Raw genomic sequence first — 286,844 nt, 5'->3', positions numbered from 1 at the left:
AAAATTCCATTATACCAATTTCAAAAGTTGAAGGCTTTATCGGTAGAGTCAGAGGTCCGTCTGGGGGTCGGCCTCACCCTGAAGTGTGGCAGTGGCTGGAAGGGGTTCCAGGCGGCCTAGGAGCTTCTTGGGCGGGTCCTGGACACACTGTTTGCATGTTGTGGAAATCCGGCAAGCTGTACGCCAGTGAGCTGTGCAGTGCCCCCTACGTGTTGCATTCCAATAAAAATAGTTAATAAAGCCCAACAGTATTGAGAAGGTCTGCAGGGCTCCTCGTAAGCCTCTGGACCATAAACTTGGTGAGGAGGGGCTTGTTCACCGTTTTACACCCCTCGCCCGGAAGAACAGAAGCTTCCTGACGTTCATGGAGTGTGTGGTGAGCTTCCTACCCACAGGGTCTCCCATTTCAGCTCCGTGTGCTTTTTCTAAAGGACACCTTCCATTTCTTGAATAGATACAAGTTTAGAGCCTGTGATGTGTTTGGTGCTGAGAGATGCAGAGATGAATGAACCATAGGCCAACTTGGGGGGACTCATGGGTATCCAGGCGCAGAAGGAATGACTGGACTGTGAGGTAGGAGGGTCACACAAATGGAATGCGGTGGAGGGAAGTGTGGGCCGGCTATGAGAGCCTGGCACTGGAGCTGGATCTTGCAGGATGCACCGGAGGTAGATGTGAAGAGGTAGGGAGGTGCATTCAGGGAAGATGAGGTAAGGAGATCGCAGGTCTGAGGTTAGGAAACCTGTTCATTGCAACGTTGAGCTTTCATTTATTAGGATGCGCCATAAAGTGTTACAGGAAGGCGTGGTTTGTTAATGGGCTTACGTGGAGGTGTGGACTCCGGGCCCTTTCGTCCCCAGAATCCTGGGGCTCTGCCTTGTGGACGAGAAGGGCGGGGCAATGATGCAGGGTCAGCCAGGGGAAAATAACCGGGAGCCCTTTGACTCTTACAGCATTTTGGGGTGGGCGGGGCAAGTACTGCTTCTAGGCAGGATGTCCTGACATTTAGAGACAACCACTGTGACATCCTGCATGTTATTAGGACTCAAGTTACAAACACCACACATTTAACTAAACACAAAACAAACACTTCTAATATTAACAACATCATAAAATCATTCACAAGGGGTTGTTTTTATATTTCTTTTTTTTTTTTGGCCGCACCATGTGGCTCATGGGATCTTAGTTCCCCGACCAGGGATTGAACCTGTGCCCTCGGCAGTGGAAGTGCAGAGCCCTAACCACTGGACCTCCAGGGAATTCCCTGCTTTTATATTTCTTTTGCAGTATTATTTCCTTATGCAAATTAAAATTTGGGAGAGCATCAACCAGTGCTTATCAAGGTCCACATATTAAATATTGTTTTGTTAGGAATTTCAGAAAAGTCTAAAAATGAAAATAAGAATTGCTTGTATATTACTATCCAGAGATAGTCATTCTTTGTAGTTTGCTGTGTTTTCCTCAAGTTTTTATATACTATGTTTTATGCATTATGCTTATTTATTAAAGGCTAAATACAATATTACATAGGAAATATTAAACAGTATGTATTATATGTTCTATTTTACATTTTATCTGATATATACATTTGTTTATATATTTATGTGTTCCATACACATTGGAGTCCAAATTTAACCAGGTACATGGAATACTGGATAAAGTAAATAGGAACTGACATTTAAAAAACCAACAGACAAAGGAGGTGCAAATTTAAGACTGATTAAGGTATACAAAAACTCTGGAGCTCTGTGTTTAATTTTGAAATATGAACTCACGGTGCATTTTGCCTTTATACTGTACACACAGACATACTTCCTTTTATTGCACTTTGCTTATTGCTTTGCAGATACTGTGTTTTTTACAAATTGAAGGTCTGTGGCCACCCTGCATTTTGAACAAGTCTATTGGCGCCATTTTTCCAACAACATTTGCTCACTTCATGTGTCTGTGACCACATTTTAGTAATTCCTGCAATATTTCAAACTTCCTCATTATCAATTTGTTATGATGATCAGTGATCTTTGATGTTACTATTGCAAAAAGCTTATGACTCACTGAAGGCTCAGATGATGGTTAGCATTTTTTAGCAATAAAGTATTTTTAAATTAAGGTATGAACATTGTTTTTTCAGACAGAATGCTACCACACACTTAACAGAGTACAGTATCATGTAAACGTAATTTTTTTTTTTTTTTTTGGCGGTATGCGGGCCTCTCACTGTTGCGGCCTCTCCCATTGCGGAGCACAGGCTCCGGACGCGCAGGCCTAGCGGCCATGGCTCACGGGCTTAGTTGCTCCGCGGCATGTGGGATCTTCCCGGACCAGGGCACGAACCCGTGTCCCCTGCATCGGCAGGCGGATTCTCAACCACTGCGCCACCAGGGAAGCCCAAACGTAATTTTTATATGCAGTGGGGAACCAAAAAATCCGTGTGACTTGCTTTATTACCATACTTGCTTTGCCGTGACAGTCACTGTATTGCGGAGGTCTGGAACTGAACTGGCAGTATCTCTGAGGTACGCGTGATGTGAAAAATTTTCTGTATATTATGATGTTTTGGCATCTTGAAAACCCTTTATGGCTGAGGAGAGACTACCCTTCCTGGATCAGTCAATCCTTAAGAGATGGCAAAGGGCCCATCCGGGAGCAGACCTGTGATATAGAACTTCCCCATCCAGAGCCAGACCCCCTTTGCCTGGACCGTGCCTCCCAGGAGGCAATATTCCTCTGCCTTAATCACCCAGAGGCCAGGCACCCGGCAACTAGGGACCACACCTACAGCCCAAAGCCCCCCAGAATTATTCAAACCAGCCATTCCCAAGCTGTTTGCTCTGCCCTGCCCTTTTTTCCCAAGGAGACCCCAATAAGGGTGGTGGCCTCGGCTTTCCCATCACTTCCACTTCTGCTTCCTGTTCACCCTGGTGCTTCCCCTGTGGCCCTGGGTAGTGTTCTGGGTCTCCTGTCTCGAGGACCTGGGGCCGTAATCAACTTTGTTTTCCTGAGTCTCTTCTTTGTTTCCTCTTGCGGCTGCACTTGGCGGACCATCTCATACAAGAGCATAGAACAGCCTTTAAAAATACACATATTTCCTCACTCTGTCCGTCACGAAGGCCTAGAAACCAAATCCAGCTCAACTGACAGCCTTTGCACCCAGCCTACCACCTCTCAGACTGTGGTCTCCCCCAAACCACTGCCCATTACAAGGAGCACTGACTCCAAGGAGAGATGGCCTATCGTAAGCTAGAAAAGGACAATACGGGATGTCTCATCTCACCAGAAAGCTAGTGAGACTACCTGAAAGCTAGACTGACAAGGACCTGAGTCAGGACAAAGGGTTAAATACAAAGTTCTTTTTTCATGGAAATTTCCAGCTGATTAGTGAGGAATGATAGAGAGGGAACATAATCATTTTGTAAATAGCATCATCAGCCAGATACCATGTCTCTGATAGAAACACACAAAGACGTCCCCAAGTATGACTGGGACTTTAGATCGGACTACCACTTATAGTGACTCGGGGGGTAGGAGGACTCGCTAACTGGTGCCATCGCTTTTCTATCAGGAGGGGTCAGATTGTGAGAATCTTCCCAAGACCAATGCTCTTGTTTGCCCAAAGGAGTTGGGTTCACATCACACATCATCTTACAACAGAGTGTTTAACAGCAGTATCTTGCGAGCATTTTGCTACAGGCATTGCGTTTCTCACAAGGACACAGGACGAGGCTGTGACAGAGGTGAAGACACCGGGCGTGGCCCCAAGGCATTTAGTACAAGGAAGACACCCTGAGAACAAACTCAGTGACATAAAGTAGCCTTAAATTCGTGCCCTCTGAGTTGCAAGCATCGCCTGGGCTGAGCAGAAAGGAACCCTCAACCTGAACTCTCTCTGTCACACCAAATTGTGTCCTGATCTCCACCGCTATTCATGGGTATGTTCGTATGTTCGTTTGTTCGTTCGTTCGTTCCTTCCTTCCTTCATTCAGTAAATGAGGCGCAGTCCCTTCCAGGCACTGGTTGTGGCTGTGTGGGGCGCGGAGAACAGAAGGATGTTGGTGGGAAGGTGCGTGCTTACGCAATCAAACCAGGCTAGGAGTGAGGCTCTGCAGATGCAGCTTTGCTGAGAACATACTGGACCCAGCCCTGGAGGAGGCATCTTGGACGTCACCTGGGGCGCTGGGGCGCCGGGGCCCTGCGTTGTGGCCTGGCCTCTGCTGCCCCCTGCCGGCGATGCTCTGAGCTGCGGGCACTGAGCTCCTTTCTCACCACTAGCGAAGGATGCAAGGCCCCTGCCTGCTGTCTTGGAACCTCAAAGAGCAGTCTTTGTCCCAGCTTACCCTTCCCCCTCCCCATATCCTCAAGTCCATTCTCTAGTAGGTCTGTGTCTTTATTCCCGTCTTGCCCCTAGGTTCTTCATGACCTTTTTTTTCCCCCTTAGATTCCATATATATGTGTTAGCCTACGGTATTTGTTTTTCTCTTTTTGACTTTCTTCACTGTATGACAGACTCTAGGTCCATCCACCTCACTACAGATAACTCAGTTTCGTTTCAAAAAAGCTTTAGTTAATTTTTTAAAGTCTTTATAATTTCTCATGTAGTTACCATTTCTCCTGTATCCTTGGCTTCAAAACCTACGAAACGGAAGTATCTGGGCATGAAAGGAGTTGAGGAATTCACCAGAAACTCTGTTCCAGAAGGCTGGAAGGAAAGTGAGGTACAGAATATGCCAGCTGCCTTTCTGGGGAGCGTGTCTAGAAGGAGGAAACTGTGGACTGAGGATGATGTGTTTACACACCATTAGGGGGTTAATAATGTGCTACAACTCAGCTCCGTAAGCCTTGCACCCCCCCATCCGTGAAGTACTGCCTCTGCTAGCAGCGCCGTGAAAATGGAACATTTGTTTGTTGGGGTGTAGGAAGATGAAAAAACTAATTATAGTGTTCTCTGGGGGAGCCTGGAGCACTGGAGTCATGGTTACAATTCTAGTCTATGTGGGATTTACTTGAATTAGTTTTTAAAAAATTTCTACACTTGATGTGACAATAGATTTACATAATGAACATTTGTCAAGGGTCTCAAGTCACAGCTTTTATAGACTTCCATCATTTCCTGAAAGAAGACAAATTTTTGGAGTTTTGTGAATCTCATAACAATGTGGGCCTGCCCACGTGGACAACTGATATGCCTTGAGGAATGGAGCTCGTTTGTGTATCGCTGTTTGGAAGCTCTGAAATAACACCAGGGGCTAATCCTTAACAACGGGAACTAACACGCTGCTCTTTAGCTTTAAAATTTGTCTTTAAAATTCACAATAGTACAAAAGATACACAGAGAGAAATAGGTTAAAAGATCTGAATTTAAACCAAAGGCTAGCTACATAAGATTAATTTATGGTTTCTTTGTCTGAAAGGTTTAAAAACTGCCTGGTTTTGTCACTTCTTTGAGTCTCATATCTTTGTGGACTCCTGTACCTATGAAATTAAATTTGTTTTTCTCCTTTTGATCTGTCTTTTGTCAGTTTAATTATTAGACCAACCAAGAACCTAGCAGGGAAGGAGGGAAGTTTTCCTCTTCTACAAAAACATACGTCTGCATACTGAGCTGTGCATATACACATATCTATAAATATATATGTTTGTCTATACATGTCAATGTCCATTCATCTGGATGTGTATTTGTATACTAGGGTAAACATGAGTTCATAATGATGTCTTCACCCTCCATCCACTACCACATGGTTCAATCTAGCTTTTCTCCCGTGCTGAACCATAAAATGACATTTGAAAAAGGAACTTGTAGATCATTTACTGCCATTTGTTATGTTATTAAAAACTAGAAATTGCATTTTCTCTCTCTTAAAACGATAGACTTAGAGTGCTTAGTCTGCTTTTAACCCAAGGAAGGAAAAAGTTTTTTACTTTCTGTAATCTGCCAAGATGGCAGAGACTCCTTATCTTACCGGGTACATTTTTGTGCTCTTGGTGACTTTGTTATGTCCTTCATTAAAAACAGAACATTGGGGGCACTTCCTCAATTCTGCGACAAATCAGGCCCCTTCAGGCAGGTTATCATCTTCTGTGTTTATTTAAAATAGCATATGTTATTTTGCTTAAATGGTAACCAATCCAACTTCTCAGGCACCTATGGTTCCATCTTAATTAAGTGACCAAATCACCTGTTATAATTCTTTTGATTTTTTTGTCTCACGGAGATCAAACTCTAAATTCAGGAAAATAATATATTTTGGATTAAAAAAACACTTAAAACCATCCTTGTGATTTCCCATGGAACTGTCAGAAAAGCACAAGGTTTGTTCTTTTATATATAAAATGAGCTATGGTAGAAATAATGAGTTTTTTTGTGTGCTCCATATTTCTTAATTAGGTCAACACTTAAAAAAACTGTATGGGGCTTCCCTGGTGGTGCAGTGGTTGAGAATCCGCCTGCCGATGCAGGAGACACGGGTTCGTGCCCGGGTCTGGGAAGATCCCACATGCCGCGGAGCAACTAACCCCGTGAGCCGTGGCCGCTAGGCCTGCGCGTCCGGAGCCTGTGCTCCGCAACGGGAGAGGCCACAACAGTGAGAGGCCCGCATACCGCAAAAAAAACACAAACAAAACAAAACAAAACAAAACTGTATGGAAAGATCTGTCAAATCAAAGGAGAAGTTCAACCTTCCCAAGGTTTCAGGTAAAACATCATTAATATAACTGTGTTTTAGAGATTGTACACTTCACAGGCAGGTTCTGGAGATAAGTCAATGCCCTCACTTTCTGTAGGATGTTCTTGACTGCAGAAGAAACACTGATTAAATCCATATGCAGTAATTATGTACTGTGCTCCCTCCATTTTCCTATTGTTGGTAACTGTAATAAAATAACCAGAGCCTTGTCATCAATAGCTGGTTTCTGCTTTCTTGTGATTGCCTGAAAGCTCTGCTCTAATTTACAGGCTGAGAAATTAGGCCTTCAACAAAGAAGGTTAATTTCAGAATCTAGCACTGAAAGGACTGCACTGGGTACTGTCAACTACTCAGATTCTAAAAATTCTGTACAGACTTTGGACCTAAGCTGATGCTGCTTAGACAACTTTCAGACTGCAACTCAGTAACAAAAAACAAACACAAACCCTCCCCAAACTCTAATAACCCAAGTGAAAAATGGGCAGAGGACCTGAATAGACATTTTCCCAAACAAGTCATACAAATGGCCAACAGGTATATGAAAAGATGCTCAATATCATTCATCTTCAGGGAAATGCAGATGAAAACCACAATATGAGATATCACTTCACACCTGTTAGAACGGCAATTACCAAAAGGATAAGAAGGCAATGTGTTGGTGAGAGTGTGGAGTAAAGGCATAGAACTACCCTATGATCCAACAATAGTCCTACTTGTGGGTATTTATCAAAAATAATTGAAGTCAGGAACTTGAAGAGATATTAGCACCCCCATATTCACTGTGGCACTATCGACAATAGGCAAGATGTGGAAACAATCCAAATGTTCATCAATAGATGAATGGATGACCAATGTGGTATATACATATACGGGAACATTGTTCAGCCTTAAAAAGAAGGAAATCCTGCCGTATATAACAACACGCATGAACCTTGAGGTTCATGTTAAGTGAAATAAACCAGTCACAGAAGAACAGTTAGTGTGTGTTTCCACTTATATGAGGAATCTAAGATAGTCAAGTTCATAGACGCAAGGAATAGGATGGTTGCTGCCAGGGGCTGGGGGAGGAGGTTGAAGGGGTTGCTGACCAACGGGTATGAAGTTTCAGTTACGCAAGATGAATACATTCTAGAGATCGAACGTACAACATCGTGCCTATAGATGACAATACTGTATTGTGCACTGAAAAATCCGCTAAAAGGGTAGATCTCATGTTATGTCTTTACCATAATAAAATAAGATTTAAAAATGGCTAAAACGGTAAATTTTATGTTATATAATATTGTCTACAATTAAAAAAAAAACCCAATGCCAATTAAAAAAAAGATTTCTAGCAAGCTGGAACTGCTTTTTGAAAATAGAATGCTATCCCAAGATCCCATGGAGCAAGAATTACTTAGGTGGGAATGAATGAGCTGATGAGAGAAACATAACTGTGATTATTCAATTGGAATATTGTTGAAACTGCATTTAATGATCTGTTTTCTGATGTGTATAAGGGTAAGCCCGTTGCTTTTCTTTTCTTACTTATTTCTAACCCTCAATTTTATATACTGTGCTTTAGAAAACTGAAATGAAGTTCTTTTTATAGGGGTCTTGTTCTCCTTCAATTATTTGGTGATACACCTTGTCTTTATAGCTCACATTATACTGTCATACTTCTTCACTGTGGCCAGAGAGATGTCATGAAAGATCTTGTCAAAGGTCTTGTCTGCGTTCAGGTACATTTATTTCTTAGACCTTCTATCCTGGACCTCCTTCTCAGACGGACCTTACGGAAAAGGCAGCATCCTTCACAATGCGGTCTTTGGGACCCTGTGGGTGTGGAGACATCACTGCTTCCCTGTCTAGATATGCCTAGGCCTCGGCTTACGTCCCTGACCCTACAGCCTAATCTGGGACCAGCGTGGAGTTCCAGGGTCTGTAGTTTTCAGAATGTATGTAATAGTGGTTCTGATACCAAGGGGTCTGGAACAAGTTCCAGTGTGAGTGAGTGTGTGTATCTGGAGGGTGTCTCCCCACACCACCAAGGAATTCTCCACAACACCAGCTGGGTGCCCTACAATTCAACTGGATTCTGACACTATCTACCTGGAAATAGCATTAGATCCCATGGGTTAAGGGCCCAGCCCTACAAGACTGGCCCCCTCATCCTCTCTCCCCAAATTCAGATGCCAGTCTCAAGTCCAGGTTGTCACCTGTGCTTCAAGTAAAACACCTATAGACTGGCGGTTGCAATGACTCTATCCTTGTGTTGCAGGAAGGGGGACCCCCTTCCAGGGCCTGAGAGTGGGCTCTTGTCTAACGCTCGGAAATGAATTGTCCGAGGAGACACGTGCTGACAGAGCAAGAGGCTTTATTGGGAAGGGGCTCCCGGGCGGAGAGCAGCGGGGTGAGGGAACCCAGGAGAACTGCTCTGCAACGTGGCTCGCAGTCTCGGGTTCTATGGTGATGGGATTAGTTTTCCGGTTGTCTCTGGCCAATCATTCTGACTCAGCGTCCTTCCTGGTGGCGCACGCATTGCTCAGCCAAGATGGACTCCAGCGAGAAGGATTCTGGGAGGTCGGTAGGACATATGGACTGGTGTCTCCTCTCTCCTTTGACCTTTTCTGAATTCTTCCGGTTGGTGGTAGCTTGTTAGTTCTGCATTCCTTACCAGGACCTCCTGTTGTAAGATAACCTGTGCAAGTTGCTACTATCTTGCCTGGCCAGGGTGGTGGTTTCAGTCAGTGTTTCCCCTAACACTTGGGTTTGATTAATTTGCTGGAGTGGCTCACAGAACTTAGGGAGACATTTACTTAGTTTGCCAGTTTATTAAAGGATATGCTAAAGTATACAGATGAACAGCCCGATGGAAGAGATGCACAGGGCAAGGTATGGGGAAAGGGCACGAAGCTTCCATGCCCTCTCCAGGAGCACTGTTCTCCCCAAATCTCCGAGTGTTCACCAACCTGGAAGCTCTCCTTTTGGTTTTTTGTTTGTTTTTTTGCGGTACGCGGGCCTCTCACTGTTGTGGCCTCTCCCGTTGCGGAGCACAGGCTCCGGACGTGCAGGCGCAGCGGCCATGGCTCACGGGCCCAGCCGCTCCGCGGCACGTGGGATCCTCCCGGACCGGGGCACGAACCCGTGTCCCCTGCATCGGCAGGCGGACTCTCAACCACTGCACCACCAGGGAAGCCCTCCTTTTGGTTTTCTTATAGAGGTTTCATTACATAGGCACAATTGATTAAATTATTGGCCACTGATGATTTTTTTTAAACTTTTTATTTTATTTTGGAGTAGAGTTGATTAAAAATATTGTATTAGTTTCAGGTATACAACAAAGTGATTCAGTTACACATATACATGTATCTATTCTTTTTCAAATTCTTTTCCCATTTAAGTTGTTACATAATATTGAGCAGAGTTCCCTGTGGTATACAGACACACTGCTATATTTTTAATGGCCATTGGTGACTGAGTCAACCTCCAGCCCTTCACCCCTCCTCAGAGGCCTGGGGGAGGGGTGGGACTGAGAGAGTTCCAACCCTCTAATTGTTCTCCTGGCAACCAGCCTCCATCTCCCCAGATCACCTCATTAATATAACAAAAGACAACTTTATCACTCTCTTCTCTTAGGAAATTCCAAGGGTTTTAGGAGCCCTGTGTCAGAAACAGGACAAAGACGAAAAGTATGCTGTCCATCACTGGTTTCTGTACCCACGGATTCAACCAACCATGAATCAAAAATATTGGAAAAAAAATTTCAGAAAGTTCCAGAAAAGGAAAACTTAAATTTGCTGGATGTTGGCAATTATTTACATAACATTAACATTATATTAGGTATTATAAGTAATCTAGATATGTACGTAGTTTATATGTATATACTACGCTATGTTACATAAGAGACTTGAGTATTCATGGATTTGGGTGTCCATGGGGGAATCCTAGAACCAATCCCCCAAGAACGATTGTACGTATTTCTCAATATAAATCACAATATCACAGTATCTTACTTCTTTATGCTTTTTGAAAATCCACCATTCTCTTTTATCCCTTCTCTATCACTCCTCAGAGATTCCTGATAGGTTCACTCGTCTCATTTGGAAATACAGTGGCTTAGAACCTGAGGGGTATTAAAGAGTATTGTTGCTGAAATCTCTGCTTCTCTGTGCACCGAGGCCGAACAGAAATACAGAGACAGAGATTTTGGAGGATGAGAGAGATGGCTTTATTTTTCTGCCAGGCAGAAGGGAAGACTCAGCAGGCTAGATCCTCAAGAACTGTGCCCCTTTCCCTAGGGAATCGGAGAAGATTTTACACTTGGGGCTCAAAGTCTGGGGTATGTGATGGACCAAAGTAGCGAAGGTCTTGCTTCCTTTTTCCTTTGCATTATTTCAAAACAGTCACAGCTGGCTTCAGGCAGCCTCGTAATTGGGGTCGGGCAGTCTGGTAATTGGGTCCGTTTGTCTCTGGTTTATCGGCCCCGCGACCTTCTTTCTGAAATGCAAAAGCTACAGGGGGTGATTTGTTACCAGGGGGGCGTAGGGAACGTAAGCAAACGGAAGTAATAAGGTTAGGGAGTGATAGGCACAGGATGTAACTCACACAGAGTCAGGGGTGATAGGTGCAGACTGTCATTTACATAGCGTCAGGGAGTGAGGATAGCTTTGTGAAGTACAAATCTAGTTACAGACACTACAGATTAGTAACAGTTAAAATAAAACTAGGAGTGATGAACTCTTTCAGGCCCGGTTATGTGTCTTCTCTAGCCTGTTCACTGTTCCCTTTGCTTTCCTTGCTCTCTGGAGAAGGAAAACTTCATTTCTATTTTTGCTGCAACAATATCAACAACCAGGCTCCAGAAGGCCCAGTGTGCCCCTGGGGTGGTGAATAAATAAATGCAGCAATGGATGAACCGGTGCCTGACTCTGGCTTCTTCTTGACCTTTAGGTTTCAGCTTAAATGACGTTTCCACAGACCAGCCTGCCTGCCCATTCAGTCCCAAACCACTTCTGAGATGCTCTCTTTCATGGCACCTTTGTATCTCACAATGGTCTGCGTGTGTTTAATGTGTTGAATGTCCATAATCCCCCTAGAGAAGGGACTGGCCCTGTGCCCTCCTCACAGCTCTTGCAGCTCTGGGCTCGCCTCATGCACAGAATACACAAAAATGTCTGTTGGGAAATGACAGAGTTTTTATTCCTGGGATTTATACGATTTGTTGAGTAGATGAATGAGTGAATGAACAAATGAAAAAATCTCCAGGATTCAAGGAGCTGCAGCGTTGTGGTTGGAAATTGTCTTCCACGTGGGGCACCTAGACCAGAAGGGGAGACACCAGGTCAGCACCCCTAGAAGCACCACAGACACCAAGAGCAGCACCAGGCCCTGTCTTGGGATCTGGGAGTCGCCGTGAAATGGTGGCCAGTGGGCAAGTTCTCACTACGTGTGTCCCCACTTCCCGGGAGGACTTTCAGGGAGTCACCCATAGAAAGATTCTTTGGGGAGGGGACGAAATGAGCGATGTCCAGCTGATTCAAAGAAAGAATGAAAAATGAAAAATGGAAACATAACATTTTCAACAGCAGACCTGAAAAGTAGCAAAGGAGGTTGCTGTAGACCAGCCCATGAGCATCTGAAATAAGGTAAGGTCGCCTTTAAAACCAAGCTGTACAATCAATCCACAGTCTCTCAGAGATGTGCCAGGCCATCCACAAAAGACACGGCAGGATGCAGACGACTTCAGCCAAGATGGATGTGGCACCTGCTGTGTGTCTGGAGAGTTTCTAAGCGCTTTGTGGTCCTGAGGACAATCGTGTGACTCATTTCGTAGATGAAGACACTGAGACACAGGGAAGGGAAGTAAACTGCTCAGCCACCCAGCTGGTAAGTGGCAGGACTGGTGCCCAGCGCAAGTGGTAGGGCCCAGAGTCTGCCTGTTGTAAGACGCCTGCTGTCAAAAATCCAGAAATAGCAAGATTAAAACCACCCGATTAATAAAATTGTATTTACGAGACTTTATTGTACATATAAGAATGGTTCACAAATTGGGAGCTTCCAAATTTAATATTTAATTTAATTTTAATATTTAATATTTAATTTTAATATTTAATTGAATATGATATGAAACTCAGGGTCGTGATGTTATAGGATGTCTTATAAAGTGAAAATGAGGAAGTTTAGCATTTACAGTGATTGGTTATTACAATGGGGTTTCCAGAGGATTGGTTAAAAGTGATTATCTTATACCATTTTTAGAAAGATGACTTGTTTATTTGATGATCATCAGAGACATTTACAAGAAACAGCCTAAGTTTTGCTTATGTTTGTGAAATAAGCTAGATTTCGTTTTGCTTACGTGGCTTCAGTGGTTTTGTCTGCTCAGGGAATTCTCAAGTCTGGTCTCCACTTTGTATTGAATTTTAACATTGCACCACGTGTGAAATGGTATAACGTTATTTAAAGGTAGACGTAGATTATTTTAAAATGCATATTGTAAACCCTAGAGCAACCACTGAAAAGTTTAAAATGGAAGTTTAAATGATTTGCCAAGAGAGGAGATAAAAATGGAATATTATAAAATGTTCAATTAAAACAGGAAAAGACAGAAAAAGAAGGAAGAAAAGAGAAGACAAAATGAAACAAATGAAAATTTTCTAGTCCGACTATACCGATAATTATTTGAAATATGATTAATATAAATATACCAGTTGGAAGACAGAGTTTGTCAGATTGGATAAAAATATAAGACAGAACTATATATTGTCTCTCCAAGAAACCCACTTTAAATATTAAGACTCAGGTAGCTAAAGTTAATCCACAAAGAGATAGATTACCTATGTTAATTTCAGACTAAGCATTCTACAGAATAAGAAATATCATCAAGGATAAAGAATGACATTACAGAATGATGAAGGGAAAAGAAGACACAATAATCCTAAAGGTGTATGCACCTAAGAACAGAGCATCAAGATACATCAGATAAAGGTGATAAAATGAAAAGGAGAAATAGACAAATCGCTATATGGTTGTAACTTCAACACTCCTCTGTCAAGTAATTGATAGATCAAGCACATAGAAAATCAGTAAGGGGCTTCCCTGGTGGCACAGTGGTTGAGAGTCCGCCTGCCGATGCAGGGGACGCGGGTTTGTGCCCCGGTCTGGGAAGATCCCACATGCCGTGGAGCAGCTGGGCCCGTGAGCCATGGCCGCTGAGCCTGCGAGGCCAGTGTACGGCAAAAAAAAAAAAAAAAAAAAAAAATCAGTAAGGACCTCCACAGCACCATCAATCAACTGGATGTAGTTGACACCTGCAGACTACTCCATTCAACAATAGCAAAATGCATATTTATCTCAAGCACACATGGAACATTCACCAAGATGAATCCCATGCTGGGCCATGAAACATGTCTTAATATAGTTAAAGGAATGAATATCATACAAAGCATGTGTTTGGACCTCAGTGAAATTAAATTAGAAATAAGTAACAGAAAGGTGAAAAATTGCCATTGCTAATTAAACAAAACACTTTAAAACCCATGGATCAAAGAAGAAGTCTCGGGCTTCCCTGGTGGCGCAGTGGTTGAGAGTCCGCCTGCCGATGCAGGAGACGCGGGTTCGTGCCCCAGTCCGGGAGGATCCCACATGCCGTGGGGCGACTGGGCCCGTGAGCCATGGCCGCTGAGCCTGCGCGTCCGGAGCCTGTGCTCCGCAACAAGTCTCAAGAGAAATTAAAATATAATTCTTACAATATCTTATCTGGTTTTGGTGTGCTGCCCTCATAAATGAGTTGGGAAGTACTTCTGCTTCTATTTTGGGGGCGAGATTTCTAGAAAATTTAACTTAGCAGATTTCGGGGATGCAGCCAAAGAAGTTGGTAGAAGGAAATCTATAGCACTAAAATGCAAATATTAGAAAAGAAAAAGGGTCTAAAATAAGTAATCTAAACGTCCACCTTAGGAAACCAGAGTTTGAAGGGCAATTTAAAGCTAAAGCAGGCAGGAGAAAGGAAAATCATAAAAATTAGACCAGAAATCAACAACATTGAATACAGGCAAACAAAAGGTAAAAATCAATAAAACCAAAAACTAGTTCTTTGAGAATATCAGTAAAATTGACAAATCTCTAGCCACGTTAACCAAGAAAAAAGAGAGAAAACACAAATTGCCAATTATGAGAACGTAAAGAACATAAAGCAACAATAATCAAGACTGTGATATTGGTGAAAGAACAGACACACATGATCAACAGAAGAACTTAGAAGTAGTCTGACACAAGTATAGTGAACAGACTTTTGACAAAGGCATAAAGGCAATTCAATGGAGAAAGGATAATCTTTTCAATAAAAGGTGCTGAACAACTGGACATCCATATGCAAAGAAAAAAAGAGCCTAGAAACAGACCTCCACACCTTATACAAAAATTAACTCAAAATAGATATAAATGTACAACATCATAAAACTTCTGGAAGAAAACATGTAGGAAAATCTGCATGACTTCAGGTTTGGCAATTTTGTAGTACAATACTATTAGCACAATCCATGGAAGAAGAAAATTAATAATTGGGCTTCCTTAAAATTGAAAACTGTAGCTCTGTGAAAGACTTTTGCTTTGTTGAGAGAATGAAAGTACGAACCACAGACTGGGAGAAAATATTTGCAAATCACCTTCCTGATAGAGGGCTTGTGTCCAGAATAACAAAGAGCTCTTAAAAGTCAACAGTATATAACCCAAGCAGCACAATTACAAAATAGGCAAAAGATCTAAACAGACTTTTCCCTAAAAATGACATACAGATGGTAAATGAGCATATGAAGATTCTCAACATCATTTATCATGACAAAAACGTACTGGAATGTCTAAAATTAAGAAATAAAAGAGGATTATACCAGTTTCTGGTGAGGATTCAGAACAACAGGAACTCTCATTCATTGCCGGTGGAGCTGCAAAATGGTAGTCACTTTGGCAGAGAGTTTGGTAGTTTCTTATAATGCTAAATATAATCTTATCATATGATCCAGCAATCATGCTTCTGAATATTTTTCAGCTGATTTGAAAGATTGTATCCACAAAAAAAGCTGCACGCAAATATCTATAACAGCTTTATTCATAATCACCCCAAACTGGAAGCTATCGAGATAGGCTTCAACAGGTGAATGGATAAGCAAGCTGGTAATTTACGCGGTGGGGTATTTGTTCAGTGATGAAAGGAATGAGATACCAAGCCATGAAAAGGCCTGCATGACTCTGAGATGGTTATTGATAAGTGAAAGAAGGTAGTCTGAAAAGGCTACATATTGTATGATTCAATTTACCTGACATTCTGGAAGAGACAAAAGTATCGAGGCGGTAAACAGATTGGTATCAGCAGTTACCAGGTTTTCTTGGGCTGGGCGGGTTGAAAGTGTGAAGCACACTGGATATTTAGGGCAGTGAAACTACTCTGTACACTTTTATGGTGGATACGTGACACTGTGCATTTGTTACAATGGAACTTCACATCACAAAGAGTGAACCTTAATATATGCAACTTAGAAATTCACCTAGGAGTTTGGAGGATCCCAGATGGAATTAATACTGGGAAAGATAGCTTTCACAAATGTATAAAATAACCTCATTAAGGGAGTGGGAGAATAGGAGCTGACCTAGGTAACTCTGGAAATGAATAGTAACCGTAGGAACAAAGGCAGAAGCCCTTGCTCACGGCACTGTCCTCTGGTCGGTAAAGTTGTTCCTTTTCAGGGCAACAACTCTGAAACCACTCCCCAGATACTGCAATGAGCAGTTAAGTACATGAACGGTGCATGCTGGGAGCAGATTTCTCACTACTGCAGAGGGAGGAAGCAGACAAGCAAGGGAGGAAAGCTGTAATGAACGAAGTGGTATTAGATCACAGTCTGAGGGACTTCCCTGGAGGCCCGGTGATTAAGACTTCGCCTTCCAGTGCAGGGGGTGTGGGTTCGATCCCCTGTTGGGGAGCTAAGATCCCACAGGCCTCGTGGCCGGAAAAGCAAAACATAAAACAGAAGCAATATTGTAACAAATTCAATAAAGACTTTAAAAATGGTCCAATCAAAAAAAAAATCTTAAAAAAAAGAGATCACAGTCTGCGGCATCAATATGGATTCATGTTTAGCTAATATAGCTACAGACGGTACACATAGAAATGATCACAGATACCCGTATGCAAACGGGTGGGTACGCTCACATATATTGCCTTGCTTTCTGTGCTGAGAAGGCCGAGAAGGAAGGACACTCCAGTAGCGATAAGCACAAGAGCTTGGTTTCTAATCCCATTTTCTGATCAAAGGAACTAGGGCTGCTTGGAGGACTGGCTGATTCTGTCCCTGGACAGGGAATATACAGGGTGAGCCTGGAGAACCTAGTGCCAGAAGAGGAAGTGTCTGAAAGAATATGATGATGCCACAGGAACACAGGCACCTGGGGCCGATACAGCAACAAAATTAACCCAGTAGTATTGGATTACAACCCAAAGAATAAAAGAAATCCACGAGTGTGATATAAATACATGGCTGAACACACAAATCAATAAAAAGTGGGGAGAAACAACAAAACTCTTGTGAAGAAAATTCAAATAATTTATGAAGATGTTTTGTCTTGCTGGAAGTGGAACATAGTTCCCTGGCCCTTAAGTGTGGGCTGTGCATAGTGACTTCCCTCCAAACAGCACAGCATGGAAAGGGAAAAGAGTGACCTCACAGTGGAGACATGACCTCAGCCAGGTGACCAAGGTTAGCACCATGAGTCACGTTGGTACTATATGCATCCTTGATATCATGTGATGAGAAGGGCACTCTTCCTCTGTGGTCTTCCTCCTAAAGACCTATAGCCCCAGTGCAATCATGGAAAAACATTAGATAAACCCCAATTTAGGCAAATTGTACAGAGTACCTGACCAATATGTCTCAAAACTGTAAAGGTTATCCCAAACAAGAAAAAGCCAAGAGGTGTCTAAGGACACATGGCAACTAATATCATATAGTGTTCCAGGTGGGACCTGGAACAGAAAAAGGACTGTGGATAAAAAACTAAGGAAGCCCAAATAAAGTGTGGACATCAGTGAATTATAATGTGTCGATATTGATTCATTAGCTGAAACATACTAAGATAAGATGTGGACTGTAACATAATACATATTGTATATAAGAGAATACATAATATAAGAATATAACATAAATAGTGGAAACTGGGTGTAAGTTATATGAGAACCCTCTGTACCATTTGCACAACTTTGTGTAAATCTAACACTAATCTAGAGTAAAAGTTTGTTTTAAAAATATTCCCTTTAGTAATAAATGTCTCCAAAAATATAAGGTACAGAGATCATTAAATTAATCAAATCATTCATGCTTGTTATATAATGTTAATATTCCATATTTCACTTAATAGCGATAACGTTTTTCATATTTGTATACGAAATAAAAATCCTATTATAGATTTGCTCTTTTAACTCACTATTTTTACTTAACAAACTGAAATCAAATTGCTTTTTGCAAACTCCAAAAGACAGAGTGATTTCCTGCTTATGGAGGAAATCCATAAAACAAATTTATAAATGTTTTATAAATGAAAATGGTATGTCCCTCAGGATTATTATTACTGTTGGGAATTAAGGTAGTAGCAATTTAAAAAGGTTTAAAGGGACTCAGATTCTAAGAGCTTTCTTTTTGTGACTATAGTCTCCTATTTGTACTGTGTATGTATGTTCTCCCAGTTAAAAACTCAGCTAGGGCATTTTGGTACAATTTACATCTGGATAAAAGCATGTTGATCGTGACCTCTTGATGAATGTTAATATTATACTATTTAATAGCTTTGGGTTAACTACTTAATAACTTAAGGTATTTTGTGTTCAAAACTGGAAATACACAAAAAGTGATTTCCAACAGATTTTTAGTTCTTTCAGTTTCTTTTAAGTTATTAAGTAATTCTAGATTTACTCCTTTCTGTTTGATAAATCAATGGAGGTGTTTAAAACTTTTTTGTTTGTTTTATGAATGAGTTAAAAAATTTGAGTAGGAAAGATGGAAAAGTCAGAACAGAGAAACAAATTGATTCTTTAAAATATTAATTTTATGCACATATATTTACAATTTAAATACCAAGCACAGTGGCAATTTTTTTGCTCGTTAATTAGAAAATTAAAACTCAAAAGCTTAGCACTTTGAAATAAGTGCTTGTTGTGGCTGAACTGTGACAGATGACAACAGTCTCTTTTTAAAATCAGCTCTTGTCTTTCTCCCAGTTATTTCTCACTCTAGTATGGTTTCCTGAAAATGCCCTGAGGTTCTCTAATTCATGCAAAGAAGAGCTTTGATACTGTCTTTTTAAAAAAACCACTGTAGGGCTTCCCTGGTGGCGCAGTGGTTGAGAGTCCGCCTGCGGATGCAGGGGACACGGGTTCGTGCCCCGGTCCGGGAAGATCCCACATGCCGCGGAGCGGCTGGGCCCGTGAGCCATGGCTGCTGAGCCTGCGCGTCCGGAGCCTGTGCTCCGCAACGGGAGAGGCCACAACAGTGAGAGGCCCGTGTACCACAAAAAAAAAAAAACAAAAAAAAACCCCACTGTATTCCTTTATCATCTATTTTTGTCCTTTCTAGGTTTTCTATCTTTTCCAATCCTGGGTTCCTTTCTGAGTTTTCTTCTCCTTCAACCTAAGGTGAGAGGATTTTCATCAGAAGCTGTCTGCTTGGCTGATGCCTCGTGGAAGATCTCTTGTCAGTGTCTTCTTTGTTTTGTCTCTGCTGAATTTAAGAAGAACATCTTCAGGAACAGGTTATGTAGCCACTCGAGCTTCATGAGATGACATATTCCAAAATGAAAATGGGTTGACTTTGATTTTCTTTACATATATGGAGATATATAAGGTAATTTTGACATTCTCACCACCCTTCTCTGCAGTACCCACGGATTATGACCCCTCATTCTCTACCCATTGTACTGGCATTATCGCCCATTGGAAAGGTGACATCCTATTTGCACTGTGCTTATATCAGTATCTCTAAGTCTATTCCACATACTTGTATTTTTAATTTGAGGAAAGGGACCCCCTCTCACAATGGTGATGATGTGATTCTAAGAGGGGGCAACGCCACTGTTTCCCCCCCTGCCACGTCTTGGGCTCAGATGCAGGCACAGTTATGGAAGCACACAGCAGAACAGCACAACGAATGCTCCCGATTTGGGGCCAGAGGAAACACACGAGAGCCTCAAGCAAATGGAAAGAGCCGGTGAGATCTTGGTGAGCAAGGAGCCTGGGAGAGTGACCCCATGATGTTGTTTATGGGCTTCTGAACTCAACCCTAAGCTGAGCATGTGTGGATCTGGTCCTACTCAGCCAAGGTTTCGGTAACCTTGCTGACAGATGGCACCCACATCTCAGACTGACCCCTGAGCTATGCACGTGGGATAGATCCAAATAGCACTGCAGAGGCTGTGAAAACCAAACTTTGATCAGGATGCAGTCAACAGAAGGGCTGGAGCTTAGGACTTGAACGTAAGTGGACTGCCTCCTAAAACAAAAAATGAACATTCTCCATAAAATTTACATAAGACTTAGAGTTATGTCTCTTAGTAGTTAAAATTATACAGTTTATAACCCAATATGACTTCCATACATAGAACCTGGACAGTCTCAGCCACATGGACAAGCTGATCGACAGAAGCCAATGCTGAGAGGATGGAGCTGTAGGAATTTTCTGATGTATTGGTTTCCTATAGCTGCTGTAACAAATTACCACAAACCTCATGGCTTAAAAAAATACAACTTTGTCATCTTATAGTTCAGGAGGATCAGAAGTCCAAAATCAGCTTCAGTGGCTAAAGTCAAGGTGTCGGCAGGGCTGCATTCATTGTGCAGGCTGAGGGAGAATCCATTTCCTTGAATTTTCCAGCTTCCATGGGCTGCTTGCATACTTTGGCTTGTGGTCCCACATAACTTCCATCCTCATTCTCCTTCTCTCAATCTGACTCTCTTGCCTCTGTCTTATAAAGACCTTCGTGATTTCAGTGAGTTTACCAAATAATGCGAGATCATCTTCCCACTTCAGAATTCTTGATCACATGTGCAAAGACTCTTTTGCCATGCCAAGTAATGTTTTCACAGGTTCTGGGATTAGGACATGGACATCTTTGTAAGGCTATTATTCCACCTACTGTATCTGGCAAAGACCTTAATGCAGCTATTGTAAAACCATTTCAAGAAGCAATCACAAACATTCTTGAAACCAATGGAAAAATAAAATTGTCATCAAAAGAATAGGAGATATAAAGACACACCATGTGGAATTTATAGCACTAAAAACTACAATAATGGGAATAAGAAAAAAACCTCACTGTGTTGGCTCAATAGCAGAAAGGAGATAAAGGAGGAAATAATTAGTGATCTTGAAGATCAATATAAATTACCCAGTCTGAGGGCTTCCCTGGTGGCGCAGTAGTTGAGAGTCCGTCTGCCGACGCAGGGGACACGGGTTCGTGCCCCGGTCCGGGAGGATCCCACGTGCCGCGGAGCGGCTGGGCCCGTGAGCCGTGGCCGCTGGGCCTGCGCGTCCGGAGCCTGTGCTCCGCAACGGGAGAGGCCACAGCAGTAAGAGGACCGCGTACCGGAAAAAAAAAAAAATTACCCAATCTGAACAACAGAGAGAAAACAGTTTGAAAAATGAATGTAAACAGAGTCTCAGACTGTGTAGCATGACAACTAAAGGTCTAATCCTCATGTCATAAGAGTCCCAGAAGAAGGGAAAGAATGTGATGCTGAAAAATATATGATGACATAATGGCCAATGACTTCCCACATTTAGCAAAAGATATAAATACATGTACAGATTCAAGAAGCTGAGCAAACCTCAAATAAGGTAGTCCCCCCCAAATACACTCACAAACACATTATAATCCAGTTACTGAAAACTAAATGTAAAGAGGGGATGTTGAAAGCAGCCAGAGGAAAACAACACATTACCTACAGTGGAAAAACGATTCAAATGACGGTAGATTTTTTTTTATCAGAAATTATCGAGGCCAGAAGAATTGGTCACACTTTTAAAGTACTAAAAGAAAGGAATTTTCGACACAGAATATCTATATCTATCAAAAAATTCTTTAGGAATGAGGATGAAATGAAATCTTTCACAGAAGAAGGAAAACTTAGAGAATTCATTGCCAGCAGATTTGCTCCAAAAGAATTGTTAGAAATTCTCGGGCGGACAGGAAATGATGCCAGAAAAACTTAATACATCAGGAGTGAAGGAACGTGACAGAAATGTTAATTATCTAGGTAAGTAGGATAGATTATTTCTTTCCTCTGGAGTTTTAAAGAATATGATTAAATGTTGAAAGTAAACAAAATATTATTGTCTAATGGTGTTTTCAATTTGTGTAGATATAATTTATAAGATAAATATAGCATAAAATGTGGAGGGTAAAGGGAACCATATTGTGGTAAGTTTTATATACTTTGTAATTGAGAGGATAAAAATTGATTTCAAATAGAGCAATCACTGACCATATTATACAAACAGATATAGTGAAAAATCACAATAGATAAATTAAAATGGAATATACATAATGTTTCACAACCCTAAAGTAGGCAGGAAAGGGGAAACAGAGGGAAAAAACTCAGAAGGAACAGACAGAAAACAAGTAATAGAATGGTAGAACTAACTAAATTAATTACATTAAATGTAACACAGCAATAAAAAGACAGTAACAGGTTATGTACTATTGTATTCTCCTGTCAGAATGGATAAAAAAATGGAACCCAACTATGTGCTGTTCACAGAATCTCACTTTAAACATAATGACATAGGCAAGTTGAAATTAAAATGATGGAACAAGAGGAGTTTGTCACTCTCCGTCTATGACAGGTCATGTGGACAAAAAAATTTGTCATATAAATGACACGATCAGTGTGTAGACATTATGAGTCAAGTCACACTCAGATTTGATTTGTACACATCAAAACCAAAGATTTTACTGTCTCCTACAGAATATGTCTTTTACTCAAATACTCATGTAACATTTCTAGAAATTGACCAACCTGATGAAAGCCCACCCAATACATTTATTTCAGATACTGTATTTTTCATCTCTAGAAACTCCATCTGGTTCTTTTAAAATCTCCCCCCTCATTATGCTCATGTTTTCTTTAACATCCTGTTGTTAGCTTTGCTATGGAGAGCGTAGAGCAGGGATTTTCTCTAACAAGCCAGATAATAAGTATTTCAGACTTTGTGAGCCATAAGGCCTCTGTCACAACTTTTCAACTGCAACATTACAGCACAAAACAGCCCTGGACAACATGGAAACCACTGAGCATGGCTGTGTTCCTATAAAGCTTTATTTACGGACACTGAAAATTTGAATTTAATACAATTTTTATTTGTCAATGAAATACGATTCTACTTTTGACTTTTCCCAGCTATTTTAAAATTTACAAACCATTCTGAGCTCACAGGTGAACAAAAACAGGCAGTGGACAAGATTTGCCTCATAGGTCAGAGTTTGCTGGCCCCTCACTTAGGAGCATCCCTTGCTCTGGGCGCCATGGCACGGTGAAAGGGTCTGAGAGCTCTGTGTTATCTCTAAGGGCCCTATGTTTGACTGGTCATGGTGTTACCATTCTCTGCCCTGTGTGAGGTCTGGGCATTGTTCTGTTTAAACCACCTGGCTGTTCTTTTCCCAGCCGTGTGGAGTTTTGCTCGGTACTTGCCCAGTGCTCATTACAGGCCTTAGTACCTGGCAAAAACTCACGGGGCCCCCTGTGGAGGTTTGGGGGTTCTTTTTCTGCATACTGCCTTTCTTCCTAAAGCTCTCTCAACTGCCAACTGCCTCAGCCTCCCTCTCTCCCATCTTCTCGCCCCAGCAAGACTGCCATGCTCTGCCCTGGTTCTCCTTCCCCAGGGCCCACGGTCGGGCACTGCATCTTGATGGAAAGTTGGAGGGATGTCAGGGCTCATGGTTCTCTGCTGACACTGACTCACAGATGTCCTGGTTCTTTCTGGTGGGAAGTTAATCCAAGTCCTATCAATGGCTTTTGCCACACATATGACTGACATAAAATATCGCAACAGCTTTATTCTCGTTAGTGCTTGCGTTGTATTTTTCTTAGTGTTTGCTTTTCTTTACATTTGTCTTTCATAAGTTGCAAAGCATTGCATTTTATTTGTTTAATTCTATTTGATGGTCTCTGCTTTTTAACAGGTGAGTTTAATATATTTACAGGGTTATGATTATGCATGTTTTTGGACTTAGTTTACCAGATATTTTTTTGGTAGTCTATTTGACATGCTCTCTGCTTATTTCTTTAACCTTCCCTCTTGACATTCACACTGATCACATTTATTTCATCCATTTTTCTCTTCATTGGTTTGGAACTTTACTTACTAATTCTGTTCCTTCAGTGGTCCTCTTAAGTTCTTAGCATAAGGAATATAAAAAGTATGAAGTAAAAAGATATCTCCATCTTTCTTCTCTAGTCTGACCCACCCAGATTCATTGATAATGTTATGTGCTTACATGGCTTTTTTTTGTTTGTTTTTTTTGCGGTACGCGGGCCTCTCACTGCTGTGGCCTCTCCCGTTGCGGAGCACAGGCTCCGGACGCGCAGGCTCAGCGGCCATGGCTCACGGGCCCAGCCTCTCCGCGGCACGTGGGATCCTCCCGGACCGGGGCACGAACCCCCGTCCCCTGCATCGGCAGGCGGACTCTCAACCACTGAGCCACCAGGGAAGCCCGTGTGCTTATGTTTTATCTATCAGTTTTATGTGTTTGATATAAGAGGAAAGGTTTTCTGGGTCAACTTACTTCTTTGTATTCATCATAAGTCTCTTTTTCTGTATCTCTGATGTTCTCTTCCCACCCCATCTCCCAGCTGATAACAGAGAAGATTTCCGTCAGTCCCAGATTTCATCTTTCACCCGCCCGTTATTGTCCTTGGGCGTCCATCTGAGTTCCGAGGCGCACACGTTGTGTTACGTCGAGAGTAGGGCAGAGGGTGCCCCTCTGGTCTGGTTCTTGCTGACCCAGTTCAGGGCTGGCATGGCTCTGGCTCTGGCACCTTGTCCTCACCACTGGTGATGACCGGTGCTCTAGCTCCCTCGGTCAGCACCCCTGTACTTATAGAGGGCACAGGAGAACCCACTTCCCCCATGTGGACTCGCAGTCCAGAGACAACCTACGTGCTGCTCTGAGTAGATGTGCCCTTGTGGCCATGGTGACGGTCCTGCGCCTGTTCTGCCTTGGGTCTGTGTGTCTCTGTGGGGAGGAGCCTGCCACCTGTCTGCTTTCGGAAGCCCAAGCACCGGTCTTCTCTCAGAATTCCAGGGCTCCCCGGGCCAGACCCGGAGGCGTGTGGCTGAGACCCTCCCAGGAGCATCCAACTCTCTGCTTCCCCCTGGACCACTTCTCTTCCCACCCCAGAGAGGTTTGTCTGGGGGCAGGTGTGTCTGGGTGCCCACGCCTGCACTGGGAAGTGTGTGTAGTAAGGGCAAGTGTGTCCTCTAACTATGACATCTGCAAGGTGTTGTCTAGAAGCCCAGAAGCCGATACACAAATCCTCTGTCCCGTGTGTCTGCCTGTCTGTGACCTCCTTTTCCTGGGGCAGTGGGGGTGGTGTGTAGACAAGGGGGGCCAAGGCCACATAGCACATAATTAGCACACATTTGGGTGCACACATGCAATGCACACGCACACAGGGGTGCACACACACGTATTCAGACCACAATATCCTGGACTGTAAGTCACATCTAGAAATTGGAGGGTGTTTAAATCAAGAATAAACTTGGTTTTCCAAATAACGAATAGAATTAGAGCCATGTCCCTTATGAGTTTTCCTTTATGCCATATCTGAGAGGATGAGAGCAGACATGACGAGGGCATGTTTGTTCTGTCTTCCCTGCCTCTGACCCCTCCCTGTGGGCTGGTGGGAAGTCATTTCAACCATTCATGTGTGGGGGACAGAGGACCCGTCAGGAGGGGCCTGGACTCACGAAGACCTTCATCCCGGGCTTGCATGGGAAGAGAGAGGTATGGACATGTGTAGTGTTGAAGCCACTGTTATGTTGGTGTCAAAGAAGCAGGTGCAGAATTTGTGCCCCAAATTGAGTTGGCTTTAATAAAGTCTATAATACATGGCACTGGCTTAGTAGTTAGGTATGATGTGGGAGGCCTGGATGGTGAAAAAAGAGAAAGACAAATACTGCATGATCCCATTCATATGTAGAATCTAAAAACACTGAATTCATAAAAACAGAAAGTAGACTGGTGGTTACCTGGGGCTCGGAGGTGGTGGAGATGGGGAGATGTTGGTCCAAGGGTACAAGACAAATGAAATGAATAAGTTCTGTGGAGCTAGTGTATAGCATGGTGAATATTGCTCAAGATACCATGTGGTATACATGAAAGTTGCTAAGAGAGATCTTAAAATTTCTCACCACTAAAAGACATGTTTTCCCTATGTAAGGTGATGGAGATGTTAACTGATTTTACTGTGGTAACCATTTCACAATACACGTGTGTATCAAATTATCAGGTGGTACTCCGGAAACTTACGCAATGTTATATGTCAATTACATCTCAATAAAGCTGGATAAATGAATGAATGGATAAATGAATGAATGAATGGCTTGTGCTTCCTTGAGCCCCAAAGAAAGCAAGTGTTTGTTACGTAAAAATGGGGATGGGACAGAGCAGGGCGACTTCACGGATGTTTTGGAAATGGAGCCAATACACCAAGTGGATTTATAAACCATGACTTTCAAATGTTGAGCATCTGATCAAGCTCTCACTTCGAAATTGGACCTCAGCTTGTTTTCTCTGTGGCCTCCAGCATGGGAGAGGCAAGGATTGGTACAGCCTGTGCTTCTCTCATTTATCTGCAGGGTCGAAGGCCCTGCTGGGGCCGCCTCAGCTGCCAGTTCATTTGCTTTGACCCACTCAGCCCCGTGTCTCTGCAGATGATGAAAACCCAGGTCACGAATATCTGGAGATGAGCTTGTCATCCGCCTGCCCTGCGGGGCCCTGCTGACCGCACCCCCGTCTCGTGGTGGAGCCTGGCAGGATCTTAGTTGTGACATGCGAGATCTAGTTCCCTGACCAGGGATTCACCCAAGGCCCCCTGCATTGGGAGCATGAGTCTTAACTGCTGGACCACCAGGGAAGTCGCTGACCCCAGCCTCTTCTAATTCTAATTTCCTCTTTCCTTCAAGCATGACAAAGTCACAGGGCATTCCGGAAAAACCTAGCACAGCCTTCCGGGAAGGCAACTTGGCCTCACTTTCTCATTGAAGACCCCTCTGTGTGCTGGCTGGGTTGCCCAGTGAGGTGAGGTGCTCTCCTGCCCTTGCCAAAGCCATTTCCACACTCCTTGGAAGAGCTGGTGATTACTGTGTCTTAAACAATTTCGTTCTCCAGTGAAGAAATATGGATGACCAAAAAGAAGAAAATCCCCTGTTAGCCCCATCCTGAAGCCCCACCTGTAAACGTCTAAGTCACTCTCAATACCCACACACATGGCTTTCAGGAAAGGGGCCTGCCCTGCAGAACACACAGGCAGCTTTTACAACTGGACACTATGTGATGAACATGTTTTCCTATCCTTATATTGTCTTCTGCTACGTTATTTCCAAGTTTTGCATAATCATCCCATTGAATAAACATTGTAAATGCATTTAATCAGCACCATAATGTTGGCCAGAATCAATGAAAAATTAATCATTTGGACTATTCATTATTGTAAATAGCCCCATGAATCAAATCCTCATGGGTGCACTTTTCAACGCATCCACAATCACACCTGAAGGACGCATTTCCAGATATGGAATCTTTTGGGAGGTGCTGTACAGAGGCTTGTGATACTTGTTTGATACAATTTTGATACCAAATTGCTTTCATAAATATTGTATCAGTTTCTACTCCTCAAAGAGTGCGTCAGATGCTTTCTCACCCACTGTGTTAACACTGGGATTATCCATGCTTTTAATCCTTGCCAATTCAATAGGTGAAAAAAAAGTCATCTCATTATTATAATTGGTAATGTTCTGGGCCTGCTAATGGACATCAGACATATGCTGGTGATTATCTTTTGAAGTCAACCATTTAAAATGTCTTTGGTTGAAGTAGTTCATGTTGTAATTTGTAACTGGAAGATTTATAACAAGCTAATAGACAATACTAATGTAATGTAACCACCTTCAGCTAGAGGGCCGCTCTCTGAATAAGACCTTTTCCTTTCAACTGCCATTAGGGTGAGGCTCTCCAACTTCCATTCTGTCAAACGCAACGTTAGTAAGAAAAATTGTCCAGGAGGATAATTCGGGTGCTATAGTGACCCCAAAGCAACAAGCAAGCGAGGAATTTGATATTAAAACAAGGATATCCTCCAACCAACATGGCCGTGTGTTAATTCTCTAATAACATTGTTGCCGGCAACTCAGTGCTTGCTCCTTTCTAAAAGCTGATAAATGTATTTATTCTATTGTTTTGACTTTGCTGTACTGTGAGTAATTTTACAGATCACTAATTTCAATGCCACAATCTGTAAGCAGAACGAAGTTGCTACATTCTTCCAATTAATTAACCAACAAATTTGATTTCACACTACAGAGTTTTGGAAATAGCAACTGTTTACCGAAATTACCATTGCAAATAATGAAACTGAATGTTTAAAGAACCAACATTTAGTATTGTCAATTAAGTCTGGGCTAAATGTTAATAAATATAACACAGTGTGGGAAACCATCTGCTGGAGTGTCAGTTTTTTGAGAGCCTTCGCCTGCAGCAGCCTGGTCTACACAGCCTGCGGACGTGTCCTCTGGGACGCAAGGGGCGATTGCAACTCATTATGCACCCACTTCCATCAGGGGACACTATCCCTAAACTACCACACACACACACACACACACACACACACACACACACACACACACACACAGCCAGCTAGGTTATTTCAGCTTTCAGAAGGTTCATTTACTGAGTAATCAATAATGTGACAAGAATCTCATTTATTAAACTTCACGTACAATCTTGCCATGTGTTCATTTTTCAATGTTCTTCCAGCCTTTACCCCTGGGAATGCACACGCCTTAAACACGTGCAAACAGCACATGTAGTTGTCCCTCGGAATCCACGAGGGATTGGTTCTAGGACTCCCACAGACACCAAGGTCCAGAAATGCTCAAATGCTTTACATGAAATGGTGTAGTATTTGCATAAAACCTACACGCATCTTCCGTATACTTCAGATCATTTCTAGATTACTGACACAATGTTAATGCTGTGTAAATAGTTGCCAGAGCTTTTGGCAAATTCAAGTTTTGCTTATTGGAACATTCTGGAATTTTTTTTTCTGAATATTTTTGATCCGTGGTTGGTCGAATCTGCAGAACCTGCTGATATGAAGGGCCGACTGTATACAATTTCCTGTGATTGCATCACAAAAGTCTTTGTTATCACTACTCGGTCCTTTAGTTATCATGCTGGCTTGCTGCGTGATAATTCTTCACGTGGGTGGGCTGTGATTTGCTTCACTTTTCTTCTATTGTTGCCCCTCAAATTGATTCCTAGTGCTGATGATTATTAGCCATGAAGCATGGGGGCTTTTCCTAGTTTGGTATAATTTTCTTAGAATGAATTCCCAGTAATTTTGAAACACCAAAGCAAAGGGGAATTAACATTTTAGTGCTTTGTGCTTTTCTCACTAGCATATTGTGTTTCTGCTTATCCCCTTGTCCGCAATGCCCTTCCCATTCATTTCTTTGGATGGCAAAGCTATCTAAGATAAAGAAGCTTTGTTTTCTAGGTTTCTATCCTATCCCCCTGCACTGCCTCTGTCTCCTCTAGGTTTCCATTTTGCCTGCTGTGGAGGCTAGGTTCCCATTTGAGCGTGCGTGCTCTAAAGCTGGTGGGAAATGCTGTGTTCACTTACTTAGTGGAGGTTGGCTACTGGCAGGCTTCTCCTCCCGTCACCACCTGGAAACCTTATCTTTGAGGATATCGGTTCTCAGAAAGGCTGTATTCCAAGGGTGCCCTGCTGGGCTTCCCTGGTGGCGCAGCGGTTGAGAGCCCGCCTGCTGATGCAGGGGTCGCGGGTTCGTGCCCTGGTCCGGGAGGATCCTACGTGCCGCGGAGCAGCTGGGCCCGTGAGCCATGGCCGCTGAGCCTGCGCGTCCGGAGCCTGTGCTCCGCAATCTGAGAGGCCTGCGTACCGCAAAAAAAAAAAAAAACAAAAACAAACCCCAAGGGTGCCCTGCCTTGATGGGGTTTGGGGAGCTGGCCAGGGGTGTGGACCTCTCTCCCTTTGGAGGGTTTGCAGACAATGCTTGGCCTTCGGTCTCACTCCTCCCCTGCTCCCGTCCCGCCCCTCCTGCTATCCTGCCTCTTGTGCCTCAGACCTGGATCCTCTCTGGCTTCACTTCCCTGGAGAGGAAACCCTCTGTCTCCTGGTGAGAGGTGGAGGCATGAAAAACCAGCCCTGAGTGTGACCCATCCAGCCTGCGCCCCAGCCACTCCCGGGCTCCCTGGAGCAACACCCTGCTCTTTCTGGGTGGCCCCTCTGAAGGCACCTGGATGCTGGTGCCCTGCGCTCTGCTAGGTCACTTCCTGGCCCTTTGCCCAAGCTGATCCAGCTAATAAGGAAAGGCGCCAATGACTCCAGCCCGAGAGGGTTTTCCACCGAAACACCGGTGCTCTTCCTGGTACGTGGCTCCCTCATTCCTGCCCTCAGCTTGGTGGTGGTGGTGATGGTGGTGGGGCTCTGGTGTTTCAGTCTTCCTCCCCCAGCCTGTCTACTCTTGCCAGAGGGGGAAGTCGGGGGGGGCTTGCTCTCCACCCCATCAGGGCAACGTTGGAAAAGCTTTGTGGCAAGGGTGGCTGTGCGGTCAGCCTGGTGTGGGCACCGAGGTTGATGTTGGACAAGGAGGAGGATCTGAGACTCACACGGATCGCATGCGGGTCTTTGAAGGAAGCTGCTGCTCTCGGGGCAGAAATATTGCTTTTTAGAGATCTTAGAATAGAAAAGCGACAGTTCATCATAGAAAGCATCTGCGTCTGCCTTCCATGTTCCTGCAGGCGCAGAGCTCGCCCTTCTCCTAGGCTCCCTCCTCTCCCCGCCACACCCCTGCCCACTGCAGCAAGAGGGAGCCCTCCTCTCATTAGGACAGCAGCCAAGCCTGGGTTAAGGGGGGAAATCTTTCAGTGGTCATCAGGTCACCGGGGCCAGTGGTGCTGGGGAGGGCAGGCTGACACATTTAGCAGCCTCAAGAGGAGAGAAAGCACAGGTGAGCTTTGCTTACAGGGGATGTGCCTTGCCCAGCCAAGATGGGCAAGTGCAAAGTAGAGGGAGAGTAGGGGAGGGAGGGACCTAGGAGGGCTTGGAATGCTTCCTGCTGGTGTCTGTGAGGAGTGAGGGGCTGGGAGACACAGGGAGGCCGACCCCAAATCTCCCCCCACTCCCCTAGCCCAACAGGGTAAGGTACACAATGCTGGCATCTAATCCAAGATCACCAGGCATGAAAAGAAGCCAGAAAATAGGACCATAGTGAGAAGAGGAATCAGTCACGGAAGCCAACCCAGAACTGAATGTTTGTGGCGTTGTGTTAAACAAAGCATCCTTAGATATGATACCCAAGTGTGATCCATAGCCAGACAAACTAAGAAATTGGACTTCGTGAAAATTTAAAACTTCTGATCTCAGAGAGACATTAAGAGAATGAAAAGACTCAGCCACAGACAGGGAGAAAGTATTTCCAAAGTATTATTTATGCCTGACAAAGAACTTGTATCCAGAATGTAGAAGGAACTCTCAAAACTCAGTGTAAGAAAAGAGACAAAAAGAGAATTAAAAAAAAAAAAAAGACAAGACAAAAGAGACAACAATAAAAGATAAGCAAAAAAAAATTTTTACGTAGATACTTCCGAGACAATATATGGATTGCAAGTAAGCATATGGATATTCTAACCAACACTAATCATTATAAAATACAAATTAACACGAAGATTAGAGCACTGGCTTTCATTTCTCCAGTATAAATACTAGAAGAGGGACTGGGGGTAGCGCTGGCCAGTTTCCCCACTGCGAAGTTACTCCCTGCCCCCCACCCCTTCCACCCTGTGCTCTTCATAAAGAAGTTACTACGTGCTCCCCACCTTCGAGGGGTGGGGAACAATGCTGCACCACCTTGTGGAGGGGGAAATAAACACCTTGGACCTCTGCTGCAAGAAGCCCTGTCCATTCCCTCCTGTCTACTCATCTGTTCAATCATTTACATCAGCAAGAACCCAGGGATGTTTATGTTATACTTTGTGTCATAATCCAATTCTACATTATTCATTTTGTTGCTCAAATTGTTCCAGCTTTGGCCATCAGGAGCCTCTTTGGTTTGCTCCTAGGTCACTTTGTGTACTGCTATCATTTTGTGCTTTTTGAGCATTTTTTTTTTTTTTTTTTTTGTGGTACGCGGGCCTCTCACCGTTGTGGCCTCTCCCGTTGCGGAGCACAGGCTCCGGATGCGCAGGCTCAGTGGCCATGGCTCACGGGCCCAGCCGCTCCGCGGCACGTGGGATCTTCCCGGACCGGGGCACAAACCCGTGTCCCCTGCATCGGCAGGCGGACTCTCAACCACTGCGCCACCAGGGAAGCCCAGAGCATTTTCTTATCGTTTATAACACAAGATACTCCAGAATCATCTCATATGTCACTATTTCCTGCCCCAGTCCCAGAATAAGCCATTTCTTTAAGGAGCCCTGGTTCATTTTACTGAAGAATGCTCTTAGAGACCATGATCTATGTTGAGTATGATCATTGCTACATGAGTATCATTGATTCTAGGCTTTCTCAGCAGATGGGGCTGGGAAACATATGTGTGTATACTTACCTGTGTACACACACACACACACACTCACACACACATCCATCTGTACCTATATTGGGGTAAACATAAGTTCATAGTTATCTATCCAAATTTCATTCCATACCACATGGTTCATGTTAAACTTCTCTAGCTTTTCCAGAACTTCTAACTCCAACAGTGACAAACCTGGTTCTCACCATCCTCTATCCATTTACTTAATTCTTCATTTCCAGTATAGACGTAGAGTGATTTCAGACTTGTAAAATCGTACTCCCATGAGAAATAACTGTGCCAGCTGGAGTGCAGTGCTTATTTATGTACGGTTCTTTTTGCCTTGAGTCGTACAGACTCCACTCATTTCCAAAGTTACTGAGGTCAGGACCTCTTCCCCACTCCCTTCAGCGAGATTGGTTCATACTTTCATAATCTAGTTAGATTCTATTGTCACATTCTGCGTTCCACCCCGGGAAAAACATACCCGAGTTGTGATCCAATATTCGGGACCCACCGTTGTCACTATATACAGCCCTGCTTCCAAATGCCCACAAAGCTGGTGAGTACACATTGGAATGTGTCCATACCACTCTCTCACCTCGTCCCAACTTACCCTTCCCCCTCCCCCCGTCCCCAGCCCCTACCTCTTCCGCTTTCAACATCTTGCATGGATTAGTGTCTAATTGGTGAAACTGGAACAGGTGCAGAGATGTGTGAGAAATCTAATTTTTTGTCCCCAGCCTCTGTGGAAGAGGACGGCCGGCCTGGAAGAAATTGGAATGAATGTGATGTGCTAGTCCCCAGTCTCCACCACAGGGAACCAGTGCAGAGTGGAGACTCCCCGGGTGGAGGACAGTTGCAACGATCCAGGTGAGAGGGGTGAGGTTGGCTGGAATAGGGTGGGGACAGTGGGTGCGGAGTGGGGGACAGATTCAAGAGTGGAGGTGTGGGCAAAGCCAGAAAGACAGCTTTTTCTACTGGGAGAGGCATTCTTTCTCTCACCTCTCTGTAAAAACCCACAGTTGGCAGGTATCACAGCCCTTTATTCCCAGGTTCCATCACTTTAGGTACACGGCTCTATACACAAGATAGGACCCTATGGCTACAGCCAGCACCCTACTCCAGGTTAATTGTGCCGTGGCCCCAATTCCAAGACATCTCACACGTATCTTTATGGTTCATGTTTTGAAGGTGAAACACGTCTTCTGCGGCCGAGAAAGGATCCTGGGGGTCGGCATCTTTCTATGGTTGCCTGTGCTTCCTTCCTCCCCCGGAATCGTCGCCTTTATCCACACCTTCCGTGAGTAAACTGTGCGGCCTTGCGCGTCCTCCGGGGTATCCAAGCCCATGTAATTGCTGCACCTGCGGTCAAGCTTTGGTTGCGGCTGTTGAGTCTCTCATCCAGGAGGTGTTTTTCAGTCTGGTATTCAAGGAGGGAGTTGGTGTAAGAGCAGAAGTGGAATCCCTTTCCTCCCAGGAGGATTCTTAGAAATTTATGGATGTGTGTGGGGAAAGGATCCACCGAGGTCTCAGCTACACTCATTGCTGACCTGGCTTAGGGTAGCTGATGACCTCCACTGACGTGCAGGAGTAAACTATAAAACAATTTGTTAATGTATGTCATTTGTGCAGACCAGAATATTCCCCCCCCCCACATGGCCCAGTGCCTCCCTTCCAGAAGGTAGACCCACGTGGGCACCAGAAGAAAGGGAGGTTCACTCTATCAGGTAAGACAACCTACATCTATTGAATGGGGTCAGTCCAGGGTACTGCCCTGTTGTAAGGGGGACGGCTTTGCCAAGAGGATCCGAGAAGTAAAGGTGCCCCACCTTGCCCACGCCATCTCTGTGACTTCCCTTGCTCTAAGCTTGCGTGGCACCAGAACGCCCCACCGTAGCCACACACACACACACCCCACACACCCTCTCCTTTCAGATTAGGCAAGGTGGCCACAGCCAGGAGTCCCCCAGGGCTGGTGGTTCAGGCACCAACCTGTGGCTCAGTGTCTTTGTCAACAAAATAGGTCACACGATTGTCCTCAGGACCACAGAGCGCTTAGAAACTCTCCAGACACACAGCAGGTGCCACATCCATCTTGGCTGAAGTCGTCTGCATCCTGCCGTGTCTTTTGTGGATGGCCTGGCACATCTCTGAGAGACTGTGGATTGATTGTACAGCTTGGTTTTAAAGGCGACCTTACCTTATTTCAGATGCTCATGGGCTGGTCTATAGCAACCTCCTTTGCTACTTTTCAGGTCTGCTGTTGAAAATGTTATGTTTCCATTTTGCATTTTTCATTCTTTCTTTGAATCAGCTGGACATCGCTCATTTCGTCCCCTCCCCAAAGAATCTTTCTATGGGTGACTCCCTGAAAGTCCTCCCGGGAAGTGGGGACACACGTAGTGAGAACTTGCCCACTGGCCACCATTTCACGGCGACTCCCAGATCCCAAGACAGGGCCTGGTGCTGCTCTTGGTGTCTGTGGTGCTTCTAGGGGTGCTGACCTGGTGTCTCCCCTTCCGGTCTAGATGCCCCATGTGGAAGACACTAACGTTTCAACATCACGAACACTAGGGATATTTCCACACTTCCTCATCCGTCCGTTCACCCACTCGATAAACACGCATCCCGTGACTGCCCTGGAGCAGGACGGCACCAGCTAGGGAGAGGGCAATAAGCCAAAGAGGCCAACCTCTGCTCCGTGGATTTGACATTTTTTTTTTTTTTTTTTGCGGTACGCGGGCCTCTCACTGCTGTGGCCTCTCCCGTTGTGCAGCACAGGCTCCGGACGCGCAGGCTCAGCGGCCACGGCTCACGGGCCCAGCCGCTCCGCGGCACGTGGGATCCTCCCGGACCCGGGCACGAACCCACGTCCCCTGCATCCGCAGGCGGATTCTCAACCACTGCGCCACCAGGGAAGCCCGATTTGACATTTTGATTGGGCTAGCCAGACACCAAACAGGCTGCAGCGTGCGGCGGAGAAAGACAAAGCGGGGTGGGCTGGAAACGCACGGCAGGTGACGTGGTATCTTATCTTCGTCTGCTCTGGTAGAGCGATGTGGGACAGGGGTGAAGGAAGTGAGAAGTGGTCCCGGCTTCCAGAGCAAACAGGAGATCAAAGTCTCCGAGGAAGAAGCCAGTCTGGCATGTTGGGAGGGTGGACACAGGAAGCAGGAGGTCTGAGGATAGCCCCGGGGCACTCGATTTCAGAGGTCAGTAGGCTAGGGAGGAAGCGAGACGTGAATAATGATGGTGCAGAGGGCGAGCCCGGTGGTTCGGGCGGCACCGGGGCTAACGTGGTCGTGGTCACCTTGGCGTCATGTCAAGGGAGCCGCGACGGTGGTGCTGTGGGTGATAGGGCTGCTCTAGGCAATGGCCACGGTGCTTCTAGACTCTGCTGTTCTGGGTGTGGGATTGACACTCGAATTGATTCGTCATCTGGTAGCTGCTTTATTATTTATTCTATTATGTCCCCTAGCATGTGAAGAGCCCCTCACATTGAGTTACACACGAGTCTTTCTCCCAGCTCTCTGACCATCAATTATTCCACAGCTGAATGCATTTTAAAATACATGTAATAAGATGCAGTGGCTTGCTACCAGACACTGGGAGACAAGAATTACATTTTTGAGTCCGCTAAGGTAGGCTCTTGGGGTGGAACATTAGCTTTAATCTTGTCTCCAGATACCAGATACCTTTCCTTCGACCCCACAGCACACTGCTAACTCTTGAAATTACATCTGTTCAAGCTGAGATGGTATCTTTCACAGTTGCTTAGAATGATGAGGAGTCATCCTAATGAAAATAAATATCCTGCCAGGCATGGTTTGCTCTCTTTGAATGCAGTGCTTGGTTTTTCCCAATTTCACATCCACAGTCAGTACTGGCTGGTTCAGCAGTCCAACATGGCAGGGGAGAAAACGATGTCCACCTTCTCCTTGGCTCTGTCCATCTGGGAGCTGTTTCCAGCAATACCTGTAGCAGCCTCAGTAAGTCAAAGTCTGGCGTGGAAGTATACTGCTAAGAAGGACTCCAGAAGCCAAGTTCAGTGCCCAGGGTTTGTTTGGGGTGTTGGGGGAGCTGGCTGTCCTGCCTCCACTCCTCCATGCTGAGCCCCACCTGCTGACCACAGGGGGGCTTGCACTGTCCTGTCCCGTTAGTCCTCCTGGCCTTGGTCTCTGCTCTTCTTGCAGCCAGGGGATTGCTATTTCACTCACCTCGCTCCTGGTGAAATTTCTGCAGAGCCTGGGGCCCCCAGGACGGTCAAGCCTCATCCCTCCCTGGACCCCACCGTGCGGGGAGGTGTTTGTTGGTGGGACCGCTGCCTGTCGACACTGAGCCATGCGGGGACTGGGTTTGTGTCTTATTTACCTCCCTGCTTCCAGCACGAGGCATGGTGTGAGGTCCATGTTCTTGAACTCATAAATGAATGAGGAATGAATGAAAAAGAACTACTGTGAGTTGAGAAGGCGCTGCCTAGCTTGTCCAGGGAAGCCCTAACCCTCAGAGTCCGTGAGTCCCGCTCTGTCATGCTCCTGACTCTGGTCTCCATATGTATCAAACAGGCAGGACAGGCTCATGGGACCTTGCTCATAGGGGTTATACATTAAAATACAAAAGTTTATGCTTTTGGATAACAAAGGCGTTTCCTTATTGTTTATACTTATGATATTTTCCCAGACTTTTTTTTCATGGGGGATATTTTTTGTAATATTTCCTAATCTGAATCCTTGTCTGGGGCAAGACTTCTGGAAGGTCTGAATGAACAGCTTGGCAAATCCTGTCCCCCACAAAGCATACACAATACTGGACAAAATTGTCAAAAATAGTCTCTTAGAGTTTCTGTCAAATTGGCCAAAGTCATACAGCAAGTTGAGAAGCATTTATTCAAGAAAGTCTACTGAAACTCGGTTTAAAAAATAGAGGGAGTCTGTGGGGTTTTGGCCTTGGGCTGCTCCTGTCTTCCCCTCCACTAACCTCCAAGGGCCGGGCGGAGGTGAGGACCTGCACGGGTATCTTACTTTACTTTGAACAGAGTGGGGACCATTCCATGCCCAGGTGTGTTGTCAAAAAACAGGACCAATCTTAGCAGTAAACTCTGGTGAAAGGTCAACGTCACAACTATCTTGAGGTCACAATACTGTTTGGGGGAAAAAAACCAGAATGGTAGAACAGATGGAAACTTAACAGGGAGATCCAGGGAATGAGACACCCCAAGTGGGCTTGACAAGGTACCACTTGTCCCTGGTGGTCTGGGAGGCTGGGGACAGGTGCAGCATTGCTTGGTGGAGACCAGCACAGGCCCAAGTGAGCTACTCTTCTTTGGCTAAATATGAGGCTTTGTGAATGCCTCAGGGGGTGCATTCACAGGGCAGGCTTGTAAACTGGATGTAGAATGCATTTCCCCGAGTCACACACAGAACCATCAGCAGAGGATAGATGCTTTGCTGGCTAAAGGTATTTAAGGACAAACTTTGACCAATCACTAACTGACCACTAAGATATATTGACCCAGGGGTGACCAGTAAGAAGCCAGGCTTAAAAATGGAAACAGTAATAAACAAAAAACCTTAAAAGAGATATTAGCAGTTATACATTGCAGAGGAAACAGACTCCACGTAAATAGTCCAATAGGCAAATTATTAAACAAGCAAACCAAAATCAATAACAAAAGACCAACCTGGGGAAAATAAGAATCTGGAATTGCTACAATATATTATCTAAAATCTCCAGTTCAATAAAAACAAAAATGACAAGTCTGGGGTGAAAAAAGAAAGTGAAACTCCTACACAGGGGAAAAAAATCAATAGAAGCTATCATTGTAGGGGCTCAGATATTGGACTTAGCAGATGAAGACTTCAAAGAAGCTATTATAGATATGTTCAAAAAACAAAAAGCGGGCTTCCCTGGTGGCGCAGTGGTTGGGAGTCCGCCTGCCGATGCAGGGGACGCGGGTTCGTGCCCCGGTCCGGGAAGATCCCACGTGCCGCGGAGCGGCTGGGCCCGTGAGCCATGGCCGCTGAGCCTGCGCGTCCGGAGCCTGTGCTCCACAACAGGAGAGGCCACAACAGTGAGAGGTCCGCATACCAAAAACAAAAAACCAAGAAAACCCCCAAATACCAAAAAAACCCAAAAAACATGATTAAAGAAGTAAAGTTGGACAACAATGACTTATTAAATGTAGAACAACAACAAAGAATTAGGAATAATAAAATGGAACCAAATGGAAATTCTGGAGTTGAAAAGTACAATTACCAAAGTGAAAAATTCACTAGAGAGATTTAACAGCAGGTTTGAGCTTGCAGAAGAAACATTCAGTGAAGCTGAACGTTGGTAAATAGGGATTATCCAATCTGTAGAACAGAAAGAAAACAACAACGAAAAAGAACAGAGCCCAGGAGATCTGTGGAACAACGTCATGTGTACCAACACATGCATAATGGGATTCTTGAAGGAGAAGAGAGACAGAGGGGCTAAAATAAAATAAAGGTAGAAAATTTCCCAAATGATGAAAATAATTAATTTACACATCTAAATGATCCATAAACTCTAAGTAGGATAAACACAAAGTAGTGCAACATGGAAACATTGTGAAACTGTTGAGAGACAAAGAGAAACTCTTGAAAGCAGCAAGGGAGAATAAATTATCTTACAGAGGAACCACAGTAAGATAAATAACTGACTTATCAGAAACAATGGAGAAGGTGGAGGGTGACGTCTTCAAAATACTGAATGGAAAAAACTGTCTAATAAGAATCCTATGTCCTGCAAAACTATCTTTCAAAATAAGGGCCAAATAAAAACATTCCCAGGTAAACAAAGACTGAGAAAGGTCCTTGCTAGCATACATACTATAAAAAAAATACTACAATAAGTTCTGGATGGAAGGAAGCAATACCAAACAGTAACTCCATCCGTGTGAAAAAATAAATGTACCAGTAATGGTGTTTAAGTAGGTAATTATAAAAACCAGTGCAAATAAAAAGTTGATTTAAAAAAATCTCTTAACTGATTTAGAAGAGAATTATAAAGTTGTTCTGTTGGCCTTATATGAATATGTAAATTTATGACAATAATAGCACAAAAGAGAAGACAAGGAATGGAAATGAATTGGAACAAGGAAATGAAACCAAAGTGTAATATGGATCCACAGGAAGAAATTAAGAGTAGTGGAAAGTTAATCTAAGAGATTCTAAAATGCATTTTCTCCTTCTTCCTTAAAAACTTAAGATTATTATAGTAACAATAATAATAATTATAATAACACTGTATTGTTAAGTTTATATCATATATAGACATGCTATAGATGACAATAATACCATAAAGTGGGGGAAGGGAATAAAGCAATGTAGGAGGAAAGTTTCTATATTTTACTGGAATTAAGGTGCTATTAATATGAAGTAAATTGTCATAAATCAGGATACAAAATTCACTAAAAGAATTAAAATGCACCATAGGAAAGCATATTTAATACAAAAGAAAGTAATAAAGGAGAAAGAATAAAAAAGACATGAGATATATACAAAACAAATAGCAGATGGAATATGTAGATCCAATCATACCAATAATAACATTAAATGTGGCTAGACACACCATGCAAAAGACAGAAACTGTCATAGTAGACAAGTTAATAAGATCTGATTATAGGCTGTCTATAATAGACATGTACTGACATTCAAGGACACCAACAGGTTAAAAATAAAAGTATGGAAAAAAGATATATCGTGCAAACAACAACGAGAGAGTTGGAGTGGCTGTAGAATTATCAGGCAAAATAGGTCTTGAGACAAAGGGTCATTTTATAATCATATAAGGGAAAATTCATCAGGAAGGCAGAATAGTTATAAATATATATGCACTTAACTACAAAATCCCAAAATATAATAAGTAAAACCCCACAGAATTCAAGGGAAAACAATACACAATTCAGCAATAATATTTGGAGACTTCAGTACCCCTCTCTCAGTAATGGATAGAGCAACTAGACAGAAAATCAAGGATGTAGAAGATTCGTACAACACTATTGACAAACTTGACCCAACTGACATCTATGGAACACTTCCCCTAACCACAGGAGAACACACTTTCCTCTCAAGCACACATGGACTCTTCTTGAGGAAAGGCCATGTCTAGGCCATAAAACCACTGGGAAGCAGTTGCAGGACCAGCTGCTGCTTCATACCAGTGAGGTAAATCAACAGACCACCACCAACAAAGTGAGTGTGGAGGTCCCAAAATGTACAAAGATTCTGCAATTTTCCTTCTATACTACTCCTTGGAGTTTCTGAGCTCAGGGAAGTCCTAGACCTTCCTTTAAAGGATCTCCCAACTACTTAAATCAGACCCACCCATAATAATCTTCCTTTTGATTAAATGTCAATTGACTAATTGACTCTAATTACTTCTGCAGGATCCCTTCACAGCAGCAATTACAATGTATTTGATTGAATAATGGAGAGAAGGTGCATGTATGCTACAAAATGGCATTTTCCTCCCTAGGTCCTCCAATCACAAGGGACTATCCCTTGCAGTATGCCTTAGCCAGAAAAGTACTGGAAAGAGCATTCTAGGGAATGTAGTATAGGATGTAAGGGCATTCAATTAATAACTAAAAATCTTCCCACAAAGGAAAGCCTAGACCCAGATGGCTTCATTGTCGAATTCTACCAAACATTTAGACTATAAATACTGCTAATTCTTTACAAACTCCTCCAGGAAATAGGCGAGGAGGGAATACTTCCCAACTCATTCTGTGAGGCCAGTTATTACTCTGATACCAAAGCCAGACAGAGACATCACAAGAAAAGAAAACTCAGACCAGCATCCCTTGGGAATATAGTTACAAAAATCCTCAAAAAATATTGGCAAACCAAATCAAGAAACGTATAAAAAGGATTATACACATGATCAAATGGAATTCATTCCAGGAATTCAAGGTTGATTTAACAGCTGAAAATCAATTAGTACAGAATACTAACAGGACAAAAACCATGATATAGACAGAAAAAGCATTTGACAAAATCCAACACCCATTTATGATACAAACTTTGGACTACCTAGGAATAGAAAAAAACTTCTTCAACTAGATACAGGGCATTTATGAAAAACTAATAGCTAGTGTCATATTTAAATGTGAAAGACTACATATTTTCTTCCTAAGATCAGAAGAACTCAAGGACATCCAATCACACCACTTTTATTCAACATTGGAAGTTCTAGCTAGTGCATTAAGGCAAAAAAAGGAATAAAAGGCATTAAAATTGAAAAGGAAGAAGTAAAACTGTCTTTCTTCACAGATGATATGATCTCAGATGTGTTAATCCTAAGTAATCCATACACACACACAAACCTACATGAACTAAAAAACAACTTCAGCAAGATTGCAGGATATAAATCAATATACAACATTCAATTGTATTTCTGCATACTAGCAATAAGCAATCTTAAATGAAATTAAGAAAACAATTCCATTTATAATAAATACTTAGGAATAAAATTTAAAAAGAAAGTATAAAACATACACCAAAAATTATAAACACTGTTGAGAGAAATTGAGATCAAAATAAATGGGGAGATGCTTATGTTCATGAATTAGAATTGTTAAGCTATTGTTAAGATATTATAAGCAATATTGTTAAGATGACAATTCTTCCCAAACTGACCTACAGTTTCCACACAAATCCTATGACATCCGAGCAGTTTTTCTTGCAGAAGTGAACAAGCAAATGCTCAGAATAGCCAGTCTTGAAAAAAGAGAAACGAAATCGGAGGACCTATATATAGGTTTATATAGGAATATAAAAAGAACTCTTACAATTTAGTAAAAATAAAATAAATAACGCAGCAAATGGGTAAAAATTTGAACAGACATTTCACCAAAGAAGGTATATAAATACCTGCTGAAAAGATGCTCAACATCATTAAGGAAATGAAAATATAAACCACGAGATCCCATTACATAACCACTAGTATGGCTAAAAAAAAAAAACAGATAATAACAAGTGTTGTAAGAACAAGTGACAAGGATGTGGAGAAAGTGAAAGCCTCATACTTTATTTTTTTAATGCAACAAATTTTATATAGCATAGTCAGTCCCAACGTTCAGCACAAAAAGAGTTTACAGAGGATAGAAAGTGCATTAATAAAAGCCAGTCTTTACCAAAAGAAAGCAGAAAATATATTACTATTTTTATTTTATTTTTTATTTTTTTAATTTTAATTTTTAATTTTTATTTTTTAACATCTTTATTGGAGTATAATTGCTTTACAATGGTGTGTTAGTTTCTGCTTTACAACAAAGCGAATCAGTTATACATATATGTATGTTCCCATATCTCTTCCCTCTTGCGTCTCCCAGAAAATATATTATTGATTCAAAATATTTTACACTTGAATGATAAACTGCAATAACTTATTCTGGGCACCTACTGATGTAAGAGAAAGGAAGAGAAGAAAAGAATGCTTTAGAAGACCTCAATCTCCAGCTGGTATCACAGGAGTCAGTAGAGGTCACTAAGATGGCCAGTCTTTCTTGCTTCCTGAATTAATGCCCTCAGCTGGAACTGTTTACAGGACAGAAGACATACATGCTTCAGGAAGACGTCCAGGTCTATTACTCCCCGCCTCAAGGCTTCTCCCAGGTAAAAGATGGTGTCTTCAATAGCATTTTCCTCTGCATACAGATTTAGGGTCTGTTTGTATAGCGGGGCGTGGGAATGATAACTTCATCAGTATCATTGTTTTCAGATCGAGTTTCCATTTTCTCCAGAGTAGCACTGAGTTCTTCATCCTCTTTCTCAAACGTTCTATGTTTTTATCAACCTCAGCTACTTCTTGATTTAAACAGGGAACAATCTCTTTCAGTTTCTGGTGACCTTTTTTTCAGGTCTTCTTCTGTTTGTTTCAAGGCATTGAGCTCTGCCTGGGCACCATCCATTTCTTCCTTCATCTGCCATCTCAGTTCGTCACTGACTGCTGAGATGAGAGAGGCCCGGAGAGTGTGTCCTCGCTGATTGTGCCATCCCTACTGGGACCAACAGTGGTCCCAGGAGTCTGGGACGGGTACTGGGAACCCGTTGTGACAGGATACTGACCGCCAGGTGGCTAAGGACAGCCTGGGTAACCACTGGGACGAGGAGGGTATCCAGATGGGTATGCAGAAACTCCACTTGGCGTGCCTGGCACGTAGGAAGTATTTGGTGGCCCTGTTGCCTGGTGCGGTGGGTAGGAGGCTGAACTAGTAGGATGAGAAAAGACTGGAGGTTCTTCTGCAAGCACTGCAGTCATGACTTGAATAAGCCCCAACGAGTCTGACTGTGAGTCTTTCCATTCTCGTAGATAAGGAAGATGTATCTTCCCATTAGCATCCACATGCTTTCCTGTTTCAATAGTCATCGAACCAGTAAGCTTAACAAAACAGATCGGGGGATTATATGGGTATGTGTCCAGCAGCCAGAGCCATATTGGCTTATTTATATGTATGCCTCTGTAAGGCACAGGAAATGTTCCAGCGAGGTTCATTAGCTCCCTGGAACTGCCATCATTAAAAACATACGAATCCAATACAGGTTTGAGATCCCTGTATAAAGTGATAACACTGACAGGTTCACGTACAGTTAGGTCTCTGTATTTGAACTTGGACACCATTTCCTTGAGCTGTGGCTCTCTGACGCTGCCATGGAGGCCGCCTCATGACCCCCGTCTCTGCAGGCAGAGGGTCAGCTGCTCCAGGGCTCCCCCACACAATCGCACACCCAAGCCCTTATCCATTTTTGGCAGGAGTGTAAAACGGTGCAGCCACTTTGGAAAACGGTCTGGCAGTTCCTTAAAATACTAAACGTAAATCTACCATATGACCCAGAAATTTCACTCCTAAAAATCTCCCTGAGAGAAACAAAAACAGGATCATACCAGCATTAGCCATAGTAGTGGAAACCATTGCAAGGTCCACCAACTAGAGAATGGAGAAACAAAGTGTAGTCTATTCCTACAATGGCATGTTTTTAAAAGGAATGAAGGATATACTCTATAATATGGATGAGCCTCAAAAACGTTATGGTAAGTAAAAGTAGCCAGAAGTAAAAGACCACTTCTTTTATGATTCCATTCCTATGAAATGTCCATAACAGGGAACTCTATGGAGACAGAAAGTAGTCTAGTGGTTCCCTAGGGCTGCACTGGAATTAGGAATTGACTATAATTAGGCATCAGAGATCTTCTGAGGTTGATGGAAACGTTCTAAAATTAGATTGTGGTGATGGTTGTAAAGCTCTGTAAATTGACTAAAAATCATTAAAGTTTACACTTAAACTAGGTGAATTTTGGGAATTCTCTGGCAGTTCAGTGGTGGGGACAGAGTGCTTCCACTGCGGGGGGTACAGGTTAGATCCCTGGTAGGGGATACACCACTGGTTGTGCAGCGTGGCCAAAAAAAGAAAAAAAAAAAGTCCAAAATAAACGAATTTTATGGTTTGTAAATTATGATTTAATAAAGTTGTTTTTAAAAAAGAATCTTTGTGTCACCAATGTACTGCACGGTGAGCCTTCTTAAACGGCTGTTTGCCTGCAAAGGCCGTCTTCATGTCTCCTAGTTCCCACAACACGACATCTCAGGAAGAGCTCATGGCCTGAAGAATCTCTGTAAGTGATTAGGACTCACTCTCTGATGTGAAAATCCCATCGAGTCTACACCGAAACTTCAACCTGATATCCAGTCCGGAGTCCCCTCCCTCCGCCCTGCCCTGAGATGTCCCCTGGCACCTGCTTTGGGGAAGGGGGCATGGTTTCCTCTGGCTGGCTTCCTGCAGGGCTCTAGGGTGCCTTTTCTTCCTGGCGTGTGGGGAGCATGCAAAAAGGGGGCAGACAACTCTCTGTGACTGGTGGACTCGTCCGAGCCACCTGCGGAGGCTTCACGACAACTACTCCTCGGAACCGGGTGCCGATGAGGGAGCGGAGACAGGAGAAGTGTGCATGTTGCTATGAGAACCAGGATCAGACTGAGGTCCCTGAGGGCTTCCCCAAAGTGGCTATAGATGAGTCGGTCAGCGCATTAACTTTTTACTGGGCTTTTTTCTTCAGATCGATATTATTTCAGGGAGAGCAAGTGCTTTTTGGCTAACTAATCTGGAGTCCTGAACGTCTAACTGTGCTTAAGGCTCCTGGCGCCATCATCTGCTGTGGGATGCTTGCAGCCCACGTGGATATGCTTGGAGCCCGGGGGCCGGCCAGAGTCACCGGGGCTGGCAGGAGAGACGGGTGCTCTGGGGTCCTGTGGAAAGCCCACCCTCTCACCTCCCACAGTCAGATGGAGGTGAAGGTAGGTGTGTTTGTCTCCTTGTGGGCGTGACGGGAGGACAGAGCCCGTCGGGGACACCGGCTGTCCTGACTGGTGGGAGGGGTGCTGGGGTGCATGTGGGTTCCGCATGGGGAGGGGCTCCTGATGGGTCCGGCACCATCTGGACAGGGGTCCTGGGATGCCCTCAGGGGCAGTCAGGGTCCGCATTTAGCTGAGCGGAGTGGGGTGGGTGTGCCTGGGCCCCCTGAAGCTGTCCGGGGTGGGAGGTTACTGGGGCCGCCCGGGGGTCAGCACAGACACCTCGAGGCTGTGTTCCCCCTCCTCTGTCTGAAGCTCTTGCCCCCCCGGGGAGGGGCTGGAGTTCACAGGCTAAAGAGGGAAGAGGAGAGTGCCAGGTTTTTGTTCTTTGGGACCGAGGGAGGGGGCTGGTTGTAAGTCTCCATCCTGACACTGACAAGACCACCAGGACTGGCCTGGTGTGGGCAAATGCGGGACCTCAGAGCCCTTCTGGCCTCGCCACCTCCCACCTGTTGCGGCTGGGGCCTCCTGCTCATCAGCTCTCTGCTGTTGGCTGGTCCCGCCGCCTCCTGTTCACTGAAGGACTCCTGGAACACAGCCTCACTGCCCCAGCCACACCTAAGGCCAGGCTGCCCTGGGGGCGGGCGGGGGGAGCGGGACACGGACCAGGCAGCATTATCCCCATTTCACGGATGGGCCAACTGCGGCTCAGGTGGAGCTGGGCTCTAGGCTTCCTCTCCCACCTCGGGGCCCCGGGGGCGAGGAGAGAAGCAGGTGGAACCGCACAAGCTCACTGGGGCCTCTGTTGGATGCGTGGGGGGCCGGCAGGCTGCGTCTGGCCGTGGTGATGTTTGTAGCTAGCAGCTCTGTTATTGCCGTCACTGTCGCTGTTGTTTTGAAGCACGGTCTGAGGGACCCCCCCGTGACCAGCCCTGCAGCCCGCAGACCCTCTGGGGTGGGGCTGAGAGGGGCTGAAATGCAAAGCTGTGAGGGCCTCTGGTCCATCCTCCACGAAGCCCCATCACCAGCACAGAGCAGGGCTGCTGAGAAGCCTCCCCCATGCATGAGATCTGAAGTGAATATGTTTTACTTTCAAAAGCACAGACTATTTCCAGACCGGACATTCTGGCCTATTTGAAAAGTGTTTCAATTGCTTTCTGGCTGTGAGAACACCCGGAGCAGTCCCTCGGGTTCTCCTGGGCCCCAGAAATTGGCTTCCATCTTCATTTAAAAGCCCAAGCAACGGGGAAGGCCCTGCACTTCTGCTACATAGGTGGAGAATGTCCCCTCAATCCATTTTTGTAGCAGCAAACACAGCGCTCCGGGTCCCCACGACTGGTGGCTTGGCCCTGGGCAGGCCTCAGCCGTGCCACTCAGCTGGGCCACCTCTCAGCCAGGCAGCATCTGGGTCAGAGGGGCTGGCTCTGTGCCCGACGCTGCCCCCACTTGGGTTTACGGGAGACAGCATATGCAGCTGAGGCTGTCCAATGTATGCCCATATAATGGTAATGCAGGGACACCCCAAACTGCTGGGTTGCGGGGAAGCCCAGAGACTTGGGGGATTCTTGCTTCACGTGTGGGTGGGAGAAAGGAGAGGAGCCTTGGAGCTGGACCGTGGACGAGCCGATGTGAAGGGAGGGGGCACTGGGTGAAGAGGCAGGACCAGAAGGTACGGCCCCACAGGTCCTCGGGCGAAGGCCCTGAACTGGGTCTAGCCAGCTGGTCCTCGTGGGAGGGCATGCGGTGCCTGGTGACCCTCCGTTCTCTTCTGCTCACCCGCCACGCCGGGCAAGATCTGCCCGGCACATCAGCCAGGCGTGATGCTAGATGCACGGGCTGCTCCAGACAGCAGGTGAGCTGCCCACCTGGGTGCGGCTGAGATGCTAGCTCTGCCCTGCCCGCTCCCGCGGCCCTCTCCTCATTCCACTCTCCCTCCGGCCAAGGAGCCACCTTGTCCCCTTGAATGTCAGGAAGTGGTGGCCTCGTGCCAGCCTGCGGTTCCCTGTGTTGATGCTTCACCCGCCCGCCCCGTGGGAAGCTTGCTTGGCTGAGGCTACGGGCGGGGTCGGTGTCTCGAGGGAGGGGCCGCCCCGGCTCCACCCAGACCAGCTAGGCAAGCGAGCACTGCGGACCCTCCCCGCTCTGGACGAGCTCAGAGACCTACCCAGCTGGCTTCATCCCGCAGCAGCCGGGGCCCGGCTCCCACACCCAAAGAAGGAGGACATGGCTCCAGGCACAGACATCGCCTGTGTTCCTTAAGTGGGCTCAATTGACCTTTTTTCACAAAACACTGGAAAAAGTAAATAAGGTCACCTGAGTTTAAACTGAGGCCATATGGCATTTAATGGCCCCCATCTCTCTCTCATACACACACACACACACACACACACACGATGGCCATTTCCAACCACTGAGTATTACTAAGATGATGATTCATGGCTTGAGAAATACGAACATTTGAATCATAAGCAATTTATGCTTTAAACACAGTCATTGTGGTATGTTTGTTTGGTACTCAGCCTCGGCGGGGAAAACAAACGTAGCTGCACATTTCATTAGGGACAGCGTGTCTGGAAAAACAGAAGGTTGTCTGTGCCAGAAAATGCTTGTGGAGGAGGCCCTCTCTAACCGTCTCGTGTCTCACCCCTCACTTCACCCACCAGGAGCGCGGCAGCCGCAGCAGGACCCGCTAACTCGAATGCCTGTGACAACGGCAGAGCAGTTAGTGCAACGAGCGCACTAGTGACTGGTGTTAGCACCCTCTCCCCACGTTGGAATACAGGTGGGAATCAGGCTCAAGAAAGCTTCCCTAAGCCCTGCCCACGTGGCGGAGAGACCAGCCTACTTGGCAGGGGTGGGTGGGTGGTTGAGCCTTGTTCCCAAACCACAAGTGCCCAGAAGAGCTGGGATTGCCGTCTGGGGAGTTTGGCCACTGCCCCTCCTTTCTGTCCACAGGACAGAACCTCCCACCCAAAAAGAGGCCCAGGCGGGTGGTGGGGTGAGGGCTGTGCACGGGTGCATCTGCACTAAATCAGGGAAACAGCAGCTGCGTCTTGCGTGTCTGTCACATCTGCACCTCCAACATCTGGTTCACTGAGAGGGAGTCCTCCTCAAAGGACCCTGCCCACGACGGGAAGAGTCAAAGTCAAGGTCAGTGGATGGACCGCAAACTGCGTTATTGACTGGCCTTCAGGGGAGAAGCACGTTTCTGGAGATGGCTGAGAATCTTTACGTGTTTATTATTTTTTTAAAAAAATATTTATTTATGTATTTATTTATTTTTAGCTGCGTTGGGTCTTCGTTGCTGCGCGTGGGCTTTCTCTAGTTGCGGCGAGCGGGGGCTGCTCTTCGTTGCGGTGCACGGGGGTCTCATTGCTTCTCTTTGTTGTGGAGCATGATCTCTAGGTGCCAGGGCTTCAGTAGCTCCGGCGCAAGGGCTTAGTTGCTTCGCGGCATGTGGCATCTTCCCAGACCAGGGATTGAACCTGTGTCCTCTGCATTGGCAGGCAGATTCTCAGCCACTGTTCCACCAGGGAAGCCCCACGTGCTTTTTCTTTTTAAAATAACTTTCCCCTTTTTTCATAATCGTTTAAAGTTATATCAAAGGAGAAGCTCCCGGGACCTGTATTTAATATCTTATAATAACCTATAATGGAAAATAATATGAAAAAGAATATCTATATGTAGAACTGAATCCCTTTACCTGTACACCTGAAACTAACACAACATTGTAAGTCAACTATACTTCGATAAAAAAGAAGCTCGCTCATTAATTTTCATATTAAAAAGTTTCCTCACAACCTCATTATTTATTTTCTCAGATAAATTTTAGAATCTATTGTTTAGTTCAAACAAAGGCCATTGGGATGAAATTGCATTGAATCTCTATACTGGTTTAGACAGAATGGGTATTTTGGGGGCAGTTTTCTCACCCAGACACATAACCCCATGACACAGGCTGCAGTATTAAAACAGGGTATTTGGGGGGAACTTTGAGACTTTATTGAAGATTCGAAAGTGAGAGACATGTTTCATCACAGAAAACAACACTTCTCTTTTTATTTTTAATCAAAATGGAATTTAAATTTCTTCATTCATGATGAGTTTTTAGCTTGTTCTTGTCATTTATTTAAAGCTTTTTTTTTTTTTTTTTTTTTTTGGTACACGGGCCTCTCACTGTTGTGGCCTCTCCCGTTGTGGAGCACAGGCTCCGGATGCACAGGCTAAGCGGCCATGGCTCACGGGCCCAGCCGCTCTGCGGTATGTGGGATCTTCCCGGACCGGGGCACGAACCCGTGTCCCCTGCATCGGCAGGCGGACTCTCAACCACTGCGCCACCAGGGAAGCCCTTTAAAGCTTTTTTTTTTAAAAAAGCATTTTTGAACCTTCCATTTCTTAGAAGAAGGTGTCACCTCCATTTTAGTTGCTTTTATGTTCTGTGGCGATTGGAAGACAGACAGTGAGATGGGATAGGGAGGAGAGCTATCACGCTTTGCTTTTGGGTTAAAACCCCCAAATGCACTAGGGTGGGATCTGGGGGTGGAGACACAGCTGCAGCCCTGGGAGATGCACGGGATGTCATGGTGAGTCTGGGGAGTGGGGGTCAGCGCTCAGCACCTGGACAGCACGTGTGGCTGGAGCACGTGGGAGGCCAGGACGTGTTGAAGAAATGCAGACGTGGGCACCACGTGTGTCTTCAAGGGGCAGCCGCGGTGAGGGGCATGTGATGTGACTTCTGCAGACTGAAAAGGCAGAGCAGCATTGCCAGTTTCCATCTGAAGAGTAAAAGTCCTCCCACTGGAGGCGGAAGGTGGAGTGGGCACCCCTCCCACTGGGAACACACGTGAAGAGGCCGTACTCTGCCCTCCGACCCGGTGGGGATGCTGGGACTCTGGGCTCTGTGGCCACGGGTCCTCTCAGCTCTGCACAGCTTGGCTGGTGGCTGCACCAGGACACCTGGCAGAAGTGGACAAATGCTGGTTACCCTTCCATCGCCTGCATCTGCTTCCCAGCCCCGCAAAGCCTCCCCCCCGCTCCCTCCCCTCCAACACCTTCTCTTCCATGGCTCTGGGGACACCCTGCTCCACTCTGCAGCTTGGGGCCCAGAATAGCTGCTGCTCCAGATGACAGGTGCGTCTGGCTCGGCGTCCCTCCATCTTCTCCTCCAAACCTTCCTTCCTTCCCAGATCACTGAGTTGCAGCCTCGTGCAGGCAGCCAGCAGGCCGGGAGCTGTGCCACTTTGCTGGCCCTCCCTTCCCACCCGGGTCTCTGCGCTCCGCTCAGCAAAACCAGCACGTCTTAGCATCTCTGTCTCCCAGCCCTTCGTGCTGCAGCCAGAGGGGTTTCCTGGAACTCAGTGCTGACCGTGCCCGTCTGCTGGCCCTCATGATTTTGTTTACTCTCTGCTCCTGATTGGGCTCCTCATCATTGTTTTTGCTCAGTGCGGGGTGAGAGGAGATAAGGGGTAGCCATCTCCTGTTTAGAAGTGATAAAAGATAAGACGAGAAGAACAGGGTGGGGAGTCTTCCGGCAAACGTGAATGGGCGAGCCGGGGGGTCACGTGCATTTCCACGATTCTTCCACTTTATTAGAATAGGCACTGTTATCCCTGTCGCTTTTCAGAGGTGAAATAACCAAAGCTCAGAGAATCTGAACACTGGTCTGGGACTTTAACTCAATGCCAGTGTTTGCACCTTTCTGATCTGAGTACAGGCCTCTTTCTGGAACAACAGAAACCGTACAGGGAAGAGACAGAAATAAGTTGAAAATAGAATGAGCAGGCGAAGCCATTTTGCTCTTAGCTAAGAAGTTCTAGAAGGATCATGACCAAACATTACTTAGCATGCACCCACAGGGGTGAGGTGCTGCCTCACACAAGACAAGGAACTGCATGGTCCATATAAAGCAACCCCGTAAAAAGACCAGCACATACCAACAAGGTCAGCTGAGCATACCAATGGATTCTTGCGAGGTTTCAGCATCAGAGGCTGTGCCTTCAGCTTGGCACACAAAATATTCAAGACTCACTAAATGCAAAGACATTTCTCAGTTTGCTTTTGATTTAGTTATCCCTGGGGTGGAATCCTGTCTTATTGATTCTTGTCTCCTTTGGCGTGATCTTCATTGGGTAAAATTGTCAAGAGGGTTAGAAAACAGGGAAAGGCCAGATAGATGTTTGTGACAGAGGGCAGACCTCTCATAGAATTGTGGGACTGCCGCGGGACCTGGGGCACGTGGCTGAGGAAGGGACAGCTCAGAAGGCCAGGTAGGGGCTGCTGATTGCCCAGGGCACCTGCCAAGTCATGGGGACCAAGTCGGGACCACCACCCAGGCTGGTGCTCTCCGAGGGCCGTTATCTACCGCACTCAGCTACCTCCTGCACTTTCCTTAATAGGGTTGCTTAAATACAAGAAGGTCCATATTTTTATGTGTAAATTACTTTGCTAAGTTGCTTGCAAACTCAGACCACAGCTTACACGTTTGTCAGGCCTCACAGCACCTATCTGGGCAGGTAGATGTCCTCAGAGAATGCCTGCCAGTGTGATTTGGCTTAATTTTTGAAAATGTTAAGTAGTGAAAGAAGCAGAATGTTGACATTTCAGATCATCGTGACCATGGATGTGCAGAGACGGAAATGAGATATTGCCTAGTTAAACTCCCTTGTCTTATTTCTTAATTCTTTTCCAGACCGTTCTTTGGAGAATTGTGATTTTTTTTTTTTTTTTTTTTTTTTGTGGTACGCGGGCCTCTCACTGTTGTTGCCTCTCCCGTTGCGGAGCACAGGCTCCCGACGCGCAGGCTCAGCGGCCACGGCTCACGGGCCCAGCCGCTCCGCGCCATGTGGGATCTTCCCGGACCGGGGCACGAACCCGCGTCCCCTGCATCGGCAGGCAGACTCGCAACCAGTGCGCCACCAGGGAAGCCCGAGAATTGTGATTTTGACGAGTGATCTGTTGTTCGTCTGTGAAACGGTCATAAATGTGTTTATTTCAAAAGTCGGGATCCAATGAGAGGGCATGTAGGTTCATTCCGAAAGTGACCACGGACAATACAAACCTTTGCTGACTTGTAATCAGTATGCTAGATATATTGAAACGAGACAGAGGGAGAGAGTTCCAGAATTATCTATCCTTCCTTAAGGTCCTACTTACTGCTTCCACTCAGTCACTCCGCTTTACCTGCCGCACCAGCCATGCAGCACTAAGCTGAGGACCCAACCTCTCTGAGCACAGCTGCAGGTCCGGGGGCCTGTGCAGTTTGCCACAGTGATCCCAGAAGGAAGGATGGGCGTCTGACCCCGTCAAGTCCTTGCTGGAATACTACCTTCTCCATGTCACTGAGCGGCCCCTGAAATTGCACCCGTGACCGGTAGCCCTGCCCTACTCCTCCCGCCTCACCCCTTGTTCTCTTCTCCTTAGTGCTTATGAAGCATCCTCAGTGCGGTCTGTGACTCACCTATGCGTTAAGTTTGGTACCTGCTGTCTGTTTACCCTGCTCGTGGGTTAGCTCCATGGGCCAGAAGTGACACGTGGTAGGAGCTCAGTAAATACCTGCTGATAACCACGTGAAGTCCTGCCAGGGAGGAAGGGGCGAAGCCGTGGCACCAAGGAGGCGGCGCCAACACAGCCAATAGGATCCTGAGCTGTACCAGCCTCTCACTGAATATCTCCTGAATGCCTGCATCTGAGCTGTGAGGAGAGCCTGTGTTTCCTCTTGGCACCTCTGTTTGGTGGTGGACCAGGCAGATAGGTCTCTAATGGTGACAGAGGAGGGTGGCCCGAGAAGGGGAGGCAGGTGCTGCAAGACTCCGAATGGGTCCAAGGGGCACAGGACTCACCCAAGGGCAGCCTTCCCAGGAGAAGGTGCAGGAAGCAAGGTCTTCTGGAAGCTGTGCAGACAGAGGCTGGGGGGTCTACAGAGCTGTGGTCACTGGCTGAGACCTCTTCTCTCCTGGGAGAGTCCAACCAGACCCTTCCCAGGCCCCCGGATGGTCCCCCACTCCTGTCAGACAGCCTCTCCAGGGGCGGATCGCAGTCGGCTGTGTGCTGCCAAGGTGTCTTGTCCGTGCTCATCTCAGCCCTGATCTTCGGGCAACAAGCAGGAAAGGAGAAGAAGGGGCTGGACTTCTTCTCCCTGACCCTCCCACCTCTGTGCTGGTGGGAAGCCTCAGTGTCTCTCACCCCAGTCACTTCATCTATAAAATGGAGGATAATGCCCATCCCACATGTGCCCTGGCTTCTTGTGAGGAGCAGAGAGACTAATGGAAATGTTGTGGGTCAAACTGTGTCCCCCAAGTTCACAGGTTGAAGTCTAACCCCCGGACCTCAGAATGGGACTCTTCAAAAGTCAGGTCTTTAAAAAGGTAATTAAGTTAAAATGGGGTCATTAAGGTGGGCCCTAATTGAATATGACTGGTATCCTCATAAGAAGAAGAGGTCAGGACACAGACACGCACAGAGAGACACTCCGATGAGGACACGGGGAGAGGACGGTCACCTACACACCAAGGAGAGAGGCCTCGGGAGAAAGCAGCCCTGCCAACACCTTTAGCTTAGGCTTGCAGTTTACAGGACTGTAAGATGAGAAATGTCTGTTGTTTAAGCTGCCCGTTCTGTGGTCAATTAAAAGACTGACCGAGCAAGCAAGGGCCACAAGGGCTCCTCTACCACAGTGACCAGCTCCACACCCAGCCGGGGAGGCCGGCATTCCAGCTGTGCTTTCAATGCCCAACCACACCATCGGCCAAGATGGCCTGTGCACAGTTCCAGATGCTACACGCAGAGACTCTGGGCAGCCCCGCCCCCAGCATGGTGGTTCCTATTCAACAATACTCCCAGCCCCTACACCTGGACCCAAGATCAGTGCAACTCTTTCCACATCCTGAGGACTCCTGGGAAACCACGATGGTAGACGTCATTCTACAGGCACCCTCACACTGCACTACTCTCTACACCAGTCACCACGACGCTGCCCATTTCTGCTCTGCAGCTGCAGACATGGTCGCCTCATCCCCGACCAAGGCCCCAGTCAATGCTCAAAGACTACAGGAGACACCGCCGTGGGATGTCCTTAGAGCGCTGACCTTGTCCCTCCATGGGGGGCCCAGCCCGGCCCCGCCACTTTCACTGACGCATTCCCTGCAACGCTGGGCAAACTTGCTGCCCACTGGGTCCCGAGCTTGGCTGCACGTTCTCGGCATATCTGCATGTGTCACCCAGCATGTGAGAAGCCACTGAAGCTTGGGCGCTGGGGCCCTCTGGGACCTGCACAGTCATGAATTCTGCTTTGGCGTACTTCTTCGGAGTCTGCAAGGGTCCTCCTACAATCCCTGAGGAGACACCCTGCTGCCCTGGCTGAGCGCGACGGCCTGCAACATGAGAGGCGCTTGTGGTGGAGGAAGGTTGGGGTTCCTACCAGCCTGGGCACCAGAGGTCACGGAGGGCCTGCTTGTCCCTCAAAAGCACCCCCGCACATTCCAGGGCCGTCCTCTTACTGCTCACATCGCTGTGCATGCCAGGATTGAATGCCCTATAACCAAGCCCCCCCAAGCGTAGTGGCTTAAAGCAGCGGTAGTTTATTCTTTCTCAAGATCACCTGTCACGGTCAGCCCACCCCTGCACCCCCGTGGGCGCCACTCAGGAACCCAGGCCCAAGACGGTCAGCGTTCAGCCTCCCAGGGACAGTGATTGGCCAGCAATGGCCTCATGACCTGCTTGGGGCCAAAGAGCATGAGGAGAACTGAGGAAATTTCCTTGTTTCAAAGGGACAGCAGCAAAAATAGCCTGTGTGTCCCCTGCAGGACAAGGGCAGGGAGCCGGCCCTGCTGTGCTGCCAGCGGCCTTGCTGTGAACCAGCCTCACCCCGGGGCCGCGGTGGTAAGTGACAGAGCTGGTCCCTCTGGGACCCCACACCTCTGATTTTCTAGCCTGGGAGCCCGTCCTTGTCCTCAGGCTTTCAGCCCTTTGGGGCGGGTTGTGTAGTTTGCAGCTCTGCCACCCGGATAAGAGCAGGGGATTGAGATCACCCCTCTGGCCACCTGGGGGGCAGGACTGGAGCTAGGGAGCCTGGGAGGCCACGGCCGGGAGTGGAGCCTGACAGTGGTGGTGCAGAGAGGGCGGGGGGCTGGGGGGTGGGCACGTAGGGCAGGCTGAGGTGGCATGCAGGGCTGAGAGCTCGATGGGGGGGTCTGAGAGCCATGTTGGTGGAGGGACACGTCAGGAGGACAGGCGGTGGGGATGGGCAAAGCCGGGCCAGATGCAAGGCATCCCAGAGAACAGCACACGTGGGAGTTGTGGCCCAGAGGTACCAGCAGGGCCCTCCCCCTCCCCCCCAGCCAAGCGTCATGTGACCACGCACTCTCATTTCACAGAGTCAGGTCCCGTCAGCACTTGCCAGGCCTGGGAGCAGACGTTGCACTGATGCGACAAAAAAAAAAAAAAAAAAAAAAAAAAAAAAAAAAATCAAGGCATTGAGTCATTCCCTCTTTTTCAGATTTTGGAGAAATTCACAAAGTTAGGAACGTGTATTTCATGAAGGTTTGGTGATCGATGAATTCCCACCGTGCACCTCGTGCGTTTCTAGGCACCCGAGGAGCACGGGGGCGTCTCAACGTGTGTCTGTGATGTTTAAAATATCTTTGGGCTCAAGTCTTTCCCTTTCTCTCCTCAGAGAACTTCCCACCGAGAAACAAGGGGTCCCTTCATTTCTGGTCATGCAAAGCCACCAAAAAAAAAGGTGGCCCTGGGTATCGGATCCGGGACAGCACGGGCTGGGAGCTAACACTTGCCCTATCACATGTGTCTGTAGGTGCTGAGCTGGCGACACGTCGGAACGTGGCACCCTGTCCCTGAGTGTACACGCATGTGTACACACATGCACCCAGGTCATGTGCCAATGCACACATGAACTCACGGAGCCTGTGCTCTGCCACGGGAGAGGCCACAGCAGTGAGAGGCCCGCGTACTGAAAAAAAAAAAAAAAAGGTCAAGATGGTAAATTTTATATGTATTTTACCACAATTAAAAATTAAAAAAATTAGAAATTATTAGAGTGAGTTGATTAAAAATTTGCACTCCAATTTACATTGCTTGGTAGGCACTTACGTAAAAGAATATTGTTTTATCTAAAGAAAAAGAATATTGTTTTATCTAAAGAATATAAGGGAACTTTGATTTTTATTTATGTATGAATAAAATGTACCGTGCAAGTTGGTAAGCCTTTTGCCTGTCATACGTGTACCGCATTTCCCTACCATGCGTTTTTCTGTGAGAAACCTGGCTTCCACAACTTTCTTACATATGATTTCTGGTGCAGTATGTATGTGAGCCTAGACCTGGGATGAAATAAAGGACTGTATTTTGAGATGTGTGCTTTTCCAGTTATATGAAGTCAGCTCTCGGGGCTATAAATTTGCACTTCAGTAATATTTTTACTGCAGCCCACAGATTATCGTAAGTGGTAATCTCATCATCCTTCCGTTCTGTTATCTCATTTCCATGATGATTTCTGCTTTTATCCATCCATGAAGGCTTTAGCTGTGTGTGAGGTTTTATTTACAAATGTGTGGTGTTTTCCTCATTTTCGTTTTGCGGTTGGCTTCTAACTTAATTGAATCATGGTAAGAGAAGGGGGCTTATCATTTGAAATTCATTGATTCTAGTAAGCGCTTAACATGACGGTGTATTGTCTGATTGTTGATTGCAGTGTTTTTTTTGTTTTGTTTTGGGTTTTTTTTGCGGTACGCGGGCCTCTCACTGCTGTGGCCTCTCCCGTTGCGGAGCGCAGGCTCCGGACGTGGAGGCTCAGCGGCCATGGCTCACGGGCCCAGCCGCGGACGTGGGATCTTCCCGGACCGGGGCACGAACCCGCGTCCCCTGCATCGGCAGACGGACTCTCAACCACCGCGCCACCAGGGAAACCCAGGCTGCAGTGTTTTATAAATGTTCATTAGATCCAGTTATTCATTTTGTTGTTCAACTCTACATTCCTATTAACTTTTTGCCCTGCTTGATTGACCTATTATTGAAAGAAGTGGTTTAAATCCCCCATTATGACAGTGAATTTGTCAAACGTTCCTAGTTTTCTGACAATTTTTGCCTTGTATAATTTGAGGTTATTTTATCAGGCACTTACAAGCTTAGAGAAGTTATATCTTTTTGTTAACATGAACCTTTTATCAAAAACTAATTTGTCTGCTATTGAAATGGCTACATTAGCTTTTCTCTGGTTAGTATTTTTCTGGTGCACAGTTTTTTCCCATCCATCCATTGACTTAAGGACTATCTTTGTGTCTGTAATTTTTTGTTGTGTCTCTTTATAAAGTTAACAACTGTTAGGCTGAATTTAAAAAGACACAGTTTTATATTTCTGTCTTATAACTGCACAGCTTATCCAGTTACATTTATTCTGATTACTCCTATATTTGACTATAACCTTATTATCATATTAGGTATGTTTTTTTGGTCTGCTCTGTTTTCTATTTCCTTCTATACTGCCATCTTTTTCATTGATTTTCTGTTGTCTTTTTCCGATTCCAATTTTTTTTTAACTTCTTGTTTGCAGGTAATATGCTCTGTGCTTCTTCTTCTAGTGGTTATGCTAGTATATTAACATGTGTACTTAATTTTACAGAACAACATTAGTCAGTATCTATACCTTCACCCCAATAATTCAAGGACTTTAGAATGCTTTATTCCTTATCACCCCCTTCCGATGCACATGCTATTGTTGTCTGTAATTTTTATTTTTCATCTTTATATTTTATCCAGCATTTGGTTGATTCAGTCAGGAAGATCCATTGGGGTACTTAATCTACCATGCCACCAGAATCAAAGTTCAAATTCCTTTTTAATCTCAACTTTCAAGCCCTTTCTTTGTTTTTTATGGAAGAAACACATGAAGCTCTCCCTATTTGTATTTGTCTTAGAAACCTCCTAAATAGATGAAAATCTCCTGTGCATACACATAGTTGAAATTACCAACAGTTGAGGAAAGACTGTTTTACGATAACTGTCATTTTAAATTGAATGAATTTCACTTGCTGACATTCTTATTTTTTACACTTAAATTACTGAAAATATTGCTACATGATTATTAATACAATTTGTTTAAATTTGTTTGGTTAATTTTCCACTATATAGTGGTATGTTATTGTGTCAACTTTATTTTGGGTTATAATTTTCCAAGAAGTAGACTTAAGACTTATACACAGATCAACTATGAAACATCTATGCTCTTTTTTTTTTTTTTTTTTTTTTTTTTTTTGTGGTACGCGGGCCTCACTGTTGTGGCCTCTCCCGTTGCGGAGCACCGGCTCCGGACGCGCAGGCGCAGCGGCCACGGCTCACGGGCCCAGCCGCTCCGCGGCACGTGGGATCTTCCCGGACCGGGGCACGAACCCGTGTCCCCTGCATCGGCAGGCGGACTCTCAACCACTGCGCCACCAGGGAAGCCCTCTATGCTCTTATTGGTAAAACATAGGTAATAAATAAGTCCCCCTCAAAGTTTCACTTGTACGGTAACAATTTTCACTTGTACAGTAACAATTTTTACTCAAGTTCTTTCTTCATATGAAAGTGGGAACAGATGGGAAAGGTGGCCAATATGGTTGTTTGTCCCACTTATATTAGAGACTCTGGTGCGAGGAAGGACAGGAGATGCTGTATCTAGTCACTTGGGTTCCAGTTCTGGATCCACACATGATTAACAGTGTGACAGTGGATGAACCATCCCACTGTCTCTCGTTGGGATGGCAACCCTTCCAAACAAGATCTGAGCTTATACTCACCCGTCAGGAGTGTGTGTCTGTGTTCATCACGCCAAGACCAAGACGTGGACTTGCACAAATGAGATATGCGAGAAGCAACCAGGGAGATTGATACTTATCATACCGTAGATGGCAAACTAGGTGCAGTTTCCCCTTTCGTGAAATTCAAGACAAAGCCTGTTGTTGGGAAGGAATTGGGACAAGGGCACCACACCGACTGGTCCTAGTACCCCAGGAGTCCCTAAAAGACCACTGTTGGCAAATGTCACTAGTTTCAGACCAATAGAGACACCATATGGGTAATTAAAACAATGGTCCTCAGACTGTTTTGCTTCTGTAACCTCAAAGTAATATTGACAAAAATATTAACTTAAATGCTGAAATTAAGTTAAATATTAACTTAAAGTGCTTTTCAAGTTGACATATAAAGATGTTCTAAATACTCCATGGATGTGACCCCTAGAGTAATGTAAATCTTGAAGTTTTAAAATAAAACTGTGACATCACTCTTTTAAATGTATCTGAAATCTAAATGCAATAATGTTTATCCACCAATTATCCATTTGAAAATGTATGAAAAAGACTTCCACATCTGGTACAAATGGAGTAATGGGGACCAGTCGACCCTCTTATCAGAGACAACCAAAAAATGGACAAAATGCATGAGACACTGGTTTCCAAGACACTGGATGTTTAGCAATGTAGGTGAATAATCTCTGAGAGGCAGGAGACAAGTGAGATAAGCACTGTGATTGCCCCCAGATTACTACCTTGGGACAGTTTCCAGGTGACTGCCCAGCACGGGGGTGCCAGGAGATGCCTAGTGGACGCCCAGGTTAAAGAAATGGAGCTGTGAGTCTGGGGAGATCAAGGCAGCTAGAGTTTGCAGGACAGACTGACAGGCAGGAGCCATCGGCACAGAGAAATCTACGAAGGGTCCCCTTTTAGTAAATAGCAGACTGAGGGTCAGCACTTGTGCATGAGGAAACACCTGAAGCTGGGAAAGAACCACCCAAAAGGATTAGGGGTGACCATGTCCACCGCTTGCACAGCGCTGGAACAATGGTTGCTTCCACCACAAAACTGGAAAACCTCATAAAATTTATGTGACGTCTTCATACCCCTTCCTGAACGACTATCATTTAAAAAGTTGACAATATTCACAATAGGCAAGACATGGAAACAACCTAAATGTCCATTGACAGATGAATGGATAAAGAAGATGTGGTACATATATACAATGGAATACTACTCAGCCATAAAAAGGAATGAAATGGTGCCATTTGCAGCAACGTGGATACAACTAGAGATTATCATACTAAGTGAAGCAAGTCAGAAAGAGAAAGACAAATACCATATGATATCGCTTATATGTGGAATCTAAAATATGACACAAATGAACCTATCTGTGAAACAGAAACAGAATCACGGACCTAGAGAACAGACTTGTGGTTGCCAAGGGGAGGGGGTTGAGGGAGGGATGGAGTGGGAGGTTGGGATTGGCAGATGTAAGCTTTTATATACAGAATGGATAAACAACAAGGTCCCACCGTATAGCACAGAGAACTAGGCTCAATAGTCTATGACAAACCATAATGGAAAAGAATATAAAAAAAGAATGCATATATATGTATAACTGAATCACTTTGCTGTACAGCAGAAATTAATGCAACATCAATCAACTGTACTTCGATTAAAAAATATTGAAAATAAAAAGTTGACAATGCCAAGCATTTTACGAGAATGTGGAGCAACTTGAACTCCCATGTATTGCTTTTGGGAGTACAGATCGATACGACCAGTTTGGAAAAGTTCTAGCAAACTATCTTCTTCATACGCTACGACCCAGCAAATTCAATCACAAAGACATGCAAAGGAATGTCATAAAAGCATTATTTGCAATAGCCCCCAATTAGGAACTACACAAATATCCATCAACAGCGGAACGGATCAGTGAATTGTAGTGTATGCACACAGCGCAGTAACGTATAGCCATTAAACATGAATAAATTACTGCTACAATCCACAAGAATGCATCTTACAAACATAATGTTGAGAGAAAGAACTAACACAGAAGAATACATATTGCATAGTAATATTTATATAAAGGTCACAAAAAGGCACAACTGATAGCATTGTATTAGAAGTTAGGACAATAGTTACATTTGGGGAGGAAGCTGAAGGGAGTGACCCTGGGGGAGAATCTGTGCTACTTTATGGCAGTTCTAGTAAATTGACACAAGGAGCGTGCTACTTTGCATAGCAAACTGGCAAATATAAAGTAACACTGGTGATGACCACACACTGACCTAATACTTTCAAATCTAGGTACTTTCCTAGAGAAACTCTCACACATGTGCACAGGGAGAGAAATGAGAGAAATTTTCCTGCAGCATTGTTTATAATGAGAGAGGGGGGGCGGCGTACTTCCTGCTGACTTAGGAACTGGTTCCCAGCGGAGTCACAGCTGAGGCCATCACCAGGCTAAGGAACAGCACTGAACAGGGGTGGCGATTGCTAAACACAGATGGTGTGTATGACAACAGGAATTTAATAATAAAAAAGGAACTTAACGTTTCCCCTCTTTAGTTTCAAGAGGACAGTGTACAAGCTTAATTAAAAAACCCAAACCCATGACTCTCATACAAATACAAAATGAACCTGAGTCAAAAATTTTAAGTCATCGAATGATGAAAGAACTAATGAGATGTTAATACTGATTCAAAAGAGAATTTGAAGAAGACACAGAGTTTTTCAGCCAAACAAATGCTGAAATGGATTTCCCAAGAAGCTGGTTAATCTCCTGCAAGGCAATAAACTGCACTAGGAGTTATCTTTCCTTCCAGGTGAAAATGGTTTGATCTGTTATTGGACAAGGATCATTTGCATTCTATCAGTTCTCTGCAATGGAACTCTACCCTAACAAGAGTTGTCAGCTCTCCTAAACAAAAGAAGATAGGCAGTCAGACAAAGGGACACATCTTTGGCTTGGTTGTGTCTTTTGGCCTAACCCCCAAGAGGCGAACCCAGCTTTTGGGTAACAGGACCTACCCAATTCAGATAGGCTTAAGATCAGTGGGTTTGCAGATTCTACTCTCACCGTCTGGAACGCTCGCCCACCTGTGTGCCTGCAGGCCTCAACTTCACTCCTCCATTTGTGGTGCCGCCCCGGCCACTTTCTAGAAGCTTCCCTTGTGCATGCCTTCCCCACACACATCGCTATGGGGTAACCTTTTGCTTCCTTGGATCCTATAAGACTGTGAGCTTCCTCAGGGCCAGGACCATACCTGATCCCCACATATCCCCAGCTCCGGCACTGGGTCTGTCATGGTAAATGCTCAATAATGTTTGCTCAGTTTAGTTGCATTTGAGTTATTGTTCCTGGGACAGACGTAGATAATTGTGACATTTCTATTCAGACCAGCACCTTTAGGCAGGGCTGGAATTCCTGCAGTCTGTTAAGAGCATGTGAATGCCTAAAGCAAGTGTCAATAGCAGCCTCTTCCCGTAACACTCAGCTTTCAAAATGGGCTTTGATGCTTCTTAAAAGCAGCAGCCTGAACCCTCCTGAAGTCAGAGAACCATTGATTGGTTATGTTTGTACTTGCTGTACAATCAATAGGCTGGTTCCAAATTTTACCAACTTTGTAATAATGATCAACTTACCCCAAAACCTAAAAACCAAGCAGTATGATAGATATTAGGTCTGATTGCTTATGCAGCACTTTCCCTCCACCATGCACATGTGAAACAGCTGTTTCACTAGTTACTAATGGATGATGAGCTGAAAAAACTCCCCCCAATAATTTGCACATGAATTTTAATGGGTCCTGGAAAGTGACTAAAACCCCTGCTCTCCAGCACCGTTACAAGCTCTTGAAGTATTAATGCCCCCATTAAAGATGTATATCTACTTTTAACAACCTCGCGGAGATGGAGGTTCCTGCTGAGGAAGGTGACATCTGCCACCACGGGGATGCGTTCTGTCCACCGCGAGCATGTGTGTGCGGTGCCTGACTTGCACGCAGGGACCCCCCCAGCCCCAGCCCTGCCAGCGCTAATGCCAGATGACAAGCTTGTGGCCTGTTTTGAGCAGTAGTGAACACAATCCATTATGGAACACCTCGAGTTCTGTGGGCGTGATCTGTTGTGACAGAAGAGTGAGATGTGAGCAAATGAAGTCCGCTTAGAGAATCGCGGACTGGGCCATTTTATTCTCAGGTGAATGCTGAAATGGCCCTGCAAACCTGGAGAAACCTCTGGGAAGCTGTCCTCTCAATCCAGTGAGTGCCGCAGACAAGAACGGCCAGATCTATGTCTGTGGGCACCCAGCGTGTCGTTGCTCAAGGCCTGAACCTTAAACAGGGATGGAATGGCAGATACCAGCAAATGGTACAGGGATAGAATTGTGATGAGCAAAAGGGCCCGCCCCATCTCCAAAACAACGGCCAAGTGTACATATAAACTGAATGACTGTATGTCCCCAATTTCCCACAACGATCCTATTGTCCTGGAGTCCCATAGAGCTCATTATTTATCGTGGGTTTTTCATTGTTTTATTATAAATAGCCACACTAAGCTGGGTGACCCTGGTAGACCGCCACTGTGTACCTCCAGTGGCTGCCACTGTGAGATGCATGTGTGATAAGCAGAGCTCTGACTTTAACTCCTGATTAAATCGGAAAGGCAATAGCACGGCATAGTCTCTGACACACACAAAGGCACCAGGCCACCAGTCTCCGCAAGAAAAAAAAAAAAAACTCTGAGAAAGCATCAGCTTTTGCTTCAAAAGTTAGAAGTTATTTTAAGAACATGGTGCTCAAAGGTGAACAATTAAGATGTACAGTGACAGAAGCTGCACTCATATATCACTTGAGAAACATGCCTTTTTAGGTCAAATGGCTGTCATTCTAAATTATTTTTTTCCCTTCTATTTTTGGGTTTTTTTGCATGTATCAAAAGTACAGCTGTATCTGTAATTACATGGCCTCCATTTTCAGAAAAAAACTTTAACATCAGTTTAAAAATGTCAATTTTTGTTGTAGTCATTAGATCCTTTAAATAGAAAACGAGTTAATATGAATTGTTTCATTTTTTTTAATGTAATTCAGGGAATCAACACAAAGATCTTAAAAGTTTATGTCATAGAAGATATAACGTCTGACATAATTCTGCATGCTACTAAAGTTGATGTTGAAGATAAAATAAATTTTTCGTGGCACTAATATGAACATGTTTTAGCGGAGTACCAGTCATAGGAAACCAATGTTCTCACTAAATTAAGAAACCATGGCACAGGAGTGTACTTACTAGATCTGTGAAGAAACAGGAAAATGTGGCTCACAGTCCAGAAAACTAAGTCATTAGATGCAGAATCACAAGGGATGCTGATGCTGGAATCAGCATTCAGGATTTGAAATGCCTACAGTAACTCTGCTTACACAGTCCATGGGACAATATGACTGTGATGAGTGAAGAGTAGGATTTCAGGAGAGATATGAAAACTAGAAAAGAACCCAGTGGAAACCCTAGAACTGAATAATACAATATCTCAAGTCAAAAATTTACTGGCTGGCCTTAACCGAAGATTGGATGTAGCAGAAGAAAGGATCAGTGATCTTGAAGAAAACTGAAGCATGTAGATAAAGAAGACTGAAAACTGAACGGAGCTTCAGTGACGTGTTGAACAGTGCTGAGAGGTCTAACATACATAGAAATGTTGTCTCAAAGGTAGAAGAAGAGGGAGAAATGGAGTTTATACATTCAATAAAATATGCATATATTTGACAAAATTTAGCAGATTTGATAAGTTCATCAACCCATTTATTCAAGAATCACTACAAACCTCAAGTAGTATAAAAATTTCCCTCCCCCTCCCACCACCAAATTCACACCAAAGCACACCAAATACAAACTCCTGAAAACTAAAGATAAAGAAAAAAAATTCTTAAAAACAGCCAGAGGAAAGACACATTACATACTGGGGGAATAATGATAAGAACAACTCACTTCTCATCAGAAATATAGTGGCAAGAAGAAAATGGAACATCTTTAAAGGGCTGAAAGAAAAAAATGACAACCCAGAATTCTAGACGTAGAGGTTTTCAGAAACAGAAACAAAATAAAGTTATTTTCAGTATACCAAAGCTGAGAGAATTGTCCATCACTAGACTTGCACTACAAGAAATGATAAAAGAATTTCAGGCTGAAAGGAACAAATCCAGGTTGGAAATCCAGATCAACAGGAAGGAAGATAGCTGAATATGGTAGATAGGCTGATAAATATGAAAGACTGTTTTTCTTTCATTTAAAAAATTCATTTAAAGTCAATTTAATATTTAAGGAAAAACTAATAATTGTGTGTTTAGGGATTATAACCTTTTAAAGTAAAGTATATGCTCCTAGTAGCAGAGAGGACAGAAAGTTTTTAAGTAGGGTTATGCTGTTGTAAGATTTTTACATTATACATGAAGTGGTGTACTAGTAATTCAAGGTATATTGTGATAAGTTGCGGATGTATATTATATTCTCTTTTTTTTTTTTTTTTTTTTTTTGCGGTACGCGGGCCTCTCACTGTTGTGGCCTCTCCCGTTGCGGAGCACAGGCTCCGGACGCGCAGGCTCAGCAGCCGTAGCTCACGGGCCCAGCCGCTCCGCGGCATGTGGGATCTTCCCGGACCGGGGCACGAACCCGTGTCCCCTGCTTCGGCAGGCGGATTCTTAACCACTGCGCCACCAGGGAAGCCCCCATGTATATTATATTCTCTAGAGTAACTCTTAAAACATAATGAAAGATGTATAGCTAGAATGTCTAATTTGTCCTTTTACAGTATTTTGTGACTAGAATTCTTTTATTAAGTCCATGTTAAACCATGGTAAACCAACTTGTCAGTCAAAAAGGAAATATTTCAAGAAATTATATAATTTCAATTAGGTTAGCACCTTCCCCTAATTTTTTAAGCTTTTCCTGGATTGGCATACAAATTATATTGTTATATGATACACGTGTATTAAAAGAAAACAGTAATGAGTATTCATGTTTGTAAAGATTTGCTTACCTTTCTAATAATTTTCTTGGGGTATGTCCCAAGGAAATAGTGAGTTAAAGAATGCGGACATGTAAGAATTTTGAAGTTTTTGGCCAGTGGTCATGTCTTACCTAAGTATAGCACACCATCAAACCAGGCAACTGACACTGGTACAGTCTATAGACCTTATGTAGATTTTAGTTTCACATGAACTCATTGTGTATGTGTATGTGTACAAGTAGAGCTCTATGCAATGTTGTCATGTGTAGATTTGTGTAACCACCATCACAATCAAGATACAGAACTGTTCCATCAGCCCAAAGATTCCTTGTGATACCTTTTATAGTAACACTCGTCTCCCTATCACCACCCTGCTTCCCGGGAAACCACCAATGCTTTTGTCCTTTAGAGACTGTTACATAAATGGAATCATACCGTATGTGACTTTTTGACATTGGTAAACAATAAAACTTTTAAAGGGAAACTAAGAGCAAGGAACAATGTCACGATCTTGGATTAGGCATTGAAAAACTCTGACCATTAACAAACATAATAAGTTTAACTAGTTGAAAATTTAGAACTTATGCTTAGTAAACGACCCATTAAGAGAGTAAAAAGTGTAACCCACAGAGGGAGAAGATATTCACGATGCAAATACACTGGATCCTCATTATTCACAGATTCCGCAGCCGTGAATTTGCCTGCTTACGAAAATTTACGGGTAACCCCAAATGGATATCAGGGTACCCTCATGGGCATTTGCGAACGTGCTCAGAGAGGTGACAGGTCTGAGTCACCCCGTGGGCACGTTCCCAGCTGAAGTCGAACACCGCGACACCTCCTCATTTCAGGTCATACTGTAAACAAGTGTTCTTTGTGTGGTCTATTTAGTACCATGTTTTAGTTCATATTTGTGCTTTCTGTTGGTGATATCACTGTTTAAAATGGCCCCCAAGTGTCGTGTTGAAATGCTGTCTAGTGTCCCGAGCAAGGAGGCGTGATGTGCCTTACACAGGAAACACGTGTGTTAGGTGAGCCGTCCTGGCCTGAGTCCCGGTGCTGCGGCCGGGGAGTTCAGCGAGAATGAATCAATAGTACGATATGCTACAGCCAGGAAAAGGAAGAGGAAACTCGCCCATCTGTATGTGAGGTCACCGGAAAGTGCCAAAGTAACATCTGCAGTGTGTGACTAAGCAGTGGGAAAGAAGACGGGGAAGCGGCTAAATGTGTAGATTCATGAAATGAATTTAAAAAAAAAAGGCAAGTGGATGGTGTGGCTGGAGGAGGCTGAGAGCCAAAGAACTTTACTGTCGTGTTGCGCAGGGTCCAGAAAATGTAAAACCCTTCTCGGCTAGCGTGGGCTGGCTCGCAGGTTTCAACAGGCGACAAGGCATGAAAATGTCAAACCTGCACCAGGGGGTTCTGAGCTCAGGAACTAGAGGAAGATTGACTAGATACCTGTTATGCGTTACAGAGGGAAAAGGCTACGGGAAGAGCAGATTTGAAAAGCGGGTGAGACCGTCCTGCTTTACCAGAACGTTGGTAAATGAACCCAGAAAACGCAAATAGGGTTTCGGTTGATGAACATGTTGAGACCAGAGGCTCGCAGGAACCTAAACCCTAGATTTCCCCAGGAGCAATGGTTCAGGGTTCACTCATTCAATATTCATGGCAACTTTGTAGGACAAAACTACCTTGAGTATTGAGAATCTACTGTAACTGACAAATAACTTGAACCCAGAATATGTAGCTGGACCTTCGTATCTGCGGGTTTCATATCCCTGAGGATTCAACCAACCTCAGATCAAAAATATTTTTAAAAAATTCCAGAAATTCCCCAAAAGCAAAAATTGAGTTTGCCATGTACCAGCAACCATGTAGATAGCATGTACGTTGTATTTGTAGCTGTTTACATAGCATTACGTTGTATTAGGTATTATAAGTGATCAAGAGATGATTTAAAGTATATGGGAGGATGCACGTAGGTTATATGCAAATACTACACCATTTTCTATAAGGGACTTGAGCATCTGTGGATTTTGGTATCTGCAGGGGTCCTGGAACCAATCCCCGTGGATGCCGAGGGACAGTGATATAAAGAACTCCTACTATTCAATTAATAAGACAAACAACACAATAGAAAAATAGCAAGTGATTTGAGCAGACACTTTACAAATGAGGACATCAAAATGTCCAACAGACATATGACATATATCCATTTCACTAGACGGAAATGCAGATTAGAATCACAGTATGATACCCCTCATACCCACCGGAAGGTGTGTCATCTTTTAATAGCAAAATATTTGAAACAACCTAAATTTTCAACTCTGGGGGGAAGTTACTAAGCTATGACACAATCATGTGTAGCAATATTGCACAGCTAATATTATCAGTTTATTTCATAGAAGAAAGACTGGAAGGAAATACACCAATATGTTAAGAATGGTTCTCTCTGGCTGGTAGGATTTGAGGTAACTTATTTTCCTTCATTTTTTTCCCCATATATTTCACGATTCATCACATAAGTATGACTACTTTTATTTTTAAAAAATTTACATGTGTTGCTTTCTGAAAAAGAATAACGATTTTATCATTCCCATTTTTTTCTAAGTGATAAAGTTATATCTGTTTTTTCTTTTTCTGTCAATACCAATTTGGGTGTCTCTGCAGGGTAGTTGCTGACACAGAAATTTCTTTTCAAATTAGAGTCTAAAATGTGTTATGAAACATTCTAAATAAATTCTGGGAGAAGAAACTGCATCTCATTTAAAAATAAACATTCCAATTTCTGTGTTGTAATTCTGAATAATAAAAATTGCCTCAAGTCATCTAGCTGATAAAATATAAGTGATGATAAACATCATAATATATAACAGAATTAGACAATCAATATTGTGCACATAGCTAAGGTTTTACTATAATACATTATTGGCAATAAATATTCTGTCTTGTATTTGTGAGAAACAGAGGTAATATTAGAAAAATCAGATTTCGAAAATTCAGATCCATTAATTATCATCTTCATTGCTATAAGAGAAGCTGAATGAAGCAATTCAATCATACAAAAATCAAATCTTAGTACTTGAACTACAGCGTTAACAGACACGACTTTCATAGATCTCCTGTGAGATATCCAGACATCGATTAGTTATGCATTTGACAGATGGGACCCAGGGCTCCCCCCAAAAGGAGACTTAACCCAGGGCCTCCTGGCTGTCCAGCTACAGAGTCTGGTCTAGACGGGACAATGATTCTCTCTTAATTTTGAGGATCCCCCGTTTATTCCTGAGGCTGCTCTGCCAGCTCCTAACTGCTTGACTAGCGTGAAGGTGAGGGTGCTGACAGGGACCCCGTGGCAGACGGAATGTCCTCATGGACCACGTTATGGCGTCACGTGTGGGCCAGCTGGCGCCGAGACGCACCAGGAGACCAACACTCACATGAGGAGGCGTGATGAGGGTCCTATTCCTGACAGTAGTGGCCTGGAGAGAGGTGTGGAGAGGTGGAAAGAAACAAGTGGAACCTTGTATCTTCCCAGAGGATATAAGTGAGATTGTTGATTCGCTCTGTGATCAAAAAGGAAATATATCTGAGGGAACTTTTGGAAGTGAAGGCGTTACACTGTTTGTGAAGCATGAGCTGACAGGGAGCTTGCACAGCCCTCAGCGGGGCCCTTTTGCACTCACTCTGATGGGTGGCAGGAGCAGCACGTGGCATTCTTTCCAGGGGGGCTGGAGATAGGGTCCCCCCCTTATGCGTGCAACCATCAGGGAGTGCCGGCAGGAGCCCATGGCGCTGTTGTGCCCCCAGCAATGGCAGGCTCCAAAGCTACCACTGCATTATTTTTATCTGGGATTTTGTTCACATGAAAAGAATGTACAAAAAAAAAAAAAAAAAAAAGAATGTACAGAAATGACTAATGAGCCAAAACCAGCACGGAGCTTGTCACTCCTGCCTAATCCTTTGCGGGAACTCGTCAGTGTGGTGAAGGCTGCAGGAAGGTTACCACACATCCACCTACGAAGTTGAACTCATTTTCAGAGAAATTTCCTTAATTAAAAGAAAAATGATCTGGGACTTCTCTGGTGGTCCGGCGGTTAAGAATCCACCTTCCAACACAGGGGACGCAGGTTCCATCCCTGGTTGGGGAACTAAGATTCCACATGCCACAGAGCAACTAAGCCCGTGTGCTCTAGAGCCTGCGTGCACAACAACTAGAGAGCCTGAATGCCGCAACTGCTGAGTCTGCGTGCCCTGGAGACCGGGAGCCACAACTAGAGAAAAGCCCGTGTGCCGCAACAAAAGATCCCGCGTGCTGCAACTAAGACCCGATGCGGCCAAGTAAATAAATAGTAAAAATAAACAGATAAATAAATATTAAAGAAAGAAAAATGATCCAAGTAGGTATTTCTTAATTTCAGGAGAACAAATTAATAAATGACAAAAACGTACGTGCATGTATAACCCACGAGCCAGAGGGGCTCCCATGACACATGTGATAACACTCAGCCGGACCGTGTTGGATCTCACCTGAGCCCTGTGCTCCTGGAAGCAGCGAGGGGTAAAGGAGTCCCCACTGTGAAGAATCCCTTCTCCGCATGCCCTAGATGAGACCCAGGGAGGGCCCTGAACACCTGGATAAGGCCAGACACAGGCCGGGGTCCCATTCTTCACCTGGTAAACGACAACCTGCACGGCCGTCCCCACTGATGGGTCGTAACTGAGCTTGGCATAAACACCTCTCCTTCTTCTGGGCCCCAGGACCTGGACCCACCTTCCTGGACTAGGGAGGCCTCGGGAAAACATCCTCTGACTGCCTTCCCATCACACCCCCATGCTTGCAGCCTGTTCTCCTCTTTCTGGACAGGAACCCCCTTCTGCTCAGCCCCGGAGCTGTTGCAGACCTTGTGGTCAGAGCGTCTCTCCTACTGCAATAACCTTTGGAATAAGGTCTCCCCTTATTAAGTTGAGATTTTTTCTTCTTTAATTTGACAAACCCACTAACTCCATGCCCCGTGCAAGCCCCGAGCTTCCTCTCCAGGTCAGGCCTGAGCTTCCCACGTGGGCCTCAGTAAAAATAGAGTTTGTATCAAATGACTGGCTCTGCCTGCCTGGTCTGGTGGTAGAACCTGATGGCTCCGGGCAAGCAGGTCTCTCGGACTCTTGGGAGAGCGCAGAGGACGTGAACGGGAGCCCCCAGTGGCAGCCTGGGCAGGTCTCTACAAGGACTATCTCTCGGCCTCCCGCTCCTCCTGGGCCCCTGTCCTGAGCATCCTTGTGCTGGCCAGGTTGAGCTTCCAAACCAATGAGTCAACTCAAACAACCCGTCACACTAGAAACAAAAAAACAAGCTTTTACGGGGAGCTGGCTGGGGTGCAGTGAAGCATAGGCCCTTCTCCAACATTCTGTGATGCCTGGAGGTCAGGCCCTCCAGCTGGCCTCTCCCTCCGGCCAGCACTCCAGCTCCTGCCTCCCCTTTCTTCCTCCTGCTGGTGGCCCCCCTCCATTCCAGGGGGGAAGGGAGGCTCCTTGCCCAGCCTCTTATGAAGGACCTCAGACCTTTCCTCCCGGGAAAACCTGGGTTCTCAGGGGGGTGTGGGGATGGGAGGGGCACTTCCCAGGGCAAACATCCAATCTCAGAGACGGCTTTGGGGTGGGAGTGCTGGTGAGAGGGAGAGAGAGAGAGAGAGGGACACAGCCAGGAGCAACTGAGATCCCTGGGTTTTTCTAGCTTTCTTCCTCTGGGCTTTTCTTCTATTGAGACAGCACATTTTCAAACAAATTCCCAAGAAAGGGTGCAAAAACAAATGCATTTTTGGATGTTTTGCATGTCTGGAAACCCTGCAGTGAGTCCTCACACTTGATTAATGGTGTGGCTACAGAGTTCCAGGCTGAAACTCACTTGGAATCTGGAATGACTAGGGAACATTCTGATGCCCTTTCGGCTCTGGTTCTTTTGCAGGTGATCTGCTTTTTTCTATGGAAGCTCCGAGAATCTTCTCTTTATCCTTAATATTTTCAGTCTTAAAAAAGGAGGCTGAATATGTGGTCTATTGCAATCATTGTGAACTCTCGGTGACCTCTGAAACGGAAGACTTCCTATCGTTTCATGGATCAACCAGACCCTCCCTTTTAGTCAAATTGTGGCCACCCTGCATTGATCTTCGGTCTCTTTTTAACATTTTCTTTCGCATTTTCTGTCTTGTCTTTTTCAGCTCCATGTTTTAGTGAAACAATTGATTTCATTTCTAAAAGGTCTTCTTGTTTTCCAAGTGTTCCTGTGTGGCAGTATCCCATTTTCTTATGTTCGTTACATCTTCCTGAACAACTCTGAAAATACAAACTCAAATCCTTTATGAAGGAGCTCTTCTGTTGCAGAATGATCCTGCTTCCTGGTCAGTTTTCCTGTGGATTCTCCCTTCTCTTCAGGCTCCCTCCTGTGTTCTCCCCACCATGGGGCCTGAGGTGGCCTCCCTCCACCCCTTTGGCAAGGCCCCCTCCCTGGCCACACTGCGATGGTGTGGGCGCGGACCAGCAGGCTGGTCATGTTGTGGGTCCACGTTCCAGAAGGGGTGGGGCTGATTCTGGGTACCAGCACCACTCTGGAAACCCTGGGACTCCCCACAAAGCTCCATTTCTTCGGGGAAGAATCTTCTGGTTTTGCCTTTGGGTGGGTGGCTTGCACAGGTATCTGCTGTCTGGACCGGGTGTGGGAGACGTCCAGGAGCTGGAGCTGCAGCTGCTCCAGACACAGACCTCCCATCAGTGCTGGGTGTCTGTGTCACTCCCACTCCCGGCCTCCACTATTCCCGATGACCTTGAGCTCAGGGCAACAGGGCAGACTTCCGGGGTGTTGCCGGCCGCGACATCCCTTGCTCTGTTTACCCACCCACAAACACCGGTTCCCATGCCTGTCTCAAGTCATCCATAGACAGAACAACTTTCCTTCCTCCTTTGCTCTCATGGGTGTATCTTCTGTGCTTTTATGAGGCCATCCAATGGGCTTTCCAGAGGGATAAAAGCAAATGCAATATCCACATTTAAATTATTGCTAGGAGTATGGGTGACAAAAAGGCATCACTTCATGGCTTTATTTTCCATTTCTTTGCTTACTAGTGAAATTTAATTTTTGTCACATATGCATCAGTCATTTGTATTTCCCCTGGGACTTGACTCTACACATCCTCTGACAACTTAAATATTTGTGTCTTCATATTTTTCTTAATTTTGCATGAGCTCTTTATACATAAAAAGTTGTTCACGCTTGTTATAATATCTGCTGCAAATCGTTTTCAGTGTGTAATTTAAGAATAATGGATTCCTCTGAAGGAGAGTAAAGCCATGGTGAAAAATGTGCTCTTATCGTTCACTGTTGTATTTGCATTTTAACTAGATCACAGGGCCATTCGTGTATCTCCTTGAATTTAACCCAACTGCTCAGCACATCATTCTGAGAGCCTCCCTCCACCTCTTTCCGATTCCCCTGAGCTGTACAGAAGCCAGATTAAACGTGGGTAGTCTGATTTGCCCAGAGAGACTATCATGTGCTCTCTGCAGTTACTTGTTACCTAACAACTTGATCTATTTATGTTTATAAGAATCAGGTGGTGCCAATCCAGTTCATGAAGAAGCCACTCGATGGCGTGCCATGTAATTGCACCTGGGCTAATTACATAAATCGTCTATTTGTGTTCCAAAAAGGAGCTTTGAAAGCTGTTCTCTTTCAATTGTTCCCCATAAGCAAACAGAATTAGGCCCAGAAAGCCAAACTGAGTGATCCCTGGTGATCAGTGGTTAAGAATCTGCCTTCCAGTGCAGGGGATGCAGGTTCGATCCCTGGGCGGACTAAGATCCCACGTGCTGAGGGGCAATTAAGCCCTCCTACTGCAACTAGAGAGCCCGCGGGCGGCAACTACAGAGCCCAGGCATTCTGGAGCCCATACGCCACAACTAGAGAGAAGCCCATGCACTGCAACGAAAGATCCCATGTGCTGCAACTAAGACCTGATGCAGAAAGAAAGAAAGAAAGAAAGAAAGGAAGGGAGGGAGGGAGGGAGGGAGGGAGGGCGGGCGGAAGGAATAAAGAAAGAAAGAATAAAGAAAAAAGAGTATAAAGACAAGCTACGGATTTGGAGAAAATAACTATAAACCACATATCTGAAAACAGGCTCATATCTAGAATATATAAAGAACTATCAAAATGAAACAGTAAAAGAAATGGGCAAATATTTCACCAAAGACGGTAGGCAGATGGCAAAAATGCACATGAAAATATGTTCATTATTGGCCAATAGGGCAGTGCAAATTAAAACTATGATGAGATGCTATACTACACACCTATTAGAACAGCTAAAAAAAAATAACAGTAACAATATCAAATGCTGGTGAGGATTCAGAGAAACTGGATCTCGCACACACCACTGGTGGGAATGTAAACGGTATAGCCACCCTGGAAATTCATTTGGCAGGACTTTTTTGCTTGTTTTAAAATTAAACATACAATTACCATATAAGCCAGCAATCACACGTCTGGGTATTTACCTGCTATGGACTGAATGTTTGTGCCTCCCCACTGCCACCAAAATGCATATGCTGAAACCCTAATCCTCAAGGTGACGATCTTTGGGAGGTGATTAGGTCATGAGGGTGCAGTCCTCACGAATGGGATGCATGCCCTTCTAAAAAGAGACCCCAGAGGGGTCCTTGCCCCTTCCACCACAAGAGGACACAGTGAGAAGCTGCTGGCTATGAACCAGAAGAGGACCTTCACAAGGACATGACTGTGCTGGTGCCTTGATCTTGGACTTCCAGCCTCCATAACTGTGAGAAATACATTTCTGTTCTTTATAAGCCACCCAGTCTGTGGTGTTTGGCTATAGAAGTAAGTATGGTTTAAGGAGATGTGAATATATAGTGGAAAAAAAAAAAAGACCATTATCATTCTTAGGTCCAGGGCTGGTACCCATCCTCCCAGGCCATCTGAACCCCACACCATACCAATCCAGCTAATTGCATTTGCAAACTTGATTAACTATTTGGAGATAATTCCATGAGGACAAGAAAATACATATAAGTTTGTCCAAATTTTGTATCACAAGTTCAATGGTATGATTTGCCTTCAGCCTCATGAGAACAGTGAGATTTCCCTGAGGGCCTGGAGGATTTACCACCTGACCAGAGGACAGAGGGGACTGAGGGTGGGTCCTAACCAATGAAATTACATAGCCTGATTATCACGAGAGCCACTCCAGTATCCCCTGGGGAGTGGCGGGTTAGACGTGTGGCCCGTGAGCTCCCCAAAGACTGACTGGTAGAAGGGGCACGGCCTGGATGACCCCTCACACCTAAGGACCGCCCTGTAGTGAGATGCGTGGGAGTTGCTGTGATTCCGTAAGATGATGAGCAGCAGAGAAGCAGAAATAACAAGGGAGAGAATGGACTCTGAGGGTACGGAGCACAGCTCTCAGGCTGTTGAGAAACTGACACATGGCCCACGGCGGGAGGTGCTGAGTTCTCTTCAGGGGTTACCTTGTGTAATCTGCGACTGTAAGGGAGGAAACTGAGGCACGAAGCATATAGTAGAGCATTGCAGCCAGAGTCCCGCAGGCATGCTCTGTGGCTCCCACAGTCCGAGGCGGCCCCCACCCAGCTGGAGACAGCTTGGTTATAGATGGGACGGGCAGGAAGATGGCATGCAGGACACACTCTACAATCACTTACTTCTCAGGACTGTCACCAAAGGAAAACAGGATTTCTCCCAGTTAAACCCTAATGCATCGACGTCGAAGTCTATCAGCTCACACTGGCACCTAATAGCTCACATGCCCAGTAATTTCACAAGAAACTGCAATCAGCCAACTGCCCCCCACCCATCTGCGGGGATTCTGAAGCACGTCCTTTGCTGATGACTCGGTGTTCATTTGCAGTGTGTTTGGGGGTTCACGAGGATTCTTTCTTCTTATTACAAAGGACCAAGAGTGATTGGTCCCTGTACTCCTGGTGCAGGCTGGGAGCAGTTCCTCTAATTACCGGTTGTAAAATAGCATTTTCCCTGTTAACAGCCTGAATGGCTCTCACAAAGCGAATTAGGAAGTTTGTTATTTTGCCTGATGTGCCAAAACATGCCCATTAATTTCAGCGAATTGAGAGGGGAAAATACACATTGACCTATGGGCTGCATTATGAGCTTCAAAACATTTGTGTTCTAAAGTGTAGCCTGGAACACATTCTCCATATTTGCCTTTCCAGATACAGCTTTCATTTAGTCTTCATTCTTTAATTCTTTCTTTCATTTAATTCATTCTTTAAATTTAATTTAATTGACAGTATAATGTCAGTTTAAGATTTTGAAAATTGAACACAATGTGCTTTCAAGTATATTTTAAAATATGGGGTTAGTTTCCTTTTAAGACTGAAGATGCTTTTTAAAATAAAAAGGGTGTGTGTTTTCCAGGATTCCAGTACCCTGCAGAATTTAGCCTGAGTTCTTTAGGGTTTTCACTATCTGGCCACTTATGTCACACCCTTGTCTGCCTCCCCTACGCAGGACATGCCATTTGCCAGGCACTACTGTTGTCTGTACCTGCAATGTCCATAACCTGTTGTTAGACTCTGGAATATTTTCAGCTGTAAGTAATAGAAGAAGAGCTCTTGTGGCTTAAATATAACAACAACAAGTCAGAGCTTGGCTCAGTGGCTCAAAAGTGTCAGGGCAGCCATTTTAACAATTGTCCTGACCTGTTCCTCATACCACAGCGTGGCCACTGCAGCTCTAGCCATCACATCACCTTCCAGGCAGGAACACGCAGCTAACTTCTGCTCACCTCTCAGTGCTCTCCAGACTCTGTCATGTGATCCTCACAGCGGGAAGGGGTTAGGAAAAGGCAGCTGAGTGATTCAACTTTTCAATTGTTCTGAAAAAAAAAATGTATATATATACACATACATAAAATATTTTCAAAACTCTTTTGAAATGTTCTAAAGGAAGAAAGTGGAGAAGGAAAATCCTCTGCATATAAATCTTGGGGAACATATAAATCTTGACTGTCAGATTTTTTATTAATTTTTTTCTAAGTTGGAGACTTTAAGAATAATTTCTGCTCACACTTTAGGAAGTTAGTAAAAAGATTTGATTACCAGTCATGCTTACAAACAGGTTTGGGCTACTATTTTTTTCAATATCAAGGCCATCCTTGTCTCTAGGAAATGTAGCATCAGGGGAGAGGTGAAAGCGGGACAGAGCAAACATGGCTGCCTGTACCCAGGGCCCTCCAGGTAAAGGGCCTCTGACAAATCATCACTAACCTGGTAGGAAAGGCCTGGAAGGTTCTGTTCTTCCTTGCACACAGCCTTAAGACTTCAGTGAAGCCGGGGTTCCTGGCTAGCACATAAATCACAGGAGTCTAATCTGGGAAGTAATAGATCGTGAAGATTTCACTTAAAAACAGCTTTGAATGCATCAAGTGGCGGCACCACCTTCAGATCAGGGTTAGGACGGCACTGTAAGGACAGGAATCTCAGCATACACAGGCCAGGTAAGTGCCCAAGGCCACACCTATACGCTAGACAATGTGGTCCATCCATACCATGGAGCATTATTCAAGCCTTAAAAAGGAAGGCAATTCTGACACATGCTATGAACCTTGAGGACGTTACACTACGTGAAATAAGCCAGACTCAGAGGGACAATACTGCACCGTTCCACTTCAGACTCATGGAGACAGGAAGTAGAGGAGAGACGGCTGGGCGCTGGGGCAGGGGGTGGGGAGTTACTCATCAGGAAGCATAGTCTCAGTCGAACAAAACGAACGAGCTCCCAAGATCCGCTGGACGCCACTGTGCTTGTGGTCCGCAATACTGAATTGTACACAGAAACGTTCGTTCAGAGGGTAGAGCTCATTTTAAGTGTTCTTGCCACAATAAAATTAAAATTAAAAAAGAAAGAAAGAGTAAGAAACCCAGCCAGGCCTGATTCTGAGGCCCTTGGTGCTCTGCTCTGTCCTGTCCCCCGACAGGCATCCACGGGCCCCCGTGGGCACAGGTGCTGGAGGCTGTGCTCTCTCTGGCAGTTTAAAGAGGGGAGACTTCAGCTCTGCCCTCTGTCCCGGCCACCGTGCCTGTCACTGGACCTATCGCCCGGCCTGGATGGTGGCCCCTCGTGCCGCTCTCTAGGAAGACCCCAGACAGGATTCTCAGGCCCGTTTCACAAGAGGCAGCCGGCAGCTCTGTCCTTCCACGGACATGAGGCTGAGGCCAAGGTTGCCCTGGGAATGGCACAGTCCTGGGAGCAGGTAGGAATGGGGTGGCACCAGAGCAGCACAGGGGAGTACTGATGTCCATTGAAGTCATTTCTAATTACCCATGCGTAGGGTCACCGAGATCAAGGAAAAATATTACACGGGACGCCTCATACTAAAATTATTCATTGTGTATCTGAAATAAATGATAAGTCTCTAAGTTATATACCGCTTTAATTAATGCTATGTCCCTCATGACTTAGCTCTCCTTATCAGTTAATTGGTTTGCAGAATTTGCTTATAAACTTCCTTGCAGTTATGGCCCTTTTCCACGTCCGTCGAGATGCACCTTCTTCAGCGGCCCCACGCCGCTTATTTCATGCCTTTGTCCCTTGATTATTTATTAGTGAGAAGACGTGCTCAGTGCCAGCATTGTGAGCTGGTCTGCGAGCATGTACCGGCCGAACGTTGGCAGCTCTGAAAACTGTGCAGTGAGTTTGAGTTCTGGAGGTGCATCACAGCACATTCTCTGGTAGAAGTTGCTCTTCCATTCTTCGGGATTCTATAACGTCTCTTGTTCAATGGCTTTTTAAAATGTTGTTCAGCAACCCCCACCCCCACCCCCCCCACCCCGCCCCCAACACACAAGTGTAACAGTTCATTTTTGTTCCCTTCCTCTCTGGGACAACAGCGATGCCCTACTTCTCCCGCTGTGGGGAAGGGTATTTATAGTAACATTCACATCAAAGAGAAGAATGCTCAAAGGGGTGAAATCCATTTCAAACAGGGTCATGGCAAGTGCCATAATAATGAGCTATTTTAAGTCAGAAGTTCCTTTTCTGATCATAATTAGTGCCCCTTTGAAGAACAGCACTGACATTTGAAGGAATAAATAGTTCTTCAACTTGTAACAGATTCAACAAGTTTCTTATTAAAGGAGTGCTTCAGTAGCACTGTGGGCTGCTCTGTCAATTTTCAGAATCCTGCTGCTAAAGGGATTTTGAAAACTCTGAACAGCACATAAGTAGACTTCATTCAGTAAATTATTTCTAAAATCAGCATGCATTTGGGGGTCTTTCTTCAGAATTGAAGTATGATTGCAACACTTCAAATAAAGAGGATTCTCTCAACTGCATCTGCTAATGAGAACCAACCATTTTTGAATGTGAGAGAATGGAATACAACTCGGTGGCCACAACATCACCCAAGTCCTTCAGTTGCTCCGCCTGAACAGTATAAATGCTGAAGTTAGAGAACCGTTTCACGCCGCTGGCTTTGCTGTCCATAGAAAGGGCCTCAGGTGCTGTCTGAGCAGCATTATGCAGAGTCTGGGAAGGACAGCCCACACCTTCCATGGAATCCTTCCCTCCTTGCTTCAGCTCTGAATAAACATCGCATCTTTATGCAAATAGCCCCCAGATGTGTTTGTGTTTCATCTCCACTAAAAGCAGTGCAATTTTTTTCATCACCTCCTAACTCAGTAACAGAAGGTCTGCACAAATTCATCACTGTTCCTCAAGGCTCTGCTGGAAGAGCTTTTACACACAATAGCCGTAGAAGCAAGGCTCTTTCAGGAGAAACATATTGCACGGGCAAAGGGAAAGTTTTTCTCTTCATTGTGATGACTTGTGTCTGTGGCTATGCTGTAAAAAGGTGAAGCCCTGAGATCTTTGATCATGCATGTATGTATGTAATGTCAAGGGCGCGGTTACGCTTTTCTCATTGCAAGAGATTTTGTGCCGGCACTTGAGAATGTGCTTCCACGTTGGAATCAGAAAATACTTCTGGCAGCAGTACGGTGAGACAGTCATCTAAGCTGAAGGACTGATGGCTGAGAGCAGAGTGGGAGTCGTTACAGCTTCTGCTGCCATCACCGGAGCTTCTTCATATGAGTTTCTGTTAAGCAAAAAAAAAAAAAAATGTTATATTACATTCTTTGGTACTCTTTGAGGAAACCGTATATCTCTGCTGGTTTATGTCTGACTTGTGTCCTGAACAAAGAGCTTCAAGAGAACTTTTCTTCTGCTTAGGAAATGTCCAGTGTTCAAACAACTCATCAGGAAATTTGCACTTGCATTTTGGCATTTGGGGCTCAAATACACAAATAAAGTATAGATAATAGGAACACGGCAAGAATCAAAAAGACTGAGTTAGATAATCTCGCAGCTGCCAGGACGCACCTGTCCCTCCCAAGTCCAAACTCATAACTGACCATAAACAGGGGGGTGGAACCAATGAAATTGATTATGAGCTTGTGAACTAGAAGTAAATTGAACCCGTTTGCAAAGAAATGGAACTTCCTGTTTGCCTGCCAGGAGAGCTGGATTTCTAGGGCTCAGGCTCCCCCATCAAAGCTCAGCTGACCTGACTGAAGGTTTCGGTGGCCTGGCGCTCAGGACCAGTGGCCTTGAGAACCCCCCATGCTCAGGACTGGTCCCAGGATGGGGGGGCTGGTGCTGATGGGTGGGTTGTCAGGGCGGCGGTTTGTCCTGGCTGCATTTCAGAGCCTCCGACATCACTGACTGTGTGAAACATAAATGCTTTCCATTCTCAGCACTGCCCTTCCCCAAACCCCATCCCACCTGCGGGAGAGGCCCCCAGGGATCCCCAACCCTTGTCTGTGGAGGTCTGGCTTTCTATTTGTGGGACCACATACGTGATTCTGGCCTCAATTACTATGGTGGCAAATTAGCTCTAACTGTCAATTTTTTGGGTAATTTATTGATAAAAGCAGAATGTGGACCATTTAGGGCCTCCTGACATAGGTAGTACAGGATGCAGGGAAAACCATGAAATACAGGTCATATCTTGTAGACGCAGAATGCCTGGCTACACTAATTTAAGATTCTCTGGAGAGAAAGTGGGTCACAGCTTCTCCCCCCCCATTATTTTAAGATAAACGTGAGGTTTGACAGTGAGGCAGGTGCTGCTTCATATCCTTGACCCCTCGTCACACCTGATGGGAGGACTCTGTGTCACTGACTAGATGGTGGGGGGCTCTGTTGAACCAGCTGAAGCGGGGAAAGGAATGAAGCCAAAGAGCCTGGCTTAAGGGCCCCTTTCACCAGCCACGTGCCACCTGGTCTCCGCCACACCCCCAGACCGATGTGGATGTGGCCAAGGTCACCAGAGCCCCTCTGGACTCTTGCCGGTGCCCTGGGAGTCTCACTCAGTCAGAGGATGCCTTGTGGCAGGTGGTGATGGGCAGGTGTCCTCCAGAGTCTCTACAAAAACAGTCAGACTTTATAAAAGAGTTTGGTCAAAAGAATCGCTTCATAGCAAATATGTTAAATGAAGAGCATTCACTTCTCCAGGAAGATCTGTCAGAGTGTGATGAGAAAGGCATTCACCCGGGGATAGAAACAAAAAGCACACAATGCACGGAAGAATGAGATTAATGAGAGCTGTACCAGCTACTAGGGACCTCCCGGAAGGTGCCAGAAGGAAAGAAAGCCACGTGGAGGGGATGTGTCACACGTTTGCGGGCAACCACGCAGAATATCGCAAAATGTGATTGTTTTCCCCGAGGTAATCTGTGTATTTAATGCAAATCCAACCCTTTAAACATCTTAAAGGATTTGGGAATGAATGAAACATTCGAGAAAAAAATCCTAAAGATAAAGGGAAAGCATATGGGCAAGATTATCAAAGCTTCTGAAACAAAACAGAAATGATCAGGAATTCCAGCTGCTTAAGATAGTGCTGCTAAGCTAAAATCCGTAAGAGAATATTTAAGCAAAAGTATAGACACACAGATCAAAGGAGAATGAAAACACACCAGTGTCTGAAACTTGGAAGATAGGGTACCTCTCTAAGGAAAGGATAGAGGGAAGGATTTGTTAATGAATGTCCTTAGACCCAGTGGGGAGCAATCTCAAGAGGGAGCATGTTGGATCCACACCTTGCATCCTGTGCTAAAATTAAATCCAGCTAAATTAAAGTATTTCATGGAAAAAATAAGATTAGCAAAACGAGCAGAAAACATAAATTATATTATCACGGAAGACACTTTTTTCAGTTTTGAAACAGTGGGAGAAATCACAGAGGAAAATTCAGATTCTTAAAATAAAAATGTTAAATTGTGATATCATGAAAAACCCTAAAGTCGAAAGGACAGAAGCTGATTGTTGAAAATATCTGTGTCATGTAGACTTTCCCAGAGCCATGAGAGCTGGGGGCTCGGGTCAGGCAGGGTTGGTTTAGAATCTCCCCAGGGAGTTTTCTGAAGCTGTTTCTCTGTTCCTTTCAGAGGAATAATAATCCTGCTTTCTTAGAATTGTGGAGGAAATGAGCACTGATAATGGATGTAGAGCATCTGGCATATAGCTGCTAAAAATGATAAGTCTCACTGTTACTACATAGATACAGAGTGTCTGTGATACATAAAGCCCTTACTGACATTTTTATAAGAGAAACAATAACCCCAGAGATAAGAAGAGAAAGGATTTGAAGAGACAAAATCATCCTTTCTCTATTTATCCTTCTATTTAAATTCTTTCTCCTCCATCTATTTGTAAAAGAAAAATAGAATGAGTAGACAATCGTCTGATAAATCGATCGACTCCTTTAGGATTTCTTAATGTCCAAATTAAAGCATCTTTAATTATTTTCAAGACAGTTCAAAATTTGTAAAGTAGTGTAAAGCACTCAAAGCTTGCACAGAAGACACCTAAACGGCCGTGTCCATTGTCCCTTCATGTGAACCATCACAAGGAAAGGACAGAGCAGCCACAGTCTGACTCAGTGCCCAGAAAGCCCCAAGGACAGGGCACAAGGATGTGTTGTCCTGACCCTGCAGGGCTTGCTGTCTGGTGGGCGCTGCAAAGGCAGATACTACTTTAACAAGGAGGCTTAACCCTCCAGGTAAAAATAAGGGGGAGATGCCCCCGGCCTTCCCTAGAGCATCTACTTTAGGAAACTTGCAATTGTAAGTTCCTTCCCTTCCCCTTGGAAATGTATGGAAATCTGTTTACCTCTTTGGAAAGACAGCCTCCCAGAGAGACGGCACCCTGTCTCCCAGTGTCCATGGGGGTGTTAGTGTCCCACTAACTTCAGTGGGTGCCTGGCCCCCGGTTGCTAAACTACTCCTGTCATAAGGAAGAGGAGATATTTGTTTTTCTTTTGTCTAAAACCAAGAAGCAAACCCAGGTGGTCACCTCCAATTACCTGCGAATCTAGGAGGAACTACATGTGACAAATGGTGCTGTCAGGTCTCTTACCTGAGAAGTTGTTATGTTTATCTTGGAAACACGTGGGTAGTGGGTTGTATCTGCTCAGAGTCTGAAGGGAGAGGTGTCTTCCTGTCTCTGCAATCTCTCAGCCGGTTGCCTGGGATACAGAGCACATTCTGTTTTATTGCTTCCTCAGTAATACACCTGTTTTCTCTACTCCCTTTCTGAAGAGGTTTCCTGGACTGGGAGAAGCTTTTGTTTGCAGTCACATTTCCTTAGCAGCGAGCAGCAGGTGTTGGAGGGCGCCGTGGCTGCCCTGCACTGAGCACAGGGGGAAGACCTCACGGGTGACCAAACCCTCCGGACGCTTAGTCAGTAAAAGGAGGAGCATAGAGGGTTGTAGTGAGAAATAAATACTATATGTAAAATCCAGAAGCTCAGTCTATGCTCAGGGCTCCTGTGTCCCTATCCCTTCCACCCTGGTATGGAAAAGAGGTAAAGAAAGAGGAACCGGGTAGAAAAGGTGCCTGGCTGACAGGCACCTGCAGTGACAGGACAGGTTCTGACTGTGCTGACCTCAGCCTTCGAGGGAGATCTGAAGAACCAAAGCATCCCCCCCAGCCCCCCAGCCCGGGCCTGACCGGACGACTGGACAGCATCTTACTGTCCATTTTTCCACTGGCATACGCCTCTGTGTGCCCAGGTGTGCTGAAAAGAAGAAATGCAAAGAAATGTGAGGAGCCTCTGCTCACGTTTTGTGTTCTTTTCTGAAGAAGCAGCGGAAAGAATTGCTGATCTTGCAAAGAAACTTTGCTCCCTGAAGATTTTAACGCTAATTTTGCACATTGAGAAATCTTAGTCACTTCGGCAGCACTGGAAGCAAAGTCCAAATTTCTGGGGCTCATTGACTCGCAAACTTCCAAGCCTGATGAAATGTGGGCAAGGCTGATGGTACCAGATTTCCAGAGCCCAGGTGGCAGCTGCTTATGACCCAGAACTCAGCCTTCGGTCATCTGAACTATTTCTTACCCATCCATCAGCATCGAAAACATGAGGGCCAGGGTTCAGTGCCTGAAAGCACTTGCTCCTACTGTGGGGACATCCCGGGGGGAAAGCGGGGAACACTTCAGACCGGCTCCTGGATCCCCATCTCGGAAGCTTTACAGATGACCCGAGGAAAACCAAAGCCGGGGAACATTTGTAGCCCCCAAACTAGAGCAAAGTGTCCTGTGTCCCATGCTGCATGGAGTTTCTGCTAGATGTGCCACAAAAGGGACCAGACCAAGGGCTGGGAGGCCTGTGTCCTAGGGAGTGAGTGATGGAGGGCCTGATGGTAGCCTGTCTTCGGGGATGGAGGGGTGGGTGGAGGGCTGGGGGCCCAGCTGGGCCGCAGGAACAGGGCTGCTGCTGCTGAACAGCATTCGGTAGAGGATGCGGCTTCCCAGGCCACTGAGAAAGTAATGTGGAGTCTGTTAAGAAAAGTTTCAAATAAAGGACTGCGGTCCTTTATATAGCTTATGACAGACAAGAGTGCCGCATCTTTGTGAGAAGGAAACAGCAGTATGTGCTCCGCGTTTTTAAGGAAATTAAGGGCTGTGGGATGATAAACAAAGACTTTCCAGACGACAAGGATAGAAGGTAAAAGAACGACCACGAGGAAACATAATGAACATTTGTTTGTCCAGGCCCCCCAGCTGCTCCAGGATCTCACCTGCCCCGCAGTCACGCACACCTGTGACAGGTGGTCCTCGGGAGCACCCACTTTTCCCAGGGTGGGGCGACCAGGCCCTTCCCGATTGGGGAGCGATCCCTCGAGAATACAATGACGCCAGGGCAGGCTCAGAGAGGCCCCGAGGGCTGACACTGTGCCGGATTCTGTAGCGCCTGGGAAACATCCAGGACCAGCACATCGGCTTGCTCCTGTTTCTTTCTGCCTTGCCAGGTGCCACCCAGCTCCTTTTTCCAAGTTCAGGGAAAAGCTGAGTGGGCCAGGCCCCTGCGCCCCTCCTAAGGTTTGTAGAAGGGCTGGGAGCTCCGGCCTCAGCAGGGAGGGCGGCACTGCAAACCCTCTCCTGGTCCTGCAGGGAGGTCTGTGAGCCAGCCCAGCCCTGGGGAAGGGGCCTCCGTCCCCACTCTCCTGGCTTCCTGGGTTTCCACCGACTCCTCTGGGAGGTGGGGACCAGCTTCACCTCCGGAGGGGATGCAATCCAGACAGAGTGGAAGGCGGGGAGCCTGGGGGCTGGTCTTGCTCGCAGGTGTCAACTGTGTAGATGTTGCTACATCCACGGCTCTGGTTCTCGTCCTCCTCAATGCTTTCTCACTCTTTCCTTCCCCTAGCTCTGTCAGCTGCAAACACATACTATTGATTTAAAGACGTTGTTTTAAGAAACAGGAAGTGTGTGCCCTTGTGCACAGGCAGGGTCATCCGCAGCCCCTCAGGACGCAGCCATGTGTCCCATACACTGGAGCCCATATCAACTTATCTCTTCCCCCAGAAAACTAAGCTCTGTGAGGACAGCGCTTCTCTGTGCCGGTGTAGACAAGGAAGGAGGGGATATTTGAATGAATGAATGAATGAGTAAATAAATGAATGGCATGCTCACTTGTTAGCCCCACTCCACCCCCATGTGGACCAGGGAGGCTGACTGCTGACTCTAGCATTTTGCTGGTGGAGATGACATGCTAGTGAGTTCCTAGGGAAAAACATCTAGAAATGGCATCTGCTCTGAGCTCCTCGCTCGTCTTGTGGCTCTGGCCCCGCCCCGGCAGGATGTGCGATCAGGCTGATGGGATCCGGGTCAGAGCCCACACCCCAGCCACGAGCCCACCTGATGCTGTGCCCCCCCCCCCCCCCCCCCCCCCCCCCCCCCCCCCCGCCAAGGGCACAACCAGGAGGCCCCCAGCGGGTTTAGTTGTTTCAATGTGTAAACACTGAAGAATATGTATCCTGAGGGTAAGAAGCCATCTATTGATACATGGTTGGCCCTCTCCGGGGAGCTGCACCTTTGATGCCCTCCGGGTGGGGCTGCGACCACAGACAGAGAAGCTGGCCAGGCAGCACGCGGGGAGCCCACTGGCCGGGGAGAGTCCCCGCTGCCAGAGTTTAGACTCCCGTTGTCAGGACCTGCCAGGGCACCAGAATCTGGGTTCTCTCGTGAGAGTGATGGACACCCCCCAGCGTCCTGCTGTTGGGTTGTATGAGAACAGGCTGAACTGCTTTTGCCAAACTCTCAGTAGAACAGAGAGTGGTCACCCAGCCCTCCCACGGACGGAGCGCGGCTGTGTTCTCAGGGCTGGACCCGCAGCTCTGCACTTGGTTGATCGCTCCAGGTCTCACGGGGCTCCCCTCCAACGGGGAGAGGCCGCCTGCAGGAAACCGGGGCTTCTGAGGGGACCAGGACCCTAGAGCTCAGGAGAGGGGACTCACAGGGCCCTGTGCGAGTTGGCGGAGGGGGTGTGGCCACCCCTGAGGCGCCTTCAGTTCCAGACTGAGATGTTTCATCGAAGGGGCATGGGAAGCCACCAGGGGCTTTGAAGCAGGAAGAGACATCATCGCTTCTTATTTTTTAAGGAAAATCCGCTGGGTAAGGTGGGGCTTGGAAAGCTGGCTGGGAGCAGGCATGGAGGGGGAGGAGGGGGGGAGGGGAGCAAGCAGCCTTGGAGGTGGCGAGAGGGCGCTCCAACGTGAGAACGCGTCCTGTGCCGCCCTTCAAGGGTTAATGCAATGAGTCCTCCACAGGCACATCGGACCTTAACTCTTTTAAATGCTCAGCGCCCTGTGCTTCCCCAAAACTTTAAAGTTTTCCTGACATACAACAAACCATCTGAACTCCATAAACACTAAAGGACTTACCCTCAATTCTCCCTGTTCAAAGATTTCCTTTGTTCTCTGGCCTCTTCCTCTCTTTGCACAATCCCTAAGGAAGAAGATATGAGATTACATTTTAATGTGATTAAAGCACTGGAATGCAGCGGGTGGTTTTTTTTGGAGGTAATTATCACTGGAGTCAAATCTAAATGGAGGTCTCCATGAAAAGCCGATACAACGGTGAGGATTTTGTGTTTTGATTTTTGACTAGTGATTAACTGGTTTGTTCATTTTCTGTGCCTTTACGTGTTATTAAACATAACCGACCTCCTCTTACCACCTTGATGGGGAAACCAGGCTCCTGTTCCCGGTTATCAGTTTCACCTTGAATTTCCTCTCCTCGGAGCAAGGCCATGCTCAGTCTACCCTCAACTTCCGGCAAAGGTTTTGGGTCTGGAGGATGATCTGGTGGCTTTAGCAGACAGGCCAGGCTAGCCGCAATCTTCCAGGGGACTGGCCCTGCCCCAGTCTCTTTCTTTTCTAGCCCAATTCTATGACCTTCCAATTCATGTGTCTCCTTATCAATGAGTTTTTTTTTTTTTCAATGAGTTTTAATACTGAGTATATTCCAACATATTTGGCTACTTAGGTCACTTCTCTTGTTATTCTCAGATGTCCCTTGCCAAAGATATCAATAAAATTTTCCCAATACCACCAGCCCTCCCCACCCCACATGCACATGCTGTCTTTCCTTCTATGTTTAGGAAGGTGGGTGGACATTTACATCCTCTCTTTTCTATTCACTGATCTATTATTACACCAGAAAATCATCAATTTATTGATTACATGATTATATCCTTATATAATCCTGAAAATTAATCCAGTCCACATAGTCTACTCTTCTTTCTCAGAAATTTCTTTGGGCATCTCAATTACCTATTTTTTTTACAAATAATCTTTCAGATGACGTCACCAACAACTTAAGAAAAATTATCTCACCATAATTTTCTTTGAAAATTCATTGGACTTTCAAATGAAACACATCTGTAGAACAGCCTGCAGGAAAGGTGGACTGCACATTCAGTTATATTGGGGCAACTGGCTAGCCACATTGTAAAGCTCGAATCTAAGTCTTCTCATGACATCAGAACGCATTTTATAAGGATAAAGGTTCAAATGTAAAGAATTAAACCAGAAAGTGGGTGGAGTTCTAGTTCCGGGTAAGATGGAGCTAGGGTACTCGGTGTGTCTCTCCCATGGAATGAAGTTATGGATCACGGACACAGCGGGCACGTGGAACGGGGGCACGAGACCCTGACAAGCAAATAATGGTGGACGGAGCTGGAGGGTCGACAAGATTTTGAAGTACCATTAAACCAACATTCGGTTCCTGGTCTCTTTTCTTGAACGGTGTCCCCTGGGCTGGGTTCAGGCTGCCCAACCAGGAGTGAGCACTGAGGTGACCAGAGCCTCAAGAAGAGCCTCCAGCATGGGCTCAGAGAGTGGAAAAGACAGAGAGGGGTGAAACATTCCTCCTTTTCCCCTTTTCTTTGGTTTGTCCATGCCCCAGCCCCCAGGCAGCCCCCCACCAGTAGAGGTGGTGGTAGGGGGCAGCAGGGTCCCCAGGTGCTCAAAGTGCTGGAGAAAGGAAACTTCCTTCCAATCGGAGGAGCTGTAGTGCTAAGAGGGAAGGGCGGGCTCCTCCTTCTTCTCTTTTCTCCTTGGCCTCCCTTCACTCGGCCCAGAATGCCGATGCCAATGTCATTGGAAGTGCGGGGTGGAGCAGGGTAACGGTAGCACCAGGACCAACAAGGAGATGCACAGAGATCAGAAAGTACCCAGGAGATCTCGGGAACGAGGGAGGAAGCCATGTGGTTGCTTGTGAGCTTTATGAACTCCTAACTCCAAACAACACATCAAGGAATTTGGGACCTGAGCCAGGGCATACGCCACCTCAAGGCCCCAGGCTGGCTGTGGGTAGCACACGGGTGGGCAGATCTGGATAGTGGTGCAGAGCCTTTGACAATAGAATGGGCGCTGAGACCACAACCCACAGAAGGTAGGTTGAACTTGTGGCCTGAACCTGACCTAATCCCACAAGTTCAGGATACACCACAAAATTTCTCAGCATACAAAGAACCAGAAAAATGTCAGTCTGCATAGGAAAAAGCAACCAACAGAAGTCAATGCCAAGGTGACAGAGGTGACCAAATTATCAAAGACTTTAAACCTGATACTGTGAAAGTACTTTAAGAAGTAATAGCACATAATCTTGAAACAAACAGAAGGATAGACAGTCTCAGAAAAGTAATGGAAAACATGAAGGAGAACTAAATGGAAAGTGTGAACCTCAAAAATACAATAGGGCTTCCCTGGTGGCGTGGTGGTTGAGAGTCCGCCTGCCGATGCAGGGGACGTGGGTTCGTGCCCCGGTCCGGGGGGGATCCCACGTGCCGCGGAGCGGCTGGGCCCGTGGGCCATGGCTGCTGAGCCTGCGTGTCTGGAGCCTGTGCTCCGCAACGGAAGAGGCCACAACAGTGAGAGGCCTGCGTACCGCAAAAAAAAAACCAAAACAAAAAACAATAACCAAAACTAAAAAATTTGCATAATGGAGATGAGAGAGTAGTCAGACTTTAACACTGCAGGAGAAAAAGACTGAAAAAAGAAAGCAGTGCCCGAGCCTTAGCGATTTGTGGGTTGCTGCTGCAAGGTCTAACATTTGTGTCCTGGGATTTTCAGAGAGGAGGAGAAAAAGTGTGGTGCAGAAAATATATCTGAAGACATAATTGCTGAAAACTTCCCAAATTTGGCAAAAACCCTGAACCTACAAATTTAAGAATCAAAGCAAACTTCAAGAAGGATAAACTCACAGAAACACAATGAAAACATATTATAAAGACACTAAAGCCAAGAAAAAATCTTGAAAGCAGTCACTGAAAAATGATGCAGTGACTACCTATAAGAGGACAATGATTCAAATGATTGTGGATTCTCATTAAAACCATGGCGACCAGAAACAAGTGGAAATCTAGTTTTGAAAAAAAAGAACTGTCAACCCATAGTTCTAAGTTCATGCAGAGAATATCCTTTAGGAAGGAAAGTGAAATAAAAACATTCTCAAATGAAGGGAAACTAGGAGTCCTGAATGCCAGCCAACTCCTCCCAAAAGAATTGCTAAAGAAAGTTACTCAGACAGTAGGGAAGTTACTAGAGGGAAATGGAACATCAGGAATGAAGGGAGAGGACCAGAAATGGGAAGTATCTGGGCACATGTAGTAACCTACAATTCGTCTCTTGAATTCATTAAAATGTGTTACAAGTGAAAGCAAAAAATATAACACTGGTTGAAAGGGTTGTCAATTTATATAGATGTAATTTATAGAAAATGGTATTGAGGTGAAGGATAAAGGATTTTCTATGGTGGTTAAAATTCTATATCGCACTGGAAGTGTGAAATATGGATTCTAAGTGGACTGGGAAAAGTTAAGCGTGTGTACTCTAACCCTGAGAGCAATCAGTACACCAAGTAGATAAAGAGATATACATAGCCAAAACCACAACAGATACATTAAAATGGATTATTAAAAATGTTCAAATAGGGGCTTCCCTAGTGGCGCAGTGGTTGAGAGTCTGCCTGCCAATGCAGAGGATGCGGGTTCGTGCCCCGGTCCGGGAAGATCCCGCATGTCGTGGAGCGGCTGGGCCCGTGAGCCGTGGCCGCTGAGCCTGCACGTCCGGAGCCTGTGCTCCGCAACAGGAGAGGCCACAATAGCGAGAGGCCCGCATACGGCAAAAAAAAAAAAAAAAAAAAAAAAAAAAGTTCAAATAATCAATATAAGGAGGAGAGGGGAAGCAGAATGATAAAAAGTAGAGGAAGTAGGGGCTTCCCTGGTGGCGCAGTGGTTTAGAGTCCGCCTGCTGATGCAGGGAACACGGGTTCTTGCCCCAGTCCGGGAAGATCCCACATGCCGCGGAGCGGCTGGGCCCGTGAGCCATGGCCGCTGAGCCTGTGCGTCCGGAGCCTGTGCTCCGCAACGGGAGAGGCCACAACAGTGAGAGGCCCGCGTAACGCAAAAAAAAAAAAAAAAAAAAAAAGTAGAGGAAGTAAACAAAAAAACAAATAATAAGATGATAGACTAAATCCAACAGTAGCAACAATTACAATACATGTAAGTGGCCTAAGCACACCAGTTATAAGACAGAGAATGTCAGAATGGATGAAAACTGTGACACAACTCTATGCTTCCTGGCAGAAACTTACTTCAAATATCATGAAATAGTTAGGTTAAAAGCAAAGGGCTGGAAAAGGATCTAGCATGCAGGATATGAGTAGGAAAGATGAAATAGCTACATTATTTTCAAAGTAGACTTCAGAGCAAAAAAATATCATCAGGGACAAAATGGTATTCCTAATGATAAAATAGGGTCAGTTTACCAAGAAGACACAGCAATCCTAAATGTGTGTGCACCTAAAATAAGGATTAAAAATACATGGAACAGGGCTTTCCTGGTGGCGCAGTGGTTAAGAATCCGCCTACCAATGCAGGGGACATGGGTTCGAGTCCCAGTCCGGGAAGATCCCACGTGCCATGGAGCAACTAAGCCCATGCACCACAACTAGAGAAAGCCTGTGTGCAGCAACAAAGACCTAACACAGCCAAAATTAAATCTATGAAAAAAATAAATTTATATAAAAAAGTACATGGAACAAAACTCCTACCACTTGTTATAGCTAATCATTCTTAACATTAAACTTTCTGTATTCAATATATAGAGAGCAAAATCAAAAGCCAACAGAACTGAAGAGAAATAGATCCATGATTATAGCTGGAGATTTCAATACTCCTATCTCTGTAATTTATAAAACAAGTAGACAGAAAATCAGCAAGAATGTAGAAGAATTCACCAACACAATCAACCAACTGGATCTAATTGACTTGTATGAAACACTCCACCACAAACAGAATATACAATTTTTCAAGTGAACCTGGGTCATCCATCACAATCAACCACCCCCTGCATCATAATTAAACCTTAACAAAAGTAAAAGAATTGAAATCATCAGAAGCAGATTTTCTCTATACAATGGAATTAAATTAGAAATCAAAAACAGACAGAAAAGAGGAACATCTCCAAACACTAGGAAATAAAGCAGCATATTTTAAAATCATCTATGAGTCAAAGGGAAATTCCCAGAGGAAACAGGAAAATATTATATGCTGAACAAAATTGAAATTATACCAGAATCTGTAAGATGCAGCTAAACCAGTATTTGGAAGGAAATTTATACCATTAAATGCTTATATTAAAAAAAGAGAGAGAGGAATGTCTTGAATCAGTAATCTGAGTTTTCACATTAGGAAACTAGAAAAAAAAAAGAGCAAAATAAAACCAAAGAAAACATGTTCTAAATAGATATTTATGTCACTGGCAAAAACTTTGATTTTTCCATTACAATGTTTGTACTTGTGTACTTTTTCCCCTCTTTTCATATTGCATTGGTTAGAATGCCCAGGAAAAACCTAAAATTTATTGGTGATAGCAAATATTCTCATCTTATTCCAGATACGAATAGGAATGCCTCCATTGTGTCACCACAAAGTGAAATGATAGATGATCATTTGAAATACATTATCCTTTATTATGTCAAGCAATGTTTTTCTTCTATTACTAGTTCAATAAAATGTTTTAAAATTAAGAATGGGTATTGAATTGAATTTTATTTGTGTATTATTTATTTTGAATGGACACAGGTAAATGGAACACAATTCCAATAGCCTTCATCTTCAGAGATAAAGTAATTTTTTTATCTTAGGGGGAAAGGGGGGAAATGAGAAGTGAAATGTAGATAGGAATAGAGAAAGGAGGATTATATTTTCAGTAATTATTATTATTTTTTAAATTTTTTGTTTAGTAATTATTTTTTAAAAGATCATTATGATAAACTTTATAGAGAAGCTTGGTAAAGTCCATTTGTTGATAAGAGAATATATGAAATATATAAGAAATGTACAATTTCATTTAAAGAAATTTTGAAACCAAAAGAACAATTTATATGAAAATCTGTAGAGAAGGTAATTGAAAATGCATTCATAAAAACTATTGCAATTGCATAATCTACGTACTATAATCTGCATAGTCTTTCAGAAGGTTATAAACAATAGTAGCCATCATCTCAAGTTATTTCTCTTTATTTTTACAGCAGATACAAACAAGTTAGCCATATTTCAAAAATAATCACAAAAGAAAAAAATAACTTTAGGAAGCATATGGTGTAAGGAAAGGCTTCCTTCTTGTACGAACCCTGCTACAGACCAAGGGTTCCTGCGTCTACTTTCCTGCCACCCTGCCTGTCCGTAATGTAGGGGGTTAGGTAAATGTAGCGGAGTGCTGAATCACATGGACCAAGCTTACCTGTCCCACCGCTCCTTGGGACAGCCTGACCAAGGGGTCGTGGCCACTTGGCCAGGACCTCAAAGGGGACATGATGTGTCTTGGACAGCTCTGGTGGCCATAATGAAACACCACAGAGTGGGAGGCTTAAACAACCAGCATTTATTTCTTACAGCTCTGGAGACTGGAAGTTCAAGATTGAGGTGCCAGCCAACTGGGTTCCTGGCTTGCAGATGGCAGCTTTCTCACCGTGTCCTCACATGACAGAGAGAGAGACAGAGAGAGAGAGAGAGAGAGAGAGAGAGAGAGAGAGAGAGAGAGAGAGAGAGAGAGAGAAAGAGAGAGAGACTGTTCTGGTGTCTTTCCCTCTTCTTGTAAGGACACTAAACCTATCCAGGGGCCCCATGCCCATGCCCTCTTCTAACCCTAATCACCTCCCAAAGGCCCTGCCTCCTAAACTGTCACATGAGGCATGAGGCTTTAACATATGAATTTTGCTCACAACATGGTGGCAGTCAGAGTCAAGGCCCACAAGGTACTCAGAGTGTGGCCAACACCCACTTCTGTCTACATGTCCACCTGAGCCCTGGAGGACCCTGGACTCCTGCCCTGGAGGCTCTGAGCGCTTGTCACCCTGCTTGTTTGAGTGCTGGCCTCTGTACGTCTGCTGGGCCTCCTTTCCACCTATGACGTCCAGCGTGGGGACTGGATTGTGCCTTGTGGGGCACTGTGTCAAATCCAGGCTTGGGACCAGCTGATTTTGAGTCAATGGTCATGCCATACGGACATGAGTAATTTGTTTTATGGCAATTCTTTTGGGGGGAGGGAGCGCCTCACCCCGTGGCACGAGGGATCTTAGTTCTCCAGCCAGGGATCGAACCCGTGTCCCCTGCAGTGGAAGCGCGGAGTCTTGACCGCTGGACCTCCAGGGAAGCCCCTTTATGGCAATTCTTGGTGCACAGAAATATTCATTTCCTGGGCTGCCAGAGAAAATGACCACAGACGGTGTGGCTTAAAAACAATAGAAACTCATTCTCTCACAGATCTGGAGGCTGGAAGTCAACGTGTGGGCAGGGCTGTGCTCCCTTCAGAGGCTCTAACGGAGGAGGCTTCCTATCTCTTCCAGCTTCTGATGCCTCCCGGTGTTGCTGGGCTTGTGGCCACATCACTCCAGTCTCACCTCCATCTTCACATGGTCTCTGCTCTGTGTGTCCCTGTGTGTCCTCTCCTCTCCTTATAAGGACACCCGTCCTTGGACTTTGGGCTCACCCTAAATCCAGGATGATCCCATCTTGAGGTCCTTAATTAATTACAGCTGCAAAGACCCTATTTCTAAATACTATAGTCCTGTTCTGAGGTTCTGGGTGGACATGAATTCTGGGGAACACTGTCCAACCTGCTCCTTGGTGAAGAATATTATACATTTGTCCTTAGACTCCTAACTCACTTAACTACAAGTAGAATGAGTGTAGCAAAGTAATGAAAGGTAAAGTCTTGCATTCATGTGTCAATGTTAGAGTGTTTCTCTTTTCTCACTTCTGAATAACTCGTCTACTCTATTTTCCTCAGAAGTCTTTCTTTTTCCTATTTAAGCTATGCCAGGAAGAACTGCAATATTTTCCAAGGCCTGAGCTGTCATGGGCTTCCTACCCTGGTTTTGTGCCTCTGAGTGATATTCTTGGGAAGAGGCAAGTGGAGTAGATCTTGGGCACTGGTAGGAAGGTGGACCTCTGCAGGGTCCAGCATGGAGTGGATAAGCCACGTTTAAGAAGAGTCCACGTGGTCACGTGGCCACCCCCCCGGGGCTTGGGGAGGTGTCGGTGAAGGGTGAGCTGGCGAACCGACAGTCTTTTGTTTTGTTTTGTGTTTTGTTTGTTTGTTTTTTGTTTTGTTTTTAACATCTTTATTGGAGTATAACTGTTTTACAATGGTGTGTTAGTTTCTGCTTTAGCACCGACGGTCTTAAAGCAGGCTTGCGGGTGGGGCTGGACTCGGTCATTCAGGCGTGGGAAACGACCGGACCTTTCTGAGAAGAAGCCTAATGGAGCTGTGATCCCTGGTCACTGGTGTGTTAGCAGCAGGAGGGACAGGAGGGCCTGGAAGCAGTGCTAGCTGGTCCAGAGGGGATAGTCTCAGTCTGGACTAGAACCGATGAGTGTGTGGAGTAAAGCAGTGACAGTAGAACAAGAAATGAGGGTGATGGACTATTTACAGTAGCCAAGACATAGGGGCAACCTAAGTGCCCATCAACGGATGAATGGACGAAGAAGAGGCGGTCTATTTTTTTTCCCTTTTTTTAAAAATGGGAGTAAAATTGCTTTACAATGTTGTGTTAGTTTCTGCTGTACAATGAAGTGAATCAGCTATATGTATACCTATATCCCCTCCCTCTTGGACCTCCCTCCCCCACCGCCCCCCATCTAGGTCATCACAGAGCCCTGAGCTGAACTCCCTGTGCTACACAGCAGGTTCCCACTAGCTAATTATTTAATACATGCTAGTGTATTTATGTCAAACCTAATCTCCCAATCTGTCCCACCCTCCCCTTTCTGCCCTGTGTCCACATGTCCATTCTCAAGCTCTACATCTCTACTCCTGCCCTACAAATAGGTCCACCTGTACCATTTTTCTAGGTTCCACATATATGCGTTAATATATGATATTTGTTTTTCTCTTTCTGGCTTACTTTACTCTGTATGACAGACTCTAGGGCCATCCACATCTCTACGAATGAGATGTGGTCTATATATATACAATGGAATCTTACTCAGCCATAAAAAAGAAGGAAATTGGGCTTCCCTGGTGGCGCAGTGGTTGAGAGTCCGCCTGCCGATGCAGGAGACACGGGTTCGTGCCCTGGTCCGGGAAGATCCCACATGCCGCGGAGCGACTAAGCCCGTGAGCCATGGCCGCTGAGCCTGCGCGTCCGGAGCCTGTGCTCCGCAACGGGACAGGCTACAACAGTGAGAGGCCCGCATACCGCAAAAAAAAAAAAAAAAAAAAAAAAAAAAAGAAGGAAATTGCCACTTGCAGCAACATGGAGAATATTATGCTTAGTGAAATAAGTCAGAGAAAGACAAATACTGTATGTTTTCACTTATATGTGGAATCTTAAGAATAACACAACTTAATTTACTTACAAAACAGAAACAGACTCACAAGTCATAAAGAACGAACTTATGGTTACCAAGGGGGAAAGGGGAGGGATAAATTAGGAGTATGGGATTAGCAGATGCACACTACTAAATATAAATAGATAAACAACGAGGATTTACTGTACGGCACGGGCAAATATATTCAGTATCTTGTAATCACCTATAATGGAAAAGAATCTGAAAACGTACCTATAAGTGAATCACTTTGCTGTACACCTGAAACTAAATAACTCTAACTAGTAACTCCGGTACCTGTGTGAGGAGCTGCACTCGGAGTCCGTGCTGGGCTCCAGTCATGCTTCTCCGTGCAGATGCTCACTCAGACAGGTAACTCGCTGCCCCGGCCCATCTCCCCGTTGACTGTGGGTGGCACTCGTGGCCCCCGTGCTCTGTTGACCTGGTGGTGTGAGGACCCGCTCCCCTTCCTAGAGGAAACACCTGCGGGGCCCTGCAGGTCGGAGCTCCCCATGGTGGCGCTGAGCTCCGCGTGTCCACTGCTCAGGCCTGCCGTCCCCTCCTGCAGATGCTCAACCCGAGGGCACACCCAGCAAACCTCCTGCACACGCGTCCCCATCTCAGAGACGGCCTCTGGGACCACCCAGCCTGCAGCAGGGCCTGGCGATTATAACACCTCCTGGGGAGGTCCTGAGGACTGGAGGGAGGCACGGGTGGGGTATGAGCCGCCCCTGGCAGGTGGGAACTAACCGGGGATGTCGCCTTCCAGACAGAGCTCCAGGGGAGGCAGGTGGATAGTTAGGGTGGGACCACGGAGTGAGGGAGGTATGGCTTCCGGTCAGCCGGCTTCACCTCCCAGGTTGTAAAGAAGACAGCCACCGGGTTCCTTTGTTCACCAGCGATTTGTGAAATTGAGGCAAGAGAGGCTGAGTGTGCAGGAGAGGCCAGAATGAGACCGCAGGTGGTCACGGATCTGGAGGCCTTGGGAAAGCGAACGCCAACTACAACGTGGAGATGTTAAAAACTACACACTTAATTGCTCCAGAAAGTGCTGCAAGCATCACAACTATATTTGGATTGGAATGGCTTATTGGCAAAATATTGCAGCAGATGCTGGAGGCTTAATTGGAGGAGTCTGCCTGCTTCGTTTCCAGAGATTCTGAGTTTGATGCAATTTAATTTTTGCAAAATAGAAGATCTTTTAAAAGGTTGAGAGCTACAATATAAGCATTTATAGTTGTTAGAGTGGCATTTTTCTTTTCTTTTTTTTTTTTTTTTTTTTTTTTTTTTTGTGGTACACGGGCCTCTCACCGCTGCGGCCTCTCCCGCTGCGGAGCACAGGCTCCGGACGCGCAGGCCCAGCGGCCATGGCTCACGGGCCCAGCCGCTCCGCGGCATGTGGGATCCCCCCGGACCGGGGCACGAACCCGCGTCCCCTGCATCGGCAGGCGGACTCTTAACTACTGTGCCACCAGGGAAGCCCGCATTTTTCTTTTCAAAATAATTGAAAGTAATCTGTAATGACTGGGAAAGAATATGCGATTTCTGGGAGCGGGGTGAAGGAGAAACTGCAGCTCAGATGCTCCATGTCATTATTTAATTTACCCTTCACACTGAAACTCCCGAAAATTAAATAATTTTCTTTCTCCTTTCAAAATCAATTAGGCACCACAGAAAGCCAGTGGAGAAAATTGATTCTCTCTTTTCTAATGAGGATCAAACACTGCACTTGAGAGCCATAGAGTTTTCAAGGCACGTTCACAAACATCTTTACAGGATATTGCAGTAAATGTTGGGTGATCTGCCCAGCCCTCTTCTCTAAGAATTGCCTTATCTTTCTCCAAGGCTGTCCTCTGAGACTTTGCTTCCTGACCCCAAGACTGGCCGCAGTTGATTGGACTTTGGAAGGTCACCTGACAAAAGTAAAATCTGATTTTCTCTGCTGGGTGTAGAGAAAGGAGGTGGGGAGAGACCACAGCAGCCAGACTGTGCTCTTGGGAAAAGGAGATGTTTACTCTGGGCGAGTGGCCCTCCCCAGCCCCCCAGGCATCCCAAGAAACAGGGATTCTAGATCAGAGGTCCCCAGGTGCCTCACAGAATGACCCAGAAGGCGCGTTGCTGGGCCCCCCACCCCCCGAGTTTCTGATTCAGTAGGTCAGGTGGGGTCCCAGAATTTGCATTTCTAGTAAGTTCCCTGATGATACTGACGCTGCTGGTCTGGGGACCACGTTTGAGATCCACTGCTCTAGACCAACATGATGAAGCTTCCCGTTCAAATACAGCTGACCCGTGAACACCTCGGGGGTTAGAGGCACCAGTCATCTTCACAATAAAAATTTGAGTATCACGTATAGTCAGCCCTCCTTATCCACAGTTCCTCCACCTCCGGGTTTCCTCCATATGCCTGGTTCCATATCCCTGCATTCAACCAACCGCTGATAGGATCCGGTCGTACTACAGCATTTACTCCAATTATAAGTTGACCCGTGCAGTTCAAACCCAGGTTGTCCAGGGTCTGCTATATAGTAGTAAACAAGATTGGCACAGAAATGCAGGCTGGAGCAGGGGACATTCTAGGAGAAAATAGAGAAGAAAGTCACTCCTCTGTCTTGTCCCTGGCCTAAGGCCAAGAACTTCAAGTAAGGGAAAGTGGAAATGGGGGGAAGACCCCAGAGTGGGCGTCAGTAGGAGCTGCCCTCAGGTAGGGCCTGCTTCTGTGAGGTAGCTAGTCAGACATGAGCAGGTCCCTCCTCCACTTGGACACTGGTGGTCAGAGCAAGCCCAGAGATCCCCCCTCCTGTGGCCAAGGACCATGGCTAGGTTTCAAGCCGCCTCAGGGCCACAGGTAGCTGCAGGTGCACCAAGACATAGCAGGTGACTGACTCAAGGTAACCTGGGGTTCATGATGCTGTATTTGTAAGAAATCAGCATTGTGGTTTCTACCACACGCCCCTCCCCCTGCCACCATGGGTTTTGCTTGGGTGCTTATGGGTAAGCACCTGCACGCTAAGAGAAAAGTTGTATAACCTGAAGCTGTCAATCAACTTGTCAGTCAAATGACATAGGGCACAGGGAGGGACTTCCCACTGCTCTGAAAAACCCCACCCCACCCTGTTGCAGGGCTGCTTCTGGTTTCCAGACAGCCTGCTCTCATCCTTTCTCTGGAGTGACTTTCACTCTCCTTAATAAAACTCTTGCTACTTAAAACTGCTCTACGCCCCTTGACTGATTTCTTTCCCTCGAGAAGGGCAAGAACAGAGGAAATCACTGTTCCACCAGGGACACTTCTGTTGCAGGAAGGCGGACCCCTTCCAGGGCCTGGGAGTGGGCTCTTATCTAACACTTGAAAATGAATTGTCCGAGGAGACACGTGCTGACAGAGCAAGAGGCTTTATTGGGAAGGGGCTCCCGGGCGGAGAGCAGCAGGGTGAGGGAACCCAGGAGAACTGCTGTACCACGTGGCTCACAGTCTCGGGTTTTATGGGAATGGGGTCAGTTTCCGGGTTGTCTCTGGCCAATCATTCTGACTCAGGGTCCTTCCCGGTGGCGCACGCATCGCTCAGCCAAGATGGATTCCAGCGAGAAGGATTCTGGGAGGTCGGTGGGACATATGGACTGGCGTCTCCTCTCTCCTTTGACCTTTCCCGGTTGGTGGCAGCTTGTTAGTTCCGAGTTCTAACATGTCTCATGCAAGTGGTTACTATCGGACCTGGCCAGGGCAGGCAGCTTTGGTCAGTGTTTCCCCTAACACATCTGGCCGTTCAGAAATTCATAAAACAAGATTAGACAAGGTTTTTTTCCTTTCTTTTTTTAAAAAAGTGAATTCACATTTATTTTTAGAAATATTGCAATATATTGTATGTACAGTTTGACAACTTTTTTTTCCCACTCAAAAGTATGTCAGATATCTTTCCATTTTGATATTTAAAGATATTCCTCATTCTTTTTAAAAAAAAATTAATTAATTAATTAATTTTTATTTTTGGCTGTGTTGGGTCTTCGTTTCTGTGCGAGGGCTTTCTCTAGTTGTGGCAAGCGGGGGCCACTCTTCATCGCGGCGCATGGGCCTCTCACTGTCGCGGCCTCTCTTGTTGCGGAGCACAGGCTCCAGACGCGCAGACTCCATAGTTGTGGCACGCAGGCCTAGTTGCTCCGCGGCATGTGGGATCCTCCCAGACCAGGGTTCGAACCCGTGTCCCCTGCATCAGCAGGCAGATTCTCAACCACTGCGCCACCAGGGAAGCCCTCCTCATTCTTTTTAATGACTACATAGTTTTCCTTATAAAACAAGTACTCTAATCTAACCATATATCGTTAAAAAAACCATTTTCATTGGAGTATACTTCCTTTACAATGTTGTGCTGGTTTCTGCTGTACAACAAAGTGAATCAGTTATACGTAGACATGTATCCCCTCTTTTTTAGATTTCCTTCCCATTTAGGTCACCACAGAGCATTGAGAAGAGTCCCCTGTGCTATACATATACACTTTTCACCTTTCTTAAGTGTACAACTTGCTGATTTATTTTAAACCTGTGTACCCCCTGACACCCCTGAATGAAGAGCTATAGAACATTCTCAGTGCCTCATATACCTCGTCCGTCACGTTCTTTCCTAGTCCATCTCTCCGAAACTGAGGCAGTTGCTGTCTGATTGAAGCCACCGACGTTAATGTGGCCATTCTCGAACTTCACAGCAATGAAAGCCTACAGCAGGCACTCTGGGCCTGGCTTCATAGCCCTCTGAGATTCATCCATGTGTTGCAGGTAACAGTAATGTAGTCTTTTTAAAGGTGTACAGCCTTGGCCTTTAAAAAACTTTTTACTTTGGAGTAAATGTAGACTGATAAGAAGTTGCAGAAATGGAGAGGTGCCCTGTCCCCTGCAGCTGGTTTCCCTTGTTACAGCCTAACTGTGGAAGACTGTCCACACCAGGAAGTTGTCACAGGTACACTGTGCATGTAGTTACAGTTCTATGTCATTTATCACATGTCTTGATACCTGTAAATGCCACTGCAATCAAATTATAGAACTACTCCATTATGGCAAAGACCTCCCCGTGCGGCCCCTTTGTAGCCCTGTTCGCTTCTTGCTGGGTATTGAGCCAAAAGACACAACCAAGCCAAAGGTTGGGAGAAGGAAGGATTGATTACTTGCAGAAAGTAAGGAGAACACCCGGGATCTTTCCCAAAGCACTGTCTCCCCAAAGAGCAAAACTGGGGAAGCTTTAAGCTAAGAGTAAAAGCATATTCATGGAGGGACTTCAGCGGTGGACAGAGTCCAAGCTTTAGTGGACTGAAGTCAGGAGGGTCAGAAAAGGTCAACATCATCTCTCTTAGGTTCTAGCTGACCTGGTGGTTGAGCTTCAGGCTAATCTTTACCATTGAAACAGAACCGGGAGTCTTTGCAACTGACACATTATCTTTGCTATTGTTACTTCTCCTGCCTGACAGCAGTCATTTCTTCCTGCCTGCTTTCGTTGCCTTAAGGTTATTAAGTACTGAGACCTGTCCGAGGGCAAGCACTGTGGCCTGGCTTAGATCACAAAATGACTTCCCTTCTGTCAAGAAAGCCATGCCCGGTTCCCTTTCTCTGGGGACCCCCTACCTATCTGCAGCCACCCTAACCTTCGTCCTCTTACTACCATCCCTGACCCGTGGGAACCACCAGTCTCTTCCCTACCTCATGCCTTCGTCATTTCAAGAATTATAATTATATAAATGGAACAATGCATTATGGGATTGCCTTTTTCACAATGCATTATGGGATTGCCCTTGAGATCTTCTCAAGCTCTGTGTGTATCAACAACTCTTTCCTTTTCATCACTGAGTAGTATTCCATGGTTTGGATGATTGGGGAGGGTGAAAGTTCCCTCCTACCCCTCTTGAGTTCTTTTGGCTGGTCTAATAATTAAATTGACGTAGGTTAACAAGAGAAAGAAAATTAATTCGTATGCACAGGGGTCTCATAGAAATGGGACCCCCAAAGTGACCGAAGCAGGCTGTTTATACATCATTTTCAGACAAGGAAACAATTATTTGTGAAGATTTAACAGAACAGAGGGGCTTGTGCTTGAGGGAGCAAACTAATGAAGAAGTAAGATTTGTATTACAGCTTTCTTAGCCTCGAATCCCCTAACTCTGGTGATAAAGATGCTTTCTGTCCTCCTGGTACAGGGAAGATACCTTCACATGGAGGATATATTTCCTGCTTTCAGAGGGAAAAGGTAGAAGTGAGAGTGTTTTTTATATTTTTTTTCCCCACTGGCTGTTTCTCAGTTTAATTCAAAGCTGTCAAATATGCCGCTGTGGCATATCTTGGGGTGGCCTGTCTGAGCCGCAACAGGAGAACTGCAGTTTGTTTTACTATTCATCTGTGAAAGGACACTTCGGTTGTTTCAATTTTTGGTTCTTACAGATAAAGCTGATATTCATGTACCGGATTTTGTGTGGCTGTAAGTTTTCACTTCTCTGGGATAAATACCCAGGAGCGAGATTGTTGCACTGTGTATCCTCTGTGTATGTTTAGTTCCTTGAGCAACTATCACACTATTTTTCAGGGTGGCTGTGCATTTTACATTCCCATCAGCAACATGAGAGACGCAACTTTTCTGCTTGCTTGCCAGCATTAGTACCAAATGCTATTTTTATTTTAGCTGTGCTCATAGATGAGGAGTGGTGTCTCATCATGGTTTCTATTTGCCTTTCTTCTAATGGCCACAGATATTAAACATCTTCCCATGTGCTTATTTGGCCTTTGAATATCCCCTTCCATGATTTCGTATATCTTCATCTTTTGCCCATTTTCTGATTGGAATATATATGTATGTGTGTATATATATATATATATATATATATATATATATATATATTTTACTATTGAGTTTTGAGAGTTCTTTATAGATTCTAGGCACTAATGTTTGTCAGATATGTGGTTGTCAAAAAACTTTTTCCCCTAGTTTGTAGCTTGCTTTTTAATCCTTTTGATGGCGTCTTTTGCACAGAGAGCTAAGATTTTAAATTTTGATTAAGTTCAATTTATCAATTTCTTTCTGCTATGAATGTGTCTTTGATGTCAATTCTAAGAACTCTGCAACACACTCTAGATCCTGAGGATTTTCTACTATGTTTTCTTCTAAAGGTGTTAGAGTTTTACATTTAAGTCTGTGATCTTTGTTGAATTGATTTTTTTTTTCTCTGTTTTTTTTTTTTTAACATCTTTATTGGAGTATAATTGTTTTACAATAGTGTGTTAGTTTTTCCTTTACAACAAACTGAATCAGTTATACATATACATATGTTCCCATATCTCTTCCCTGTTGAATTGATTTTTATAAGGTGTGAGGAGTGAAACTGAAGGTTCATTTTTCTGTCTATTGGATGTACAAACACTCCAGCAGCATTTGCTGAAAACGCTATCCTCCCTCCATTGAATTGCTTTTACATTTCTCAAAAATTGCTTGGCTGTACTTGAGTGGGTCTGTTTCTGGGCTCTCTCTTCTATTCCACTCATCTCTGTCTGTCTTTCTGCTGATACCACACTCTTCATTACTGTAACTGTATAATGTCTGAAAGAGTGCTTCTTCACACTTTATTCTTCTTTGTTAATATATTTGATCTGTTCTAGTCCCTTTGCCGTTCCATGTAAATTTTAGAATAATCTAGTCCACTTTAAAAAATTCCTGCTGGGATTTACATTAAATATGTATAGCAATTTGGGGAAGAATAACATCTTTACCACATTGAACTTTTCAAAACAAACACTGTATGTCTCACCAATTACTTATATCATCTTGCATTCCTTTCACCAGCATTTTGTAGTTTTCAACATATTAGCTCTGTACACATTTTATTGTATTTATACATAAGTATCTTACTTTTTGAGCAGTTAAAATAGCATTGTATTTTTAGTTTATGTTTCCATGTGTTCCTTGCTAGTAGAGAACAACATAATTGATTTTGCGTGTTGCTCTTGTCCTATGACCTTGTTGAACTCACACACTAGTTCTAGGAATTTTTCTCTTTTTTTTGGAAATTCCTTGGGATTTTCTACTTGGACAATCATGTCATCTACAAAGAGCATTGCTTTTATTTCTCCCTTTCCAATTTCTATGCCTTTTGCTTCCTTTTCTGACTCTATTGCACTGGGTAGAACTCCCAGCACTTTGCCAAGTACAGGTGGTGGAAGCGGACATCCTGACTTGGTTTCAACCTTAGAGGAAAAGTATTCATTATTTCACCGTGAAGTATAATGTTAGCCGTAGGTTTTTCGTAAATCCTTTTTTTTCAAGTTGAAGTTGAGGTAGTTCCCCTCTATTCCTAGTTTTGTAGATTTTTTCTTTTTTGAGTTTTTTGAGTTATCAGGAATGTTGAATGTTGTCAGATGTTTTTTCTGCATCAATTGATATGATCTTGTGATTTTTCTTCACTAGCTTATGAATATGATGGTTACATTGATTGATTTCCTGAATATTGACCCACCCTTGGAAACCTGGATTAAACCCCACTTGGTCATACATTTTAAAAAAATACAAACATCGATGAATTGGCTTCTTAATATTTTGTCAAGGATTGTTGCATCTATACTCATGAGGGATATGGTTTATATATGGTACAAAGTTGGTACAAATTTTGGTACAATGTTGGTCTGATATTGATATCAGGGCCATTCTGGCCTCGTAAAATGAATTGGTAAGAGTTCACTCTACTTATTATTTGAAACCCAAATCAAATGTCACCTCCTCCAGGAAGCCTGACTCAGCTGGTCCTTTTGTGCAGAGCTCTGTTGAGCAGCTTCACATAAGGACTGGCCACCTGTCTTTATTCACCTTTAGACTCCAAGCTCCTCCAGGAGAGGGTGGGTCCCAAGTCGTCAATGGGAGCAGATACTCACTGTGTTTGTACTGAACGCAAGAGTGAACAGACACACACCTGATTGCAAACTGGAATGTGGCCGGGCTGGGACCAGAGCCCCCAGTGCCATACTGGGCTCTGTGCCAGGTCAAGGTAAGGTCAAGATGCCGTGCTCAGGGCTAAAGCTTGATCATCAGGTCACTCTCGGAGAGGGTACCACCAAAGGGGACACGCCCAGCAGAGGACGCCCAGCCTGGAGAGCAGACGTGCCCAGCCCTCGTGCTTGAGAGAGAGGGTGGACTCGGGCCCTGAGGGCATGCAGTCTTACTCTCACTGTCGGGCCCCCTCCTCCAGGAAGTGGGGCTCTGTTACAGGTGAGCTCTGTCCAGGGGAGTGGCCTGACCACAACGGCCAGAGGCCAGTGGCCCCAGGGCTGGGAGCTCGGAGCTACAGCAGCCCAGGGCAGGCAGACCGTGGAGAGCTGCAGGGGCTCGCCTCACAGGGAGGCTGGGCTGCCCTTCTCCTATTCTTCTTGGAAACCCTGACAGCTCTTCCCAGGATATCTGGAGCCAGCTTTAGGGACAAAATCCCTCTTCATTGCCACCATTAGAGAATATTGCACGAGCAGACTTGCTCAGGACCACGTTTTGTGCTGTACACAGTGGGTTATGAGTAAGAGCTTTCATTCTGTATTATAGTTACGTGATATTTACAAAGCCCTGCCTCAGTGAGGCTGGTTTAACTATTTCCCCATTTTCCAGCTGAGGGAGAAAACGTGAGGAGGGTCCCAGTCAGAGAAGCCCAGCATGTGAGCCTGGCTTCCCAGGCCACGAGCAGAATTGGCATCTAGATTCTAACCAAGAGGTTCAGACAGCTCTCCCCACTGGAGTCTGCACACTGTCCACTCAAAGCGGCAATTCCTGAACTCCAGATGATTCCATCCGATTCCCTGGTGCAGCCAAGGGCATAGCCCATGGAACCAACCAATTCAAAGTCATTCAGTACAGAAGTGTGACCGGATGGCCCTCTCCCAGGTGGGGTGCCCAGGAAAGGTGGATGAGGCCAAGGATACGCATGAGCGCTGTGTTTCATTAGCATCTGCAATGCACCTGATGGAAGCTAGGGGGACCATGCTAGCTTCCTCTCGACCATCCTAGGGGAGTAGTGGAATAAGCACAGTGGAGATCTTTTACTGTGACTTCATCTGTCATCTGTGCATGGGGCACGGAGCTACACCTCAGCCTGGAGGGATGGTCAACAGTGGTTCTCCCTCTCAGGGAGCTCACAGCTTCATGGGAATTCAGATGTTGCTCCACTGTAGGAACAGTTTAACAGAAAGTTGTAAAAGGGAATATGAATGAGGAATATTTATTGAGCACTGACCATTTCCCAGGTAGCAATAGTAAAACATCATTCCTTGAAACGGCCTTGGAGGTAGGTTATTATGACTCCCATTTTACAGAAATCGAGGCCCAGAGAGGTCAACCAACTTGCTCGAGCTCATTCAGCTAGAAGTGTTGGAAGAGGGTCTTGAACCCAGGTGGCACTCTTGACCACTGAAGCTATAACTAATCTGGGAGCAGAGTTTGGGTGCTTGCAGGCTGGGGTGCTGAGGACGGGGCTCGCTTCACTGGGGGAGGATGGCCACGGGGGTAGGACTCCAAAGGTGGAAGTTTGTGAGCTGAAGCAGGAAGGTTGAGCAAGTGTCCCCAGCTGGAGAAGATGGGCAAGAGCAGTGAGGCAAAGTGGGCATGGAGGCCACGGTGAGCCGGGCGGGTTCCAGGACCCGCAAGCCCCTCGAGTTGGTTGGGGGCCAGGGTGTGGGGACAGGTGGAGCTCAGAGCACGTGCGACCTTTATGGTCTGAACCAGAGGCTATTAGGAGGACAGTGTTAGACACAAAGAGACGCACTCATACTTCCATTTAGAAAATTCAACTTGATGACACTTGAGGGGGTGGGGGTGAGTAAGAGAGGGGAGAGGCTACTGTGGTGGGAAAACAGCTACCTCTCAGGCAGCAGGGATGGGGAGGGAGAGAGAGAGGCAGTGGTACCCAGATGTCTGAGAGATAGGTATGTGACTGGATATAAGAAAATAGAGGCACTTAGCATAATCCCCAGGAGTTTTTCTTGGATGACTGAGTAGATGGAGGAGAGATTTACTAAACGAAGAACAAAAATAAACCAAAGGCCAAACAAAACAATAATGACAAGGAAAAAAAAAAACTAACAAAGGCAAAGCAATATGATTTTAAGGAGAAATATGGGTGGGGATTTCAGTTTTTCACAGACTGAGCTTGAGATGCTTTTGCAAGAAGCAGGTAAAGATCTTTAGAGGGTCGTTGGTGGGTAGAGGCTTCCACAAGAGGAGGCTGAGAGTTAATCATCATTGCAGCTGCTGAATTTTGTTCTGTGTTCCTGGTGATCCAACTATGAGGATCTATAACAAAAACACAAGAATGAACAGGCCAGGGGAAAAACGAGTGACAAAAGTGACAGTGCAAGTCCAATATGTAAGCCTTCAGGTTAAGTGGGAATAAATGCTCTTGCATCATGTGGCCACTCAGAAGCCTGTGGTGGGTGGCGTGGTAAGTAGCTGCCACTGGCTGTCCTTTTACAGCATGGAGCTGGGCTGGGATGTGCAGGGGAAGCTAACAGGGAGGATAGCGCTGAAGGACAGGGTGAGTTAACCCAGCTCCTTTATTAACCCGGACCCTCGCCAGATGAACAGCGATGATTGAAAAGTGCATCAGTGCCAGGAGTGAAGCCAGCCAGGATCGCCTTCGATTTGTTTGAAGCAGTTAGCAGATGTCTCCTCTGCTTTTAGCCACAGAACAGACAGGCTTGGAGCGGACCTTTTGCTTAGAAAAGGTCAGAACCCAGAGACGGGAGGGTATAAGGGCCCCACTGAGATAATGTAGCTTCAAACAGATATTGGAAAATAAAAACAGATCTTTGGTTTCAAAATAAAGTCTTGCTAAGATAGCCATCTGGGTCAAGGGACCCTGTTGGGGTGCTGGAAATGTTTAATATCTTGATTTGGGTGGTGCATCTATGAGTTTATATTGAATAGGTAAGTAAAACTTAATCTGTATTTTTAACATCTGTATATTTTATTGTATTTAAGCTTTTATGGGCTGAATTGTGCGCTCCCCCCCAAATTTACAAATTGGAGTCTTAATTCTCAGAACTTCATAATGTGACCTTATTTGGAAGCAGATGTAGTTAAAGATGAGGTCATCCTGGAATAGAGTGGCCCCTTAATCCAATATGACTGGTCTCCATATGAAAAGGAAAAATTTGGACACATACACACACATACACACACACTCTCTCACACACACACACACACACACACACACACACACACAACAGGTGCCATGTGAAGACTGGATTATGCTGCCACTAGCCAAGGAACCACCAGCAGCTAGAGACAGGCCTGGAACAGACCCTCCCATAGGGTCCCGGAAGGAACAGCCCTCCTGACACCTTGATCTGGGACTTCCAGCCTCCAGAACTGTGGGAGAATAAACGTCTGCTGTTTCAGCTGCCTGGCCTGTGATACTTTGTTACGGCAGCTCGAGGACACTAATGAAGAATATACAACATTAATAGAAAAAAAAAGGAGAAAAAAATGATCATTTCAATGGACACAGGAAAAGCATCTGACAACAGCCAACAACCTTTCATGGTAAAAACACTCAACAGACTAGACTAGGACTAGAAGGAAACTTCCTCAATATGATAAAGGCCATCTATGAAAAACTCACAGCTAACATCATACTTAATGGTGAAAGGTTGAATGTGTTTCCTTTAAGATCAGGGACAAAACAAGGATGTCTGTTCTTACCATTTCTATTCAACACTGTACTTCAGGTTCTAGGCAGGACAATTAGTCAAGACAAAGATGTAAAAGGCACCCAGATCGGAAAGGAAGAAATAAAACTATCTCTATTTGTAGATGACATGATCTTGTACATAGACAATCCTAAGGAAGAAACTCACAAAATTAAACCAATAGAGCTAATAAGTTGGACCAGTTTGTAGGAAACAATATCAGTGTACACAAATCAGTTTAAATAAATGGGGAGATATCCCATGTTCGTGGATTGGAAGTCATAATATTAAGATGGCAATACTCCCCCAATTATCTATAGATTCACTGTTATCCCTCATAAAATTCCAATAGCGTTTTTTGTTTTTCAAAGACAAACTTATATGAAAACCCATATGGAAATGCAGGGGCCACACATATCCAAACAATCTTGAAAAAGAAGAACAAAGTTGCAAAGTTGGAGGGCTTACATTTCGATTTCAAAAACCTACTTCAATGCTAAGGTAATCATAATAGTGTGGTACTGATACACAGATAAGCATATGGATCAATGAAATAGAATGGAAGATCCAGAAATAGACCCAACATCTATGGTCAGCTGATTGCAACAAGGGTGTCAAGGCAATTCAAAAGGGAAAGAATAGTCTTTTCAACAAATGATGCTAGGATAATTAGATATCCTCATGCAAAAGAATGGATTTGGAGCCTTACCTCACATCATATAAAAAAATAAATTCAAAATGGAACAAATACTTAAATGTAAGGGCTAAAACTCTAAAACTTTTATAAGAAAGCATAGAGGTAAGTCTTTGTGACCTTGAATTAAACAATTTCTTATTTATGATACCTAAAGCATAAGCAACCAAAGGAAAAAAAATCATTGTGACTACATCAAAATTAAAACTGTTATATATCAAAGGACATTATTAATAAAGTAAAAAGAAAGCTCACAGAGTGGGAGAAATCATATATCTGATAAGTGTCTAGAATGTGGAATATTTAAAGAATTCTTCTTACAACTCAACAGTAAAAAAAAATTAAAGACCTTAACTAAGAAGATTTGAATAGGTATTTATTCCAAATAATATATATAAATGGCCAATAAGCACATGAAAAATGCTCAACGCAGTGAGTCATTAGGGAAATGCAAGTTCAAACCACAGTGAGATACAAGTTCACACTCAGTAGGATGGTTGGAATAAGAAGATAGATATTAGCAGGTGCCGATGAGGGTAATGGAACAACTGACACCCTCATTCATTGTTGGTGAGAATGTGAAACGGTGTAGCCACTTTGGAAGACATTTTGGCAGATCCTCCAAAAGCCAAACCGGAGGACTCTGCAATTCTACTCTTCGGTATATACCCAAGAGAATTGAAAATACAAGTGCACACAAAGGTTGTACACAAACGTTCATCACAGCCTCATTCATAATAGCCAATCCACATGTCTATCAACTGATGGATGGATGAATAGCATGTGTTATATTCATACAGTGGAATATTATTCAGGCATGGAAAGAAATGAAGTACTGATTCATGCTATAGTATGAGTGAACTTCGAAAATCTTATGCTAAATGAAAGAAACCAGACACAAAAGGCCACATAATATATAATTAAATTTATATGAAATGTCCAGAGTAGGCAAATCCATAGAATGTCGACTGATTGTTGCGAGGCATTGGGGGTGGTGAGGATGGAGTGTGACTGCCTTGAAGTCCTGAAAATATTACAGAATTAGTGGCGATTGTACAACTTTGCACATTCATTAAAAACCACTGAATTGGGCTTCCCTGGTGGCGCAGTGGTTGAGAGTCAGCCTGCCGATGCAGGAGACGCGGGTTCGTGCCCCGGTCCGGGAGGATCCCACGTGCCGCGGAGCGGCTGGGCCCGTGAGCCATGGCCGCTGAGCCTGCGCGTCCGGAGCCTGTGCTTCGCAGCGGGAGAGGCCACAGCAGTGAGAGGCCCGCATATCACAAAAAAAAAAAAAAAAAAAAAAAAAAACCCAAAAAAACCCCCAAAAAACCACTGAATTATCCAGTTTAAAATGGTGATTTTTCTCTTTCTGACTTACTTCACTCTCTATGACAGACTCTAGGTCCATCCACCTCATTACAAATAACTCAGTTTCATTTCTTTTTATGGCTGAGTAATATTCCATTGTATATATGTGCCACATCTCCTTTATCCATTCATCTGTTGATGGACACTTAGGTTGCTTCCATGTCCTGGCTATTGTAAATAGAGCTGCGATGAATATTGTGGTACATTAGTCTTTTTCAATTATGGTTTTCTCAGGGTATATGCCCAGTAGTGGGATTGCTGGGTCATATGGTAGTTCTATTTTTAGGTTTTTTTGGGGGGAAGCAGCCGCATAGCACAGGGAGATAAGCCCGGTGCTTTGTGACCACCTAGAGGGGTGGGTTAGGGAGGGTGGGAGGGAGACGCAAGAGGGAGGGGATATGGGGATATATGTATACGTATAGCTGATTCACTTTGTTATACAACAGAAACTAAACAACACTTTAAAGCAATTATTTGCCAATAAAGATGTTTTAAAAAATGGTGATTTTTATGGTACATGAATTACATCTCAAAAAAGGTAAAGACAAAGTAAAATTGAAAGATAAAGAACAAACCACAAAATTATTTAGAATAATTAAAACAAGTGAAAAGTTAATATCTTTAAAATATATAAAGATCTGTTGAAATCCAATTTTAAAACACCACTAGAAAACTCAGTAAGGGACACGAAAAGACAGCAAACAGCCTCATATCAAATGAAAAAGAGATGTAAAGGCAAGAAATAGATGACAAGATGTCAGGTTCACTAGTAAAGTAGTTCATATTAGAAGGAGATAAGCATTGATTGCATCCTTACTGTCCCTCTGTTTTTTACATTTTCTGCAGTGTGTGTTAGTTTCCTATTTTAGTATAAGAAAAATTCATTTAAAAGCTACCGTGATGGGTGGTTAGGAGTCCGCCTGCCAATTCAGGGGACACGGGTTCAAGCCCTGGTCCAGGAAGATCCCACATGCCACGGAGCAACTAAGCCTCCTGCGCCACAACTACTGAGCCTGCGCCCTAGAGCCCGCGAGCCACAACTACTGAAGCCCGCGCGCCCTGGAGCCCGTGCTCTGCAGCCGGAGAAGCCACCGCAATGAGAAGCCCGTGCACCGCAACGAAGAGTAGCCCTTGCTTGCCGCAACTAGAGAAAGCCCGCGCGCAGCAACGAAGAGCCAGTGCAACCAAAAATAAATAAATACATTTATTAAAAAAAAAAAAAAAAAAGACTACGTGATGCTTTAATTAAGTCCTTGGGGATGTTCAGGGACTGGGCCATTGACAGAAGGGAGGGGCTTCCCTTTGCCCATTTCTCTGACTACACCTGGCTTGTGAGGCATGGAGCAGAGGTGGTCCCTTTTAATTCTGTAATAGGATATTTCTCCTGGGCCCGTCTCCTGCTGTTTCCGCCACCCGGGAAGCCCCGTGCACGCCCGAACATAATCTTAGAAGGAAGACTCTTATCAGTCGTTGCCCCTGGAGTGCTTGGACTGAGGGGAGGGGCTGGTACCCCCGGTGCCAGAGGAAGGTTTCAGACGTAGGCTCCTCGAAGGTGCAGACCCGCACGGCCCCTCGCGGGAGCGAAGGCAGAGATGGAAAATGGGCTGCATCACTAGGAAGCAGCCAGCTTCGGGGGCCAGGAGAGACCAAGAGAGCCCTTGCGGTGAGGGGCCCTGCCTCAGAACCCGGGAAAGCCGTGCAGAGGAGAAGTGACGGTTGGAGTACCCAACAGCAGCTGGGAGCAGCAGAGACAGCAAAGGACCCCATGGGGGTTGCCAAGGTGCAGTGGGTGGGCCTCTGGGAATGGGGTCTGCAGGACAGGGAGGCCCCTCAGGAGAGGGTATGGCTCCTAGAGGGTCCTGCTCCTTGCGATGGCTGGGCCGTGTGTGTGCCGGCGGCTGCGTATATGTGTGTGTGTGTGTGTGGGGGGGCGCATGTGTGCCCGTGCGTGTACGTGTGCGCGTGTGCACGTACATATACCAGTCAGAATGTGCAAGAGAGCAAAGTGTGGGAATGTGGATGCCTTACGGCCCACGTAGGCAGGGCCATCTCACTCCTCGGCCTCAACTTTCAGACCCCAAAGTGGAGCTGACAATTCCCCATCCTGAGATGGCCGAGTGGGTATCTCAGGGCAGGAACCACCTGCAAAGTGCTGTTTCCGTGTGAGGGACCCCCGTCCTAGGCCAAGGGGCACAGGGTTCCTGGCTCTCTGCGATCTGCCCCGGGGAAGGGCCCTCTTGGCGGGTCCAGAGCACAGGCACCGCTGAGCGCCCTGCCCCGTAGCCTCACTCCCTGCCCCCAGTGCTGGGGGCTTCTCACACTTCACTTTCTTCTTTCCAGTTCCCTAAATTTAAAAAGAGGCCAGTGCAGGAGGGACGGCGAGGACCCTGGGGCCAAGCCGCCCGACGGAGCCCCGGGTTACCGCTGAGGGGCTGCGGGCAAGCCACCTGCAGCTCCGTGCCTCAGTGTCCTCAACTGTCCCCATGTCCAGGATCGCGGCCAGGACTGCAAGAGCTAAGATACATCAGATGCTTACGCAGGGCCTGGCACACAGCGAGGGCTCTCAATGCTAGCCCCTGTTATGTATACTCACTGTAGAAAATATGAAAATGTATACAGGAAACTGTATCTTCTGTACGTTGAACGTTTTAACCTGCTTGGAATCATATGAATGCATACTGCTGACTTTTTACTTTTTCCATTCAGTACGAGTTCATGAAAGCCCGTTGTGTCATTAACAATTTTAGGACTCTAAACGCACTGAAAGCTTTCTATTTTTATTTGTATGAATACATGAACTAGAAACTGTGGGGAGACCCAGAACTTTCCCACTGAAAGTACTTACCCTGGATCTAGTCAAGATAAAACTCACTGAAATCAACATAAATCTTTAAAGTGATAGAAAACATTTAGGTAAATGTGAAAATGCTTCTTTTAGCTTTCAAATCCTGCTGTGCTGGGTTTAGTGTTATAAATTAGAGTTCCTGTTCCCTGGTTGTTTGCTGCCCGTGGATGGGATGGGAATGGTGAAGTGTTCTCCATTTGCTTTGCCTGTCTGACCCACACTCAGAGTGAGACAACACAGGGACCACCTTGAAAATTTAATGGGAAGAGACGCCGCTTCTATAATTATGTAGTTATATATAGAACAGATTATGTCTGTCAAATAAAACTGTTCATTTCTATTCCTGTTCAGATAATGGGAAATGCAAATTTTAGCAATTTAAAAACATTTTCCCAAGTTTTCTATCAGATTTTAGTGCTTTTATCTTATAAACTGATTGAGGACATAGAGTAACATAGGCTCTTAAGGCAGAAAGAAATGTTTATTGGTAGTCCTTGGTAACAGATACAGCAGGGTCCCTCGACCAGCGGCATCACATCACCTGGGAAATTGTTTAAAATGCACATTCTTTGGCCCCAGCCTAGACCTACTAACCTGGAAACTGGGAGAGGGGAGGGCAGCCATCCAGGGGATACTGATGCAGGCTCAAGTTTGAGAACCACTGATTTATAGCGTGGAATTTGGGATAACATTCCAGATTATATAATTCAGCAAAATACACACACACACACACACACACATGCATATGCAGACACACATACACTCACATACATACATACATACACATACACACATACAAAAACAGTTTAAGGCTCTCTCTGACTTTCACAGAAAAAAACAGTGAGCTAGCTATGAGCAGGTTCTGCCTGAATGACAGACAGCTTGAATGTCTCTGCAGCTCAGTTTTTTTCCTGATCTTGCAAAATAGGCTTTTTAAAAAAATGTGTGTGCATCCCTAAAGTTTCCATAAAGTTTCATAATTTTATCTCTATAGGCCTGGCACGTCTTTTGTTGCATTTATTCTTAGGTACCTTAAACTTTTGGCTATCATTATAAAAGGGATCATTTGGAAAATTCTGTCTCTATTTGTTTCAGAGGTATAAATACCTCTGTTCTTAATTTTTGATGTTGATCTTATAGCCAGTCATACTGTTAAATACGTATCATGTCTGATAATTTAGGTATGGATTTTCTTGAATTTTTGATGTAGAATATCATATAATTAAATAATAATAGTTTTGTTCCTTATGATCTTCCAATGCTTAAAGCTTTTAGATCTTTAGCAACTCTTTAATACTGTTTATATTTATTTAATACTATTTATTATACTTTGCCAGGACCTCGAGTAAATTGTGAACATAATTTATGAGAATGGGATTCCTTGTCCTATTCCTGAGTTTTAAAGAAAATGATTCTAAGATTTTATCATAAAGAATAATGTTTTTGAAGACTTTTATCAAGAAGTCTCCTTGCATTGTATTTAGATTGATGATGAACGTGTGATGAATTTTATCAAATGCTTTTACTGCATCAATTAAGATGATCGTATGGTTTCTCCCTCATCAATCTATTAATTTGGAGAATGATATTTACAGATTTTTTTTTCTAATGCTAACAAAGCATAATAGCTCATAAAAGAAAGTGGAGTGTACCCACTTTTTCTATTCTCTGGAATTGTCTGTGATTCTGGGGAGATGGATTCCTCAAAAGGTTGGTAGAGCTGACCACTAGAATCTCCTAGGCCTGCTGTTAATTACTGACCTGATTCTTTTAACGATTGTGCCACTACTGAAATGTTTCATTTCCTCTTGAGTTGTTATTCGTAAGTTATATTTTTCCAGGATCAGTTTATATATGCTTTTAAATATGTTGCCACAAATTTATTAATGGTATCATCTTAATTTCTTTAAACTGCAGCTTCTGTAATTAAGTCCTCTTTTACATTCCTAATATTTTCTTATACTTTCTCTCTTTTAAAACAATCAGCTTCTACAAAGCATTGTCAAATTTATTAGTAATTAAAAAAAAACCCATTTGGCTTAGTTGATTCTTAAGATTGAATACTTGTTTTCTATTTAATTTTAGACTTTTCTTTACTAACACTATCCTCACATGATATTCGATAGTTCTTTATCCAGCCTCTTAGGTTGGGTTCTTAGTTTTTATTTTTAGCCTCTCTTCTTCCTTATTTAAGTATTTGAGGCTATAAATTTCCTGTTAAATACTGTGCTAATTATGTCTCAAGTTTTGCTATGCAGTATCTTTCATTGTTCAGTTTTAAGTATTTTGAATTTTTCTGATATTATTTCACTTTGAATCATGAGTTATTTAGACATATGGGAACATTTTAACAATCTTTTTATATTTACACACATTTTACTTTTATTGTGGCTGGATGACTGGTTTGTATGAATCTGAGTCTTTGACATTTTTGAGGTTTGCTTTGTGACCTAGTGTTACATTTTTGTAAATGTCGCATATGTGCCTAGAAGAATGTATTATTGAATAAACCAAGTTTGTTAGTTTCATTCAAATCTTGTTTGGCTTTACTCATTTTTTGTCTGCTTGAATTGTTAATAATTAAAAGAGGTGGATTGAAATCAACCACTCTGATAATATGTTCATCAATTTCTCCTTGTAGTTCTACCAATTCTTAGTTTACATATTTGGAGTCGACTTTTTGCATGCAAATTTAGAGTTATTACACTGTATGGATTGAATGTATCTCTCCCCCAGATTCACATGTTGAAATCCAATCCCCAATGCAATGGTATTAGAAGGTGGGTCCTTTGGGAGGTGATTAGGTCATGAGGGTGGAGCCACTGTGAATGGGACTAGTGCCCTTCTAAGAAGAGGCCCCAGGGAGTTCCCTGGTGGCCTGGTGGTTAGGATTCTGGGCTATCACTGTCATGGCTGGGGTTCAATTCCTGGTTGGGGAACTGAGATCCTGCAAGCTGCGTGGCCAAAATAAAATTAAAAATAAAAATAAAAAAAGAAGAAGAGGCCCCAAAGAACTAGTTTGACCTATTCCCACCATGGGAAGAGAAGTCAGCTGTTTGCAGCCTGGAAGTTGTTTCTCACCTGAACTTGACCATGAGGCACCTTGACCTTGGCCTTCCAGCCTCCAGAGCTATGAGAAGAAAATATCTGTTATCGTGGTGTTTTGTTACAGCAGGTTACAGAGCTGACCACAACCTGTATTCTCCTGAGGAAGCTGTTGATATTATGTTGTGATCTTCCCTGTCCTTAGGAACACTTTCTGTATTAAAGCTTATGATTCCTGGTGTTAGCCTTGTCACCCAGCTGTCTTTTGCTCAGTGTTTGCATTTCTTTCCTGTTTCTTGACTTTCCATTTTTGGGTGTCATTACCTACTAGCTCTTATAATCAAGGAATTGCTTCAGTATAACCAGGATTCATCTTTTCACTCACCACACAGTTCAGATAATTTTTCTGGGTTCCTTTTCTTTTCCTCGTGGAGCACTCCTTTAGAAAGTTCATTATTGTTGGTATATTGGTGCAATTCTCTTGGTCTTTGATTTTCTGGAAATGTATTTCATCCTCATTCATGAAAATATTTTTCTGCAAATTGCACCATTCTCAGTTGAGAGTTATTTCTTTCTCAGTCCGTATAAATTGTAATTCCCTGGTTTTGAGGGCTTCTCTTTGTTGCTGTTTGAAAAGTCTGTTCTCAGGCCACCTGTTGTTCTTTTGTAAGTTGCAGATCTCTCCCTTCTGGCCACTTTTAAGACACTGTGTACTATAGTCTGTTGCTCACACACTTCTGTAACTACACCTTTAATTCCTTAAAAAATGTATTCATCGTTAGTTGATACTCTGTATATGATCATTACAATATTCCAGGTCTTTGAGGGTCTAAATCCATGGTTGGTTTTTTTTTTTTCTGTTGACTGTTACTCTCAGTAATTTGCTTCCTTATGTCCTTGATGTTCTTTGAGTATGAACTCAGGTTCAGTTTATCTTAGTCTGAGGAGAAGCAGGCGACCAAACCGAGGTGCTTTCTGACAGGCAACATTTAATGATTCTGTTGGTAGCCAAGGGGCACTTCTGGGCTGAATTCCCTGCAGGTGCCCTTTTTCCTTCCCTCCCTCTTCTTCTAACTTTCAATATAAAAACTTTCAAACCTTAGGGAAAGTGGAAAGAGAGTTTTTTTTAACTGAACAAATTCAATGAAAGTTATAGACATTGTGAAACTTCATCTCTGAATACCTCAGCATCCATGTCCTAAGAATCAAAACACTCTAGTCCGTCACTGCAACATCATGATCACACTTAAGAAAATCAAGTCAGCTGGCCGCTTAGTAATTCCCCAGTATCATCTCAGACCCAGGCCATTTTTCATGTTTCCCTCACTGTTCCCAACAGCTCTTTTATGGATTAAAAACTAGGATTCTAGAAATTATCATACTAAGTGAACTAAGTCAGACAAAGATGAATATTATATGATATCATTTATATGTGGAATCTAAGAAATAATACAGATGCACTTACTTACAAAACAGAAACAGACTCACATAGAAAACAAACTTATGGTTACCCAAGAGGAAAGGGGGGTGAGAGATAAATTAGGGGTATGGGATTAACAGATACCACTAGATATAAAACAGATAAACAAGGATTTCCTGTATAGCACAAGGAGCCATATTCAATATCCTGTAATAAGCTATAATGGAAAAAAATCTGAAAGAGAATAGATATACATATATATGTAACGGAATCACTTTGCTGGACACCTAAAACAAACACAATATTGCAAATCAACCGTAGTTCAATTAAAAAACAATCAACAGCTAGGATTCAATCAAGGTTCATGTGTTGCTATCGGTTAAAAGAAAAGTTTTTTCCCCTAGCATGTAATTTCCCAAAGGGGAGTCCGGGACTGGCTGTACCACCCACACCATTGAACTCCAGCCCGGGCCCAAGGTGGCTGCTCCCGGCTGTCCCTTTCTCCCGCCATCAGGAAGGAAGGAAGAAGTGGAGGACAGCCTGCTCCCCAGCCCCTGAGCCATCCCTTTCCTCATCCCACAACTCCTCAGTCAGTCTCCCCGTGGGGCTGACCTCCCTTCCGTAGGTGACGTGACTGCTTCCCACCACAATCTCTCAGGGCATTTCAGGGGGGGGCTTCTCCCCAGAACTTCCACAATGGGCAGAGCACCCCATTTTCACAGCAGGGAGGGAACATCAGTCACCCTCCTTTCAACCGATGAAAATACTGAGGCTGAGAGAAGGGAGGCTGGCAGAGGTCTCACCCGGACAGGGGGAGGGTTCGCGCTCTGGAAAAGGTCAACGGCAGCCACAAACCCACGGGGGTGTAAGGCTGGAGTTGAGCTCCGAGTGGTTCACAAAGTGAACTGTGCCCCCCACCCCAGTAACTCCCGCCAAAATCCAGGTGCAGTGCCCGGGAGTGCCCGGCCTGCCCACCGTGCTCACGGGTGCAGGTGTGCACACAGGTGTGCACGGGGCTGGGGGCTGCACCCTGCCGAGCGCTGGGGGACCTGGGCCACACCCCTTTTCATCTCACAGGCCTTGAGCAGTGGGCTCTGACATTGTGGTACCCTCACCAGCATCCTGATTTGTCCATACCCCCCGGGGCGCAGTGGCACCTCCATGAAGCTTGGATTCTCTCTTCCATGACTTTTTAGCATTCTAACTCAGTTTCTTCCTGGCAACTTTTATTTTATTTTATTTTTTTATTTTTATTTTGGGCTGTGCCGCATGGCTTGCAGGATCTTAGTTCCCTGACCAGGGATCGAACCCGTGCCCCCTGCAGTGGAAGCACAGAGTCCTAACCACTGGACCGGCCGGGAATTAATACATGATAACTTAAAGCATTTACCCCCTGCTTCCAACTCTCTGTGGGGAGAAGTAAGGCCTGCCTGCAGGGTTCCAGCTCTCTCTTTCTAAACAACATCTGACCAAAGAAAAAGTGCATTGACCAGAGTTCACCAGGGGAGCCCAAGACCTGCTTTGCTGTCATTTCTGGCCCTGGAGGCAGGCTCTGCATCTTCCCCCAGCAGGCCGGGAACAGGGACTTAATCACCGTGAATTGAAAACACATATAAACTGGCCTGCTTTTCTCTCATTGAGTGCAATTTGTCTTGACCTGCACAAGATATACAATTTATTGTATATTATAATCATATCCATTATTATTATAATAATATTATTACAATAATAATGTCTATTTTGTCTATTTTACAGTGGCCAAAGTCCTTCCCTATATGTTCTGATTTATTCATTAGTCCTCACAGCAAACCTGTAATGTGTTAGATTTCAATCAAACCATATTAAATTACATTTTCTTGATTATAAAAATTTGTCATAAAGGAATATTACTCAGCCATAAAAAGAAATGAAACTGAGTTATTTGTAGTGAGATGGATGGACCTAGAGTCTGTCATACAGAGTGAAGTAAGTCAGAAAGAGAAAAACAAATAACAAATGCTAAGACATATATATGGAATGTAAAAAAAAAAAAGGTTCTGAAGAACCTAGGGGCAGGACAGGAGTAAAGATGCAGACGTAGAGAATGGACTCGAGGACACAGTGAGGGGTAAGGGTAAGCTGGGACGAAGTGAGAGAGTGGCATGGACATATATACACTACCAAATGTAAAATAGATAGCTTGTGGGAAGCAGCTGCATAGCACAGGGAGATCAGCTCGGTGCTTTGTGACCACCTAGAGGGGTGGGATAGGGAGGGTGGGAGGGAGACACAAGAGGGAGGATATATGGGGATATATGTATATGCACAGCTGATTCACTTTGTTATAAAGCAGAAACTAACACACCATTGTAAAGCAATTATACTACAATAAAGATGCTAAAAAAACTGTCATAAAAATTTTGTAAAAAATTATGCACAGAAACACGTATAGGAGAGGAAACAAAAGCCCATATTTTCACCCACAAGAGGCACGTGGATGCCTGGCTTCATGTGCTTTTGCCATTCTGGGTGCCTCACCACTGGTGGGCGAGGGCGGCCTGAGATTCAGGGCCCCAGCGCTGGGTACACCAGGGACCCCAAATGATTGAGCAGCTCGCCCTGACTCAGCGGCCATCACTGCTCTGAAACACGGGAGCCTCGGTGCTGTGAGACTCAACGAAACTTAATGCAGGAGCATTTGCTGGCTACTGGTTGAGGGGAGCTAAGCCCCGGGTGTGGAGGAACGGGACGCAAAAATGAATAAGGAGGAGTGGCCATGTGCTCCAGGGCTTCACAAGAGAGGGAGATGCAGGTAGCTAAATAATTGTCCTTCAAGATGTAAGAGTTTCCTAGGGCTGCTGTAAAAAAATAACCACAAACTGGGTGGTTGTTTTACAGTAGAAATTTATCCTCTCCCCACCTGGATGCTGGAAGTTCAAAATCAAGGTGCCGGCAGGGCTGGGCTCTCTCTGAAACCTGTAGAGGAACCCTTCCTCACTGTTTCCAGCTGAGGTGGTGGCTGGCCAGCCTCGGTGTCCTTGGCTTGAGGCAGCATCACCCCAAGCTCTGCCTCCATCCTCACATGCCCTCCATCCCTGTGTGTGTCTCCCCCTCTCATAAGGACACCTAAATGCAGGATGATGGCATCCTGAGACCCTTAACTAGACGCATCTATAAGAACTTATTTCCAGATAAAGTCACTTTCTGAGGATCCAGGTGGACATGGGTTCCAGGGGGACCCGGTTCAAGCTGCTACAGAGACAGACATTGGTGAGTGTGTGAAGGCAGGGGAGCATGGAGGGAATCACTGTGGGGCGATGGGGGGGCTCCTTTGATGAAGAGGGAGCCAAGCTGACCCTTAAACGGGGATGTGCTGACTGTGTTTTATCTTACCGGTGTCCCAGCCTTTCCCAGTCGACATGGCTCCAATGGGGCGCCAAGCTCGTGTGTCTCCCTGATGCCTCCTTGCCTAGGGAGGACCCAGGACCCAGAGTCTGGGGCTGGCTGTCGGGGCCTGTGGGCTCCCGGCAGAATGGTTGTCCCAGCAGTGAGCACGTGGGGGCCGCTGGGCTGCCTTTGCTGGCATGTGGAGGACAGAGCTGGCCTGGAATGACCCAGAGGCACAAGGGGCACCTGCCCTTCCTGGCGTTGCTCCCACTGGTGTCTGGAAAACACGATCTGGGGCTCAGGACCCCTCAAAGACGTGCATGAATCAACCTGCTGCTCTGGTTTCCACTCCTTTCGGTTGAGTGGGAAGGTTTCTGGCCAATGCAGTGGGTGAAACTCTGAAAGGCAGAGGAGAGGCTTGGAGAGGGCATGACCATGCAGGTGACAGCAGGGAACAGGTAAAGAATCACCAGTCTGGGGCTTCCCTGGTGGCGCCGTGGTGGAGAGTCCGCCTGCCGATGCAGGGGACACGGGTTCGTGCCCCGGTCCGGGAAGATCCCACGTGCCGCGGAGCGGCTGGGCCCGTGAGCCATGGCCGCTGAGCCTGCGCGTCCGGAGCCTGTGCTCCGCAACGGGAGAGGCCATAGCAGTGAGAGGCCCGCGTACCGCAAGAAAAAAAAAAAAAAAAAAAAGAATCACCGGTCCGAGCTGGGGGCAACAGCACTTAGGTGTGTAGGGGAGGGGGCAGTCTGGGTGCTGGCTTGCCCCGCCTTGCCCAGAGCCCATTCATACTACGTGGTGCCCCTAGGTGTTCTGCGATCAGGTTAGTTGAAAGGCAGCATTCAACCAGGGTGAGTGGGGTTCCTGCCTGCAGCACCTCTTGAAAAGCTTTCAGACACAGCGTTTCTTTTCTTAGGGTTTTCCTCAGGACGTGTGTGCTGTAAAAACACGCTTGGGGGATGCTCTGAGGAAATAGGAAGCATCTTTTTTTAGAGCACGGAATGGATAAGACGCTTTCTACATTTTAGGGAAAATGTGCCAGCGACTGAGTGATGGGAGGGAGGGCGTTTCCAGCGGTCCTGGCAGGAAGTGGTGAAGACCCGGATGAAGGCAGCTGCAGCGGGCCTGAGTGGAGATGCAGAGGAGGAAGCTATTTCAGGGGCCGGATTCACAGGACTTGGAGGCAGATTGGACGTGGGGCGAGGAAGGGAGGCGTGGAGGGAGGCTGCCGGGCTCCTGGCCCGGGTAAGGCAGTGCCTAGAGACGCAGGGAATCCGGAGCGGGCTGGGATGGGGTCCCACTCACATTTCCTGTGGGCTGACCTGAGTGCTGTCACCAACACTGAGTGTGACCCAGAGCTGCGGCTCTTCAGCACGGGGAAGGGCCAGCTTAGCCAGACCCCACAGCAGTGAGCACGGGGCTGGCGGGCAGCAGCGCGGCTCTGCACCAGCCTCCACCCTCCGCAAAATGCAAAATGCACGGTGGCTGCGAGCTCATCGCTCAGGTGCCTTGGGCTGCATTTACAGCACTTTTAAGTCCCTTCCCTGTACAGGAGATGCAAAATGCATTTAAAAATCCTTCTGGAGTTTTGGTTTTCCTTTTAGTCCCAGATGGCCTTTTCAGCCTCTGGCTCCTATATTTAACCTATTTAATGAGATTTCTTTTCCAGTAATTCCTGAAACTGGTAATCTCTAATTGGGTCAGATTCTCTACCCACAAGCCAGCGAGTCTATTTTTAGTGCAAATCCTCAGGCTGAAGCTTCCCTGCCTTTTGGGTGCAGCTGTCAGAGCCGACTCGCCGTCATGCAAAGCTTATTTCCAGCCCCCTCCCCGGCACGTTTCAGGGTGTGCCTGTAGCTCCACTCTCCTGCCTCCCCATCATCTCCAGCCCTACCCTCCCGGGGATGGTTTATACAAATCCACTTAGTGCCGGTCAGCTTAGGTCCCCCGGGTCACAACAAACAGCCATCAGCGGCCGGCTTTGGTGCAGTGCCGAGCAGGCACCCTTCCTGCCGCCTTCTGTCCCCGTGGTGGACGGTGCACCAGGAGAGGGAGTACTGACAGCATTGTTTTGTGAACCGTAAGGACCCCGAACATCACTGGGGATTCCACAGAGAATCCCGTCCTTGTCCGTATCAGTCAGGGGACCCTGCTTGGTTTCAGGGTGCATGCTGGGCACTGCCTCCAGGGTGGGTGGCCCTTGTCTGTGCCGATCGCCCCGTCCTCTCTAGCAGCAGAGGTGGCCATCTGGGCACTGAGTCTGTCCCCTCCTTTCTCCCCGCTGGACAGAGCCACACTCCTGAGCAGGGCACTCAGCCCCCTGCGCGTTCACCGACTGAATGGAGAGCTCCTCTCCCTCGGAAAATACCCACGCACACCTGCCTGGAATCTAATTTCTTTTGAACTTAGTAGGAAAAAAAAATGCAATTTAGAGGAAACAGGAAGGGGATGCACTTGCTCTGGCTTGTTGAGGGAGGTGTGTTAGTTACATCAGGGAAGACAGTGTGGGCATTGCTTGAATGAACCTCTTTCTGCACCCGAGACTGTCCACTGTGGCCTCCCTCCCAGGGTCACCTGGACCTTTCCATCCTACCCGTGGCTGACGTCCACTCCTCATGAGGCCACTTGCTGTCTCACCGGGATGACACAGGAACCTCAGAGGGACACTGGCTCCAGGCAGTGGAGGAGGTCAGTCCACACCCCCTTCCCCACCCCGAGTCTGGATTAATCACCCAGGCCCCACGGCATGCTCTGGGCATCAAGAGCTCGCAGCACTAGGTCTGCCTGCTGCCACCAGTAGCCCACGCTTCTGGGGGCTCAGGTGCTGTTCGCAGAGCCCAGCGAGGCCTGACACCACTCCGCTCACCACAGGTTTCACCCAAGGACATGCCCTGCGGCTGCTTTCTTGGGAGGTACGTGCCTCAGTTGTGATCACATATTTATCTGTGTGATTGCTGGGCTGGCGCCGGCCTCTTCCACCAGCCAAGAGTCCTGCTCTGCTTGATACCAAATCCTAAGTGACAAGGGCAATCGGCAAAAGTGCCAGTCACACCAACCTCCGCCTGCCAGCCGGGTCTCCCTGCAAAAGCTGGACAGTCCGATGTTATCTGATGCCTTCGCCCCTAGGCCGGCCGGCGACCCTGGCACGGAGGGCGGGACGCTGAGTCCCCCAGGACGGGTGAGCCCACCACGCCGGGGGGAGGCGAGTGGGAGCCAGCTCCGGTACCCCAGTTGGTCTTCTTCCTGCCAGCACTGCAGGGGACGGTGATGTGTGAAGGGACCGAAGTAGTCTGGTCGCCTGCCCATTGGTCATCCATCCTCTCGTCCATCTGCAGCCCCTGCTTGGGCTCGAGGACTCCCTGGCCCTCGTTTCCAGGAGCGGAGCATCTCCCCCGGGGGATCTCCCCGGGCCTCCGAGCTGCGGTCTGGGTCATCCATCCAGGCTTTCAGTTGGGAGAGTGAAGTGGCCTCCTAGTTTTCCGATTAGGGTAGCTGGGGTTGGAGTTCGCTGCTCCCTTTTGACCGGAGGAGTCCTGAACAGATCCCGCGGCCTTTTCTAATCGTGGTCCACAAATCGTGTTCGCGGGTCCCTCACGCCCCAGACAGCAAGTCCACCAGGAGAGACCTGAGAAAGGCCTGGGAAGCGTGCTTGTGCTGGGTGTCAAGAGGAACATGCATCCCAAGAAGCCTGGAGGCTGAGCCCTCCCAGGTCACCTGGCTGCAGGGTGTCTCCACTTTAATGGCCCATTGAACCTGTCGTGTGGGTCATTTGATTACCTGGCAATGGCGCTGACAAAATTAACTTTGCTGAACGTAGTTCCCTATTGAACTTTCCCACTTCTTTCCTGACCAACCTGCATTTCCACAGTGGTTCAGAGGCAGTTCACTAGAGGTGGTCTCTTCCCCACAAACCACAGGGGGAGCTTTGTTCCAAATACAGAGTGGCCAGAGGAATAAGAAACACTCATCTGGAAGCCAAGTCTCTGGCCAAAGTCCGAGGAACTCAACGAGCTGGCTTAGAGCGACGTCCCTGGTATCATGGTCTCTGTTCGGACATGCCTGAAACTCACACATTTACCTCGGAGACTGAATGACACTTGCCCCATTCCTGTGTGCGTGGAGCGCTCATTCATGAGAGGCGAAAGCCGTCCACTTTGTGCTTACGAAGTGCAGGCTCTGTGTGCATTTGGGCCTCTCTTTCCATGATAACCCTGTGAGCCATGGGCTGTTACCTACTCCATCTAAGGAGGACATGAGGCACAGAGAGGTTGAGTAACCTGCCCAAAGTCACACAGCTAGGAAGGGTGGTGCTGGGTTACCAGCCCAGCTATGTGACTCAGGGTCCACCATCCCTGTGGTGTCCGCGCAGCGATGCTGGACCTGGCTCCAGGCTGGGCCCACCCTGAACCACGCCCACGCACAATCTGAAATTGGATTAGTTTCTGAGAAGGCCAGGGCCCTTGGCAGTTGTGAGGCTCAAATGCAAAGATACACATGAGATTTGTAAACAACAGGAAGTCAGACAGAGGCCCAGTGGCGTTACTGCTGCAAGAAGTACTGCCTGTCTGTCTCAAGTGAGGCGTCAGCTCTCCTTCTGAAAGTGGGGAGAGGACTATGATACCCCCAGGGGAACAAGAGGGCCAAAGGTGTACTAGTTTTGTTTTGCTTTCTTTTTGGAGAGGAAAGCTTCTGTTCGGTGACAAGGAGGTAACCGCATGCCCGACATGCTCCCCAGAAGAGCAGAATTTCTCCTTCTGATCTTTGAAACCCCTTCACTGTTGGTCAATATCTACCCTCTGTAACATGGAACATTATCCAAGATAGACCATATGCTAGATGTATCAGTCTGCTAGAGCTCCTGTAATAAACTACTGCAAACTGGGGGCTTAAACAACAGAAATGTATTCTCTCACGGAAGTGGGCGGCCAGAAGTCCAAGATCAAGGTGTGTGGGGAGGGCCACACTCCCTCTGAAGGCGCTGGGGGAGGATCTGTTCCCGGTCCCTCTCCTGACTTCCAGTGCTGCTTTGGCTTGTGTGTGTGTGAGTCTGTCTATCTCCAAATGCCCCCTTTGGATAAGGACACTGGTCATATTGGGTTAGGACCCACCTTACTCCAGAATGGCCTCATCTTAATTATATCTGCAATGGCCTCATTTCCAAATAAGGTCATGTTCAGAGGTACTGGGGGTTAGGACTTCAGTATATGAATTTTGGTGGTGGGGATACAATTCAAGTCATGACATCCAGAGAGAGTATGGGGTGTGTGCATTTGACTGTCTCTCAGATAACTTCCCTGCTGGCCCTGACTGCAAACTGCCCACGTGAGGCCTTCTCCTTTCCACCCAGAAGATTCGATGAGACAAGATGAACTTATGAACAGTGCATGTCCACACTGTGGCAACCCCTCCCACCAGCTGGAGTTAGGAAGCTGGATCCCTCACAGCTCACACGAAGCTCTGGTGTGTTCCTGTCTCCAGCATTGCACGAGCATCTCCAGGCCTCTGCTTCTTGGTCAACAAGACGAGGGTGATAAATCTTTTCTCCAGGATGACAAATGGGATGATGGATGTGACAATGACCTGTGAACCGTACCCCATGGCCCCGGATGCTTTGTCAGGAGGACCATGTGTGACAGCAAGCAAGGGGCACGGTGCCCGTGCCTGAATCTCTTTCCATCAACCCTGATATACACAAGCTCTTTAGAAAAGGAGTTGACGCCAATTTTGCCTATTAAATTTGTTGGGCAAGGGAAGAGTGTGCTGCTGATCTGTGAACTTTGCACCCAGGTCGCTTTGTCTTATTTCTTTTTTTTTTTTTTTTTTTTTTTTTTTTTTTGCGGTATGCGGGCCTCTCACTGTTGTGGCCTCTCCCATTGCGGAGCACAGGCTGCAGACGCGCAGGCTCAGCGGCCATGGCTCACGGGCCCAGCCGCTCCGCGGCATGTGGGATCTTCCCGGACCAGGGCACGAACCCGTGTCTCCTGCATCGGCAGGCGGATTCTTAACCACTGCGCCACCAGGGAAGCCCTGTCTTATTTCTTTCATTCTTATGTAGTTTGATCCGTTTTTGGATATTATTCAGCTTTCCTTTCATAAAATCATTAGGATAAAAAATATACTACATCACATAACAAGAGAATATATTCTTGATACTCAGAACTTAAAAAGAAAAATCCTGCAGACTTTGCTACCATTTGGGGGCAGGGAGAAAACTAGATGATGGAAGTCGGACACTTTGCCAAATGAGGGGGAGGCAGGTGATCTTTGTGGTTCGGACACTGCCCTCCCAGGGCTGCCAGTTCCATGTGAGGTTGGACATAAACGAACTGATGACCAGATAGAATGGTGGGTATTAGCGGGGAGTCGGAACTGGGGTGAGGAAGCAATTAGCTGGGTCAGGGGGAATCGGGAAGGCTTCACAGAGGAGGTGCCCTGTGCGGGGAGGCCATTTCACCCATTTAGGAGGGACCCGATGGCCACCCAAAATTTGCTGATGTGAACTGCTGGGGACATGGAGTGGAAGTGCTCCTGGCCTAGGCAGAGTCTGTGAGGTGCTGTCTTTATAACTATCAGCACTGATAAGGGATTACTTCGGACTCTTACAAAAATGGCAACTTCATATGGCTCAACTAATACCGATATCAGAAAGATGTGAAACACACCTCAAATTCTAATTCTTGTGCCCACATAACAGTATATGGTGCAGGGGTTCTCACCCCTAGAGTTCCTGGACCCCAGGGAGTAACTCTAAAACAGACCCACGCTTGGGCTGCATTAATTAAACCTGTTTGTCTGGAAGTGGGCCTTGGGAGGACCTCCTGCAGAGGGCTAGCCTCCTGGTCTCTGTGACCCTCTGGGACCTCCAGTTCCTGGTCCATACATATGGGGGGTCCACTCATATGAGAGGCAGCACGGGATGATGGAGGGGACAGGGGTCCTGCTGTGAGTCCTTACACCTCTCCACACCTCCTGGAGCCAGCTGCTTACTCCGGGATCCTCATGATAAAGGGGCGACAGAGGCACGGGCCCCCAGGGGACATTGTGAGCATAACACAGGTGAAGGCCAGGGCAAAGCCCCTTCCCTTAGAGTGAATGAATGTAAGCCGTGGGTCCCAAACACGCCCCACGGCCCGAACTCCGGCTGGGGGCTCTGCTTGTCGGACTACACCACCTGGTCACTGCTCCTGCACCCACTCACGGGGGTTGTAGGAACCAGGGCAGGACTTGCCCACAGCCCGCCGTGTGGAGGGTCCCGCGGGCAGAGGGCCACCTTCCCCCCCCACCCCCGCCCCCGGGTCCTTGGGCATCGCTTCACCTCGCAGGGCCCTGGCTATGGATCCGCAGTCAAGCGTGGGCCCCACTTTGCGTTCCTCTAGAATAGAGGGACCTGCTTTTATTTGGGGGGCGTACAAGGTAAGCCCTCCCAGAGGGGAAAAGCGCAAAATTTCAGCATTTTTAACACCCCGAGAGACAGCACAGTGCGTGGCACTGCGCACCAGTGAGGAAACTGAGGCCGACTAGGTGGGTGCCCGAAGTTCACGCGGCCCCTCCGGCGGCGGGGGCCCTGGGATGCGGAGCTGGGGTGCGGGCCGGGGCGCGCGCGTGTGCCTCGCGCGCCCAGGCCCGCGGCTCCGAGCTCGGCTGTCGCAGCGCGGTCTCCGGAGGACCGCGGCCCGGGCGCGGGCGGCGCCAGTGCGCAGGCGCAGCGGGCGGGAGGGGACGCGCTCGGGGCGCGCGCGCGGGGCAGCAGGCGCCCCAACTCTGCCCGCCGCGCCCCGGCGCCTCGCCGCCCGCCCGCCCGCCCGCCCGGCGCCCCGGCCGGCGAGGGGCGCGCCCGCTGCATGGCGCTGGGATGGCGGGGGCGCCGCGCGGCCGAGGCGGCGGCGGAGGCGGAGGCGGCGCGGGCGAGTCTGGGGGCGCCGAGCGGGCGGCGGGGCCGGGCGGCCGACGCGGGCTGCGGGCGTGCGACGAGGAGTTCGCGTGCCCCGAGCTGGAGGCGCTGTTCCGCGGCTACACGCTGCGGCTGGAGCAGGCGGCCACGCTGAAGGCGCTGGCCGTGCTCAGCCTACTGGCGGGCGCGCTGGCCCTGGCCGAGCTGCTGGGCGCGCCGGGGCCCGCGCCCGGCCTGGCCAAGGGCTCGCACCCCGTGCACTGCGTGCTTTTCCTGGCGCTGCTCGTGGTCACCAACGTCCGCTCGCTGCAGGTGCCCCAGCTGCAGCAGGTCGGCCAGCTCGCGCTGCTCTTCAGCCTCACCTTCGCGCTGCTCTGCTGTCCCTTCGCGCTCGGCGGCCCCGCCGGGGCCCACGCCGGGGCGGCAGCGGTGCCGGTGGCAGCCGACCAGGGCGTCTGGCAGCTCCTTTTGGTCACCTTCGTGTCCTATGCCCTGCTGCCCGTGCGCAGCCTGCTGGCCATCGGCTTCGGGCTCGTGGTGGCCGCCTCGCATTTGCTGGTCACGGCTACCTTGGTCCCCGCCAAGCGCCCACGTCTCTGGAGGACGGTAAGTGCCGCCGCGCGCTCCCGATCCGGTCTGAGACACACCTGCCCGGGAGGGACTGGGAACGGGGGGAGAAGGGCGCGCATCGCCTGGTTGGGCAGGTGGGGAAACTGAGGCCCCGAATTCGAGGGGGGACGTTCAAGGTCACTCAGAGAATTGGGGACACAGTAGGGGCTGGCATCCTGGGGCCGACTCTTTTCCGAGTTACCGTCCACAAAGCGCTCCTGGGTGTGGAATGTGGAGACCGGTAGACTAGTGTAGAGAGGGCAAGGATTGGCAAGGTCAGGCAGCTGGTGAGCGGCCAGGTGCGGCCAGAGCTCGGGTCCGACGCTGTCTGTCTGTGCCCATCCCCGCAGGAGGGACGAAAAGTAGGCGCGGGGAGCAGGCCAGGGCAGGCAGGATTCCTGCGGGCTGTGCGCACAGCCTAGGGCGCCTCTCCCTTGCGCTTGGAGCCTGGAGCCCATGTGGGGCTCGCAGAGTCCCCCTCCCAACCGTGCCGCCATGGGGGAGGTGGGAAGGGGGCAAGGTTTGGCCCCCTCCCGGCACCCTGGCGCCCAGTTGTGGACTCGTTTGGGGTCCACAGGGACAGGGTTTGCCAAGGTCGCACAGGGCTCTGGTCTCTTTTGACCTGCTCTGCTGCAGCCGGGACCCAGGCTCGAAGCGCCTGAACTTTGTCACTGTCTTTCCCGGGTGGGCAAGATCGTGGCGAGGATCCCATGCCGGCTGCTTCCTGCGGGCTCCTCCCCAGCCCAAGGACCCCAGAGGTCTGAGGCAGATGTCTTGCCGCGTGGTGCTTTTGGAGCTTTTCTGTGCAGCAGCCCAGCCTATCCCACCTGGGCTTGGAGGGCCCTGAGGGAGGGTTTTGTTTCTGCCTCTGGCTGCATTTTGGCAAGGGGGGGGGAATCTGATGGGGTGGGGGAGCCCATCTAGGGAGAGAAAGGGGAAGATGGAGGAGATGGGGTGAGGAGGGGAAGCTGGACAGATCCGGCTTTGGGAGGAACAACTGGGGTGGGGGGAGTGATGGGTGTCAGACAGCTGGGGCTGGGGCCCCACTAAGGACCCACCACCCGAGGACCAAGGGAGGGGCCTCCAGACGGTGATGCCCGGGATACACAGGGTCAGAGGGGCCATGGGACACACAGGAGTGACACAATGCTGGACCTATATTTCAGGGCCCAGAGAGCTGGGAGGGGAGGAGGAGGGAGTATGTGGAGAGGGGCTGGGGGGTGGGGGGAAGAGAGGAAGGGAAGTAGGGGTGAAGGCCGGAGGCAGAGAGGAGGCAGAGATAAAGGCAGAAAAAAGGGAAAAGGGCCAGAGGTCTGCGTGCCCAAGAGAGGGGAGGAAGGGGTGGGAGGGGGACGGGAGAGAGGGGAGAGGGGAGGGGAGGGGAGGGGGGAGGGGAGAGGGGAGGGGAGGGGAGGGGAGAGGGGAGGGGAGGGGAGGGGAGAGGGGAGGGGGGAGGGGAGAGGGGAGGGGAGGAGAGGGGGGAGGGGAGAGGAGGGGAGGGGGTGGGATGGGTGGGGAGGGGGAGGGGAGGGGGAGGGGGGTGGGATGGGCGGGGGAGGGGGAGGGGATGGGAAGGGGGATGGGAGAGGGGAGGGGGAGGGGGAGGGGGTGGAGGGTTTGGTTCTCCAGCAGACCTCCTATGGGCTTTGACCTTCGCAGGGGGCACCCCTGTATCTCTCCCCCAACAACCCTCCCATGTGTTGTGGTTGCCCCTCTCCCCCCCACCCAGCCAGGCCCCCCCAGCAAGGACAACTTCCCTACCAGGACCCGGAGGGAGGCTCAGAGGCCAGGTCAGCTGCAGGTGGGGAGGGGGCCTGGACAGGCCTGGGCTGGGGCCTGGCTCGGTTCTGGTTGCACCCAGGGCTTCAGTCAGCTGCTTCAGTAACAGGCAGTACTATTGTCTTCTCCTTTTTTTAATAACCAATGCTCTATGTAGCCTGTAGTCATTCCTTTTAGAGAATTAAAAGATTAAAAGAGAGAGGGGGAGGGGTACGGGTGGGGGAGAGTCTGTACAGGTGCCTCGGGCACTCAGAACTCTGCCCCTCCCCCAGGAAAAGAGGAGCTCCTGTATCCTAGGGAGGAAGGGAGAGCATCCTGGGGGCGTGGGAGTCGTAGGGAGCAGACATCTGGGCTTCACTGCTACTGGCTGTGATTCCCTGGGCAATGCAGACCCTTCCTTTCCTGAGCCTCAGTTTCCCCACCTGTCTAAAGGGCATCGCAGCTCCCCTGTAGGGCTGTGGTGAAAGTGAAAAGTTCGTACTGGAAAAGCACATATTCGAAATCTTGGGCCCCTCCTGAATCATTGTGGCTTCTTTATTTAGAATATTCGTATTCAAGCCCACAAGTCTGTACAGGTGGTGGTGATATTGATATTGATATCTATCGGACAGATAGATGGGGATGGATGCAGAGAAATATGTGGTGATCCGACTGTATGGTGCCCCAGGGATTCTCCCTTCCAATTAGAAAATTCTGGGAGTCAGTGAAATCTGTCCTTGGTGGGCTCTGCAACTTGGTATTTGAGACCAGTGAAGAAGATGGCACCCACGTTTCCGAAGCACGTCCGTTGCTAATCACGCTTCACCGCCTCCCTGCCATCTTACAGTACACTCACCTGCTGACAGCGCTGCTCCCGCAGGGTGGAATTGGGGGCAGGCAGAAGCCCTGCAGGACACAGGGTGGAGGCCAAAAAGAGGTAGAGGAAGGACTGGATGAATGAGGCGGTCTGTGCAGGGGTGCTGCCTTTGCTGCATGTATGCAGCGTGTCATGTGCTCGCTGGAGAAAGCGTGCTCTGGAGACTGAGACCGGGGTCAGGCCCTCCGCAGGGAGGCTCTAGGGCTTTCTTGCAGCAATCCTGTGCCGCCCTGGTGTGTGGGAATCTGGGGACGCAGCCATGTGCTTTTGGGCTCCGGGCCAGCCCAGGTGCTGGGAGGCAGAGGTGGACATGCAGAAAGCCGGCCATGTGACTGCACTGCTGAAATTTGGGGGGCTCCACCCTTCCCCGAGAGGGTGTGCCTGCTGCTTTCTGCTAGAGCAGAAGGAGTTTGGGGAAAATGGCCTTATTCCCACCTGGCCCAGCACCAAGGATGAGCCCCATAAATGTGGACCGGACTGGGTCCCCTCCCTCTCCCAGCCCCTTGCTTTCAGGGCCCCCTTGTTGTACCTAAACACAGTCACTCACTTTTATTTAACTGGGCAACGTGTCAGAACTGAAGGCATCACATCCAAGAACACCTGAGGCCTGCTCAGAACCAGCAGCGGTGGGCAGGCTGGAGGGCATGGGGTCGGGGGCGTGAGCACAGCAGCCTGGGGTCCTGGGGCTTCGAGGGTGGCAGAGGAGGGGAGGGGGAGATGCCAGATTTGTCCCTTGTGAGCCTTGAGGGGCGAGGCTTGGGGAGGAGGTGACCGCGCTCCCGGACAGGTTGGCTGGGGAGTGGCGGGGAAGTACAGTCAGGGGAGTGCTTGTGAAGGTCATTGCCGGGGAGTGATGGTGGGGCAGGAGGGGTGTCTCTGGAGAAGGGTGGCTGGCTCAGGGTGCCTGCCCTGCCTCTCAGGTGCCTTGCCTGTGACGGGTGCAGGGGGCAGAGCCGCAGTTTCCTCTCTGTGCTCTTTCCTCAGGGCTCCCTCCCGGATGCCCGCTTTTGGGGCAGGTGGGTCAGGATTGCTGTCTTTTTTCAGAGGGGGGGGATAGGGAGGGTCCACTGCAGTGTGCAACGTGCAGTGCAGTTTGGTCGCCTATCAACGTAAAGGAAATGTGTTTAGTGCCTGAACCACAGAAAGGGTAACAAATCGCGGCTGTCCTGGGGAGGTGGGAGCTGGCCAGAATTCCCCCGGCCCCTCCAGTTTGGTCTGAGCCCTTGAGGAGAACGTGAGTGCCGGCAGGTAGAGCCACGTGACAGCTTTCAGAGTCACCATGTGGGCTGGCTGTAGCGACTGCCACACGGGCATGCCTCCCGCCCCTATATGTCTCCCACCCCTCCTTCCAGACAGGCCTCCGGGGCGTCTCTCAAGACCTGTGCCCCCCCCTCAGCCCAGCGCCTCCTCAGGAGGGGCCCTCGCCCCCCATGGTCCCCTGCCCCCTGGCCGGCCCTCTTCCCCTCCGGTCCTCTGCATCTCCCCTCAGCCCGCCTCCCTGGACCCTCCTGACCAGCCTGCCTCTGCAGCCGTGCCGCACAGCCGGCCCCTCACCCCGGCGGGGCCCCTTCTCCTCTGGCTGGGCTCTTTCCTAGGTGGGGCCCCTCTCCCGCTGCACGTAACCCTCCCCCCAGCCTCCTGACTGCCCCCTACTGGTACCTCCCTGTCCCTCCCCTGCCCTGGCTGGATGCCATCACTCTTGGCTCACCTGCTTTGGCTCTGGTCACTGGGCAGGGCTCAGCGCCACAGCTCCCGGTCTCACTACCCCGGCTTCCCACCCCCTGCACATTACAGCCCGGCTGCTCCCTGAGCCTTGGGCAGTGTCCAGTGCCTCCTCCAGGCCTCCAGGTTCATGTCCAGTGGGCATCCCACAGGGAACACCTGATTCTCCAACCCCCTTGTCTGATGGGTGGTCCCCTCCCTAAACCTGGTCCGTTTCCATCACAGCTGTGTCATCCTCCCCCCAGGGCAGCCTGCTCTAACTGTTAAGAAGCACCTAGAGCCGCCTACACCAGGGCAGCAGGAACTCGGGAAGTGGGGCCTGGGTGAGGGGGAACCGTCCTGGCATCGGGCGAGGGTTCCCACCTGCTCCCCCTCTGGGCGGTCCTGTGGGCCCCAGGCTTTCCTCTGTGGCCGCAGGACCCCCAGACTGTCCATGTGCTGGAGTCTGGCCCCCCCGGTGGACCCGGTGGAAGGGCCGGGGACCAGGCGGAGCAGACATGACTCTGAAGCCTCTGCAGCTGCTTGGGCTGGGGCCCCTTCTCTGGACAGTTCTGCGATCCACGTTTGGGTGCCAGGCCCCGAGCTAGGGTACCAGACCATCTGCCCTCCAGAAAGTTAGTCTTTGGGGACCCCGATCAACAGCTGGAACTGCAGTCTGTGCCGGGGGGAGTGCGTGTGACCTTCAGAGGCGTGTGAAGGGGACAAGGCAGACAGGGGGCTCAGGGTGGCCTCCTGAGGACAGTGCGCTCCAGCCAAGGTCCTGGACAGATGAGGCCAAGGGGCTGCTGGGCCCTGGGGCTGCAGGTGGCTGCCTGAGGGGCTGAGCTGGTCACCATGGAGCCAGGGAGGAGGGCGTGGCAGAAAGGGCCCGGGGGGTGGGGGGAGGCCCTGGGGCTCGGGCCACAAGGAATATTTGGAGGTGTCCCTCAAGCGGGTCCTGTGGGGAAACGTCCCCACCTGCGGCCCTTTCCAGGGCTCACAGTGGTTCTGGGGTGATGCCCTTCTCCCCTCACATCTGTGAGGTCCAGAGGGTCAGGGCCCAGCCTCTGGGTTGACGGGTCTCCTGCCGGCTCTGTGTTCCTGCAGGCTTGGAGCCCAGAAATGTCCTCGGATCATTTCCTGACTCAGATGGGGTGGGTCGGAATTCCCAGCACCGCGGGGGCTCTGCTCCGAGCTGTGGTGCCGTGGGCAGGGGACTTACCCTGTGCCTCAGTTTCCTCCGAGGTCACGCCTGTGGTTGTGTAGGTGCAGGTGGCCCTCTGGGACCGTGGCTTCCCCGCAGCGTGGGACCCGCACTCAGTGAAGTGGGAGTCTCCTCTTGTCATCACAAATTGAGCGTAGCCTGTGACCTATGAGTTTTCCCTACCTCGGTGACCCTGTGTCCGGTCTTGGTCAAACGCTGAAAGAGACGCGCAGGATGCCGGTGGCAGGCCGTCTGTCCAGATTGAGCCCTTTGGGTGTTTCCATCGCTTCAGGCCGGTGTGCTGTTGGGAGCCCTCCCGTAGCACAGCCCAGCTTGGGTCCCTGGCAGCAGCAGCCAGAGGGCTGTGTCTGTGCTGAGGCCTGCCCAGGGACGGGGCTTCGCTCGTCCACGTGCCAGGCCGGGCAGGGGCTGGCGCTGGGGCAGGAAGGGGCCGCATGGCAGCCAGGAGGCCTGGGCCACCACCCCGCCCCTGCACCTCCACGTGAGACCCTGTTGCCGGACTGTAGGCACCTTAGTTTGCACCTAGAGGCTGACCCAGGCAGGCAGAAAAGACCTTCCCGCCCCTAAGCGCTGGGTTTCGCCGTGTTTGAGGATGTGAGTCACATGTGGTCCGTCGTCTCTCTCACACGTGTGTGCACGCTCACGTACAAACACACGTGTGCACGCACACACACTCGAGTGCACACTCACACCCACACAAATGCACATACAAGCACACTCAGCTCACTCCCACTTGTACGCACGTGCCCTCACACTCACTTGTGTACATGCATGCACACATAAACACACACCCTTGCACGCTCAAACAGGAACACATGCACACTCACACACATACACGCAACACACTCTGATTGTTTTTACTGTTTTCTGGGTGGACGTGTCTCCCCTGAGAGAAATGGGGCCTGGGGTCCTCCAACTCCACGACCAGTGCATGAAATGAGACCAGGCCCCAGGCTCTGCCCGGGTGGGGAGGTCGGGTCAGGGGCCGTGCGTGTAGGACTGAGAGCCTTGGGGACGAGTGACAAGGGCCGGGACCCCCACCGGCTGTGTCTCTCTGCCCTCTGTCTGCTTTGCATCAGTCCAGGCAGGGCAGGCTGGGCTTCCTCGGGCTCACGTCCACGTGCGGGGCGTGGCGTGGGGCTGACGCGGCCTCCCCACCCACCGCAGGCCGCCCCTCTCTGCCGCGCCTCCGTCCCTCCTGTTTGGTTCTCCCTGGATCCTGCTCTGTCCCCTTCCCTCCTGGACCCTGGCTTCTTGGATTGGAGAGTGGTGGGATGTGCCTTGATACGGAGCTGCCAGGGTTCTCTGGGCGGGGCTGTGCAGAGCGTGCACGCAGCTCTGGGGGGTGGGGCCTCTGCGCGCCTGCGCGTGTTGTGGACGTGCGCGCGCGCACGAGCGCATACGTGTAACGTCTGTGCGTGTGTGTGCACACGTAGGTGTCCGTGTGTCCACGCGTCCGCGCATCCTGGCGTGCAGGGGTGTGAGTGTGTTCACGTGGGTGTGCATGTGTCGGTGGCATCCAGAGCCCCGAGTCCCACCCCAGACCTGTAGAGTCTGGGTGTCTGGGTTTGAGGCCACCCACTCATCTTTCAGAATCTAGCACCTGCCTTGTGTCAGGCTTGGTACAGGGTCTGTGGTCTGAGGGCCCACAGCCTGGGCACAGGGACAGCAAGCAGGGCCCTTGTGTGTCTAGGTCTGGAGTTGGGGGCACTTGCCGAGGTGGGCAGTGCAGCTTGGAAGGGGGCCTGGCCAGGCGGTCACGGCCTGTGGGGATCCTGTGGGCAGCGGGGCTGCTGCAGGTCCAGAGCCAGGGTGCTTACGAGGGATCCCAGGTGAGGGGCCCTTCGTGCAGGTAGGTGGAGGGGATGTCCAGGTGAGGCATCCGGGTGCAGGGGGACAGGGTGCCCAGGAGAGGGGCCCTGGGGACGGGACTCCGATCCGTGGTGTGTCAGGGTCGCTGGACATGCTGGGTGCCCCCTCCTGCTGTCCACGCCCCGCAGAGGGGGAAGCCCTCCCTGTGGGCACATTCCCAATCTGAAGGCAGCTTTCTAGTTTGATTCTGAAGTACAGAGTAACTGTATCAGGGTCCAGCTTTTCCTTTGCTGAAGTGGACCCTGGCTTTCCGCGAGCACAGCTGACTCCGACGGATGCATGGGCCTTGTCGTTCATGCAGTGGCTCGTATGGGGCCCAAGGCACCGCGTGCCCAGGTTGGGGGATGTCAGATGCCACACTCTGGACAAGGAGAATGACCGACCACAGCAGGGCCTGCCCCCTCGAACCCGGGCCGTGCCTGGGACCCTGGCCCTCCGGCCGGCCCTCCTGTGTGGCCTCTTGTCCCGTGCACTGTCCCCCTAGCGCCCTTCTCAGCAGCTGCCTGATGAGCCCGTGTGAGACAGCATTTTTCCAAGGGTGCTTCCCACATCGGCACTGGCAGTCTTGTACTGCCTGTGAGCACCTGAGGGAGGCGTCCGCCCTGGGACACTCTGCCCACTGCTGCTGGCAGAACTTGGTTGTGGGCATTGGTGGGAGGGGGAGCCTTGTGCTGGAGTGATGTACTGGAGTGATGACCTTCTGTGAAAGCGTTTGTGCGTTTTTCTTAGTGCCTTTGCCTAGTTTCCTTATGGGAGAAACACTCTCTTGTTAAGAGAAGGCGTTGCCTCCTGAATCAACCGTGGCCAAAGGGATCTGAAATGTGTGCTCTTTGAACTTGTTTTGCAAGATGGCTGCTTTCCCAAACACATGTGCCCTGCTGCGTGGATGAGAAGCTCAGTGAGCACATTTGAGGAGTCACCGGTTTAGCCTAAGGATTTGGAAATATCTCTGATGCTTTATTTATTTATTTTTTTTAATTTTTAAAAGATTTATTTATTTTATTTATTTATTTTTGGCTGTGTTGGATCTTCATTGCTGCGCACGGGCTTTTCTCTAGTTGCGGCGAGCAGGGGCTACTCTTTGTTGAGGTGAGCGGGCTTCTCATTGCGGTGGCTTCTCTTATTGCAGAGCACGGGCTCTAGGTGCGCGGGCTCAGTAGTTGTGGCTCGCGGGCTCAGTAGTTGTGGCTCACGGGCTTAGTCACTCCGTGGCATGTGGGATCTTCCCGGCCCAGGGCTCGAACCCGTGTCCCCCACATTGGCAGGCTGATTCTTAACCACTGTGCCACCAGGGAAGCCCCTGATGCTTTACTTTAAAGCAGATCCTTAGCTGCAGGAATCACAAGTGGTTCCTGGGCACTCACTGTGTCCCTGGAGCACCCTGTGCAGTGGGACCCTTTCCTGAAGTCCAGTTTGTTCAAGGGTCAGGAATGGGCATTGGGGTGAGATCCTCTTTGTGGATAGAGTTGGTGTCCAGGTGTGTAAAGGTGAACGGAGGTGCTGAAATACTGCAGGTGCTGTGGACGGGGTGGGTGGGACTTGGAGGCCCGCGGTCCTGTGGCCCAGCTCACTTGTGCCCCAGCAAGGGGGGTGAGGCGGGACCCCAACACCAGGAGGTGCCCTCAATGAAGATGCTGAGGGTTACGTAGCCCTGCGCCTGGGTCCCCCTCCCCCTACCTAGGTGTGGCGACCACAGCCCAGCCGGCCTCAGCCTTGGGGCTTCGAAACCCGATGGCAGGAGCTCACAGGAGCCCATCAGAATCTTGTAAAAAATAACTTGTTTTTATTTTATTTTTATTACGGAAACTTCAGTCATACACAAGAGTAGAGGGACCAGCGTGGTGATTTCTTGGGTAGAAGCCGTCAGCTCCAACAGTTAGCAGCATTCTGTCCTTCTTCTTTCGAGAGATGGTAGCCCTAAAATGCTTCTATTAATTGGAAAACAGAGTTAAGAAGCAATGACATTAATCTGACAACACCCCTGTGAGCGATGTTGAAAAGGCAGCTATGCTTGAAAAGACGACGAGAGCACCCCCTGGCTTGCGGCGACTGAGCAGAGGTAGGAATGAGTGGGTCCCCCTGTGAGCACCCTTGGAAAGGAGGTGAGACGGACCCGGGGGGTCTTAGGGCCTGGCCCGCAGACCAGACGCACAGCGGCTCTGCAGGGTGCGGTGGGGGGCGTGTGGGGAGTCGGGGTGGTGGAGCGGGGGGTGGGTGCGTTGGGCAGCAGCTCCCTTCTTGTCTTGTGGCCTCACTGCCCTCTGTGACTGTGACAAGGACGTCCTTGGAGCCACACCCTCGAGTCCACACACCTGGCTTCTCTGCAGGACGGGCCCTGAGTCCCGTGCTGGGGACAGTCTGGGCGGCGGCAGATTGAAAATGGATCAAGTTCAGCGGAGGAGTTTGAATGCTGAATCGGGGTGATCTTGGGGTGCCTCGGGATTGGGGGTTCAGGAGGCCGCCGAGTGAAAGACGGGGAACCCTTGCGGCCAGAGGCATCAATGAGCGGGAACAGCGCCCAGGGGAGAGCGTGGTCTCCCCGGAGCCGCGCGCTGCATGGGCCGCGGGGGCATTTGGGTACGACACGCTCTGTGGCCGGGGAAAGTGGGCGGAGCCGGCCGGGGAAAGTGGGCGGAGCACGGGGCTCCTTGGGTCTCAGGCCTGCCGTGGAGGTGGGACGCTGTCCTGGAGACCGCGGGAGTGTGAGAGCAGCGACGCGGGTGTGGATGCAGTGACCCGGGGACCATCTTCTGCCGATATTTGAACTCTTTTCCAAATTGCCATGAGCCTTTTAAAATTTTTGTTTTTTTCTTTGTGGTGTGTGTGTGTTGTTTCCCCTTACGAAGGGTCCCTCTGAGGACACCAGGGGCACGCATCAGGTGGCTTCTTTTCCCGTGTAACTGCCCTGCTTGTAAATCTAAAGTGTCTGCCCTTCCTTCCTGAGGCCCTTTGGGGATGGGGCGGGGCCCTCTGGGTGGTCCAGGTCTGACCCAGGTGCCTTGTGCTTTCCCTGTTTGGCTTCTTCTGTCTTTACATACTTGGGGCTGACCAAGCGCCCTGCAGAGGAGCCTTGGGGGGAAGCCCAGCCCAGCGGAATTCCACTGGGGGACAGAGGGTTGGGGGGGCGTGAATGTCTGAAACTGAGCCCGCATGTGTTTCAGCACCAACGGGGTGCTTGGCTCTGTCTGTCAGCTCAGCCCCCCTGTTCTGAGATGGCCCCTTATGAGATGGGGAGTTTGTGCTGGGGGACTCTGGGCCCTGTGGCATTGGCAACAGCGTGGTGTCTCCCTTAGGGAAGAGGTGCAGTGCAGACCGCACCCCTGGGTCCACGTGGGGACCAGGCCGTGGGCCATGAGAGCCGCGGCGGTCCTGTTGCCATCGTCCCCGGGGAAGGCAGCCCCAGGCCGGGTGCGGTCCTGCTGGTCACCTGTGTGCCAGCCCCGGCCCAGCCTCGGAGCCCAGAAGCCAGCGGTCGGGCTCCGGAGGAGGGGGTTTCTTCTGGATTGCTGTCTCACTACGCCAGAGAGATGTCCATTTGACCAGTGTCCAGTGCTGGAGGGTCCCCCTGGCGTGGGAGCCCCTTGGAGATCCCCACCTGGGAGGAGGTCCACTGAGGGGCCCTGAGACGTGGCACGAGTCTTTCCCGGGCCAAGTGGCGGTTTCCCACGAGGGCCTTAGAGGTGCCGGGCACGGTGCCAGTGCTGCCGACGGCCGTCCGTGGCAAGAAGCCGTGGGCTCCCCTGGGCTGGGCAATTCTGCCCGGTCTGGCTGCTCACCCCACCCTGGCCCAGGTGCTGTCTTGGGGCCTCTTCCCGGAGAGCCCGAGGGGCGATCTGCCGCTGTTTCCTTCCTGTGCTGAGCAGTGAGTGATGTCAGTGCCCCACGGGCTGGCCAGGAGTGCAGCCGGGCTGGACTGGGCCCAAGATGGGATCACTGCTGCAGGAGTGGCGGGCGATGCCTCCCGAAGCCTCCTCCCCCGACTCTCCATCCCTCAGCCTGTGGTCGCCTGCATCTCTGAGAAGCTCACGGTGACCCCCGGCCTGTCCCCCTTGTGGTTTCTGCACAGCAGGTGCTAAACCATGTGGTCACCATCTGGGCATGTCCGGCCGGGCCGCGAGTTCAGAGAGCTTCATGGGAGGACTTTTTTTTTTTTTTGCTACGTCACGAGGCATGTGGGATCTTAGTTCCCCGACCAGGGGTTGAACCCGTGTCCCCTGCAGTGGAAGTGTGGAGTCTTAACCACTGGACTGCCAGGGAAGTCCAAGAGAGCTTCGTGGGGAAAAGGAAAACTCCTGAACCCTGGGGAAACCCCGGGGGTGGCCGGTTTGGATCAGGAGACGCGTTGGGCGTGTGAGGAAGCTCCCATCTGGCAAGGTGCAGGGGTTGGGGGGACGCCTGGTCCTAATGGTTCACATCGGGGAGCTCCGGGGGGGTGGTGACAGGTGGTTGGCAGACGCCCTCCCCCAGTCTCCCTGAAGCGTCCCTTACCCCAGTGATCCCATTTTAAGAAACCCCTTTGATGAGTGTGCTGGAGTAGGGGGCAGCTCCCAGCTCACTGCAGGGGTGGGGAGAATGTGTGGTTTTCCTGCGGGGTGAAGGGCCCACAGGTGGTCTGAGTGGAGTGGAGTGGAGTGGAGTGGGCTTTGTTTGTGAGGATGCCTCTCCGATCTCCTACCGCGTCACAGTCCCTCCTCACGGGACAGGTTAGCAGCTGATAGCAACGGGGAGGTGAGCTATGCGGGGGGCAGGGGGAACAGCTGCTTCCCCGGAGTGGGCTCCAGCCGAGCACAGTGAGGGACGCAGTGGCCAGCGGTGGACGGGGGGCGGGGCGGCGTCTTTCTGCTGGGCCGACTAGCAGCCCTTGGCCTGGCCATTGTACTTGGGAGGGGTGCTGACCGCACACGTGGCAGGGGTGTGTGTGTGTGTGTGTGTGAGACCCAGGACCCTGGCAGATGAGGACTGACTGACTGGTCAGTCACCTTGACACACACACACACGTCAGTCACCTTGACAGACAGACAGACAGACACACATGCACACACACACATCAGTCACCTTGACAGACACACACACGTCAGTCACCTTGACAGACAGACACATGCACACACATCAGTCACCTTGACAGACACACAAACACACGTCAGTCACCTTGACAGACAGACACACACACGTCAGTCACCTTGACAGACAGACACATACACACGCACACACATCAGTCACCTTGACAGACACACAAACACACGTCAGTCACCTTGACAGACAGACACACACACGTCAGTCACCTTGACAGACAGACACATACACACGCACACACATCAGTCACCTTGACAAACACACACACACACACGCGTCAGTCACCTTGACAGACAGACACACACGTCAGTCACCTTGACAGACAGACACACGCACACACATCAGTCACCTTGACAGACACACACACACGTCAGTCACCTTGACAGACAGACAGACACACACGCACACACGTCAGCCAGCTTGACAGACACACACACGTCAGCCAGCTTGACAGACAGACACGCACACGTCAGTCACCTTGACAGACAGACAGACAGACAGACACACACACACACACACACACACACACTGGCTCTTTTATGGCCCCCAGGGACTCGCCATTCCTGTTTGTAATCTAACCCCAAAGATGGCAGGAAGGAAGCTAAGATGATGAGAAAATCCCAAAAGGGAGGTTTCTGTTCTTCTCAACTGTAGTTTTAATTTCAAGGGCTGGGGTCCACCTTTCACTTCCTCCCGTGCAGGCCTTTCCGAAGGTCCCCTCACGCGGGCTCCCATGGCTCTGGGGCCCCGCCCCCTCCTCCAGGGCCGGCCCTTCCGGATCCCCGTGTCCAGCCAGTGCCCAGGGCCTCTGCTGCCATCGCAACAGTCCGCTCACCTTCTGCCCGTGTCGCAGCCACTCCCTGACTCCCTGGCACCTGTGACGGGGTCCCTGTCCTGAAACCCGCTGCCCTGAGAGCGTCCTGCTGGCCCTGCCCTGCCGCCCCTTCCGCACTTCCCGCTGGGCACTCGTCCCCACCTGCCCTGGGCCTTGTGTGGAGGAAGAGGGGCGGGTGGGGCCCCGACCAGCCACAAGCCCGGCAGCCCTGAAGCCCATGGCTGCCAGCACCCGTGCAGGGCCCCCAAGGCCCACCCACCCGAGGCCTGGATCCGGAGACGTGCCCGTGGCCTGGCGGGCCCTGGAGTTACGTACGTGCCTGTGTTTGGGACGTCCTGGCCTTGGGACCTCGGGGAGATTTAACGTCTCTATGCCCGTGTCCTCCCCATAAATGGCAGGCCTTCATTTCCGGGCTCCCCCACCTGCCCAGGGCCTGCTTGGGGCCTGCGTGGTGCCACCTTTGCTTCAGTTTGTAGCGGTCCCTGCTCGTGTGGCCTCCCGGCGGTTTACCTTCTGTCTCCTGGTAGAGGTAGGCCCGCCCTCCTCCCATAGACCCTAGAGCCCCGAACACTGGGTTCTCCTTGGTTAAGTTACTGATCTCACAGCCTCTCGCGTAAAATTCAGAACGATGCGACGTTCGGGGGGGCAGTGAGCCCTGCTGGTTGTGCAGGAAGCGGAGCCGCGTGGCCTCGTGCTGGACGTCAAGAGCAGAGCTGAGGGCAGCGCAGCGGGGCCTGGGGGCCAGAGTGGAAGGAGAGGGTCTTGAACGAGCTCTAGGGTGGTCAGGGAGGGAGCAGGGACATGGGACGGCGCAGTGCCGGCGGTGTTTAGAACTCCTGGCGCGCAGGTGATGCTTGCTTGACGAGGGCTCCCAGCCCTGCCTGAGAAACCAGCCAAGACCTGGGTGTGTGATTCCATGTGCGGGGCGTGTGGGGTTTGCGGGGCAGCGGGCGAGGGCCCTCCGGCTGGAGAGCAGTTGTGTGCCTTCCTGAGTGCAGGCCAACTGCAGGTACGTCACGGTTAGGAGACAGGTGCACTTCGCTGTGGTTTCCTGCAGTCACTGAATCAGTGATTCTGAGCACACGTCCGACCGACGCAGGGGGTGCCCCGGAAGTCCCCAGCGGGGCCCCTTGGATGAGGGGACACAGACAGAAGGTCTAGCCCCCCTCCCCGCTGTGCCCTCCAGGTGATGCCCTTAACCTCCTGGCTGGGTCTGTAGCTTTGTGGTCACCGTGGACTCAGAAGAGGCCTCCATTCCACGTGCCAGACCAGGCCTGTTTGTTCTCAATCCAGCCTCAGAGCTCATCTCCTCCCATCCCCGGCAAGGCTCGCCTGGCCCTCTGGGACCTGGAGTGGCCGGGACGGGAGAGCCCTGCCCGCCACAGGGGACTTCTGGACAGTTCATGTTGACTGATGACCCCAGGCGCCCACCCACTGCGCGGTGACAGCTTCTCCCCGCTCTACACGGGCCTTCCCAAGGGGCCGGGGGACCCCCAGTGCCCACTGTGGGGTGGGGTTGGTTGCCTGCCCCATGGGCAGAGGCTGATGAGCTGCCGTGGCCATGCACACCTGTCGCCAGGTGATCTCATCCTTTTCCCTGCAGTGCTTCCTCTGCTGGCTGTCTGCCCAGGTCACGGGGCCTGCAGGGCCAGGGCTTGGGAGGGGCACGCTCCTGCCAGGCCTGCCCCGCACGCTGCTCCAGTGCAGTTCCCTGGGCTGCGTGACCTGGTCCACGTGTGCGTGTGTCTGTGGGCTGTGTCCCAGCAGCTCCCACCAGCTCAGCCTGCCCCAGAAGCCACGTCACTTTCAGACACTAGGACACGTTGATGCCTTGCCTCTTTGGTTTTTTAAAAAACATTTTTCCCAGTCTAGCTCTTATATTTAGATCTTTGATCCATTTTTTAAAATAAATTTATTTGTTTACTTGTTTTTATTTTCACCTGTGTTGGGTCTTTGCTGCTGCACGCGGGCTTTCTCTAGCTGCGGTGAGCGGGGGCTACCCTTTGTTGCCGTGCGTGGGATTCTCATTGCGGTGGCTTCCCTTGTTGCGGAGCACGGGCTCTAGGCGCCCGGGCTTCAGTAGTTGCGGCACGTGGGCTCAGTAGTTGTGGCGCGCGGGCTCTAGAGCGCAGGCTCAGTAGTTGTGGTGCGCGGGCCTAGTTGCTCCGCCGTATGTGGTATGTTCCCGGACCAGGGCTCAAACCCATGTCCCCTGCATTGGCTGGCAGATTCGTAACCACTGTGCCACCAGGGAAGCCTGATGCCTTGCCTCTTATGTGCCTCTCTTGATCGTGGAAAAGCTGGGGTCCCTCCCCACTGCCCATCTGTCGATGCGTATGAGAGTTGGGACACAGTCTTATCAGGTCTCGTCCGAGGCAGCCTGGAGAGAGGATGGACAGTGCAGGCGGCAGCTCAGGTGTCTGCGTGAGAGTCCTCCCTCCGTCCCTTTCCAGCAACGTGGCGGGGCCCAGCCCCCGCACCAGCCCTGTGTCCTCAGTTATTCATTCAAGAAATACCAGGGCACCTGCTACCATACGAGAGGCTCTATTCCAGGCTCCCGGATCCGTCATGGACCTGACAGACTGAGGCCCCTCGAGGGGCAGACAGCAGGCAGGGAAGGTGACAAGTGAGTTAATGTTATATAACGTGTTGGAAGACGGTAACTGCTGAAAACAATAGAAGGAAAGGAAGCAGGAAAGAAATAGAACTGGTCAGTGGGAGAATACTCAAAGCGCAGGTGACAGTGTGTGCATTTTTAGACACAGGGAAGGTGACGTGTGAGTGGAGGCCCTGGAGGTCGGGGGTGAGCCAGGCGCTGTGTGGGAAAGGGGTTCCCACCCAGGGACGCAGGGCAGAGGCCCTAAGAAAGCAGGTGAGGCCAGGGGGACACGAGGAGGACAGGACGTAGGGGCATCTGGCCTGGGCCACGGAGGGCTTTGGGCACAGGAAGACTGCGGAAGCTGTGGGGCTGACGGGCTGGAGGGCATCTCGGGAGAGGTGTCCTGTGAGTTGTATGTTCTGCACGTTCAAAACCTTAAATAGAGGCTGGGAGGGGCGTGCAGAAGCCACAGGTGATTAAGGGTCTGCTGGGAGAGAAGCGCATTTTGTGCAAAGCCTCACTATTGTTTGAATTTTTAGAAACGCGTTCACTACTGCCTGTGGGTGTTTTAAAGACGCTCAGCACGCATTTAAATGTTGACTCCACCGAACTACAGTTTATCGTTTCCCATACGCTGGTCTTCCCATTGCCACCGGAAAAGTGCCTTCATCCACAGAGTGGCGTGAGCGGATCCCCAAATACAGCAGATGGTCCTTTAGACACAGAAAACACTGCCTGGTACGGGGGCCAGTGCAGTGCACCTCGGTGCCGCCAGTGCTGGCCACTGTGCCTGTGAGAGGTGGCTCAGGCGTTGAAGATGCATTTGTGTTCCAGCCCCGCACCGGGTTAAAGCGTGGACGCTCCAGCTAGCGGGACGCTCAGATTTGGAGGTGTTCAGGGGACAGGGAAGATGATCAGGGTCACGTGGAGATGGTCGGGTCGCACGGAGATGCCCAGGTCACGATGAGGTGTTCTGGGCGACAGTGGGCACCATTTTTATAGGACTTTCGGCCACTCTCTGAGACCCCTCTCAGGATGGCCGTCCCTTTCTCTGGGCGGCAGAGGCAGATTCCGGGAGGTGATGTGCAGGAGGATGTTTTGCACACGATCTGTGCGAGGTGTAAGCGCGTGTCCATCCTCTTTGCCAAGTGTACGTGAGACGAGCCGTCCCTGTTGCGCTTGCTGGGAGTTCACTCCCCTCCTGGGGGGTTTAGGGAGGTGACCACTGTGTGCCGGGGTCCTGCAGATTCCAGCCCCTCGGCCTGTCACCTCCTGTGAGCAGCTCTCATGTCGCTAGCTGGACGTCACCGCCGACCCCGACCCCCCGGCTCTCCCCCATCCCTGTCCGTCAGCTCACCCTGGTCGGGCTGCCTTGCCCGTCACTGCCTGGACTCTGGCAGGAGCCCTCTGACCTCAGACTGCTGTCCTGGCTGCTACTGTGTCTGTTGTCCTGTGTCATTGTTGGTGGCAGTCAGTCCTGGGCGGGGAGTGTTTCTGGTTAATCCGGGAGGAACAGAACCTGCAGGAAATGGCTGGAGTTTTAATCAGACACAAAATCATCCACTTTTGCAGCGACTGGGGCAGCAGTTTGTAGACGGCCTGTGAACACCGCAGCCCCGCAGGGAGGTGGGTGGGTGTCTTCTCTCTCTCTCTTAGTGACCTGGGGACCCCAGGGGGATGTGCTGGGGTCCTGCTGGCCCGTGAGAGGCGCCCCTGTCTGGCCCTGGACGCTGTGGCCATGGGAGGTAGGGACAGACCAGCTGAGGAGGCCGAGCAGGGGGCGTGAGGTCTGACCCCCCCCCCCCCCACGTCTGCCACCCTGTGCGGTGTGACCTTCGTCCATCGCGGGTTCCTGTGAAACCCCCAAGCTCAGTCCTGGGCGGTCTGGACTGGACTTGGGTTTAGGCAGGTGAAAGCAGGAAGCGGTAAAACACCGCTATCCTCGGACTTCCCTATCTTAGCTCCCACACGCTGTGTCCTTTCCTGGTCGAGCAGGTCCCAGCCTCGAGTCTGAGCCATGGCTGCCCTGGAGGGGCCTTTCTCGGCTGGGCCCCTTTCTTGCTTCTTGTCTGTTGACGTGGAGTGAGAACCCAGGGACGTTGGAGGGACACTGCGTTTTCTCCGTCTTCGTACATACGTCACAGGTGTTTTCAGTTCATACCCAAAGGCCCCTCATTCTTTTTTGTTTTTAATCAACTCTCCTTCACTGCTTCTCTCCAGAGCTCTCCATGTTGCCTTTGTGGGAATAACCACCCGGTCTTGACGTTCAAAACTTCTGGGTGTAATGGTTTCCTCGGGCTGTTGTAACAAAGTGCCCAGACTGGGTGCCTTAAACAACAGAGTTCTGGAGGCTGGTTTCTCCCGAAGGCTTTCTTCTTGGCGTGTCGACGGCCGTCTTCTCCCTGTGTCCTCACATCATCTTCCCTCCCTGCGTGTCTGTGCCCTGATCTCCTCTGCTTACAAGGACACCAGTCATGTTGGATTAGGGCCCAGCCTAATGGCCTCATTTTAACTTGATTACCTCTTGAAAGACCCTGTCTCCAAGTACAGGCCCACGCTGGGGGGTTAGGGGTCAGGACTTCCACGTGAATTTCGGGGGACACACCTTGCATCCTTTCCTACTGTTCCATTACGTGACAAGCTTATAGCACAGGTGACCCCTGCACAGGGTGAGGGATGAGGCCTGGCTCGTGGCCATGGGAAACCGGCTTGACACTGTGGGTCTGGCTGGCGTGGTCATTTCATGGGCTGGTGGTCAGAGGACGCCTAGGAGCCTCTGCTGAGCTGGGGCCCTGTGTGTATAGCCCTCTGCAATGTTCTCTCCCCTCCAGCTCGGTGCCAACGCCCTGCTCTTCCTTGGCGTGAACATGTACGGGGTCTTCGTGAGGATCCTGGCTGAGCGCTCCCAGAGGAAGGCCTTCCTGCAGGCCCGGAACTGCATCGAGGACCGGCTGAGGCTGGAGGACGAGAATGAGAAGCAGGTCAGTGCCGGGGTCTCGCCCCGAGGGACGTGGGGGGGGTGGGTGGGTGGGTGGGGCATGGAGCCGCACAGCCTTCTCACCAAGGGCACTGAGAGTGAGGCCCAGCCTGGCCCGCCTGGGAGTCGGGTAGGGGCCTCAGGCCCCCGCCGGCCCCTCTGTCTCTGTGGACCAGCCCCCTCGGCCGGTCGGAGGAGAGGGGGTAGCTGCGGAGGAGCACCGTGGGAACAGAAGCAGAGCTGCCGCCCTGGGCATCCCCGGGCCTCGGTTTGCCTGTTGGTGACATGAGGTACGGGGCTGTGGACGAGACGCCCAGGCGGCTTTGCAGGCCTCAGTGGAGGCAGAGGAGAGCTGGGCTCGGTGCCGCCGGAAGGGGCTGGGTTGCTAGGAAGTGATGGTCACCACGAGAGCCTCACACCCGCAGCTTGGCCTGAGGCTGCAGAGCATCCTGCCAGGCCTGCTGGGGCAGTAGCGCCGTCCCTGTGATCCGAAGGCTTGGAGGGAGCCGGGTGGGTTCCCGGTGCCCCAGCTGCCATCACCTGCACGTCCCAGGCTCAGCCCTCACGGCGGCGTTTCCTCTGCTGCTGTCCTGGGGCCACAAGGATACTCTAAGAGCCCTGGGCGAGGCCTTTAGCTGGGCGTACGCGGACTCCTGTGCTTCACCAAAGTGCTGATGGCGGAGGCTTGTTTTCCCCGGGGTAGGGTGCATGGGACGGGTTTATAAACGAGATGCTATTATTATTGTAAATACAAGGCATTAAGTACAGACTGTACGTTTAAAAATGCACACACACATTTCCTTTTATAGGTATTATAACGATGCCTAGTATTTACAGTAGAAGTTGGATATCACTTAGAAATAGATGGTGTATATATGTTGAGATCATGTGTGTGGATCAGTGGGTGGTGTATGTGTGTGGGAGGTATGTGTCTGTGAGGCTGTGTGCACTCTTGTGATGTACATGTGGGCATGTGTGTGTTGTATGTGCACACGCATGTGCGCATTTGTATGTACACACGTGTGTTTGTGGATATGTGGGGCATGTGTGCAAATGTATATGTGCGTATATGTGCGCACGTCTCTGTGTGGATTCGCATTCACATGGACTGTGTGTGCACATGCCTGTATGTCTCTGTACACACCATGTGCACACGTGTGCACTCGTGGGTGGGTGTGCGTATGTGTGTATGTGCGTGTGTAGATGTGTGTGTATAAGTGTGCTGGCACACACATGCATAAGTATAAAGAAGACGTCTCCTGGGGCTGTGCACTGAACGTTTTCCCACGCCAGCGTCATCGGCGCTGATGGGGAGTCTTCGGTGCTAAGAGGCCCTTGAGCTTGGTGTCCTTACCTTCGTCACCTCCATGGGATCCCAGAAGTGACTCTTCAGAGTCCTCTCCCCTTAAATACATCGCCTGAAGTACCGGAAAAATCGACGTGGGGGCCATTCTACTGTGTTTCTGAATCTTCCTTTGCTTTCTCTCCATTTTTCTCTCCTCTCCATCTCCTTTCAAATATCTTCCTTTCCCACTTTCTTCAAAAAATCCCTTTCTTAAAAAAAAGTATTTATTTTTACTGAAGTATAGTTGATTTACAAGGTTGTGCTAGTTTCAGGTGTATAGCAAAGTGATTCACTTATACATACATATATAGCTACTTTTTTCAGATTCGTTTTCCACATAGGTTATTATAAAACATTGAGTAGAGTTCCATGTGATATACATTAGGTCCTTGTTGATGATCTGTTTTATATATAGTAGTGTGTATATGTTAATCCCAAACTCCCAGTTTATCCCTCCCCCCCTTCCCCTTTGGTAACCATAAGTTTGTTTTCTTTGTCTGTGGCTCTATTGCTGTTTTGTAAATAAGTTCATTTGTATTGTTTTTTAAGATTCCACATCTAAGTGATATCATGTGACATTTGTCTTTCTCTGTCTGACTGATTTAGTATGATCATCTCTAGGTCCAGCCATGTTGCTGCAAATGACATTATTTCATTCTTTTTTATGGCTGAGTAATATTGCATTGTATATATATTCCATATCTTTTTTAAAAAATTTTATTTATTTATTTATTTTATACAGAAGGTTCTTGTTATCGACTTTATACATATTACTGTATACATGTCAATCCCAATCTCCCAATTCATCCCACCTCCCCCACCCGCTCCCCCACCCCGCTTTCCCCTCTTGGTGACCATACGTTTGTTTTCTACTTCTGTGTCTCTATTTTTGCCTTGCAAACTGGTTCATCTGTACCATTTTTCTAGATTCCACATATATGTGTTAATATCTGATATTTGTTTTTCTCTTTCTGACTTACTTCACTCTGTATGACAGTCCTTGGGGTCCATCCACATCTCTACAAATGACCCAATTTCGTTCCTTTTTATGGCTGAGCAGTATTCCATTGTACATATGTACCACATCTTCTTTATCCATTCGTCTGTCGATGGGCATTTAGGTTGCTTCCATGACCCGGCTATTGTAAAGAGTACTGCAATGAACATTGGGGTGCATTTTGAATTATGGTTTTCTCTGGGTATATGCCCAGTAGTGGGATTGCTGGGTTATACGGTAGGTCTATTTTTAGTTTTTTAAGGAACCTCCATACTGTTCTCCATAGTGGCTGTATCAATTTACTTTCCCACCAACAGTGCAAGAGGGTTCCCTTTTCTCCACACCCTCTCCAGCATTTGTTGTTTGTAGATTTTCTGATATGATGCACATTCTAACTGGTTTGAGGTGATACCTCATAGTAGTTTTGATTTGCATTTCTCTAATGATTAGTGATGTTGAGCAGCTTTTCATTTGCCTCTTGGCCATCTGTATGTCTTCTTTGGAGAAATGTCTATTTAGGGCTTCTGCCCATTTTTTGATTGGGTTGTTTGTTTTTTTTTAATATTGAGCTGTATGAGCTGTTCATATATTTTGGAGATTAATCCTTTGTCCTTTGATTCGTTTGCAAATATTTTCTCCCATTCTGAGGGTTGTCTTTTCATCTTGTTTATAGTTTCCTTTGCTGTGCAAAAGCTTATAAGTTTCATTAGGTCCCATTTGTTTATTTTTGTTTTTATTTTCATTACTCTAGGAGGTGGGTCAAAAAAGATCTTGCTGTGATTTATGTCAAAGAGTGTTCTTCCTATGTTTTCCTCTAAGAGTTTTATAGTGTCCGGTCTTACATTTAGGTCTTTAATCCATTTGGAGTTTATTTTTGTGTATGATGTTAGGGAGTGTTCTAATTTCATTCTTTTACATGCAGCTGTCCACAGTTTCCCCAGCACCATTTATTGAAGAGACTGTCTTTTCTCCACTGTATATCCTTGTCTCCTTTGTCATAGATTAGTTGACCATAGGTGTGTGGGTTTATCTCTTGGCTTTCTATCCTGTTCCATTGATCTACATTTCTGTTTTTGTGCCAGTACCATATTATCTTCATGACTGTAGCTTTGTAGTATAGTCTGAAGTCAGGGAGTCTGATTCCTCCAGCTCCATTTTTTTCCTTCAAGATTGCTTTGGTTATTTGGAGTCGTTTTTGTCTCCATACAAATTTTAAGATATTTTGTTCTAGTTCTGTAAAAATTGCCATTGGTAATTTGATAAGGATTGCATTGAATCTGTAGACTGCTTTGGGTAGTATAGTCATTTTCACAATATTGATTCTTCCAATAGAAGAACATGGTATATCTCTCCATCTGTTTGTGTCATCTTTGATTTCTTTCATCAGTGTCTTATAGTTTTCTGAGTACAGGTCTTTTACCTCCCTAGGTAAGCTTATTCCTAGGTATTTTATTCTTTTTGTTGCAGTGGTGAATGGGATTGCTTCCTTAATATCTCTTTCTGATCTTTCGTTGTTAGTGTATAGGAATGCAAGAGATTTTTTTTTTTTTTTTTTTTTTTGCAGTACGTGGGCCTCTCACTGTTGTGGCCTCTCCTGTTGTGGAGCACAGGCTCTGGACACGCAGGCTCAGTGGCCACGGCTCATGGGCCCAGCCGCTCCGCGGCATGTGGGATCTTCCTGGACTGGGGCATGAACCTGTATCCCCTGCATCAGCAGGCAGACTCTAAACCACTGCACCACCAGGGAAGCCCCGCAAGAGATTTTTGTGCATTAGTTTTGTATCCTGCAAGTTTACCAAATTCATTGATTAGCTCTAGTAGTTTTCTGGTGGCATCTTTAGGATTCTCTATGTATAGTATCATGTCATCTGCAGTGACAGTTATACTTCTTCTTTTCCAATTTGTATTTTTAAAATTTCTTTTTCTTCTCTGATTGCCGTGGCTAGCTAGGACTTCCAAAACTATGTTGAATAATAGAGGCAAGAGTGGACATCCTTGTCTTTTTCCTGATCTTAGAGGAAATGCTTTCAGTTTTTCATCAATTGAGAATGATGTTTGCTGTGGGTTTGTCATATGTGGCCTTTATTATGTTGAGGTTGGTTCCCTTTATGCCCACTTTCTGGAAAGTTTTTATCATAAATGGGTGTTGAATTTTGTCAAAAGCTTTTTCTGCATCTATTGAGATGATCGTATGGTTTTTATTCTTCAGTTTGTTAATATTGGCATATCACATTGGTTGATTTGCATATATTGAAGAATCCTTGCATCCCTGGGATAAATCCCAATTGATCATGGTGTATAATCCTTTTAATGTGTTGTTGGATTCTGTTTGCTAGTATTTTGTTGAGGATTTTTGCATCTATATTCATCAGTGATATTGGTCTATAATTTTCTTTTTTTGTAGTATCTTTGTCTGGTTTTGGTATCAGGGTGATGGTGGCCTCACAGAATGAGTTTGGGAGTGTTCCTTCCTCTGCATTTTTTTTCAAGAGTTTGAGAAGGGTGGGTGTTAGCTCTTCTCTAAAGGTTTGATAGAATTCACCTTTGAAGCCATCTGGTCCTGGACTTCTGTTTGTTGGAAGATTTTTAACCACAGTTTCAATGTCATTACTTGTGATTGGTCTGTTCATATTTTCTGTTTCTTCCTGGTTCAGTCTTGGAAGGTTATACCTTTCTAAGAATTTGTCCATTTCTTCCAAGTTGTCCATTTTATTGGCATAGAGTTGCTTGTAGTCTCTCATGATGCTTTGTATTTCTGTGGTGTTTGTTGTAACTTCTTTTTCATTTCTAATTTTATTGATTTGAGTCCTCTCCCTCTTTTTCTTGACGAGTTTGGCTAAAGGTTTATCACTTTTGTGTATCTTCTCAAAGAACCAGCTTTTAGTTTTATTGATCTCTGCTATTGTTTTCTTTGTTTCTCTTTCATTTATTTCTGCTCTGATCCTTATGACTTCTTTCCTTCTACTAACTTTGGGTTTTTTTCTTCTTTCTCTGGTTCCTTTAGGTGTAGGGTTAGATTGTTTATTTGAGATTTTTCTTGTTTCTTGAGGTAGGATTGTATTGCTATAAACTTCCATCTTAGAACTGCTTTTGCTGCATCCCATAGGTTTTGGATCGTTGTGTCTTCATTGTCAATTGTCTCTAGGTATTTTTTGACTTCCTCTTTGATTTCTTCAGTGATCTCTTGGTTATTTAGTAACGTATTGTTTAGTCTCCATGTGTTTGTGTTTTTAACGTTTTTTTCCCCTGTAATTGATTTCTAATATCATAGTGCCGTGGTCAGAAAAGATGCTTGATATGATTTCTTTTTTCTTAAATTTACCGAGGCTTGATTTGTGACCCAAAATGTGACCTATCCTGGAGAATGTTGCATGTGCACTTGAGAGGAAAGTGTAATCTGCTATTTTCAGATCAATGTCCTGTAAATATCAATTAAATCTGTTTGGTCTATTGTGTCATTTAAAGCTTCTGTTTCCTTATTAATCTTCCATCTGGATGATCTGTCCATTGGTGTAAGTGAGCTTTTAAAGTCCCCCACTATTATTTTATAATTCCTCTTTTATAGCTGTTAGCATTTGCCTTATGTATTGAGGTGCTCCTGTGTTGGGTGCATATATATTTATAATTGTTATATCTTCTTCTTGGATTGATCCCTTGACCATTATGTAGTGTCCTTCCTTGTCTCTTGTAACATTCTTTACTTTAAAGTCTATTTTATCTGATATGAGTATTACTACTCCAGCTTTTTTTTTGATTTCCATTTGCATGGAATATCTTTTTCCATCCTCTCACTTTCAGTTGTGTATGTGTCCCTAGGTGTGAAGTGGGTCTCTTGTAGACAGCATAGATATGGGTCTTGTTTTTGTATCCATTCAGTGAGCCTGTGTCTTTTGTTTGGAGCGTTTAATCCATTCTTATTTAAGGTAATTATTGATATTTATATTTCTAATACCATTTTCTTAATTGTTCTGGGTTTGTGTTTGTAGGTCCTTTTCTTCTCTTGTGTTTCCCACTTAGTGAAGTTCCTTTAGCATTTGTTGTAGAGCTGGTTTTGTGATGCTGAATTCTTTTAGCTTTTGTTTGTCTGTAAAGCTTTTGATTTCTCTTCGAATCTGAATGAGATCCTTGCCGGGTAGAGTCATCTTGGTTGTAGATTCTTCCCTTTCATCACTTTTAATATATTGTGCCACTCCCTTCTGGTTTGTAGAGTTTCTGCTGAGAAATCAGCTGTTAACCTTATGGGAGTTCCTTGTATATTATTTGTTGTTTTTCCCTTGTGCTTTTAATACATTTTCTTTGTGTTTAATTTTTGTCAATTTGATTACTATGTGTCTCAGCATGTTTCTCCTTGAGTTTATCCTCCCTGGGACTCTCTTTGCTTCCTGGACTTGGGTGGCTCTTTCCTTTCCCACGTTAAGGAAGTTTTCGACTATAATCTCTTCAAATATTTTCTTGGGTCCTTTCTGTCTCTATTCTCCTTCTGGGACCCTTTTAATGAGAACGTTGGTGCGTTTAATGTTGTCCCAGAGGTCTCTTAGGCTGTCTTCATTTCTTTTTATTCTTTTTTCTTTATTCTATTCCACATCAGTGAATTCCATCATTCTGTCTTACAGGTCCCTTATCTGTTCTGCCTCAGTTATTCTGCTATTGATTCCTTCTAGTGTATTTTTCATTTCAGTTATTGTATTGTTCATCTCTGTTTGTTAGTTCTTTAATTCTTCTAGGTCTTTGTTCAACATTTCTTGCATCTTCTCAATCTTTGCCTCCATTCTTTTTCTTAGGTCCTGGGTCATCTTCACTATCATTATTCTGAATTCTTTTTCTGCAGAGTTGCCTATCTCCACTTCATTTCGTTGTTTTTCTGGGGTTTTATCTTGTTCCTTCATCTGGTACATAGTCCTCTGCCTTTTCACTTTGTCTATATTTCTGTGAGTGTGGTTCTCGTTCCACAGGCTGCAGTATTATACATCTTCTTGCTTCTGCTGTCTGCCCTCTGGTGGATGAGGCTATCTAAGAGGCTTGTGCAAGCTTCCTGATTGGAGGGGCTGGTGGTGGGTAGAGCTGGGTGTTGCTCTGGTGGGCAGAGCTCAGTAAAACTTTAATCTGTTGTCTGCTGGTGGGTGGGGCTGAGTTCCCTCCTTGTTGGTGTTTGGCCTGAGGCAACCCAGCACTGGAGCCTACAGGCTCTTTGGTGGGGCTAATGGCAGACTCTGGGAAGGCTCATGCCAAGGAGTACTTCCCAGAACTTCTGCTGCCAGTGTCCTTGTCCCAGTGGTGAGCCACAGCTGCCCCCCGGCCTCTGCAGGAGACCCTCCAACACCAGCATGTAGGTCTGGTTCAGTCTCCCCTGGGGTCACTGCTCCTTCCCCTGGGTCCCAATGCACACGCTACTTTGTGTGTGCCCTCCAAGAGTGGAGTCTCTGTTTCCCCTGGTCGTGTCAAAGTCCTGCAATCAAATCCTGCTAGCCTTCAAAATCTGATTCTCTGGGAATTCCTCCTACCCTTGCTAGACCCCCAGGTTGGGAAGCCTGACATGGGGCTCAGAACCTTCACTCCAGTGGGTGGACTTCTGTGGTATAAGTGTTCTCCAGTTTGTGAGTCACCCACCCAGCGGTTGTGGGATTTGATTTTATTGTGATTGCGACCCTCCTGTGGTCTCAATGCAGTATGGGGAGGCCCAACTGGAGGATGGGTGTGTCCGAGGGGCCTGCTGTGTGCGGGGGTAGGGTGGGACGTGCATTGGAAGAGTATTTGGTTGGGGCTTTGAAGGATGTGTAGGAGTTTGCCAGGTAGGGGCTGGGAGATGGGGAGCAGTTGGTGGCATTCGTATAGCGAATGGGGGTGGGGCACACAGGTATTATTTTCCAGTCAGGGCTGGCAGGTTGATAAGCTGCAGCTCTGTCTTCCTTCAGCTTGATGAGAGTTGGGATAGAGCTGGAAGGGCTGCTCCACTGGGGGACAGGGACCACCTGGGAGCCTTAGGTGATCACAGCTCCCCACCAGGGTCTAACCCTTAGATCTGAGCCTGTCAGAGCTGGTGATCATAGGGAGAGGGGGGTGAGAGGCCTCTGAAGGTCACCCCTTAGCTCCTTAGGGCCCTCCTTTCTTGCCGTTCCCCATAGCCCAGCCAGGGAACCTGGGCTTGCAAGGTCCTACCACTGAGATCAGCGTCCTTACCCTGACTGCAGAGGCCACTGATCCAAAGGCCCTGATATTCCTCAAATACCATTATTAAGTCGTAATTCTAAAATTACCTACAGCTGTTTACAAAGCACATATTCAGTTGTCATCCTAACAAGGTAAATGGGACAGTTTTGATTTCCCATTGTGAGGAAATTTAGCAAGAGCAAGCAAATTTCCTTTTCGGTGATATAGGATGGATTTTTAAAGAGGTCTGACTCATTCACCGCATCTTTTGAAACCACTATAGTTGTTATTTATTTTTAATTTTAAAAAGCCTATTGACCTATAGTTTATGTACCAGTACTACTTAGTTCAATTTAAAGTTCAAAACAACTAAACTTTTTTGTGATATTTTGAGTTTGTAACCATCACGATAATCTAATTTTTGAATATTGTCAGCACCCCAAAAAGAAACCTGTACCCATTCGTGGTCACTCCCCATCCACTCTTCCCAGACCTAGACACCACGAATCTGTGTCTGTCTCTGCGGGTTTGCCTGCTCAGGACATTTCATGTATCCATAAACGGAATCACACAGTATGTGGCCTTTTGCGTCTGGCTTCTTTCACTTTGCATACTGTTCCCAGGGTGCATCCATGTTGTCGCAAGGGTCAGTGCTTCATTCCTGTTAATAGCTGAATACTATTCCACTGTGTGGATGGACCACGCTGTTTATCCATTTGTCCGTTGATGGACGTCTGGCTTGTTTCTTCTCTTCTATTATTTTTCCAGTCTGTTTTCTCTGTTTCTCAGTTTGGTTAATTTCTGCTGTTTTGTCTTCAAGTTCACTAAGCTTTCCGCTCTCCTCTCCATTCTGATGTTGTTCCCATCTGCTGAGCTTTTTATTTCAGATTTCTTTCCAGTTCTAAAATTTCCATTTGATCCTTTTTTTGTATCTTCTATCTCTTTGCTGAGAGCTTCTGTTTTTTCACTTTTTCAGGCATGTTTGTAGTTGTTCACTGAATCGTTCTTAGGATGACTGCTTTCAAATCTTGTTAGTTTTTCTAATTATTCTGTCGTTTGGTGTCAGTGTCTGTTGATTATCTTCATTCGTTGAGATTGTTCTGGTTCTTTGTATGATGAGCGATCTCTGATTGGAACCTGGACAATTGGGGTATTACGTATGAGACTCTGTGTCTTCCTTGAATTTTTTTTTTTTTTTTGGCTGGTTTTCTGTGACTTCACTTGGCAGGGGAAAGTGGGGACCACCACCCCCGTACTTCCTAGTGGAGGTGTAAGTCCAGGCTCCACACTGGGCCTCTGTTGGGGTTCATGGGGGTGGGGAGACCTCCCTACCGCTGTGCAGGAGGAGCAGGAAAGCCCTTGTCTTCACTGACTATGAGGGGCAGGGTGGGAGGCATGCCGTGTGTTACCAGATGGAGGAGACCAAAGGCAGGGGTCCCTGCATGGCCTCTCTGACACCCCAGCCTGGGGTTGGTGCTTGCTCACAGCCTGGGGAGGGTGGAGGTTTGCAGAGTTTTTTGGAGCTGTGCCTGGAGTGGGACCGTTACTGTATAGCAGTTTTCTCACAAGGCTGCCCCTATCCTGGTCCTCTGATTCGAGAGAGCCGACTTCTGTTGGAGCTTAGTGCCATGCCTGACGGCAGGCATCTCTGGGCCACCCACCTCTCCAGCACTCAGTCTGGGTTATGTGAGGCAAAAAGGAAGTCCAAGGACTTATCTCCATGCCATCCCTGGTTCTGAGGTTTCTGCCACCTCCTCTCTGCCTTTCAGAGCCTTGGATAACTGTTTTATGTGTCACGTCTGGGACTTTTGGTGTACTTAGTGGGGGGGGAACAGGGAAAAGTACATCTCCATCTTTCTGGAAGCGGAGTCCTCACAATTGTTGTTTAGATATCTAATGTTTGTTAAGCATAATACGTTTAAGTCCCATTTTGATCATCAAGAAAAGCACTGAGGTTTTTATATAGCCTTCATAGGATGCTGGGATATTTTATATGATCCATATTCATAAATTTGTCTCTTTGATTTCTGGCTTTGTATCTTATTTCACTGGTTAGAACTCATTAACGTAGCTGTCTGCTCCTAGTGTAATGAATGTTTCATTGCTGCCTGAGGCTTTAGGGCTGTGTTTGGAATTGGATGTGGATTTCAGGTCTTACCCTTATGATGTCGGTAAGCTACTTTGTCTTAGGTTGTTTTCTGGGTTTTGTTTTTTTTTTTTTTTAATCAGGGATGGGTGCTTGATCTTTTCACATGGCTGCTTTGCTCCCTGTGGGAGAGGTTGTGTACTGCTCTCTAGTCTTGATTATTAATGTGTGTTGGCTTTAGGCACTATCACTAATCTTGTGGATGGAGTTAACGCTGAGCCCTTGGTCAGAAATATAACCTGCGGTTAGGAACCTCATATGACAGTGGCTTATCCGAGTGAGATAACTCTTTCCTCTTACATATGTATTCCAGGGCAGGCACTTTATGGCTGATGTGGCAGATCTGATCCGTGCAGCCCTCACAACCCAGTCTCCATCTAGTTAAATGGTCTGCCATCGCTGAGACGGGGCGTTTGCAGATCACCGATGGTGCAGGAGGGAGTGAGACGGGCTCCGGGGAAGCACAGTGTCGCTTGTTTGATATTGCTTGGGCACCAGCTGACTGGTTTTCCAGGTGCAGGTGACAGATTTCAAAGATGCAGGAGACAAGAGAGCGAAGCCGTGAAGAACTGTCACCGGAGGTGCTGGGAGGCGTGGTACCGACTAGGGACCCCTGAGGGTCAGCCAGGGCCTGAGATGTTCGTCTCCCTCTCAGAACACCCTGCTGAGGAAGCTGGTGTGATTTTCGCCCTGACAGATGGGATGGGATTGTGAAGGAGTTTGACTAACCGCTCCGAGAGGCAGAGCCAGGATGTGAAGCCAGGCAGCTGTCTTGCAGGCCCTGGGACTCGCCTTTTCCCCGACACCTCTGTGCAGGGCTCTGGGGCGCAGGAGCCCAAGGTTGCAGACGCCCACGACACTGGGACGGCAGGAGAGGGCACAGCTGCCCTGTGTGTTCCCAGGGCCCTTCCTGGGCGGCCTGCCCTGTCATCCAGCTGCTTTTGTTTTCCCACCTTGCATCTCAGGGCGGTGACAGTCTCTGGAAGCTTCCAGGTGGTCCTTTGATGGTGGCCCCAGTGATCTCCACCTCAGGACAGCTGGCCACCTGCAGAGGCTCCTCTCCATGGGCCGTGCTTGGGCTTGTCCCCAGAGGCCCCTCTGCTAAGGAATGGCCGATGTTCCCCCATGCAGGCTCAGGTCACACACCAGCTCCCCTGCCCTGGGCAGTGGGGCTTTCTGTCCCTGAGGCTGTGTCCAAACACACGCTTGGACTGGCACTTCTGTCTCAGAGGGTCCTCTCCCCGTGGGGCCATGGACAGCTGTGCTCTTGCGATGTCCCTCCTGAGTGTGGAGGTCTGTCCAGCCTGGAGCCGCTTGGGGACCACACTGGGTGGGCCCCCAGCATAGACAAGGGTCTTGCTCAGGACCCAGGGCCCCGGCCACAGCCTGGCTTGCCCGGGCAAACACACTCCGCTCCACCTGGCATCTGGCGGGCCTGGGCCTGGCCTCCCTCCTCAGAAGTGTATGTGGGGATACGTCGCCTGGGGAGACGCTTCCAGTGCATCAGGTACATTCTCCCATTTTAAAATAAATGTGTCACCTGGAGCCCAGGCGGTGAAGCCCTGACGCCCACACCCCAGGCCGGGAGGTGGGCTGGGCTTTTAGGGTCTGTGCTTGTTGTCCCTGCTGCTGCTCTGATTGGCCTTCAGAGGATGCCACGCAGAGGAACGTCTGCACCCGGCCAGGGATGTGGTCTCACACCGCAGGGTGGACCTGCGGTCTAGGAGGGTCTCAGGGCCTGGTGGCTGCACCCAGACCCTGCTCCGGGTGGGAGGTGCCAGGCATCCATGTGGCCCCGTCGGAGGCTCCTCCACTGACCGGACAGGCCGAGGCCGAGGGGCTGTGGGCCCAGCCTGGGGGCTGCTGGAGGGAGGGAGGGGCTTCTTGTGCCCTCTCCCTGCCCCATGTTCACCCTTGTAAGTAGGATGTCCCACCTGATTCCAAGCAGGATCTAAATTCCGTTCTTGGGGCTTCCCTGATGGCGCAGTGGTTGAGAGTCCGCCTGCCGATGCAGGGGACACGGGTTCGTGCCCCGGTCCGGGAAGATCCCACATGCCGCGGAGCGGCTGGGTCCGTGAGCCGTGGCCGCTGAGCCTGCGCGTCCGGAGCCTGTGCTCCGCAACGGGAGAGGCCACAGTAGTGAGAGGCCCGAGTACCGCAAAAAAAAAAAAAAAAAATCCGTTCTTTTGTTTCCTTTCTGAAGCAGAGTGGGAGGGAGGGGCTGTGAAAGGGATTGAGGGACTAGTGGGGCCTCACTCCAAGTATCTAGAACACGGTTTCTCAGATACAGTGTGGCCAGTGGGTCTGAGTCCAGGGGCGATCCACCAAGAGGAGGAGGGGTGGAGGCCAGAGGAGGAAACGGAGGTCCAGAAAGGGCGACAGCGTCCCCAGGGCTGCACAGCTCCTGTGGATAAGCCCAGACGTTTGCTCCATCCTTTGGTGGGGACGGGGGGAGGAAAATGTTTGTCTCCCGCGGATCAGGGGGAAATCAGAAGACAAGACCGGGAGGAAATGCCACACTGTGTCCAAAGCCACTCATCTCTGTGTGAACATGGGCCCCTGTCTGTTGGGGCACAGGTGCTTTTGTAGCCCACCTCGAGGTCCCTGTTGGGGCCGCGTTGGACAGCGGTGTGAGCAGCGAGTTTGGACAGGTCTGCTCCGCGGCAGCGACACTCCCTCCCTGTGACCCGCTGCTCACGGAAGCTGGGGCGCACGGGTGGGCTGGGTGTTCTGGAGGCGATGCTGGTGCCTGCCCAGTGCTCTGGGAGGGGTTACCTGTGCAGTGACAGTCCAGGCCTGCTCATGACCCACCGGGGCTCGGGCTGGAAGGGTCCAGTCGTGCCGGTCACGTGTGAGGAGGGTCCGAGGCCCCTCGTGGAGGGCAGCTTCTCGGCACCAAGGTCACTGGGGTGGGCGTGTCAAGGAATCATGGCGGGGGAGCTGCCGTGTCACGTGGGCCTGTCTCTCCTGTCCAGGAGCGTCTGCTCATGAGCCTCCTGCCCCGGAACGTCGCCATGGAGATGAAGGAGGACTTCTTGAAGCCCCCCGAGAGGATTTTCCACAAGATCTACATCCAGCGGCATGACAACGTGAGGTAGGGCTGGCACTGGCCTGGCCCTGCAATGGGCCTCTGGAGCAGAGGCGCGGCGTGATGGAGGCGGGGGGTGATGGAGGCGGGAGGGGATGGAGGCGGGGGGTGATGGAGGCGGGGGGTGATGGAGGCGGGGGGGTGATGGAGGTGGGAGGGGATGGAGGTGGGAGGGGATGGAGGCGGGGGGTGGGTGGGTGATGGAGGTGGGAGGGGATGGAGGTGGGAGGGGATGGAGGTGGGAGGGGTTGGAGGTGGGAGGGGATGGAGGCAGGGGGTGATGGAGGCGGGGTGGGGAATTGGAGGTGGAGGGGGATGGAGGTGGGAGGGGATGGAGGTGGGAGGGGATGGAGGTGGGAGGGGTTGGAGGTGGGGGGTGATGGAGGAGGTGGAGGTGATGGCAGAGGTGGGAGAGGCCCTAGGTTAAGGGAAGGAGGGAGCGGGTGTGGGTTAGGAGCCCAGGTGAGCACTTGCCCAGCAGGGAAGCAGCTCCCACATGGGGGGGGGGTGTTGGCTTCTCCGGTGATGCATTTCACAGCTGCCCTTTCCCATTTTCTCATTTCCTCACCTTCTATTTCCTGTGTTGGCTAGAAGGGGTGGGAACTCTGTTCCTAAGCCAGGCTTGGGCAGTGGCCATTGGACTGGGAATTTGCCTGCATCGGGTTAATGACTGAGCTTTGTTCCAGTTGGTGCCAGGCTGTGGGGTAGGCATTCTTCTCACTCTGTTCATCTCATGGCAGCCCCAGGAGGTAGGGATTGTTATGCCCATTTTATAGGTGAGGAGACTGAGCCCTTGGAGTGAATCAACTTTCCCTGGACACTCTGAGGTTTGCCTGTTTGTTTTTAAAGATTCTGTTAAAAAGCAATTAATTGTATTAAATCACGCATTCCCTTTTAAAGTACCTAGAATAGATAACAGTGTTGCTTGTCTGGGAATCGTATCGATACCTCAGCTAAGTGTCACTCGGGCAGGAGATGGTGGTTTGAAGGACCCAAGTGCTTTTCCTTCCCGCTGTTCTTTCTTGGGTGTTGGTGTCAGGCCTCCCTGCCCCCCGGACCCCTGCAGACACAAAAGGTTAATAAAGTCCTGTCCTGTCTGTGTCCAGTGCCGCAGACGGGGTCCCCATGAGCTGGTGCTGGTTCGTCTGAAACGAGCCAAGGCGCATTGCTGCCAGTTCCCCCCCACCCCCCATCAGGGTCCTCGCTGCCCCTGTGTGTGGGTCAGCGTGGCTCTCAGCTGTCTGGTGATTGCCCTCGCTTCTGCTGTTTTGTGCTTCTTGGTAAGGACCAGTTTTGTCCTCCTACAGAGGATGCTGAAGCTGAAAGGGGTTAAGGCCTGATGTGTGGGGTCAACACTGAAGCCCAGTCAGGAGAGGTCACTTGGTTCTGTTTAATGTCCTCACACCCTTGATATCTATGAGCACTGTCACCTCCACTTTATAGATGAGGAAATTGAGGTTCAGCGAAGTCAGGGGAGCGTGCAGGACTCCCTGGCCAGTGAGTGATGGGACTGGGGCTGGACCTAGGATTGGCTGATGCTGACATTTGCCTCTTGTTACTGGGTAAGGACCTGATTGAATGACCAAGCTCCCTGCTGAGAAGACCAGACTACCTAAACAATCCAGGGAGCACCTCGCCAGGGCAGGGCATCTGCACACAGCAGGGAGGGCATCAGACATCAAGGGTCTTCTGGGGCTGCAGGTAGAGGTGGGCATAGTACATGGGCACCCAAGTGCCTTTCCCTTCCTCTCCTTTACCTGTAACAGTAAATACAGACGTGGTGAGTTACAGCTTCCCTTTGCTGCTGAAAAATCTCCATCCATGTCCCCTGGTGGGCCAATATGCTGGGTGCAGGCAGGACAGCCCTGAGATAGGAGAGGAAGCTGAGGCTCCCTGTCACAGATGGTGCCAGCTACACCCTAGCCCTTCTGGCCACCCTCCATCAGGGTTCAGAGACATCTTTCTACAGCCCAAATATGAACATCTCACTGCCCTCTCTACAGTCCTTATTATGTCCAAGCCCAGTATGCCATTCACAGCTCATAGCAGGCTGATGCCATTAGGAATAGTGGAGTGCTGTGAAAATCCTCTCCTCCGTTGAAACAGTGGCAGCGCTGGAGAAAATGATCAGAATCAACACTGTCAGAACACTGGAAATTAACCAAGGTTTTGCAAAAATCCAGGAATTTTTTTTTTAATAAGAAAACAGATAAATCTTGGTAGGAACAGTGAGCTTTGTGCAGTTTTAACTTGCTCTCTTCCATCCTCCCATCTCCCAGGTCCACCATAGCTTTGAAAACCAACGGCTGCAATCATGATGAAAACGTGCAGCCTGGCAGCTGCTGGAGGGCACATAACTGGGTTGGCACTCTTTCAAAGCCCCATTCTCAGGGAATTACCATTATTTGACTGCCTGGAAATTCCCTGGAAAACCCCGCTCATGGGCTTATCTCTATTTGACCTGACTTCATTCAGTGTGCCTTAGGCAGGGATAACAGATGAGGCAAACAGCAAGGTCATCAAAAAACTTAAATGAAAAACTGGGGAATGTGATGTCCATCAGGGACTTTGAAAGGAAGTATTTCTGGGAGTCAGAAGACCATGTACAAGTGTAGGGCTGTGTGCGTGCTCAGGAAAGACCTGAGAAGGCTCTGCGCTGTCAGCTCCGGCGGATCTTGAGGCTCTGTGCAAGCGGGAAGTAAAGTCTAAGGCGGAGTTGCACTCCGCCTGGCTGAATGTTGGAAGCACATGCCCCAACATGCATAACCCCATCGTCAAAGACTAAGAGACGTACTGGCTCCAGCCACCTAAGCAAATTTCTGTCTAGTCATTACCAGACCACTAAGAGAACAAAGGAGAGACTTTAGTGGCTTCACATACCAAAGAATACAGACTTTACAGAATTAGTTCAGAAAAGTCACTAAGTAAACAACAACATAAACAAATAGCAACAACAACAAACCCTGAGAAGGGGGGGGGCGGGTATATTTTTCAGAGTTGCTACATTATGTTTTCCAGTTTTCAATAAAAATATATGAGACATGCAAAAAACAAGATTGCATGGCTTAACAGGAATTAAAAAAAGCAGTCAATAGAAACTATCCCAGGGCTTCCCTGGTGGCGCAGTGGTTGGGAGTCCGCCTGCCGTTGCAGGGGATGCGGGTTTGTGCCCCGGTCCGGGAGGGTCCCACGTGCCGCGGAGCTGCTGGGCCCATGAGCCGTGGCCGCTGAGCCTGCGCATCCGGAGCCTGTGCTCCGCGGCGGGAGAGGCCACGGCAGTGAGAGGCCCGCGTACTGCAAAAAAAACCCCCCAAAACCAAAAAAAAGAACACAAAAAACAAACTATCCCAGAGGAAGCTCAGACATTGGACTTATTTGACAATACCTTTAAAATCAGCTATTTTAGGTATGTTCAAAGAACAAACCATGTCTAAGTAACTAAAGGAAAGTATGAGAGTCATTTCTCATCAAATAAAGAATACCAATAAAGAGATAGGAATTATAAAAAACAACCAAATAGGAATTCCTAATTTGAAAAATAACTAAAATTAAAGATTCATGTGGGGCTTAACAGCAGATTTGAACAGACTGAAGAAAGAATCAGTGAATTTCAAGATAGGTCAATTGAGTTTATCCAGTCTGAAGAACAGAATGAAAAAAGGATGAAGAAAAGTGAACAGAGCCTCAGAGACCTGAGGGCCACCATCAAACACAGCAACACACTCATAATGAGAGTCCCAGAAAAGAGGGAAGAGAAAAGGGGGCAGAAAAAATATTTGAAAAACACAATGGACCCAAATGTCCCAAATTTGATGAAAACACTAATCTACGTGTCGGAGAAGCTCAATTAGGATAAACTCAAAGAGAACCACACCTGGACACGTAATAATCAAACTGTCAAAAGCCGAAGACAAGGAGAGAATCTTGAAAGCAGGAAGAGGGAAGCACCTTAATAAAGTTTTTAGCAGATTTCTCATCAGAAACCGTGGAGGCCACAAGGCATATTCAAAAGCTGAACTTAGAAAGACAGGAATTCTGTATCCAACAGAAATCACAGCAATAGCACCTGCTGTCCCCTCCGCCTGGAATCTTCTCCCAGTGTCTTCATGGCTCCCCCTGTCTTCCCTCCAGGGCTCAGTTGTCAATCTGACCTGCTCAGAGCTCCATACCCATCTTCCCTTCTTCATTGTTTCCCCCTAGTTACACTTGTCACCTTTGACATACTGTGAGCATCCACCTCCCCTGACTAGAATGGATGCTTCCGGAGGGCAGTGATGTTTGAATCTTTCGTTCACTGCTAAGTCCCAAGCACCTAGAACATTGCCTAGCCCATAGATCCTTCAATAAATATTTTTGTTGCATTATAACCCTTACAGATTACTGTAACTAAGCAGTTGTTGAGCTATTGTCAGGTGCCAGGTATTACTCTAAGTGCTTTGTTAATCCTTTTAACCCTCACAACCTATGATTTGGACTCTAGTCTTATTCCCATTTTAAAGCTGGAAGGACTGACATATGAAAGCGTTGGATAAATTGCCTGGAGTCCTGTTGCTGTAAATGGTGGAGCTGAACAACCTTACTGGAGTCCAGGCTGTAACCACTGCCCCCCCCCCCCCCCCGCTGCCTTTCCTGCGTTGACACTCAGGAACCTGTCATCCTGGAGACCTGTGCTCCGCTGCTTACTGCTTGTACGCAAGTTCCAACCAGTCGGCCTCTCTCAGCTTTTGATAAGTCATTATATGGTTTCTCACTCATGTTAGTTTCCACATGCTATTTGTGCTTCTGAATCAATCCCCTCTTCCTTTCTTCCTTCCTTCCTTCCTTCCTTGTTTGTCTGGATAGTCCCTGGGGAGGACTGCTCCAGCCTGGCTGCATCCGAGAAGTGGGTGTTGTGCCTTCCTGCAGAATTCCAGGCTTCCCATATCATTGCTTCCCTGTTCTCTGTCCCTCCCACCTGTGAACTTTCTTCCCCAGATGTTGAGCTCCCGAGGACAGGGACCTGGGGTGTAAGAGATCCTCCACGCATGTTTGCCTGTGTGCATGGGGGATGCTGGGTGCTTCGGGGGTGACGTTTCCCGCAGGTAGTGGAGGAGGACAGGCAGGGCAAGCCCTGGGGGCTTTCCTAGCATGGGGGTGAGCAATGCTCAGTCGGTGTTTGAGGAACAAAGTGAATGGGCAGAGGCTGAGAAGCCAGTGGATAGGGGAAGGCCTGTGAATGCATGGCTAGTGACGGAGAAGGAAGAAAACACAGTGGCTCCTCAGAGATGTAAATAAGCCTGAATTTTATACCAAAACAGAGGGGAAAAAAATCGGTGTTGTCTATCTCCACCCACTCTTGCAATCCCTTTTCTTAGCTTCTCAGTATCAGTGACACTTTTATACCCTAGTCACCCAGTTTTTACTCATTCATTCATTCATAACACACGTGTGTATCCCCCTTGCTCTGTGCTCGGTGCTGTGGGACGTATAAGCTGGGCTGCATCCTTCAGTCCCCTCACAGTCTCAGCGGGGAAAGCTGCCCTGCAGGTAGAGGATTATAACTGGACGTTAGGCTTGTCATGGGATGAACACAGCACCTTTCCAAGCTGGGGCAGGGCATGGTTGACATGGTGGGGAAGGGCCTCCTCAGGGAGAAGCCTCTCTGAGATGGGGGTTCCTGGTCCCTGCCTGTGATGTGGGTCGCTGCTGTCTGGCATGAGGTATTATTGAAAATGCAGAACTGAGTTAAGATCTGGCGTCAGGAATTTTAAGATAGGAACACGATTGGGTAAAAGGGACAAACGACTTTAATTCCACATCACTTTCTTCATTCAAACTGGAGATGCATGTTTAAGTCTCACAGACCCCTCCAGTGTACCACGTGGGTGATTTCCCAAATCTCACGGCTGAGGGTGCTTTTGGCTGCAGGTGACAAAAGTCGGCCACGCGGTGTCTTCAAGAGCGAGGGGCTCTCTTTCCCCTGGGGCGAGAGGTCCAGAAGTGGCACCTGGCTCTGGTCCGGCAGCTCCGTGATCAGGCCCCATGGCCTCTCCCAAGTGGCTTCCCTGGAGCTCCTCGTCCTGAGATAGGCCCCTGGTCCTATCTCCCTTGTCCCTCACATGTGGGAGGGTCAGGGGTGCTTCGAGGACTCGTCAGGAACCCCAGCCTCTCCCAAACGTACGGCTCGGGGAGGTCCTCTGTTGTCCTACACGTTCTCTGTCCTGCCTTGGTCCTCATTACTTAAGCCTTTTCAAGTGTTTCTAGCATCCAGGATGCTGGCTGTGTGCTATGGGTGGACACTGAGGTGTTGGGGCTGACCCAGGTACTGTAGTAAACGGACGCCCAGCATATGAGAGAGGTTGCCCCGCCCTCAGAGCCGACTGAGGGGTGACCCTGCGTACAGCACAGGACCCGGGGCCTGGGCCTCCGTCACCTGCATCGCCTGTAGGGGGTGTGGAGGAGGGCCGCTCGTTCCTTAAGAGCACATCACTTCTGCTCACCTGCCACCAGCCATGGCCCCGTCCCAGGGCCACCCTGGGAAAAGGGACAGGCCTGTGGCTCCAACGTTTCCTGCCTCTCCGACCAAAGAGTCCCCGGGCTTCTCCCAGCTGCAGACTTCTCACGTGTGAAATGAGAACAACAGAGCCTTCCTTTTCCACTGCCTGAGGCGTCAGCAGGGGCTCTAGTTCCAGGTGCCGTCTGCGTGAGCGGCAGGAGCCTGTCCGTCTGTCGGCGGAGGAGGGCAGCTGGCACCCCTTTGTTTTTCAGCATCCTCTTTGCGGACATCGTGGGCTTCACGGGCTTGGCGTCCCAGTGCACGGCCCAGGAGCTGGTGAAACTCCTCAACGAGCTCTTCGGCAAGTTTGACGAACTGGCCACGGTAAGCGCAGCTGCTCCCTTTGTCCGGAGGTTGACTTGAGTTGCCCCTGGGGTGACGATGTGCCAGGTGGATCGCCGCGTTGGAGACGCGACCTAGGCTGGTTGGGATGCGGCGTTCACCTGTTGTTTCAGCCTCACTGTTCGCTGGTTCCTTCCCTGGGACCTGAGCGCTGCCTTTGCAGACGGGGCGACGCCGCGCCAGCGCAGGCAGCGCCTCCGGTGAGGGGCCCCAGCAGCACGAGGCACCGGCTGAGCGGTGTGGTCTGCGCACGGGCCGCCCTCCACCTTCTGTCCTGTGGCGGATGTCGCTTGGGCTGGCCTTGGCGGAGGGCTCTTTGGAGCAGGCCTGTGCTGCCCTTTTCCGGGCCCGCTGCCTGGACTTGAGACTTGCCTGCTGGGGGTCAGTTGGTGACGTCTCAGGATGCCCGGCCCCCTCGCTCGCTGCGGGCTGAGCGCCAGGGTTTTGAAGTCTTCCTGGAACAGGTCACATCTAAGGCCTGCAGAGGTCAAGCCAAGGCTAACAGCCTCGCTTGCAGCTTGCAGGCCTGGGACTCCGACACCCACCTCCCCTGCCCTGCCAGGACATGGAGGGGGACACAAGGACACGGGCAAGTTCACCTTCTCCTTCAACCTCGCTCGAGGTGGACACGCAGGACCCGGAGTGGGTGGTTATGAGACAGAGGGAGGGAGGCAAGGAGGGAGGGAGGGGTCGGCAGATTCTGTCGAGGTCAGACTCCCTCTCGGAGGAGGTGACAGTTAAAGCTCTTGGAAGGAAGAGTGAACGCTCCCTCCATGAACAGGGTGAAGAGAGGACCCCTGGCTGGGCCTGGTTTATGCAGTGGCCAGAAGTCACGAGGGACGTTGGATGTGTGTAGGGGGCTCGGTGGTGGGTACCGCGTGGGCCGCAGACTTGGGCCGGCCTCTGGGCAGGACACAGAACACCAGGCCCTGGCCTTTGCTCTCGACTTGCAGGAAGAGCAAGCAGCTGTCACACTGCCTGTAATGTCGTTTCGCTGGGCACGGAGCTACCTGTCCTCGAGGCCCTGGCAGCCTTTGTCTGCGCGGCCACTGGACTTGCTCCCGGGAGCGAGGCTGTGGTCTGTGCAGACACGGGCCACCTCGCCTTCCTGGGAGAAGGCCTCCTGGGAGAAGGCCTCCCGGTCGTCCTCCCGCGGACAGGGCTGCCTGTGGTTTCAGGGGAGCATAGAAGAGGCGGGGAGGACACGAGCGTGGCCTGTGCCCGTGCATGGGGCTGGCTGTAGGGCCTCCAGCACCTTTTGCCTTTGGGTCAGGATGCGTGTTCTGTCCAGTGCAGGGGGTGACTGGTGGCCAGGGGCTGTCACAGTGCTGCTTGGGAGCTTCCTCAGGCCTGCTGCTTCCTCCCCCCTCACCAGGAAGCTTCTGGACCAGGGTCCCACTCGGCCCAGCAGGGCCTCTTTTCTGAGCATCTGCTGCTGACGGGAGGGCCTGTGCCCTTTGCCTCCTCGTCCGCTTCTGTCTTCCCAGCAGCTTGAGGTCAGCATCATGGTCCCTGAAGGATCAGGGCCGAGTTTGGTCAGTGACTTGTGGTGAGCAGTGCTGCCTGCCCCTCTGCTGTCCCTGGGAGACGCCCCTGCTCCAGGTCTCTCAGGACATAACCTGCTTCCCAGACGCCCAGGAAGGCCCAGGAGTCTTTACGGATTTTCCACTGGTCCTTTGTCAGATACCTGATTTGCAAATATTTTATTCCCCACTTTGGCCTGTTTGTTCATTTGCTGACAGCGTTGTATGAAGGGCAGAGATTTTAGTTTTTATGCAGCCCAGTGATCACTTTCTTCTTTTGTGGGTGTAGCATTCCCAGAGATGGGCAGTCCGTTGGCCGGCCCCACCTGTGCTGTGTTCTGTTGGAGCAGACGCAGGGCCCACCCCGTCCAGGGACGGGAGAGATGGGCCTCCCTGGATGGGAGAGCACGGGTAGAGATGGTGCCCCGGGAACACCCAGGTCTTCGTTCTCAGGATGAAATGTGTAATCCGGGGCCTCCCTGTCCTGTCCTCTTCCTTCCTCGAATACAAACTCCATCTGTCGCTTTGCCAGTTTCTTCCATTTTAAATCAGCTGCAGGTGTGCGTGTCACCTTGGGTTCCAGGCCCGCGCCCTCACCCTGGCCCTGGGGGCACCTCTCGGGCCCATGTCCCAGCTGTGACATCCACTGCCCCTTTCTATCGGCACCACACCCAGGGTGCACACGGCCGGGTGCCCACTGGACCTTCTGGGGCATCACACGTTCCCTCAGAATGCCTCAGTGTTCCACGTGTTTCCTCAAATTGTTACAATTTGCCTTTTTTGTTGTTAAATTTATCCCTAGGTATGTCATTCTTTTTGATGCAGTTGTAAATGGGATTATTTTCTTAATTTTACTTTCTACTAGTTCATTATTAGTATATAGAAATGTGACAGATTTCTGTATATTGATTTTGCATCCTGCAACTTCACTGAAATCATTTATTAGTTCTAACAGTTTTTTGATACAGTCTTTAGAGTTTTCTGTATATAATATTATGACATTTGCAAATAGAGACAGTTTTCCTTCTTTTCCAGTTTGGATGCCTTTTATTTCTTTTTCTTGTCTAACTGTTCTGGCTAGGACTTCAACGCTATGTTGAATAAAATTGGTGAGAGTGGGCATCCGTGTCTTGTTCCTGATCTTAGAGGAAAAGCTTTCAGCTTTTCACCAGTGAGTATGATGTTAGCTGTGGGCTTGTCATACATGGCCTTTATTATGTTGAGGTATGTTCCATCTATACCCACTTTGTTAAACTTTTTATCATGAATGAAAGGATGTTGAATTTTATCAGATACCTTTTTTGCATCTATTGAGATTACTATATGATTTTTATTGTTTATTTTGTTAATGTGTTTGTATCACATTGATTGATTTGTGTATGTTGAACCATCCTTGCATCCCTGAAATAAATCCCACTTGGTTGTGCTGTGTGATCCTTTTAATGTATTGTTAAATTCGATTTGCTGATATTTTGTTGAGGATTTTTGCATCTATGTTCATCAGGGATATTGGATAATTTTCTTCTTTTGTGCCATCCTTGCAGGATAATGCTGGCCTCGTAAAATGAATTTAGAGGTGCTCCTTCCTCTTCTGTGTTTTTGAGAGTTTGAGAAGGATTGGTATTAATTCTTCTTTGAACGTGTGGTAGAATTCGCCAGTGAAATCGTCTGGTCCAGGGCTTTCCTGTATTGGGAGTTTTTGATTAGTGATGCAGTCTGTTCAGGTTTTATATTTTTTCATGACGGAATCTTGGTAGATTGTATATTTCTAGGAATTTATCCATTTCTTCTAGGTTGTCCAGTTTGTTGGTACGTAAGAGATTTTCTCTTTTATTCACTACAAGGCTCTTTCACCAGGACACTTACTAGTGTCTGAGATGTTGGATTAGATACTTTTATCAAGGGAAGTGCACACCCTCCAGAGAACAGGTGTTGCACACACTGGAGCCTCATGGTGGGTTGACTGGAGTAAGAGATATGTTAGGTGTGTGTATGTGTACGCATGTGAGTGAGCATGTGTATATAAATGTATGTGAGTGTGTGTGTACATGTGAGTGCATTGTATATACATGAGTGTGCATGAACATGCATGCAACTGTGTACATGTATATGTGTGCATGTGTGTACATGAGTTAATATGTATGTGAATATGTAGGTGTACGTGTGTGTACATGTGTGTTAAGTTTTTGTTTAGATTTTTTTTTTCCATCTATGCTCCTGAAGGATATTAGTCTGTGGCTTTCTTTTCTTATGTTGTTGTTATGTGGTATCAAGGTAATGCTGATTTCATGGAAGAGTTGGGGAGTATTTCCTCCAGTTCAATTTTCTGGAAGCGTTTGTGTAGAATCAGTATTATTTCTCTCTTAAATGTGTGGTAGAATTTACTGGTTCATGGAGTTTTTCTTTTTGGAAATTTTAAACTACAAATTCAATTACTTTCAGTAGGGCTCGTCAGGTTATTTATTTTTTTCTTGAATGAGCTTGGTGTTTTTTAATCTTTCAGGGAGTCTGCCCCTTTTTTAACCTAAGTTGTCAAAATTATTAGAATAAAGTTGTTCACACTATTTTCTTGTTATCCTTTTAATATTTGTAGAATGTGTGGTAATGGCGCCTGTCCCATTCTTGATTTTGGTGATTTGTGTCTTCTTTTTGTCTCATCATTCTGGCTACAGATTTATCAATCTTATTAATTTTTTAAAAATAATTTGCTTTTGGTTTCATATATCTTTCAATTTTATTAATTTCCTTTATGATTTTTTAAAATAATTTTGTTTCTTCTGCTTATTTTGGTTTTCATTTGCTCTTCTTTTTCTGGTTTCTTAAGGTAGAAGCAGAGACTATTGTGTTTTAGATCTGTTTTCCTCTTCTGATATAAGTGTTTAATGCTGTGAACTTCCTCTGAAGTACTGCTTTAGCAAATTTCTGATATGTTGTGTTTCTATTTGTGTTCAGTTCAGAATACTTTAAAATTTTCCCTTTAATTTTTCTTAGACCCATGGATTATTAAGACATTTGTTTTTTGAGGGAGTTTGCAAAGATCTTTCTATTTTGACTTCCAATTTAATTTTATTGTGGTTGGAGAACATACTTTTAAAATTTGAATCCTCTTAAATTTATGGCCCAGAATATGGGCTTCATTCATTTGTGTGGTCTACGTGTGGCATATTTCCACGTTTTATCTCTTTTTCTGTTTAATTTCCTCTAATGTTTCTTTTTCCATTTTTTAAAAATACATTTATTTTTAAAAATTTATTTATTTTTGGCTGCATTGGGTCTTCATTGCTGCGCGCGGGCTTTCTCTAGTTGCGGCGAGCGGGGGCTACTCTTGGTTGCGCTGCGTGGGCTTCTCACTGCGGTGGCTTCTCTTGTTGCAGAGCACAGGCTCGAGGCGCTTGGGCTCAGTAGTTGAAGCACATGGGCTCAGTAGTTGTGGCCCGTGGGCTCTACAGCACAGGCTCAGTAGTAGTGGCGCATGGGCTTAGTTGCTCTGCAGCATGTGCCATCTTCCCGGACCAGGGCTCAAACCCGTGTCCCCTGCATTGGCAGGTGGATTCTTAACCACTGTGCCCCCAGGGAAGCCCTCCTCTAGTGTTTCTTGCAGTGTGGGCCTGCTGGCGACAAACCCTTTCAGCTTTTGTATTTCTGAAAGAACTCTTTATTTGGCCTTTATTTTTTTGAATGTCTTTTTGCTGCGTATAGAATTCTAGGTGCAAAGGTCTTTCCCCCAGAACTTTAAAGATGCTGCTCTTATTGTCATCTTCCGTATTGTTTCCAACAAGAAGTCTTCTGTCACCTCTTTGCTCCTCTGTATGAAATGTCTTTTTTCTCTGCCTGCTTTTAAGATTTTCTCTTCATTTCTGGTTTTCAGCAGTTTGATTTTGACGTGCCTAGCTGTGGTTTTCTTCAGGTGTCTTATGCTTGCAGTTTATTGAGCTTCTCGCATCTGTAGTTTTCATAATATTTGGGGAAAAACCCTCAGTCACCATTTTACAAATACTTTTCTATGCCCCTCCTCCTCCTCTTCCTTCAGGAACACCAGTTTCACCCACGTCAGGATGACGATCTTGTTTTATTTTGGGGGTTCTTTTCCTTTCTGTTTCATTTTGGGCAGTTTCTACTGCTGTGCCTTCAGGTTCACTAATCTTTGCATCTTCAGTGTCTAACCTGCCATGTACCATCCACTGCAGCTTCCAGCTCAGACATTATAGTTTCATCTCGGATCTTTTTTCCTTCTCGTTGAGGTGACTGTGAGGAAGCACGAAATTAAAATGGCCCCATTCCCTTCGAATTTATTGCTTTTTTTTCTCTGTTCTTTTGTGCATTGATGTTGTGTGTTTTAAACATATTTTCACTCTAATCTGCTGGTGTCCTGTTTTGATGAGCACCTGGACGTGTTTTTCTCATATGTGCTTGTTTTGTGTCCAAGTGCCCGGTGAGGAGGGTGTGGTGACCCCAGGGATCCAAACCCATCCTCCTTTACAAAGGTATCTGCCAGACGGTTAAACAAACACAGAGTGTGTTTGTCTTAGTCTCCACAGGAGCTGACGTTTTATTTACCCCGATCCACGGCTGATGACCACATATGTGCGCTATGTTTTTGACCTTCCCCCATTTATTGGATCCATTTTCGATTTGTGTTTGCTCTGATGTCCTTGTGTAGTTGGCAACTGGCCGCACCCTTTGGGTTTATGGAGAAGCACCTGTCCTGGGCTCAGCCCTGCTCCACCACCACCTGTTGGGGACGGGGCCCTTCTCTGGATCAGTTTTCTCTGTGGGAAAGTGAACTGGCCGGACGAAGCAGACGTCCCTGGCTGGTTCAGGAGGTGTGGGGCAGCGTGGAGGGTCCTTGGTGTGCCCGCTACGGAGACGAGCCTGAGTGCCAGTTGTCCTCTTATCAGCAAGGCCACCTGTGCTGGTTGTGGCCCCCTCCTCAGGGGTGACAGGCAGATGAGAACACAGCCCTTAGCTCTGGTCATGACCCCAGGAATCCTTCAGGGACTGTTTCCAGAGAGAGCTTGTTGCACTGTTGTCAGTTCGCAGTCCCGAGGTGGAGGTTGCCTGGCACAGGATGGGGATGCATCGGATTTAGGGCAGTGCTGGTGGTGCCCGGGGCCAGGGGGGCTGACCCACACGCGTCATGGGTGGTTAGCGAGTGCGGACAAGCGCGGGAGGCATCCCCTCTATGGTCCAAGCATCCCTGGGGACGCTCAGAGTCTGCTGAGGGGCTCTCCCTGGGGACGCCCGCCCTTGGGCTTGGCCAGTCTGCGCTGTCCCTGAACTCGGACGCTTCGTGAGCCTTTCTGGCCCATGAGGACCCGACACCGAGGGGCTCCTGGACAAGAGTGTAGGGGGTGCAATTCCTGAAAGATGACTCTGATGACCTGTGTCAGCGAGGACATTATTTTTCAGTTATTTGTGTTATTCTGGATGTTTCTGAAAGGGACCCATGGAAGCTGGTCCAAGGGCAGAGCTCCCTACCCATTTCCGAGCTACATGGGTGTGTGTTCAGGTCCATCCTTCCTGTGCCCCCTTATCCCTCCTCCTCCTCAGGAGACTGTCCTTGGGATCGTTTCAGAGGGTCGAGCCTTCCTGCTCTGACACCCTGGTCCCATAGCTGCACGGAGTTGGCCGCGTTCAGGCCTGACACATGCTCGTGGGTCAGTGGTGACTCTGCTTTAGCAAAGCCACCTGTGCACCTGCTGTCGGGCAAGGGGTGCTGGAGCACAAAGACAGAGTCAGGGAGCTTACAGCCAGGGTACTTAGAGCTCGGGTGGGGAGACCTTGAACCAATTTTGCAAAAGCAGGATTTGCTGAATGAGATGTTTTCTAGAGTGTGGTCAGGATGTAAACAGACATCGTGAACACAGCCTGGAGGGCATGGCAGTGGACCTGTCACCAGAGCTCAGCTTGGAAAACTGACCCAAAGGAACGATTTTAAGTGATCAAATAACATACAGAGTAGAATCCCAGTTTTCACACTGTGTTTGCACACACTTATATGAGTGCCAGAGAGAAAAGGCTGGAATGAAATATGCCAGAATAACTGTGGTTATTGCTGAGTTGTGAGTTATGTTTTTTAATTTTCTGAACTTTCTGCATCCTTGATGATGAACCTGGATTTCTTTAATTATCCCTTGATTAGCAGGGAATAGATATTGTTTCTTGAAAAGCCAGTAGATGTTTGGAATTTGAAGGAGTCTGTCATGTGTATCTGGCCACCTGTAGAAACTCACCGCCCTGTCTGCTGGGAGGAAACCTTTATTCAGCAGCTGCGGTGGCCCAGGTCCCTGTGTGGGGAGATATACTCCAGGCAGAGGGAGGAGCAGGGTGTGGAGATCAAGGCTCACATGAGGCCTGAGTGGGGAGCGGTGGTAGAGGGAGAGGCAGGGCAGCTGGAATGGGCCCCTTGAGTGCCGTGCAGCGGAGGAGGATGTGGCTCCTCCGTGGATCACCAGGGAGGCATATGTTCATAATTGGGTCCAGAAAGCAGCTGCCCGGTCCCTACTGTGTGCCAGCATTGTCCTAGGTGATAGGGGTGCAGCATGAATAAGTCAGATGTAAACCCTGCCCTTGAAGGTTTTGGAAATTTCACACAAGCACAGAGATAGAGACAATAACGTAACACCCTCTCCCCAGGCACCCACAACCCACCCTCGACAGTAACTAATGTCTGGCCAGTCTTGTTTGGTCTGCACTCTCCCCCCAGATCCTGCCCATCACCGCATGGCACGCTTGCATCCTTGGTGAGTAGCTCTTCCATCGAGCACGTTACGGCCAGCACCACCTCAAGGCCCCTGTCGCACCCAATTGCACTGACTGCAGTTACGGATTCCCGAGTCTGGCCCTGGGCTTGGTCACCCTGCTCATCTCAGACATGTCTCTTCTTCAGAGCTGGTTTGATCCAGTCAGGATTCACATGAGGTGGACGCGTGCCTGGATTGTACCCTTGGGTTGGGTTACGGAGGTGACAGTGATGACACAGAGGCTAATGCCGTAGAAGGATGCTCTATCACTCATGGTCCCCGAGAGGACGGGACACACCAGGCCATCCAAGGTCACAGGGGACCCCCAGGCGCCCAGGGGGGCTGGGGGAGCAGGGCGGGGCTTTATTGGCATTTCCACGGGAAGAGGGGACAAGCAGACACAGGGCTGGACAGCGTGGATAGTGAGGGCTCTGGGCTGTCGGTGTTCCCTGCGGTCTGGTCCCTGCCCTGGTGATTAGGGTGGGGACAGTGGCCGGAGTGTGAGAGCCCGCAGAGGAGATGTGGCCTCTGATCCTCCAGTGTAATAGGAACAAGCCATTGCTTGTCTCCAGGAATTAGCCAGCCCTGCGCGGTGGTCATTGTTCCCTGCCGGCGAGGCCCCCGAGATGTCAGACCTTCATAGGATACAGAAAACAAAAACCTGGATGAATACCCACATCGTATTCTGTGGCTATGCCAAGTGTTTCTTGGTTTTGGTTTTTCCTTGTTAATGCTCCTGCCCTTTGTGGCGGCTCAGCCCCAAGGCTGGGTGTGTCCTGTGCTCCTCCTGAGCCAGCAGACCTTCTCTACCTGCCTTAGATCCTGGGCTCGCTCATTTGTGTTGACAGCCCTTCCCTGGAGCGCAGTGCTGTCCCCAGCGCACCCCTCTCCGCTGGCCTCCTCCCTCCAGGGCGTGTGGATCTGAGGCTCCCGTGTTGTTACCCGTCTCCCATGACATTGCACCCGAGGGCCACAGCAGCTGCCTCGAAAACTTGGCCCATCGGTGTTCACTCTGGTTGACACAGTGCTGGTTTTCTGATCTTCTTGTTTCCTCTGCATTTAATAGCTTGTGGTTCTTTAAAAACGAAGAACATGGGCTTCCCCGGTGGCGCAGTGGTTGAGAGTCCGCCCGCCGATGCAGGGGACGCGGGTTCGTGCCCCGGTCCGGGAGGATCCCACGTGCCGCGGAGCGGCTGGGCCCGTGAGCCGTGGCCGCTGAGCCTGTGCATTCCGGAGCCTGTGCTCCGCAACGGGAGGGGCCACGGCGGTGAGAGGCCCACATACCGCAAAAAAACCCCACAAAACACGAAGAACATTTTCTCCTCAGCTCTTTGCTTATCCTCAGTGGATGCTTGATTCTTTTCGGTTCTTTATCAAGTCTCAGGACTAGAACCCTCCAAAGGGGTGAGCCGTGCGGTTGCCTCCTGCTTCCTCGTGAGTCGGACCATCCCCTCTGAACATGGTCCTGCCTCACACACAGATGCGGCGTTTTCCAGAAGCCCTAGTTTCTTTCATTGGGGAGTGCTTTTTCCAGCCTGTAATCTGGGTGGTCTCTGGTGTCCTGGGACTTTACAGGAGCCAGACATGGAAGATACGTTTTAGAAAAAGAAAAATTCATGAATGAATTCTGAGTTCATATTGATATTTCCAATTCACTTAACTTCACTGCTGTGATTCTTACATTTGTGTCCCTTTTCCTTTGATGCTAGAAACCCTAATAACAGTAATAGAATTTTTTTGTTTCTTCCTTTCATATACAGTTGATTCAAAATAGCATTACCAATATTCTTCCCCACAATAAGACCACTGGATACAATCTAAGATTTCTTTAGTGGTTTCTCTCGTTATCTTGCCCTTGAATTACATCCCACTAGATACACAGTCAAATACGTGTTTTCCTGTCACTTGTGAAACCACCTGTGAATTGTGTTAGCAGCATGGTCAGTTATTGCATTTTGGTTTTATTTTTAGGCGTTGCTGCGCTAAATTTAATTTTTCTTTTTTAAGTACCTCAGACATTTGCACGGCTCTGTCCCACAGTGCAGACCCTGAGGCAGGACACGCGGAGGGAGGGCTGACCCACTCCACCGTCGCCCCCTGCCCCGTGCAGTTAGGCATCTGTGCTCTGTTTGGGGTTGTTCCTCCGCTGTTCCTTCTGGATACCAGGAGCAGATGTGTACATGTGACTATTTATTATTGGAGAGTGTGCCTCAGTGGGGCCCGTTGCTGTCTCCTGGGCGTGGCTGAGGCTGGAGAGACTTCTGGTCCTGAGTCAATGCGGCTGGTCTCTGCTGTAGGACAGACGTCTGTGCGTTCTTGGGTTCCAGCTCTGTTGCTCCTGTGTGGTCCCTCCCCGTGGGCAGAAGCCCTCGGAGCACAGGGTCCTCAACTCTTCCCTTCGCTTATATCCGTGGTCCTTGTCGCGGTGGGTGGAGCATGTGGGAGTCAGTAAAAGGAACCGCAGGAATGATCGATGAAAATTGAAGTTGAAACGATTATGTGTCCTACTTCCCAGCGATAGCCGTGGTTTATATTTTGGTGCATTTCTTTTCAGCTTTGTGTGGACGCAGCAGGTTAAACCCTGAGACAGCCACCTAGAAGGAACATTTTCTAAAATCTCTCATTTTGATTTCCCACTGATGGCCCAGCGCCGTGCAAAGTTAACGTCACTTGGCCGTTTGGCTTTGGATGCTGTCACCTGGGGATCAGGTGCAGTCACTGGGTCATTTCAAGCTCTCTCTCTGCACCTCCCCTCCCCCAGGGGTGCCACCAGGTCTTGGGAGCTCCGCAGCCTTCCCAGAAGCCAGCTGCAGTGTGGGGTCCACATGATGGCCTCTGACCTCTCTGGACCCCACTGCTTCAGAGCCGGCCTCAAGAGGGGTTTGGGCATCTTCCGGTTCTGAAGTTGCAGTGGCTCTTCCTTATGGCACTGAATTCTCTGCTGCTTGCCGGGTCCAGGGCTGGGCGGGCAGGGTCACAGAGCCCTTGAGTGTGGGAGTCTCTGCCGTCCTCTCGGGCCAGGGCCAGCCGGGTCCAGGGCTGACCAGCGGGCCTGCAGACCATACCTGGGAAGCAAAGGAGACCCTCCTGCCTGGACCCCCCGGCAGCCCCTTGCTGCTCTGAGGGGGCTCTGTCCGTCGTGTCCTGTCACTCCTGTCCCTTCCAAGCAAGCCCCGCCGGCCCTCCTCCTCCGTTGTCTCTCTTCGCTTTGGCTGGGAAACAGCTGTTCGGGTGTGACGGACGCTCCCTGCGGGGGAACGCCAGGCTCTGGCTTTCAGTATTTACAGGGAAGATGTTGTTGTCTAAAACACCGAAAGCAATGGAAAACACCGTTATTTCTAGTCTCTTAAGCTTGTTAACAAAAGTCAGGAGTTGAGATTAAAAAACAAGGGGACGGGGCTTCCCTGGTGGCGCAGTGGTTGAGAGTCCGCCTGCCGATGCAGGGGACGCGGGTTCGTGCCCCGGTCCGGGAGGATCCCACGTGCCGCGGAGCGGCTGGGCCCGTGAGCCATGGCCTCTGAGCCTGCGCGTCCGGAGCCTGCGCTCTGCGACGGGAGAGGCCACAACAGTGAGAGGCCCGCGTACCACAAAAAAAAAAAAAAAAAAAAAATTAAAAAAAAAAACAAAGAAAAAAAAAAACAAGGGGACGGGTGAGCATTTCGCTTCCCCAGTCTGTCCTGAGCCCGGGAGGGACTGTCTCAGGATGGTTGCCAACGACACATTTGTCGCTGCCGGGCTGTGATTATGCTCCTGTGTGTGTTGGAGGGTCCAGCGGAGGATGGCTGCTCTTCAGGAAGCTCTCCCCAGAGCGCGGTGGACCTCATCTACCTGTGAGCCCGCGGCCTGGGTGTCACTTGCTCGATGCCCACGTCCTGACCTGGAGGGCAGCCGTGCCGGGCAGTAGGGGTCACTCCTGAGGCTCAGCCAGGGGCGCCACTTGCCTTCGCCACAGTTTACACCTTGTTCTTCAGCACCTCCTGTCCCGAGGGGTCGGCCGTCGGAGAGCCCATCCAGCCCCACAGAGACTCGCTTTTCTGTGGCAGCCACTCTTGAGTCTCTGTGTCAGATACGACAGTCGGGCTCATAAGGGTGGCTGTTTGGGGCGGCCCCACCCACGGCCTCTGATTTCCCTTGAAATCTGATGGCACAACTGCTGCTTAACGACCTGCCCGTAGGGTTTATGGCCCATTCACACACACGCACACACGCGCGCGCGCACACCTGCCCGCTCGGTGGCCTTGTACCGAGCACCTTCCAGTCCCAGGGTCAGGCGTGTCAGGGACGCGCAGAGATGAGCCGAGGCTGGGGTTACGGGGCCTGGAGGTGGCTGGGAACTCTGCGGAGCCCAGCTGGGGGTGCAGGGATGTCCGCAGTCGCCCACACTCAGCGTCCCACAGAGATGCTGATGCGTGGGGACACCTGTCATCCTCGAGGTCCCCAGAATCAGGGCTTGGTGACCTTAGAAATCTTCTGCAGGAATGCTCCCTACGTGGGGTAGGTGCTGTCCCTTGTGCGGGCTCCTCAGAGGGAGGGGTCTGGATCACCAGACAGACAGCCGGGAGGGGGCTGGACGAGTCGGAGATCATGAGCTTTCCACCGAGGGTCTCTGCGCCTGGGGCGGGTCGCACCCCTGGCCGTGGCCCCTCAACTCATCCTGGGCTCTCGGTTCTAGTGAAGGCAGCCCGAGTGTAAAGACGAGGCGCGGACGTCTGGGGGGAGCTGCCCCTCGCTGGCCTGCACGGTGTGTCCTGGCAGTGACGGTGGGGACGGGTGAGGACGGACACTCTAGAGGTGCCAGATGAGAGCCCGGGCTGCCTGCTCGCCTGGAGAAGCCTGGCCGGCTGCCTCCCAGGGGCTCTGCGGTGCGGACGTCGGCACCAGGCCCTGGGCTCCCAGACTCCGTCACGGGACAAGTCAGCCCCGGCACGGCCTGCCCGTGGGAAACAAACCCCTTCTGCAGACCAGGAGGCTGGCGTCCTAATGGTCACGTGGCCGCCCCTGGTCTCTTGAAGGATGAGTGGCCGGACCCTGGACCTCCCTGAGGCCAGCTCCCTGTCCACAGGGGGAGCTCGTGGGGCTTAGGATGGGGAAGACCCAGTCACTGGGTTTTCCCAGAGACCACCCGACAGGTGGAAGTGACTTCTCTTCTCCTCCCCTTTGACCGACTGTCCCTGCATTGAGGGAGGCCCGGGGCTGGGCACCCAGCCATTCAGTGGCCTGGGCCACCTCTCAGGAGAGCAGCAGGGTCGCTGGCCCTTGTTCCTCCCCGACCCTCTGCCCCGCTGGACAGTGTCCTGCAGAAGAAGTGCGGGCCGTGCGTGAACCCGTGGGTGGTGAGGGCTGAGAATTCTCATCCCAGGGCGCTGTGTGAATTCACAGCATTTGAGAAAGCCTGCGGGAGGTGGCTCATTTGTAAGAAAGCAAAGAGCGGAATTAAATACAAGCTGTAGAATGTGTTCTCACAGTAGGGTCAGCAGAGCTCCGGGCTTTACGGGCCCATCCGGGGGGCTGTCCATCCCAGGGGCTGGGAGGTCCGTCTCACCCACGGACAGGCTGCGTGACGCTGCTCTCCCTCACAGACACGCACAAGCTCAGGAAACGTGGTGTCATGAATGGTAGAACAAATACTCCAGCTGTCTCCTGTCAAGACAGATACTGGAGACCTGCAAAAGTGAGAACGATGCCTTGCTTCTCATTTGTTTCTGTTTGGGGAAATGTCATAATTTTTCAAACAGCCTGTTACTTATGTTACTATGTCATGGATTTGCTATTGTTACTTTAAATGCATTAGTACATTTTAAAAAAAATCTCTCAGTTGTAGCTTCTTATATGGTAATAGCCATAGCTGTAAGCTACTTACATGAAAACTTTTTGTGAGGTCTTCAGTTATTTAGGGGGATTTGAAGAGGTGTTGAAAACAAAATGTTCTGAAACTGCCGTTTTAATGCTGTCCTTGGTATAAAACTGACAGTCACCGTCATAAGCATAGCCGACCCCAATGGACTGGGGCAGGACCGGTGGTAGTAAGCGTCTGACATGTCTCTCTGTCCCCAACACGAGGCGAGGCGGACGCTGGCATTCTCACCTTTGTGTAAGGGCGAGAGTGGACCTTGTGCAGTGCCAGATGCCTCTCCAAGGTGTTCCCTGTGGGTGGTGAGGTCTGGGCTCAGGCCCTGGCTGGTGGTTCTCTGGGGAGAGCTGCTCACACGGCCTGTGGACCGTGACTCTGGGTTAAGCCACGGGCACTCAGGTGCGTGTGGCCTGCCCTTCCCGGGCTGGCGAAGGAGTCTAGCATGTTCCGGAAGGGCCAATCACGTGGTGATCCAAAGACGAGGACTGTACTAGCCCCTCTTGGGAGAGGGGGCCCCTCCTTGGGGAGAGGACCTGGCTCCCAGGCATAGGGTGACCTCCCCTCCTTGAAGGGCCTGTGGGGTTGACCCCGTGATCTGAAGGGCAGAGGAGGTGGACCCCCGCGTGGGAAGAGGCTGAGTGCGGGTAGCGGGGACGGCGTGGGGTGCCCGAGGCGACCCTAATCACAGCCATATAGGGGCCACCTGCCCTCCTGAGGTACCCTGACTGTGGGAGAGCCGCCTGGGCCCTGGCCTAGGTCGGGCCTTGAGCTCAACGGTCAGCGCACCTGGTGGTGGCAGAGGCGCAGGGGCTCGGGCGGCCCCAGGTGCGTCACTAACATGCCCTTTGCCCTCTCGCCCGAAGGAGAACCACTGCCGTCGCATCAAGATCCTGGGAGACTGCTACTACTGCGTGTCCGGCCTCACTCAGCCCAAGACTGACCACGCCCACTGCTGCGTGGAGATGGGCCTGGACATGATCGACACCATCACGTGAGTGCCCTGCCGTGCAGGCCTGCCTTGTCCTGGCCAGCGTGTCCGAGGTGGGTCACCTGTGCCGTGGCTGCGGAGACCCAGAGCCACGCTGCGAGGTGCTGGGTGGAGGAGTCCCGCGTGCTCTGTGCAGCTCTGCCTCCGTGATTCCCTTCTTTGCATTTTGTGGGGACTGCATTTCTCTGTCCACGGTGATCCAGGGTGCCGCCGGCTATGCATTAGTCAGGCCCAAAGAAATGACCCTTTGAGCTTAGCCGGATAGGATGTTCAAGGAGTCGATTGCGGGAAAGGGTTGGCTCAAATCCGGCCGCGTTCCAGTTGAAAAGGAGTCCCATGTGCTTGTGCACGCGGGCAGGTGAGCAGGTGTCCCGTGCTCTCTGTGGAGAGAGGGTGGGATGGAGCAGGTGAGTACTGCTGGAATACTGGAGGCCTGGCCTGCTCCCTTCTTAGCCACCCTTATCCCCTCATAATCCTCGTCAGGGCTTGAGGAGGCAGGAGCCTTCGTCTACTTAAGGAGGGTGTGGAGCTGGGAGGTTGGGCTGGTGGACGGAGCTTTTAGAGCCACATTCCAGCTTCTCGACAGCCTGGGGAGATGGCTTCGGCTCCGTGAGGTGGGGTCACCGGGGCCCGGCGTGGTTTCACACTTGGGAGCAGAGAAGTAATAGTACAAGAATGGAACGCGATGGGATGGACGGCAGGCTCAACTGCACGGTCCTTGCGAGACAGACTGTGCGGTCCACGCGCCTCCACACTGTGCAGAAGCAGCGTGCTCGGCCCGGTACCCCGCTTCTCAGGAGCCGGGAGCTGTGTGTCAGCATTGCCTGGGCCGGTCGAATCCCCGAGGCCTGCTCTGCCCGGAGAGCCAGTGGCAGCTGGTCTGGGCTGTGGTCTAGGATTGAGGGTGGAAAAGCACCACCAGGTGATTTCAATATGCAGCTCCTGCTCTGGAGAAAAGAAGCTGAACTGGAGAGGAGGCTGGTTGTTGACCGGCCTGCTCTTTGGGGAGGCCAGAGGTGGCCCTGGGTCGCGGGCACAGTGCCGTGGGTGACCTGGAAGCAGAAGAGGCTGCGGTGCCGAGATGTCCCTTGCCGGGGCCACAGAGAGGTCTGCTGCAGGCCTGGGGACCTCTGAGTGGACAGAGTAAACCCAAAGGCAGGAGGGATGGTTGGCAAGGTTATGAGATTCCTGAAGCAGCTCGTGCAGACGCCGTGCGTGCTGGTGCAGACGCTCAGGTTTGGGGGATGCGCGAGCCCCACCGTAGGGGTGTTGGACCACTGTTGTCAGCTCCCTCTTCAGGCGGACGCTTTGCGGGCAGCACGTCCACCAGGGTCGCTCGCTGCAGAAAACAGGGCGATCCATTCCGACCCTCGTGAGTGCAGGACCGGCTTGTGTGGGTCAAGCGCTTGCCTCTGCCGGATAGAGAGGAGCTGAATAAGGAATCTGTAAAAACCGACCGAGGAAGAAATCTCTGCAAGGGCAGGCAGGCAGGCGTGCTGCCAGACCGGCTCTGACCTTGTGTGAGACCGGAGGGGTCGGGGGTCTTCTCCTTGGCCAAGAAGTGAGGAATGATCTTTTTTCCACTTGGTAGAAAGTTCATTTCTATGGCGAAAGCAGATGGAAAGATTTTTCCATGCTCCGTGTGAAGGACCGAGCGAAGAATGCAGCCTTGAATGTGGAGTCCCAGGGCTCTTAACCCCCTCCCAGTGGAGTGGCCGTGTCTGAGGCCCCCCGGGCTCCTGCTCTGGGGAATCCGGCCCCCCATCTGCCCTCAACACCCAAATCAGATCCTCCTCTCAAACTTGTGGACCTCATTAAGGTGTGCAATATGCTCTTAAAAAAAACACCACGTGTTAATTGTTGTTGGTGTGATTTTTAATGATAATTTGAAGTCATATATATATATCCCTGGTTTGGGCCAGATGGCACCTGCCTGTGGGAGGAATGGAGACAGAGTGGGAAGAGCCTTACGTGCCCAGCAAGTGTGGGGACTGGCTTGGTCCTGCCCCTGCAGAGCTGTGACCCTGGCTCTCAGTTTCCCCATCTGAGAAATGGGGAGTGATGGCTTCATGACATCCGGGGCTCTGAGCGAGGTTGGATTGGCAGAGACCGGGACGGTGGGACCGACCTCATGGCCACGCCCAGGCCCTGCGTCCTGGTGGTCAGGGGCTAGGCCTTGACCTTGAAGGTTCTGGGGAGGTTTCTCCAGGACTCCTGGTGATGTCACGCTGCTTGGACCCGTGTCTTTGGCCCGAAGTTCTGCAGCCCCGCCCCAGGGTTCCCAGGCCTGATCCTGCTCCCCACCCCACCAGTGGGTTTGCTGCAGTGGGCGAACGGTCTGCAAGCGGAAGTCAGGGCAGGGCAGGCGGGCTGGGTCCGGCGGGCCTCACGCATCCTGTGCCATTGCTGACAGATGGGGTTACCCCGCCCCCCCCGTGCTCCTGTCCTTCTTCCTCTGCTGTCCTCCCCCTGCTCCCCGACCCTGCCCCCAGGTCCTGTCCCTTCCTGGTCGCAGCCTGCAGATTTTGATCTGAGGACAGGACGTTGGCATTGAGGCAGCTGAGCGTGCACGAGCCAGGCTGGGGAGGTGGAGCTCTGGGGTCCCAGCCCGAGGTGCACCCCGGGTGTCAGTGTTCGCTTCTTTAATGCTGCTCCTCCTGTTACGATGATGAATAAATCGTGGATCATTAGTAAGGCATCAGGCATCAATCACCTGCTAGGAAGAGATCGTGGGATACTTTCAGAGTCTCTGGGGATGCTAGGCTGTTTCGGCCCAGCCTTCCCACCGGGGTGGCCCAGCTCTGTCCTCTCTTCTGCTGCACGGAACAGGCTCCTTTGCTGTCGGAGACACGTGAGCCAAGGCTGCGGGACTCTGCTTCTCTGTCGCCCTCCTTGCAATGTTGTGGACTTAAGTTGTGTCCTGGTGACATTCATTTTGTTCCAGATGAAGATTCCCAGTCTCTTTATTTCATCCTCATTTGAAGCCCCTCGTCTTTCTTTAGTCTTTTAGATTAAGGGTTTTTTTTTTTTTTTTTTTTTTGGAGAGCAGCGAGCTGGCTCCTGTCCAGGAGCTGTGTGGGCGAGGGGAACTGAAATCTCATTCCATACCGTTTTCTCACGAGGGTCCAGGACCGGGTGTTACACCAGGCCCTGGGAAGCTAGCGGCCAGGACCCCTTGTGGACGGGCCTCGGGTCAGCAGGCGGGAGGCCCGTCCAGGCACAGACGACTTCCAGGTACCGAGCGTGGAGGCAGGCTCACGCGCAGTGACCACCAGGTGGGATGGTGCTTGTCAGGACCCTGTGGACGCAGGTGGGCTGTGGAAGCTAAGCCAGGGCAGGAGGTGTCAGCTACCGCCTTCCTTCTCCCTTGGGCTGACACCAAACCCAAGGGGCCAGTGGCGGGCGCTGTGGCCGGAATGCATCTGTCCAGAGGCTAAGCCCTGTTACAGCTTGCAGCCGTCCGCGCATGGGGTAGGTGGGAAGTCCCAGCCGCCTGGGACAAGACACAGGTGAGGAATGGCCTGGGGCAGCCCCTCCCGGGATGCTTGCAGGCCACTCTCCGGGAGGGCCCTAGGATGTCCACCGAGCCTCTGGTCGGTGGAGTCAGCCCGGCCATGTGGCCATGTGGATGCAGTGGTCTCCTCTGATGGAGCCTGACCCAGCTGTCACAGCGGAAGCAGAGTGACAAGGGTCTGGGCAGGGACGGGGGTGGGTTTGCTGTGGGAAAGGATCTGGGAGGGCTTCCTGGATGCAGCATCCGGGCTGGGCCTACGTTTTATTTGAACAGGGTGGGATCCACGTGAATCAGCCTTGAGTCTTGGAGCAGGAGTGAGATTTTGCTCACAGGCTCGGGGCACCTGCTGTATTGGGGGGGCAGGTCTAGATGCGTTTGGACTACAGGGCACCTGCTGTTGGGAGGGGACGGAGGGTGGGTAGTCCATGTCGGGCTGCCCGAGGGTGACGGCAGTGTGGCCCTGTGTGCCTGTGGTCTCCCAGTCTCCCTTCCCTCTCATGGCCGATGTCCTAACCATGGGGCCGCCATGTCCCCGAGCCTCAGCGCCATCTTCCCGCCCTACTTGCTACAGAACGTTTCCACCGGCCGGAGAGCCCCATCCAACACATGTGCCCGTTGGGGCCACCTTTGGACCCGCCCAGGGTGGGGAGGGCCGGGGGCACCGTGGCTGACCCCCTCCCCGCCCTCACGGCTTCCTTGCGATTCTGTCCCTTGGAGCGCACCAGCCAGGCCCGATAATGCTTCCTCAGCAACATGCTTCATTCAGACTTTTTAAAGATTAAATAATGTCTTGCTTTTGGGGAGAAGTGGGAAATCCAGAAAAGTGGCATCAGAGGGCCTCCCCGTGGCTGCGGTGCGTCCCCTGCGCTCTGGCTGTGCGATCACAGGCCCTCTGTGTACTTCCTGCATCTCACCTCACCGTGGGCCTCGTGACTCTCTTTCCAAGGAACTTTTCAAACCACCTCCTGTTTCTTCTCACGCGTGCTTCCGGGGATGCTGCCCCCACCTCCGAGGGTGGTCTCCCCTGGGACCCTCAGGGCCTCATGCCACCCCGTTCCTCAGCCGGGGCTGGAGCCCAGAGACACGAGCGCCTGGGGAGGTGGAACGCGCGTGCACCGGCCCTGCAGTCTGATTTCAGCGTCCGCGTGTTCCGTCTTGTTTTCTCCCTTGAGTTGACTGACGCACAGTTTACAACCCACAGGTCCCCCTGTTGTTTGGGGCAGGTTAGTGGAGCCTCGGGCCTCCCCACAGGCTGGGTCTGCAGCCCACCCTCTCAGTCAGGGGAACTCGGGGTCAAACCTTGACCGTTCCCACGGCTCCTGGGACCCTGTCCAATGTTCCCGGGGGCTCTCACGCGGGCCCCTGGCCAGCAAGCGGGCACGAGCACCCCCGATCGGGTCCCTGGTGCCCAGAGCAGGATCGGGGCCCTGGGTCGGGGTCCTGGGCTCATCTCTCTTCGGTCGCTGCTCTGGGTGGGGAGGGGGACAGGGGAGGTGGGATGCCTTGTGAAGACGGCCAGTGGCCAGGGAGCAGTGGGGAACCAGCTCGGAGCGACCCCTGCCCACCAGGGCCCACAGCTTGGGGGTCAGGCTGACTAGGTCAGGAGACACCCCCCCGTCCCATGCCCCTGGTGCCCTGTGCCCGTGGCCTGAGGGAGCGGACCACGGGGCCCCAGCCCCACGCCCTGCCTGTGTTTGCTGCAGGTCCGTGGCGGAGGCCACTGAGGTGGACCTGAACATGCGCGTGGGGCTGCACACCGGCAGGGTCCTCTGCGGGGTCCTGGGCCTGCGCAAGTGGCAGTACGACGTGTGGTCCAACGACGTGACCCTGGCGAATGTCATGGAAGCCGCCGGCCTGCCTGGGTAAATCGGGGACCCCGAGGGCAGGGGCGGGGATTCTAATTCCACCTTCTGCCTGGGGATCTGGGAACGCCCGGCTGTCCCAGCCCCCCCCCCCACCCGCAAGGCCCCAAAGAGAGTGGGCAAACCCACCCTGGAGGAGGAGACTGAACGCCCCGGTGTTCTGCCTGGCCCGGAGCTGTCCTGCGTGCTGACTTGCTTTTCTCCTTTTGCTTTCTTTCTCAGACTTACAGTGGAAAGTGTCCTGCCTTTAGAGCCCCACTAGGGAAGTTACAGATTTCCTTCTAGAGTGAGGGAGGAGGATGCATTGCTCATTGGTCCGTGCACTCCTAATGCTTTCTGATTACAGTCGCCTCCTTCGGTCTCATTTTCTTCAGGCCGTTCCACAGAGCCGAGGCCTCACGTACGGTGAAAACATTAACCGAGAACTGAAAGCGAACTCCCCTCCCTCCACGAACGGTGGGCAGCAGGGGATGACGTGATTGCAGAAGAGAGGGTTCTGAGGCGCGCTCTCGTGACCCCACCCTCCCGATTTGCGCCTCTTGGAGGGGTTGGCAGGCCGTGCTCGCAGCCGCTGCAGGGCCCAGCTGCGGTTCCCCGGGGCTAGAGCTGAGCGTTAGACCCCTGCACACGCAGGTCTGCTTCTGTCTTATGAACCTCAGGGCAAAGCTCTGTGCCCTACCGCTCTGAGGGGGCCTCAGGGCCCCTCGGACCCTGGCTGCCTGTCCCCAGCTGTCCTGTTCTCACCCCAGAGACCTGGCATCCCCTGGGCCGCATCTTCCCCCCTCCCTCCTGGCCTGACTCTTTGGGGGAGGTGGCGGAAACGGGGGACACCTTTCCTTGTGCCACGGCCCTGAGCTTGGCCGAGGGACCAGTGGCATCCAGGGCCACTCGCTCTGGAGAGCGGCTTTGAAATTGCAGGAAAGGAGGGCTTACGGGGCTCGAGGAAGCAGCGAGCCTGGAGATTAGAATCCAACGAGCCTGAATGCACGCTGGCCTGCCATGGGCGTGGCCGTGGTATTTCTAAGCGAGCTCAAAAATCGCGGCATGGTCGTCCGTGACCGGGCTGCCTCTGAGTGTCCCTCTGGGGGGACCCTCGCGGCCACCGACCCCTGCTTCCTTCAGGGCCCCGTCCTTCCAGCACCCCTCCACTCCTCCTCCTGTTCTGCACCCTTCAGAGCAGGGTCTCGGGCAGGAGGGGGACACCTTCTCACCGTGCCTGGCCCTCGCCCTCTGAGCGCCAGAGTGATCCCAGCAGCAGCCCGCTGTCCTGCACAGAGTGCAGCCCCTTGGCCGGCCAGGAGGTGCCAGGAGCCGCCCACCGCCCTCCTCCCCTGCCCACTGAGGTCTTTAAAGCGTTCCTCCTGCTGTGGGACGAGCACACAGACTTCCACCTCCAGGGACCCCGCTCTGCGGGCCCTTCACCTGGCCAGGGCCTCTTGCAAGTTCCGGCTGACCGGTAGCTCCCCTTCTTTCACTCTACCTACCAGTCCCACGGTGGGGGGGGGGGGCGCCGCGTCCTGCCTGCCCTGCTCTCTGCTTTGCTTCTTTCTTCCCTCCTCCCCTCCACTCCCCCCTCCCGCAGGAGCACAGTGTTTACAGAGCACCTGGCTTTTCCAGGAGGCGGGAGGGTGGTGTCGGCAGCGAAGACAGAGCCCTCGGCCCCAGTGGGGTTCACGTCCTTGGGGGGCCCCAGGGAGCTCTCTGGGAGGTGCAGAGAGGGGAGCACGACGCGGGGCCAGGGGGAGGTGCCTTTATCACCTGTCAGCCTGGGTCTCCTGGGCACTGAGGTCAGTTCGGAGCTGGCCGGGGGTCTGGGGAGCTCACAGGCCCTTGGGGGCACTGAGACCCTGGCGCTGCGCACGGAGCTCCAGGAGGATGTGCAAGGAGGAGGGGTGATGTTGAAGGCCCGAGCCTGAGAGCTCCTGAGAGAAGGGGAACGGGAGACAGGAAGAGGGGCCGGGGAGGGCAGGTGGTGAGAGATAGTGCGGGCAGCCAGGAGGAGGCCGGGGAGGAAGGAGAGCCGCCAGCTAGCTGTGCTTGGTGCTACAGAATGAGGACTGGACACCAGATCGGGGGCATGCAGCCAGCAGTGGCCTCAGCACGGGGTTCAGGGCACACGAGGGCCAAGGCGTGCCTGCCTGGCTCCCAGGGAGACAGGGCCTTGCGACTCTCCCCGCAGGGAAGGGGGAGGAGCCAAAGGAAGCTGGCCTGGGAGGGGTGGCTGGAAAGCTGCTCCGTGAGTGGGGACCAGGGGCTGCTGACGCCACCCTCCCCAGTGCCTCTAGGGGCCTGGCACACGTGGTGCATGCACCCCTCGGGGTCCTGCCTTGCCCTTGCAGCGGGGGTGGGGGGGCGCATGTGATGGGGCTTTTCCAGTAACCTTCCGAGACCCCCAGGCCCCTGGAGATGGTGTCTGCCCTGGAGCTTCTCAGGGTTCCCTCACTCTCCTCTCTAGGTTTGCTCTTTCTTGCACTATTCTTAATCTGGTTCCTTCACTCTTTTAAAAAAATTTATTTTATTGAAGTATAGTTGATTCACGATGTTGTGTTAATTTCTACTGCACAGCAAAGTGATTCACTTACACACACACATATATATATATGTCAACACATTCTTTTTCATATTCTTTTCCATTATGGTTTATCACCAGGTATTGAATATAGTTCCCTGTTCTGTGTAGTAAGACCTTGTTGATCCATTCTCTGTATAATAGTTTGCATCTGCTAATCCCAAACTCCCAGTCCATCCCTTCCCCTTCCCCCTTGGTCCTTCTTCTGCTTTCTTCATCCACCCACCTGTCCACTCATACATCCATCCTCCATACTTCCTTCCGTCCATCCATCCATCCTCCATACTTTCTTCCGTCCACCCATCCACCTTCCATCCATCCATCCTCCATACTTCCTTCCATCCACCCATCCACTTCCCATCCATCCATCCATCCTCCATACTTCCTTCCATCCACCCGTCCATCTCCATCCATCCATCCTCCATACTTCCTTCCATCCACCCGTCCATCTCCATCCATCCATCCATCCTCCATACTTCCTTCCATCCACCCGTCCATCTCCATCCATCCATCCATCCTCCATACTTCCTTCCATCCACCCATCCATCTCCATCCATCCATCCTCCATACTTCCTTCCGTCCACCCATCCACCTTCCATCCATCCATCCTCCATACTTCCTTCCATCTACCCATCCACCTTCCATCCATCCATCCTCCATACTTCCTTCCATCTACCCATCCACCTCCCATCCATCCATCCATCCTCCATACTTCCTTCCATCCACCTGTCCATCTTCCACCCATCCATCCTCCATACTTCCTTCCATCCACCCGTCCATCTCCATCCATCCATCCTCCATACTTCCTTCCGTCCACCCATCCACCTTCCATCCATCCATCCTCCATACTTCCTTCCATCCACCCATCCACCTTCCATCCATCCATCCATCCTCCATACTTCCTTCCATCCACCCGTCCATCTTCCATCCATCCATCCTCCATACTTCCTTCCATCCACCCGTCCACCTTCCATCCATCCATCCATCCATCCATCCTCCATACTTCCTTCCATCCACCCGTCCACCTTCCATCCATCCATCCTCCATACTTCCTTCCATCCACCCGTCCATCTCCATCCATCCATCCATCCTCCATACTTCCTTCCATCCACCCGTCCACCTTCCATCCATCCATCCATCCTCCATACTTCCTTCCATCCACCCGTCCACCTTCCATCCATCCACCCATCCTCCATACTTCCTTCCACCCACCCATCCATCTTCCATCCATCCATTCTGCAAGCACTTACCTTCTATTCATTGGGTATTCGGGGAGTGTGGCTGGTCAGACAGATGGACAGGTGGACAGATGGGAGGGATGAATCACTGCTGTGTCTTTACCCCAGCATCTCATGCTGGGACCCCTGGGACTTGGTTCATGGACTCCTTCCCAAGGCCATACACCCTGAGTGGTTGCCTTGGAGAGGCCAAGGCCAGGGAGGGATGGGGCACCTGTCTGCTTCTTGCATGGAGGTGGCCTTCGGCTTCTTGGTGGAAGGAGACCCCCCACACACACAGCCCTCTCTGCTGCCCTGAAGCACACATGGCTCCTGGTCAGCCCCAAACTGATATGCTGGATGCATGTTCCAGGCTGCCTGGAAGCAAGTGAAATTGGGTCCTGAGCAAATGGCCTACCCGCCCCAGGGGCCCTCAGGTAGGAACCATGATGGGGGTCACCTGCGTACCCCACCCAGAGCCCCCTCCGCCCCAGGTCCCACATCTCCCCACCCCTGTTGTCTTGGACAAGACAGTCTCATCAGTGACTGGGCTCTGGTGCTGCGGGCCTTAGGGATGGCAGACACGGGGCGTCCCCACCCTCCGTCTCCAGGCCGGGCGAGCTAGCGTGGCTGTCTTCACTCCCGCCACCGGTGTTGGGGGAGGGATCGCCCCTGAGCGGTGGGCAGCGCTTGCAAGTGAGGTGGCCCTGTCCCCTCTAGTGCCCTTGCTGCTCAGGACCAGCCAGGCCTCCAGTTTCTCCCCGGTCCAGGCGGGGAGCCTGGGTGCTGTCCATTCCCCCCGTGTGCTTTTAGGGCAACCCGCCCCCGAGACCCCTCCTCTTTTCCAGAGCCTGAGCTGCTCTGCGCTGAGAGCGGTTGCTGATGTTTCTATCTCCCTGTTGGCCCCTCAGCTCAGTGACAGGACTGTGTGTCCCTCTCTGTGGTGGAAGGAAGGGAGGAAGGAAAGGAGGGAAGGGGACCAGTGAATGAAAGAGTGGACACGCATGCATTTCTAGAGACCGCTGATGCCGTTTGCAGTTCAGAGCCCGGCTGATGGGGTGACAGTGTCCCAGGTGCCCTCCGGGCCAGCAGTGGGGCGATGCTCACTGCTGCCTCAGTGCCCTGCGTGGGTCTCCCCCTCCCCGACCAAGGAATTCAGGAGACTGTTAGCGGACGTGAGGGCTCAGGTCCCTGCAGGGAGTGTTTTGCATGCTGGGGAATCTGTGTTTCTCCCTAAGCCCGAGTGCTCGGGACTTGCCAAGGGCCGGAAGCTCAGGCCATGTGTCTAGGTTACGTGGGGGACTGGGTTTTGCTCGGGTCATGCTAACTGAGGATCTCTCCTTCTCTCACCAGAAAACTCACTGGGGTGGGCGTGAATGCCGCGCCCACGGCTCTGTTCCCACCCGCCCGCTTTGTGTGGGGACAGTGTGGGCCTGATGTCGGGCTGGGTTCCTCCCGCCCTGGGGGCTTGGGGAACCGCAGCGGGGGGAGGGGCCTCGCTTCCCCCCTCACCTTGCCACCCTCTCCTTCCCTCATCGTCCTTTCTGTGTCCTCTGACACTTGCTGCCTTTGTCCCCTTCAGTCCCTCTTGTGTCCCTCTGGCCCCCCCGTCCCCTCTGCCCCAGCCCTCCCTGCTGTCGGTCCTCCTTTGCACGCTTCCCCCTCTCTCCTGGGGTCCCTCCGCTGCCCCATCCCACCTGTCAGTCCTCCTGTGCGTACGCCCCGGGGCATCTGAGTGTTCCTTCCAGAGCTTTCCCGTGAGAGGGGACACCTCTGCCAGGACCCCGCAGAGCATCATCACCCAGATGCTGCCCAGAGCCAGCTGCAGCCCCGCAGCGGAGGCTCCGTCCAAATCTCCGCCTCCTTTTCCATAGGAAGGTTCACATCACAAAGACCACCCTGGCGTGCCTGAACGGTGACTATGAGGTAGAGCCGGGCCATGGACACGAGAGGAACAGTTTTCTGAAAACTCACAACATCGAGACCTTTTTCATCGTGCCCTCCCATCGGCGGAAGGTAGGCTCCAGAAGGGGTCCTGTGCGGAGCCTTCTTAAGGACTGATGGCTCCTTCGTTCTCCTCAGATCGCTGCTTCTCAGGCCTTGAGCTCTGCGCACTTGGGAGGGTGTCCCCGCTGACCTTGTGTCCTGGGCCTGGCCCGTGGCCCGTGAGGGGAGGGCCGTGGGGGAGGGGAGGGGATGGAACTTGGAGTCAGGGCCCTGGGGTCCTCAAGGGCTGGGTCATCCTGAGTCCTCCCGCACCTCCCTGGCCCTTCACTGCCTCTCCTGCAAATCAGGTTTGAGAACCCTCTGCAGGAGGTCAGGGATGGGGTGCGCTATGGATCGAGGGGTGCTGTGCACACAGGAAGGCTCATGACCAGCCTGTGGGAGTGCTGAAGGTCACTCTGCCCTGGGAAAGTGATCCGGACACGATCGAGGGTGACTGAGCCACTTCCGGGGCTCATATGAGGGGCGCAGGGCTCAGGTGAGGGGCGCAGGGCTCAGGTGAGGGGGCAGGACTCCGGTGAGGGGTGCAGGGCTCAATGAGGGGTGCAGCGGTCAGGTGAGGAACGCAGGGCTCAGGTGAGGGGCACAGGACTCAGGTGAGGGGTGCAGGGCTCAGATGAGGGGTGCAGGGCTCAGTTGAGGGGTGCAGGGCTCAGGTGAGGGATGCAGGGCTCAATGAGGGGTGCAGGGCTCAGGTGAGGGGCGCAGGGCTCAGGTCAGGGGTGCAGGACTCAGGTCAGGGGTGCAGGACTCAGGTGAGGGGGCAGGGCTCAGGTGAGGGGCACAGGACTCAGGTGAGGGGGCAGGGCTCAGGTGAGAGGGCAGGGCTCAGGGGAGAGGGCAGGGCTCAGGGGAGGAGCACAGGGCTCAGGGGAGGTGCACGGGACACAGGTGGTCAGGGAGAGCTTCAGGTTTCGCTGTCTTGGTGTATCCATGGGCCAGTGCTCTCCAGGCCAGGATGCGGTGGCACCCACGTGATGTGGGAGCTGTGGATGGGTGTGGCATCGGCCAGGGGAGAGAAATGGGGCTCAGGGCAGGACAGGCAGGGCAGGGTGAGCTGACTTCTGGAGAGGGGAGTGAGTGTGTGAGAGAAGGGCAGGTGTGAGAGGTTTGGGTGACCAGCTGGGGTCAACCTGGGGACATAGGAGCGGAGGGCAGGGCGCCAAGGAGGAAGGCCTGCAAGCCGCTGCCGGGATGCAGGAGGCTGTGAGTCAGAGGGGGGAGCCTTGGTGCCATGAGTGGATGCTGCCCCACCCGTCATTCAGAATTAAACAACAGCGTCAGCCGTGGCTGTGGTTTGAAGGTGAGAAGGATGACGAGGTCCGTACAGTGAGCAGCCCCTTTGGAGAAGTTTGGGTTGAGGAGAGAGAAAAAGGTGAAAGGCGGAAGGGGAGGTCTGCAGGAGGGACCCCGGGGGCCAGTGGGTGACACTCATCAGCGTGGTGCTGCCCCCGCTGGGTGATGTCCATGCGTCTGCCCCAGGATTCGGGCGTCGCTCTCGTTTCAGAGGCATTGGGCGTAGTTGAGGCCTGCGTGTTTTGGGACTGGGTTGCCGGGTCTGTTCCCTGCTGGGTCTGGTGAGCAGTAGGTCCTCAGCAGGTGGCCTGTGATCTCCCTGCCCCGTTAAGTTCGTGCTCCCCGCCCAAGAGGTAGGACGTGTGTGTCTGCTCACAGCGTTTCTCTTTGCTGCACGTCCGCACAGATATTTCCAGGGCTGATTCTCTCAGATATAAAACCGGCCAAGAGGATGAAGTTCAAGACCGTGTGCTACCTGCTGGTGCAGCTCATGCACTGCCGGAAGATGTTCAAGGCTGAGATCCCTTTCTCCAATGTCATGACCTGCGAGGACGACGACAAGGTAGGCGGGCCCCGCCCCCCTGTGCCGGCCCCCCTCTGAGTCCCTGGTCGTCTGTCCTCCCAGTGCAGTCCTGCTGCGGTCTGCTCCGTTAGCCCTCACCCGTCACCTTTCACAGTCTTGTAAATGCTGTTCAGGGCCGGGCTGCTTTTGCTTTCCTGCAAAACACTTCATTATGTTGTGGGGTTTTTTTGCAACTTGGCATTCCATGGATGTATCGGTAAATTCAAGCGACAGTCCCCCAGCCGTTGTTTAAATCTGTCCTCAGGATGTTTGTACGTGTCAGATATTGTTTCGCTGGTTCCGCAGCCCCCGACCTCCTCTGTCTGCACCCTGAGAGCCTCAATGTGGTGTCACCCCAGCCTTGCCCTTCACCTCCAGGGGGAGCATCTCTGGCCATCCCCTCCCTCCGTCTCTGGCTCGCATATCAGAGGCCCCTCCTTCCTGGGTTAAGTCCCTCTAGTTCATGGTGCATGGCCTCCAGCACTTGACAGAGGTTCCTTTTGTGGGTGTTCCTGCAGGTGACCCGGGTGCAGGATTTTCCGTCTTTCTTCTCGGGTTGGTCAGAGTCGCCTTCGTCTTTAGTCTGCTGGGATGGGGCGAGGCCTGGGGTGAAAGCCTGGAGCTAAGCGGAGCCAGTACTGTGGCTGGAGGCGGGGGGTCCTTGGTGTCTACTTCAACCGCACAGGCATACTGTCTGTGACCCGGGGCCGGAGACCCTGATCCCTTCCCCCGCAGGGAAGACCCCGGTCCTCTGGGGCAGGAGGGCCGTGTCCCGGCAGCCTGGGGTGAAGCCTGTGCTCCTCCACTTGTCAGCAGCTTCGAGCGTCCTCCCCACGTTCCCTTGTCATTGGCCCTCCAGCCCCTGCACCGACGGCTGTACCTTCTGAATATTCTCTTTCACTGTTACCTGTGCTCTCGGGTCTCTGCACATCCGTGGCTGATTGCCTGCTTCCCGAGATTGCATTGCTGCTTCTGCACTCTCATTTTCTCCTCTGTGTGGGTTTTATGCCTTTAAAAGGAATTCACTCACCACGGTTTTAGTGGCTTTTCAGGAAGAAGCAAAATCCTGCTGACTCTCACTTGTGGTGCCTTATTCTAGAGGGATTTTTTTGTGATTTTGATTATGAGCTCCTATTTGGGAAAACTTTATCTGGAGATGCCTAAGAGCTTTGTTGCTGGTGAATTCCCTCAAGAAGATTGGCCTTTCCTCTACCGGCCTTGCAGGAGGCTAAATGCCCGGCTTGTGGTTTTTAGATGTCCAGGTGTCCCCGGTGGTACACAGCTAGGTCTAAGACAGGCCAGCTGTCTTAGACTGACCCCACTGCATTGTCTCTCCTGGTTGGTGTTTGCTGACAGAGCCTCTCAGGGTCTGGGGTTCAGCCAGAGGGCTTTGACCTCACTGCCCGTCTTGCTCGGGCCCCTGGTTTTCTGTGAGCCCCATGAAAGCTTGATGGCACCATTCCCTGGCCTGCATTCCTACTGTCCTGACGTTTCTGGCCTCTGGTCATTTTCCTTACTTTCCTGTCAGCTCAGTTGTACATTTCAAAGTATGTATGAGTTAATATATTTTCCTAGAATTTGTAACAGGAGAACTCTCAGGCTTTCTTGTTAGCCAGATTGCCAGGGTAGAAACCCTGATTTAATTGCTATCTTCTTCCCGCAGTACCCCCGGCCCCGAACCCCTTGATTCAACTTGACCCCCCCACCCAGGGGTGGGACTGGGGGAGGGTTATGAGGTGCACAGTTTAAATATGCGTCCCAAACTCAGTATCAGGATGTGCTTCCTTGGTGGCGCAGTGGTTAAGAATCTGCCTGCCAATGCAGGGGACACGGGTTCGAGCCCTAGTCCGGGAAGATCCCACATGCCACGGAACACCCAAGCCTGTGCGCGACAACTACTGAGCCCGTGCTCTAGAGCCCGCGAGCCACAACTACTGAGCCCATATGCCACAACTTCTGAAGCCTGTGCGTCCTAGAGCCCGTGCTCTGCGACAAGAGGAGCCACAGAAGCCCGCGCACCGCAGCGAAGACCCAACACAGCCAAAAATAAATTAAAATAATTTATAAAACAAAAAACCCCCTCAGTATCAGGATAAGTAATAGTGCAATATTTTAAAAAATCAAATGTAATCCAAAAGAATCCACAATGAATGGAAAACCAAATTTTAGTTGAAGCCTGGGCAGTGCAGAGCCATCATCCTGGAGCCCGAGGCAAGGGCTGGTGTCCCCAGGACTCCTCAGGGGGGTTGGGGTGCCGAGAGGGGAGGGAGCATATCATTCCTGCTGGATTGCCCAGGGAGGGGGAGTTAATAAGGCTTTTCCTGGGCAGAGCCTGCTGACCTGCGAAAGGAGCCTGTGACCCCTGGATTCAGAGGGGGTGATCCATGGTGGTCCTGGAACGATGGGGTGGAGAGGCTTGCATGGGTGGGGCCAGCCACCAGTGGGGACATTTGGGGAGGATGACATGAGTGCCCCGTCCGGTGACCCCCGAGCAGAGCAGAGCAGCTCCTGCCCTGCAGCCGTTCTCTCCGGCGGGTCTCAGATCCTGCATCTGCTTTAGGATGAGGTCTGCCTTGTCATTCCTGTTCCTGCCTTCCGTTTACTTTATCCGCACCTTGAGCCTGCTCGAGGGGGCCTTGGAGATGGAGCTGGGGAAGCCGGCGGGATCCGGGCAGTGGGTTCCACTGTCGCCTGTGCCTTTGTGCCGAGTTTGTGAGACATCGTGTCCCAGGTTCTGGGGGGTGACTCAGATGTACGTGGTCAGCCTCAGACCACAGCGCACCTGGGGTTCCCGTGTTCCTGGCCTCTCCTGGGTCAGCGGTGTGGGAGCCCAGGGTGAATCGGCCACTAGGTGGCGATGCCGTGCACGCATCCTCGGGCAGGGACCTGGGCTTTGGGGTTTGGTGTCAGGGCTCCAGCACAGCTTTAGGGTATTTCACGTCCAAGGTACTGCTCTCCAGTAAATCCAACCCTCGCATGCTTACGCTTGTTCTGTTTCTTCCTTCAATATTCCTTTCTGATTATAAAAGTAATTTATTGTGGAAAATATAGAAAGATACAAAAATGCACAAAGAAGAAAATGAAAAGCATTCATGTATAATCCAATCACCCACAACCAACTTAGCATTAACATTTTCATCCTTCTAGCTTCTTAGATGTGTGTATATTTATAAATTTCTACATAAAATTGATGGGATGATATACAGTTTGCTGCTTGTTACTTTTTTTCACTTGCCAGTGTATCATAAGGGTTTCTTTATATTATTGACTATTCCTCAAAAATAGGATTCTCTAATCATTGTGTAGATTTCCAGCCTAGGGAGAGACCATTTACTTAACTCAACTTCCATTGATATTTAGGTCATGTCTGCTTTTATTGTTTTGGGGGGTTTTTTTTAAAGCAAAGTAAATGATTCACAGCATTTTTTGCTCACGAAAGTGCACTTACATCTCTGATCATTTTGTAAAATGGATTTCTCTGAGTTGAGTATCTGCGAGAGTGGGTGTGTAGCTGGTTAGAGATTGTAGCACCCGTGTTATCTGTAGCAGCAGGTGGGAGGCGAACCAACCCCCTCCCCGGCCAGCGTGGGGAGACGCTCTCTATGGAATCCTCTAATACTGCCAGTAGATTTGCCTCTTCTAGAATGTACACCAGGAGCCTCCCAATTCTCTCTCCCCTTTTAAAAAATGCTGCTTCTGTCCTTCTCTTCAGATTTAAAATTACCTAAGCATATTTATTTATTTATTTATTTTATTTTATTTTATTTTTTTTGCGGTACACGAGCCTCTCACTGTTGTGGCCTCTCCCGTTGTGGAGCACAGGCTCCGGACGCGCAGGCTCAGCGGCCATGGCTCACGGGCCCAGCCGCTCCGCGGCAGGTGGGATCTTCACAGACTGGGGCGCGAACCCATGTCCGCTGCATCGGCAGGCGGACTCTCAACCACTGCGCCACCAGGGAAGCCCAGCATATTTATTTTAAAATATAAAAGTAACATGTACGCATGATACAGAAAGTCCAATCCCCCGAACTGTTTACCATTTTGTGTTTTTTTTCCCCCCCAGAAAAACCTGGCTGTGTGCTAGAAGGTTAATGCCAGTAAGACTTGACCTATTTAACTGTCCCAACGCCCTGTCTTTTCACTCAGTGACAGACCTTGGAGATCCTGGAGGCTTGTACCAGGGGGCCTCCACCCTCAGGCAGACTTGTTTCCCGGTGCCTTGCTGATGTGTGGGAACATGACTTCCAGATTTCTTCTCTTGGCCATTGGTGCTGAGAACATCCTTAAATGAAAAAAAATTTTTTATGCATCTTAGTGAACTTTACAAGGATAGCCTGGGGTAACTTCTTTGTAGTGAAGTCGCTGCGTTAAATGGTGCATGTATTTTAATCTGTGATTGCTGTTGCCAGATTGTTCTCTCCATGTTTTCCACACTCACTCTTTTTTTTTGTGTGTGTGGTACGCGGGCCTCTCACCGTTGCGGCGTCTCCCGTTGCGGAGCACAGGCTCCGGACGCGCAGGCGCAGCGGCCACGGCTCACGGGCCCAGCCGCTCCGCGGCACGTGGGATCTTCCCGGACCGGGGCACGAACCCGTGTCCCCCGCATCGGCAGGCGGACTCTCAACCACTGCGCCACCAGGGAAGCCCCACACTCACTCTTGTGACAGCTTCCCCAGCACGGCCTCAGCACAGTTTAAGCATTGTTCATTGCTTCGTGCTGCATCTCCCTTCCTGATCTATTTCAGGTCTGCAGAGGGCCTTTCCTACCCCGTTTCCCAGCTTTTTGTTTTAAAGATGCCTAGGAATATTTTAAAAATATAGTTTCCCCCATTTCTGCTTGAATTTGATGAAGATAAAATTCTAGTTTATGTTTGGTCCATGCTTATTGAAACTGATTGTAATAACTTTTTTACTTCCCTTGGGTTTTCTTGATATACAGTGGTATCACTTGTAAATAGTGATAATTTTTGTTTCTTTTTTTACATCCTTTATTAAATGGTAGTGATGAATGGTATTCTTTTTTCATTCTGGCTTTAATTAGTTAAAACAAATAGAGTTTTCTTATTAATTGTGATGCTTTGGGTAAGAACTAGTAATAGGTGCCTAATGATCTCAAGAAAGTAGCCCCGTGAGTGAGTGTTTGCACTTTTAAAAATGAGAAGTAGATATTGAATTTTAGCAAATAGTGTTCAGTATCTATTGAGATGATCATTCTGGTGGCTTTCCTTCTCTGACTCTTACAGGGTAAATGGTGTTGCAGGCTCCTCCAAGGTTTCTTTGACGTCTAGTAGCTTTTTACTTGCTTTCTGTCCCCACTGAATCAGGATGCCCCAGGTATAACCACTGCAAGGGACAGCGGCTGGCTCCCCTGTCTGTCACCGCAGCGATGTGTGGGCCACTCTTTTGTCACTGGCTTTTAGTTGTCGCAAGAGGACACTCTGGCCCCTGAGGTGACAGGCTGACCTGAGGTGGATCTATGTCCATCAGCCCCAGACAAACCAGACCAGAGCACCGTCGCCATTGGCCACGTACCTTCTGAGCTGAAGGTCACTTACCATGGTCGAGACCCAGGCCAGGTCTGCCCACCTGGGAACAGCCTGCACTGGCATCCGGAGAGCTGCTGGACGGAGCAGAGACACTTGCTGGGCTGGATCTGGGCATGGTGTTCTCGTTGCTTAGGCCTCAGGAAAGGCTTCGTGCCTCAGGACGGTTTCCAGGGCCTTTGCAGGATTTCTCATCTGAGGTCACCCGACTGAGCCATCCCTCATGGCCCCGCTCGAGAGCTCTGTACCTTCAGCTACTCCCTCCCCTCCTGGCCGGTTTGGGCTCAGCCCTGATGCTGACCCTTGTCTGGCAAAACTCCAGTGGGTTCCAATAAGAGGCTCTGCCCCTCCTTGCTCCCCACCAGCCCATGTCCTTGAAGTGGATTAAAGCCCGAGCTGTCAGCCATGACAATCCAGCCAACACACCGTTACCATTGTCTCTGGGGGAGCAAGGGGGCATCGTGAAGATCCTACCACGTTCATAGTTGAAGGTAAGGTTGCAACTTTACAGCCCTCTTCACAGTTTAGATGAAGTGGACAAATTCCTGGCAAAACACAAAAGAGCAACAAGACCCAGGCAGAAGTGGAAACGTGAATACTTCTTTGTCTGTTAGGAACTCAAGTCTTACTAAATGGCTTCCCAGGAGGAAACTCCCAGCCCGTACGGCTCTGACGGTGGGTTCTCCTGGTCATTGAAGAAGCTATAGTGCCCCCTCGTATTACAGACTCTTGCAGAGAAGAGGAAGGAGAGAACTTTGCAGCTGCTTCAAGGAGGAGGTGGATACCCCCGGATGAGGACACCCCTTGGGAGGTGTGAACCTGGCCCCTGGCCCTGCTCCAGGAGAGGTTCAAACAAGGAATTCTTTGTAGAAAAGGGTGGAGAAAAGCCGCCAGTTCTTAGGCTGATGAGTCATTTTCAGAGTCTGTGAAGTGATAACATCAAGCCCCTGGGGTGTCCCTGTCCCTTCAGTGGGTGAGGGTGGATGGCAGGGCCGCTCATTGGGCCCTGTGGGGAGCTGGATATGTGAGGGGACTGGCTAAGACCTGGGGCAGAGCAGCCACCTGCTGCCTGCTCCCCAGAGGGGCTGATGCTGGGCAGAGACCGTTTCTCAGACCATGGCCTTCCTGGGGTGTCAGGTGTGAAAGAAGACCTGAGACGCAGCTCTGTGCTTTGCAGGCTTGGGGACACTTTTACTGATCTCAGCTGCTCATCTGCTTCAGGAAGTTGGGTGCCCAAGCTCAGCCCCAGGAAGTGCACGCCTGCCCAGTCTACCCCAGGCCAGGGTTTCAGCTCCATGCTGTGGGAATGCCCCCATCTTCTCTGTCCCCAAGTTCACCACCCCATCTTCTTGTAACTACCACACCCCATGGCAGGTAGAGGGCAGATTGGGATTGGTGGAGCAGACGGGTCATAGCATCCAGGAATGCCGCTTCAGAGGTGTGTGCTCTCGAGGGTAGTGCTAATCAGGAGTGGGTTTCATGGCATATGAAGAAAACCCCAATCATGGTGGCTTGAACAAGATAGAGGTTAGTTTTCTCATGGATATAGTAAATCCAGAGAGCAGGCAGTTCAAGGCTAATGTGGTGGCTTCACAAGCATCTTGACCAGATCCTTTCTCTTTCACTATTCTGGCTTGCCTGCTCTGCCACCTCATGGCCCAAGATAAATGCTGGGGCTCCAGCCATTGCATCTGCATTCCAGCCAGCAGAAAGAAGGCAGAGCTGGTAAAAGGCATATCTCTCTCCTCTTGAGGATGCTCCCTAGCAACACTTCTGCGTATAGTTCATTGACCAGAACTCAGCCACACAGCTGTACCAAGCTGAAAGAGGAAGGGGAGAAAGGCAGTGCATTGGCTGAGACCAATGCATTTGTACAACTCGGGTTCTGTGACCAAGGGGGTATGAATGTCGGGGAGACTGCCAGCAGCCTCTGCCACGCACTTGCATCTGAGATCCTGACATTGGTGGGTCCATGGAAATGTGCTGGTGTGGATTGAGACCCAGTGGCTTTCTTAGTGGCAGGTATAATTCAACTCTTAAGTCGGCTTTCGTAGATGAGACCTACCTGGTTTATTTAAAACAGGAAAGTAGTAAAGCGGCGCGTCTCAATCTCAGATCCGTATCAGGGACCCTGGAGGGCCTGCGGCAGCAGAGTGCAGTTCTAGTTCTAGTTCCCAGTGTCCGGAGACCACCCTGGAGACCCTTGGCTGTGAAGGACTCCAGCTCAGAGGAATGGTGCCCAGAGTGGAGAGGGGTCTGGAACACCCCGACCTCAGGGGTGCGAGATGTGCCTGAGACAGAAGAGTGTCCAGGGAAGAGAGGCAAAAAGTGCACTTCTGCACCCACTGCCTGACCTGCCGGGCTCCAAGCCCAGCTTCTCCACGTCCCCACGCTCAGCCCTACCAGCAATGAGAGCGGCGTTCACCTCTCCGGCGGGGTGGAGCTGACATCTGCTGAGATTCTCCCAGGAGGCCCCTCGGCAGCCCCGCCCCATTTCCCATAAGGAGCCTGAAGTTCCTGGAGTGTCTGCTCCGCCGGGGCCTCCGTGCTGCACTGGGGCTCTGGAGTCTTGAGAGTCTGCTCCCTGCAGCCTTTCCCGCTGACTCTGACTCTGTGGCGGTAGTGGCGGAGCCCCCTGTGGCCACCACTAAGGACAGTGAGGGCCAGCTTGAGGACTTGCTCTGGGCCAGGAGTCCTTCCTTGGAGCATGAACATTCTGGCTCCTCATGAGAGCTAATGAGGTGGCCACTGTTGCTCACATTTTACAGACCAGGAAACTGGAGCACAGAGAGGTTAAGCAGTTCACTCAAGGTCGCACAGCCCCCGGTTCTTGAGTCGCTGCGCTTAAACCACTATGCTTCCCTTTGGTGGGTCAAGAAAGAGGCTCAGAGACCCAATTTCCATGTCAAAACAAGCAACGTTTTCCCTTAACTTGATTTTGATTTGTTTTTTAAGGAAATTTACGATTGTCGTGGGAAAGAAGAGGAAAGCATGACAAGAGGGAAAAACGTGTAATTCCACTGCCAAGAGGTGGCCATTCTGTCCCATTGATGGAGCCGCAGTTTAATAATCAGAAAAGTCTTCCAGGGAGGGAACTGAGCGCAGGTGGTCTCTGCATCCAGGTGCCCTGTAGGACCTGGTGAGGGAGCACATCTCTGGGTCCCAACGTCTGGCTGCCCTGAGTGCCGAGGACAACCTCGACCCCCCAGAAGCCAGTCCTGCCCACACAGAATAAGCACAAAACCCTAAACCCGGTGACTGTGACATTCCCTGCCTGCGTGCGCCTCCAGCTAACAGCCTCCTGGCCCCTCACAACAGGAGAGCTGGCTCTCAGGCTCACAGACACATCAACTGGGTTTTTTTTTTTTCTTAACGTTCACAAACGTGTCAGGTCCCAGAGGGAGAAAGAATTCACAGGAGCACGGGAGACTTGCACATTAACTCGAGGTGGACCTCACCCTTCCTTCTCGTTCCTGCTTGCAGCCCCCTCCTGCGCTTGGTTTCAGGCCCCGGGGAGACAGGAGTACCTGCTGGAATGGAACTGTGACCCTCTGATTGGAAAATACACGTTCACAGGCTGGTATCTGCTTAGGGAAAAGTTTGGAGGGATGTACTGCAAAAGGTCAATGATTTATTTCCAAGCGGAGACTGTGAGTGACTTGGATTTTGCTTATTTATTTAACATTTTTACGGCTTTCTGGAGGTAGAATTGACGTACTACCCATCGCAAACAGATAAGCTGTGGAGTCAAGCAGCCTGTATAGGGAGGTTCCGGTCCTCCTCGCCCAGTTGCGTTGTATGTAACTACGTTATGATACCCAAGCTAGGCTTCAGAGCACCGTGTGTGTGTGTGTGTGTGTGTGTGTGTGTGTGTGTGTGTCTAGTTCTGTGCCATTTCATTGCGTGGTGGATTCGTGTAACCGTCTTCACGCTGTGATACAGAACATTTCCATCACCACCAAGTTCTCACCCTGCTTGTGGTCACCCCTTCTCCCTCTTCACAGCCACCCTTAACCCTGGATCCCACTAATCTCTTCTCCATCCCTATAACTATCACTTGAGAATGTTGTATAAACGGAATCACACAGTGTGTGACCCTTTGAACTTGGCCTTTTTTATGCCCAGCTCTGCGCTTGGGTCCTTCCAGGTTGTTGCTGGGATCAACAGCTCCTTCCTTTCCGTGTCTGGCTGGTATGCCGGGTTGGAATGCACCACCTTTGTTTAACCAGTCACCCGTTGAAGGACATTTTGGTTATGTCCAACGTTGACTATTACAAATAAAACTACTATAAACGTTCAGGTACAGATTTTTTACGTGGACATAAATTTTCATTATTTTTGGATCGATGCCGAGGTGTGCCATTGATGGGTCATATTTGGCTTTGCTTTTTGTTTTGTTGTTTTAAGAAACTGGCAAACTGTTTTCCAGAGTGACTGTACCATTTCACGTTCCCATAAGCAACGTATGCGTGATCCAGTCTCTCTGCATCCTTGCCAGCACTTGGTCCTGTCACTTAAAAAAAAAAAAAATATATATATATATATATATATATATATATATAATTGTTCTAATAAGTGTGTGGTGATAGCTCCTTGTGATTTTATTTGTATTTCCCTGATGGCTAATGATGTCAAACATCTTTTCAAGTGCTTATTTTCTTTTCCATTTTTTGTGTGTGCTATTTTGTTCTTAACAACTTTTATTACCAAAAGATGCATCTTCCCTATTAAAATTTCTAGCTGCATACTGATCTAGGAGTGTTCTCTCAATGGAAAGAGTCTTTATTCTGACTTTTATCTTTTTGACATTGTAAGAAGATTTTAATATCACTGATTTATTATTCCCCTCTGCTGGCCAGTGAGGTTTTATGTTTTCAGCCAAACTATCTGTACAGCATTTCATCTACAAATCTTTACACATGTGAAAGATACAACAAACAAAGCACGGGGGAGAATTGTGACAGTGAATTTCCAAATGGTCCTCACAAAGCTACTTTCATGTCCCCCCAAATTTGAGGGGAGTAAGAAAAACTAAAATACAAAGTATCAGTTATGAAATTAAAGAGACACTTCATACTGTAAAATAGATACAGGCTAGCTCTGCAAGGGAATGACCTTTAATCCACTTTTAAAAAGAAATAAAAATATGTGTTTATGTATTTCAAGATTTAATCCCTCATATAAAATGCTATGCTTTAATATTGATCGAAAAGCGAGTGCTTATATTCTATCCATGTATTTTTTTGGCCACACTGCCCAGCTTGTGGGATCTCAGTTCCCTGATGAAAGCCCAGAATCCTAACCACTAGGCATCCAGGGAACTCTTTGTATGTTCTCTTCTTTGGCGAAATGCCCCTTGTGTCTATTGTCTGCTTTCTAACTGGATTTTATATTTTCATGTTTAGTAATATGATCCATTCTTAGTTAATTCTTTTTATAAAGTGTGAGGTTTGAGTTAAGTTCATTTTTTTTGCTAATGGATCTCCAATGGCTCCAGCACTCTTTGTTGAAAAGCTTTGCTTCTACCATTGAATTGCTTTTGCACTTTTTTCAAAAATCAGTTGACCATACTTGTGTGAAGCTATTCCTGGCTCTCCATTCTGTTCCATTGATCTATGTGTCTGTCCTTCTTTCAAAACCATATTGTCTTGATTGATATAGTTATATAGTGAGTCTTAAAATCAGTAGAGCAATTCCTCTCACTTTATTCTTTTTAAGAAAAATGAGCTATTCTAATCCCTTTGCTATTCCATTTAATATTTAGAATAAGCTTGTCTATCTACAAAAAAAAAAAAAAAGAAAATCTTGACAGGAATTATGTTAAACCCATGTACTTCAGTGCGGGGAGGACTGACGTTTTCACTATGTTGAGTCTTCTAATCCATGAGCATGGTATGTCTGTCCATTTATTGAGATCTTCTTTGATTTCTTTCATTGGCATTGTGTAGTTTTCAGCATACAAGTTCTGTATGTGTTGTTAGATTTACGCCTAGTATTTCATTTTCTCAGTGATTGTAAATGGTACAGTATTTTAGTTTTGGTCTTCACATGCTCATAGCTAGTATAAAGAAATATGATTGATTTTTTTAATGTTTATTTTTTATCCTATGACCTTGTGGAACTCACTTATTTGTTCTAGGATTTTTTTTTCCTCCCACTGGGGTTTTCTGTGTAGACTATCATGTCTGTTTCTATCATGTCTGCAAATAGGGACAGTTTCATTTCTTTCTTTCCAATCTATTTTCCTTTTGTTTGCTTTTCTTGCCTTGTGACACTGGTTGGGGGCACTGTATTGTATTCAAGGTGAGGGTGAGCCAGAAATCTCTGCCTTACTACAGATTGTAGAGGGAAAACCTTTTACCTTTGAGTGTGATGTTAGCTGTAGGTATCCTGTAGATGTTCTTCATCAAGTTGGGAAAGTTCCCCTCCATTCCTAGTTTTCTGATCATTTTTATCATGAGTGGATATTGAATTTTGTCAAAGGATTTTTTTCTGTATCAGTTGATATGACCATGAGGTTTTCTATGTGGTGGTTAATATGGTGTTAATACGATGGATTGCATGGATGTTCAAATATTTAAACAGCCTTGCATATCTAGTAAAGGTCATGGTGTAGGCCTCTACTTATATATTGCTGAATCCTAATGTTTTGCTAAGGATTTTTGCATCAGTATTCATGAGGGATGTGACCTCAGGAGTGGTTTCCTTTTTTTAATACTGTCTTAGTCCAGTTTTGGTATCAGTATAATACTGACTTTATTATTTATTTATATATATAAATTTATTTATTTTATTTGTATTTATTTTGGGCTGTGTTGGGTCTTCATTGCTGCACGCAGGCCTTCTCCAGTTGCAGCAAGCCGGGACTACTCTTCGTTGCGGTGCGCGGGCTTCCTGTTGCGGCAGCTTCTCTTGTTGCGGAGCATGGGCTCTAGGCGTGTGGGCTTCAGGAGTTGTGGCTCATGGGCTCTAGAGTGCAGGCTCAGTAGTTGTGGCGCATGGGCATGTGGGATCTTCCTGGACCAGGGCTCGAACCCACATCCCCGGCATTGGCAGGTGTATTCTTAACCACTGTGCCACCAGGGAAGCCCCTAATACTGACTTTTTAAAGTGACTTGGGAAGTGTTGACTTCTATTTTCTGGAAGAGATTGTATAGAATTGATGTTAATTCTTATTTAAATGTTTGGTAGAATTCATGATGAAACCATCTCAGCCTGGAGATTACTTTCCCATGAATTTTAAAATTATGAATTAAATTTCTTTAGCCATTATAGGGCTTTTCTAGTTATCTTTCCTGTTGGGTGAGTTGTGGTAGTTTGTATATCAAGGAGTAGGTAATTCATCTAAGTTGTCAAATTTATATGTGAACTATTGTTCATAGTATTTCCTTATATCCTCTTGATGTCTGCAGGGTCTGTAGTAAAATTATATTTCTTTCCTGAGTTTGTTAGTGTCTTTCTCTCTTTCTTTCTGTCATGCTTGCTAGATATCTGTTGATTTTATTGATACTTTCAAAGAACCAGTTTCATTGCTCTGTGCTGGGCACTGTCCACTGCTCATGAGTGGGGTCCCTTAACCCTGCACATGGTGCCACCACACAGGTGCCGTGTAACCCCACTCACAGACACGGGAACCCCAACACCAAGGATGAGATAACTCACCTGGGATCTCGCTGCCAGCTGAGGCAAGATTGCATCTCAGATCCCCAAACCCGGCCCCCCAGACTCTGCAGTGGGCGAGGACCCAGGAGGAGGGAGCATAACAGCTCTTTTCTTTAATAAGCGGAGAATTTGACACTATCCCTTCCTTTCTTTCCGTGTCGGGCAGCGGAGGGCATTGAGAACAGCCTCGGAAAAACTCAGAAACCGCTCATCTTTCTCTACAAATGTTGTCTACGCCACCCCCGGGACACGCGTCAACAGGTACATCGGCCGCCTCCTGGAAGCCCGCCAGATGGAGCTGGAGATGGCGGACCTGAACTTCTTCACCCTGAAGTACAAGCAGGCTGAGCGAGAGCGAAAGGTGAGTGTGCGGGGGGCTCGGGGGGCGGGGACGCTGGGAGTGAACGTGGGTGGCCCTTCTCGCTGTAGTTCTAGGCATCCCTGGCGCTCTTGGAAAGACCTTGGCGTCTCCAGGTAGCTGGGCGGCTGACGGTCCTTTTCTGTGTCTTCTAGTATCACCAGCTTCAGGACGAGTATTTCACCAGCGCCGTCATTCTCGCCCTCATCCTGGCCGCCTTATTTGGCCTTGTCTACCTTCTAATAATCCCGCAGTAAGTGCTGTTCCGGGTCCATCAGTCAGAGGAGAAGGTCACCAGGAGTCCTTTTCTTTTTCAAGTTCAGGTTCGACTCCCGTGGTCACACTCTGCGGTGCCCTGGCCTTTGGGGACGGCCTGAGCCACACACCAGTTCTCCATTTACAGGAGGAACTAGCTGAGCACACCTGACCGCAAACGTGTGGAACGCGCACTCGCAGTTGTTAATTTTAAACGTGCTCAGTTCTCAGACACTGTGTATTTTCAGTGACTCTGTCCACACCGCATGCGCCATTGACTTTGTGACAGCGTCTGCGGCAGGAAACAAACAGGGCACCCTGGTGTCTAGGTGCTTGTCATTTTCAGAAACATTAAAATGAGGAAGAGTAGGCTTTGGAAAGGAAAGAAGAGCATAATGATTTTAATAACATTTAGTCATCATAAGTCAAAGTGAGTGGCAGTTTTTGTTTTTCAGCAAGAAAGACCCCAGAAAATCTCCACTTTTCTTCCAGACGTACCACTTTCTTAATAAACCTCCCGAGTGGAGCGATTCTCCTGTGAGTTTCCAGAAAATACATGGAAGCCGCCCCCCCCCCCGACCCCAGGACACTGTGGACACACAGTGGCCATCTGCACGGCCCTATGTGGGGATACAGCTTTTGCTAGAAAAACCCTTCCCAGTTGAAGCCCAGTAACAGGGGGTAATGCCCAGCAGCCAAGTCTGTGCAAGCCTAGCCCTTCCTGCATAGGGAAAGCATCTCTCAGGCACTCCCAAGACTAGAGAGACCCCGGGCGGCTTAGAGGTTGGGGTGGACACAGCAGGGGCTCCTCCCCTAGAAGAGAGCCAGCATGGGCAAGTCCCCAGAGGCCGCTGCTGCTTCCTGGGGGCCAGCGACTGGGTGAGGCAGGGGAGGAAGGGTGGGTTCCCCCAGGCATTTCTCGGGCACACCTCGCCCGGCCCAGCCGGCAGTGACCGCGTGTCCTCTGTCCTAGGAGCGTGGCCGCCCTCCTCCTGCTGGTGTTCTGCATCTGCTTCCTAGTGGCCTGTGTCCTGTATCTGCACATCACCCGGGTCCAGGTATATGTGTGCTTGTGTCCTCTACCTGCTCGTTACCTAGTCCAGGTGCCGGCGTGTGTGTGTGTCTTGCACCTGCACGTCACCTGGTCAGGTAGGGGCATGGCTTCTGCCTGCCCTGTTGGCAGGACAGGTGGGGTAGTGGAGGCGGTTGGTCTGCTTGCCTTCTTGGCAGGCGGAAAGAGCTGTCCTCATGTCGGGAGTGCATGAAGCCTGTCGTGATGTGCCAGGTACACATCACTGGAGTTCTGGGAAGGTGCCCCATGGACACAAGGGTGGGTGATCGATAGCGACTGGATAAATGAACACAAGGTGTGACGCTGTTCTCTGCGGATGGAGCGGCCTGTGGCTTGTTGTGGGTTCCTGTCCTAGCCTGGGGTGCCACGCTCTCGAGGATGCTTCATTGACTTCGGAGCCAGGGCTGAGCGCGTGGCCCCCGTGTCGCCCATGGCTCCCAGAAGAGGACTCTGTCCCGGTCCCGCACGCCTTTCTCACGTCCTGAACCTTCATTTGCAAATGTCCCCTGTCCCCACTAGACCCCCACTTGTCACGTCTGACAGACCCAGGGTTATTTTTGCACAGCTGTTGAAAACAGCTACTTCTTGAGAAGATCGGCTCCAGTTTTATTTATTTAACTTTTTTATTACTCATAGGTAACTTGTTGAGTTAAGAAAAAGTGCTATTTATTCAAACCACATTCCCAGCTCTTTGATTTCATAGATAGAGTGGCATCTGGTTTGGTAAACTGGAATTCCCCACTTCCGATAAGGTTGCTTTATTCACCTAATTGCAAGTGAAAGCATGGCAAGTGGATGCTAATTTCTTAGCCCGTCCCATTCATCCCCGGTATTCAGAAGCTCTGTACCTGGTGGACGGTTTTCCTGGAGGAGGTGGCCCTGGCTCCCCGAGCCCCTCTCTTTCCATCCACACCCCCCTCCTCACCCTCCCCCATGGGCCTGAACATTTCTTCTAGGTGTGCGATTTTGACCCATCGCTTCAGTGGGTCGGCTCAGGGCGACGGTCAGGGAGCCCTGACGGTCAGGTCAGGGGTGCAGCGAGCCCGGTCCCGGCAGCAGGCAGCTGCAGGTCGCCCGGCCAGCGCACACCAGTTCAGGGGCCCGCTTACACGCTCGCACACTCCCCTTTGCAGGCCCTGCCGCTGGCTCTGAGCTCACCCCGGGGCTGGTGCAGAAGACTGGGCGCCCGGCGACAGGAGGGGCCAGACGGCAGGCAGGCTCTGGCTGGGGAGGGTGGGGACAGGCAGCGGGGCGGGGTCGTCCCGCAGAGGCCAGCACGCACTGAGATGGGGAGACCCGAGTGGTCACAGCTTTGCACGCAGGCGGGAGGGCCCATTGCAGCTGAACATCCCCGAGAAGGCCTGGGAGTCAGCTGGGCAGGGTGCCTTCCTCTGTGCCGTAGAAGCGGCCACAGCCAGGGCATCCAGCCAGCGCGGCAGCTCCGTTGCGGGGGGGCTGCCAGCGCGAGGGCCTCAGCGTCTCCGTCTGTGAAAGGGATGGGGACTGGAGCTGATATTCACGATGTACTGGGAGCAGGGCCTGGCACACGTTCTTCCCGTATTTCAGCCTCACTTTTCCATCCGCCGTCCCAGTCACCCCTTTGTGGTCGCCTGAGCGAGGGCCGAGGGTACCGCTCAGGAGGTGGGGTTCCTGCCTTGGGCTTCCTCCCCTCCCTACAGCCCTGGCAGGTCTGGCCTCTGGGGAGGAACAGTGTCCTGCCCACCCCGCCCTCCGCCCGGCCCACCCTAGACCCTGGCAGCCGCCTGCAGGGGGTGGGGAAGGCAGGGAGGAGGTCTGCAGTGCTGGTGAGATTCCGGCTTACGCTGGACGTTGTCCATGAATGGACAGTGACTTGGAAGTTAGAGAACCTGTAGGGCTCAGTGGGAGAGAAGACTGGGAGGGGAGCGACGCAGGTACTAAGACAGCGGGGTTAACGCCACCGCAGAACAGCTCTTCTGTGTGAGGACCTCCGAGGAGATCCGTGTTTCAAGGAAAACACAACAGTATTGGAGCCTAGAACTGGGACCCAGGTCCGTACCCACCACTGTGTGAGCTGGAGCGGCCCACTCTGTGTCCTGCGCTGTAGAATGAGTGGTGTCTGGGCCACATTTCCTCACCGGTAGAGCAGGGCCGGTAATGACGCCGACTTCATCATAGGGGGGAGGATAGAGGGAAAACCATGTAGATGGTCCCGGGCTTCCTGGCTGGTCGGTGTTTTCTGTAATCTCCCCGTGGTCTCTATTTTTGTTTTCGTTTCTAATTTCAGAAGTGTGAGTCTAAGAAGAACTTCTTTTATCCATGAAATCATTTTTTTTGAATATTGCAAAATGTGTTTATTAAATAGACTTAAAAGAAGACTTCTAATAACTTGACAAAAATTTTATAAAGCCTGTGGGAAGAAAATGATAAAACTTAGTTAAAGCGTATAAGACACAAATAAATGGAAAGTCTTACCATTTCTGAGATAGAAGGATGCAGGATTCTGAAAACGTCAAGGTAATCTGTTCAGTGATTTTCAGTGCCGCTTGGCGTCACAGCATCTTTTTAATTTAAAGACTTCAGTTTTTGTCTTTTTTAGTTTTGGCAGCTTTTTCACCTGGGAGATTAATTATATGAAAACAGCCAAGAAATGTGTGTGAAGGATGACTAGTCGGGGAGACGCTAGCTGCGTACAGGTGGCTCTGGACATTCTGTACTGTGATTCATGTACTGTGAACACGATCGACTTTGTCATAAGAGGCCGTTTTTAAACAGCATTTCGTCGTTCAGTGTTTTCCAGGGTGCCTGACAATCCAGATCCGCACCGTCCTGTGTATCTTCATCGTGGTCTTAATCTACTCCGTGGTCCAAGGCTGTGTGGTGAGTGTCTCTGCTGGGCACAGGGCTGGGCGTGGTGGGAGCCGCCAGGTGCAGGTACGTGGGGGGCCCTGCGGGGACCACGCTGGAGGGCCTGGCCCTGGGCTGGGGAGGGAAACAAGGGGGTCAGAGATGGGCCTGGGGGTGCCCAAGGAAGCGGGGGGTGGGGGAAGGGAACATCACCCAGTGCAGGACGTGTGATCCTCCTGGGAATGGAGACCCAGCCTTCACAGTGCACAGAGGATGAAGCTTGGGCAGAGAAACAGGAAGGAGGGGGTGGGGGGAGGGACAGGATGGAGCTGAGTGGTTTGGGAGGATGGTAAGGGTCTCATGCCCCCAGGCCCTGGGGAGCCTGCTGCCTGCTGGGTAGTCAGGAGTCTGGAAGGCCCGGCTGATGGCACTCGGGGAGCTGGTCGGAGCGGGAGGCCCTAGGGGGCTGGGAGCAGGGCACGTGAGTGTCCTGAATGGGGCTCCTCACACGCTCCTCGGTTCTCTGTCCCCCCTCCAGGTGGGCTGCATGCCTTGGGCCTGGAGCTCCAGTCCCAACGGGTCCCTGGTGGTCCTGTCGTCTGGGCGCCGGGACCGCGTGCTGCCCGCCCCGCCCTGCGAGTCTGCGCCCCACGCCCTGCTGTGTGGCCTCGTGGGCACCCTCCCGCTGGCTGTATTTCTGCGGGTCTCCTCCTTGCCAAAAATGATCCTGCTCGCCGTGCTTACCACCTCCTACATCCTCGTCCTGGAGCTCGGCGGGTACACGAAGGCCGTGGGGTAGGTACGCTGTTCCCGCTAGAGCCGGTGGCCGGGCGTCGCCTGCGTCCACGCGAGGGGCCCTGTGTTCCGAGTCGCTGAACAGAAGCTTGCCGATGCCAGGGCTTCTCCTTTTCTTCACTTGGACCCACGTTCCAGCCAGTCCTCGGGTTTCTCCAGGGATGTGGCTCTCTGCCCGGGTCCGTCCCGGGCGCCGCTGGGGGTGTCGTGTCCGAGGGGCCTTTGGGGAGCGGCCTTGCACCCTGGACATTGACGTGGGTTTCCTTCCATTTCTTCCCCAAGGGGCGACGCCGTCTCGGGCCGCAGCTTTGAGCCCATCATGGCCATTCTCCTGTTCTCGTGCACGCTGGCCCTGCACGCCCGGCAGGTGGACGTCAAGCTGCGGCTGGACTACCTGTGGGCCGCACAGGCAAGAGGAGCCCCTCTGCTTCCTTGGGGCGGCGGGGGGGCCCTTGGGAGAGGTGTCAGGCGGGGGCTCCCGGCTGGACGCCGGCGGCTCTGTGGATGGCGCTGTTGGGGCCAAGGAGCAGGAAGGCAGGCAGGCGGGCAGGTGGGGGCTGTCTGATGAGCCTGTGTGACGGTCAGAGTTCGGCTGCTTTGCCAGCAGTGAGCAAAGGCGTGCTGGCAGGGGGGTTACGGTGCAGAGGGGCTCAGCCTCCGCTGGCTGGACGTGACAGCAGGTCTCATGAAGGTGGTGGAAAATTCCTGGAGATGCCGAATCTCGAGTGGCCCGCTCCAGATTTAGGTCTGTGGTTGGGGGCCAGGACCTGATGTTTTTACAGTGCATACTGGGGAATTCTGAAACGAGAGGGAGAGGGAGAGGGGTGGAGGAGTAGCAGACCTGTGAGCTGTCCTTGGCCCTGAGCCGCGGTGTCAGGAGATGACCCCCCGAGTTCAACCTGCTCCCCTGCCTGGGAGCCAGAGCGCAGGCGCACCGGGCATACCCAGGGCCACTTCTGGGCCCAGCCCAGGTCATGCGTGGTGTGGTGTGTCTCCGAGCCCCCTCATTACCTGCTCCTTGTCCCCTTGTCACCTGCTCTGTGTCCCCGACTCTGGGAACCAAGGCCTTCCAGCTTTCTGGTCCAGCTGTCAAACTCCATCTGTGTAACTTGCATACTTCTTGGCTCCGAACAAATTGCTTCCCCTTGGTTTCCTCATCTTAAAGTGGGGAGGCAGGTGTGCGGTAGAAGAGAGGCCGCAGGAGAGTCTTATCATTCTGGCACATGAAGAAGCAGCCCTTGGCTGTCCGAGGGAGTTCACTCTGTCCAGTCCTCACAGCAGCCCTGCCCAGGAGGTGGGATTACAGACGGGGCTCAGACATGGACGTGACGTGCCCAGGGCCAGAGGTGGAATGACTGGAGGTCCCAGCAGGTCTGCGGTGGGTGAGAGCGTCCGCGTACCAGGGATCCTGTGTGCAGCCAAGGTCCCAGCCCAGAGCCACGTGGCTCTGAGCCAGATGTCTGGGTGCACCCTGCCGTCACCCCACACTCTCCCCGCAGCAGGACAGGCTCAGACACGCCTGCTGGGGGGCCCAGGCTCCTCTTTTTCTGCCTGCCCACATCCTTGCTTCAGGAAGACGGATGCCGCCTGTCCGTGTCCTGCGGTGGAATAGGCAGGAGGTCAGTGGCTGAGGCCCTCCCTGGTCAGCTGTGTCGGGTGGGCAGGAGGTGGGCCTAGAGTTAGGCGGTCCTCCTCGGGAATCCCAGAACTCCACTTGGGGTCCCCGGTCTGCAGTAGAATGGAGTGAGGACCCTAATCCCGCGTGGGAGTGTTTTGGTTGGGTTCTGCAGAGAGGAGGTTAGTTCCCGGGATTGGCCTGCGAGGTTACGGAGGCTGAGAAGTCCCGCCATCTGCCACCTGCCGTGAGAGAACAGGAGTGCTGGGCTGTGTGTAGTCCAGTCCGAGTCCCGAGGTCAGAAACCAGGAGCGCTGATGTCCGGCGTAGGGGGAAGATGGACGCCCCAGCTCAGGCTGAGAGCGGAGAGCCCCTCCTCCGCCATTTCCTTCTCTTCAGGCCCCAGGGGATTGGACGAGGCCCACCCACATTGGAGCGGGCGATAGCGGTCCAGCTATTCAGAGCTAATCTCTCCGTCAGACACACTCAGAGGAGATGCTCGCCAGCCGTCCGGGCGCCCTGTGGCCCAGTCAAGTTGACACGTACAATTAGCCATTGCGGTGGGGAATGGTTGCAGTTCCCTTCCCAGGGGGCTTGGCACACAGTAGGTGCTGACACCGTGGTACGTCTGACGGGCTCTAGGCCCTACTGGGCTCTCTCCGGAGCCACTGCTGGGCGTTCTCCCCATGGGAAGGAGGGGGCATGGGAGGGCTGGCTGTGATGGGGGCAGAAGGCAGTGGCCACTCCAGTGGAAACTACTGTTCACCCTCCAGTTTCATTAACCTGGAAAAGACAGATGCTACTTTAGCAGGTTGCTATCTGCACATCAGGGCAGTTTGTATTCAAGATCGTGACGAATTATTCCATTACTCTGGGTAAACAGAAGAAAGAAAATGTGCGTGTGTGTGTGTGTGTATCTGTGCACACACGGATATGCTGGGTGAAAAGCGTGGCTTATTTATTCCATTTGATACAGCAGCTTTACTGAGATGTAATTCACATCCCACACGGTTCACGCACCCACATAAAGTGTACAATTCAGTGGTTTTCAGTGTATCCACAGCGTTATGCAACCAACACCACAGTCAGTTTTAGTGCATTTTTATGCGGCCCGAGGAACCCCCATAACCACTAGCGGTCGCTCCCCATTTCTAAGCTACCCCCCAGCCCTGAGCCACCACTCATCTACTTTCTGTCCCTGTGGATTTGCCTGTTTCTTTATTCTTCAGCCTGTACTCCTAAGTCAGTGCCTGTTCTGGACACACTGACTCCCTGTGTGCGGCCAGTGGGGGCCCCGGGCCAGCCCTTGCTGGGACAGACCCCTGATTCGCAGGCGCCTGTGGCCCAGCCCTGTCTTCACTCCGTACCTGGATTCTGGATTCCAGGTGGACAGGAGGCCGCTGAGATCTGAGCCCCTCGGCTCCCTCTCCACAGGCAGGGACCCCCCCCAGGTCGGCTGTCTGGAGAGTACTGGCCCCAGTTCCTGTGCAGCTCGGGCAGGGCCCCCGGGGAGGGCGTAAGGGTGGGAATCCACCTGATTCTGGCCCACCCCCCTCCTCGGGGGGCTCAGGCTGCCGCCTTCACCGGTGCCAGATCCAGGCCGCAGCCCCACTGACATGTGCACACGATGCCCAGCCAGGCTTCTGGGAAGGGCCTGGGCCTCTTGGACGCCTGAGACGCAACCGTGGGAGGGTGAGGGGCTGGTGTTGAGGAAAGGGGACAAGGTTTGTGTGTGGCAGGAGGGGGACCTCCACAGAGACCCCAGGGAGAAAGGGTGGCGGGGAGACCACTGAGGGATCAGAGCCCCCCCCCACTTCTCTGTGGGCAGGGCTGACCGCTGGCCCCAAAGCCAGGGTGGCAGGATCCCATCCCTGTCTCTGGAAGGTAGCCTGGCGATGGAGTGTGATGGAACAGGGGCAGGGGAGGCACCCCGGAGGGGGGGACCCCACAGTCAACAGGGGCCACCAGGGGGCAACTTGGAAGTGGCCCTGTAGAGCCCGGGCATGGTTGGCCATCAGGCGAGGGGGTTGCAGTAGAGGTAGGTGTGGTCTCAGGCATGTATCACTCAGGGCAGAGGGCAGAGGGCACGCTCCAGACCAGTGAGATCAAGAGAGCTAATGGCACTTGGACCATCTGAAAGGTGGGGCAGGGATAGGATAACCCCAGGCTGGTGCAGTGCCCAGGGCACCACAGTGGAGGGTCCCCATCGCAGACCACAGTGGAAGGGGTCCTCAGAACCTGGGACACTTTGGGCCACCAGACAGGATTCACGACCTTCAGCCAAGGGACACAGCCAGCCCACAGTGCCCGTGCTGGGAGGGACCCAGCCACGCTCTCCTCCCCCCCCCCCAGCCCCTGCTGATATTCGCACTGGCCAAGCCCAACCACAAGCCAGCGGCAAGGGGGCCTGTAGGTAGAGCCCTCCGGGTGGGTCCTGGGTCAGCACAGATGCCAGGGGAAGAGGCCAGCGCACACCATTCCTGGAAAGGGGATCTGGCTGCTGCAGTTTGCCAAAGCCGTGCCAGGTAGGGGAGGACGGCCTCTTTGTGGTAGGCTGTGCCACTGATCCTTCTCTGGCTGGGTATCCAGGGTGACCAGGCTGGCTGGTCCCCGAGATGTATGTACACGCCGTCGGCTGGGCCCTCTGGTTTAAGACCTTTCAGTTATGAGTAGCTACTCAGAGCTAGAGAAGAACGGGCTTAGGATGAGCCAGGAAGAGCTGGACCGGCTCGGGGGTGTGGGAGATGGGGTTTCCCACTCGTCGACTGGGTGCCCGTTCTGGACCTCACGCTCAGAGAGTGGGATTGAGGCCCTGGCTGTTTGGCTCCCCCAGCCGGGGGGACCCCTTCCCCCAGGCAGGCAGTTTCTCTCATCTGGATTGGCAAGAGCTGTTCTTGGCATCGGTGTCCCCTTAAATGTTATTAAGTCCAGTGGTTGACCCTGCCCCGGGGTCCTCTGCCAGCGATACCCCTTGCATACCCGGCCCCACCGTGTAGACCGCTTTCCAGGGAGTCCGGTGCAGGAGAGAACCTCTGTGTCATGGGGGAAGGGGTGCCTACTTGGAACACATTGACATATTTTTCTAAGGATGTGTAACAAGAAGTGCCTCGCTTTCCTGTAAACACAGCAAAACAAGGAAATTTCTAGACTTTGCCCATTTACCCTCTGGATAGTTAAGCATGTCATGCAGAGGTACATCAGAGTGCCTCAAACTGTTGCAAAATTGCCAGACCAAAGACTCAGTGGGTTAATTATTTATTGAGACCCAGCTGGTTCTATAAACCTAAATAAACAGATGGGCTTTTCCTTCCTGATGACTTCCTCAACCTCTTAATCTGTAACTATCGGAATGCCTTTGCTCCAGTGATTTTTTTCTTTGAACTCAGTAGATAATCATGATGACACTTATAATTTTGATTATGATAAAATTTTTCTCTCTACAGTGAATGCCTATTCCGAGCTTGTGCAGCTGCCATTCTCAGCACTCGGTGGCGGGGGGAGCTCAGACATGCAGTTCCCAGTGGTTGGGCTGAGCTGAGGCCTGCTGCACCTCCTCCAGGCACTTCCCAGGCCTCCTTTCTCCACACGTGTGGCAGGGCCACGGCCTGACCTAGCCCCCAAGTTGGTGACATTAGCCTATAAGGATAATACCTGATAGAGTCTTGGAGATTTTGGAGGAGTGAGCCAGGGAGAGGTTCTGTCGCTGTTGGATGGTGTTTTATATATGTCAGTTAAGTCAGGTTCTGATTTTCTCTCTAGTCATTCTATCAAGTTTTGAGAGAATGGTGTTGGAATTTCTAACTACAACTGTGGATAGAACTTCTTGCAGTTCTATCAGTTTTTGTTTCATGTATTTTGATGATCTGTTATTAGGTGTATAAATGTTTAGGATTATGTTCTCTTGATAAATTGAAACTTCTTTCCTCTGATCAAAAAAAAAGACGCTCTTGTATACCCGTGGGCTAAAACCAAAAACTCCAAATAAATATCGATCCCTAAAAAACAGACCTTCTTTTCCCAGGTAATATGCTTGGCTCTGCAGTCTGCTTTGTCTGATATTAATATAGGTAATCCAGCTCTCTTGTTATATGTTTTTCCATCATTTTACTTTTAACCTATTTGTATCTTTTTATTTAAAGTGGATTTCATATAAGCAACATACAATTGGATCTTACCTTTTAATCTAATTCCTAAATCTCTGCCTTTTAATTGAGCTGTTCAGACCATTTACAATTAATGTGATTATTGATGTGGTTGGATTTTAATCTTTAATCTTCCATGTTGCTGTTTCCTATTTGTCCCATCTGTTCTTTGTTTTCATTTTCCTCTTTTTCTATTTTAGATTAATTAAATATTTCTATTATTCCACTTGATCTCTCTCTCTTTTCTTATTAGCTCTAACTCTTTGTTGTATTATTTTAATGGATACTTATCATAGCTTGTCTTCAAGTGGTATTATACTACCTCACATATAGTATAAGAACCATAACAACAGTATGTACATCGGTTTCTTCCATCCTGGGGATTTTGCCATTGGCATCATCATAGATTTTATTTGTACATAGATTATAAACCCCCAAATATATTATCATTTCCATCATAAACATTAAAGTCTATTTTAAAGATATGTTAAAATGAGAAAGAGTATTTTTTGTTTACCCACATAGTTATGATTTCTGGTGCCTTTCATTCCTCTGTGCAGATCCAGGCTTCTGTCTGTTGTCATTTTCCTTCTGCCTGAAGGGCCCACTTTAATGTTTCTTGCAAGTCTGTTGGCGATGAATTCTTTCACCTCTTGCGTGTCTGAAAAACTCTTCGTTTTGCCTTCGTGGTTGAAAGATACTTTTGCTGGGTATAGGATTCTGAGTTGATGATCTTTTTTTCTTTTCAGTGCGTTAAAGATGTTCCGCCACCTTTTGTCTGGCGTTGCTTTTAACGATAAGTCTGCTATCATCTTTATCTCTGTTCCTCTGACCCCACCTCCCCTCGTGTTTCACCCTCTTGCCAGTGGGTTGGGGGCTCCTCTGGATGCCTGTGCCCCGTGTGGCCTGACCAGCCTGGTCCACCCTGAATCTCCTCAGTTGTCCCCTCTGCAGGGCAGCCGCTCTCTATGGAGACAAGCAGCATCATTGATCACCTGCCCAGCTGATGCAGTTGTTGATGCACATGTCTCACAGAGTGCCTTTTCCTCAAGTGAGACTAAATTATCAAAGGGAGGCAACTAGGAATGATTCAGTTCAGGAGTTAGAGATGAAGTCCTTCTCACCTGGGGACTGATTGTCTCAGCTGCTCTGTGTGCTTTGGAAAGGTCCTTTCCCTCTCTGTGCTTCCCCAGGAGGAGGTGGTTCTCAGAGCCTGGGCGTCCCAAAGAGGTGTGCGTGTACCCCAGAAGGCAAGTGAGATAGCACAGTGGGGTTTTCGAAGAAGATAATCATGATGTGAACCTGGCTGGATCACGAGGTCCCTAGTTATTTGGCCAAAGGTTTTTCTGCGTTATGTCTGGAAGGGTATCTCTAGATGAGATTAGCATTTGAATCTGGATTCAGTAGAACAGATTCCCCCTCCTAATGTGGTGGGTCTCATCCAATCCATTGAGGGAGGCCTGAATGGAACAGAAAGGTGGAGGAAGGGAGAATTGGAGCCCCTCTCGCACGACTGCACAATCTTGGACATCGTCTCTGCCCTCAGCACCCCTGGTTCTCAGACCTTCAGGAGTTACACCACCAGGTCTGCTGGGTCTCCAGTTTGCAGACAGCAGATGGTGGGACTTCTCAGCCTCCATAATCATGAGAGCCATAGCTCCTAATCATAAATCTCTTCCTGTATATCTATATCTGCCCCATTGTCTCTGTTTCTCTGGGGAACACTGCGTAACAACATCAGAAGTTCTATTTATAGTGAGCGAATCTGAAAATTAAGAAACATGCTTTCCTCGCTGAAGAATGAGCTGGCTGGGCTGATCTCACTCTGGCCAGATGTCACTCCTAGGACACAGGCAGGGACATCACTGCCCAGGCATAGCGAGGCCGGCGCCACCCTCACTCAACTGCTCATTTTTAGCGAGCTGTCCTTAACTCCAGCTGCTGGGTCAGGGTCTGCTTGTTTGGTTGGTTAGACCGAAAGCTTCACAGCACCTCATAGGGGTCACACCGAGAGTCACAGAGCACAGTGGCTCACCGGTCATCTGTGGGGACTTGTCAGGTTGTGCTATGTTTTGTTTTGCTCTGTTCTGTTGACCAAAGGATAATGCTCCCGGGCTGGGTGCCCTTCTGAGATGCCGTGTAGCTGTCTGTAAGATGTTCCCCCCGGTAATTATTTTCTGAAACGTAAGCTCCCATAATCTGTCCTCTAGAGTCAGGGGTCAGGTTTTTGACACGTGAGAAGGAACGTGCTTTTTAAATTTAATTTTTAATTTTTGTGTTGAAGTATAGTTGATTTACCATGTTGTATTAGTTTCAGGTTGGTTATCTATTTTATATATAGTACTGTGTATATGTTAATCCCAAACTCCTAACTTATACCCCCCCCTCTTCCCCTTTGATAACTAAGGAAACTGTGCTGTAGAGAAAACATTTTGAAAATGGATGTTGGATGTGTCTCTGTCGTGTGATTTTGTTGACAAGAATAATGTATATTGGGCTTCCCTGGTGGCGCAGTGGTTGAGAGTCCGCCTGCCGATGCAGGGGACGCGGGTTCGTTCCCGGGTCCGGGAAGATCCCACGTGCCGCGGAGCGGCTGGGCCCGTGAGCCGTGGCCGCTGAGCCTGCGCGTCCGGAGCCTGCGCTCCGCAACCGGAGAGGCCACAACAGTGAGAGGCCCACGTACCACAAAAAAAAAAAAAAAAAAGAATAATGTATATCACCCACAGCTCTTTCTTACCAATACTTCCTGGCTGGTTGGAAAGTCTTACAAAAAGAGAACTTCAGTGGATTTTCATCTTATTTGTGAAAAATATAACAATCCAATTTCTTCTGCTTAGTTTGTAAGAAGATAGACATTTATCAGTCAAATTTCAACAAAAACCTTCACATCCGTGGATGGATTAAAAAATAGTTGATTATTTAGAAAGAGGGCTAATCTGATAGCCCATAAATCTAAGTTAACTGTAAATAAATTGAAATAAACCAAAATTAGAACGAAAGCTTTTCAATACACAAAGTGATCAATCAAAATTTTTTTTAAAGTTGAAACGTATTCAGTTACACTGCATTCATTAAAATACTGTTAACATTAATATTTTGGAAACAGCAAATTTTTTTGTGCCATTAATTTCTAAAAACCTGCTACTTAAAAAATATTATTTTCTTTCTCTTTATCTCATCTTTCAAAAAACTTTCTTTTGTGTGTCAGTGCACACATGTTAACAGGAAATTAATTATACGTGTCTTAGGAGAGGTTCCCGTTTCCCTTGTGAGGCTTTTCTTCCCCGCGCGGCGGTGTCTGCCGATACCCATCTCAGCCGCTGTCCACAGCCACACCCCTGTCTGCAGGGTCCATGCTTGTCAGAGCCGGATCATGGGGCTCCTGGGCTCCTTCTCCTGTCCTCACCTGCAGCATGTCTGCCCGCTTTAAGGAGCAGGATGAAACCTATCGTGCATCAGCCTCATTGATAACTAACGGCTGCTGTGGACCGCACATCTTGTTTTCCCAGAAATCGCCCTAGAGGAGGCCTGGGACTCCGGGTTGGGCCCCCTTCCTCCTGGCAGCTGTGGCCTGAGGCCTCCTCACATCCACCTTCGGGGGTCTCACATGCTTGCTTTTTTTTTTTTTTTTTTGTGGTATGCGGGCCTCACTGTTGTGGCCTCTCTCGTTGCGGAGCACAGGCTCCGGATGCGCAGGCTCAGCGGCCACGGCTCACGGGCCCAGCCGCTCCGCGGCATGTGGGATCTTCCCGGACCAGGGCACGAACCCGTGTCTCCTGCATCGGCAGGCGGATTCTTAACCACTGCGCCACCAGGGAAGCCCTCACATGCTTGCTTTTAACTGGTGGAATCACTGCATGAAATCCAGCAGGGTGTCGCCGACCACTTCAACTGTTATATTATAATAACAACACCCAAAATAGGTGACACTCTTCGAGGCTTACGAGCTAGCACGCGCCCTCCTAACCCCTTGATAAGTAGGAATGGTGCCTCTATGAATGGGTGTTTCCTTTTATGACGAGGTGATTGGAACTCCGGTACCCGGCCACTTGAACCAGGGTGTGCTGCCCTCCACGGTGTGGGTTTTGGTGGCGGCTGCAGGCCATCAACACAGCATGACTGTGACATTGTCACTGCATTCAAGAGCTTGTTGCCCCTGTAATGCTGATGTCATGTCCCCCCAGTTGAGCTCCTTCCCTGGCTATGGCCAGGTGCCAGATGTGGAAGCAGGGGACAGTGACCGACAGTGATGCCGGTGGCCTGCATTTCTGAGGGCTGGCACCTGACCTTGGGCTGCCCTCAGCACTCTGCCAGCATCGCCTCTTGAGCCCTCACGATGGCCGATGAGTGGGGCCCTCACCACCGGTTGCATTAGTCTCTCCGGGCCCTGGAGCTAAGAGGCCAGCCGGCTGGGACCCGTACCGCACCTGCCATCTGCTCTGCTGCACCCCCCAGTCAGACCCACCGGCTTCTACCCTCTGCTCCACTGCGCCTGCCCCGCCCCCCCACCCCTGTAGCTTTTTGCTTGTCTCAGCGCCTCCCAGAGACATGTGAGTCCTGCTGAAAGCCAGGAGACTCTAGAGGACATGGGAGCTTAGGGAGGGTCCACCGCTGGCTCCGGGCATTCTCAGTGAGCTCGGCGGTGCTCTGGAGGGACATCGGAGGCTGCTGGGGGCCTGGCACGTACCCCACGGAGGGCTGCTTCAGACCTCTGGTCCCCAGAAGATGGCTGCGGGTAGACCCTGGAAATTGGGGCTAGGCCCCTTACTGTCTGTCCTTTGAAAGCTCCAGCGGATCCGGGTGGTGACTAGTCCAGAATTGCGTGGATCCTCTGGGCCCCTAATGTCCATCTAGTCACTTCCTGGAGGGGGCGTGGAGGTGAGCCTGCTGTAGACCGTTGGCATGCTTGGCATTTAGCTTGGATATTAGGAAGAAGCATGTGTTAAAGGTGTGATGATTCAGAACTCTCATTAAGGAGGGCAAGGCTGGCGTTCTTCAGGGCTGTTGTGTCAGGCGTAGGGACCGCTGAAGAGGGGGAGAGAGCGGGCTGGACCCACAATAGAGGGTGGGCAAGCGGGGCTTTATAGCCAAGGGGCAGGGCGAGGGGCGGCGGATGGAGAACTGCCAAAGGAGGCATCCGGGGTGAGGGCGGGGCTTGCGGGGTGAGGGGGCTTCCGGCTAAACGGACCTAACAGGAGTCCTGCTGAGAGCAGGCCAAGGTGATCCGACATCACCTGGCGGGGCTCGGAGACGAGGAGCGCGATCAGATATCTGGGGTGATCAGATGCCAGGGATGGGGTGTCCGGTTAAACTGACTAAGCAGGGCTCTCGCTAAAAACGGGATGATGCCGAGATGCGCGTGGGGGCCCCGACGCCAGGGCCCACGCGGGAAGAGCGTCCAGAGTCTGGTCCAGGAGAGACTCTTGTCGCGTGGCGGGTAGCCGAGCGAGCAGGGAAGCACGCGTGGGTGGGCCGGTGGCTAACGGAGGACCCCTCCCCAGGCAGAGGAGGAGCGGGACGACATGGAGAGGGTGAAGCTGGACAACAAGAGGATTCTCTTCAACCTCCTGCCGGCCCACGTCGCCCAGCACTTCCTCATGTCCAACCCCCGAAACATGGTGAGCACCGAGGTGGAGAGGCCCCTCTGGCCACCGCAAGGGCAGGGTGGGGGGCTAGACCATCCGAGGCCCCTGGGCCATGGGGGTGACAGGTGCCCAGGGGCACCTTGGGTCCTAGGAGAGAGCACAGCATCCACTGTCCCCACGAGGAAGGCGAGTGGGCTTCAGTAAGCTGCACACGAGGTTGGGAAGCGCCGTTGCAAGGCCTGCACGTCCTGGGTGGCCCCCTAGAAACTGCCTCACCCACCCGTAGGGCTGGCGGTTCACTGCCTTCTGTGTGCTCAGAGCTGTCTGGGTTGCTCAGGACGTCCTGGAGGCCACGACCTACTGTAGTAAAGCTCTGGAACCACCCAGAGAGCATAGAGCAGGGCTTACAAAAGCTGACTCAAGAGTAAAGAGGCTCAGGCTGGGTTTTTAGGTCCTAAAGGCACAAACCCCCAGGCTTAGCTTGACTGGCTTTGGCCCGAAATAGCTCCAGGGCTCGTGTTTTCATCCCGCTGGGCTGGGGGCATCCAGAGCTGGTTGTTTTCTCAGAACAGTGCATCCTTCCCTGGTGCCTCCCCCGCTTGCTGGAGGCTCTGCACCCACCTGTGAGCTGAATTACCTTGTGTCGGCCGAGATCCTCCGAGCCCCCTCCTCGCGTGGCACGGGGTGCCAGCGCGTCCTGGCAGCCACGCCTCAGGACTGGTCCGCGGGGCCTGCTCCCAGCACCAGCCCTGAATGCTGCTCTGGCTGCCTCTTCAGTGCCTGACCCAACCTTTGACCCCCAGGACCTGTACTACCAGTCGTACTCGCAGGTGGGGGTCATGTTCGCCTCCATCCCCAACTTCAACGACTTCTACATCGAGCTGGATGGCAATAACATGGGGGTGGAGTGTCTGCGCCTCCTGAACGAGATCATCGCCGACTTTGACGAGGTAAGGGCCGCTCCACAGTCCTGACCCCCTTGGGCCTGGGCCGTCCCGGTGCCCCTCCTCCAACCGGGTCCTGAGTTGTGTCCACCGATGTAGCACGTGCTCTGTGGATGGCACGGGGGCCAGGGGGAGCACGTGCCTTTTGTCTCTTTGGGAATCCCAACCAACGGTGACAGTTGAGGAATGAAATTTGCCTTAGGATGGGGAGGGCGGGTGCTGGCGTCTGTGCCCTGCCTTGTGAACGTCAGGCTCAGGTGAGCGGCTTCACCTGCAGGTTGGGGGGCGGGCACCTCTGCACCCTCCAAAGCCAGGCTTCCCGTCTGCGCCAGTCCTGCTTCCCTCACTGGGGCCCGTCTGCCGCCCGGGTGGTGGTGAGCTCAGCTGCTGGAGGACGGGGGTGTATTCTGTACGGTTCCTCCTTGGCGCCTCTTTTAAGTACCTTTGCTGGAGCCCCTGAAGCCTGCGTCTCTCAGTTCAGCCCTAGAACTTGTCTCATGCCTACATGAAGAAGACACGTTGCTTTCCAGAACATGCCTGTGTGCGGTTGCTCCTGGCGGCTGTACACCGGCGTGACTTTTATAAGATGTTATGTAACGTTTAACAGTTTTGTGTTTCAAACAAAGCTCATGGACAGAGACTTTTACAAGGACCTGGAGAAGATCAAGACCATCGGTAGCACGTACATGGCTGCTGTGGGGCTGGCGCCCACGGCCGGGACCCAGGTGAGTGCAGGCTGACAGGTGCGCCCTGCTCGGGGACCGGGCCCCGGCTCTGCCCCCGGCTGCCGGGGACCATGGGCAGGCTCCCCACTGCGGGCCTCAGTTTGCCCTCTGCATCGGATTAGGACAGCAGCCTGCAGGCTTTCTTGTCAGGGGCCAGTTCTCTGCAGTCACAACCTACTGTGGAAGGTCACCAAGGAAGGCCGGGCACAAGAACTTCCTCCAGCCCTGCCCCCTCCCTACCACCCTGGCCCCATCCTGGCAGCCTGGCACCACTGAGTGTTCCCCTTTCCCAATTCAGGGTTGTGAATAAAGTCCTCAGGTTGCCCCTATAAAAAAAGGCAGAAAAAGAGAGGAAGATGTAAAACAAAACAAAAAAACAGTGTCATGAATAGAAAGCAGTTATACATATGGTAGATGCTAATCTAACTATATCAATAATCACCTTAAATGTGAATGGTCTAAGTACACCAATTAAAAAACAGAAACTAACAAGAGTGGCTGAAAAACAAGACCCAGCTAGGTTTTCTATAGGTGGGGGATTTAGAGGATGGTGAAACTATTCTGTATTCTACTACAATTATGGATACGTGAAATTCTGCATTTTTTAAAACCCATAGAACACACAGCACATAGAGTGAACCCTAACGTAAACTGGGGACTTTAGTTAATAATAATGAATCAACGTAGGTTCATTCAATGGTAACAAATATACCATACCCTAAAGCAAGACGTTAATAATAGGGGAAACTCTGTATGTGTGAGGGGTGGTACGGGGGTAGTATATGGGAACTCTCTATACTTACCTGCTCAATTTACCTGTAAACCTAAAACTGTTCTAAAAAAAATTGTCAGTTAAATTTTTTTTTTTTAAAAAACATTAGTTCCCCAACTTTGCAGACTATGAAAATATTCCTAAAAAAAGAAAAGCAAGTAACCTTGATATCATTAGAAAAAGGAAAAAAATTTACAGTTGCGTTTTCACAAAAGAGAGGCTCTTTCAACACAACACAATGAAAGAGACGGTCTCAGTGTGAGGAAGGAGGGCTGGAACTGCTCTCTGCTGGGTGAGCGTTGACTGAGACCCACTCCACTCACCTTGCTTTGCTTGTTTCCGATGGGCCGGTGGCAGCATTGTCTGAGCAGTGAGACATCTGGTCTCCCACCACAGGGTTCCCTGCGCCCCCATTCCTGAGGAAGGGCTCTGCCTGGGCTCAGATGGCCTCAGTCTCTGCCCTCAGGAGCTGAGAGCCTGGGCAATAATGTTCCTCCTCTGTTTCAGTCTCTTACCTGTAGGATGGGATTATAAACACACACTAGGGCAGCTGTAAGGTGCCACCCGGTCAGCCCCAGGCCCGGCCAGCGGGGCTGCTGCATTGTTGACGTGCTGATCAGGTCCCTGATATGTGACGGGTACAGGCTGGTCCGCCCACCCCCGCAGGTCACTGGCTGAGTGTCCCTGGCCCCTCTACCCTTGCACCCGTCGAACGTAATAACCCGTGTCTGCTCACGTCCAGGCTAAGAAGTCCATCTCCTCCCACCTCAGCACGTTGGCAGATTTTGCCATTGAGATGTTCGACGTCCTGGATGAGATCAACTACCAGTCTTACAACGACTTCGTGCTCCGTGTTGGTACGTGGCTGCTAGCTGTCCCATCGTTCGGGCCAGCTCACCCTTCCTGCACTGGCCCCGGGAGCTGGTGGCATGGCCTGGGCTGTCCCCTGGGAGCGGGGGTCATTGGTCCAGGCTCCCTTGTCTCACCGGAAGGAGGATGGCACCACCCAGAGGAGTGCGTGGGACGCAGGGACAGCTGGGTCCACCTCAGAGCTGGTTATCAGTGACTCGGGACCTGGAAGAGTCATTGTGCAGCTTAGGAAACGCAGGAGAAATCTTGGTTGTCTTAGAGACTCTCAGATACACCTCTGAGTCCACACTTAGCTGGAGGAAGGTGCCCCTGTCGGCAGGCCCGAAACATTGGGGCCGAGGCTGTGCAGAAGAAGCCCAGGCTGCAGGCTCAGGCTGGGTCTTTTGTCCTCCTGGGTTCCCCTGCCTTGCCTGTGAGGGAGGAGGGGAACCACCCGGGGTCTAAGCTCCTCTCTAGCTCTTACCAAACTTGTAGGGTTTCTTTTTTTGTCTTAAATTCACTTTTTTTCTGGGAATATAGGTTTACCAGAAGAATTGGTATTAGTCGAGGATATAAACGAGAGATGTCTTTCTTTCTCTCTCTCTCTGCCTGTTTTCCTTTTCCTTCCTTACTTCCCTCCTTCCTCTTTCCCTCCCTCCCCCCTTGTCCCCCCCCCCCACTACCTACTAGTCCACGATATAGTTAAACAGGACATTTGTGTTTTACAATTCAAATGTCTAGTGGCCTTAAAGAACAGAACTTAGAGATGGGCTTGAACGTGAGGGGTGGTATCCACCAGAGTGGGTAGAGTTCTTCTGTGCTCAAACATGGTGCTGACTTAGCCCTGGTGCCCGGCCCGAGGGACGTGCTGGAGGTAGGGGCAGAGCACCCTCTGTGCCTCACCCCCGGGGTCCAGTTCTCCTCTGGGGCCGCGGGCTTGGATTAATAGATGTAAGGGCCCATCAGGGAAATTCTGTTTCTTACTCTCCTACTGAGGACCCATAGGCCAGTTGCACCTCTGTGCCCGGATGGCCGGTCACACAGGAGGCTGCATCCTGGCTCCGTCTCGTCCACATGGACTGGGCCGTCCGGGGTGGTAGAAGGGGTTCCCCAGGCCCCACCAGCCATCTGGGAGTGGCCCCTTTGGGGCTCCTCCCTGGGCTCCCACATCCACCTAGCCTGAGGCTCCCAGCTCAGCCCATCCAGTTCCACCCCTACCTCCTCCCAGAAACGCCAGCACCCACTGCCCCGGCTTTGGGGGGTTGACTAGGCCAGCGTCTGAAACGTTATTAACGTGCTTGGCTAAGCTCAGGAAAATCGATGCAGAGTACTGAGTCAGAAGGTGTGCTGTGGGGGCTTCCCTGGTGGCGCAGTGGTTGGGAGTCCGCCTGCCGACGCAGGGGACGCGGGTTCGTGCCCCGGTCCGGGAGGATCCCACATGCCACGGAGCGGCTGGGCCTGTGAGCCATGGCCGCTGGGCCCGTGCATCCGGAGCCTGTGCTCCACAACGGGAGAGGCCACAGTGGTGAGAGGCCCGCGTCCGGCAAAAAAAAAAAAAAAAGAAGGTATGCTGTGGTGTCAGCCCTTACTTGGCTGCAGGGGCAACTGGGAGCACTTGGGCCTGTGTCACTGCCCAGGCCAGTTGGACCCTGTGCCACATAAAGACAAGGCGCCTCCTGTCTCCTTCAGAGCGCCCTGAAAATACGTAGCTCTGGGCCCGACACCAGAGGAGCCGAGAGATCGCAGTGCAGTCGAGCCGCTGTCCTTTCTGGAAGAGGGAGCTGGGGGCGAGGGACACACTGTGGCCCACAGACTGAACGGCCAGCCTTCCGAGCAGCAAGACTGGGCATGGGGGGGGGGTCGCCATTCCAGGAAATGGGACTTTTTCCCGGGATCAGAACTGCTTCCTGACGGCGCGGCGTGCAAGCAGAGCCTGGGAGCCGCCTCTCGGCGATGCTCTGGGGTCCCTGCTTTGGGGAGGGGCGTTGCACTGGGTGACCCCAGGAATCCACGACCTCACCAGGGGCTGCTCCTCCCCTCGGAGGCCTCCCCGCTGACGCCCCGCGCGGCTGTTTTCCAGGCATCAACGTTGGCCCCGTGGTGGCTGGAGTGATCGGGGCTCGCAGGCCGCAGTACGACATCTGGGGAAATACGGTCAACGTGGCCAGTCGGATGGACAGCACCGGCGTCCAGGGCAGAATCCAGGTCAGTTCACTCGGGAGTCCCCAAGGCACAGGTGCCCGTCCTGCCGGCGGGAGGCTGAGCTGGAAGGGGCAAGGGTCGGGTGCGGGCGGCCGCCCGGCCCCACAGCCTGTGTCCTCCTGTCCCGGTCTGTCTCTTCTGAGTAGGGACACCGAGCCGCGCGGCTCAGTGTGTCTGCAGCCTTGGGGGTCGGCCTCTACGTGGCCAGGCGCAGAGGTGGGGCTCGTGAGTGATGGCTCCCCAGAAGGGAAGGGGCTGCCTCACCGTTTGAAGGGCAGGTGCTGTGGGGCCCCCTGACCTGAGAACCTGCAGGCGCTCGCTTGGGATGCGAGGCGGGTGCTCTGGCACTGGCTGGCACTGAAGGTGTAGCAGACAGTGGCCCCTGCGCTCCGCGGTACGTGGCCGTGTAGTTCCGCTCTTGGGATTTCCCTTGGAACAAACATGCAAGCGTGGGTCACACAGAGGGAAGGAGCCGGTCCCCCGTGTGTGGCTTCGGTTGGCCTCTGGGGGCCCGGATGGATGGGGCAGAGAACACAGCGCTGGGTGACTAGGGCCACACCCTCCTGCTGTGGCCTGGCCTTGAGGTAGCCACCACCAGGCAGCCAGTTAGCACTGGCTCTTTACCTGATCACAGAGTCTCACTCGGTCCTCCGTAGACCCTGCGAGACACGTGCATTCACCCCAGGTTTTGAGAGAGGCACTGGGGTGCGGCCCCTGCAGGATGCGGTTCCAATGAGAAGGTTGCCCGCCTGGGGCTCTCTCGCGTCATACCTGTTCAGTTCCCGGGGCCCTCGCCTGCGTTCATGGGGTGCTAACCCTCGGACAGCTACCTTGGTGGGTCCGCTGGATCTGTCCGCTTAAAAGACGGGCACCAAAATCTTCCTGCAGCATCTCTGCACCTCTGCATTCTTTCCCTTAAACTTCTCTTATGGTGCTGAAATACACGTAACGTAAAGCGGACCATCTTAGCTGTTTTTAAGTGCACAGCTCAGGGGCGTTAAGTGCGTCCACGTCGTACTGCCGTCCGTCGCAGGACACCGTGTTCCTTTTCTAAGAGGATCTTTCACCTGTGCTTCTCTCAGCCTTCCCCAGGAGCTGGTCATGCCCCAGGGGACACCTGGCGGGAGCCCCCTCCACTCTCCAGCCTGGCTGCTGTCCAGTGCCGACATCACATCTCTAAGTTTGTAACATCCGATCTGGGTCGGCCAGCACTCTGCTCAGAACTGTCCCTGCTCCTGAGGCCGTGTGGCTCTGGCCCTTGTGTGGCCTTGGATCGGGGTCTTTGGCAGCTTTGGGGCCACCAGCCAGCCGGCACCCTGGGGAGTTTCAGCACCCCCCACTTTTCCTTGACCGTCCAAGTCTTTGTGACTGTAAGAGCCACCATCAAGGGACTCTTCTTGTAAGTGGACAGCATCCTTCTCATTTACAAGGTCCGGGAGGGACCACCTGATCCGCTCCCAAGGCCGAGAGATGGAGCCGACCTGGTGAAGGTCTAGGCCTCAGGCACCCACCTGCCGTCCTCCATCCCGGTGGGGGAGTTGCAGTAGCCCTGGCGAGGGGCCGTGGAACTTTCTCCAGAACACCAAGCAGCCCCCTGGCCCCCCGCGCAAGCACCAGCCAGTGCCTTGCTGATGAACAGCCACAGAAATTGGCGGAGTTAATTAATTAAGGGGAACCATACATCCTTGACTTCTTTTTATGGGCTGAGCATACTCTGTTCCATGCCCTCTGTCTACACTGGATCAGCCAGTTTTGCTTGTTTTTCCCATGAGGGGAGCTGAGGGACCCCCTCCCAGCACTTCTAGATCCATCGGCAGATTTCCCTGTCCTGGGAGCTGTGCAGGGTCTGATGTTCTGTGGTCTTTTTTGTTTCCTGAATTGCCCCGGGCAGGTTTCTGGCAGGCCTTGGTTACCTCCCTCCCTCCCTGCCTTCCATTGGTTGCTTTATTCTTTCATTCAGTGAGCACTTAGGAATACCAGGAGGCTTGGTAAGTTGTGGCGAGACAGATCAGGTCCTTTGTGGGGCACTTACCGTCGCACGCAAGAAGCAGGCCGACGGTTAGCGAGGGTGAGAGCCACCTTGGGGGGCGGGGGTGGGTTGAGGGTTCCCGCGAAGCCGGCGGGGAAGAGACCAGCCCCTCCGCCCGGCTCTGCGGCTCTGCCCGGGACTGACGCCCTGGAGATGCGAGACCCTGGCCTCAGGGTGGGCTGAGTCGTTTTAAATAAAGATGCCAGAGGTGGGCGGCTACATGAGGGAGGGTGAGGGGGGATTTTCAGAGCAGCCGCTGGCAGTCGGGGTGACGGGGAGAGAGGTGGTCTCCCCCTTCGGTGTCAAGTGAGGAGAATCCAAATGATCATGTCCTCTTCTGTTTACAGAACCTCATTAGAAAGTGCTTTCTTATCCTTTACCTTTTTCATAACTCTGAGAGGCAGGAATTCTTTTGGCTAAACCCTTGGCCGGGAACCTGAGCATCAGGAAAGTGAAGTCACACCCCTGTTGTCCCTGGGAGAACGTGCCCTCTGCCTTCTCGTGTCGTTGGCCCACAGAGGCCCCAGGGGTCCCTGGCAGGTTGATGTGAGCCCACCGGGGCCCCGAGGGTTCCGTGCCAGCCACAGGGATGGGAGCTGGTGCTGCCCCCTTCCAGCTGAGCTGCTACCCGCCAGTCCCAGACCCTCGGAGACGTGTGGGGTCACCGCGGGTCCCGAGGGCCCTGGCAGCACAGCCGGAGCTCGGTGTCCAGGCATCTGGCTAGGGCTTGGGGTGATCACGGAGCTCACACCCCAACCCCTAGGACCGGGTCTGTGTGGGCCCTGTCCAGCCCGCCCACCCACTCTGGGCAGCCCCCATGGCGAACGCTGTCCTCTCCTGCTTGTCCAGGGCCCCGCTGAGGCCCCTCTGAGTCCCCTGCTTTCTTTGCAGGATCACGTCCTTCTCGCCGAGTGACCGTAGGAGGGGCACAGGACCCGGCTTGCGGGCCGACCTGGGGAGGCCAGAGGCCGGGCGATCGGGTGATCAGTGCAGCTCGGGGAGGGACCCACCCGTGGGCTCCCCGTGGGCTCCCCGTTGACCGAGAGTGACGCCCGCCTTTCTCCGCTGTAGGTCACGGAGGAAGTTCACAGGCTGCTGCGGCGGGGCTGCTACCGCTTCGTGTGCCGAGGCAAAGTCAGCGTCAAGGGCAAGGGCGAGATGCTGACCTACTTCCTGGAAGGCAGGACCGACGGAAGCGGCTCCCGAAACAGGTCCATGAACTCAGAGAGGAAAATGTGTCCTTACGGGAGAGCCGGCCTCCAGACCAGAATGGCCACGGGCCACCCCCCGGTGCCCCCTGCGGCCGGCCTCCCAGTCAGAGCCGGGCCGGGGGCTCTGCAGGGCTCGGGGCTTGCCCCCTGCCCCCCAGGCCACCACCTGCCCCCTGGAGCAGCTGGGAAGGAGGCTTAGCGGAGCCCACGCGGGCCGCTGGGGGCACAGGGCACAGATGCTCGGGGCGTTGGTGGCCTCGGGGCTCCCGCAGGGACCAGCCTGGCCAGCGGAGCAGGGCCGGGAACCAGTGGCCGGGCTGGGGAAGGGGGACCATCCAGGCATGACCCGAAGCAGCTGGGCAGTGACTCGGGTGAGGGGAGAGCCCAGACTGCGCAGACGCCGAGGCTTTAGCAGTGTCTTTGTTTGCTCCGTCCTCTCCTCGGTGGCCGAGGGAGGCTGGCCGGGTGAGCTTTGGACGTCGGGACCGTCAGGACGTCCACCAGGGCCGCAGGCCACGGCGAGAGCCTTGGAGGTCTAGCTAGCAGCGTGACTGGGGTGCCCAGCTCGTGTGTGCCCTGAGACGGATTGGCATCAGCCCAGCTGTGGGTCCTGTGAGGGCAGCTCCAGCCCTGGGCGGTGGCCTGCAGAGCCCAGAGTAAGAGGCAGGACTCTTGGCCAGAGCCAGAGCTGGGCAGGCCTTAGGTGGACGGTTTGGGAGGAACTAAGAAGCCCCTGTCCCACTGCATGGATGGTGGTGGCCGCTGGCTTTCTTCAAGATTGGGTTTTTGCTAAGAGCCAGAGGCAGGTCTTCTGGAATTCTTGGGGGACCCTGCAGCCACATCTCTGTGACCAGCATAGTTCCTGTGCCACCTGTGCGCCCTCCACCTGCCCTGCTGAGCATATTGGCTCCTATAAAACGTGGACGTTCCCTTTTCTGCCCACGTCACTGTGTTTGTTCGAAGGAGAGAAGGTGGTCGGTGTCATGTCTTACCTCCCTGCCATGGCATCTTGGGTTCCCGTACGCTGAACAACGGCGCAAGGCTCTGTTGATTTTGAAAACAAGTGAACCTCACAACCATGAGAGAGCTTCCTGGATGGAAGGCGTTTCTCTGGCAGAACCAGTCCCCTGGACCTGGAGATTTGGAGCTAGTTTATGACTCTCAGTACAGATGTCCCTGCTCCGGTTTGCAGGGAGAGTGACTGCGAGTAATTCTGTGCAAGTCTGGGAATCGCTTACCTAGGCATCTCTGCGGTTGCCATGGAGATGAAGAATGCGGCCCTGCCGCGATGGGCTGCTGGGTGTGGGCAGGGATCCGGGAGGGCAAGTGGGAAGAGACTGGCCAGAAATAGCTGGACGTGGAGACCTCAGCTATCGACCGCAGGGAGGAGGGCAGCTTGAAACTGGAGGGAACGTTCTGGGCAGGCGAGTCAGTAGGGGGAGGGCCGTGCAGAGACCCGGGCTCCAACAGCAGCCCGGACGGTTCTGTGGCTTGCAGGGGAGCCCTGCTCGGCAGTCAGCAGACCTGGAGGTCCCGTTCCTCACTGCTCCCCCTGGGGGTCCCGACTTTTCAGAATTGGGAAGGGGGCTCGCTCTGGACTGAGCCCCATGGGGGTGGCTAGTGGTGTCCCCCCGGGCTGCCTCCGTTGTGGGTGTTTGACTCGTGGCTGTGTGGGTGTAGCTGACAGGGCCGGCCACTTAGCCCATGCGGACGGGCCAGTGACAGAGGCAGGCCGGTGGACAGTCTTTTCCTCAGATGTGCCCTGGGTGAGGAGCTGAATTTCCTCCCCCCTCCCCACCCCCTCACAGACAGAGCACAAACCGGGTCGTCTCCAGAGCCCGGTGAGCACACGGCCCGTGCAGGTGTGCACGTCTGCGTCCAGCTGCGGGGCCGAGGCCCTGGCCAGGGCCCTGCTGCCCACCTGCTCCTCATGGACGAGCTACCAGCCCAGGGCAGGGCGGGAGGGGGGTGGACGGCACAGGGGATCATGACCTTGCGAATGTGCTCTGTCACATGGCAAAGGGGGCTTTGCAGAGGGAATTCAGGGCTTGGGGCAGAAGCTGAGAAGAGCCATCGGAGTTAACTCAGCGTGACCAACGTGACCCCTCAGAAGTGGACGAGGCGGCCAGGGCAGTCGGGCAGGTTCAAAGCACGAGGTTGCTGTTTATAAAGATGAGGGGCCGCAGCCGGTCTAAGGTGAGGACGCCCCAGCCGTCAGCCAGTGAGGAAGCAGGTTGTCGATCCCACGGCTACAGGCGCTGAATTCACATCACCCTGAGCGAGGTGGACCCTGAGCCCCGGGATGAGAGCCCAGACTCGCTGTGCTGGGACCTCAGGTCCACAGAGCCGCGGGACCACCCCCCCCCCCCACACACACACCCAGGTGTGTTGGCAAAGCCACGGAACGCGTGGCCAGCTGTCACCGCAGCCGCGGGAAGCCATCGGGGCCTCGGCTGTTCCGAAACGGCGAGGTCTCCCCTTCGATGAGCAGAACCTCCTTCATCATCAGCAGTTCCAAACCCTACCTGCTTCCTGTGGGCATAGGGGCCGTGTTCAGCCATAATGTTCCTTGGGGTTTGGTCGATGACTTCCTGTTTATTTGTGATAAGACTGTATGATATTGCCTTATTTATTTTTAACCTTGTACAATATTCATGTACAAATGTTAGAGCCCTCCAGGTCGGATTCTCTCTCGATTATTTCTTTTAAGATGCTCTGTAAATAGCGCACCGGTCTGCCTACTCCATTCTGACCAAAATGAAGGTAAGCCCGACACCCCGTGGGAACCGCACACTTTAGCCGATGCGTGAGGTTCCTAAGGCATCGCCCCTGCTTGGCCAGCCTGCTGCTGCCCTTTGGAATGACCCCATCCACGTGTCCCTTCGGGACCCTCGCATGCGTCTCGTGCCTGACCTCAGTAGATTAGAACGCAGCCCCGAACTGCCAAACGCTTCCACGGCCGCCCCTGACCCTGGGCCAGTCCACTCCAAGGTCTGTGTCCTGCAGGGTGGACCCATGCCCCCCCAGACCCAGCCACCCCGAGCCTGCCGTGCTTATCAGACTCCAGAGCCACCAGGGCTTCCGATACCTTCTGTCACTAGAAGCAATAACTCTAAACTGTAGAGACAGGTCTGGTCCAAAGCAGATTGGTGATTCAGAGACAAGCCATGTGTACAGGTTTCCCCAGATTGAAGGGTGCACCGTTGTGGGGCTGACACCCCCAAATCCAGGCTGAGGTGCAGCCTCGGGCAGGATCTGGCCAGCCTTCAGGGACACCTCGCGTTGTCTCCCCCCAGTAGGATCACCGCGCCGTCGTCCCAGTAGCGACCTAGATATAATATTTGAATCCTCGCTTTAACCTGCCACTCGGGAAGGAAGGGCTGGGTTGGCCTGTCAGCCGTGTCTAGGTTTCCTCCCTGCCAAGTGGACCCGTCTCATTTCCAGGGTGTGCCCGCCCTCCTGCACAGCGTGTTCTGTGATCCCCTGAGTCTCGGGATCCTGCTGGTCTCTCCCCACCTGGCAGGCCCTGCCCGGGACGCCCACGCGTGACTCGTAAGGCAAGCGCTGCCCCAGTGTGTGTGCACTGCGCGAGAGATGCAGGTTCACACGCGTGTGCCCTGCATCGAGCAGTTCTCTTACCGGGGTATCACAGACCTGCTGTCACACTTGTCATTCTGGAGTCTGCAGACCTTTCGGTTGTGTATAACTAGCCCCCACCCCCGGAAACTGACTTGCCCTTGGTTTTGTAATGGCTTCAATTAAAAACAACAACAAAGATAACCGCCAAATGCAAACTCCATAGAGGCAATTGGTTTCAAAATATTTGCTTTGGTGAAGTGAATGAGGGGTGAGCTGTGTCCGACTTGCAGGTGGAGGGCACGACCGTATCCCTGGGCCCCGATGTCCCCCCCCCCCCCACAGCTGCAGTGTGCTTTGAAAGTTGGAAGTCTGTGCTAGCCGTTTCCCCTTTTCAGTCGATACTCCGGTTCTGTAGTGGATGATGAAAGACGTGCCGTTTCTTCATACAGCGTCCTGGGTTTGCATCTGCCTTCACGGGACCTTAGGCTGGGGGTGGGTCTCGATCAGATTCAAGGTCTGCTGGGGGCTGCGCTGCCAGGCCCAGAGGTCAGCAGGCGGGACTGGGGGCCCACGCCTGGGTGTCGGGAGGCCAGTCGTGGTGGCTCGGGCCTCCACGCTGAGGTTTGGGAGACAGCAAGGAGATGGGCTTTACCTGAGGGACTCTGCTGATACAGGGCCCATTGGCCCATGACCTGTGTCGTGAGCAGAGGCCAGGCCAGGTGCCCAAGGGGTTGTCCAGGGGGGGCCGTGCAGGGCGTGGAGTTGTGTGCGTTTCCCCAGGATGGATTCAGGAGCTTGGGGCTGGTGTCCGAGGCCTGCGTGGGTGACCAGCCCGGGAGTGCCGCCAGGCAGTTGTCCCCCAACCCCCGGTACCCCAAAGCGGGAGGACATCCTTGATTCTGTGTGGACTGACAGCCAGGAGCCACAGGCGGGCCCCGTGCCTGGGAGACAGTGTGGGTGGGAGAGTAGGATGCAGTGGTCACCCCAGTGGCCAGGGCTGGGGAAGGCGTGGCCAGTCAAGCCAGCTATGGGCCCAGCTGCTGGAACCCGACCTAGATTTCAGTCTCGGGTCAGGGGCCGTGCGGGTGCACCCCAGACAGCCGGCACGCAGTGGAGCTCCTGGGGACCCCTCACCTCCAAGAAGCCACAGGAGGCTTTGGAAAGGATTTGGGGAGTTTTCCTTTGTCTCCTGTCTGTGCACGAACGTACTGGAGACAGGTCCCGTGGTGGGATGAGGAAATCTGTCTTCTCCACTGTCCATTTCGTAAAATTAACAAACCCATCTTCAGGGGCCCCATTTGGGGCTAGACCTCCCTAAACAACTTGACGTTACGGCAGTGGAACAGACATTCGTATTCCTTAATTTCCCTGAAAATATAACACATCTGTTCACTAAGATAAAAAATAACATTTCTGCCAGAAGCCACGCTTAATCCAAGTTTGTGTGTTTGTGTGTGTGTTGTGTTTGCATGGCATGGCGTAAGCAAAATTAAAATCAGTTATTTGTTCCTAGGATTAGGATGGATTCATATAAGACACAAATTAACTAGGGATACAGACAGACGGCTGCCCCCCAGGGCATCGGGGGAAACCGCGCCGGAGTGCCCCGACCCAGCGTGCCCCGACCCAGCTCTCTTTCCCCTAGAAATCCTGACCTTAAAAGGAGTAAGGCCAGGGCCAGCAGCTCCTCGGCCAGACACAGAGGCGGCCTTGACCCCCGCCGGCGTCCACGTGGTGCCTGGGCCTCCATCTACAAGCACTAGAGAACCACTAGAGAATAAGAAAGCCTTCTTGCCTCCCTCCCCTCCTTCCTGGAATCTCTCCGCAATATCAGGACAAAGTCCAGGGATGTCAAGGCACTGACCTGACCCCATTCTCTGTTGTTTCTGCGGTCGTTTTATTTCCGTTGTGTTTGGGCCTCCGGTGTGCACTGAGGCCTGCGGGGAGTGCCTCAGGCGGGTGTTTGGTGCAGGAGTTCTGGAAGGAGGAGTCGGCAGCCTCCCCCCGCCCCGTCCCAGTTCCCCGGGGAGCCGCTTGCAGGCCCGGCTTCAGTCTCTGGGCTGTGCCGTGGGAAGAGAAAACAACAGACAGGTGGTCTTTCGGGGGTGTGGGTGACAGCTGGCTGGAAAAACACCTTGGGAATCAGAAAACCGACCCCAGTGGCGGCCCCCTGGTCTCCCGCGATTACAGCAAGCTCAGTTTCTGCAGCCCTTGATGGTGACTATTCATGTAGCTGTAATTCTTCATTCCTTTGTGAAATTCCTGCACTTCTCTGGATTCAGTGTGTCTGTCCTACACTAATAAGCACCGGGAAAGGCCAGGTCGCTCTCCTGTATAGTTAAACTACGTCTCTGGTGGACTTTTCGTGTGACCACAAACTAAGGAAACGATCATGACTAAGACCCATATCTAGCTCGGCAGCTGACAGCACACCTTTCCTGTGCTTCTCCCGCCCCCTCGCCTCCAAACATTCTGCAGAGGGAGGCGTGGTTATGCTCCCCATGTTGTCGATGAGGAATCTGAGGCTCAGAGAGGTTACAGACTTGGACAAAGTCACACAGCACTGAGTGGCAGGACCAGGATTCACCCTGTTCCCGTGCATTCCAAGCCCCTGGTTTTCCACTCTGTTCGGCACCTGGTAACTAACTGAAATCGGCAGAGCTGTGTTGGTTTTGACGGAGCCCTGAGCTCACGCGCGCACAAGTAGTGGTGGGTGCCTGGCTGGCTGGGTCTGAGCAGCCAAGCGGGTCCCCAGGCAGCGGGTTTGCCCCACAGCCCATCCCTTGGATGTGCCCAGGCACAGAGGTGGCCTCACCTGGGCCTCACGTTGGGACAGTAAAACAGTGCCTGTCCTCTCCGCTAAGCCCTGCCTCTGCTTTAACAGCTGATCCCCAGCAGAGACTTAACAATTTGGGGCCTGAAGAAAATCGCTGCCTTGTCTCGTCATCCTTTCTATCCTAAAACTATGTCCCGTAGCGCTACCTGCCGTCGTGTCTTAGAAAACACGGACTCTCCCTCAGTGAGGACAGTTGTCCTGTCTCTTTCTGTAAGGCCTCTCTGACATCAGCCAGGGGGAGAACCGGGGCCCCCGGATGCCCCCAAACGGCACACGCTTCTCCGCTGAACAAGGAGCCAACCCAGTCCCCAGCTCCTGGTCAGAATCCTCCGATGTCCTTGTCACGCTATGGCGTGGTGTAGGCGGTCAGTGTTCCTTCCTGGGGATCAGAGGACGTCCAACAGCAGGTTTCACTGAGGATGCACATAAGGTGAGACAGGAAGCACGACGGACAGTGAAGGATTGGCAGCCACCCGAGCACAGGTGTCCCCGCCTCCCCCAGGCCCTGGCTCCCCTGGTTCCTGGCAGCTCATCTTCAGGTGGGTTGGATTCCAAAACAGCTGGCAGTCACATCTTGAGACCTGACGTTTAAGCAGAGAGGAATTCCTAGCCTAACCCTGAGAGATCTGTCCACCTCTTGGGCTTGGTGGACGCGTGCAGGGCAGCCATCCAGAGAGCTGTGTCTGGGGCTCTCGCTCCCTGTGGTGGGTAGTGGGCCCACCAGCATCCAGAACTTGTTTCTTGACTCCCACCAGCAGCCCGCACGCGACCCCAGGCCCAGACACCAAGCACATGTCTCAGGGGGACTGTTCCCACATTCTGGGAATCCCGAGGAAGCCACCAGGACCTCTTGCACAGGCCGGGGGAGCCGGCACTCCCCAGGCATCAGCCCCAGAGAGGCACGCGGTTTTGCCTTCATCCCTGTTGAAACTGTGGCCGCGTGAGCCATTTGCACTCAGCGTCGCATGCCGTGAGATTCCGAATCGTGTGAAGCTTAGTTTGGATTCCGAAACACGCAGCACGTGCAAAGGGGCAGGCCCAGGTCACCACGGGTTGTCTGCCGGCCGGCTGCAGAGCGTCCCGTCACAGCAGATCCTGGACCCTGAGCCCGTGTGGCCCCTGCACTCCTTCTGCAGTGTCTCCCCTCGGCCCGAACCTCCCCACCCAACCTCTCCTTCACACTGATTGCACCCCACCTTGCACAAGCGGAGATAACGTACCGATTACCACCCTCTCTTAGCAGCAGATTCCAGTCTCGTTTAAGGTAAACCCAAAGCCCACTCTTGGATTTTCTTTACTCACTGAGAAGGGTTGTGTGAACCCCTCGGCCCTCCTCTGTCCCTCCAGGGAGCACAGAGCGGGCCAGGGTGACACGTTCTCGTGGCGGTAGAGCTCACAGAGGATGCTTCTTCAGACGTGGAAACGAGATGTCTGTACCAGAAGGACAGCAACTCAATATCACTGGGTAACTTCTCATGATAGATTTGTATAATCAATACGGGTCTATTTTTACGTCCACTGAACTCTGTAGACTACCTACCAGTCTTTTCCAAGATTGTTAAATTGAGACAAGTAATTGAATAATTTGTCCTATTTTTATTTTGAAAAAAACAACAACAGTGAATGGACTGAAATGTTAAATGTGAATGTACATTTCTTAATTGCAACTTTTCTACTGAGTGTTTGCACTATACTTTCTGGAATCTTATTTAACAAAAATAAAGGGAAAAAAATTGCTTGACTAAACTCCGTGGCCATTTTAATTGAAAAACAAACGGTTGTGTGGATGTTTTAAAGGCCATGGGACACGTTCTGTAATTGTCTAAAATGCTGTCACCCTGTCCTTCCTCGGGGTCCTGGCGTGGGCCCTGCCCCTCCGATGAGCAGCCCCATTACGTGACAGGTGAGCACAGTGGGTGGACACGCGTCGGCTCTTTTTGTTTTCCGCACCTAAACGTGAGACTCCAGGGAAGATAAGTTTGTATTATTTGCAATTCCCCATGACTGGTCTCTCTCTGACTAACGAGTGTCCTCCTGCCCTTTTAATCTTTTATAAAAGAACAGGGAAAAATCTTGCCCGCCTGAAATGAAATACGGAAGTTGGGGTTCAGTCTCACTATTGACCAGCTGTGCACCCCTGCAGACCTAGTGAGTGGCGGGGCTCTGGGGTCCTGGGCCACTTGAGCAGGTGGGAATGGCCACCTCCAGGCAGAGGCCACAATGAAACAGCACAACCCAGGGCTGCTGGGCACAGAATTTCATGGAGTGGGTGACGTCTGTCATTGTGATTTAGGAAAAAAAAAATCCATCCCAGCCCTGAGTTGGAGTGTGGTCCCTAAGTGTGGCAGATTCTGGATCTCGGGCATCCTCAGAGAATGTCAGTGGATGCCCCGACACACCGTGGCCCTCCTCGAGAGCAGGTTAAGTTGTATCCCTGCCCTGGACCAGCAAAGCGTCCTGCTGGACGAGCCGGTGTGAAGAGGGGCCGGGAGAGGAGCGCGGTCACCACGGAGAGCTGAGATCTGCGGGCGGGAGCCTGGACCACCGGGAAGCCGTGGGCAGCGGCGGGCGCAGGAGGAGAGGTGGGGTGCGCAGGCTTGGGGCTCTGGAAGTGCCCAGATGTCTGGCGGGTTCTGTGCTCTGCGGGCGCGAGGGGGGCACCTAGTAATAATGGAGGCTACGAGCCTGGATGTGCCTGAGCTGTGATGGCCACGCTGCGAGCTCCAAGTTGCTGCTGGTGAAGAGAAGTTATGCACTGGACACTTGTTAAAATGGCAGGGAAGAGTTTATTCAAGGCTAGTACAACAGTGGGGAGAGATTGGACTCCACTCTGGGTACAGCAAAGACAGCGGAGGATTCTCGGCCACCAGGCAGAGGGGCTCCGTGGATAGAGAGTTACTGAGAGGAGCTTGGTCGGATATCCAGGATGGGGATGCTTGCTGTAGGTTAAGCCAAGGACTTGGACTTCAGGGCTGGGTGGGGGGGCTCCTCCAGAAGCCACTTAGCAGGATTCCTTGCTAAACTGGGCCCTTGGCAGGCCAAAGTTAGGTCAAGGTCAGGGTCTAACAGAGAAGAGGAGCTTGAAAACTGGAGACGCTCCAGGTTTTGGAATCCTGTCCCTTAGGAATTCTGTCGGCTCTATCTTCCCGACTGCTCGTCCACATCTCACGTCACCTCCTTGCTGGCCCCATCCTGTCCAGCCTGCCCCACCCCTTTTCTGAGTTACAGCAGAGTTCACTAAGCATTCTGGTCACTGAATCTGCTCCCGATGTCCATTCAAAGGCCAGCCACAGCGGTTCTCTTAAAATGCCACTCAGATCATGAGTCCTTGGCTCAAAGTGTGCGGGGCTCACATAAATGAATGGGCGTCTGCCGGAGCCGAGACACTCTCCTTGGGTTGTCCTTGCTCTTTGCTGTTGAGGCCCCTCCACCTTCAGGGCTCCTGGCTCCAGACATGCTCCCCCACTGGGATCAAGGGCTCCCTCCGTGGGACACGCCTCCCTGGCTCCCACTGGACTCCCCGTGCCTCCAAGTCTTTGCTCAAATGTCAGCTTCCCCAAGGGGCCCCTTCTCTTCTGTGGTTAAAACTAACCTCCCCACCGCTCGCTGCGCTTTGCTTTCCACTGGCCGTCATCACCTCCAAATATGCCTACAATGTACAGGTTTGGTCTGTACTGCTTCCTGACCCCTCACTGGAAGGTAAACTCCTGAGAGCAGGGATTCTGTCCTTTTTACTCAGCTACTCAATAGAAATGTATCAAATGAATCAATGAATAAACAGGGTGACTACTTAGGTGGCCATGTTAGTCTCCTGTAACAAATTACCAAAAACTGGGGTGCACTTGTAACGATAGAAATTTTTTCTCTTATGGTTCTGGAGGTTAGAAGTTTGAGATCAAGGTGTCACAGGGTTGGTTCCTTCTGGGGCTTGAGGGAGACTCTGTCCCATGCCTCTTCCAGCTTCTGGTGGCCCCAGGTGTCCTGAGCTTGTGGCCACATCACTCCAGTCTCTGGTCTTCACATGGTCTTCTCCCTCTGTATCTGTGTCTTCTTTACTGTCTGTCACTGGATTGAGGGCCCACCTTAGTGCAGATAATCTCATCTCCAGATCCTTACCTTAATTATATCTGTGAAGACCCTTATTCCAGATAAGGTCTGCTGTGGACTGAATTGTGTCTCCCCAAAATTCATATGTTGAAGCCTAACCCCCAGTGTGGCTGTGCTTGGAAATGAGGTCTTTAGGGAAGTCATTAGGGTTAAATGAGGATCAGAGCAGAGAAAACTTGAGTGGCCCATGGATGCTGATGATGCTGATGATGGTGATGATGATGATGATGATGATGATGATGATGGTGGTGATGGTGATGATGATGGTGATGATGGTGATGATGATGATGATGATAGTGGAGATGGTGATGGTGATGATGGTGATGATGATGATGGTGATGATGGTGATGATGATGGTGATGATGGTGATGATGGTGATGATGGTGATGGTGATGGTGATGATGATGATGGTGATGGTGATGATGGTGATGGTGATGATGGTGGTGATGATGGTGATGATGGTGGTGGTGATGGTGATGATGATGATGGTGATGGTGATGATGATGATGGTGATGTGTGTGTGTGTGTGTGTGTGTGTGTGTGTGTGAGAGAGAGAGAGAGAGAGCGGGGAAGGAGGGGGAAAGAGAGAGAGGGAGAAAGGGAGAGATGGAGAGAGAGATGTATTTTAAGGAATTGGTTCACACGAATGTAGGGGCTGGCAAGTCCAAATTCTGCAGGGCAGGTCAGCAGGCTGGAAACCCAGGGAAGAGCTAAGACTGCATCTTGAGTCTGAAGAACATCTGGATGCAGAATTCCATCTTCCTCATGGCACCCCCGTCTTTTCTTTTAAGGCCTTCAGCTGATTGGATGAGGCCCACCCATGTCATGTAGGGTCATCTGCTTTACGCAAAGTCTGCTGATTTAAATGTTAATTTCATGAAAAAAAAAAACCCTTCACAGTGACATCTAGATTGAGGTTTGACCAAACAACTGGGCACCATAGCCCAGCTAAGTTGACACATAAAGTTAACATTCACCTGTGATGTATAGTTTTTCTCTGATAGTGTCTTTAATTTCAAATAAAATCGACTCCTAGGAAAGAGATTTTAAAAATCATTATGAATAGCACAATATCCCCAAAGGAAAAAAAAAAGGCATTTACAGGATTCTCAGAGAAAAAATACAACTAACTAGAAAACATGTGGACATATGTTCAACAGAACTATCCGTGAAAGAAATGTAAATTTAAAGAAATGTTCATATCACCTTTCAGTTTGATAAATGTTTTAAAAGATTTTTTAACCCTAGGAAAGCCACAGTGAGCTCCCATTTGGGGCACTGACAATTTGCACTTGGCAATTTGTACCTCACTTGGTAACACATAACAGGGACCACAAAAAGTACATTCTTTTTCCTGGTGTAGTTTCTATTCAACTTAAAATGAGACGTTGTCTCACTTACATCCTTAAATCCAGTAAAATAACTTCTAGGATTCTACCTCACAAAATTGGTGGACATGGGCACAAAGCATTTTGTACTAAGGTTATTATCACAGTGTTATTTACAATGATGAAAAATTGGGAACACGCTGGTGGACAGAAAGCTAAAGCTGGCCCCCAAAGAGTCCATCGCCCGGTATCTCCAAACCTGTGAAGGGATGAGATATCACCCCTCAACCACAGCTGTGGGATTGGATATGTTACCTGGCACACTGGACCCCATAAAAGCCCTTAAAAGCAAGGAAATTTCTCTGTCTGGTGGCAGAAAAGAAAGACAGAAGGATTTGAAGCGCGAGCAGGTTCCGTTGTACGGTTGACAGCTGAAGACGGAGTAGGTAGGCCATGTAAATGTGGGCGGCCTTTGGGATCTGAGAGTAGCACCCAGCCCACAACCAGCAAGGAAAAGGGGCCCTGAGTCCCACGATCGCAGGGAACTGGGTTCTTCCATTCTCTCCCAGGTGCTCCAGATGAGAGCCTACCTTGATCTCAGCTGGAGAGATCCCAGGCAGAGGCCCAGCTGAGCCACCAGAGCCAAGCAAAAAAGGTGGATTGCTTTGAGCCACTAAGTTTGTGGTCACTTGTCATGCAGCAGCAGAAAACTAAAACACAACAGAAGCTAAGATACACTAATACACAAACAAAGCATCCGGCAATGGAGAAATTGGAACACGTAAGGCTGGCGTGTCCATACAACAAACGCAGTCTCCACACTGCAGTTTTCTGAACCACGCTTAGTGACAAGGGGGAATGCTCACGCTGTGTGGATGTAAAATACACACGTTGTGTATAAATACGATCTTTTAGGGGAAAATGTGTTATTTAAATAAAGATTAGAAATATCTTCTCATTTTAAGTTAAATAGGAACTGCACCAGGAAAAAGAAGGCATGTTCTTTCCTTGTATTTTTTTTTTTTTTCTTTTTTTTGTGGTACGTGGGCCTCTCCCTGTTGTGGCCTCTCCCGTTGTGGAGCACAGGTGGCACGTGGGATCCTCCCGGACCGGGACACGAACCTGTGTCCCCTGCATCGGCAGGCGGGCTCTCAACCACTGCACCACCAGGGAAGCCCCCCTTGTGTGTTTTAAAACTGCATTTTCTGCAAAACTTACAGGTTTGTATACATAACAAGAGTTAAGGAAATCATTTTCATTCCGAATAGTGGTATAAGTCACACCCATGCTGGTCTCTAAATGAACATCACTAGTGTAATTCCCAAGGGCTACCGTTAGAGATTTGTCATTTTGCCAAAAAACCACCATTCATTTGGAAATCTTGCAGATTCTCATTGTCCATCCCACCCGAGCTGGCAGTACCCGTTGTCCTGAGTGCCTCGACCTGAGTATGTCCCCTCCTGTTCATTCCCAGCTTCTCCCGGGCCAGCCCTCCTCCGAGGACACAGTGGGGCGCGGGGGGTCAGACGGAGTCCGCCCGGCTTGCGCGGTCCGGCCCTCGGGCAGCGGACTGGCCAGCACAGGCTTGTCCCTTCTGCTTCCCGCCAGCGCCCTCCAGTGGACGGAAACTGTGCAGACATCCGTGTTTAACTTGGGAGATATTCACGAGAATGGCACTTTAAACACTTTAACTAGAGGGCCTACGATACGTACATATACGCCAGTTGTATGAATGTAAGAATCTGGCTTTTCGGTTTGTTTTTTGGGGTCGTTTTGTTTTGTTTTGGTTTTGGGCCACGCCATGTGGCACGCAAGATCTTAGTTCCCCAACCGGGGGTCGAACCCACGCCCCCTGCATTGGGAGGGCGGAGTCTTAAGCACTGGACCACCGGGAAGTCAAGAATCTGTTTTGTTAATACATAGGAGAGTGTGGACAAAGAATGTCCCCTGCCATTTCAGTGAACAAAGGACGTTGCAGCCCTCAGCCACTGAAGCCGCTCCAACGGTGCCCCCCGAGGGGATTCAGGATGGAGAAAAACTGGGTGCTGGCCCTGGAGAGCTAAAGTGCACATCAAAGGAATGATTTCGAGGACTCCAGACTCTTGCGTCTTGCCATATAGAAAGGCACTGAAAGCTTTAACTTGAGATATTTGCTTCTTTAATTAGCAATAATCTTTTGATGTTCAACGACTTTGTTTTTCAAAAACTGTGATATATCGTGGCTCCTCCTTTACCTCTTCAGAACCATCCCTCAGAGCGATCCGAGAGGCTGGATCCAGGCTTAAGGCCTCAGTAAGTCCGCTGAGTAAAATAATTCTCAGCTTTTAGGTTGTGTGTTTTTTTTCAGTCGACAAGACTCAACATAAATATCTAGGAAATTATCTCATGGGTAAACCTTTTTCCTGAGTCCCTATAATTCCCAGTCTTTCAAAACAAGCTTCCCGAGTCCCTACATTATTTTTCTTCCTCCCTGGACTCATTCTCAATCAGAATTTTTTTAAAGGATGAAAAGAGAGATAGAATTCACTTGGTTACACATCTGAATTACTTTGCATCAGACACAGACTTTGGGAACAGTTCTTGTGAAAATTGTTTATTTCTAATAACAAAGACAGGAAGGAATTACACTGAAGTATTTAATCTCTATGTTATTGCAATTATAGGTAGTTTTTCTGCTTCTTAATTTTTCAACTATAACACAAAAGTATGAACTTTTTAATGATCTGGTAATTGTTATAAAAAAGGTAAAGTGAACAAGTTGAATAGCCAGCTTGTAAAGCAGACAGCAGCTCATGAAACTTAAATGTTTAAACACGCTACACAGGAAATAAGTTCTTACCAACATATATAAGAACATCAACAGAGGAAATTTGAAGCAACTACCCCAATAATTGCAGCCCTCAGCCTGCATCTAATCCCCCATGAGGAAACCCAATCATTCCTTCTTTATTCAAAACCTCCACACAAATGCAGCCTCTTCCAGGGAGCACCTTTCTGACCTGGAATGCCCTCCACCCACCCAGCAGCTCCAGGGTAAGCCTCTTTCCTCTCTCTTAGACTGTCCTCAACCTTGCCCTCCGTTGGAATCTGCCACCTCCTGTCGTTTCAGGCCAGCCTGAGGCTCTGTTTAGGGTGCCCGGTTGGACTCTGCTCTAGCAATAGGCTTTATCTGTGTCCCCGAGAAGACCCAGGTCACGGATGACTGACCTGGAGGATGGGCTGCGGAGGCAGCACACGATGGCACTGGAAACGTAAACATTTTGGGGTTTTATTTTTTATTTATTTTTTTTGTGTGTGATATGCGGGCCTCTCACTGTTGTGGCCTCTCCCGTTGCGGAGCACAGGCTCCGGACGCTCAGGCTCAGCGGCCACGGCTCACGGGCCCAGCCGCTCCGCGGCACGTGGGATCTTCCCGGACCGGGGCACGAACCCGTGTCCCCTGCATCGGCGGGTGGACTCTCAACCACTGCGCCACCAGGGAAGCCCATTTTTGGTTTTTAGAAGGAAAAAAAAAAAAACACTTTTAAAGTGGAGGGGTAGTGTGAAAGCATTTACAAGGATAAAATCTAGCTCTGTATTCATAACCACAACGGGTCCACTAACAGACTGTCTCAGAGATGCCTGGACCTGGGAGATTGATGCCGGGCTATGCACCCGTTTCTTCTTCCTTACAGTATGAGGGTCACAGATACCTGCGGCCCTTTGGTGGGATTCTTATCCTAAGCAGTGAGGTGGAGAGCTCAGTTCTAGAGAAGGACGGGATAGGAGACAGCCCCACACTACTGCAGGGGGTTAAATTCCTCACCCCGCCCCCCAATACTCTAAACAAACCAGCACCCCCAAACTCTCAGAATGCCCTCCAGTTGAGAGCCACTGTTTTGGCCTTTCCTGGAGCAGCAGTCTAAGACCCCGTCCTCTCCAGCTGGGGGGGCTGCCTAGGTCCTTGGTATTTACCTGTGAAACTTGGTCCTATTCCCTACATTGTGTCATCCCAGCATCTCAGGCTCACCTGGCCATGCTGGGGAAGAAGGCAGGGTAGGTGGGTTACATCTCATCCCCGGGTACCTCCAGGGTGGCCCTGGGGCATCCACCCCCCCCCCTTCTGTACCTGCTTCCTCCATCCCCTTGCCTCAGTTGGCGCCTCTGAAAGCCACGTTTGGAATCTGAGTAACAAGATCAGCAGCCAGTTGCTCCCAGCCCACCCAGAGGTACAATGGAGGTCAAGGTTGGACCCAGAGCAAGTCCTGAGGAAGGTGTGGGGTTTACAGACAGACAGATGGTCGGATGGACAGATGAGTAAAGTCAGGCCACAGCAGGAGCCCCTGAGCACACCGCTGTGTCCTGGTCCCGGGGCTGAGCGCTCAGTCGTCTTCGATGGTGAGTTCGTGCTGGGTGGCCTCCTCAATGCTCTGAAGCAGGTGGATCTCCCACTGCCTCACTCGCTCTGTCTGTTAAAAGAAAGGCATCTCTGAGGTCTACCTTGCAGGAGCGCCGAACTCTGCTAGAGACAATCTGTGCTGGAAAAGCAGGTGCCCACCCAGGGCTGCAGAGTTGACTTTCACACGGGTTGACTTTCGGGCACCATCCAGGACTCACAAGTGAGAGCTGGCCTCGCCGGGGTCCACGGCTCTGCCCCCTGCGTGCCGGGCACCGTGACCCCAAGATGGAGCTAGCAACCTCCCAGAGGACTGAATCCCAGTGGGTGGACACGCAGGTATGTGAGAGGATGGGGTTAGGACCCCAGGATCTGGGTCTGACAAGGGCACAGAGAGGTCACTGGGGAGGGGACAGGGACAAGGAGGGACCAGCGAGGCATGGGCTGGGAACGTGAGGGGTGGTTGGCACCTGCAGATGAGTGTCTGCGTGAGGCTGTCTAGACAGGCCATTTTCCTGCTGTGTTTTCAAGGGGCTCTTCCAGAGCTGCTCAGGGCAGGGGAGGGAGGGAGAGGGTCCCCAGGACAGCACGGGGAAGATGGAAGCAGGATGAGTTCGGTTGCTGAACAGTTTCACTGTTGCTGAACAATGAAACTGGAACACTATCATACACCACACACAAGAATCAACTCAAAATGGCTTAAAAACTTGAACGTAAGACCTAAAACCATAAAAATCCTAAAACCATAAAAATCCATACACAAAAATCAACTCAAAATGGCTTGAAAACTTGAATGTAAGACCTAAACCCATAAAAATCCTAGAAGAAAACATGGGGGTAAGCTCCTTGACAACGGTCTTTGTGATCATTTTTTTTTTTTTTTTTGACACCAAAGCAAAGGCAACAAAAGTAAAAACAAACAAAAGTGGGACTATATCAGACGAAAAAGCTTCTGCTCAGCAAAGGAAACCATCAACAAAATGAAAAGCAACCTATGAAATGGGAGAAAATATTTGCAAATCGTATCATATCTGATAAGGGGTTAATATCCCAAATAAAGAATTTATATAACTCAATAGCCCAAAAGCAAACCCAACTTAAAAATGGGCAGAGGATCTGGCGTGAAAGGCAAGGCGGCAGCGTCCACAGCAGTGCCCCTTCCCGAGAAGCTCCTAGAACATGAGGTCACCAGAAGGACCGGCTGGGGGGCTGGGAAGCAGAGCTCACAGCAGGAAGGGAGCAGGAGACCCTCCACCCACCGGGACCCCGAGGTCGGCCAGAACCGGGGAGCAGGGGAGGCTGCAGGGGCTCGCGGCTGAGAGGAGGACAGAGCAAGGGGCTTTCCAGGGTCTCCCACCCTGTGCTGCCTCATCCTACAGCTAAGGAGTTTGGGGGACACATGGGAACCGTGGGAGGCACACATTTCACGGCATAAGCAAAGGTCCTTCTCGCGGGGTCACGGGGACCCCTCAGAGTGGGGGAAGGATGGGGTACAGGCAGGGCCGTAAGCTGGACCATCTCCTCCAGTCCTGGTGACCTCATGATGCCCAGGCCAGGGGCCCATCAGTGAGGAAAGGGCAGCGTTTGCTCTCTCCGTTGTCACCGGGCTGCTTCCCAGGGGGCCTTGGGCAGGGACCCAGAGCTCCAGGGGATGGGTCGGGGTCAGGTCCTACCGCAGCAGCCAGCCTCTGCAGGTCCCGTGGCCTCCTCCTGGCTGTGTTCGGGATCCCGGGCAATCCCAAGTTTGGTGGCGAGCTCCTTGCTCGGGGGGACCTGCGCCGCCGCTGCTGCTGCTGCCGCCGCCGCCGCCGCCGGGTAACCGAGGCTGGCACGGGAGGATCTTCTTCAAAAGCAAAGGGGTCCGAGTTGGATCCTAGCGGCCCACTGGACACCTCAGAAGCCCGGATGGTGGAAAGCCGCCTCTTTCTGAGGGGGGCCTTGGGGCTGAGCTCTCCCGGGGACGAAGAGAGGTCCCGGGGGGAGCGCACAGGCAGGGGGGACCCGCCTGCAGAGCCCCCTTCCTGGAGTGAGGGGACATCGCCCAGCAGCCCTGAGTGCCAGCTGGGGGCAGCTCCCTCTGGGGTGCTGTGCTTTAGGACCCTCGTCAGAGACGTCCGTCTGTTCACGGAAGAAAGGCTCTCATCCTCAGAGGAGCTCAACCCAGGAACCTACCAAAACAAAGCACAGAGGTCAGCATCCTGGAAGGTCTCAGCAAGTGGAGTCTTGGACCCAGCACCAAGCCCCACCGGGCACATTCCTGAGGTACAACTACCACGAGGCAGACACTCCAGTTCTGCCCCAGCGAGGGAAGCTTCCAGCACCAAGATGAAACCCAGCACAGGACAAGACCACACTCATGCTGTACCTGCCTTTTCACTGGTTTTGTCTTTTTCTGGTGAAAATTTTAAGCACCCATCAGAAAGATGGTTTTTAAAGATAGGATTGAAAAACAGATGACTTTCAGGTAATATTTTTTCAGAAAAAAAAAGTTTGAAATGTCAATGAAATCATCTCAACATGGAAACTCACCATGAGAAAACAAAACAGCGGTTTTGGGTACGTAAGTGGAATTGTGTTGTGCAGGTGCAGGTGCTGAGAGTGGGGTGAGGTGTGATGCTTTTGAAAAGCTTGATAATATCCCAGTGCCAAACCCCATGACAGACAGCAGCGAGTCCATCGTGGCCACCTTTTTCCTTCTTCCAAAATAAATCCTTGATTAAACCATTAGAGGTGCTGAAAATACAGTCTAGGGAGGGTTTCCCATGGAAACATTTATTCCATGGAGTGTGCTGCAACATTCAAAATCTGCTCTCCTGGATATCTCACAGTATTCTTATGAGGTGGGTGTGATCTTCATCAAGGAACTGAGGGGAACGTCAAGGCGGGGTGGGGTGAGTGACCAGAAGCAGGTAAGCAGACGAGACGAGCTGTGGATCAGAGCTGGTGACGCCCATGTCTGTGGAGGTCTGGCTTCACGCACCAAGATGCCTTGAGCTCAGCCAGAAAGCAGGGAGGAAGGGCCTCCTCCTCCTGGGAGGATGAACTGACCATGATCCTTTACATGGCGTCTTCTGTGTAGCCCTTGGGGTCCTTTTGAACATTGTTTCCTTTAGCAAAAATGTTTAGAATGGATTAACGTAACTCTAAATAAAACTGAAAGATAAGATTTACTCCAGAGAATGAGTCGGTAACAAAAACTGCCAAACTGTCTTCCAGAGTGGCTATGCCATTCTTCCATCCCACCAGCAGCAAGGGAGAGTTCTGGTTCCTCCACATCCTCACCAGCATTTGGTACTGTCAGTTAAAATTTAAAAAAAAAAAAAAATTTTTTTTTAAATTAAAAAAAAAAAATTTTTTTTAAATTTTTTTTAAAATTTATTTTATTTTTGGCTGAGTTGGGTCTTCGTTGCTGCGTGCAGGCTTTCTCTAGTTGCGGTGCGTGAGCTTCTCATTGTGGTGGCTTCTCTTGTTGCAGAGCACGGGCTCTAGGTGCACAGGCTTCAGTAGTTGTGGCGCGTGGGCTCTAGAGCACAGGCTTAGTTGCTCCGTGGCATGTGAGATCTTCCCAGACCAGGGATCAAACCTGTGTCCCCTGCATTGGCAGGCGGATTCTCAACCACTGCACCACCAGGGAAGCCCCTAAATTTTTTTACAATTTCAGTTTTCTAATAAGTGAGTAGTGGTATCTCATTTGCATAATAATTTTCATTTGAATTTCTATAATGTCTAATGACATTGAACATCTTTTCATTTACTTACCATCTATTTACCCTGTTTGGTGAAGTAAAGTTCAAATGTGATTTGCCACATCAAATGCAAAGAGAAAAAACTCACCTATTAAAAGACTCTCAGATTGGATTAGAAAGAAAATTGACCTCCACACTGTATACAGCAGGATGCACTGAAGGTGAGTTGTTCAGAAAGTTTTGAAGTAGAACGATGGCAAAAGACAATGAGAGAAGAACAAGTGAAAAAATTCAGGGACTTCACTATTTATATTGGAAAAGGCTGAATTCATGGCAAAATACATTAAGACCACAGAAGTACAGTGTAATAAAAAATAAAAGCCAAAATGCTTTTCTGTTATAATTATCTTTGCACCAGACAGTATAGCATCAACACTCATAGAGCAAAATCCGAGGAGAAATAAGGAGAAACAGAAATAAAGTAGTAAGAATAATTCACTTTTTAAATTTTTTTAGCCCCTGCTAGATCAAGTAGAAAAAGAAATGATCCAAACCCTTTGAAAGATAATCAGCACTTGTCAAAAGAGACTAAGTCTTCCTACTTCAAACAGGGACTGAGATCTCAGAATAAAGACGTGGGGTGAGGGGGAAGGCTGGGCTTTTACAAAAAAGAAACTTCAAGAGAAGATATTCTTATTAACAGGAGCTACTTTTAACTAACCCATTTATGAAAGTGAATAAAGAGCCAATAATTCAATTTTGGAAGTTTGATGTTTTTTAATAAAATGATATTGTAACATATTGAAAACTTACAGAAAAAATGATTTAGTATTGTATTACAAATATATATACAAAGTTTACAGATAAAAATTAGTATTGTTTTAAAAAGATGGTCTTGACATACATATGGGAATATCATATGGGAAAAGATGGGTTTTCAAAGGAGTAGGGAAGAGAGGTTTTTTTCCTCTTTCTCTTTGTATGTTGTTCTGACTGGCCAGTCATTTGGAAAAAAAAAAAAAACAATAGTAAAAACATGTTCCTACCTCATACCTTATATAAAATAAATTGTAAAGGACTGAATATTATATTCTTTAAAAATTCATAGATAACTAGGAAAAAGCAGAATAATTTTTAAAAATCTAAAACAAAGTTGGATTCTTATTCACATCATTCACCATGATAAATTCCAAATGGATATTTAAATGTAAAAGAGCAAAGCTATATAAGAATTGGAAGGAAACGGGTGAATTCCTCTGTAAATTTGTCAGAAATAAGGCTTTTTAATGGTAACTCATAATACAGAAGCCATAAAAAAAAGAATAAACTAACAATAATTTTTTTAAAAGATGATATACTAAATGAAAAAAGATAAAACACAAGTTCTAGAAAAGATAAATAAGGTGTTAATTTTCTAATATTTAGGAAAAAACTGACAACCTAATGGATAAACATGCAAGGACCCTTAACAGTGTTTTATATACAATATTTTTTAAATATACGGATAAGGAAAGATCTCTTTGTTTTAGGCAGAGTCCTTTTGTACAAACGGAGGGAAAAAAAGAATCTAAAGAAAGTTCCAGAAGAGGCTAAAAACATGATGTTTACTTATGCTGCGGGCTGGGCAGAGGGTGGCGGGAGTCACTGTGTACCTGTTTATGCTTCTTTATTTTGAAACCATGGGCACGTATTACCTCTTTACAAATGAAAAAGAGAAAAGAAAGCCCTACTTGGCTGGTGAAGAGACAGGCACACCGAGACTCAGAAATCCCCCCAGGAATCCCCTGGTTGGGATGGAAGTGATTGAGGGGTCCCGAGTCAGCTGGTGCCAGTGGAGCCAAAATACAGGGTTATGAAGGTCAGGTTTTGAACTTCCTCTGGGGCCTGCGACCTAATTGTGCAGCCCCGCTTTCTATCTCGCTTCTGGAGCAAAAGGCATTGCATGGGTTCCCCTCTGCTGCCCACTGCTTCCCTGGGCCTCCGGGCTTTCCCCAGAGAGGCCGAGACCCAGGACAGAGGGTTTGGGGGAAGAGGGGCGCGGGGGGCGGGGGCCAGAACAAGGGAATCCCCTCTGATGTCTCTGGGATGGCGCATTGGCTGCCGTGCCTGGGCAAGCGGCCTCCGAGCACAGGTCGCCCGTCGGGGAGGAAAGTGGGCCCGGGGCGCAGGACGAGGGGAGTCGTGCAGCGACTCCGGCCGACGACCAGGAGGCCCCCTGATGCCAGCGCGGGAACTGCCCGACCCACCCGGGAGCTCAGGCAGGACCTGCTGCTGCCTCAGCCGGCGGCAGGAGCGGGTGCCCCCGTACCTCGGCCGCCTGCAGCACCCCTCCCCTCTTGCCTGGTCCCCGGCACCCCGCCAGCCCCCCACCCCCCAGCCCCATCGTGCCCCGGCTTACCTGCGCCCCGGGCACGCCCAGAAGCCTCCCTCTCCACCGCCGCACCTCGACCCAGCCTACGCGCCCGCATCCCCCCCCCCCACCGCCTCGCCCCCATCCTGCCCTGGGCTACCTGCGCCCCGGGGTCCATCCTGCTTCCCAGCGGGGACCAGATGCCTTGGTGAGCTGCAGTGCACTGCGAGTCCCTGCGCCCTGAAGTACCCGCGGGGTCCACACGGCAGGCCCACGCAGGCGTGCAGGAGCCCACCTGTGTGCAATCTCCCCTTGATGACCCGCCAGGCGCAAGAGCCACGCAGGGGTGGAGCCCCGAGCCTTGAGCGGCTCCACCCGGCAGGTTCCTCTGTGTGCAACTGGGTTGTGTGGGCCTTCAGGAAGTCAGGGCCCACGGGCGCCCCCAACAATGAGCCAAGGGGGGGGTGCCCTCATGGTGTGTCAAGTGGTTTACCAACATTGCCACCACATCCTAAAGGAGTGGAGATCATCGCCCCACCTTAGTCCCCAAGGCATCCGAGACCAGAGATATGCCCTGTGGTGACTGGGGTGCAGAGTCAGAAGGTAGGACAGCTGAGGGTGACCGCAGCAATCGGACTCCGAAGTCCCAAACTTGAGCTGATTGGAAGCACTCCAGGGCCTGTTGGAGCCCCAGCTGGGCCCAGCCGCAAGTAGGTCTGCACGAGGACCCATAATTGGCATTTCTAACGACTCCCGGGTGACGCTGAGTGAATGAACGGTAACACCACTTCAGAATGCTGGTCACTTAACACACTAGCCTCCAGCCTTGCCTTCAGCATCTTGGGGGGTGGGGAGGGGCTGAAGGGAGGACACAGCAGAGAAGAGCAACAGCTGCCATCCTGAACCCACAGCCTGTGAATGTTGGATCTGAGACATGACCTCAGCCTCAGAGGAGCCCAGAGTAGCATGTTTATTATCCCCGTTTCGGTGAGGAGAAGACTAAGCCGTGGGGTAGCTGCTCAAGATCATTTATGGGCGCCTGGCAGAACCACTAAATCCTCACCCTCTGACAAACCTGTTCTCGGGAAAGATCTGATAAACTCATTCACTCTCAGGTGTGACTAATAATACTTTAAAACGAACAACAACCACAAAAAAGACGAGAACCCCGGACTGTCTGACTCCAAAATCAGCACTCTTTGCCCTTGCTACTCTTCTGGTATTTTTAAAAAGTTTTATCCATCTGAACTTTGCAACTAAGTTGCTGTGTGATTTTGGGTGGTTGGATTTTTTTTTTTTTTTTTTTTTTGCTGTATGCGGGCCTCTCACTGTTGTGGCCTCTCCCGCTGCGGAGCACAGGCTCCGGACGCGCAGGCTCAGCGGCCACGGCTCACAGGCCCAGCCGCTCCGCGGCACATGGGATCCTCCCGGACCAGGGCACGAACCCGTGTCCCCTGCATTGGCAGGGGGATTGTCAACCACTGCGCCTGGGTGGTTGGATTTTTGTCCCCGTTCTCTCCTTTGTCTTTAAATGGAGGCAACATCTGAGGTCACATCCTAATGCTTTGAGATCCCTGAATCCTGGAGGCGCCCAAGAGTGCGGAAGGAGATTGTCAGAGACAGAGGTTCTACTGGGGACCCATCCCCTTCTGTTGGCACAGACCATTACACTGGGGAAGCTCTCCAGGCTTGGGTGCTGCGGGTGGTGGAAGGGAGCCCTCGCCACCCTGCTGCTTGGGCCCTCGGTGGCCACAGCACCCCCGGAGGGCAGGTCAGCTTTCAGCGCTGAGTGCAAGTCTTGAGTACGCACGACCTTTGAAGGGGCAGTTCCACTTATAGAAGCATCAGGAGACAATCAGACCAAGCAGTCACTCATTTCCTGTCACGTCTGTGGAGCGTTAGCTTTAAGAGCCCTGATAGAAGTGCACACATATCTAAGGACAGGAATACTCTGCAGCCAGTCATCTGTGTGTCAACATGTGTGTGTACATGTATGTACACACATGTATGCTTGTGTCTGTAAATACACACTGTAGACAAAATGTTCATAATATAGTAAATGAAAAAATGCTGTAGAACAGACGGTATAGTGTGATCCCGTTTTAAAAATCACACACACACACACACACACACACACACACACACACACACATCCAAAAAGAGATCCATGGAAATGGGAACATTGGTAATATCTAGGAGGTAATATGATGGGAAATTTTAACATCACGTAAATCCACTTTACGTTTTTCTAAAAACAACATGTAATTAGTAAATAAGAATTAAAAAATGAAGCTCACCTGGTACAGTCCATCACTTTCCAGATGGGCAAACTGAAGATTGCAGAGGGGAAGAGTTTACCCAAAGTCCTGGAGTGAATAAGGTGGGAGCTGCCTGGACACTGTCCAGCATCCTGAGGTCTGGCCCAGCATTTTCTTGCTGCATCAGTACACCCCCAGGGTCCCCCTGACCTCGTGGCACCTGGGCACACTGCTTTGAGTATAACGTAAGGCTCTTTTGTTTGTGTTCGTGAATAAAAACATTGTGAAATCTTCAGTGTGTGTCCACAGTCGCGTTAGCCTAGCACACAGTGTTACCTGTCAGCAGTGCCCTTCACTGCCACATCGGGCAGCCCTCTGGGGAGACGTGCGGGGGCCTGGCCACGCACAGGGGCCCTGCAGGGACTCCGGGCCTGGCCCATGGCAGGAACTGACCCACACCCTCCAAGCTCCCGATCTTTGCCCGGAGCCCGCTACATTCCTTGTGTTGACTCCCAGAAGCCCGGATTCCCCTCACTGTGCAGGTGAGGACCTGGGGAGGCTGAACTCAAGTGTGATTCGAGTCCAAGCTGCAGGCACGCACCTGCCTGCTAGTCGGCCCCACTGTAAGCTGCATTATGGATACAAATAATGCTCTTGGTGTAAGAAGGGCTGCTTCAGAGCCTGGCTCTGGTCATTCAGAAGGTGTGGGCCCGGGACGATGACAGTCACCCCGCTGTGTGTCCCGATCATGTGTAGGAATTCCTCAGTACGACGCTTTGGCACGTGGTAGATACTCAGCAACCGGCAGCATCTTTTGTCGGCACGCCTGCTGCCCATGCTGGTAAAGGTGTCATGCTCCACCAGTGGTTTCCGTTTCCACCTCACACTGGTGCCTCTTCTGAACTCCAGCACAATTAATTACTTACTGTTTCTGTATTGTATATATTTTTCTTCTCTGCAGAGTATGATGTTCTGGCACCTTACAAACCTTTCTGGCTGGGAGAGACTGGCCCTCTCTGGCTAGCCAACTCTTGGAGATAGAAAAGGGCTCAACCAGGAGCATGTTTTTGATACATGGGAACAAACCAATCCAGAGTCAGGCCTGGAGGAGGCAAAATTCTTCTGCCTTAATCACCCCAGGGCCAGGTACCAGGCAACCAGAGGCCAACTCTATAGCTCAGAGCCACCAACACTATTCAAACTAGCCAGTCCTAAGCGCTTCAGCTTGCCCTGCCCTGCCTTTCCCAAGGAGACCCCAATAAAGGCCATGGCCTTGGCTCTCCCCTTACTCCCATTCTCTACCTCCTGACCACTCTGGGGCTCCCCCGGTGGCCCTGCATGGTGTGCTGTGGCTCCTGCATCCTGGACCTGGGAGTGAAATACATGTCTTATTTCTAAGCCTTATTCACATCTACTCCTGTGGCCCATCAACTTTACAATTCCATATCTAACACATAAATTCTTAGCACAGTTTCTACATAACCGATATGCTCAAAGTTGCCTTTGAACCCAGGTTATAAATAAGAGGCTAATAGTTGGTACTCTTTGTAAAGCACCACTGAGGAGAAGAAACATGTAAACTTCATTTAAAAATAAGTGCAAAATATCATAGTACAAGTACTGCTTTAAAATTATTCAAATTTGAAAAGAGAAAATGCCAAAATACTCTCCAAAACAGAAAGCACCAGGTCCACATAGACTCCTACTGAACATTTAAGGAAGAAATTATAGTAATTCTCTATAACAGTCCAGAATATAGAAGCAGAGGAAAGAATTCCTAGCCCATTCTATGAGACCAGCATTACCATAACACCAAAACCAGATGAAGACATTACAAGAAAAGAAAACTACAGACCAATATCTCTCACTAACATAGAAGCAAAAATCCTCAACAAAATATTAGCAAATTGAATCCAACAGTGTATAAAAAGAATCATATGCCTTGACCAAATGGGATTTACCCCAGGTATACAGGCTGGATCAACACTAAAAAATAAATTAATGTAATCTAACACATCATAGGCTAAGGAAATACCATACAATAATAACAACATATATAGAAAAAACATTTGACAAAATCCAACACAAAAAGAGTGTTTTTCCTATGTTTTCCTCAAAGAGTTTTATAGTGTCCGGTCTTACATTTAGGTCTTTAATCCATTTTGAGTTTATTTTTGTGTATGGTGTTAGGGAGTGTTCTAATTTCATTCTTTTACATGTACCTGTCCAGTTTTCCCAGCACCACTTATTGAAGAGACTTTTCTCCATTGTATATCCTTGCCTCCTTTGTCATAGATTACTTGACCATAGGTGCATGGGTTTATCTCTGGGCTTTCTATACTGTTCCATTGATCTATATTTGTGGTTTTGTGCCAGTACCATATTGTCTTGATGACTGTGGCTTTATAGTATATTCTGAAGACAGGGAGTCTGATTCCTCCAGCTCTGTTATTTTCCCTCAAGATTGCTTTGGCTATTCAGGGTCTTTTGTGTCTCCATACAAATTTCAAGATTTTTGTTATAGTTCTGTAAAAATTGCCATTGGTAATTTGATAGGGATTGCATTGAATCTGTAGATTGCTTTCAGTAGTAGTCATTTTCACAGTATTGATTCTTCCAATCTAAGACCATGGTATATCTCTCCCTCTGTTTGTGTCATCTTTGATTTATTTCATCAGTGTTTTATAGTTTTCTGAGTACAGGTCTTTTACCTCCTTAGGTAGATTTATCCCTAGGTTATTTTATTCTTTTTGTTGCAAGGTGAATGGGATTATTTCCTTAATTTCTCTTTCTGATTTTTCATTGTTAGTGTATAGGAATACAAGAGATTTCTGTGCATTAATTTTGTATCCTGCAACTTTACTAAATTCATTGATTAGCTCTAGTAGTTTTCTGGTGGCATCTTTAGGATTCTCTATGTATAGTATCATATTATCTGCAAACAGTGACAGTTTTACTACTTCTTTTCCAATTTGGATTCCTTTTATTTCTTTTTCTTCTCTGATTTCTATGGCTAGGACTTCCAGAACTATGTTGAATAATAGTGGTGAGAGTGGACAACCTTGTCTTGCTCCTGATATTAGAGGAAATGCTTTCAGTTTTTCACCATTGAGAATGATGTTAGCTGTGGGTTTGTTATTACATTGAGGTAGGTTCCCTCTATGCCCACTTTCTGGAGAGTTTTTTATTTTTATTTTCGTAAAGTAGGTGTTGAATTTTGTCAAAAGATTTTTCTGCATCTATTGAGATGATCATATGGTTTTTATTCTTCAATTTGTTAATTTGGTGTATTACATTGATTGATTTGTGTATATTGAAGAATCCTTGCATCCCTGGGATAAATCCCACTTGATCATGGTGTATAATCCTTTTAATGTGTTGTTGGATTCTGTTTGCTAGTATTTTGTTGAGGATTTTTGCACCTATATTCATCAGTGATATTGGTCTGTAATTTTCTTTTTTTGTAGTATCTTTGTCTGATTTTGGTATCAGGGTGATGGTGGTCTTGTAGAATGAGTTTGGGAGTATTCCTTCCTCTGAAATTTTTTGGAAGAGCTTGAGAAGGATGGGTGTTAGCTCTTCTCTAAATGTTTGATAGAATTCACCTGTGAAACCATCTGGTCCTGGACTTCTGTTTGTTGGAAGATTTTAAATCACAGTTTCAATTTCATTACTTGTGATTGGTCTGTTCATATTTTCTATTTCTTCCTGGTTCAGTCTTGGAAGGTTATACCTTTCTAAGAATTTGTCCATTTCTTCCAGGTTGTCCATTTTATTGGCATGCGTTGCTTGTAGTAGTCCCCTATGATGCTTTGTATTTCTGTGGTGTCTGTTGTAACTTCTCCTTTTTTATTTCTAATTTTATTGATTTGAGTCCTCTCCCTCTTTTTTTTGATGAGTCTGGCTAAAGGTTTATCAATTTTGTTTATCTTTTCAAAGAACCAGCCTTTAGTTTTATTGATCTCTGCTATTGTTTTCTTTGTTTCTATTTCATTTATTTCTGCTCTGATCTTTATGATTTCTTTCCTTCTGCTAACTTTGGGTTTTGTTTGTTCTTCTTTCTCTGGTTCCTTTAGGTTTAAGGTTAGATTGTTTATTTGAGATTTTTCTTGTTTCTTGAGGTAGGATTGTATCGCTATAAACTTCCGTCTTAGAACTGCTTTTGCTGCATCCCATAGGTTTTAGATCATCGTGTTTTCATTGTCATTTGTCTCTAGGTATTTTTTGATTTCCTCTTTGATTTCTTCAGTAATCTCTTGGTTATTTAGTAACATATTGTTTAGTCTCCATGTGTTTGTGTTTATGTTTTTTTTCCTTGTAATTGATTTCTAATCTCATAGCGTTGTGGTCAGAAAAGATGCTTGATATGATTTCATTTTTCTTAAATTTACCAGGGCTTGATTTGTGACCCTAGATGTGATCTATCCTGGAGAATGTTCTGTGTGCACTTGAGAAGAAATTGTAATCTGCTGTTTTGGGATGGAATGTTCTATAAATATAAATTAAATATATCTGGTCTATTCTGTCATTTAAAGCTTGTGTTTCCTTATTAATTTTCTGTCTGGATGATGTGTCCATTGGTGTAAGTGAGATGTTAAAGTCCCCCACTATTATTGTGTTACTGTCAATTTCCTCTTTTATAGCTGTTAGTTTTGCCTTATGTATTGAGGTGTTCCTATGTTGGGTGCATATATATTTTTAATTTTTATATCTTCTTCTTGGAGCGATCCCTTGATATTATGAAGTGTCCTTCCTTGTCTCTTGTAACATTCTTTATTTTAAAGTCTATTTTATCTGGTATGAGTATTGCTACTCCAGCTTTCTTTTTATTTCCTTTTGCATGGAACATTTTTTTCCATCCCCTCAGTTTCAGTCTGTATGTGTCCCGAGGTCTGAAGTGGGTCTCTTGTAGACAGCATATATTTGAGTCTTGTTTTTGTATCCATTCAACGAGCCTGTGTCTTTTGTTTGAAGCATTTAATCCATTCACATTTAAGGTAATTATCGATATTTATATTTCTAATACCATTTTCTTAATTGTTCTGGGTTTGTTTTAGTAAGTCCTTTTCTTCTCTTGTGTTTCCCACTTAGAGAAGTTCCTTTAGCATTTGTTGTAGAGCTGGTTTGGTGGTGCTGAATTCTCTTAGCATTTGCTTGTCTGTAAAGCTTTTGATTTCTCTGTCGAATCTGAATGAGATCCTTGCCGGGTAGAGTCATCTTGGTTGTAGATTCTTCCCTTTCATCACTTTAAATATATTTCACCACTCCCTTCTGGCTTGTAGAGTTTTGGCTGAGGAATCATCTGTTAACCTTGTGGGAGTTCCCTTTTATGTTATTTGTCATTTTTCCCTTGTGGTTTTAATAATTTTTCTTTGCCTTTAATTTTTGTCAGTTTGATTACTATGTGTGTCAGCATGTTTCTCCTTGGGTTTATCCTGCCTGGGACTCTCTGCACTTCCTGGACTTGGGTGGCTATTTCCTTTCCCGTGTTAGGGAAATTTTCGACTACAATCTCTACAATTATTTTATCAGGTCCTTTCTCCCTCTTTTGTCCTTCTGGGACCCCTATAATGAGAACGTTGGTGTGTTTAATGTTGTCCCAGAGGTCTCTTAGGCTGTCTTCACTTCTTTTTATTCTTTTTTCTTTATTCTGTTCCACAGCTGTGAATTCCATCATTCTGTCTTACAGGTCACTTATCCGTTCTTCTTCCTCAGTTATTCTGCTATTGATTCCTTCTAGTGTATTTTTCATTTCAGTTATTGTATTGTTCATCTCTGTTTGTTCTTTAATTCTTCTAGGTGTTTGTTCTTTAATTCTTCTAGGTCTGTTACACATTTCTTGCATCTTCTCGATCTTTGCCTCCATTTTTTTCCGAGGTCCTGGATCATCTTCACTATCATTATTCGGAATTCTCTTTCTGGAAGGTTGCCTATCTCCACTTAATTTAGTTGTTTTTGTGGGGTTTTATCTTGTTCCTTCATCTGGTACATAGTCCTCTGCCTTTTCATTTTGTCTATATTTCTGTGAGTGTGTTTTTCATTCCACAGGCTACAGAATTGTAGTTCTTCTTGCTTCTGCTGTCTGCCCTCTGGTGGCTGAGGCTATCTAAGAGGCTTGTGCAAGTTTCCTGATGGGAGGGACTGGTGGTGGGTAAAGCTGGGTGTTGTTCTGGTGGGCAGAGCTCAGTAAAACTTTAATCTGCTTGTCTGCTGATGGGTGGGGCTGGGTTCCCTCCCTGTTGGTTGTTTGGCCTGAGGTGACCAAGCACTGGAGCCTACCTAGCTCTTTGGTGGGGCTAATGGCAGATTCTGGGAGGGCTCACGCTAAGGAGTACTTCCCAGAACTTCTCCTGCCAGAGTCCTTGTCCCCACAGTGAGCCACGACCACCTCCTGCCTCTGCAGGAGACCCTCAACACTAGCAGGTAGATCTGGTTCAGTCTCCTATGGGTTCACTGCTCCCTACCCTGGGTCCTGAAGTGCACACTGCTTTGTGTGTGCCCTCCAAGAGTGGAGTCTCTGTTTCCCCTAGTCCTGTCAAAGTCCTGCAGTCAAATCCCCCTAGGCTTCAAAGTCTTATTCTCTAGGAATTCGTCCTCCCATTGCCAGACCCCCAGGTTGGGAAGCCTGATGTGGGGCTCAGAACCTTCACTCCAGTCGGTGGACTTCTGTGGTATAAGCGTTCTCCAGTCTGTGAGTCACCCACCCAGCGGTTATGGGATTTGATTTTATTGTGATTGCGCCCCTCCTACCATCTCACTGCAGCTTCTCCTTTGTCCTTGGATGTGGGGTGTCTTTTTTGGTGAGTTCCAGTGTCTTCCTGTTGATGATTGTTCAGCAGTTATTTGTGATTTCAGTGCTCTTGCAAGAGGGAGTGAGCGCACATTCTTCTACTCCACCATCTTGAACCAATCTGCAAATTCAATCCCTTTTGAATACAGCAATAAATAAGTGGAATTTGAAGTTAAAAGCACAACACCATTTACATTAGCACTCCCAAAATGAAATACTTGTGTATAAATGTAAGGAAATATGTACACAATCTATATGGGGAAAACAATACTCTGACGAATGAGATCAAAGAAGAATTTAATAAATAATTTAATAAATTTAATGGAATTTAATCATGGTTAGGAAGACTCAATATTGTCAAGATGTCAGTTCTTCCCAACTTAAATATGGATTCAAGATAATCCCCATCAAAATCACTAAGTTATTTTGTAGATATCGACAAACTGATTCTAAATTTATATGGAGAGGCAAAAGACCCAGAATAGCCAACATGATATTCATGAAGAACAAAGTGGGAAGACTGATATTACATGACTTCAAGATTTATTATAAATCTATAGTAAATAGATTGTGATATATAAATGTATAATTCTATAGCATAGAGTGTGATATTGATGAATTAACAGACAAATAGAACAGTGGAGCTGTTTAGGGAGTCCCAAAATAGAATCCCATTATTATCATCAACTGGTCTTGTACAAAGGAACAAGGGTAATACAGTGCAGTAAGATACTCTTTTCAACAAATGGTGCTCGAACAACTACACATCTACAAGCAAAAAAAAAAAAAAGAAAGAAAAATAATCTAGACACAGACCTTAAACCCCTCCCAAAAATTAACTCAAAATGGATCACAGAAGTAAATATTAAATGCAAAACTATAAATTCTTAGAAGATCACCTAGGAGAAAACCTAGATGATCTTGGGTATGGTAATGACTTTTATAGATACAACACCAAACCCATGATGCAATAAAACAAAAATTTATAAGCTGGACTTCAATAAAATGAAAAACTTCTGATCTGTGAAAGAACATGTGAAGAGAATGAGAAGAAAACCCACAGGCCAGGAGAAAATATTTGCAAAAGACAAATCTAATACAGAGCTGTTGGCCAAAAGGCTAAAAGAACACTTAAAACCCCCAAATAAGAAAACAAACAACTTGATGAATAAATGGTCAAAGGCCTTACGAGACACATCGCTAAAGAAGATAAACAGTTGGCAGCTAAGCACCTGAAAAAATTCTCCACTTCATATTTCATCTGGGAAATGCAAATTACAACACAGATACAAGCACACAACTATTAGAATGACCCAAATCCAGACACTGACAATACCAACCGATGAAAAGGTTGTGGAGCAAAAGAACACTTATTCGTAAGTGTTCTGCCTGGTGACGGCACCCACAGATGTTCACGCTGTAATGTGGGTGAGATGCCCCCATGATGTGCACGCTTGAGGTAGGTGACAGCGCCCTATGTGATGGACTAGAAATTGTAATGCAGGAGGCAATCCCCCACCTGTCGGCCCAGGGTCCCTGCCCTTTGCCCAGGTCAGAGAATTAGCAGAGTTGTGTAACCTCATGCCTGGAAGGCATGAATAAAGTACTACATCGTTGCTGAGTTCCGTGGGTGGGAGACACCCTGCTGCCCCTGGGTGGGCTCGATGGGGATCCCGGACGTTTGAGGTTGACTGATGGGTCCACAGACATATTAAGGTCTTTGTGCAGAGAGCTGGAGAGTGTGGACTTCCTGGGGGACATCACGGGGCCAGTCTGGTGCAGCAGACTTTTCTCCTCACTGAAGTCATGGACACTTTTCACCATCTGTGAAACCACAGAACTCATCACCAAAAAAATGATCATCAGCGCTTAACCATACAACATTATGCCTAACATAGCAGAGAGGCTAGGGATTTCCCGTAGCCCGTGGGCAGACTCTTTGCTGCTACACGGGGCAGTGAATTCTGGCTGGAAATGACTCACACAGTTCATCCAGGGTGAGCAGCGGAATCGAGACGGGTCGGCTCAGGTCTCTTGTGTCCTTCCAAGATATTTCCATCGCCTCAGATGCTGCCCACCCCACCCAAGTACGGCAACGACTCTTCTATCCGTTACCCTGCCCTGAACTCTCCACTGCCAGCTTCTTATGGTGTGGTTTTGAGTGAGAGTGGGATGGCGTGGGTCTTCTAAATGCCCTCAGACTTGAGCGAGCATCAGGGTCCTCCGGAGAGCTTGTGAAAACACGGGGCCAGCCCCCATCGCCGAGCTCCTGGGTCAGGGGTCTGGGTGGGACCTGGGAGTATGCATTTCTATCCAGGCCCAGGTGATGTGAGGCTGGTCTAGACCACAACTGAGGCCCCTGGTGCAGGAGGAGGGCAAGGGAGTGATTACCCTTGAGCACCATCCACGTGTCTGGCACTTGTATCCCAACCCCAGTGGCACCCCGAATGGGAATGCAGGGTGGGTGACCTGCCAAAGTAGAGATTAAACCCTGGTCTTTCCACGGGGCCCTGGGGCACCGGCCCCGCCCCCGGACACACTGTTTGAGCTCCTGTGTTTAGGATCTGGGCTGTGTTGACGTGACAAAAGCGAGGTTTGCTTTTCCACTTTGATTAGCCGGGGGGGTGGGGGGGTGGGGGGTGGTGGCGGTAGACTTGCCCTCAGTTTGCGGAGCGGTGGCCTTCATCGCTCAGGAGCCGGGCGGCAGGCCAGGCCTTTGCAAGATTTGCATCATTCCCTGTGTCCATCGATCGGGGAACACGGCAGAACATCTTTTTGTTTTTTTTTCCCCCCGGGGTGAAAAACAACTTCCCTTGGAGGTTTCCCTGGATTGCAGCATTCTCTCCCTTTGAAAATCGGATTTTGCCCTTGACCTTTGCATTGTTTTTCGGAGCAGCGATTGCCCAATTTTCCAGCTGGTGGTGAGTAAGCAGCTCGTAACACGGAGGCAGAACTGGAAACAGCAGGTGACGGAAGGCCCCACGCAGTTTCATCATCCTCTGCTCTGTGAGCGCGCACCCTGCGGCTGAGGATGGAGGTGACAGCTCTCAGTTATGCAGGGCTGACTGTGCCCGCCTCTGCATTATCCCCATTTTATAGACACGGAAACTGAGGCGCAGGGAGGTTACGTCATACGCGGGACGTGGAATCCAAGGTGCCAGCACAGGCGGTCTTGCTGGGGAGCTCCCACGCCTGCCCTTTAGGGGCTGATGAAACTCTTGGAGCTGCAACGAGAGGTGATGTGCTGTGAAGCGTCATGAAATTAACAGCAAAGACGCTGTGTGCAGCCCCATGCAGGTCGTGTCTCCTGGGGCCACACGGAGGGACTGCCCAGGTTACATGCAGCTCCTCTGCTTTTCTGCGATGGCAACAGTGGTCTCCTTTCCTCTGCAGGCAGAAAATTTACAATGCGGGGTGAGGAAGCAGAGTGCCAGGCCCCTTCTGTGTCACTGGAGCCCCACGAGTGTAATGCTTTGTTTTGCCTAGTTGGTAAGATACAGATTCTGTAGCTGGCACTGAAAACTTCCCATATGTACCCCCAAAGCTACTTTTCACCCCTGTCCCCCCAAATATACTCCCAATTGCCCTTGCACACGCAGATACTATGGGCCCTTCCTCACATCAAGTGTCTGTGTGGTTCAGCATGAAGGGTAGCAGCTTCGGTTTGGGCAAAGGGGGCCTTCACCCCCAGCTGGTGTGAAAAGCCCTACCTCTTGAACTCTTGGGGAGGACCCCTGGCAAGTCTGGCGAGCACAGCCAGGTGCCAGGTACCTACAGTTCACGTATAGGAGACCACGGCTCCCCATCCCCCCGCCACGTCCTGCTCCCACGCTCTGCATCCAGGAGTGCCTGGCTCGTGCACTCTATAGTCCTTAGGAGGATGGGCTGGGGCACCATGAGTGCCCTGGGTACGGATGGGGCAGGGGCCTCTGTGAGCCTGTCCCCTGCCCACCCAGCCTGGCAGGAGACACACGGGTAAATGCAGGTTTCTGTAGCCCTTCAGCTACAGCGCCCCTAAACCACTGTCACACTCTTTGGGAACGCAAAGGGGGCACCTCATTCTACCTGGGAGCTGCCGGGAAGGCTTCTCAGGGGAGAGGAACTTCAGGTGGATCCTGAGGGATGGAAAAGGGGCAGAACATCTTCACCAACACCGTGAAGATGTGGAGGACAGAGAGATGTGGATGATAGGGGGACGCGGGTGGTAGGGTGAGGAAAATTCACTCATGCAGAACAGCAAGAGGAAAGTCATGGAGGTATGACAGTGGTTGTTTTCCTTCTTGAGTTGGGGTGGAGGGACATTAAGCCTGGAAAATGAGCTGGAGTCTGCAGGGCTGGGATTAGGGGAGGCGGGGGAGGCTCCGAGTCTATGACACGTAGGGAGGGGCTCCCTCTCCGCCCCACCCTGCAGCTCAGTGCCCCCAGCAGGAGCGCCCCCTCATGCTAATAGGGGCCAGACCTTGGGGTCAGACCATGGGGGGGCACGGAAGGCCAGGCCAGGCTGTGGATGCCAGCCTGTGGGAGGTGGGGCCTGGGATTCAGGATGCACCCAGAAATGAGCACAGGAGAAGGCACCTCTTGACCTTCCAGGGGAGGGCAGCTCACCCTCACAGGAGAGAGGGGACAGACAGCCCACACGGGCCTCAAGGAAGAGCCCTGTCCATTTGTGTTGACGGGGTTGGAAGCAGGGAGAGCTGCTCTCTCTGAGTTGGTGGCCATTTGGTTTGCTGCTGCTATGAGGCAAGCCTAGGAAACATTTGGGAAATCGATTCACCAGGAGAGGAATTTCCACTACGTGCAGGATGAAGGAGACCTCAGAGAGGGAGGGAGGGACCTCACCAGGGGAGCACACGGCTGGGTGAACTGTAAAGGGCTGGCAAATTGCCAGGCACACAGTAGGTGGGCCCCAGATATCTACCAGATGATTCTCTCTTTCATGTGTGTCATTAAGAAAAACGTTTCAAGTGGGCACGCTGATTCTAAATTGAGGAAGTCCAGAGAGAAAATTCAGAGCACAAGTTCTTTGGGGGAAATGAAATCCTTTAGGAACTCACCTCAAAAATAAAGTTAAAAAAGTCAAAACCATTGGTCTGCTCCTGAACCAGACACTGACCTTTGCTTTGTAAAAATAATGACCAACATGACCATGAACATCCACCTGCAACTGTTTTCACCAACCTTACTTTGCTTGTTCCTGAGGACATGCTGGGAGGGGGGGACAGGGGTGACAATTTATTGATATAGTAGTGGCAGACACAAGGCAAGTCACTTTCCCAAGGCCACAGAGCCAGCGAAGTAACTAGAAAAAAAAAGCTAGTCAATTAATTTCAATTTGCTTCTTTTTGAGATAGATAATATAACTGATAATATAAGTACCTGATAATACCAAGAAAACATAGTATTTACTAGATAATGTAAATCCAGAGGATAGGGCTTCCCTGGTGGCGCAGTGGTTGAGAGTCCGCCTGCCGATGCAGGGGACACGGGTTCGTGCCCCGGTCTGGGAAGATCCCACATGCTGCGGAGCGGCTGGGCCTGTGAGCCATGGCCGCTGGGCCTGTGCGTCCGGAGCCTGTGCTCCGCAATGGGAGAGGCCACAGCAGTGAGAGGCCCGCGTACTGCAAAAAAAAACACCAACCAACCAAACAAAAAAAAACACAGAAGGATGAAAAAGAGTGTGAAGGAAAAACCAGTCTCTTCCCCAGTCACCGAATTTCACACCTCCCCTCCAAGGCAGGCAGTGGTATCAGTTTCTTCATATTCTTCTCAGAATATTCAATACATTTAGAATCACGGTGACATATACATTTATATTACTTTTCGGTACACAAACAACGGCATATTCTGTGCCTTCTTAGTTTTACTTCACTTGGGAAATTTTACTTAACTTGCATAATATTACAAACCTTGGAGATTTTTCAGTAAATAAAAGGCTGCCTTGTTCTTGTCAATGGCTGCCTGGTTTCCAGGGACCGGGTGCCAGTGAGAGCTCCTTGCAGCATCTGGACAAGGGCAGGGCCATATCTCACTGTCTTTGAAGGTACAGTGACATTTTTCTTTCCACTCACGAGGATATTCAGAAACAGGAATTCTAACTAAAGAGAAAGTCTTGGTCATCAAGTCCTGATAAAATTCTGGTCTGAGGCTGGAAGTCAGAGGAAGCTGGGGTCTGGGCTTTGGTTCTGCACCCTCGCCCTGTCTCCGAATGGCTCTGAGTCCCTCTCTCCTCTCTGGAAGCTCCGTTAACAAGGTGCGTCTCTGGGAGCTGTGGTGACATTAGGGAGAGCAGCATCAGCCCTGGGAGGAACTGTCCCTTTCCTTCCTTCTTTCCTCCTGGGAAAGGCTCTCAAGACAGCAGTTAAGGGGCCTGTTGGTCTTTCTGCAGAGGGAGAAACAGTTCTGGGCTTTGCCACTGAGAACCCGCCAGGGCTTCTATCTAAGCGCATCCTTCCTTGCTCTGCCTGGGCCTTGATTTCCCCACTTGAAAACTGGCCAATGCGCTGGCCTTGCCCAGCTCATCTCTCTTGCTTTCCCTGGGTCTTCCGGGGACCGCCGGCAGGCTCAGCCTGAAGATGCCCCTTGAACGAAACAAGCAAGCGCCGCCCTCCTCGTGGCTCTGCGCTCCTGGCCGGAATCGCACTTTGGCTCCAGGTCTGACCCCTAACCACAGGACAAACACAGTGTGAAACCTGGACCGTTTGCCCTCCTTCTACCCACGGTTTGCGCAGGGCAGTGCGCCTACAACCAAAACAAACTTATTTTGAACACCGGCCGCGCGCACGCGGCGCCGCCAATCATTAACCGCCGGTTCAGGTGGCCCGGCCGGCGCCCTTCATAAGGAGCACGCGGCGCCCAGCGGGCATCGGCCAGCGCGCCGCCGCCACCGCCTACCGAGCACCGGCTCCCGGCCGCCATCGCTGCCTGGCGATGCCCGAAGTCCCCGCCGTCCGCGCCTGGCCGCTTCTGCTCTCGCTGGCCGTTCAGCTCGGCTCAGCCGCTGTTGCTCCCCAGCCCTGGCGCTGCGCGCCCTGCTCCGCCGAGAGGCTGGCTCTCTGCCCTCCCGTGCCCGCCTCGTGCCCGGAGCTCACCCGGCCCGCCGGCTGCGGCTGTTGCCCCACGTGCGCCCTGCCGCTGGACGCCGCATGCGGCGTGGCCACTGCGCGCTGCGCCCGTGGGCTCAGCTGCCGCGCCCTGCCCGGGGAGCCTCGGCCCCTGTACGCCCTCACCCGCGGCCAGGGCGCCTGCATGCCCGCGCCCAGCGCCGAGGCCACAGGTACCAACCGTCTCCCCGCCCGGGTCCCTCCCCTGGGACAGATGGGGTGGGGGACTGGGGCGGGCCCGGGGCTGGGGCTCCACCAAAGCCCGCAGCCAGTGCGGAGCAAACCTGGCCAGGCTCAGAGCTTGCAGCCAAAACCTGTAAGGGGAAAGGATTTGTCACGCAGATGAACTCCATCGTTGTGTGGTCCTGCAGGGGGCGCTTAGGATGAGGCAGGGCGCACACAACTTGGTGGGAGAGCTGGGGAGGGAGCCCAGACCACCTGGGCAGCCCACGGATCTATAGAAACCCAGAAGAGGGAGGCGATGGGGGGCCCGGGCAGGGGGGTGCCAGCCCAGACGCCCCCGGCTCTCCTCCCCGCCAATGCATTAGTTTCCGGGAAGGCCTGCTGCAGTTGGAGCCTGTACTGCTGGCTTCCTGGGAGGTGTTTGGAATGTCCTTTGAAATATATGTCCTGTGCAGACAGTATGTGCTTCCCAGATGTTTACAGAACATAATGTGAAAGTTCAGGCTAAAAACTTCACTTGCGTTCATTGCCATAGAAAAACAGTGGTTGATGTGTGTGCTGCCTCCTCAGAACTTGACAATCAGAACTTTCCTGAATTTCGCAGTGATTTATTTGTAGTGGGAAACAGAGGAAATACACTCTCCTCTACCCCCTCTCCCTACCTCCCTGCCGGGGCAGCTGTATGTCCAGTGATTCCGTGATTCTTGGCGGGATCTTGTGGCTCTATGCCCTGATAGGGATCTGCTGGAGCGTGTCACCCTTCCAAGGTGGGGGCGGTTTTCCTCCTGGTTCTCTGCCTTCAGAGTCACCTCTGTGGTCCTCAAAGGAGAGGGTGACCCCCCGGGTTCCCCCAGGAGAGCCAGTTCTCTATCATTCTGTCCATCACCAAATCCAAACCCTAGGACTCTGCAAGGAATCTGGTGACCCTCCCTCTTCCCAGGGTTGCAAAGAAGTCACTCTGTGGGAAGGCAGAGACCCTGGAAAAGAAGAGAGTAGAGCTGCAATCTAGACCCCACCTCTAAACAAACCCTACCACCTGTTCGCAGGAAATTACTAAAATGCCCATTTTATGGATGGGAAAGCTGAGGATGGGGTCAGGAATTGAACTGTAATCCACGGCCTTCTCAGGGCTCTTCCCGGGCTTTGACAAATGTGCATTTGGCTACTTTAGAAGCAGAAACACAGGGCACTCTTGCCATTGGTGTCGCTGTTGGGTCATCCCTCTACCTGGAAGCCATCAGGAGTTCCTTTAAAGAGGGAGTAGGCAAAACTCTGGGTCAGCATGACCATCCTGTCCCAGTCCGGTTTTGTGGGAAGGAAAGCAGCTTCAGGGGAGGGGGACACAGGTGCAGATGCTTCGGTGGGAGGCTCATGGGTTTTCGTTTTTCCATTTTCAGAGGCAAAGGACCCTGCCACCTCAGAGAACGTGTCCCCTGAGAGCTCAGAGATGACCCAGGAGCAGCTTCTGGACAATTTCCACCTGATGGCTGAGTCCAGTGAGGACCTGCCCATCCTCTGGAATGCCATCAGTAACTATGAGAGCATGAGGGCTCTGGAGACCACCGACATCAAAAAGCGGAAGGTGAGAGCCTCGGGGTAGGTGGAGCCTCTAGCTTGAATCTGCTGGGGCCCTGCAGTTCCGGTCCTGAGCCCTGGATATGAACAAGTTCCTTCCCAAAGCCTAACAGACATTTCTCAGCTTAGCTTTGGGAGCTTTTAACCCAAGGGCTTTCAGCAGAGGAGCCCTCTGGATGGAAAGAAAATGCGGTTCATGCTGTGCAACCTTAGATACATTACTTCACATCTCTGAGCTCATCTCTAAAATAAGGGTATCGGACTGGCTGTGTCTAAAGAGCACTGAGCTATTCTTAACGTCCTCCTCCCCCCTCCCATCTTCCCCCCCAACTTTTTAAGAAATTGTGGTAAAATATTCATAACATAAAATTTAGCATCTTAATCATTTTAAAGTATAAAGTTTAGTTACATTAAGTACAGTCACATTATTCTGCCACTATCTATCACGACCGTCCATCCTGAGAACTTTTTCATCTTCCCAAACTGACGCTCTATCCCCATTAAGCACGAACTCCCTTGTAGCATCTTAATTGATGTATGTTTTTAGTTCTACCACTTGAGGGCGACAGAGAATCAAAGTTGGAGCGACTTGGGTTCATTTGTGAAAAAAAGAAAATCACTTCTACAAACATGCATACCCAGAAAAGTGGAGATTGAACCATTTTCTAGACACTTCAGAGTTTCAGCTTGAAATGATGACAAATAGAGAAAAGTTCATGCTTATCTCAGATTGTCCAGATGAATGCCTTAATCCTCAACGAATTTGGTTCATGTGAACTAACCTTGTAGATTACAGAGGAACGTTGTTCAAAATTTAGAAAGCTCTGCTACTAAGTTCTCCCTTCACAGAGCTGTGACCATTCTCCTTTCAACCAGATGACTGGTGCCAGAAGTACTCACGGAGGGCAGGAGAGTCGGAGAGCTCATGGCATCGGTGATGCTCTTGTCTCCTGCAAGTGTTTAGTGAATGTTCAGTGGGGGAGGGCATGGGGTTCCCATCCTTTATCTTAACGACTCAGAACAGAGACTAACCACCCTCCTTTTATAGGTGAGAGAGTGAGGCCCAGGGAAAGTGGGTCCAGGCCTGTTCTCAGAGCCCACACAAAACCTCTTACATCCGCTCCCCCTTTAGGCTAATAATACACTGTTTCTTGTCATTTATCCCAATGTCAAATTTTTCTTTCAGGAGCCCTGCCAGCAAGAACTCTACAGAGTGCTGGACAGATTAGCCAGGGAACAGCAGAAGGCAGGAGACAAGCTTTACAAATTTTATCTGCCAAACTGCAACAAGAATGGATTCTATCACAGCAAACAGGTATGTGCATCCTCTCGCGACAGCCCACGATGCCCACAGCCCCGCCAAGCGCCAGCCTTTCAGCAAACAGGGTGTCCAGCTCCAAATAAGCAAAAACGTACAACCACGTAACACATCGTATTATGCGAGACCCACCCCTGTGGGGGTAGGAGCCACTCGCGCCCTGGTAGCCTGAAGACCAGCTCAATGCTCAAAGCCAGTGTGCCCTCGGGGACCCTGAGCCGAGTGTCACTCCATCACCTAGCAAATCTGAGCAGGCGGGGACCTTCACAGGCCCCCCACGTTCTGGATCTCAGTGTCTCACCTGTAACAGAGAGAAACAGGACAATTCTACTTAGGAAAGTGAGTAACTGTTTGGACATCTCCTACTTTTTTTCTCCCTACCAAGGGAAATGAACTTGATAATTAAATATAATAGCAATTTTTTGGCTTGCCAGATAATAAGTGAGATTAAACAAACCAAGACCTAATTCTGAGGAGCCCTTTAGGACTCAGTGAAGCCTGGGTTCTGTGGATATTTCCGGGGGAAACTGGGGACCAGGAAGTGCTTTATAACAAACAAGGAATTTGGCAGGGGATAGGACGGCAAGGTGGCCGCACATGGGCAGGCTCCCTCCGGGCTCAGCAGCTCTGCTGTAGGGGCCCTGAAGCAGACAGCTGTGCACACGTTGTACCGTTCCACACACGTGTGACATTCTTATTGCACTGGGCACTTGCCCTGAGCCTCCATTTTACGAGGAGAACCAGGACGGTGTAGGATTTGCCCTCAGTCATGGTCACGGCCGGTTGGGGGTGCCCACGGCCTGGCTCTCAGCTGCCACGCCCTCCACCTGGCACTGGCCAGCACGAAGCTCCACCTCCCTCTCAGCTTCACAGGGGCTGCTCTTGACCTTGCTTCTTTTCTTTGCAGTGCGAGACATCCCTGGAAGGAGAGCCTGGGCTCTGCTGGTGTGTCTACCCTTGGAGCGGGAAGAAGATCCTGGGGTCCGTGTCAGTCAGAGGGGACCCCAAATGCCATCAGTATTTTAACTTAGAGAACTGAAAACAGATGCATTATGATCTATTCCTTCACATGAAATATTTAAGTACATATGATATTTATACTCTGGAATACACACACACTTTTATATATGTATAGATGTATATGTATATATATAGGAATTACTTTTTATATGCCACATATTACTTGATATATAAAGCTGTAGTTTATTTATTCACCATAAATTTATTTTTTTCTACACAGTAACTTGTGTCATATTAATTTATATATCATGAAACACTTCCCATCATGTTGTATGTAAATACTTGTATTTTAGCTCTTAAGCGGTTCATGCTTCTGTCTTAAAGATCATAGGAAAATACTGCCTAGAAAATGCAAAATCAAATGTATAGCAGTGATTTTTTTTTTAAAGTGGTTTGATGGAGGATGGTTAAGCTGTGCTTAAGAATGATTTAGTCTGTTTATTCTATGGATCCACGTTTAGCGTAAATTTGCAGGGAAACTTAAATGTTGATTATGTAGTCAAAGCTACATGTGATGATGTTGCTACGTGTTAAAATATGTATTGGAGATACCGTCAAACACATGAACACAGTGTAAACACATCGGAATAAATATCCCACACTGGAACGTTGCTATTGTTACGGACATTTGTTGAACATGACGTCTTCTTCCTTCCTGAATTCCCTCCATCCATCTACGTCACCTCCCCTTCCTCATGCAGCGTTGATGAGTCCAGTCTGCAGGCTCCTGGTACCCACTGCTGGCAGCTCTGCCCTACCCACTGAGGGCTGCCACGCCCAGGGCACCCCTCCCTCCCTCTGCGGGCCCTAACCTCTCCACTAGCTCCTCCCCTTCCTCTTGTAAATAGGCCAGGGTTTCTCCTGTCTTAAATGCAAGACAGAATCACTTCCTTAACTTCTCCCTCCCCCCCGTCTCCGCTCTGACTCTGCCCAGCCTGTGTCCCCTGCAGGGCTTTGGTGGCGCCCTCCAGGGCAGCACCCTGCTTGCCCCTCTGCTTGCACGACTAAGACCTGAGCCCAAGACACGGGTCCTCTGCAACGTGGATTCCTTCTTTCTTAACCTGCTCCCTGCTCTCTTTTCCTGACCCCCCTTCCCTCCTGCCGTGCGGACTGCTCCTTCCTCTCTGCCCCTGGATGGGAATCTCATCCATCCCAGCGGATCCCAACCGGCCCCTCCCTGGTCTGGGCTCCAGCCCCCTATCTTGGGTCTCCCCCTTCACCCCCCGACCCCCACAGCTGCCATCCTCCCGGGGTCGAGCCCGCAGGACTCGCTGCGAACTCAGCCCTCAGATGCATCATTTAAAATACATCCGCCCGATGTGGGTCAGCCATGGCCCCATCCCCCCCTGCTGAAAAGAACGGCGTGGTCACCATCGTGGTCACCGTTATCCTGGGATGGCAATAGGAGCTTTCCTCAGCACTTCAGCCCCCATGAGGGCCCCGGAGGACCCAGCCTGAGGGTCTGGACTGCACCTACCCCTCGGGTGTGGGCTCAGGAGCGGAGCTGGGGAGGGGGGACTTCCCTCGCCACGATGCGCAGGAGGTAACTTCTGGGCAAAATTAAAGCAACGCAACTCTAAACTTGAAGGCACAGCAGCGCCCACAGAGGGTTCTCAGTCTCAACTGAAGCTGGGGGTGTTCATCCACCCTGACCGGGGCATGTTTGGGTGGTTAGTCAAAAGTATCAGTTAAACTACATAAGTATCCATATGGTCTTAGACGGGGGCGAGGTGGGGCAGCTCTGCCTAGTCCCGGGGCTCTTCTGGACACGCTCTCAGGCAGCAGTCGTGTCTGACAACAGTGTCGCATATTTCTAGTTCCGGTTCCTTTCAAGCGAATCAGGAGTTGATGGGTACTTGGGAGGCAATCTGAGTTAAGGGTCCTTCACGATTCTAGCGCCCCCATCTTTTACTGTTGTTGCGTCTACCGGATTCTCCAGCAACTTCTCAGCAGCTCAATCTTACTCATAGACAGGACAGCTCTTTCTGCTCACACATAAAATTCCTGCACCCACGTGTTGAGTATGTAGTCACAACAGCAAGTCCCATGGGTTCACACAGGTCTGGGGGTAAATGGGCTCTGGGGACAGCTCCTGGTGGGACAGTAGGATCTCTGCTCCAGCCATGTTTGGAATCTATGCCATGTCTGATCCGGGCCATAAGCGTTATTAATAGGATGGTTTCTGTGGCCGGGTCAGGCCCAGAGCACTGCTGCACTTAGTCAGCAGGCAGAGGCAGAAGGTCCAAACGGAACCCCTGCCATGAAAATCATCCTGCTGTCATGCTTTTGCCTCTGTGGGTCTAAACTGGGACGGCACTTCCCTACTTCCAAGCTTGGGAAACTCGCAAATCTGAGGCAGGTAGAGCAGTGCTTAGAAGGAAATTTACAGCTATTCAATGCCCCTATTATTTATTAATAGGGGCATTAAAAATCTCAAAAAAAACCTTTATGAAGGCCAAACCAAACCTAAGTCAAGCAGAAGGAAGGAAATAATAAAAATTAGAGTGGAAATAGATGAAATAGAGCACAGAAAATCAACAGAGAAAAATCAAGGAAACCAAAAGCTTGTTCTTTGAAAAGATCAACATAATTGACAAACCTTTAGCTATATTGACCAAGAAAAGAGAAAAGACTCAAATAACTAAAATCAGAAACGAAAGAGGGGACGTTACCACCGATTTTACAGAAATAAACAGGATTATAAAGGAATATTATGGACAATTGTACACTAACAAATTGGATTACTGAGATGAAATGGAAACATTTTGAGAAACACGTGAACTATCAAAACTGACACAAGAGGAATTAGACAATCTGATTAGACCTATAACAAGTGAAATGATTGAACTAGTAAAGAAAAAACTACCCACTAATAAAAGCCGAGATGGCTTCACTGATGAATTCTACCAAACATTTAAAGAATACTAATCCTTTAAAACTCTTCTGAAATTTAGAAGATGAGAAAACACTTCTCAATTCATTTTATGAGCCTACATTCATAAAAGTTCTACCCTGATTCCACACCAAAGACATCACAAGAAAGCACAACTACAGAGCAAAATCTCCTATGAATATGCACACAAAAATCCTCAACAAAATACTAGCAAACTAAGTCCAGCAACATATTAAAATAATCATTCACCATGACCAAGTGGGACTTTTCTCAGGAATGCAGGGTTGTTTTAATACCCTAAAATCAATTAATGCAATAAACCACACTAATAAAATTAAAAACCCCAAAATCACATGATTATCTCAATAGACTCAGAAAAAGCATTTGATAATATCCAACACACTTTCATGATAAAAACACTCAACAGACTAGGAATAGAAGGAAACCTCCTCAAGCTGACAGAAGGTATCTAGGAAAACACCACAGCTAATGTCATAGTTAATGGTGCAAGTCTATATGCTTTCCCCCTCAGATCAGAAACAAGACAAGCACGTCTGCTCTCATGACTTCTCTTCAACACTGTAGCCAGAGAAATTAGGCAAGAAAAAGAAATAAAAGGCATACAGGTATAGGAAGAAGTAGAACTATATCTGTTTGAAGATGACATGATCTTATGCATAAAAAATTCTAAGTAATCCACTAAAAGACTATTAGAACTAACAAATGACTACAACATTGCAGTATACAAGCTCAATATATAAAAATTAATTGTATTTCTATTTGCTTGCAATAAACAATCAAAAATGAAATTAAGACAATTTCACTCACCATAGTGTCAACAAGAATAAAATACTTAGTAGTATATTTAACAAAAGAAATACAAAATTTATATTCTGAAAACTACAAAATCTTTCTGAAACAAATTAGAGAAGATCTAAATAAATGGAAAACACACCATGTTCATGGATCAGAAGACTTGACATTGTCAACATGGCCATATACCCTAAGCTGACCTACAGATTAAGCACAACCCTTTTCAGAATCTCAGTGACAAGCTGATTTTAAAACTCATATGGAATTGCAAGGGTCACAGAATAGCCAGTGTTTTTATTGAAGTGATACAATACCTTTCCTCTTCTCTTCAAACCTACTTGTTATATTTTTGTTTCCAAAGGAAACTAATCTGCTTTTTTGTTTACTTTTTGTTACAACTGTGAATTCATAACGTCCCAGGGACCTGGCCACTCTCTCAGATGATGTGTCACGGTCTGTGTCTACATCTGAAGTTCAAGAACACAGGTGCAGGTGAAGGATGAGCCAAATGGACAGCGTCCAGCACCAGAAGTCTGCGTCTGGTCATCCTTACCCTCTCCTGACCAGGGAGGAGCTCTGGGGGAGAACATTCCTGGTGGTCATTTCCCAGTGTAGAGAGGGAGACCTGGAAGGGATAATCTGAACTTGGTACCTTATTGCTGGTGTCTGTCAGTGTCTGCCCTGCCTGGATTTCACTCCTCAGGACACCTGGACCAGGTGTCTGTGTAGGTGTAGGGCAGGTAGTGAGGGCAGTAGCGGGGACAGGGCCACAGCAGCCTGTCCCTTTGGTTTATGCTGCAGTACTGCCGGCTGCCTCACCCCCTTAAAATCATCTTCAGCTGCCACCTGTTTCCCCAGGGGCTTTGCTGTTTCCAATGACCTTGAAATTCTCCTTCAGGAATCCACAGCCACCTTACTGGAGGTGCCTGCGGTGTTTCCGGGGCTCATCTGATGTGTGTCTCAACCTGAACTTGTACAGGGGTCCCGAGTCCCCCCCAAACTGTCTTCTCCTGTTTGCTTCTTCAGTGGAAATGCTGCTTTAGTGGCTCAGACTCGCTGTCATTCCTGACATTCTACCTCCATTTTCTCACCCTCACATCCAGTCCATGCCTTATCTGCAAAATACGCGCTGACTGGGCCACACCTCAGCCCCCCAGGGCAGCGCTGGTCTGATCCACAGTCTGCAGGTGGAGGCCTCCCAGGCCTTGGCTTCTGTGGAGCCGCTGGACCAGCCTGTCACAACTCAACAAGGTCACCCCCCTCTGCGGCCTCCCAGCCGCCCATGCACTCAGCACAAATGCCAGGGCTCTGGGGTCCTGACCCGCCCGCTCTCCGGCTGCAGCTCCATCTCCCCCCCCCATACACCCTCCTCCTCCTGCCTCTGACAGGGACACGGGGTGGCTCCCCGCTCAGGCTCCGAGGGCCTGCCCCCTCACTGCCCCCAGTCCCCTCTCAGCTAGGCCTTCCCTCACTAGCTTTTCCAAATTAAACAAAAACCCCAAAATATGCCTCCCCCCGCCAACAACAATAACAACAAAAGAACATTCACTGTAGGCTTTTTAAAATTAAAAAGGGGACATACAGGTTCTCACGTCTGATGCTGAGAATGGTAAAGAGGTTATGATAAGTTTTACCCTGAGACAGACATTGTAAGTCCATTAAGAGACATTAGGTACACTAAAAAAGAAGAGAGTGAGACAGGCTGGGACCTGGGACCGGGGACACTTTGCTGCAGCGCTTGCACCTGCACAAATGTCTCCTCGAGCAATAGAATACAAAGAAACTCTAAGGGACTAAAAAATCACTGCACGCATGCGCAGTTGTGGGGCAAGGATGAACACTAAGATACAAAAAGGCCACAAACCAACCGCCCTTCCTGAGGTGCCAGGAGCAAAAGCAGGGTGCTGCACACGATCCCAGCACATAGCACCAGCAAGGGGGTGCACAGATCACCGAAGCCACCCCTCCGGCCCCACCCAGCCATCGGCCCCCCCCTCACCCCATTGAAGGGACCAGCTTCCCCGGTACCTTACGGGGCGAGCAAGGCCACCGGTTACTTGTTCTCACTCGCTGTCCTGCTGCAGGGGCCCCAGCCTGAATTTCTCATCTGGCCTCTTATCAATTTCTATTACTTAAAAAGAGTCCGGGCTTCCCTGGTGGCGCAGTGGTTGCGAGTCCACCTGCCGATGCAGGGGACACGGGTTCGTGTCCCGGTCCGGGAAGATCCCACGTGCCGCGGAGCGGCTGGGCCCGTGAGCCATGGCCGCTGAGCCTGCGCGTCCGGAGCCTGTGCTCCACAACGGGAGAGGCCACAACAGTGAGAGGCCCGCGTACCGCAAAAAAAAAGGACTCAGGTCGGTGACAAAGGGGAGGGGAAACAGCAGCAAGGACGCCGCTGGACGTTCCGCGCCCCCCCCGCCCCGTTTTCCCGCACGCTCATCTCCCACGGGCCGCGAGTCCCACTGGCTCGCCTCGTTTACTGTGTTTCTCTACAAGAGCAGTGGTCCTGCGTGTTCTGTTCACTGCGTGCAGGCCATGCCAGGACAAAAGCCGTAGACCGTATTGCTGGCGGAACACGGGCCCAGGAGAGGAGGCCAGGCCACCCCCGAGGTTTGGGGGTACGGCTGGGCGGTGGAGACGAGCTGTGGGAGGCAGAGCCTGAAATGCTCACAGGAGCAGACCCCACCCTCCAACTTTGGAAGCAGATGCCTCCCCAGGCCAGTGGGCCGCCGCTCTGCCCCACGGAAGCAGCACACTTTTCTAAATAAAAAGGAATCCATTCATGTTCACTACGGAATTTGTTGAAACTGTAACGAAATAGGCATAAAATTAGGACATTATCTACATTCACAGTGTAACCAGGTTACCGTTTGGGTGCCTTTCCCGTTCAGTTTTGTGTATGTGTATGTGTGTGTACGCAATATAACTGCATTTTGCCCTTCCTTTATCCCACCGTGAGCATCTTTCAGTATTCTTACCATCAAACATTTTATTTATTATTATTTTTTTTGCGATACGCCGGCCTCTCACTGCTGTGGCCTCTCCCAATTTGGAGCACAGGCTCCGGACGCGCAGGCCCAGCGGCCATGGCTCACGGGCCCAGCCGCTCCGCGGCACGTGGGATCTTCCCGG

At 49.7% G+C, this 286,844-nt stretch overlaps 3 protein-coding genes and 1 pseudogene across 4 annotated transcripts; 2 read left to right on the top strand and 2 right to left on the bottom strand.

Annotated features, from left to right (window-relative positions):
- Nucleotides 1–43,020: 43,020 nt before the first annotated feature.
- On the bottom strand, nucleotides 43,021–44,444 carry LOC131762449 (tumor susceptibility gene 101 protein pseudogene; annotated as a pseudogene).
- Nucleotides 44,445–130,622: 86,178 nt separating this feature from the next.
- On the top strand, nucleotides 130,623–241,281 carry ADCY1 (adenylate cyclase 1). Of its 2 annotated transcripts, XM_059073611.2 has the most exons (20): nucleotides 130,623–131,267; nucleotides 150,042–150,191; nucleotides 163,798–163,916; nucleotides 170,658–170,769; nucleotides 185,768–185,895; nucleotides 191,110–191,268; nucleotides 196,929–197,070; nucleotides 198,761–198,916; nucleotides 212,288–212,482; nucleotides 212,635–212,732; nucleotides 213,708–213,792; nucleotides 216,576–216,665; nucleotides 217,171–217,427; nucleotides 217,710–217,836; nucleotides 228,686–228,802; nucleotides 229,573–229,719; nucleotides 230,340–230,438; nucleotides 231,953–232,067; nucleotides 234,140–234,264; nucleotides 237,362–241,281. In XM_059073611.2, the coding sequence occupies exons 1-20, from the start codon at nucleotides 130,623–130,625 to the stop codon at nucleotides 237,698–237,700; spliced, it is 3,405 nt and encodes a 1,134-aa protein (XP_058929594.1). In that variant the 3' UTR covers nucleotides 237,701–241,281. The 2 variants fall into 2 exon arrangements, with proteins under 2 accessions (XP_058929594.1, XP_066899108.1); XM_067043007.1 differs by lacking the exon at nucleotides 191,110–191,268.
- A 12,431-nt stretch (nucleotides 241,282–253,712) lies between these two features.
- On the bottom strand, nucleotides 253,713–262,460 carry CCDC201 (coiled-coil domain containing 201). Its single transcript, XM_067041645.1, is given in 4 exon segments — nucleotides 253,713–253,799; nucleotides 255,400–255,894; nucleotides 262,060–262,198; nucleotides 262,357–262,460. Coding segments are annotated over 4 exon segments (825 nt in total).
- Nucleotides 262,461–275,643: 13,183 nt separating this feature from the next.
- On the top strand, nucleotides 275,644–280,613 carry IGFBP1 (insulin like growth factor binding protein 1). Its single transcript, XM_059073625.2, has 4 exons — nucleotides 275,644–276,083; nucleotides 277,491–277,675; nucleotides 278,855–278,983; nucleotides 279,894–280,613. Exons 1-4 carry the CDS (start codon nucleotides 275,738–275,740, stop codon nucleotides 280,023–280,025), a joined length of 792 nt encoding a protein of 263 aa, XP_058929608.1. The 5' UTR covers nucleotides 275,644–275,737; the 3' UTR covers nucleotides 280,026–280,613.
- Nucleotides 280,614–286,844: the final 6,231 nt, after the last annotated feature.

Source organism: Kogia breviceps, chromosome 9, assembly GCF_026419965.1.
Source record: "Kogia breviceps isolate mKogBre1 chromosome 9, mKogBre1 haplotype 1, whole genome shotgun sequence".
Classification (NCBI taxonomy): Eukaryota; Metazoa; Chordata; class Mammalia; order Artiodactyla; family Physeteridae; genus Kogia; species Kogia breviceps.
Note: the sequence above shows the minus strand (reverse complement) of the source record. Positions and strands in the feature narration are given on the sequence as shown.

Excerpts from the sequence above, each read along its gene's own strand:
- ADCY1 (XM_059073611.2), top strand. The coding sequence starts at position 130,623 with ATGGCGGGGGCGCCGCGCGGCCGAGGCGGCGGCGGAGGCGGAGGCGGC. Across the intron at positions 150,192-163,797 it reads AGGACGAGAATGAGAAGCAG|GAGCGTCTGCTCATGAGCCT; the intron begins GTCAGTGCCGGG and ends TCTCCTGTCCAG. Across the intron at positions 163,917-170,657 it reads CAGCGGCATGACAACGTGAG|CATCCTCTTTGCGGACATCG; the intron begins GTAGGGCTGGCA and ends TTTGTTTTTCAG.
- IGFBP1 (XM_059073625.2), top strand. The coding sequence starts at position 275,738 with ATGCCCGAAGTCCCCGCCGTCCGCGCCTGGCCGCTTCTGCTCTCGCTG. Across the intron at positions 276,084-277,490 it reads GCCCAGCGCCGAGGCCACAG|AGGCAAAGGACCCTGCCACC; the intron begins GTACCAACCGTC and ends TTCCATTTTCAG. Across the intron at positions 278,984-279,893 it reads GATTCTATCACAGCAAACAG|TGCGAGACATCCCTGGAAGG; the intron begins GTATGTGCATCC and ends TTTTCTTTGCAG.